Raw genomic sequence first — 288,358 nt, 5'->3', positions numbered from 1 at the left:
AATTTCAAAAATCCAGTTACCCTTTTAAAAAAAACACCTATGCTTCAAACTCCAAAACATGTAGTGGTTAAATTTAACAATTCCAAAGACAAATGGCAAACTCTTTAAGAATATGAGAAAGACCTTCAAATATAAAGAAAAAGAAATTCAAATTACACAAGACTATTCTGCACTCACAAGAACCCACAAAAGGGAATGGAATAATATACTCCAACAAGCAAAGGAACTCAAGATGCAACCCCAAACGACATCCTGCAGACCTGAGTCAAATAATCCATGAGAAAAGTTCAATAAAAAAGGAGACATAGAAAGCATTCCTACCCATCCCCCCAAAAATGCAAACAGAATTCACCTTGGGCAGGACTGTTGGCAGTAGGAAGAATGAAGAAAATAACCAAGGGTGATTGAAAAGCTATACCTTAAAGGTAAGAAGGTGGCAGATTGAATTGTTGATGTATTTTTGCTTAATTTGAAGCTTCCCTTCCATTAATAGGCCCATGTGACCTACTTGGGCCACATGGAAGCCTAAGTCACTTGTGGTGAGAGGAGCTTGCTGAACGAGTGGAACAGGAAAGATAGAGCTGGAAGCTGGTCAGATGGCACAGCTTCCTAACAATCAGAGCTGTCCACAAGTAGGATGGCTATCTCAGGGTGTTATGTTTCCCATCACCAGAGGTCTTTTAAGTGGAGGCCACATGATCATTTGCTGAGAATGTGATGGAGGAGAGCTCTGCTTAGGTGAGATCATAGATCACAGATTTAGAACTGTAAGGAGCCTTAGAGGTCAACTAGTCCAACACCCACACTTTATAAATGAGGAAACTGAGGCCCAGAGAAATTAAATGACTTGCCCAAGGTCATACAGGTAGTGAATGGCAAGTGAATGGAGTCCTCTGACTCCAAATCCAGTACTCTTTCAACTACACTATGCCACCCCTAGCTAGAGATTGGACTAGATAACCTAGAAGAGGAAGGAGGAGGAGGAGGAGGAGAGGAGGAGATAAGAAGAAGAGTTAGCATTTATATGGTGCTTTAAGGTTTGCAAAACACTTAACATCTGTTATCTCATTTGAATCTAATTACAGTTATTGTTGCTGTTACTGGTGTTTCCTTCAACTTTGAAGGAAGCAGGAACCAAAATGACATCACTATGCTCGTCAAGTTTTAGTGTGTCTGATTGTGGCTGATCAGACCAATATGAGCTCGGAGTGTTCTGCTACAGGTTGGGCACAAATAGTCCATGTGAACATTTGGGATGGTCAAATTGGCTCATCTTGCATTTCTCTTGAGCTGTTTCAATTCTGCTTTGCTCATAGAACACAGCACCTTCTCTGATGTGGGCGTGCCATGCTGAGCGGTCCTGTGCCAGTGTCTCCCATGTCACACAATCGATTCCAAAATTCTTAAGAGGGACCTTGAGAGTGTCCTTGTATCGCTTCTTCTGACCACCATGTGAACGCTTGCCCTGTGTGAGTTCTTCATAAAGTAGTCTTTTTGGCAAGCATATACTTTGCTTTCGAACAACGTGGCCAGCCCATCAGAGTTGCGCTCTCTGAAGCAGAGTTTGAATGCTTGGCAGTTTAGTTCTTAGTTGTCTTAGGAAGATTCTGAAGCTCCCCGCAGGATAAAATTTGATTCTAGTAACAACCTGTGAAGTAGGTGCTATTATTATCCTCATTTTGTAAATGAAGAAACTGAGGCTCAGAGAAGATGACTTGGCCAGGGTCACACAGCTTGTTAGCATCTGAGACAGAATTTGAACTCAGGTCTCCCTGACTCCAAGTCCAATATTCATTCTGCCTTGGAACCCTTCTAGCTGTGAAATTCTGAGATTCTAGGTGGGGGTGAGGCCTTGGAATTATAACCAGAAAAAGGCTCAAGGATGAAATCTGATAGACCAAGAATGTCAAAATAAATCTAGATGAAGGGAGTTGTATAAAGGTGGGGAATGGGAAGAGTAGCTACTATTCACATGTCTATAGTACTTTGCAATTTACAAAGTACTTTTCTGAAGACTTATATGAACTGATGCAAGAGTGAAGTGAGCAAAACGAGGAGAACATCGTACACAGTAACAGCAATATTGTGCCCTTGCACAATAATCAAATAGTAATGATTTAGCTCTTCTCAGCAATATAATGATCCAAGACAATTCCAAAGGGCTCATGATGGAAAATGCTATCCCATATCCAGAGAAAGAACTGATGTGGTCTGAATGCAGATTGAAGCATACTATTTTCACTTTATTTTTTTCATGGCTTTTTTTTTCCCTTTTGGTCTGTTTTTTCTCTCACAACAATGATTACTATGTAAATACCTCTTACAGTGATTACACATATAAAACTTGTATCAAATTGCTTACTGTTATAGGGAGGGAGTGTGGAGGGAGGTAGAAAATTTGGAACTCAAAAATTTTTAAATGAATGTAAAAATTGTCTTTACATGTAATTGGGGAAAATAAAATACCATTTATTTAAAAAGTACTTTCTTCATGATATGTAGTGAGAGAGGGGATAGCTGCATGTTCCACTGGGTCCATGTAGTGTCTAGATTTATAAGGAAGTCCTCCAGCACTTTGAACCATTGTGGAGAACGTATGGGAAGATATAGACAAGAGCTGTCTGGGATAAGGGGGAAGATGGCTTATGATCTGCACTCATCTGTCAAAGTAGGCAAGTTCCTTGTCGCAATCCCTCTAAAGTGAATCCTCTAAGTATCATCTCCATTTTGCAGACAAGGAAACTGGAAATCCAAAATGTTAAATGAATGACCCATCATCACCCAACTATATCATAACTCAACATTTAGGGCAAAGACTTTAGCCCACATCTCCTGTGGACTAGACCCAGTCCAACACTTTCTATATCAGGACTCACCTGGTGAGCAGGCAAGTTTGACAGAGGCTGAGAAGGGCCTTTGCATGAGACCTAACAATCCATATATGTGTAGAATATTCTCTGCAAATCTGTCCATCACTCCTCAAGGAAGATGCCGTGTGGTTGGAAAAGGGAGGACTAGATAGAGCAATGATATCAAACTCAAATAGCAGTGGATCCCTGTGGGATGTACATTGACTTAGAAAACCACAAATTAAGATTATCTATGTTGTACTGCATTTTTATTCATTTTGTTGAACATCTCCCAAATATATTTTAACCTGGTTCAGACTCACTCAGAGCTTTGTACCACCTCTGGACTAGAGAGATGTCAGTCATAAGGCGTAAGAGACATGCCAGTCATTTAAAGTAAATGAGGCCTTTTTTAATCTAGAAAAGGAATAAAGTAATAAGTAACATTTACATAGTACTTTATACAGATTATTGCAGTTGGGCTCCACTACAGTCCTCCACCCTATTTTACAGATGAGGAAACCGAGTCTCAGAGAGGCTAAGTGGCTTGCTCATGGTTACACAGCTAAAAAGTATCTGAGGGAGGGATTTGAACCTAAGCTCTTTTTGACCCCAAGTCCAGGATTCTATCCATTATGTCACACTAGATCCTGGTATATACAGCCATAAATAATCTGGATAATATGGCCATTTCTTTACCATTTCTGTGTCTAGAATAGAGCTGTCCACCACAATAGGATCATAAATCTAGAGCTGAAGGGAACCTTAGCTTTCATCTAGTCTAACCTCCTCATTTTATCGATGAGGAAACTAAGGCCCAGGAAGGTTAAGTGACCTCTTGCCCAAGGTCATATAGGTACAAATGTCAAAGAGGAATCTGAATCTAGCCCCTCTGACTCCAGAGGTGGTACTCATTCCATTGAACTGTGATATCTCCTAGGTCTGCTACAAATCTCTAATTGATACTAGACTTAGGGGATCCCTTGAAATGTGAGTGAGTTAAGTTTAGGACAAATCAGAAAGGTCAGCTCCAAACAGTGGAATTAATTCCCCAAGAGGTCAAGTAAGTTAAAAACGTAGGTCAATGGACTACACATCCATAACAGTCTATTAAGGAAATTGAACTGTTTGGGAATGTCACTAACTTCTGAGATTGACATTAGGAAAGAGACCATGCTCCTCCAAAGTCAGCCTTCAATGCCCCCATCAGAGACAGAATAGAACTAAGAGCAGATTTCAGCCAGAGACTGAATTCAGAACCAGACCTCACCAATGGTCAATCATTCATCTATTTGGAGGCAGATCTATAATGAAGTGCCTCAAGGATCTCCTCCCTCTGCTGTTTATCATTTTTGCCAATGATTTGAATGAAGCATAAATGGTATGTTTATCATTTCTGAGGATGGCCCAAAGATGGCAGGGTTAAGCTAGCTAACCTGTGGGTCACGGGATCCAAAAGTCATCTCAACAGATAAGATAATAGGCTAATCCAATAAAGTGGCATTTAACAAACATAAATATAAATTCCTTCACTTAGGTTCAAAAATTAGTTACACAGGTGCAAAGTAGAAGAATTGTGACTCGATAGTACTTGTCTGAAAAAGAGACCTGGGTAGGTTTTGGCAGGCTACAAATTCAATTTGAGTCAAGTGTAAAATGTCAGTGAAGCAAGCTAATGCGATCCAAGGCTCTGTGAAGATACACGTAGTGTCCATAATAAAGGAAGTGGTAGCTCCCTCAGTCTCTGCCCTCATCAGGCCACTTCTGGGGTACTGAGTTCAGGTCTAGATGGCTCATTTAAGGAAGAACAGTGACAAGCTGTAAAGCATCCAGAGGAGAGTGCACACTTGTTGTCCAGTCGTTTTCAATTGTGTCCAACTTTTTGTGACTCCATTTAGGATTTTCTTGGCAAAGAGACTGAAGTGGTTTGCCATTTCCTTCTCCAGCTCATTTTACAGATGAGGAAACTGAGGAAAACAGAATTAATTGACTTGCCCAGGGTCACACAGATAGTAAGTGTGTGAGGCCAGAGTTGGACTCAAGAAGATAAATGTTCCTGACTCCAGGCCCATCCACTGTGCCACCTACCTGCCCCAGGTGCACATGGTATCCATAATAAAGGACATAGTAGCTCCATCAGTTTCTGCCCTCATCAGGCCACTACTGGGGTACTGGGTTCAAGTCTGGATGGCACATTTTAGAAAGAACATTGACAAACTGTAAAGTATCCAGAGGAGAGTAACTATTCTGGTGAGGGGACTAGAGACCCTGCCAGAGGATCAGTGGAAGTATGTTTAACCTGGAGAAGGGAAGACTTAGGAGAGAAATGATAGTAGCTGTCTTCAAATATTTAAAGGCCTGTCATGTGAAAAGGGATTAGACTTGTTTGGCATGGTCCCAGAGGGTAGAACTAGGAGAAATGGAAATTGAAGAGAAGCAGATCCACTAAATGTAAGCTTAGGAAAATTTATTTAATATTTAGAACTGCACAAAAGTAACACGGACGGCCCAGGACACCCATCTTCCCACGCTGAGTTCTTCAGGCAAAGGCTGAATGACCACTTTGGGGTGGGGGTTGGGGAGGAGGATTGCTTATGGGCAGGTTGGACTAGGTAGCCCCAGAGGTCCATTCCCGCTCTGAGGTTCTGAGATTTGTAACTGCTCCTGGGCTCTGACTCTCTAGTCCAAGGGAAGCCCTCCAACTGGGAAATCGATAGAGCAGAGCAAGATGTTCAGAGGCATTTGTCCCTGGCCTGACTCACAGACCAGTGAGCTGGCTTTAGTTTCCTCATGGACCTCTATGCAGATCCTACAATTGTCCAGGATCGGCCAGGCGTGTCTCTAAACACAATGTCCTCCGGGCTTTTTTCCCTTCTCTCTCTGGATTGGGTTCATTTGCTAAAAATTAGTTGAGAATGGGGGGAAAAAAAACCCAGCTAGTTTATTAGTGTGATATGATTTTTTTTCTCATGCCCCTCCCCCTCCCCCAGTATGATGAATTGCCTGGTGTGGAGATGCTAACTCCAACCTGGGAGTTAGCAATCTCCTCCCGGTCCCCTGTGCAGACAGATGGGAAGGCCCGGGCCCTGACCATGATTGATTAGCTGGAGAAAGCCTGTTGAGTGGAGTTCCATGAAGATTGATGCTTTCTCCTTCTAACAGCATTTCCAAAAAGTTTCTATTACATTTTGATTATGTTTATAGAATCTCCCTGGTCTAGGGGAAGATGCAATCTTTTCTTCCTGTGCGGGCATGCATATGCACACAGCCTTATACGGGCCAGGCCTGGCTAATGGCAGCAGCCCCACTGCCTCTGAGCATGGGCCTCTTAGCTGGGAGACTGTAGCCTCAGCTACCTTCCCTGTGATGTTCCCTCATTTCTGTCCCTTCTCAGAGACCACTGACCCACCCCAAAGCCCTCTGTGGGCAGCTCTGCTTCCTCTACCTACTCTTCCCTCCTCTCTTGTCCTCCTTATAGACTTAACCTTCCTATTTATCCTCCCTCTTCCTCCACTCATCTTCTTCCTTTCTTCCTCCTCCCTTCTTTCCTTTTCTCTCCTCCCTCTCTTGCCTTCCTCTTTTTGCTTTCTACCTTCTTATCTCATCTTCCTCCCTCCTTTCCTCCTCTCACCTAATCCCTTCCTCCTCCATCTCCCTCCTCCATCCTTCTTCTTCCTCCTTCTTTCTTTCCTCTTCTCTTCTATTTCCCGCCTTCTTCTTCCTCTTCTTTCTTTCCTCATCTCATCTATTTCTCTCCTTCTTCTGACTCCTGCTGCCTCCCTTAAGGTCGATAGGATTAAAACATTTAGAGCTTTAAGAGATCGGAGAGATGATCTCATACAACACTCTTATTTTACAGAGGAGGACCTGAAATCCAGAGATGTTCACTGCTTTCCCCTAGGTCACACAGGTAGGAGAAATAGAAGAGCCAGTATTTGACCTCTGTGTGGCATGGTGGAAAGCTCTGATCTGGAATCAGAACACCTGGAATCAGAACACAAGCTCTGCATACTCTGACATATACCTGTTGTGTGACCCTGGGCAAGTCCCAACCTCTCTGTGCCCCTACTCTCTGTGACTTCAAATTTCAGAGAAGATTCAGTTCAGTCATTTTTCAGTCGTGTCTGACTCCTTGTGAGCCTATTTGGAGTCTTCCTGGCAAAGATACTAGAGTGGTTTGCCGATGAGGAAGCTGAGGCAAACAGGGTGAAGTGTCTTGCCCAGGATCACACAGCTATTGAGTGTCTGAGGCTGGATTTGAACTCAGGAAGAGTTCAACTTCAAGCCTGGCACTCTACCCACTGCACCACCCAGCTGCCCTTCAGAGAAGGTATCTGCCCCCATATTGATAAGGAGAGTTTTCTCATCCATGAGTTCCATAGATCAATGACATCCCAGGGCCAGTCCCTGTCCCTGTTCTCTGGTACAGGTCCCTTCCCCTCTTTGGATCCTTCCAGCTCTCAATCCTGACATCCCTTAGCTCCCAAGCCGGGGCTCATTCCACTGTGCACCTCTTGCTGTACCCTCTTCCCTTTCTCCTCCTCCTTTCCTCCACCCTCTCACTGCAGGAGACCGCAAGGTTGATTCAGCTGGGAAGTCCATCCTCAGAGACAGCCTGGAGCATGACCTTGATTGCTCTGTGCGGGAAGTTGTTTGGTTTTCTTTTCATAAGGTTGTAGAAGGGACCTGGAAGGGACCTTAGAAGACATCGAGTCTGACGGACTCATTCTGCAGATGGAGTAACTGAAGGACAGAGAGGCCAAGTGATGACACACAGCTAGTGAGTGTCTAAGGCAGTAGTATTCAAACCCAGATCTCCCCAGACTCGCCTATCCACCCTGCCTCACTCCAGAGCTCATCTGGCCCATTTTACAGATGAGTAAACTGAGCCCAGGGAAGTCATAGGATGGCAAATTTAGATTTTTAAAAACCATAGAGTCAATCTAGTCCACCGCCCCTCATTTTCACAGATGAGGAATCTGAGGCACAGGGAGGTGAATGATTTGCCCAAGTTCAGACATGTAGTGAACTTCATAGATGGAACTTAAATTCAGGTCTTCTGACTCCACCATTGTTGTCCAGTCATTTTTCAGTCATGTCTGACTCTTCCTGACCCCATTTGGGGTTTTCTTGGCAGAGGTACTGCAGTGGTTTGCCATTTCCTTCTCCAGCCCATTTCACAGACAAGAAAACTGAGGCAAACACAGTTAAGTGACTTGACCACAGTCACACAGCAGCCCAGCGCTCTATCCACTGTGGCACCTACCTGCCTACTTTCCACTGCTCCAGGTCTCTTGGGTCCAATCAGGTACTTTTCCTACCATACCACATGGACTCTCTGAGCTAGAAAATAATCATCGTCTTCCTATTTGTGTAGGCCCTTTCATGCCTTCATTCCTCTCCAGGCTTCAATCCTGACTCAGTGGACTTCTCTCTCCACCACACCCCCATCAAGTACCTTCTCCCTCCTCCCCTTCTGTCCTCTTTGCTTCTCAGCCTCCTCTTCTGGGTAGTCTTCCTCCATTTGAATAGAATCTCCTTGAGGGCAGGAGCTAACTTTCTTTTGCTTGAATTTGTAACCCCAGCCCTTGCTTGACTTATATCACTTTCTAATTTGATGCTCACTGCAGCTCTGCAAGGTAAGCAGGTGAAGATGAGTGTCTCCATTGAGGCTCAGAAAAGGAGAACAACTTGTACAAGGTCACTCTGTAGGTAGGTGTCCTGGACTCTGGAAGCCTGCGGCTCCAACTTCACAGAAGCAGAGAGATCTCTAGATTTAGAGGCAGGGAAAGTGGATTTCAACCCGACTCTGAAGCTTCCTAGCTGCCACCTGAGGCAAGCCACTTAATCTCAGGGAACCTGTTTTATCCTTTATATTTACTTGGGAGAGGGGGCAAAGGGGAATCCCAGTTAAATGACTTACCCAGGGTCACACAGTTAGTAAGCATCTGAGACCAGATTTGAACTCAGGTCTTCCTAACATCAGGGCTAGTGCTCTATCCATGGCACCACCTGGCTGCCCCTTTTATCCTCTTTAAAATGGAGATATGACCTGATAAAGACCTGATCTTCCTCATGGGGTTGTTGTGAGTGCAGAGGGTGTGCTCAGAAGGAGCCTGGTCAAGGTTGACGAGAGCAAAGAACGAAGCTTTGTTCTGGCATTCAAGATGTCTCTCTGTAGAAGGTAGAGACTCCACTGTCAGTCCTTCACTGAGTACTCATTGGGAATAGGCACGAAGCTTACTCTGTGCCAGGCTGTGGAGACACAAAGACAAAGATGAAACAGTCTCTGCCCTCAAGAAGCTTACATTCTGATGGGAAAACAGCATGTACTAGAGCTTAAAATTACACTGACAATTTTAGGCCAAAAATGTAATGTAAATATTATTTAATATAATATATTAAATTATATATAATAGGATATGATATATTGTATTATATTGTACTATGCTGTACCATACTATACTATATTGTACTGCATTATATTATATTATATATTACATTACATCATATCACATCATATCATATCATATCAACTTATATCATAATAATTTATTATTATACCATAATAATATATTATTACAATAATATAATTATATCATCTGTCACATGATATCGCATTCCATCACATCACATCACATCGTATCGTATTGTATCATATAGTATTATATTATATTAACCAAATATATGCAAATTAAACCCAAGATCATTTCTTTGCAGGAGTACTAGAGAGTACCACGTAGGTACGAAAAGGCTTCGTGCAGCAATCAGGGCTTGAGCTGAGCTCGGAAGAAGACTAAGAACAGTAAGAAGCAGACGTGGAGAGGGAATGAGACAGCAGAGTGTAGTTGATGGGACGCTGGCCTTGGAGTCAGGATGACCTGGCTTCATATCCTGCCTCGGACACCTAGTGATTGTGTAACCATAGGCAAGACACTCTCCGTTGCTCATTCTGTCCTCTAGAAAATGAGCGGGTCAGACCGAATGGTCTCTAATGTGCCGTCCCTCATTTGTAAAATGAGGGGTAGTGGACCAGACGGGCTCTGAGGTCTTTTAAAATCTAAATCTATGATCCTAGGACCTCCCTGGCCTCAGTTGACTCATCTATAAAATGGACTCAGTGGCCTCTGGGGTGAGGCAGTTTGGCAGAATGGATAGGATGCTGGACTGGAGTGAGGGAGATTTGGGCTAGAATACCACCTCAGACATTCACTAAGCTGTGGGACTACAGATACAGTCAGTCACTGGACCTCTCTGCCCTTTAGTTTCCACATCTGCAGAATGGGTCGGTTGGACTTGACATCTTCTAAGGTCCCTTCCGGTTCTTGATCTTGGTCTTATGAAAGAAAACGAGAATATAAATGTATGATTTTTAGTACACTCTAGGCCACAGCCGGTGCAAAGGTACAAAAATGGGAAGCAGAGAATCACGAGTGAGGACCAGCAAGAAAGTCAGGTTGGCTGGACTGTAGAATACACGAAGGGAAGTAACACACAATAAGTCTGGAAAGGTAGTCCAGAGCCAGGTTGTAAAGGGCTTCGTATGCCAAACACAGGAATGGGTACCGTAGCTGAGACCTTGCTCTGGCAGTGAAGTATCTCCTGGACAGAGTGGGCCTTCCTTCAGTCAAATATTTCCTGCTTATCCTGTATATAGCTTGTTTTGCATATATTTGTTTGCATGTGGTCTTCTCCATTAGATTGCAAACTCCTTGAGGGCAGGGACTGTCTTTTGTCTCTTTCTGTAGCCCCAGTGCTTAGCACAGTGCCTAGAACACAATAGACTCTGAATAAAGATTGATTGATTGAAGGAGTACCCAGACCCTAAACATTGTTACCCACCTTTATCCACCCTTGGGATGTTTGATCGAATCCTGGCTAGGCATCCACCCAATGCACACCCTTGAAGTCGGCCTTTGAAAGTGTAGTAGCAATTTAGATTTGAAGATCTCTCCCACCCATTAACAGGTCACATGACTTGCTTATGTCACAGGAAGCCTAAGTGACATGGTGGAAGGAGCTTTCTGACAGGAAAAGGAAGTTATGTCACAGGAATGCTGAGAGAGAGACAGAGACAGAGACACAGAGAGAGAGAGACAGAGAGGCAGAGAGCGGGAGAGAGAGACAGAGAGAGAGAGTGAGAGAGAGACAGAGAGACAGAGAGAGAGAGAGAGAGAGCGCCCAGTAGTTATGGCTGCTAATGGCTGCCCTCATGATAGTTGGAGCTGAACAGGCTGACTTAGCTGTACTGTGACTTTGTTTTGGGGAAGACCCCAGCAGGGGGTGGGAGAGGTTTTGGGATGGAGAAGCTCCAGGTTGTGATATTTTGTGTGGAATGCTTTCCTGCTCTGATGGATTGGATAAATGCCTTGTAGAATATGGTTCTCTGGTGTCTGAATAAATGGTTTACTTCTTCTACCTTCCATGTGGAGAGTCTCATATACTTTGCAATACAGAACCACAGAGGCATTTTGATAATGATCATCTACATTGTTATTACTGCCTTACTGATACAGAAAGATGGTTGGACGTGCAGAGCAAACCAGAGCTAAACTAGAGACACAGCTAGGAGAGGTATTTTAGAGACTGAAACCTGGCTCCTTGGAAGAGAGGCTTGTACACCAACAGCAAGCATAAGAGCTTCAAAACCAACAAGGGTCTAAAGCAGAGGGAGAGCAAACAATGTGGAGGAGCAAACCTGGACCTTCCATTTCAATAGTACTGTGGGCAAGGCGGACTGTGAGGTTCAGAAGAAGATGGGTGGATTCTCTAGCAATCCTCAGTTCATTCTTTTAGTGGCTTCAAGCACAGGGTAGTTTTCTAAGTCTGAAAGACTATAAAAGTCCCTGATGAAGGTGAAGCTTAAAGGAGAGGGAAGGGAGACTTGTCTTTTGACTGTTAATGGGCTAGGATGTGAGTTTGCTGTGTTTTGTGTTGAATAAAATAAAGCCTGTCCTTTATTCAACACATTATTAGCTTAAATGCTTGCATGGGAGCTGAGGGACATTTTATCTTTTCTGTTGAAACTTAAACAAAAGCTATATTCGGATGTTCCTGGGGAGAACCTTCAATTGTGGCATAAACCGAAAGGAGTAATTCATGAGAAACCCCCCAATATTTCACCAGCTCCATGCGATGCCAGAGCTCTGGTTCTGGGCCACTGGTTACAGGAAAGCCTTACAGGAAGGGTAAGTAAGTAAGGTCCTTGGGAGTAAGAACTGGGAGCCAGCATTGCCCTTCTATAAACCCCCTCCACTCGGACTATGTCAAGTCACAATCACATTTTGTGTCTTGCACAAATGGAAACCATTTCCTGATCCCTAGAGTCGATAGTTCCCTTTAGGGGTCTATGGAGAGTATCTTTAATCCCATGTTCTATACAGTAGACATTCCATAATGGATTTAATTACTGGCTTGGAATCATAAGACCCAGCTTCATCCTGGTCCTGACAATTTTGAACAATGTGGCCTTGAGCAAGTTGTTTGGTCTGTCTAGGCCTCAGCTTCCTCAGCTATTAAATAAGGGATCTCTGAGTTCTAATCCAGCCTCAGACACTTACTAGCTGTGTGATCCTGGACAAGCCCCTTAACCATGTTTGCCTCAGTTTCCTCATCTGTAAAATGAGCTGGAAAAGGAACTAGCAAACCTCTCCAGTACCTTTGCTAAAAAAAAAAAGGAGTGGGGAGGTCATGAAGAGTTGGACACAACTGAATAACAGCAACAGCATACTAGATTATCTTTAAATTCTGTCATTCCATGTTCTAAGGTCTCTCCGGCTGTAACACCCTATGCTCTGTGTTCTAAGGTTTCTTCCAGCACTGATGACATTCCATGTTCTATGATTCTTTGAACTCAGTATCAAAATGTGGATAATGTATATATTATCCAAATGGAAATTGAAGTCACACTGTAAGATGCGGGCCACAAAATTCCTGATTTCTTCCCTCCCTGCTCCCCCACCCTTTCCATTTGGGTCTGTTTTTATATAGATCTAAGTTTTATTTCTGCATTTATTACACATGCAAATTCCAGATGAAAGCATCCACTACACAAGCCATTACTCAGAGGACCATCTTTCCAACGGCTGGACTTGGACTGAACAGCTTGTGCTTAATTTGCTATATAATCACTGCCTGCAACAGGGAAGCGGGTGCTCTGCCCATGTTAATATTATGAAAGGGAAGTTAACCACAGAGAGAGATTCTAGAGCTTAAGTGCGGCAGGAAGGAAAGAAAGAAAGAGAGAGAGGAAGAAAGAAAGAAATAGAAAGAAAAGAAAGTAAGGAAAGAAAAGAAAGAAAGAGGGGAAGGAAAAAGAGAAAGGAAGGAAGGAAGGAAGGAAGAAAGAAAGAAAGAGAGAGAGAAAGAGAGAAAGAAAGAGGGAAAGAAAGAAGGAAAGAGGGACAGAAATAGAGAAAGAAAGAAGGAAGGGAGGAAGGAAGGAAAAAAGAAAGAAGAGAAAGAGAGAAAGAAAGAAGGAAGGAAGGAAGAGAAAGAAAGGAAGGAATGAGGGAAAAGGAAGGAAGGAAGAAAGAAAGGAAGGAAGGAAATGAGGGAGGAAGGGAGGAAGACAAATGAGTGTGCTACCCAAGAAGGAGGGTGGTATAAGTGTCCCATTGTACTTTTCAGGAATAAATAGTAATAGCAATAACAATCAATATCTAACGTTTTATAGTGCTTTAAGGTGTGATAAAGCACTGTGTATTTATTATCTCATTTTTTCTTCACCACAACCCTGTGAGGTAGGTGTTATTCTCATCCCCTTTTCACAGATAAGGAAACTGAGCCTGAGAGAGCTTCATTCATTTGTTCAGGGTCACACAGCTAACAAGCATCTGGGGCAAGATCAGAACTCGTTTGGAGTCTTCTTGACTCCAAGTCCAGATGATGTTATTCTTTAGCTCTCAGTGACTCCCTACAGCCTACCAAAAAGAATATAAGCTTCTGATATTGACAGTCAAGGCCCAGCACAATCTCTCTCCAACCCCCTTTCCAGCCTGTTCTCCTTCCCAAACTCTCTGTCTCCCAATCATATTCTCTCCTCTCCCAGCTCTGCAGCTTAACTTCAAAGCCCCATACATTCCCTTCCCCACCGTAATTTCTGTATCATGGCCCTGGAAGCAGCCAAAGCAAAGAGAACAATACTGCTGCCCTACCACAACCTCCCCAGAAGAGGGTTACCTAGAACAGGATGTCATCCACCCACCATCACCCCCTGCCCTGTGCCAAAGTTCCTTCAAGGCGCTATACAAGTGTCACCTTCTCTCTGAAGCCTGTTTGTCACTGTAAGATTGCCTGGGTACCTGTACAATATTTTACACTTTGGTGGGACACACAAGACCTAATCCAGAACCACCGTCATAGAATCTCAGAGTTGAAATGAACCTTTGAAATCATGAAGTCTAACACCCATCTGAAGCATAGGTTCCTTTATCACATCCCCCACGTGCAATCAATGGCAGTTCTCACTATCTCCCAAAGCAGTTATTCCATTGGTAAGCAGTGGTAACACTGGGGAGTTTCTCATTGTCTTGAGCTGAAGTTTTCCTCCCTGAAACTGCCCTCCATTGCTCCCAGTTCTGCCTTAGGTAGCCACACAGGGTAAGATTGCTACTCCCTTTTCCAAGTGATAGCCCTTCAGATACTCGAAGATAATCATGATGTTCATCTTGACTAAATTGGCTTCTCCAGAACAGCGTCACCATTCCCTTCAGTTGATCCTCCCGTGGTAAAGTCTCTCTCCCCCTCACCTTCCTTTCTGTCCTCTTCTGGACACGCTTCATTTTATCGATATCCCACTGTTGACTTGTAGTTTACATCTGCAGTCCACTAAAAAAACCAGCTCACTTTCACCTAACCTGTTGTGTTAGACAAGATAGCTCTGAACATTATAGGCAGGATTTGTCATCTACTTAAAAAGGAAAGGGAGGTGGTACTTGATAGGGATGGGCAGTTTCACATACAATATTCTTTTTCTGTTCTATTTTGTATACAGAAATGCTCATTTTTTTGGTGCTTGCTAATTCAAATTTTTTAAAATAATTTTTAAAACTGTTTTCTTGACGTTTTCTCCCCATCTCGTCCTTGTGACATTGATTTTTTGAACCCAAATATAGGACTTTGCGTTTATCCCTATTAAATTTCATCTTAATAGATTTGGTCCATCATTCTAGTCAGCCAAGTCCTTTTTGCATACTAATTCTGTCAAACAACTGTTAGAATTAACTGTGCCATTATCCAGTCTACATTGCTCCACCCTAAGATCATAGGATCTTAAGATTTCAGAGTTAGAATGAAATTTGGAAATCATATACTCGTATGGAGACCATATACATATACATATTGGACAGCTAGGTGACGCAGTGAACAGAGCGCTGGGCCTGGAATCAGGAAGACTCATCTTCCTGAGTTCAAATCTAGCCTCAGACACTTACTAGCTGTGTGATCCTGGGCGAGTCACTGAACCCTATTTGCCTCAGTTTCCTTATCTGTGAAACGAGCTGGAGAAGGAAATGGCAAACCACTCCAGTAACTTTACCAAGAAAACCCCAAATCAGATACAACTAAAAAAATTACTAAACAACAACATACTCCAAATCCTTCATTTTGCAGGGGAGGAAATGAAGACCTAGAGACAGGTCAAGATCACGCAGGTCAGGAAGAAACCTGACCAAGATCACACAGGAAGAAAAGCAGGTATTTGAATCTAGATCACAGGATCATAGATTGATAATTGGGAGGACACCTTAGTGATCATCCAGGCTAGGGGACTTTAATTTTTTTTGGGACATGGATCCCCTTGGGCAGCCTAGTAAAGCCTAGTAAAGCCTACTCAGAATAATGTTTGTAAATGCATAAAATAAAATACACTGGGTTACAAAGGAAACCAGTTACACAGAAATGCAGATGTTAAATTGTTAACTATGTTTGTAGACCTCAAGTTAAGAACCCCTATTCTAAGCTAATCCCCAAATTTTATAGATAAGGAAAATTGGACTCATAGTTTGAAAGGACTTGCCCAAGGTCACTCAAAGTTAGCAAAAAAGATCCTGGGTTTTAAACTTCAATGTCTGACTCCAAATCCAGGACGTTTTCCTGATGCAGTGTCTGTGCGTGTGTGTGTGTGTGTGTGTGTGTGTGTGTGTGTGTGTGTGTGTGTAATGCCTGTATTTATCTTATGGAGCTCATTTCCATCCCAGAAAAAAAGCTAAAATGAAAGATATTCAACCAACCAATCAACAGGCGTTTATTAAGCACCTACTAAATGTGCCTGGTCACTGTGCTAAGTTCTGGGAATACAAAGATAAAAATGAAACAGTATCTGCCCCCAAGGAGCTTACTTTCTATTAGATGATGCCTCTGCCACCAGGAGACCCTTCAGGCCTCCTGAGAAGCTACCCCAAGGAGTTTGTCATTAGCTTCTGGGAGCTGAGGGTCTAGGTTCTAGACTTCACAGAACAAATTCCCTAAATAAAAGGATTTGTTATATAAAACTTGGACCTAGACCCACGTTCCCCACCCCTGGTCTAGGAACTCCAAGCTTGTACGTTCAGATATTCTGACAATTCACAGGATCCAGAGCTGACTGGAAAGGACCTAAAAGATCATTCAATTCTTCATCCTTTTCATTTTATAGAGGAAGAAATTGATGCTCCAAGAGGATAGAGACCTGGCCAAGGTGACACAGGTAGCAGAACAGATATTAGAGCCCACATCCTAGGTTCATAGATTTAGTTTGGAAATAAGATCCATTCACATGGGAGCCCTGCTCTGCATCTTCAGGACAACAAATGCTTCTGATGGTTGAAGGGTGGCCAATTCCTACCAAAAAGGAACACTATCATAAACCCAAAGGGGGTGAACTTCCAGAAACACCCAGAGCCGGTTACGCCCAGACAGTGCAGCCTGATGGAAAGAGCTGGACCAGCATTAGAAGACTTGAGCCATATATTAGCCTTACAATTTGCCAGCTACATGACCCCAAATAGGTCCCTTCTCTGAACCTCAGTTTCCTTATCTGCAAAATGGGGAAGTTATATAATCTAGAAGGTCAAATGAAGTCATTAAGTAAATGGAAATATAAAGAATAGCAAAAACCTGATCCCTGCTCTCACAGAGCTTTCAGTTCTTGAGCCTTCGAATTATAAAATCTTCACCCTGGAATCTCCAGACCTACAGGTCTCAACAGCCATCTGTGAGCTCCTTGAGAGCAAGGACTGTCTTTTTGCCTTACTTTGTATCCAAAGCCCTTGGAGCAGTGCCTAGCACATTTTTGTTATTGATTCATCATTTTTCAGTCATGTCCAACTCTTCTTTACTCCATTTGAGGTTTTCTTGGCACAGATACTGGAGTGGTTTGCCATTTCCTTCTCCAGACCATTTTACAGATGAGGAAACTGAGGCAAACAGGGTTAAGTCACTTGCTCAGGGTCACACAGCTAGTAAGTGTCTGAGGCCAGATTTGAACTCAAGAAGATGAGTCTTCCTGACTCTAGGCCAGGCACTCTGTTCACTGTGCCACCTAGCTGGGGTTAAGTGACTTGCTCAGAGTCACACAGCTGGTAAGTGTCTCTGAGACCAGATCTGAGTCTTTCTGACTTCAGGCCTGGCACTCTATCCACTGTGCCACCTGACAAGAGTGGGCACTTAATAAATGCTTGCTTCCTCACTGGCTGAAGGCAGAAGGCCCATACAGTACAGCAGAGGCAGCCATCATCTTCCAGATGTTTTGTCTACCTCTTTCCTATCCTCCTCTTCTCACACAGCTGTCAAGGCATAGGGAGGAGCCCAGCTGAGCCAAGAGATGCAGCCCTGCCCTGCCCCTCCTGAGCTGACCAGACCCAAAGCATCTTTTGGGCCTCCTTCCTTTCTAAACAACATGGCAGGGCCCACGCCTGTCTGTCAGCAGAACGAATTCCCCTACCACCGGTTAATAATTGAACCAATGGCTGGGAAGACTGAGCCTGGTGGTTAAAGGACCCTGGCAGCTCCTACAGCTTGGCTCTGAAGAAGGAGGGGGAAGGGGAAGGAAGAAGAAGAGAATCAAAGGGCTCCCAGGGCTATTCAGGCAGAAGAAAGGGAAGAAGCATTAGGGAGTGCGGGGACAAGGGTGGAGAATGGACCTCAGGAAATTAAAGTGCTGGCCTTGTGGTTTCAGTTTCCAAACACTAACACAAAGCCTGGGAAAGTCCAGATCAATCACAGCAGGGAGGGGAGTGTTGGTAGATCCCCATCACCACCCACATCCACCAGCTACCCAAAACTCTCTCTCTTCTCATGAGTCCTTACTCTCCTCCAGATATTAAGATCTTAGATTTAGAGCTTGGAGGGAACTTTGAGACCAACTACTCCAACCCTATCATTTTACAAATGAGGAAACTGAGTCACAGAGATGTGCCTAGGGTCACGGAGATAGTACCTGGAAAAGGATTTGAACCTGAGTCTTCCTTATTCCAAGTACAGGGCCCTATCCACTGGACTACACTGCCTCTCATTGTCTCCCCTCCAAGCCCACAGCTACCACAGAATCAGAGAATGTGATGATGTATCACGCTCTATGTGAGATATATAAAACTGCTCAGCTTGGCTCAGCTGAGATAGGGAGGGCTGGGGTGACAGTGGAGGGGGAGTGGGGGATGGGTGGGAAGTACCATAGATCTCTAATGTCCCATGATATAATCCATTCAAGACATAGAGCAAAAGATAGCAGTTTGGGGCTTGGGCATTGGGTAGATTTCATAACTCATCCAGGGGTGGGGAACCTGTGGCCTCAAGGCCACACATGGCCTTCTAAGTCCTTGGGTGCAGCCTTTTGACTGAGTTCAACTTTTACAGAACAAATCCTTTTATTAAGGGGATTTGTTCTGTGAAATTTAGATTCAGTCAAAGGGCCACACTTGAGGACCTAGAGAGCCACATGTGGCCTTGAGGCCTCAGGTTCCCCACCCCTGCATTAGACTGATACTTGGAAAATGAACTGAGAACTGACCTGAACTGACATGATGAGAGTGTCACAAGTAGCCCAGGCCCCATGATCAACCTCTGCCTCCTGTCTCAACATTTTGCCTAACAACATAGCATGGAACCACCCACCCACCCCCACCCCAAACCACAACAGTCCATATGAAGAGCTCAGACCAACCCAGGAGAGAGGAGACCTCCTAAGAGCAGTGAGCCAGGGAGCTCCAGAGGAAGCCTTGACAGGGGAGCAGTGCCCTGGGAGACAGGACAGAGGTAACCTGGAGTCTACAACATGGAGAGAAGCCTTCTGATGGCCAAGCTACCTCTGGGTCAGTCACTGGTAACAAACAGAAACCTGTTGTTTGGTAGGGGGAGTGGAATTGTGGACCAGCAGTCCAGAGACCTGAATTCTAGTCATGACTATATAATTTAACAGGCCTATTTCTTTCTCTGGGCTTCATCGTTCCCATTTGTAAAATGATGGAGTTGGATTAAAGCACAGGGATGGGGAACCTGCGGCCTCAAGGACACATCCAAATTCAGTCAAAGGGTTGCACATGAGGACCTAGAGGGCCACATGTGCTCTGGAAGCTTCAGGTTCCCCACCCCTGGATTAAATGTTCTCTACCTTCCCTTATCCCTCTGACATCTACGTTCTAAGAGTCCTTCAATCAATCAACAAGCATTTTTTTGGAGAACTTATTATGTGTCCGGCACTTTATTAGATGCTGTGGAGATAGACAAAAAAGTGAGAAAGTCTCTGCCATCATGGAGCTATAATTCTATTCGCATTCTACTAACAGGCCTAACACTACATACATTCTCAGCTCTGACAGTCTATGTTCTAAGTTCCCTTGCAGCTTTTAAAGGGAGGAAGGGAAAGAAGTGGGGAAACAAAGTGTATTCGAGGGAATAAGGAGATTGTGAGAGTTGGAGGAGGAGGCAAGTGAAGTATAGCTTGGACTTTTTCTGAAATAGTGCTCTGAGAGAACCATTCACCAATCAGAAGATTGGGTCTCCAGAGCTGAAGTTTCTCTGACTCAGGAAGGTGGTGGCTGCCGGTAACACCATAGAGGGCATGGTCAAAGAGTCTTTCCTCTACTTTGTCTGGCTTTCACACAGATCCCAGCCACCCTCTGAGATTCTCTGTGACTTGGCTTCCCCAACCCCCACCCCAACCTTGTACTGCATTCTGAGCACAGGAAAGGGAAGTAGGGGTAGAAATGTGGAAGCCAGACAGGGCTTGGCAGGGTATCCTAGCGGCCTCCCACATCAGTGCTCCATACTGCACAGACATGGGTCTGATACTCCTCCATGCAATTAATCAATCAACAAGCATTTATTAAGTGCCTACTGTGTGCCAAACACTGCTAGGTGCTGTATACAGACACACACACACACACACACACACACACACACACACACACACACACACACACACCCCAACCCTCACTCCCATAAAGCACCTAGGCATAGAGGTAAAGTGCTTTGGACTTCTTCCATCTTTCATTCTGTTGATGGCAGTGGTGTTCTTGTAAAAGTTTAACAACCAGTTCTCAAAAAAAAAAGTAGGCATGACACACTTTTAAATTTAATCCACACTATTAGCATTTTTCCATCACTTTCTTAAGTCTAAACCAGGGTGGGGAACCTTTGGCCTCAAGGCCACATGTGGCCCCCTAGGTCCTCAAGTGCAGCCCTTTAACTGAGTCCAAACTTTGCACTTGAGGACCTAGAGGCCAAAGGTTCCCCACTTCTGGCTAGACAATCAACAAAACAAACAAACAAAGCCCTGATTCTTAGTATTTGCTGATTTCTGAGGTAGAAATGCTCACACAGAAAACCTAGCAGTAGATTGCATACCCCAATCCATAGACAGGAAATCTGGCCCTCCCTTCCCTGAGGGAAGAAAGGGAGTTCAGGCTTGAGTTAGAAAGACCGAAATCTTTGAGTGTGCTCTGGCATATCCTCACCAGGATTATTCAGGCAAGCAGACCACAAAAATGTCTGGATCCACAGCCATCCAATTAACCGGACAATGGACAAATCCTGACTTCCCCTTGTGCTACATCGACACAAACTAGGTAGGCCTGGGCGTGCTCTGCCCCATGCCACACAAGCCTCCTCTGAACATTCTCTCCCAGCTGAGCACATTCGACCTCTTCTACCCATCTCCCCTCTCTGCCCACCCCCAGGACAGGGCTGCGCCCTCCCAGGGCGTCAAAGGGTTTGAGCTGAGCTCTTTTACTGACCCTGGTGTTCCGCTTGAGAAGCAACCCATGACCAGCTTGGCATTCAGTTTTAAACTTGCCAATGTGGGCCTGAGATAAGTTATGTAAACATGACAAGCAGCCCCTGCAGTGGAAAGAAATACTGACATCAGAGACATCAGGGCAGGGAGGGCTCAAAACGTTTCTTGATGGTGGTTGTAACACTGCCCAGGGAAAGCGATATAACCAGAAGACCCCTGGTTGGGAGTCATTGGGCCTGCATTTGAACCCCGGATGGTGTAATAGAGAGGGGGCTGGCTTTGGAGTCAGGAAGACACAGGTTCAATTTCTGACTCTGGCACCTACCGGCTGTGTGATCCCAGGCAAGCTGTACTTAACCTCTCCCTGTTTTCCCCTCTGTTAAATAAGCGGGTTGGCCTATCAATCCACAATGATTTATTAAGCACTTTCTCGGTCCAAACAACACCAAGCAACAAGACGGAGAAGATTCAGTGAGCACCTACCATGTACCAGGTACTGTGCTGGTACTGTATAGAAAGCCCTCGGTGGGGGGGGGGGGGGAGTGCATCCTAGTGAGGGAGAGAACAGACACTTGTAGGAATATATTAAATATATATATATATACATATATATATATATACACATATATAATTTTGGGGCAGCTCAAGCAGCTGGGCAGAGGGGATAGAGGTGGAGGGGAGGGAACAGAAAAGCCTTCATGCAGAAGGCAGCGCTTGACTGAGCTTTGAAGGAAACCCTTGATTCCAAAAGACAGAGCTGAAAAGGAAGCGCTTCCTAGCCGTGGGGACAGCCCACACAAAGAAGCATGGGAGATGGGGTATGTTGTAGGAGGAAGAGTAAGGCAAGTTTGTCTTGACTGTAGCATGCATGAAGGGAAATAATATTTCATAGATTAGACGATGGCTAAGCCCCTCACAGCTCTAATTCCATATGCTAGAATCCATGCTACTTGCATGACCTTGAGTAAGCCATTTGTCTCCATTTTCTCACATGTACAATGAAAGGGGAGGGGTATACTGTGTGATATCAATGCTTCCTCCTGGCTCTGAATCCTATGATCCCAGATGCCCATTTGTCAATTTATCTGTCCCTGACTGGCAATACGTCCGGGTCCTAGAGCTCCCATTCTCTTTCTCTCCCAAAGGTGATCAGATCAATCTGTTGGAGGGAAAGGAGAGGATGGAATTATCCTCTGGGAATTTGCACACAAGGGTGGCTAGGTGACGCAGGGGATCAAGCACTGGGCTTGGAATCGGGCAGACTCATCTTCGTGAGTTCAAATTGGCCTCAGATACTTACTAGCTGTGTGACCCTGGGCAAGTCACTTAACCCTGTTTGGCTCAGTTTTCTCATCTGTAAAAATGAGCTGGAGAAAGAAATGGCAAACCATTCCAGTGTCTTTGCCAAGAAAACCCCAAAATGGGGTCAGGAGGGGTTGAACATAACAGAAACAACCAAACAACAATTAACACACACAGAAAAAAAAATCAGTCTCACTATTTGACAGGTCAGAGATCATTTGTGATCCCAATCTTACCCAGCCTAATTATAGAATCACAAATTTAGAGCTAGAAGGAACCTAGAGGTCATCCAGTCAATCTCCTCATTTTATGGATAACAGACAGAGGAAACTGAGGCCCAGAGGAGTTCAGTGATTTGCTCAAGGTCACACTTGAAACAATTGAACCCAGCTCTACGCTCCAGAGGCAACACTGCTCCCATCACCAGTTTTTGCCCAGCTTCCTATTACAATTTTATTTTGTTGCCATAGGTTTCCAAGGCACTATCCCTCCTACAACCCTGTCAATAGGGGTGGTCTCAGTATTATTATGTCTATTTTATAGATGAAGAAACTGACGTCCACAGAGGCAAAGTCAGTTTGCAAGACCACCCAGCTGAAAAGGGTCAGAGCCAGGAGCCAAGCCCAGGTCTCCTTTTGCCAAATCTAATTAATGTTCTCTCCATTGTACCACACTGAATGACCACCTCAACGACCTTAAACTGCTTCTAAAGAAACAGTCATGGTCTTACTTCTTCTAGTACCTTCTGGAGTGCATACTGCACTCAATAAATGCTTATTGAACTTGAACCTGAAAGGACAAAGATTTGCCACCCTTGAGCAGCTTTGAAAGAATGTGCCCTGGGCACAAGAAGCAGTTCCCAAGGCGGAGTCCCAGACTTCTGGGGCCTGTGGGCAGCATCTCAGGAGTACGTGTGTGTCCGACCAGGGAGGCCAATTTGAAGGGCAAAATTAATTTGGATGAATGTGTTCTGATTTACTTGGGGACTCCCAGTCCCAGGTTCTTTCCAACCTCCCTTGGACAGCTGAGCCCCTTCTTTCTCTGTCTGTGAGCTGGGAGTCACACCAAACTGCCGTGGGGAGGCCATGCTCTTTCTTAGCTGTGATTTCCTGGCAGGGGTTGGCAGGGATGATGCTGCCAAGGCATCTTGCCTTTGTGAAATATGTTGCTCTAATTTACAAGGAAACTCTGAAACATGAACATAAATCAAGAGACAGAGTTCTCCTTGTCATTCCCAAGCATATCCCAGGGTGGAGGAGGGAGGTCTGCCTTTCCCAGCCTCTCTGTGAGAAAAGAATACTTCTGAAGCCAAACCAGGACTGTGCTTCCCTGGAAGACAGGGATGGCCAATACCATGGCATTTAGATAAGATGCAGTCCCTGCCCTCATGGAGCTTCCAGTGCAGTAGAGGGATAAGGCACAAATACAGACAAAAAACAAAATATTGCAAAATAGGGCTTCTGAAAGGTATGATTTAACATTTGCAAAGTACTTTATATTTGAAAATATGTTTAATATGAATGTATATGTAAAAGCTATATCAGATTGCATGCCATCTTGGGGTAGAGAGAGGGGAGGGAGGGGAGAAAATTTGGATCTCAAAATCTTATGGAAGTGAATGTTGAAAACTTAAAATAAATAATTTTTTTAAAAAGTGAAGAAAAGTACTTTCTATTTGCTATCTCATTTGTTCCTTACAACAACTCAGTGACAGAAGTGTGATTGTTATTCCATCTTACAAGTAAGGACTGAGGATAAGAGAAGTTAAATGTCTTGACCTGGGCTAAACAGCTTATAAGTATCTGGGGCAAGATTTGAACTCAGGTTTTTCGGGGGGGTTTTTTTGGAGGGGGGAAGGCGGGGCAATTAGGGTTAAGTGACTTGCCCAAGGTCACACAGCTTGCAAGTGCATCAAGCATCTGAGGCCGAATTTGAACTCAAGGCCGGTGCCCTACTCACTGCGCCACCTAGCTGCCCCAAACTCAGGCCTTTCTAACTCCAGGTCTAGTGCTTTATTGATTGCCTCCTGGAAAGGTTCTGTACTAGGTTCTAAGGAAATTACCATCTCACCCCAGTCAGCAATTACAATTTCTGAGTCTGTATGTGAGATATGGGAAACCATACAGAACATGATGGGGTAAAGAAGAGTTCTGGGCAGACTGTTCTAGGAAAATTAAAGGGAGAAAGAGGCTGGTGACTACTTCAAATGGGGAGATCAGAGAAGGCTTCTGGGAAGAGTTGTTGTTTAGTCCTGTCAGACTCTGCGTGACCCTGTGGTCTATATCATGCCAATGCTGTCCGTGGCATTTTCTTGGCAAGGGTACTGGAGTGGTTCACCATTACCATCTCCAGTGGGTTAAGGCAAACAGTGGTTAAGTGACTTGCCCAGGGTCACACAGCTGGTGAGCGTCAGAGGCCACATTTGAATTCAGGTCTTCCTGACTCCAAGGCCAGTACTCTATTCGTTGAGCCACCTATCTCAGAGGAGATGGTACCTCAACTATGGGCCTTTGAAGGAAAAGAAGAGTTTTAACAATAAATAGCTCGAAAATCTTCCATGGCTCCTTATTAACTAGCATCAAATACAAACTCATCTGTTTGGTCTTCAGAGACCTTTGTGACCTGGCTCCAATCTGCCTCTTCACCGTTATTTTCTATCCCTGCCCTCCATGCCCTAGACAGCCCGGCCAAACTGTCCTTCCTTACTGCACCTTACGCTTGACCTCCCCCCCATCTCCCCTTTCTCAACCTTCACACAGGCTGGAAAGGCTGGCATGTTCTCCCTCCTTGTCTCCACCTCCCTCTACTTAGATGAAGTAGATGAATTAGTCAATTAAGCGAGTAAGCATTTATTAATGACATACTATGTGCCAGGTGCTATGCTAAGTACCGGGGATGCAAAGACAGAAATGAAATAGTCCCTCCCTTTAAGGAGCTTACATTCTATTGAAGGTGACAAGATGGACTACACACACATACACACACACACACACACACACACGTACATATACATACATATATATGCACAAACATGTAGAGAAGATATATACATATACAGTACATGTTTTCTATATATGTAAGCGTAAAATATACTTTAAATCTAGCTACAAAGTCTAAGTATAAAATACACTTTGAAAGTATAAGAATACTTAAACACACTTAAAAGTGTGTCGTGAGTATGTTTGTTTGTTTGTTTTCAGAGAGCCAGCTGTTACACATTTACCAACATACTGCTGAAACTTACAGTGCTTTTAGGTTTACACAGTGCCATTCTGATAACAGCTCATTAGGTACATGGTGCCAGTATTTTTTTCCATTTTACGAATGATGAAACTAAACTAAAATTAATGAAAGTGCTGTGGCTTGCCCAAGGTCACATGGTTACTTAGAGCTAGGATTTGCACCTGGTTCTTCTGACTCCAGATTCTGTGATCTTTCCACTGAACACCATGCTGTCTCCTCTTCTGTCCCCTGCCCTGAAGAAGCTTATAATTGAGTCAGGGAATCAATGCAGAGGAAACCAATAGAACCAAGTAAACCAGGACATAATCAAGTTTGAATTGTGTTACATACACAAGAAGCATGCTAAGTAATAGGTGGCAATGTGCCCCCTATTGAGTGGAAGGGTGTGCTGTTGAGAGAGAGAAAGAGAGAGAGAGAGAGAGCATATATCATTTAATCACATATATTGTATTAATATATTATTTTTTAAATGTTGTTATGATATTATATCATATAATATTTTAGATAATTATTACTTACAATAAAACCATGGAAGGACAGAGGGAAGGAGGGAGGTAAAAGGGAGAGAAGGAGGGAAGGAGGGAGGGAAGGAAGGAAGAAAGGAAGAGAAAGAAAGGAAGGAAGGAAGGAAGATAAAGAAAGGAAGGAAGAGAAAGGAAGGAAGGAAGGAAGGAAGGAAGGAAGGAAGGAAGGAAGGAAAGATGGAAGGAAGGAAGGAAAAAAGGAAAGAAGGAAGGAAGAAAGGGAGGGAGGTAGGGAGGGAGGAAGAGAAAGGAAAGAAGGAAGGAAGAAAGGAAGGAAGGAAGGAAGGAAGGAAGGAAGGACGGAAGGAAGGAGGTAGAGAAAGGCTTAAATATAGTTTGAGCTCTAAGACTCACTGCAATGAACGTAATTGGAGAGAAGGGGGTCCCACTGTAGGAAGTTTTTAGGGTAGGAGCTAGTGGGGTAAGAGAGCTCCAAGGGTCAAAATTACTGGGGTTTAGGGGTGACTGTTTCATTTGAGGACAACCCAACTGGACCTATCCTCCCTCTGGAGAATAGACTCAGAATTAGCAAAATAAAACACAGGCCAGAGAGAAAGGCCAGAGACATTAGAACACTACCTACGTTTTCAGATACAGTCACTGTGTTGGTTGTTTCTGCTTTGGTGCTTTTTTTGTCATTGGAGGAGTGGGGGTTCGAATCCTTAGTGGTTGAGGGAGCAGAAGATGGGGGGAGGGCAGATATCTAGAAGCGACTATGACAAAAACAAAGGACACCAAAGTTATTGATCTAAAATGACAAAATTAAATCGGAGGGCGGGAGGAAGGGAGGGTGCACAAGAGTGGTGAATTGCTTCAACCCAGATCCCTTCCTGGGGCCTCTGCCCCTTGTCTCTGCTAAGCTACAAAGCAAAGCACCCCAGTCCTCCCTAGGCCATCTTGTGAGTTAGCAGGATCTTCTGAACCCCTATGTTTCTATGCCTACATTCAGCTGAAACCCAGTCCATATACTCAGGAGCTTACAGTCTGGATGGAAAGGCAAGACTCAAGTACATAGGGAATGATTAAAGGATAATCAAAAATAATAGACTTCAGGATTTCAAGGAACCTTACAGGCAATCGAATCCAACTCTTTCCTTTTACAGATGGGAAAATTGAGACTCAGAGAAGATTTGTCCAAAGTCACATAGACTGCATATAGCAGAGATAGAATTTTAACCCAGGACCTCCAAATTCTACCACACCATGTAATAAAATGAATATAAACCAGGGCCAATATCATAGAATAAGAGATGTAGCCTTAAAAGGGACCTCATGGGTCTTCCAGTCCAACTCCCTCATTTTAAAGATGAGGGAAATGATCCCAAAGTAGGTGAAATTACTTGCCCAAAGTCACATAGGTGTCAGGTGGGTTTTGTTCACAGGTCCCCTGACTCTAGAATCAGGGTTCTTTTCCCTGTATCACAGTGTAAAGTTCTATCAATGGGAGCAGCAGGCAAGATAATAGTAGTTAAATAAAAGTAGTTAAATAAAATTAAAAGTTGAATAAAAGTAGTTAAATAAAAATTAAAAATAAAAGTTAAATAAATAAAAAAGGACAGGAAAAAGCCAGGCATAAACTAGAAAATTCCCTTGAACTGGCACGCAAATGATGGGTAAAATTGTACTGTATGCGATTGTACTTCTGAAGGTCCATGCTTCCTTCTTTAAAAGCTTGGGAGCCCAGGATCCTCCCACCCCCTTGCCCAGCCCCCATACCCTCCAGGGGTTTGGAGATGCATCCCCCAGGTGGGCCTCTCCCTCCCAGGGCTACTTGGCTGGCAGCCACAGTGGCAGCTGGAGAAGAAGCAGATGGCAACTACTGCCTCTCAGATGGTATGTGGTGCGTGTTGTTGTGTTTCTTTTTTTTTCTTTAGTTTCATGGCTTCTTTTTTTTCTAAAAATCCCCAGAAAGGATGACTTCCCACTAGGGTGGGGGTGGGGGTGCCTGGAAAGAGGCCCAGTGTGAAAATCCTAGAACACTGGCTGCCTCCCATTCCTTGTACAGGGAGGGAAGCCCATTTGAGGGGAAGAAGAACATCTGGGCTAGGACCACCTTGAAACACACCGGAAAACCAAAGGGTTGGATCATACTTCTGTGATCTTCTAGGCTATCTTCAATATTTCAGTAGATCTAGGGTTTCATCTGTGAGAGCTCTCTCTCCATTAATGCAGAGAGGATACTTTCTTATCCTGTGTGACTCATGTCCCTTTCCTCCCATAAAACTGTAAGAACTAGGCTACTTGCAGCTACTGTGGAGGTGTAAGGCCAATAACACTAGCACACAGGAGGGCTGCTAGCACAGCTTCTTTGATCTGCTTTTCTAAAGGAAAGCAACTTTAAGGGTGTACAATCTCACTTTAATTAAACATACATTTATCATTCACTTAGTTCAGGGGGAAAAGTCAGCACCCTGAACTTCAGAGAAAACACGAACAGAAATTACAAGCAGAAATTATATAAACAGAGCATTTAACACAAATCAGCAGACAGGGCTTCTGTCTGTCCATAGCAATACATACATAGTTACCAGAGAGAGAAGCACCAACATCTGGGTTTTCAAAGCCCAGGAGCTCCTTAATGGCTACCCAGAGTCTCATCTGGCGAAATCACAGGAACGCTCTTCCAAAGAGCGAGCCCCCAAAGCAAAACGCTAATACATACACTTCTTCAGGGTCAGCCCACAGAGGATTTCACAACCATGTGACTCAAACTCATGTGACTTAGGCTTTCTTGTGACTTAAGCAGGTCATCAAAGACTCTTCATTCAAAGGCAAGACTCAATCAAAGGCACTTGATTACCTTAGTGCTGAGAAGCAGTCCAAGAGAAAAAATAGCAAAACGTCCCTCTTTGTTTGCCATTACAAAATCCTCCACAGAAGGTTGGCCAACAACATTACATGGCTAGCAGAACAGCACATGGGCTATTCATCCATGACATAGTATAAAGGGTCCTGGCCCTGGGGTCAGAGGATCTGGTTTCAAATCTACTTCTGCTGCTGACTACCTGTATAATCTTAGGAAGATCACTGAACCTCCATGGATGTTTGCTCAACTGTGAAAGGAAGGGGCTAGACTAGATGGCCTCTGAGGTTTCTTTCCCAATCTAAATCTATAATCCAAGATCCATTATCCCTCAATTTCATTTCCATGACCAGCCTGTGGTCATTTCCAGTCATACATCTCTTTGTTGCATTTTATGCAGCCCAACTGAGGCTCAGAAGGGATTCCAAGGTCACACAGATAGTTAGCATCAGAGACAGGATTTATCAATCTGGTAAAGAAGCTTTGATGGGCCACCTGAGGGCCAGAATCTATTTGGGGAGCATGCGGAGGAGACAATCTGAGGATACATTTCAGGATTATCTTTTCTTTTGTAAATAATAAACCCTCACTAAGAAAAATAAATCAAGGAGGGAGAGCCAAGATGGCGAGCAGAGTGAAAGTCAGCATTCTGGTATAGTTCTCCCAGCACACTGCCTCCACAAAAACCTAGGAAAAGTACTAGATGAAATTCTGAGGACGAAAGCCAAGAAAAAGTCACAGTGAGTCATTTGTTCAGTCCAGGGCAGTTTAGGAAAACAGACAGAGAGGTCTTTGGACACTGGAGTGGGAGTTAGCCAGTAGCTCAGCCTGCAGCTGCAGTGGAAACAGTGAAAGACTGAGAGTATTCTGATGTCCAGAGATAGAAAGGGAGCCAAGACAGAGCACCAGGGCAGAAAGAAATCCCAGGGAACCCCTGAACTAGCACTGGGAGCAGGAATGGGTGCCCTCTGTCACCCATTACCCCATTGCATGTCACAAATCCAGGGTAGAGAGGAGCTGCTACAATTCAGCACAGAGGCCTAGCTGAGTACTGAGCACAAAACAAATTCTAGAAACTCAGCTGTGTAGCTCTGAGCCCAGGAACATAGTAGCAATTCAATTCTCATTTTTAGTCCAGCACATAAGCCTGCAGTGGAAAAACCAGGGAAGGAGACCAAGACCAAAGGGAAGCCAGCAGTTCAGTAACTCTGAACCTGCAGAACTCCCAGCAGGCTAACAGTGACTGAATCCAGCAACAATCTACTAAAACTCAATCACACACAAGCCAATAGACCCAAACCTGTGTCAGGAATTTGCATAGCTCAGACCAGAATGACAGTGAACAGACCTCTCCCTGGATCACAACACTCTGGAAGCACTGAAAACTTGCAGGCCCTCTGACTGAGCTGAGAAAGCAGCAGAAACTCAGGCCAGACACCCCTCTCTCCAGAGGTCAGCTGAGCCCAACACTAACATAAAGTCCAAAGTTAAGAAATAGGCTTGAAGAATGAGCAAACGAAAAAAGAAACTGACGTAAAGAGCTACTATAGTGAAAAGGAAGCTCAAGACACAAACACAGAAGATGATGACTTGAAAATATCTACAAGCAAAGCATGAAGAAAATATGGATTAGACTTAAACCCAACAAGAATTCTTAGAAGAGCCAAAGAAAGATTTAAAAAAAAAGCAAAAATGTATTTTAAAAACCAAATAAGGGCAGTATAAGAAAAAATGGGGAAAAAACCAGGAAGAGAAATAAGAGCTATCCAAGAAAGTTATGAAAAGAAAATTAGCAGCTTGGAAAAAGAGGTGTAAAACCTTACTGAAGAAAATAACTCCTTAAAAATTAGAATTGGTCAAAGAGAAATTAGTGACCCCATAAGACATCAAAAAATAATAAAACAAAGTCAAAAGACTAAAAAAAAGAAGAAAATGTCAATTATCTGATAGGAAAAACAAGTGATCTGGAAAATATATTGAAGAGAGATAATTTAAGAATTATTGGACTACCTAAAGCTGTGAACAAAGAAAGAGCCTAGACATCATTTTTTCAAGAATTATAAAGAAAATTGTCCAGCTATCTTAAAACCAGAAGGCAAAATAGAGACTGAAAAAAGTCCACCAGTCACCTCCTGAAAGAAATCACAAAATGAAAACTGCCAAGAATATTGTAGCCAAAATTGAGAACTCCCAGGTCAAAGAGAAAATATAGCAAGCAGTCAGAAATAATTCAAGTACTAAGGAACCACAGTCAGGATCACACAAGATTTATCAGCAATCTCTATAAAGAAACAGAAGGCTTGGAATATGATATTCCAGAAGGCAAAGAATCTAGGATTACAATCAAGAATAATCTACTCAGAAAAACTGAGTACAATCCTATGGGGGAGTAGACATTTAATGAAATAGGGGACTTTCAAGCTGAAATGGACAAAGCTGAATAGAAAATTTGACATTCAGATACCATATTCAAGAGAAGCATTAAAAAAGTAAATAGGAATGAGAAATTATAAGGGACTAAAAAATGTTAAACCATTTACATTATTATATGGGAAGATGATACAAGCAACCTTTCAGAACTTTTCAACACCAGGAGTCTTAGTGAGAGTCTAATTAGACATAGAGCCTGAGTGCAATTTTATTATGCTTGGATGATCTCAGAAGAAGAATGGAAGGTGAGGGAAGAGGAATGCACTGGGAAAGAGGGGGAGAAAAGGGAAGAATGAAGAAAATTGTCTCATAAATGGGGCATGAAAGGAAGAGTTTATACAATGGAGGGGACATAAGAGGAAGTAGGCAACATTTGAACCTGCTCTCACCTAAACTGGTTCAAGGAGAGAAGAAAACACATACACAGTCAGGTACAGAATTTAATATTACCCAATAGGGAAGTAGGAGAGAAAGAGAATAGGGGAAGGAAGGAGAGAATAAGAGGGAAAATAGTTAAGGGACAGGTAGTGGTCAAAAGCAAAACAGAAACTGGAAATAAAATTAAATTAACTTAAAAAACATAAAAACATATCACTGTTGGTTTGGGAACCAGGAAGGAAAAAGGATGAATGCCCATAAGAAGAAGCTGTCTGATGGTGACCATTTTTGAGAGTACAGAAATAGTTGAAACTTGAACAAGCTAAGGGGACCTTGCAGGTAGGAATCAGTCATATTAAGATCCACTAGAAGCATATTCAGCTGACCTAATTCCTCTGGAGCCTCTGGGTTCTCATCACCTTTCACTCTGTTTCCTCACTTCCACCAAGATCCTCTTTTCTCTTCCAAGCTTTCCTTCCTCCTTTGTTTCTTTCCTCCATCCCCTCTCTGACATTCAGCTTCTTCCCTTCTCTTGAGCAGTGTAGGGCACCTATCCAATGTCACATGTAGCAGTGGCTGCTGCTGGCTCCATATTCTGTCATCTTTCCAGGCCAGAGGCCCAAATTAACCATACAACCTTCACTCAAGCCCCCAAGAACATATGGGAGATAATAATAATAAAAATAAGCCATCTTCTTAATTAATTTATTAATGTAATTAAAGAAAGATAAGTACATCAGTGTAAACTACATTGGAGTTAATTTGTACAGACAATTAACTGCCCTCATTAACTCATGCTGACTGCCACAGATGTTGACTTGTGACAACCCAAAGGTTATTACTGAGTGACCCAGGTTCAGTTTCTCTGATGTCCATGCCAGACTGAGATTCATGACCCCATTCTACAGCCGTTGGATATAGGAATGGACAGAGCCTGGTTCCTACTCTTTGTTCGACCCCATCAACATTCTCTTGCCTTGGGTCACCTTCCTTCAGGGTCTGCATTTCTCTCAGGGCTAACTTGATATATTAATCTAAGATTAGTCACTAGTAAAGGCTGCATGAGTTGTATGCCCCGACAGATAGTAGTTGCATTTTAGAATCTTAGAACACGGGTTGACAGAGATAGAAAGGACCTTTGAACATATGACATGAAATGGGAAGGGGGGTCCTGGAGCATAGACTATAAAATGTCAGAGCTGAGAAGGAATTTGTAGATCATTGAATCCACTCCCTCATTTTACAAAAAAAGGAAACAGAGATTCCCAACAAGTAACTGACTTGCTCAAGGTCACACAACCAGTGGCTTTTAAATGCTCATAGGCCAATCCTAGGTTGGGGCACCTGTCCTCTACAAGGGAGATGGGAGGAAAGAGAGAGAAAGAGAGAGGGAGACAGACAGACAGAGAGGAAATAAGTATTTATGGAGTGCCTACTCTGTGCCAGGTTCTATGCTAAGTGCTTTGCAAATAATATCTCATTATAGAGGGGAATCTTAGACAAGAAAGTCTATCTTCCACCCAAGTATAACCCTCAAGAGACCCAGTCTAAGTAAGATTTAGTCTTACTAAAAATGCTATAAATTGTTTTCTGTGTTCTCCCCTCTCCACCAAATCCCCACCAGCTTTTCTCTGCTTTCAATCCTTCAAGTATAGACCTGCTTATATACAGACCTGAATACAAGGTGTAGGGGTGTATGCTGGAATGGTGGAGAAACGTTATCTGACTCTGTTCAATTAATAAATGCATTTGCAACTTTGCAGGATCAGAAGGGGATGTTTTCACACCTATTACAGCTTCCATCTATATTTTCCAACTTATCACAGGTAAAATCTGCATCCTTACAAATTGTTTCTCTCACACTAGAACTCCAAGCTGAAACATTTCCAGGAAGTGGGGGGCTTGGTCTTCAAAGCTGAAGCAAATCCAGGAGAGCCTTTAGATAGACACCAAAAGGGAGTAAAAAAAAAGAGTTACGGCCTCTCTGTTGCTGAGAAGAAGTTGAGAATAAACTCAAAGGTCATACAATGTGTCTCCTTCCTACCTAGTCTCTATCACAGACTGAAGAGACTATAGGTCAGCCTAAAGACAGTGTAGCATAGTGGATAAAGTGACAAACTTGCAATCAGGAAGACCTCAGTTTGAATCCTGCCTCAGACGCTTATCAGCTAGTGTGACTCTGGGCAAGTCAATCAATCAGTAAACATTTGCTAAGCACCTACTATGTGCTACGGATACAAGAAGAGGCAAAAGGCAGTTCCTGCCCTCAAGGAGCTTACAGTCTAATGGGGGAGACAACTTACAAACAAATACATATAAAGCAAGCTACATACAGGATAAATAAAAAGTCATTAACAGAAGGAAGGCACTGGAATTAAAAGGGATTGGGAAAGACTTCCTTAAGCAGACCCGATGTTAGGTGGGGCTTAAAGAAGCCAAGGAGGTGAGTAGTAAGAGTGGAGGAGGGAGAGCATTCCAGGTATAGAGGACAGCCCAAGGAAATGCCTGGAACTCAGAGGCAGAGTGTTTTCTTCATGGAACAACCAGGAGGCCAGTGTCACTCCATCAAAAAGTACATGCTGGGCATTAAGGTATGAGAAAACCTGAAAAGTAGGAGGGGGCTAGGTTTAAAAGGACTGTGAATGCCAAAGAGAATATTTTGTACTTTTTCCTGGAGGCAAAAGGAAGCCACTAGAGTTTATTGAGTAGGGGGATGACATGATCTGACCTATGTTTTAGGAATATCACTTTAGTGGCCAACTGGAAGATGGATTGGCATGGGGAGAAACTTGAAGCAGGCAGACCCATAAATAGGTTCTTATAATTGTCCAGATGTGAGATGAGGAGGGCCGCCTCCCCTCCTCCACCATCAGAGTGGTGACGATGTTAGAGGGGAAAGGGAGATGTATCAGAGAGATGCCGCAAAGGGAGTTCTTGCCTTGCCAACTGATTAGATACAGGGAGTGAGAAACAATGAGGAATTCAGGAGGACTCCTATGTTTCAAGCTTGAGGGACTGGGAGGGTAGTGTTTTCCTTAACAGTAATAGGGAAGGCAGGAGTGGGTGGAGGGGGAGGGTTTAGAGGAAAAGATAATGAGTTCTATTTTAGACATATTGAGTTTAAGATTGTCTACTGGACATTCAGTTCAAGGTGTCTGAAAGACAGTTGGAGATTTGAGATTGGAGGTCAGCAGAGAGTTTGGGGCAGGATAAGGAGATTTGAGAATTATCAGCATAGAGATAGTAATTAAATCCATGGGAGCTGATGAGATCATAGAGTGAAGTTGTATATAGTTCAATAAGAAAAGAGGACCCTGATGGATGCCTACGGTTAGAAGGTGTGATCTGAAGGGAACATCCAGCCAAGGAGATAGAGAAGGAGCAGTCAGACAGGTAGGAGGAGAACCAGGAGTGAGTAGTGTCCTGAAAACCTAGAGAGAAGAGTATCAAGGAGGAGAAGGTGATCAACAGAGTCAAAGGCTGCAGAGAGGTCAAGTGGAATGAGGATGGAGAAAAGGCAATTGGATTTGGCAACTAAGAGATCATTAGCAACTCTGGAGAGAGAAGTTTTGGTAGAATGATAAAATCCAAAGCCAAATTGTGAGGGGATAAAAAGAGAGTGAGAGGAGAGAACGTGGAGGTACCTATTGTGGATGGCCTTTTTGAGTTTGGCAGTTAAGGGCAGGAGAGTTATAGGATGAGCGTGGTGACAGAAAGTCCTCAGAGTAGGACAGACTTAGGTATGTTTGTAGGCAGTAGGAAAGGAGCCAGTAGACAGGGAGGGATCATTTAACTTCTCCAAGCTCATCAGTTTCTCATCTGTAAAATGGAAGAATAGGAGCTCCTATTTCACGGGCTTCTTGAGAAAATCAGATAAGGCAATGTGCGTCAAGCTGTATTCAACACGTGAGCCATCACCCTCATCTTCTGATGCAGAGGTGGTGACGAGAACACCGAACGAACTCTGGGCCTGAATCCATGACTCTGCTTATGTGACCTTTGCTGCATCATTTAATCTTTCTCAGTTTTCTAATCTTTAAAATGAGGGGATCGGGCTAGCGTCTTTCTAAGATCCCTTCTAGCTTTCAACACTAAGATAGTGCGAATCTCTCTGAGCCTCGGTTATCTAACCTGTCAAATAAAGATGCTAACAACATCTGCCCTGCTTTGGGGTTATCGTGGGGATCAAAGGAGACAAGAAATACGTCCGCATGTTCTTTTTTTAAGCTGTTATTTAAAATGCACTAGAGGTAGGTCAGGCGCTGCTGTTCGTTCACTTGGGGAAATTTATAGATTATTGTTGTATTTATTTATGTAGTATCGTTGTTGTTGCTGTTAACATTACTGTTACTTCATATGGTTCTGGTCGTAATGGGAAATAGGATAGCAGCTAGGTCATGTGATGGATGGAGCACAGGACCTAGAGGCAGGAAAGACCTGAGTTCAAATCCTGCCTCAAACACTAGCTGTGCTACCCTAGGCGAGTCAACCTCTGTCTGTCTCAATTTGCTCAACTCTAAAATGGGGATGCTAACAGCACCCAGGGCTGTTGTGAGGATAAAACAAAATGACATTTGTAAAGTATTTTGCACATCTTAAAGTGCTATACAATTACTAGCTACTATTATTAAAGGAGAAAAGCAATGGGGAGAACAGCATCAGAGCCAGGGTATAACTTTCAATGGCTTCCTCCTTCCTGCTCTATTCTCCGCAAGTGTAAATATTACCCTAGTAACCCCTGCAGCGAGGTGGGAAACAGTCCGGGGATCTGTCAACTTCCCCAATTAACCAAGGGAAAGGAGAGTGCTTTCTGACATTTTGGTTGGGAAACCAGCTGTTCAGTTCTGCCCTCATGGAGGTGGGAACTCGGTCTTCAAAGCTGAAGAGAGACTTTAGACTACAAGAGGGAGTAAGGAAACAAGGTTATAGCATTTCTGCTGCTGAGAGGAGAGCCAAGAACAAACTGAAATGACATATGATGTGGCTTCTGCCTCTCTGGCTTCTGCTAGGCTCAGGTGGAGTGAGGGGATGTGAGCAAGAGAATAAAGGGTGAAGAAGAGTGTTGTTGGGGTTCTGAACTTGGATGATTAGAGGAATGATGGTCCTCTAGTCTAAAATAAGGAAGTTCAAAGGATGGACGAGTTTAGAAAGAAAGATAATCAGTTCTGGTTTTTTCTTAATTTATTATATTCTGAACTTAAGAAATGAAACAATCATTTCCATGACATAGTAGAATAGGAAAAAAGGATTGCATAAGAAACTACAAATCTATTATGTACAACTTGCTATTCCTTTTAAATATATAATAAAGTTATCACGTAACTTTCTTTCTTTTTCCTTTTTTTCTTCCCTTCTCCCCTGACCCAGTCCTAGAGATGGCTACCATTAGACATAAATAGGTATATATGTGAAACTATGCTATACCTACTTCTATTCATCAGTTCTTTCTCTGGATGCAGACAGCATCTTCCTTCATAGGTCCTTTGTAATTCATTTGAGTATTTATAATAGTCAAAATGACTTAGTCACTCAAAGTTGTTCTTACAATAATATTGCTGTTACTATGGACAACATTTTCTTGTTTCTACTCATTTCACTCTTCATTATTTCATGTAAGTCTATCTATGTTTCTCTAAGAACATTGAGCTCATCATTTTATAGCACAGCACTATTCCATCATGATCATATACCACAACTTGTTCAACCATTCCCCAATCGACAGGCATCCCCACAATCTTCAGCTTTTTGCTACTACAAAGAGAGCTGTTATAAATATTTTAGAACATAGAGGTTCTTTTCCTTTTTCTCTAATCATCTTTGGAAACATAACTAGCAGTGCTATTGCTGGGTCAAAGGGTACAGGCAGTTTAATAACTCTTTGGGTATAACTCCAGATTGCTCTGCAGAATGGTTGGATCAGTTCACAGTTTCACGAACAGTTAATTAGGGTCCCAATTTTCCCATATCCCCTCCAACATTTGTTGTTTTCCCCTTCAACCATTTCAGCTAATCTAAGAAGTGTAAAATTATCTCAAGGTTGTTTTAATTTGCATTTCTCTAATCAATAATGATTTAGAGCATCTTTCACATATTATAAAATGTTTCGATTTCTTCATTGGAAAACTGCCTGTTCATATCCTTTGACCATTTATCAATTGGGGAATGACTCATATTCTTATAGGTTTGACAAAGTTCTTTATATATTTGATATATGAGACCTTTATCTGAGAAACTATCCATAAAAATGTTTTCCCAATTTTCTGCTTTCCTTCTGACCCTAGCTACATTTGTTATATTTGTACATAAGCTTTTTGATTTAATATAATCAAAATTGACTGTTTTACATCTTTCTTGTTATTCATAAATTATTTGCCCATCTATAAGTCTGATAGGTAATAATATGTTCTATGTTATTCAAATTTCCTTGTAATATCTCTCTTTATATCTAGATCATGTATCCATTTTGACCTTATCTTGGTAGATGGTATAAGATATTGGTCTACGTCCAGTTTCTGCCAGACTGCTTTCCAGCTTTCCCAACACTTTTTGTACCAAATAATGAATTCTTACACCCAAAATCTAAGTCTTTACACTTGTCAAATGCACAGTTACTATAGTCATTTCCTTTTGTAAATTGTATGCCTAGTCTCTTCCATCAATCTACCTTTCTGTTTCTTAGCCAGTACCAGAGAGCTTTGATAATTACTGCCTACCCCATAATAGAGTTTCAGATCTGATGCTACTAAACTTCCTTCCTTTATATTTTTATTAGTTTCTTTGATATTCTCGCTCTTTTGTTCTTCCAAATGAATTGTTATTATTTTTTCTAACTCAGTAAAATAATGTTTTGGTCATTAAATTGGGATGGCATTGAATATATAAATCAGTTTAGGTAAAATTGTCATTTTTATTATATTGGCCCTGCCTACCCATGAACATTACTATCTTCCAATTATTTAAATCTGATTTTATTTATATAAAAAGTTTTTTAATTATTTTGTTCACATAGTTTCTGAGTTTGTTTTGGCAGGTGTACTCCCAGGTATTGCATACTGTCTAGAGTTATTTTAAATGGGGTATCTCTTACTATTTCTTCTTGCAGGGTTTTCTTTGTGATATATAGGAATGCTGATGATTTATATGGATTTACTTTATATTATGATACTTTGCAAAAAAATTATTGTTCTAACTAACTTGGAATTTTCCAAGTATATCACCATGTCATCTGTAAAGAGAAATAGTTTTATTACCTCAATTCCTATTCTGATTCCTTCTATTTCTTTTTCTTCTCTTATTGCTATTGCTAGGATTTTGGCTACAATATTGAATAACATTGGTGACAGTGGACATCCTTGTTTCACATCTGATCTTGCTGTGAAGGCTTCTATCGAATCCCCATTACAAACAATGTTTGCTGATGGTTTTAGGTAAATGCTTTTTATCAATTTAAGGAAAAATACATTTGTACCTATGCTTTCAAGTGTTTTAATAGAAATTGGTATTGTACTTTATCAAAAGCTTTTTGTGCATTCATTGATATGATAATATGATTTTGTCACTTTTATTACTGATATAATCAGTTATGTTAACAGTTTTTCTTATGTCAAACCATACTTGCATTCCTGGTATAAATTGCAATTGACTTTCTTTCCATAATTTTCTTGATTTTCTTGGATTGCTTTTATTTTTCTCTTGATTTTTCCTCAATCTCTCTTATTTGATTTTTGAAGTCCTTTTTAAGTTCTTCCAAGAACTCTTGTTGGGCTTGTAACCATTGTTTTAGAAATACTGAATTTGATATGCCTATAGATCAAGCAGATGTAGATATCCAACCAGCAGTTGGAAATATAGGACTGTAGCTGAGACAAGTGATGGATATATAGATTTACAGTTGAATCTATGAGACCTGATGAGATCACTGAAAAAGAGGGAGCCAAACAGACAGACAGCAAACACGGAGAGAGACAAGAACAGAGGTAGAAATAAAGACAGAGAGAGAGAAGCAGAGAGGAAATCAGAGAGGAGAGACTGAGAAATAAAAAGAGGGTAGGGAGGAAATAGAGGGGAGGGAAGGGAAGGGAAAAAGAGAAGAGAGGAGAGGAAAAAAGAAGAGAGGAAGGGAGGGAAGAGGAAAGGATGGGAGAAAGACAGAGAGAGAGGGGAGTGAGATAGACAAGGAGAGAAGATGAGACAAGACAAGAGAACCCAGAACAGAGCACTAGGGACGCATCTACACAGAGAAGTGGGCCATAGGTGATGAACCTACAAATGAGACTGAGGTGGTTAGACAGATTAGTCTAGACAGGTTAGGTGAAGCCACCTCACATTAGTATCTTGTGCCTTCCATCTCCTGCTGGGCACACCACGTCCCCTAAGGATAGGCTGCTTGGAGCCAGACATCTTCCATCTGCCCCAAAGCAACCAATTCTCTCTGTGCCAGGAGAAGACAACTTTCATGTCCTGCTGCCAGCCTAATCTCCCAACTGGGATGTGGTGAACCTCTGATACAAAGAAGAGCAACCTTCCCTTTTTTCTTCAGGCTTCCCATTTCCAGCTGCACCTGTCCTTTGAGGGTAAAGGAGTATCATAACCCACTCAGTGATGAACATTCTCATACCCTTCGCATCCCAGTGACTGAACTCCTACAGATCATCATCCAAACTTCCTACCCCAAAGTTTCAATCTAATGCCACCCAGCCCTGCCACTGTGCCTTTCAGATTGCCCATTGCATAGGCAAAAAACTTTCCTCTCTCACTCCTTTCATCTATTAGCTCTTATTGAAACCCCTGGCTTCCCCCTGATGACACACCCTCCCTGGTCAGCTTTCTACTACTGACTACACTTTCACTCATTCTCTTTGGTTCACTGGTCAAGGCAGGAGAGTTGGAATATTCCTTGTTCCCCATTGCCACTTCCAGGTTCTCCTCCTTCCTCTATCACTCAGTAACCTCTCTGCCTTTGAAGCTCATGATATTATCTACCATCCAATCAAAATTCTGATAACTGTCATCTACAGACCCCTATGGTCACTCCCCTCCCTTCCTCAATGAGTTCAGTACTTGGCTCACAATATTTCTCTCCTCCCCAACTCTTGCCCTCATAGTAGGGAACTTCAACATACGTATGGATTCTGCCTAATACCGTGACTACTCAATTCCTCAACCCACTCACCTCCCATGGGCTATTCTTCCACCCCCACCTCAGTCATACACAAAAATAGTCACACCCTTGATCTTGCAATCATACACAAATGTATCACCTCTATGTTCAAGATTTCCAAAATCTCCTTATTCGACCATAATCTATTGGCTTTTCACCTCTTCCTCGGCTTTGCCTTACAAAACCCTGCTCTATGACCTCTGATCCCTTGACCTTCAATTCTCTCCCAGGTCATCTCCTCTGCACTTACCAATCTCTTCCTTTCTCCTCATCTTGACCCTTTGGTGAACTAATTCAATTCTACACTCTTCTCCTCTCGTGAATCACATCTCCAGTTATACCCAGCCAAGCCTCAGCCTTGAATCGCTCCCACCATTCATCACCTTCACTCCTACATACATGCTCTAAATGAAGGTAGAGAAAAATCACACCACCACTCTGACTGGGTCTACTACAAGTTTATGATATACAACCTCAACTGGGCCCTCACTGCTACTAACTCCTTTGTCAACTCACTAACCCACCCTTCACAGCAGCTCTTCTAAACCATTTCATCCCTCCTCAAACCTTCTATAGCTCTGCTTCCTCCCACTCAGTTGAGAACCTTGTCCCATATTTTACAAAAAAAATAAGGCCATTTGTGAACTCCCTCCCCTCCCCTCTTCCTCATCTCCTATCATTCAGGTGCCTTCTGCCACTTTCTCCTCTTTCATTCCTGTTTCCCATGATGAAGTAGCCTACTCCCTACTAAGACTAAACCCAGTGTTTAGCACAGTGCCTGACACATAGTAGGTGCTTGATAAATGTCTACTGATTGAGAAAGAAAGAAGGAAGGAAGGAAGGAAGGAAGGAAGGAAGGAAGGAAGGAAGGAAGGAAGGAAGGAAGGAAGAAAGGAAGGAAGGAAGGAAAGAAGGAAGGAAAGAAAGAAAAACACAGTAGAGTAGGGTCCTGAAAATTGGGAAGAGGAGGTGCTCAACTGCATCAAATATTTCAGAGAAGTCAAAAATGACAAGAATTGAGAAAAGTCTAGGAGATTTGGCAATAAAGAAAGAGCTCCTTGGAAATAATATTGCCAAGGTTTGAGAAGTGAATGGGAAGAAAGAAAGTAGAGGTAATATTAATAGCTTTTTTAACAGTCTAGATCAAGCAAATGTTCTTTAAGGAAGGAAGAAATTTGAGGATGTCTGTAGGCAGCAGGGAAGAAGCCAGTAGATAAAAAGAAGTTGAAAATTAAGGAGAGAAGGAATAAAAGAAGAGGAAAATACCTGGAAGAAATTGAAGGGGATGTGGGACCATGGGCATAAGAGAGCATTTGGTATATGGAAGGACTACCTCAGAATCAAAGATTTCAGAAATGAAAAAGACCTTCACTGCCAACATTCTGGAGGTAGTCTGATCAGGGCAAAGTACAGAGAAACTATCCCCTCCTAATACATGGATAATATGCCCCTTAATACAGCCCAAAAGTGTATTAGCTTTCGGGCTGATACATCACACTGTTGACTCAGATTGAATGTTTAACCCACTAAAACCTCCAGATCTTTTTCATATAAACTTTTGCCCTCCAATCGAAATGCAAACTCCTCGAGAGTAATAACTATCTCACTCTTCTCTTTGTATCTCCAGGGTCGCTGGGCCGGTTAGAGGATCTGGTGACACCAAGGTGGTGGGTGGCAAAATGGGATTTATTGTTGTCGTTACTGTTCAGTCATTTCAGTTCTATCTGACCCTTCCTGACCCCATTTGGGGCTTTCTTGGCAAAGATACTGGAGTGGTTTGCCATTTCCTTCTCCAGTTCATTTTACAGACGAGGAAACTAAAGCAAACAGGGATAAGTGACTTGTCAAAGGTCACACAGCTAGTAAGTACCTGAGGCCAATCTGAACTCGTGAAGATGAGTCTTCCTGATTCCAAGCTCAGCACTCTATCCACTGTGCCATCTAGCTGCCCTTAAAGTGATATAAGGTTCCGATTAAATATTAACCAGGGGGTTCCTTTTTTGGAGGTACCTGGAGAACCAGACACCCAACAGACCTTTGTCTGTTCCCCAACCTAATTCTCTATAACACCCAGGCATAGTTCTGGCTGTCTGCATACAAGGGAAAAAGATGTGTCTCCTTAGACACATCAGAAAGGGCTCGCCATTGTTCTTCTTGCTTCTCCTTTCAACCCCCTCCCAAATGCAACATCATCTCTCCAAACTTGTGGGGTTGACGCAGGTCATTCAGCTATTTTACCTCCTACAAAGCAGGGGGCATATCATGTTCAGCGCTTTGAGATCCCCGAATGAAAGGATTCCTTCTTCACATGGTCCCGGTGTTAGTCAGACCGGAGTGGGGGGAAGGGGGTCTCATTGCAAGTCATTTTAGCTTGTGGGAACAGAACCAAGAAGAAAAACAAACCCTACACCAACTCCAGGAACACAAGTTCCTTATAGGAGCCCTATATCAATACTATATATTACATTTCCTTTCCCTATTAGACCCATAAAGGACTCTAGGAAATGGCCTTGAGTCATTTGTCATCGAGGTGAAAAGACAGATTTAGGTTCTACGGTTACTGCCTCTTAGTTTATGTGAAATAAAGGGGTGGCAAAACTGAACATAGAATTATTTTCTCCAGGTAGAGCCTGCTCCCGCAAGTCATTGGGTTGAGGTGGGGCAGAGGGTGGGCTGCCCAAAAGAACCCTCTTGTTCTCCCATTGCTCCAAGAATTACCAACAAAACTAAAAGGCACCAAATTCACTCCTCTGAAACCAGCTTGCACCTTATTTCTCAGGGCTCTTCTCTTTATAATCCTCCAGATTAGAGATTCCAAGAGATAACCTCCAAGTATTTCAGAGCCTGGGAGATTCCCTTCTGTGTGCCTCAGATCTTAACATGGTCTGTCTAACTACCTTAAGCATCAATGGCTTCTTTCCATGTAGCCCTAAAAGCATGTGGTCATTGAACTGTAAAATGTAGAGCTGGGGTTTTAGAGACGATTCAGTGCATTCGTGGGATTCATGGGGCCTGAGTTCAAATTTTACTTCTGCTACTTACTCCCCATGTGATCCTTGGCCAGTAACTGAGCCTCTCTGGACCTTAGTTTCCTCATCTATAAAATGAAATTGTTGGACTAGATGCCCTCTGAGGTCCCTTCCAGGTCAAGGTGTACGATCAGATGAGGAAACTGAGGCAAAGTGATGGACCACAAAGTTACACAGTAAGTTGGTGGTAGAGCCAGAGCCAGAGAACCCCTTTCTCCTAACTCCCAGTTCAGTTTGGTAAAAGCTACTGTTTTAAAGAAACAAAGCTAAAGAAGAGCCTGGGTTTTAAATCCATTGGGACCTCGACAGGGTGGTTAAGAGGTGTCTGTTTTTTTCTTTTTTAGAGGACCTGAGATTTGTTGTTTGTTGTTGTTTTGTTGTTGTTTTTTTTTTGTTTGTTTGTTTTTCCTACTTAGGCCAGAAAGTTTGGAAGAGACACCAAGTGAAAAGTGATAATTCAAGAATTTCCAAGCTCTCCAATAGCACCAATTTTGCCTCTAGTGAAGGCTCAGCTTCAGAGCAGCTTATTTTCTGAAGCCTCTGTAAAACAATTTCCCTTCAACTTTTAACAAGTTTTCCTTCAACTTTTCACCTGCTTACAGATAATGAGAAAAAGGGCATTCACTTGCAGCCACAGGTTCCCCACCCCTGTAAGAAGTTAACATGGCCCTATCTAAGGCTGAAGAACATGATTCCCCCGTGACGTTTGTTTATTTTCTTGCCACCTTGAATCCTCATCATTCAAAGTCACATTGGCACAAAAACAAATTTGCATTGGATTCTTTAAGATTAATAATCCAGAGGCAGCTCTGACTTAGTACAAAAAGTACTGGCCTTAGAGTCAGAAAGTCCTGGATTTAAGTACCACCTCAGGAGATGTCTGTGGGATGTGGGTAAGTTATGTCAGCTCTCAGTTTCCCCAGACAATTCTCTGTAATATCCTCCCCTGGGCTACTCCTCCAACTCCCACTAGCAAGGACTAGTTTGGTTCCCCAAGGTCCACTGACTGCTACCCCCCAAGTGGGCTATGGATCAGCCTGAAGGGTTGAGGTTTTGGGGACTTTTCCTCACAAAGTCCCATTTAACGTGCTCCTCAATATCAATCAACCAGTGAACATCACTTAACCTCTACAAAAGTGATACAGGAAAACTAGTAGTAAAGCTGGAGGCATCCTCTCCCCTTACACATCAGATTCCTGGGGAGAGTGGGCTCAAATTCAGTATATGTGGCCAAAGAACAAATCACAGCTCCTAGTTACTGGAAGTCCTCTCTTCCTTCATGGAATCTTCATGATGCTCCATTAGATAGAGCTCTGCTGGGCTCCGAGGGTCAGTATTCATGCAGATTTTTGAAGCTGCCTTTCCCTAGTGTATCTAATTTGTCCCCATTGTGTCTCTCAGCTTCCAATACAGATCCTACTGTAAGCCACTGCTATTCCAGGAACCCTGCTATCAGCTCAGGAGGACACTGCTGCCAGTGCTGATGGGAACTCCAGATTTGGCCCCATGTCGAAATTCATAAGGACATCAGCTGGTCAGTGGGGGTTGAAGGGAGAGGAGGAGAGATACTTCATCCTCACCCATCCCTTCCTTAATCCAGCAGAATTCTCTGAGCTGCCTGAGGCTGACTAATTAGACTGTTACTGCAATAATCCATTTCCTGAACCAGCTTCAGTTTTATCCATAGCCCACCAGCACTAGTTTTTTTTCAACTAGTCACAAAATATTTCCAGTATGGAGTCATCTGCTTCCATGCATCATGAAAGTACACTTTGTTCCTCCCATACTGATTAAAGACTTGCCCACACCTGGTTTACACCTTTGATTGGTTAATTCAATCTAGGTTTACATTAATGGGGTTTAGGGTAGAAACCCACCTTTACATCTCTAAGACTATAAATTAGAGAATAGTTGCCCATCTGCATTTGTTCCTCCTTGAGAGTTACCTGTCCTGTGAAATAAGTCCTCTAAAAAAGAAAAAAACAGACATCTTTTAACCACCCAGTCAAGCTCCCAAAGGATTTAAAACCCAGTCTCTTCCTTAGATTTGTTTCTTAAAACAGTAGCTTTTACAGCCGATTTGAACAGCATAGCTACACAGTGGTTTCCTCACAATCTTACAATTTAATACGATCATTTTTGTCACTCAATTAGCCTACAGCCCACAGGATTTTAAACAATGGAGATGATTCTGTGGGCCTGCCAGGAATATCACTGGAAGCCACGGCAGCCTATAGATCACCTTTTTGTCTCCTCACCTCTGCTAGAACCCTGAGGGCTTAGAGTCACAATGCTTTCAGGATGGGAGTGCAGGTGGAGACAGTCACCCTCTGGAGATGGGAACACCTCCTACAAGCTGCTAGATGTGTGGTGGTACAATTCACTGGAGCGCTTGAAGATGGAGTAAAGTCTGATATCTCCTACGGTAGAAATAAGCTCTTCAAGTCTGCGATGGACAAGCAGGAGGTTATGGAGTCTGGGAAGAAGTTATCTTTCCTTGATTTGTCTAGTTTGTCCCAAGTGTGTTTCTCAGCTCTCATCTGGCCCAGATAAGTGGGGGTCAGAATGTGAAAAGGGCCATATCTCTAGACTATCTTCATCAGCATCCTTCCATACTTTCATCTTTGATGCAGAACTTATAATGAAATTAGAATGATAGGAATTCTTCTTCCAGCTCCCTATTCATTAATTGAACATAGGTAAGTCTGCCATCTCAGCTTCCAGAAAAATACACATGAACTTGGATAGAGCTTTCCCTCAATGTTCCACTCCATTCATTGCATAGATGTGTACCTCAGTTGAATGTGTTAACAGCTAGGTTTGCTTTCAACTCTTCCTCTTTATACACGTATTGTCACTGACCTATATGCTATAAACCTCAATTTGTCAAGGTATTCATTTAAATTGAAAGACTTGAGCTATATATTTAACATTAAATGTATGATCAAGCATTAACAACCAACAAATGAATTTGCTTTAGAATAAGAATTATTGAGACAGAGGAAATCTTAATCGCTTTTGTCTTTTGGATGAAATTATCTATCATGTCTTCATAAAGTGTGGTTTCAGTAAGGTCCAAGGAACAGTCAAAATGGTGTTTGCTGCCTGACAACTCCAGGAGAAATGCCAGGAGTGGAACAAAGGTCTGTACACAACGTTTGTAGATCTGACCAAGGCCTTTGATACTGTTAGTCGTGAGAGCTTATGGAAAATTATACCAAAATTTGGTTGCCCTGAGAAGTTCATCAGCATTGTAGGTCAATTTCATTATGGCATGCTTGCTTGGGTTCTAGATGATGGACAATGCTCTCGTACCTTCCCAGTCACCAGTGGAGTGAAACAAAGCTATGTGCTTGCTCCCATGCTTTTTAGCATGATGTTTTCAGCCATGTTGTCAAATACTTTCAATGAGGGTGAACATGGCATCTAGCTACCACACTGATGGTAAATTCTTCAACTTGAAAAGGCTACAAGCCAAGACCAAAGTAGAGGGAGTGTTGGTACATGATTTTCGGTTTGCAGATGATTGTGCAGTCAATGCAGCCTCTGAAGTTGAGATGCAACAAAGTATGGATCACTTCTCTGCTGCTTGTGCTAATTTTGGCCAAACAATTAACACCAAGAAAACAAAGGTGCTCCATCAGCTACCACCTATACATGTAACCATCAGTTACAGCAAATGGAGTAGTTTTGAATGGACTGTGGATAAGTTCACTTACCTTGGTACTGTACTTTCCAGGGATTGTACACATTGATCAGGTTGACACTCGCATTGCCAATGTTTAGGAGGTTTCGAAGGAAAGTATGGGAGAGAAGAGGTATTAGACTGATTACCAGACTGAAGGTCTACAGAGCTGTGGTGCTGACCTCATTGTTCTATGTCTGCGAAACCTGGACAGTCTACCAGGAAACTACCAAGGAAACTGAATCACTTCCATTTGAATTGTCTTAGGAAGATTCTGAAGACCACCTGGAAGGATAAGGTACCAGACACTGAGGTCCTTACTCAACTAAACTGCCAAGTGTTCAAACTCTGCTTCAGAGAACGCAACTCTGATGGGCTGGCCATGTTACTTAAATACAAAACATATGTTTGCCAAAAAGATTGTTTTATGTAGAACTCACACAGGGCAAGTGTTCACATGGTGGTCAGAAGAAGCGATAAAAGGACACTCTTAGGGCAGCTAGATGGTGCAGTGAGTAGAGCACTGGCCCAGAAGTCAGGAGTACCAGAGTTCAAATCCGGCTTCAGACACTTGACACATTTACTAGCTGTGTGACATTGGGCAAGTCACTTAATCCCAATTGCCCTGCCTTGCTCCCTGCAAAAAAAAAAAGAGGACACTCTCAAGGTGTCTCTCAAGAACTTTGGAAATGATTGTGTGACATGGGAGACATTGGCACAGGCCTGCTCAGCATGGTGTTCCTACATCAGAGAAGGTACTGTGCTCTATGTGCAGAATTGAAACAGCTCAAAGGAAACACTGGATGCACAAGTTTGGAGTATCCACCCCAAATGTTCACATGGACTATTTGTGCCCGACCTGTGGTAGAGCATCCTGAGCTCATATTGGCCTGCTCAGCCACAGCTGGACACATTGAATCTTGACCCGAGCATAGTGATATCATTTTGGTCCTCTTCAAAAATGAAGGACAAGAATCATCTATTATGTACTTTAAAGAATTTTGCTGCTGCTATAGGCCATAGTAGATCAAGGAGCTATTGAGGGTTGGCATATCCTCCATGTTGAATGATCTCCTTGGAAATTATTAGTCACCCTATCCAAAATGAAAGTAGGAAAGAAGGAGTTGCTTCAAGCATCTAACCCCCACCCCACTTTTACTCACATGCCACTTGGTATCCAGTAACAGGACAACTCAAGAAAATTTAAACCTGCTTGGTTGATGCTCAACTTTTATTTTCCATCTTGTTTTCTAATGGACTTGGAGGATTTTTTTAAATCAACAAAGGCCATCAAAGTTCTGTAGCTTCCTACATTTCAAGAATGTGAATTGATTATTAAACCAACTATTCGTAGAAATTTTCAACACAACAAAAGTCCAAAACAAATTGTTGCATATTCTCTACAAAAACAAACAAGGAAAGAACAAGGGGAAAAAACTCCTGATACTGGTCACTGCAGCTTCAACATCTGATTTCAATGCTGATATTCCTGCCCTCCCCCCAACATCTATGCCTACTATCTTTCTCTTCCCAGTCCCAGCCCCCTATTGCTGACCTGTGTAGTGGTAATTTGGTAAGTGCCACCATCCACTCTCCCTCTCCCACATGTGAGTTTCAAGTTTTATTATTGAAATAAAATGCTGTGTGCTGGCTTTTCTCAAAAAACACACATGTCTTCAAGAAAAGCCAGACTCTTCCATTAGTAACATTCCTAGGCATCTGGGATTATGATTAAGATAATTTTTTTTCTGAATAATAATAAATAAACTAACTCTTTTTTGGAAAAAATGTATTGAACTTGAATATTCTATGATGGATAGAGATCATTTAAACTAATCCTCACAGAGTCAGGCCCTTCTTGCCACTTTCTCTTTAATGTAAGTAGGACCGATACCGGTCTGCTCAGATATAAAATGCACAGGCCCATGCTGCGCTGTGACCAGGTCTACACCCAGATGGACTTTAGGGATATTTCCCCTCTAAAGACCTATAATGAAAGAAAAGGCTTGAAACAACATATCTGTCCTGTATTTTGAATGGTCTCCTAAAACATTCATTTAAAAGTCAGGAGAGCTGGGTAATTTCGAGTCAGTAATAGTCAAAAAGCATAGAGTTTTAGAGACAAAAGAGACCTTGGAGACCATCTAGCCTAACGCTTTCATTTTACATATGAGGAAAGTGAGTCCTCAGTGTTGACAGCCACATGAGAATAGCACTGGAGAAGAAATCACTGGCTTCTAGTCTCAGCTCCTCCACCTTATCCTCTCAGGACATCAGTTTCTTCATCCTTAAAATGGTGGGACTGTACTAGGATGATCTGTCTTCAAAATTCCTCTACATGATTTTCCACCTCTGAAATTTATGTTTCTAGGATTCCCCTTTCTGAGCTCTATTCCCCACTTTATGCAAAAGAAGGAGTTTGCTATTTCCTTTCGACCAAAATCACTCTTGACTTGAAGGGGATAAACAATATAGTTCTTGGCTTTCAGAATTGTGATTTCTTGTGGACAGTAGAACTGATAGGAGTCTCACTCCTAAGCCTTCCTTTTTCAGCCAAAGGTGTGCTAAGAGCACTGTGTTCAGAGCCTGGGTCTGCACCTCTTCCACTAGTCAGTTTTCTTAGGCTGGAATATGGGGACAAGGACTTAACACAATCAACTCTTGGGCTGGCGAAATAGCATGGATATTCCATACTCATACACACACACACACACACACACACACACACACACACACACACACACACGCATACACACTTCCTTTTGGCTTTGGGATGTTAACTGCTGTTATTGTTTTCACATTCTTGATTATATGTTTCTGATCATAGTTGAGTACATCATGAAGGTGAGGATGTGCCCAAAAGGGGATTCTGAGCTCCCATGAACATGGATTGATCCTGAGGGAGGAGTCTGACCCCAAAAAGAGAGATCAAGTTTCTCCCTCTCTGGCTCTGCTCTCACCACAGATAGACTTCAGGGATGATGCTCAGATTTTCATGTTAATTTGCATTATAAATATTTCTCTTTTGCCTTTGGAAAATCATGTTTCAAGATTTTCCCTGCTTTATGTAAGTTGCTGCCAAATCTTATGTAGCCCCATTTGTCTTCCCCTTCAACAGATAAAAGCAACTTAGCCTGGCACATAATTAGCAAGAAGTCCAGAGTAGGTTTGATTCTGAGAGGTGAAAAAGAACAAGTTATAGAAAGTGAGTGACTCTAACATAGTGATTACAACTGAATAAGAGCTGCTGAATGCAGCCAACATAGCTCTCCATCAAGATTTCACCAAAGATAGACCATGTAGTAAAATAACCTACCTCCTCCACTCCAATCCAACCACTCTATATCATATAACAAACGACTTCCTAATTGCCAAATCCAATGACCTTCCCCCATTTCCCATCACCTTTGACCTCCATGCAGCATTTGATATTGACAAACACCCCCTCCTCCTTGAACTTCTTTTTTCCTTTGGTTACTGTGATATCTCAGCATATCAAAGCCAGAAGAGACTTTACAACATAGAGTATGGAATGTCACAACTGGAAGGCAACTTACAGATCACCTAGTCTAACTTCTCATCTTGTAGATGAGAAACTGAGGCCTAGAGAGGGGAAACGAATTTCTAAAGGTCATTTAAGTGATACGTATCAAATCTAGAATTTGAAGCCAGGTTCTCTGACTCCAAATCCAATCTTCTTTATGCCACTGATCAACATACATTTGGTGAGCACCTATTATGTACCAAGAGCTATTCTAAGTACTAGAGAGGCAGAGCCACAGAGTGAAATAACTCATCACCTCAAGGAGCTTCCATTTTATCTGGGAAGACAACATGTGTATGTACAATTATATACAGAATAAATACATCATAAATACAAGGTAATTAAATGCAACATATTTAACTACCAAGTAGTTAGGGAGGGTACTAGCAGCTGGGGGGAGGGAGGGAAATCAGTAAAGGTTTTGTATATAAAATTATGCTTGAACTGTGTCATGAAGAAAGCTTGTATAAGGCAGAAGTAATTTTAAAAAGTTCCTCCAGAGATAGGGGGTGAACAGTCAAAAGATACAGAGATAGAAAATGAAATGCCATGTGTGAAGAGCAGAGAGAAGGCCAGTTTGGCTGAACCATAAAGTACAGCACGCAGACTTATATGTAATGAGACTGAAAAGACAGGCTATGACCAGGCTGTAAAATCTTTTAAAAGCCAAAGAGAGAAGTTTATATTTTATCCTTGAGGCAATAGGGAGCTACAGGAGTTTATTGGGCAGGAGAGACACACTTACAGAAAATCAGTTTGGTAGTCGTGTGGAGGCTGGATCAGAGTAGGGGAGAGATTTGATGCAAGAAGATCTGTGTGATGGGGGCTATGTGAGTATAGAGAAATGTCCAATTGGCAGTTGGTAATGTAGGACAGGGAGGTGGAGCCCATATGGCAGTCAAGACAGGGACTCACCTGAGCTCTCTCAAATTCCCCTCCAAGCAATTTAAAGGTAATGCCTCAAAATGAATTCTGGAGTGGCAGAAAAAAAGTCAGGGCAAAACAATGTTCCGGCCCAAGACAACTTAGAAGGTCAGCAAAAAAGATCTGTCTCACCAGGGTGAGAGTGCAGCACAGTGTAGCACAAGCCATGCCCAGGCAAACCAGCAGCAGGCCTTGGGGACAGCTACATTAATGGGGTGGTTCCATTCAAGGCAGCTACAGCTTCAAGTTCTCAGCCCATAGAGGGTAAAGGGGTCAGACAAATGGTCAGAAGGAGATCACAGGGGACCCTTTGGTAGCACTGGAGGCAGGACTCTGTTATTTTGCCCATATGGTGGGGACTCCGGTCACAGTTTCAGAGCAGAAAACAGTGCCTATGGCTACTCATAGAGAAGAGCACAGGCCAGGAGAGCAGTGACCAAAGCTCTCCTGAGATCATTCCATCTTGGAGGAAACAAAAACTTACATACCCCCAGAACTAGCTCAGAAAACAGTGGGGAAAAAACTGAAACTTGAGACAGTACCCCCTCTACCACAGAAGCAGAGCCCAACTTTAACATAAAGTTAGAAGGCAAGAAATAGGCTGAAAAAAATGAGCAAACAAAAAAAAAATAACCTGACCATAAACAATTACTATAGTGACAGGGAAGATCAAGACATAAACTCAAAGACAATGAAGTCAAAACAGCTACATGAAAAGCCTCAAAGAAAAAGTGCGAATTGGTCACAGCAGCAAAACTGAGTATAATGCTCCAAGGCAAAATATGTACTTTCAATAAAATAGAGGACTTTCAAGTTTTCTCAGAGCTGAATAGAAAATTTGACTTTCAAATACAAGAATCAAGAGAAGCATGAAAAGGTAAACAGGAAAAAGAAAATAAGGGATTTACTAAAGTTGAACTGCTTTATTTATATTCCTACATGGAAAGATGATGTTTGTAATTCATGAGACCTTTCTCAGTATTAGGGTAGTTGAAGGGAATATATATGTACATATATATATATATATATATGTATATATATATATATATATATACATAGAGAGAGAGAGAGAGAGAGGGTACAGGGTGAGTTGAACATGAAGGGATGATATCTAAAAAATAAAATAAAATTAAGGGGTGAGAGAGGAATATATTGAGAGAGGGAGAAAGGGAGAGATAGAATGGAGTAAATTATCTCACATAAAAGTGGCAAGAAAAAGCAGTTCTGTTGGAAGGGAAGAGGGTGCAGGTGAGGGGGAATGAGTGAATCTTGCTCTCACCAGATTTGACTTGAGGAGGGAATAACACACATACTCAATCAGGTAGCTTACCCCACAGGAAAGTAGGGGGAAAGGGATAAGAAAGGGGGATGATAGAAGGGAGGACAGATCAGGGGAGGAGGTAATCAAAAACAAACACTTTTGAAAAGGGACAGAGTCAAGGGGAAAAATTGAATAAAGGGGGACAGAATAGGATAAAAATATAGTTAGTCTTTCACAACATGATTATTGTGGAAGTGTTTTGCATAATGATACATGTGTGGCCTATGGTGAATTGCTTACCTTCTTAGGGAGGGTGGGTGGGGAGGGAAGAAGGCAGAGAATTTGGAATTCAAAGTTCTAAAAGTGGATGCTCAAAAAAATTGTTTTTGCATGCAACTGGGAAATAACATATACAGGCAATGGGGTATAGAAACCTATCTTGCCCTACAAGAAAGTAAGGAGCAAAGGGATGGGGGGGTGGGGTGTGGGGTGACATAAGGGAGGGCTGACTGGGGAACAGAGCAATCAGAATATATGCCATCTTAGAGTGGGGGGGATAGAAATGGGGAGAAAATTTGTAACTCAAAATCTTGAGAAAATCAATGTTGAAAACTAAAAATATTAAATAATAAAATATGAAAATTTTAAAAAAGAAAATAATTCCTTAAAAATTAAAATTGGGCAAGTGGAAGCTAATTACTCCATGAGACATCATGAAACAACAAAACAAAATTTTCAAAATGAGAAATAGGTAATATGAGACCAGACCTCCAGAGAGACACTGGAGATTACTAGTCTAGGAGTTATCAGAGATGATAATCATACCCATGGGAAATGATGAGCTCACTAAGAGAAATGTTGCAAGAGAAGAGAAAAGAACCCAGGAGAAATAATTGGAAATACTCTTACAGTTGAGGAGGAATGATATAGATCAGGGGCTGGCAAACTACAGGCCTCAGGCTAGAGCTGACCTTCTGCCTGTTTGTGTATGACCTGCAAGTTTAGAATAATTTTAACATTTTTAAATAAAATGAAACTTCATTTTATTTTATTGATTTTATTTATTGGCCCTCAGCCCATAGTTTGCCAACCCCTGATGCAGATGAAAAGGCAGCAAAGGAGAATGAGAAGGAGCCATCAGACAGATGGGAAGAGAACCAGGGTGAGAGTAGCATTGCAAAAACCTAGAGAGGACAGAATACCCAGGAGGAAAAAGTGGTCAACATTACCAAACGCAACAGAGAAGAAGTCATGAAGAATGAGTACCAAGAAAATACTATTAAATTTGGTATTCAATTGTAGATGAGAGGGCAGAAAAAGGGGAGGCATAAAAAATATAAAGACAGAAAATGTTTGGAATAATTTCCAAAGAGAGAAATAGGGAGAGAAATAAAAGTATTCCTTTGCTGCAATGTGGACTTAGATAGCATAAATGTATAGTGTGGACTTAGTTAATGTTAGGTGACATAGTGTATGTGGTGGTCAACTAGGTTTTAGGACTTCCTCCAGTAGCACGTGAGTAAGAATGAAAGGGAAAATGGTGAGAATAATCCAGGGTTGAGTTATAATGGAAAGGGATGAGTGGCAAAAGAACAAGAGAGCAAAGGGATTCAAGAACTGAGAACAAGGTGGAATTGTCCAGATTAACTAAAAGATGGGGGTGGTCTACACCTTTCTTGTGCTGTGGGCCCCTTTGGCAAACTGATGACATTTTTAAATGCATAAAATAAAATATGTAGGATTACAAAGGAAACCAGTTCTATTGAAATACGGTTATTGAAATATTTTTTTAAAAAAACCATAGTTCACAGATACCAGGTCAAGAGCTTCTGCTGCAGGGTCAAGATTTGGAAGGGAGCAAAGTGAAGTCATAGCAAGGGTAATGACCCAAGAACTACTGAGTGCTGAAGGGATCAGAGAGAGCAATGAGCAAAGAATAGACTTGAGAGGGGAACCTTAGGAAGAGACAGAATGACAAGAGGGATGGTCAGAGTTTTTGATTATGGAAATTGAACATGTGATGATAGTTAGGGCCAGAGTATGACCGCCCCATATTTGGCTGGGATGGAATGTAAGAGGAGGTCATGAGATTTGAGGAGATTGAGAAACAGGAAGGTTAGAATGTTTAAGGGAGCTTCTCTACCTTGCTGCTCCTACTCCCCATCTCTTCCTTCTGTCTGCTGGGTAGGGCCATCATAGGCAATCATAGAACCCAGACTGGGTTTGCTGCGCATCCTGGGAAGAACATTACCATGGACTAACCCTTCCCCAGTGGGGAAAATCTTCAAGATGGGCTTCCAAGGAAAGAGAAGGGCCCGTGTTAAAACTTGCCCCAGGGTATACCAGCAAACATGGGTGCACTTGGCCCACAATCTGTGCATGTGTATGAGGAGAATCAGACAAGCGAGGGGAGGTGGGGATCTAGGCCTCCATCTCAACACATCAACACTTCAAGGGCCCGTAGTCTCATCCTGTATGTAGACTACACAGAGGGCAACTCCACTGTGCTGTGTGAATGGATGAATGAAACGAGGAATGAAGCAACATTTATTATTTGCCGTATGCAAAGCTCCTTACCAAGCTCTAGCGGTAAAAAACAAACTCTGCTTTCAAAGAGTTCACATCCTGCTTGGAGGAGACCATATGAGATAGAAGGGTTTAGCTCCAAGGCAGATGGGTCCTTAGGATGCAGTAACAGTGATAATAGCTAACATTTACACAGCACCTGAAGGTTTATAAAGCGCTTTACAGACACTATCTCATTTGGTTCTCACAACAACCTTGTGAGATAGGCACTGTTTTATCCCCATTTTACAGATGAGAAAACTTGGACTGAGAGAGACAAGTAACTTGCCCAGGGTCACCCAGCTGTCTGAGGTAGAATGAGAACTCAGGTCTTCCTGACTACAGGGCCAGCACTCCATCTGCTTTGTCACCTACCTGCCCAGTAAGTAGCCAGATGAGTAGCGGTGGCCTGGAGTGTTTAGGGTGAATGTGCAGGTCGGATGGCAATTCCCTAAGAGTCTGGAGGGTGTGGCCACAGAAACAGCTTTCATAAGTCACTGTAGAAGAAACGAGTCTTCTCCTGATGATCAGTCTTCTGGTAATGCGCCTTTCACAATGCACAAAGTTGGCTATCACATGACTGACGTACAGGCTAACACCAAGCCTAGACTTTCTGAAGCCTTTCAGCTTGGCACAGCCTTCAATCAATCAATTAACAAGCATTTATTAACTGCTTACTATATACCAAGCACTGTGCCAAGCACTGGGAATCCAAAGAAAGGCAGAAACAGAACTGCCCTCAAGGAGCTCACATTCTAATGGAGGGAAACACATAGGTCCACACAAGATACGCTCCAAGTGGATAGAGGATAACCTGAGAAGGGAAAAGAGGATGTCAGCGGAAGCTCAAGATCAAAGCCAGCTTCAAGTTTCACAGGCAAAGAACTACCATCATTCACTTCTAGGATAAAAACCTTTCAGCGTTTGCAAACGGCTTAGCTTCAGACAGGATCATCCCAAAAGCTCTACCACTGCCCATCAGTAAGTGTATTCGGTAAGAAAGAACTAGAAAAGCTCTTTCCTTTCTCGCTTCCTGGCCATCTTGGCTGCAGGTCTCTGGCTGAGGGTCGGCCTGTTCCGCAGGCAGGAAGATGGTGGCCACAAAGAAGGCGAAAAAGTCGCTGGAGTCCATCAACTTGAGGATCCAGCTGGTCATGAAAAGCAGCAAATACATGCTAGGCTACAAAGAGACCCTGAAAATGATCAAACAAGGCAAAGTCAAATTGGTCGTCATAGCCAACAACTGCCCAGCCTCGAGGAAATCAGATTGAATATTACTCTATGGCCAAAACCGGCATACATCACTGCAGTGGCAATAACATTGAATTGGGTACAGCATGTGGGAAGTGCTACAGAGTATGCACACTGGCTATCATTGATCCAGGTGATTCTGATATCATTAGAAGCATGCCAGAACAAACTAATGAAAAGTAAACTGTACAAAAGCATACTTTAATAAATGGGCCAAAATTTGTTTTTTTTTAAAATAAAGTACTAGAGAAGCACTTATTAGATCATAAAAATATATATTCAATCATATCTCACCATTCCAAGATATTTATTTTGTTTTAGCGTAAAGTAGTTTATTATCACAGTGGCTCAAGGTGCCTCCAAATCTGAAAGCAGCCCAGGCCTCCATGGACCTTGGAAAGTCCCTGTTCTCAGGCTCTGTGTGAGATCTTGAGTAACTTATTTGACCCTTGTCAGTTTTCATATCTCTAAAATAAGGATAGCCAGGGGGCCAATGCAAAGTAATGAAAAGAGCCCTGAATTTGGGAGGCAGAAGACCTGAGTTTTTTAAATAGGTATTTAGAGTTCATTGCAAGAAAAAAAAAGTGTAGAAATTCCTAAAACCATCAGTGAGCTATGAAGAAAGAGATGATGCAGAGCCTATCAAAATGGGTGGGCAAGAGGTCATCCCCTCAAAAGTTGCCATCTTGAATCTGCAGGCACTGCCAATCTGGAGCCAACCACAGCTGGAAGATAGAATGTGTCTGGATTAATTGATTATATGTTACATTATATATGTAATTCTAATATATAATAATATAATTAATAAAATAAGGATATATAATGGATCAATAATGATATAAAATAATAATCAACTAATTGATTAATCTTTTGGACCTGAACCCCTAGCTCTATCACTCACTAAATGCATGACCTTGAATAATTGGCTTTATCTATGTAGACTTCAGTTCTCCCATCTACAAAAAGGCAGTTGGGTGGCAGGGGATGGAGGAGGATGGCTGGAGGATTAGAAGCAGTGTGGAGGGGAGGGAACTCTGGCTTTGGATTCAGAAGTCTTGGGTTCAAATCCTCCCACTGATGTTTGCTATGTGTGATCTTGGAACTTCCCTGGGTTTCAGTTTCTCACTTATAAAATGAGGGGGCTATGTTAGACTCCCTCTGTGGTCCTTTCCAGCTCTAAATCTTACTATTTCACCTCTTTTGCTGGCTCCTCTTCCTCTTCCTTCCTGCAACTGTGATTGACCTCCAAAGCTCAGTCCTTGGCCCTCTTCTTTTCTCTGCCCTCTCTCAATCAGTGAACTGAGACTTTCTCACAGCTTAATTCATCAACTCAATGCCAGAGACTCCTTAGTCTGGATCTCCATCTCTAGACTTGTCACCAGGGCTACATTCTATTATCTCAAACTACCCACAGGACATTTGCACTGGAAAATCCCTGGCAGCTTCATCTCTCCATTTCCAAATCTCACCTCACCATCTTCCAATCAAACCAATCTCGTGGACTGATGATTTGGAGAACTGTATAGGAGGAAAGCAGAATGGGAGAATGTTGGATATGGAGACAGCAGACCTAGGTTTAAATTCTAGCTCTGCTTCCTACTAGCTGTGTGACCTTGGACAAGTCACTTGACCTCAGTTCATTTGTAAAATTAGAGGGGTGGACTAGATTGCCTCTGAGGTCCCTTGCAACCTTAAATCTATATCCTATGAATACAATGAGTAGTTTATATTTCTATAGTGTTTTAAGGATTATAGAGAACCCACTGGCTCTGGAGTCAGGAGGACCTGAGTTCAAATCCGGCCTCAGACACTTGACACACTTACTGGCTTTCCCACCTTGGACAAGTCACTTAACCCCAATTACCCTGTCTTCCCCCTTCAAAGAAATAAATAAAAAATAAAGAGCTTCATAGAGAACCTTCCTCACAACTTTGAGAGAAGTGGTACAAATATCATTATCCCCATTTTACAGATTGGGAAAACTGGAGCAAAGAAGCAACATAATTTTGCCATATCCACAGAAGAAGAAAGTCCCAGAGCCAGGACCCAAGCCCAAGTCTTCTTACTCCAAATTCAATGAACTTTCTGTTATAGCAAGCTGTAGCTGCTAATTTAAACTGGAAGAGCAAATTACTATTTTCATGTTTACATTATCTTCTTGGACCTAATAGTCCTATGAAAGGCAGGACACTGGGAAAGTGAAGACACTGAAGCTGAGAAATATTAAATCAATTGTCTAAGGACAGATGACTGAGCCAGGACTAGAACACACATCTCCTCTCGACCACCAAACCAGGGCTCCTTCTATTGAGTTCTGATGTAACCTCTCTGTACATACTGAATATGAAGGTCATTTGCTCCTTCCTTTGAGGCTTCTGTCAGTCCTGTCATTGATAGGTAAAAGGCCCTGTGGTCCTACCCATCCGTCACCTTCCCATTCCCATCAGTACCATGGATAGTAGGACTTTCTTGGCTTGGCAGAGATGAAAATATAGTCATCGGAGGTGGCTGGACAGCTATTGGTAAGCAACATCAACCTGGGGAAGACAAAGCACCCACAACTATGGCTTACAGATAAGGAAATTGACCACCCACCACACATGGCACTGACTAAGAAAAATTTAGATTTTTCTAGCCAGTGAGGACAGGAGGGAGCCATGACCACCCCATCCCCACAACCTGAAGTGTGCTCTTGGATGTAATGAAAAGAAAACTGGCCCGGGAATCAATACACTTAGATTTACGTTTTGGCTCTGCCATTAATTTACTGAGTGACCTTTAGCGAGCCTCTTCTCTTTTTGGGGGTCTCAATTCTCCTCCTCTATAAAATTAATGATTTAAACTAGATCTCTAAGTACCTTTCCAGCTCTGACATTCTACATTCTGTATTCTAAGATCCTTTTTATCTCTATCATTCTATGTTCCATATTCTATGTTCTAATATCTTTTCTAGCTCTAATATTCCATGTTCTAAGAGCTCTAGCATTACATGTTCTATGTTCTTATGTTTACCTCCGACATTCTAAGATTCTATGATCCTATGATTCTCTGCCAGGTACTCCAGGTGGTATCTGGCTCCCAGAAGGGAGCTCTCCAACACCAATAACCAGTGTTGCCAACACAGAGGTAAGAGTGCCACCTATTGAATCCCCAATCCATGGCTGATTGCTTGTCTCAGAGAAAAATCCTGAAAGGAATTGTTTGAATTTGCAATATTCAAAATGGTGGTTGCCTGTCATCTCCATCCACCCCACTACTAGCCCTGCCTTGGGGACCAATTGGTTAGCTTGTCCCTTTCCTGCACTATCCATGGTGCTTGGAACCTGGACACTCCCCAAGGGAAATCAATATCCAAGGCCAAAGCCCTCAGAGCAGCAGAGCTGAGCTGGGCACAGCCCGACCGCTGCCCGAACCCTTTCTGCGTGCTAGGCCCTGTGGCATGGAGACCAAACAATGACATGTATTGTGACTAAATTTCCCCCTGAAGATCTCATTCAAGATGTAAGAGTGAGAGATCATAAAATGAATTAATAGTTGATTCGCTGTATAATTTCCTAGTTCAATATACTTTAGTGCAGCGGCTAAATGAGGCATCGAGCCCATTCAGTGCGGCCAGATAGCAGCTTTATCATTGAGATCTCAGGCTTAGAAATAAAAGCAATTCTTCTGAAGTAATTGCGTCTAATTAAAAGAAACATTTAAAAAGTGTAACCAAAAGGAATTCATTTCAAATGGAAAATTAATGCTGAAAAATAGCCCTAAGCTCTCTTGTCGCAGTAATAGCTGAGCAGCCTCAGAATAATTAAACTGTTTTGAAATGTTGATACCTTCCCCTCTGGAAATGATAGCCCTGGCTGAACACATCAGCCTGGCACCAGGATGAAGCCTCTGCCTCCTAATCGGTGCCGGGGCCCAGGGCCAGGCGCCAACACCAGGTTCCTATGTGGGGAAGGACTGGAGAGGCCATGGGAAGCCTGGCGGGCGCTGGCATCAGAAAAGCCCCATGGCCGGGAAAGAGGAAGCCAGCACTCTGGGCTTTGTGAGACAGGATGGCTCTGCAGGAAGAAGCTGCCTTTACCAGCACTTCTCAGTAATGCCCCTATACTGCCCCCACTTCCTGAATTCTTTGGACAGCAAATTCCCATTAAGAGTTTTGGCCTCACTAAAATCTTCTGTGAGAGTCATAGTGGAATTGACCCTGGTTCAGGGTGAGAACCGAGCTAATTTGGGGGCAGGTGCTTGGCCTCAGAGAAGCGGATCTCTTTATAACAGAAGAGCTTCAGTACCAAGAGAATGGCACTCCCCAACTAACTTCACACACACGCACAGGAAATGGGATCTTTGGGAAATATGTCGAGGTAGTTGTGTCTGAGGTAGGAGAAGAAAGTCTGGACCTTGGTGTCCCTCTATCACTGTGGGACCTAGAACAAACCATAGTCCTTCCTGGAGCTCAATCCCCACTAATGAAGTAGGAATAATACAGTGAAATGCCTTTAAGCCCATGCCGAGCTCTATCCCTAGAACCAGAGTCTAGTTTGCCAGGAGCAGAGACGTGGAAATACTTGTGTTAGGGTTTCCTTGGGGCAGTGTGATATGTTAGAAAGAGTTAAGGAAACTGGCAGAGAAACTTGGATTCAGACCCCAACTTTCACACCTATTCACAGCGCAGTCGGGGGCTTAACCTCCTAACCTCACTTAACCTCTCACAGCCCTGGTTTCATCATCTGTTGTGGTTGTTCAGTTGTCTCAGTCGTGTCTGACTCTTCGTGACCCCATTTGGGGCTTTGTTGGCAAAGATCCTGGAGTGGTTTGCCATTTCCCTCTCCAGCTCATTTTATAGACGAGAAAACCAAGGCAAACAGGCGAAGAGACTTGCCCAGAGTCACGCAGCTAGGAAGTATCTGAGGGTGAATTTGAACTCAGGTCTTCCTGACTCCAAGCCTGTCCTTATCATCTGCAAAACATGCAAAATAATGCTTGTGGTAGTATACAGAATGGTGAAGGTCAGAAGTGACCATTCATGTGAGCAAATGCAGTTTGTTAAGGCGTTAGATAAATACCAACCATAATTGTTCCTTTCTGGGGTATTCGAAGTCATACAATTGCTCAAATCTATATGATATATTTGACTTCAAACCCTTTCTCACACCCAGTCATCCCACACTCACAAAGAGGCAAACCCCACTGGGATGAACTGCTGCTTTCTTCTGGAAATCAGAGTTATTCGGTCAATAAAGATTTGTTAAGTGCCTTCTATGTGCTAGGCACTGTGCTGAGTGCTGGGGTTATAAACACGAAGGGGAAAGGCAGCTCCTGCACTCGAGGAGCTTCTATTAATGTTGTTGTTCATCCTTCATTCTCAAAGGGGACCAATGACCTCATGAGGGTGATGACTTGACTGGCTCGTGAATGAGATTTAAGCGAGGCAGAGCTGCGCAGAGCTGAGCCTCACTCTCTCCTCCAGAGTCATCAAAGTCCAGCGGCAAGATGTAGGTCAAGATGACTGACGATGGCCCAGGATGCAGGGGGAGACCTCAGCCTTACAAAATTAAGGTCTTTCCTAGGCCTCAGTTTTTCTGAGGCAGAGCCCATTCAACCTGAGTTCCTTGAAGGCAGGGACAGTTTTTCATTTTTGTCTGTCTCCCCAGTGTCTAGAACGAGGCCTTGAGCAGACTAGGTACTTCATAAACGTTTGTTGAAGATTTTCGAAATATAAATTTGAAGTATGTCCTTCATGAAGCCTTCTCTGGCCTCCTCTTTGCTTTAAATTTCTCAACGAATTTTACAAGACTTTCTCCCTTATATCACAGTTATTAGCTTAATCATTTGTCCCACCCCCATCACCATTAGCTGGTAGACTCCTTGAATACAGGGCCTGCGCCCTTTATCTAGACCTGTCTAATTCCAGCCAGAGGGCATTGCCTATTGCTGTTGTTGAGCTGTTTCAGTCATGTTTGACTCTCCATTACCCCATTTGGAGTTTTCTTGGCAAATGTATTGGAGTCATTTGCCATTTCCTTCTCCAACTCATTTTACAGATGAGGAAACTGAGGCAAATGGAGTTTAGTGACTTGCCCAGGATCAGAGCTAGTATCTAAAGCCAGATTTGAACTTAGGTCCTTCTGACTCCAGGGCCAGCACTGTACCACCTAGCCTGCCTATTGGTGGTGACCAAAAACCCTTGGATTGAATTATAGAGCATGGGATGACTCAAGAGAGGCAACATGGCCCAGTGGAAATCCAATCCAATCCAATCAATATTTATTAAGGATACCACCATATGCCAGGCACTGCGCTAAGAGCTGGAGATATAATTAATTAAAAGAAAGAATCCCTGCCCTCAAAGAACTTATAATCTAATGGGGGGATGGGAGGAGAAGAGAACACACAAAAGAAGGCAGGAAAGGGATGGCAGGAGACCACGGGCTACTCGGTCCAGGGATATCTCATTCCATAGAGTTGAAACCAGGAAAGGCAGCAGATGCACGGTGGAGTTATCTAAAGAGTGCAAGAGTGCAAGGGGGAGTTTGGTGCTCCACCTTCCAAGCCCTCCAATCAGAGGGGAGAGGAGGCTGAGAGAGCTAGCGTTAATCAAGGGCGGTGTTAATTAAGGTATGGATTAGCAGAATGGTGGTGAGTTTAGTTAGATGTGATGAATTTATCCTGGGAGGGGCAGCTTGCTCTGTGGAGCTGAACCAGGCAGAGGAGCAGCAGGTACAAAGCCTAGGCAGCAGGAGTCCTCGATTCCTTTTTTTCCTTTTTTTTTTTTTGGAGGAGGGAAGGCAGGGCAATTGGGGTTAAGTGACTTGCCCAAGGTCACACAGCTAGTAAGGGTGTCAAGTATCTGAGGCCAGATTTGAACTCAGGTCCTCCTAACTCCAGGGCCAGTGCTCTACTCACTGCACCACCTAGCTGCCCCAGGAGTCCTGGATTCCTGTCCAGTTGTGCCATTTACTAGCTGTGGAGCTCAACCAAGTCAATTCACCTCTGGACATACTAGGCTCTAAGGCCTTTAAGTTAACTGACCGGTCATATTTGCCTCTGTGTCTCAGCTAGGTGATGCCACAGTGCATAGGGCGCTGGACCTGGAATCAGAAAGATCTAAGTTCAAATCCATTCTCATTCACTAGGTGTATGACCCTGGACAAATCACGTAACTTCATTCTGTCAGTTCCCTCATCTGCAAAGCGGGAATAGGAAAGCACCTACTTTCTAAGGCTTTCGAATTGATAAAATGAGATAATAATGAGTGCTTTACAGCTCTTAAGGTGATATCTAAATGCTAGCTATGACTATTTTACTCTATAACCAACATAATACATATCACACAGCAGATATTTAATAAATGTTGGCTCATTTTCCTCATGCACAAAATAAGGGTGTTGGACTGAACTCCTTTCCAGCTCTAATTAGAGCTTGTTTAGAGGATCATCATAATGAGAGTGATAACCAATATTTGACTTTTTTTTATAGGACACAGGATTTTACTGACAAAAGAAGCCCCCAGTGAGCACATTCCCCCTACCAAGGGCAATCATCCCTTGCTCTGCAACTTATACTCTTAAAGAGGTGATTGGGGCACTGAGAGGTTAGGTGATTAGCCCAACAAGCCACAGTTAATATGCAGTATGGGGACCTGAACCCAGGTCTTCAGACTAGGAGGTGAGCTCTCTGTCCACTACATTTCTCTACTCATATTGATAAAAAGCAATTTTCTAGGATCTAGAACTAAAAAGAATTCCTTAATGATCTAGTCCAGGAGTGGGGAACCTGTGACCTCAAGGCCACATGTGGCCCTCTAGGTCCTCAAGTGTAGCCCTTTGACTGAATCCAATGTCGATGTCCAATGTGGTCTTGAGGCCACAGGTTCCCCACCCCTGATCTAGTCCAAACCCCTCATTTTAGCTAAGGTCACATGGGCAGTAAACGGAAGAGTCAAGTCTCCTTTCCCCTGAAATCTCAAGGGGATCTCAAGCCTGCCTTCTTGTCTATTGTGCAGCTGGCCTCTAAGGTGGCCAGGGTGTAATTAACTGTACATTATCTTCACTCGCTCAGTCCCCATCAACTCTAACACCTACCCCAGCCGATCAGCTCACACAAACAGCCACTCACAAAGCACTGTTCATAGAAAGTAACACATAACAAAGAAACATGCAAAATACACAAAGGGGAGGTAAAGCATCCTTGTTATGGGCTCTCTTCATGAGTATGGATTGAGAACCACTGGATTCAATCAAGGCTGAAAACGAAAGATTAAGGCATCTTAAGATGGCCATGGAGCTACACAAATGTCCTCCTCTGATTCCACGCCCTGGTTTCTAAAAAGATCATCTATTTAGAACCAGAAGATCTCTCATCTAGTCCAACCCTCCTATCTTACAGAGGAGGCATGGAAGCCCAAGGAGGTTAATTGATTTACCCAAGTCCACACAGGCAGTAAATATCAGAAGTAAGATTTGAACCCAGGAACTCTAACTCCAGGGTCAGTGTTCTTTCCACTGTATAATGCTTGTCTCCTTAAGGTGATACCTGTCAAGCAAAGCTCTGTAAGACTTCCTAATGAGGAGAAAAGAAGTCAGAGTATGGCTTTGCAATGCATTGTGCGTCTACTGTCCCTGGACCCAGAGCTCATAAACACTCATCCTCAAAAGGTTAGCCTCTGGGTAACACATATATTTTTTGCCATAACAATTCATTAAGCCATCTGCTAAGGGGTGGATTGACTGTAATCTGCATTGGTGAAAGGTGGCCCTATACTAATGAAATCAGAAGTCATTTGGAATGGAATGGAAAAGCATTTCACTAAGCATTTACTCTGTGCTAGGTGGCAAAGTAGATAGATCTCTGGGCCTGGAGTCAGGAAGACCTGATTTCAAATCCTGCCTCCAATACTGACTAGCTATGTGATTCTCTGCAAGTCACTTAACCTCAGTTTGCCTGTTTCCTCATCTGTTGCAGTGTTCTTGTAAGGCTATAATGAGATAATATTTGTAAAGCACTTGGCGCAGTGCCTGGCACATAGTAAGAACTGTATAAATGTGAGCTAATATTATTATTACTACTAAACGCTATAGTAAGCATTGTAGTACAAATAGAAAGTCAAGATAGTCCCTGCTTCCAAGGAGCTCACATTCTAATTGGGGAAGACAATCCATAAAGGAGGATCCAGGTTCATGTTCAGCATGGGCCAGATGGAAAGGCCAGGTAATACCTAGGTTCTGGTAGCAAAGTGTAAGGCCAGCATCTGTGGCTGCTGCGGGCAGTGGAGGGTAAGATCCATGGTAGCAGCTCCATAGTGAGGTGGAAGAAGCACTGGATTTAGAGATAGAGGATTTGGGTTCAATCACAGCTCTGACACTTTCTGTCTAGGTGACCTGGGTCTCAGTTTCCTTCCCTGTAAAACAAAGAGGGTCGGGCCAGATGGTCTTTGAGACTTTCCTAATTCTTCATCTATGATTCAGTGATCCATATGGTTTTTCCACATTGTAGACTCAATGCCAATGATCGGTACTCCCTTCACCTATATTTGTTACTTCTGCTACAGAATGAGAATTATTGTCTCTTTAAAGCTCTGGAAAATACCAACCTAGTATCTGCCATCAGCGTATAACCCAGAGAGCCATCCCAGGAGGAACAGGAGATGTGATGGTCCGTTTATACCATTGGCATGCTGTTTCCAAGGTTATCGGATCATAAGATATAACACCCAGCTCCTGATATCAGAGACAGAGAGACCAGCTTGAATTTGGTAGGTGGGAACCAACATGATAACATTCAGTCTAGACACTCTGAAGGCTTAGCTCTAGAAAAGCTTCTAATCAACAGTCCTTCAAGACCTGGCCCCAACCATCTTTCCGGCCTTGGTACCCATCACTCCCTTTACCTCCCTCTACAATTCAGTCAAATTGGCCTCCTTACTGTTGCTCACACATACTCCATGTCATATGCCTTTGCATTATCTATCCCTCATGCTTAGAAATGCGTCCCTTCCCTCCAGTACGTCTTAGAATGCTTTGTTTCCTTCAAGGCTCAGCTCAAATACTACCTCCTACACGAAGCTTTCCTCATCCCCTAATCTATTTTGTATATATACCTACACCATGCCATCTTACCTCAGCGAGATCGTGAGCTCCTTAAGAACAAGGATATTTCATTTTTATCTTTGTATCCCCCCACATAGCACCATGCCTGGATCAGAGCAAGCACTTGATAAATGGTTATCAGTTGATTAATTGAACACTAACAATCCTCGCCTTTCTAGAACACTTTAAGATGTATAATGAGTTTTCCCCCACAACTCTGTGAGGGGGTTAGTGAGAGGATTATTATCCCCAGTTAATGGAGGAGGAAATTGAATTAAAGTGACTTGCCCAAGGTCACAGAGCTAGGAAGATTTTAGAAGCCAGAAGTAAAGCCTAGACCTTCTGTCTCCAAATTCAGGACCGTTTCTGGGAGCCCACACTTCCTCCTTGTCATCCATACGAACAACCCAATCTGCAGTGGCCACATCTCTGTGGTTTCTGCTCCCATTCCCTTTATCTGGCATCTCCTTTCCTCTAATAGAATATGCTCGATTCATCCAAAACTTTTCCTTTATCCTCGAACCTTTCTAATTGAGCTAACATTATTAGAAGGTTTAAAAAAAACTCCCAAATTCCCTTTGCGTATCAGTAGCTCTTTAATATGCGAGGCAGCGAGAGATGAGCTGGGTCTAATTACAAGTCCCTGGAGTAGCCAGTCAGAAAATGAATTGATGCGTTTTTTCCTTATGAACAATGCATGTCCCACAAATTAGAGCCGCCATCGCCAGAGATTTAATTACAAAATATCATTACTTTCACACATCATTTCAGATTTGGCCTGATCAAATCAAAGTTGGGGAGAGAGGGGGAAAAACTGCACTCCTAGCAGGGTCAGATGTTCAGGGGGACGTGAGTGAGTGCAGGAAGGAGGGAGGGAACTGTCATCATTGAAGCTTCCTTCCTCAAAGCCTGCTCTGGAGAGGGAACTGAAGGCAGAGGCAGACAGGGAAAGGAGAAGGGCTGCGTGGGCTCCGGTTGCAGGACGTCAGGGTTCCTGAGCCCTGAGGAGCCCACGGTGGGGCCAGGACAGGGCTTAGGAGGAACAGAGACAGGACAATGAGGGGGACGATGGGGAACCATGACAGGGACTCAGGGGCAGCAGTGTGCAAAGAGTGCCTGATCTGGAATCAGAATACCTGAGTGCATATTCCTCACTGTTTCTCACTACCTGTGTGAGACTGAGCAAGTCACAACCTCTCTGGGCCTCAGTTTCTCATCTGCAAAATGACAGACTGAATTGGACAGCGCCTAGAAAATCCCTTGCAGTTCTCAAACTATGATCATTTGATCTCATGATTGTCTCTAACCCCTCTCAGGAGAACTTCAGTTGAATGTTGTCCTGGTTTGAACATTGTGTGGGCTTGTCTTGTCTGAAAGACCTCCCCTTTAAAAGGGATTTGTTTCTTTAACCACTAAACCTTCCGAGACAGGGTCCAAAATGACCTACTGATAATGAATTCTGTTCTGGAGTACCAGGCATGATCATGAAGATTCCCTGAGTTCAGCATCTGAGCTGACAGAGTAGAGGGGCTCAGGCTCTGCCCTATGCTTGACAACTTAAACCAGCAGCCAAAGGTGCCACAAAAAACACTATTGAGTTTTTTATTGCTGTTCAGTTGTTTTCAGTCATGTCCAACTCTTCACGACCCCATTTGAGGTTTTCTTGGCAAAGATACTAGAGTGGTTTGCCATTTCTTTTCTCCAGTTGATTTCACAGGTGGGGAAACTGAGGCAAACAAGATTAAGTAACTTACCTAGGGTCATACAGCTAGTAAGTGTCTAAGGCCAGATTTGAACTCAGGAAGAGGTCTTCCTGATTCCAAGCCCAGTTGTCTCCTGTACCACCCAGCTGTCCAGCAAGTTTCTAGGGGAAATATTAAGAAACCATCTGCTACATTGGAAAGAAATTTGGATCTGGAATGAGAAAAACTTGATTTGAACCACAGCCCTGCCACATACTATCTGTGTGACTTTGGTGAGTCACTTAACCTCCTGAGGCTCAATTCCTCATCTGTAAAATGACAGAGTTGTACTAGATGGCCTTTGCAGTCCTTTCCAGCTCTGGATCGACAAATCTGTGATCCCACTTTATATGTACAGTCCCTGCTCCAACAGTGAAGAACACCAACCAGGAATTTAAAACAGAGACAGAAAATAAACTTGGCCTCTCGTCCCTATATCCCTAGCCCCTGGTACAGCACCTTGTGCGTAAGAGGAACTTCAATGTTTTTGAATTCATCATTACATCAGCCTGAGAACAACTCCCATTTATAGCCCCTGAGCCCTCACCATCCCCAGATAAAGTGAGGGACAATATTTCAGTCCATCTTAAGGGGAAAGGAACACTGACCTTAGTTTCAAGAAAGACTCAGAATACAAGTGATGACAGTCCCAAAGTTATGAGACTGGGAATGCCTGGAAAGGAAGAAGAGACCTTCCTTAGACTACCATTTGCATCAGGAGCCAGTGGACACCAAGCCTGTCATGGATTTTGAATCCTGGCCCAGGGACAGAGCCATCAGGCCAAGGGCACTCTGAGAAGGCATACTTCTCTTTGCCAGCAATGAAGAAATGAAGGTTTGTTCAGTTTTACATTAACCTAAGAGGCAATGGGGTTAATAGTCATCCTCTACAGATGATGACAGGTCCCAGATGAGAGGACCCCATGGGAGAGGGACACTGGAGCTGCCAAATGTGATATACAAGGGGATGGATCAAAGGAAGTCTATGTGTGAGACAGGAAAAGCCAAGCTCACTGATCACAGGGGAAGACAGGCTATCAAACACGGTCATCAGCTTCCATGTACATTCCAGTAATTAGTACGATCATCAAACTGCCCAGTTTGATAGGAAAGGTCACTAGCAGTCATAAAGTCATAAAGATAGAGAGTCATAATGATAAGGAGGGCTGACATTTATATTTAAGTGATCTGTGCACTTTAAAGTGTGTGTATACAATTTGCAAAACTTATCTCTTCAACAACAACCCTGTGAGATAACTACTACAGGTATCATTATCTCCATTTTACAGATGAGGAAACTGAGGTTTGGCAACTTGCTTATAGTCACAAGTTACTAAGCAGGATAGATAGGATTTGAATATAAGTAGGTCTCTTCCAACTCCAAGTCAAATTAACACTCATTTATCAAGTACTAACCACGCTAAGTTGGCATAGATCCAAAGAAAGGCAAAAAAACAGTCCCTGCCCTTAAGGAGCGTTCATTCTAATGGAGAAAAGCCCAGGGCTGCCACTCTTGCCACTACATCATGCTGCCTTTCAATAAAAGAGGGAACACTATAAGAAACAGTGAATAAGAGGAATTTAGAGAAACAAAGAAAGGCTTAAATGAACTGACACCGAATGAAATAAGAACCAAGAAAATAATGCCTAGAATAATGTGACCTAAAGTAACAATAAAACGAAGCCAAATTCTATGTAATTATAATAACCAGTCTTGGCTCCAGAGATGAGGAAATGTACCAAAATCCTTTCAATGAAGAGGTGAAGGGCTATAAGTGGCGAGCATCCCACATGCTATCAGACACAATCTTTCTGTCAGCCGGTATTGTTTAACTGTTTTTCCCCCAAGGGAAAATTTCTTGGGTTGGAAGGGAATATCTGGAAGTAACTTTGTCATAAAAACCGAAGTCATCAATAAAAAATATTTTTAAAAAGGAGAGGTTTCAAAATAGGGGCATTTGGAGGTAGAAATGTTACATTTCTCAATCCAAAGCAATAGATGAAATAGACTTTAAGGCATCAGTTCCCAAGATCTTTTTAGGGAGTCCTCAGAGTCAAAATGATTTTCACAATAATACCAAAACATTTTAATTTCTAATATGATAAAAATAAATTTCTGATATGATAAACATATTGCTAATATGATAAATTTCCAATATGACAAACTGATATCTCTAATCCACGTAAACAAAAGCTCTTTGAGAGATCCTCAATAATTTTTTTGATTCAAACAATGTTTATTACAACCAAGTCAGACTTATACCAGGGATAAAAGGCTGCTTCAAAATCGGCGGGGTGGGGGGGCGGGGATTGGCATAACTAATCACATTGAAAAGAAAATCATAAAATTATAGGAATAAATGAGGACAAAGCCTTTGTCAAAACAAAACACTCATTTATGCTGTTAAAAAACCTTTAAAAACACATTTATCAATGGGATATTTACTAATTTAAAAATGTTTATAGCTAAAACCTAAAGCAGCTATTATTTACAAAGGAGAAATTCTAGAATTTTCCCAATAAATGCAGGGAAAGCAAAGATACTTCTTTTACCACTATTACGTGACATAGTTCTACAAATTCTAGCCATCACAATGTAACCAAAAAAAAGGCACAAATACTGAAAAAGATAAGACAAAGTCATTCCTATTTGCTGATGACACAAAATCTCAGAGAACTGGGAAAGAAACTAATTGAGAGGATAATTTCAGGAAGGACAATATACCCTCAAATCAACAATTCTTCTTTGTAGCAATAACAAAAATCAGGAGGAAATGGTACAAAGAAAATTCTTCAAAATACTTCTAAATATATGAAGCACCTGGGAGTCAATCTATCAAGACATGCTCCAGACTGGTATTGATAAAATTAAAACCACTTTTAACAGAGATAAAAGACAAACAACAAGAATCTGAATTCATAGTTGGATTGTACAAATATAATGAGCACACCACATTTAGTGCCTTACTATTAAAGCAGACAAAATAATAACAAAATTCGTTTGGAGGAACAAAAGGTCCAATATTCTTTTTATTTATTTATGTTTAGTTTGGAACATTCTCTTCCATAAGATTTTGAGTTCCAAATTTTCTCCCCATTTCTCCCCTCCCTCCACCCCAATATGGCATGTAAAAAGGTCCAATATTCTAAGGTAAATTATGGTAATAGTTAGGAAAATGAAGAGGAATAGTACTACCAAACCTTAAAATCCCTCAATAATTTTTAAGATACAAAAATGCAGAAACTCTAATGTGGGAGCATTTATTTATTATGAACTTAACAAATATGAATGTTTCTATGTACAATGAAGAAAACAGGATCATATATGAAACTGAATATCTATTATACATGTTATTTTAAGCCTATGTTAAACTTAACCCAATAGTACCAGCACCTCCCTGTTTTTGTCCCCTCCTGATCTTCCTTCTGCTCTATTCTGTATATTATTTTTAATGTTCTGTAGATGCTTTTTTTCTTTTCCTTTTTTCATCACTGTCCCTACCCACTTTCCCATCCCACAATTCTTTCCTTTCAAAATTAAAGTCCCCCATCATAACAGATAAGTATAGGCAAGCAAAATAAATTGACATATTTGCTATATCTGTACATATATGTCTCACTTTGTACTTCTAGTCCATCTCCTCTCCGCTAAGGGGTGGGAGGCAAAACATGCAGTCTTCTGGGGTGATGACTGGTCATTGAATTGATTGGAGAACTTAAATCTTTCAAGGATGTTTTCCTTTATGTAATCATAGTCACTATATAAACTGTTCTCCTGGTTTGGTTCACTTCACTCTGAAGCAGTACATACAAGTCTTTTCAATTTTCTCTAAATCTGTCCCTTTCATCATTCCCTACAACACAACAATATTCCATTACATTCACCTACCAATTTGTTCAGCCATTCCCCAGATGGTAGAGATGTACTTTGTTTCTAATTCTAGTACCACAAATATCACTGCTACAGATATTTTGTGCATATAGGTCTTTTGCCTCTGTCTTTGATCTGTTTTGGGGTATGCCTAGCAATAGTATTTGGGGAAGTTAAAAATGCTTTTATCAGTTCCATTTTTGTATAAAACACACGAGAGAAACCTAGCCAATCAACACACAAATTGCTTCCACGCAACCAGATGTTTTGTCAAACTTGGAATACAAAGAAAGTACTAATGTTTTATCATGTCTACAGTCAATCGTTTATGTATTTCTATTTAATTTTTTTAATTCCACTTATCACCCTCATTTCTTCTGTTTTACTTACATTACATTAACAAGGAGGAATAGGGTTGATTAAAACAATATTTTATGCACTGCCAACCCTTTTTTCTGCTGATCTTTTTTTCCAATCAAACCTAGCAACATTATGGATGGATGGAAAGGTATATACAGTTTAATGACTTTAAAGACAAACTTCTTTCCAGAATAGTCAGACCAACTCTCAGCTCTACCAAGAGTGCATAAGTATGCTGATACTCCCACAGTCTCTTCTACAATTGTCATTTTCCTTTTTTATTATTTTTGCTTATTTGATGGATATGAAAGAGATGCATTTAATACATTTAATATTAATTTCTCCTTTTATTAGTTATTTGGAGCGTTTCATATGATTGTGGATAGTTTGAGTTTCTTCTTCTGAAAACTGCCTATTCATATTCTTTAACCATTTATCTATTGGGTAATGGATCTCATTCTTTTATATTTGCATCAATTTGCTACGTAGGTTGGATAACAGACCTTTTCCTAAGAAATGTGGTACAAAAATTTTTCCCAGGTAACTTTTTTCCTTCTAATTCTAACTGCAATGATTTTGTTTATATAAAACTTTTCAATTTCATGTACTCAAAACTGTCTATTTTATTTTTTATGATCTGCTCCCTATTTGATCAAGTACTAGCCTCTTATCCAAAATGATGACAAGTATCTCTTTCCTTCCTCTTCAGTTGCAAATCATGTCATCATCTCCCTGATGCCATGGTCCTCTCTGAGAACAAAGGGCAAACCACAACCCATGAGTAGTCCGAGCTGCCGGAATGTGGACCCCGTTCCACTTGGGCAACTCATCTCCTTCTCCCTTTCCCTCCCTTCCCCTCCCCTCCTCTCCTCTCCTCTGGTATCATGCTCTTACCTCAGGATGTTCTGCCCAAAGGAAGGTAAATTTTGATGGCAGAAACCTACCTAGTTAACTTGGGGTTTACTGGCTAGATTTCTTTCTCAAAAACCATGCCTTAAACCCAATTCACTCTGAATCTCATTGATTGGACAATAATAGGTCCTTGCCCAAGCACCACTTAGTGGTTATTTTTTTGGGCCCTCCTAGCTCAGAGTGCTTTTGGCAAGCAATCCTGAGGATCTTCCCCTCCCAGTTCGATTTTCTTTTATTAAAGCAGCCATCCCTAGACTCACTTCTTAAAGAGGCCTATTCACAGAATGGGTGTTGCCTCACTTAAAGTGAGAACCTGAAAAGACTTTAGCTTAAAAAGGCAAAGGTCTTGCACTGCATCCTGGGCCATCTCCAGTCATCCTGATTGAAATCTAGTCACTGGACCCAGATGGCTCTCGAGGAGAAAGTGAGGCTGGTAACTCTGCACAGCCCTCCCTCACTCAAATCAAAGTCAACTGCAAGTCATATCATCATCTCCCTGATGAAATGGTCCTCTTCAAGAATGAAGGACAAACCACAACCACAATCTACTTTGTTCATAATATTAACTTTTTTTAAAATCTAGGTCATGAATCCATTGGAAGCTCATTTTGGTATATGGTGTGAAATGTTAGTTGAAACCTAATTTCTGCTGGGCTGCTTTGTGGTTTTCCCAGTAGTTTTTATCAGGTCTTACCCCAGTATTTGTTGTCCTGAGGCTTGCTGAACACTATGCTACTTAGAGTTGGTTGTTGCTTCTAAGAACAAAAGCCAACATTTTATTTTTTTAACCAGTACCAAGTGGTTTTGATGCAGTATAGTTTGAGATCTGATACTGCTTGTCCCCTTCCCTTCTCACTTTTTCACTAATTCCCTTGAGATTTTTGACATCTTCTTCCCCCGGATGAATTTTCTTATTATTTCATCATGGGAGCTTTTCTTGCAAGCGTCTGTTAGTGGGCCAGCCTGAGTTGCAGCTTCTCCCCCTGGGAAGCTGGCAGGCCCAGCCTCAACCTCAACTATGACTTCTTCCCCACCCTCCTTACGCTGTGGGGAAGGCTCAGCCATGATGGTGGCTGTGGCCAGAAAGCCCTGGCCTGTCTCTACCTAGGCTTGTAGGCAGGAGCAGCGAATGGGTGGAGGGAATGTACAGGCCTCTCAATTCCAAGTCCACTGTGTTCATTTGAGTATGTGGTTTCGACTTTGACCTTTGACCCCTTCACATTCTGTGAATTTTGGATTCAGTCAAAGGGCCGCACTGAGGACCTAAAGGGCCATGTGCACCTCGAGGCCGCAGGTTCCCCACCCCTGTCCTACGTTTTTCCGCCTTGGTACTTTTGTACATGTTGTTCCCTCTGCATGTAATGCCCTCCCCTACACAATATCTGCCCATTTAAATCTCATTCCTCTTTCAAGGTGCAGCTAAGTGCCTCCTCTTCCACATTGCTTTGTTTGATTTCGTCTCCACTCTGAACCCCAAAAGCACTTTGTACCACTTTTATGGCCTTAGTACATTCCATTTTACAATACAGTCATCACCGTATTAAGCTCATTGAGAGAAGAGACCCAGTCTTGTTTATTTCAGTGTCTCCCCTAGGACCTAGCACAGAGTCCTACACAAAATGAGTGCTTTGATAAATTTCAACTGAATGAATAAAAGAATGAATTGTAATATGAGCTAAACAAATCAGGAAATCATTCTCTGTAGAACTCTCCTTCTTCTTCCTTGGGGCAAAAAGGGGGTTGTTCCTGTTTTTATTCCCTTAGGGTTTCCTGGTGATGGGAATTTTGTGTCCCTTGAGCCCCTAGCCGTCATTATGTGAATTGGATGGAAGAGCCAGTGGAGGAGATAAAAGAAATGGAGTTGAGATGGTAAGAATGAAGGAGAGGATGAAGAGCCATAACTAGGGTAGAACAACCAAGGCCTCACTTCCAGGGGAATTAAGTTTAAAGGAAACCTGCACCATGCTCCTGCACCATGCTAGAATGCACTTTCTACTCCCAAAAGCAACAACCCAATTGAGATCCTCCCACCCAGTCCCACCCTTGGCAATGGCAGTCCTATACTGGAACACATCAGCTTCCCACAATAGCCAAACTCCTTCCCAAGCCCACCCCATCCTCTGCCCCCAAAGCAACAACCAGCCCTTCAGCAGCATAGAATTTTTGTGGTTTCCCAAGGGCACTTCCTCCCTCCCATGGCCACACTCTAGATACGCTTTCTCTCTGTTTCTCTTCTTCCCTCTCCTCTTAGCCCACACACAAAAAAATATCCTAGTTAGGGGTTGAGGGTGAGAGCGATGGGAAAACAGAAAGTATACATGCTCCTTTTCCTTATCTTGGGTGGGCCATGGGGGAGGCCAGACCAAGTCTGTCTGTCATAATCAGCCTCAAAAACAAGGGATGCCCTGAAATATCACAAATGTCTCTTGATAGCTCCCCCATAGCAGGACAAGCAACCCCACACACACACTCCGAGGGAAGTGACTGAGAAGACACAGATCTGACAAGGCAGAGACTCTTACGCAGAGGACCTCTTCAAGCAGGCAGCATCTGTCTAATAGTACCAGTCCTGTCCTAATTGCTGAACTGAGAGAAGTTAAGCCCTCTCTTCTCACTTGTAAGCCAAGCTATGCTAAGGGGTCACCTCAGACAGGTGAGGAGAGGAGTGACAAAGGGCCCACATGCCCCACAGGGAGGGCCGACACTTAACGTAAGTCACTGTGCGGCGGGAGAGTCTCAGAAACTATTTTAACCCAAACCAGCAGAGTCTAGATGAGTTTGCCGTAAAGCTGGTGGGGCTGAGACTTGAAGAAATTTGAAGACGAGGCTGCAGGAAGCCAGAGGGTGAAGACGTGGGAGGCTGGATGACTTATGGCACCTATTACAAGAAGGAAAAATGAGAGGGATTGATTGGTATCAATTATCAGGGACAAATTGTTGCTGCACACGGTCATGTTAATCACCTCTCTGCTGCAATTCTAGGCAGCGGGATTTTTGACCAATTTGAAAGGTTTATAGCAACAATATGATGCTGATTTATTTCCCCTTAATAAAAAAGTGATTAAGTGAAACCTGCATCTATCATTCTGTTTATCACTCAAGGTGATTTATTAACTAATTATACTTACAGTGGTCTCTTTCTGTAAGGGTGGATAATAGAGTGATGCTGTGTTGGTTCAAGGCATCAGTAACACTGGAGTGCAGAATGTTTCATCATAAGGCTGAGGCACAAACAATAAGACCCCCATGGTGCAGTGAGAAAGCCCCGGCCTTGGAGTCAGGCAAAATGGGTTCTAGTCCCAGAGGAGTCAGACACCCCTGGTATGGGTAAATTACTCCATCTCCAAGACTCTCCGATTTCTCCTCTATAAAATAGAGTTGTAATTAAATGATCCCTAGAAATTCTTCCAGCTCTGATATGCCAATATCTTTGATTCTCTCCACCAAGATAACCAAAGGCCTGATGGTCAGATAAAAGGATACTAAGACTAATGACCTCTTTTGCTTTGTATCCTATACTTTTGTTAATGAGACCAAAGATGACATAACTTTATTCAGCAGCGACATCATGTTGTCGGATCATATTAAGCCTGTGGTAAAATAAAACCTATAAGTCTTTCCACATAAAATTGCTGTCTAGCCATGTTTTCCTAATCCTCTCCTTGTGTAGTTGATTTTTTGAGCCTAAATTTAGTTCTTGGCATTTATCCCTGTCAAATTTCATTCTGTTGACTTAAGCCTAGTTTTCCAAACTGCTGATCTCTTTTAAAACATTTATTCTGTCATTGATTTTATTAGTCATCCCCCCTCGCTTTGAGTTATCCACAAATTCGATCAAAAGTCAAAAAGAACAAAGCCAAATAAAACTTTATGGCATTGTATGTTAAGGCCAGCCCCCTTTCAGGTCAACCGCTATCCATTTCTCTCTGTCCAACCAGCCCTGAACCCAACCCTTTATACCAGCTCATATTTCTCTATCTTTGCCACTAAAATGTCATGAAAGACATGGGCACACTTTGGTGCATTGTTTCTCTCTGATATTCCACTTTGATAATACTATCAAAGAATGAAAAGGAATGGAGTTAGTTTAGTATAATTCATTCTTAGTAAACCCTTACTGGTTCCTACTGATCACATTATTTTCTACTCACAAATAATGATTACTGGACAAGGCCACCAAGCAAAATGAAGTCTTCCTTCTCAGATTTCTCATAGCAGCTTGCCTGACCAACTCATTTGCACACTTGCTTAGATCATAGCTCCTTATGTTTGTATCTTCTCCCCTCTATACGCACCCTTATATTATAAGCTCTTTAAAAGCAGAAGTTATGATAGAGCAACCTTTGTTTCTGTGGCATCTCATATAGCATCCTACACATAGCAGGCACTTACTAAAGGTTTATTGAATTGAATAAAATTGAATTGTTAGATGATCTCCTGCAGGATATTGTCTAGGATCAACATCGTACTCACTGGTTTGTCTTCTTCCAGAATCCAGACTTGTTCCTCTTTAAAAACTGATATGATATTTGCCCATCGTCCATTTTCTGGGTTCTCTGATTCTCCATGATTCCTTAAAGTTTGCCAAGCACAGGTCTATGGCCTTTTCTGCAGTCTCTTTTAATGCTATTTATGAAATGCAATTCATCCAGACTTAGAGATTGAACTTAGTAAAGCAGTGACAGGCTCTCCTGCACTCTTCCCTCCTAACTTGATTTCCGATTCTCTCTCTATTTGATTGCCTTCCTTTTACAGTTTGAAAACTGCTCTTCTTAACAATAAGATGGAAGCAAAATAGCCGTCGAGTAGTTCTGCTGTGTCTGTTATTAACACTCCCCTATCTTCCATAAGTAATGAGTCTGTCCGTGAATGTGCCTTTTCTTAAAAAAAAAAACAACACCTTTCTTGCTATCCATTCCATTTTTCCCAAGTTTCCATTCATTTGGGATTTTAGCCTTCCAGATGCTTTTCTTCAGGCAACTGCCCCAGAGTGGCACAGGGACAGCGTGCCAAGCCTAGAATCAAGAAGACTTATCTTTCTGAGTCTAAAACTGGCACTTACTAGCTGGGTGACCCTGGGCAAGCCATTTAACCCTGTTTGCCACAGTTTCCTCCTCTGCAAAATGAACTAAAGAAGGAAATGGCAAACCGCTCCAGTATTTTTGTCAAGAAAACCCCAACTGGGATCACAAAGAGTCAGACACAACTGAAAATGACTCAACAACCCTATTCTTACAGGTCTTAAAGGTCTCACAAGTCCAAACCATTCTTAATCAATTTCCCCTACTTCCATCTTTGGTTTGTGTTTTTCAGATGTGGGTTTATCTGAAAGCATCCTACGCAATTTCTTTAGATACCTTCCCCTTTTTCCTTTTCAGAATTCCCTTTTAAAATGAACAATGTTCACATTTACAGACTCAGATCATTAAGTCATAACAATCTTTATTGAAAATGTTTTTAAAATTAGATTTCCTAACTGTGCACACTCATTGACCCAGCGATATCACTACTAGACCTGTGTCCCCAAAGAGGAGGAAAATGAATATGTACAAAAATATTTATAGTAACTGTCTTTGTCTGGGATCATTATAATGACAAATAATTGGAAGCCAAGAGGAACCTATCAACTGAGCAAGGGCTAAACACATTATGATATATTAATGTAATAGAATATTACTGTGCTGTAAAATACGATGAAAGGGATGGTTTCTGAGAAACCTGGGAAGACTTATATGAATTGACAGAAAATGAAGTGAGCAAAACCAAGAAAAAAATTTATACAGCAGCAACAACATTGTAAGAAACAAAAAAACTTATAGAATGCTAATCAGTGCAATGACTAGTCGCAATCACTAATCACAACCAATGATTAATCATACTACCCACTAGGTTACTGAAATATGTCTTTGAAATGTACAGAAGATGGCAGAAGAACACCCAGAATCACCGACACAGAAGGACAACTTTAAAAGTATCATGATGAGCTTATTATATGCAAAAAGGAAAAAAGTTGCACATAATAAAGATTTAAAGTTTCTTCTACAACTCTCCTCTATGCTTCTATGTATACAGAAGGGTTCATTTTAGTGTTTAAGTTTAGAATTTTTTAAATGGGGAAAAAGTAAAAAATAGAACAGGCTACATGAGAGACAAGTGGTACTATGGAAAGAGCCCTGGAAAGAACTACCATGTTAAATTTAATATACACTTTTAAAAACTGTACATAAAATTTCAGAGTTTCAGACAAAATTATCTATTCTGATCTTTGTTTATTGAAATTTTGTGTTTGTTGATGTCTGTTAAGCTTATAATAAAAACGTTTTTTTAAAAATCCACTAGTTTGAGAATCAGAGACTTGTGATCTATTTCAGTCCCTGCTATTGACGTTGACTCAGTTTCTTTCCCTTTCCGAACCTCTGTTTCCCTGTCTGTAAAATGATGGATTGGGCTAGACCATCTCAAATGTCCTGATCAACTCTGATACCTGAGAAATCTATATCTTACCTATGCCCACTGTGCTTTGTTTCTTCAATATTGCGAACTCCAGGATAACAAGGTCACTTTCCCCCAAGGTTTCTATAACTCCTATGCCACCACTTAAAATAATATATTTACTTTACATCTTAAAAAATACTTAATTTGAAGTTATTTGTGCCCCTTTGTTTTGTGCAGCTGATAGCTAATTATGTTTCCTGAGCTAACATCCATATTCTCTACTGGGGAGAATGAGGGTGCGGTCATCCGCCCAGTTCTGCCCTGAAGGACCTGGTTGTAGCTTGATTAAATAATTACATGGCATATACTGTGTAATCACATTATCTCAAGGAGAAAGAAACTTCTGAAATAGCATATCCCACTTCCCCAGGCCAAAAAAAAAAAACCAACCCTAGTAACGATGTACGTGCCACCACATATAGGTAGGGGCGTATTTATATTTATTCACTTTTTATCTATGCTATATCTATTCATATATGTAATTATTTTCCCTTCTTATTAATCAACAGGTGTTTATTAAGACCCTACTATGTGCCAAGCACTATGTTAAGTGCTGGATTAGAATGTAAGCACCCTGTGAATAAAGATTGTTTCATTCTTTGTATTTGTATTTATAGTTCCTGGCATCCATAGGCACTCAATAAATATTTGCTGTTTGGTTGATTGGGGAGTGTGTGTCTGTCTGTCTGTCTGTCTATCAATATCCTAAGCAAGTGAGCAGCCAGGAACTTACAGGACTAAAAAAAAGTTTGAATCTAGAAGAAAATGAGAGTCCTTTATGATGGAAAATGCTATCCACATCCAGAGAAAGAACTATGGAGTCTGAATGCGGATTAAAGCACACTATTTTCTCTTTTTTTGTTTTTTCTTCTTTGTGGTTTTTCTCTTTCATTCTGATTCTCCTTTCACAACATGACTAATGTGGAAATATGTTTAATATGATTGTACATGTATAGCCTATATCAGATTGCTTGCCATCTTGGGGAGGGAGGAGGGCAGGGAGGGAGAAAACTTTGGAATTCACACACCCTCTGTTCACAAATCATAACCTGAAGTTTCTCCCCTGGACTAAAGCTGTTGACCTCAGTATTGCTCTATCTGTTTGGAATTATCTCACTCAATCACACCTTCCTACTGGGATCACTACCACACAAGGTCAATACAAACACTTTGAGAAGGAGTCTATTCACTCCCTTCCTGCCCTAGCTGTATTAACAAAGCCCCCTTCCATGGACAGGGCCTTCCAGTGCCTCCTTTGGCCCCAGCTCTCTTCCAGGATCTACAGGAAGGTTGTCCCCCAGGCCTTTTGGTGACAGTCATGTGGGTGAGAGCCTGCTGGCATCAAAGGGTTTCCCAGACTAGAATAGAAACAAAATTAAGGAATCAAGGAATGTGTGCTCCCTCATGGCCGTCAGAGGAGCAAATACTAGAGGCAGTTGGGTTGGAGACTGTGTGATTCTGAATCCAGAGCTCAGAAAAGCTAGGATGAGATGTCCCTTGGATACTGAGTTATTTTAGTTGTTTTTTCCAAATGTTTTCGCAAATACACCCCCTTCCTATCCAGCTTTAATGCAAGACCACAGACTTCTCAAAGGATCATAGAATCTAGAGCTAACAGGGGCTATTTCCCTTTTTTATAGACAAAGAAAAGAAGGCCCAGAGAGGGCAACTTCCTTTTCCCAAGGTCACACAGGTGGTGAAATTCCAACTCTCCTGCACTCTCTTCCTTCTCCTCTCTCTCTCCCTTTTCTTTTTTTCCGTCTCCTCCTCTTATCCTACTCCCCTTCTTCATGACCTATCCTCTTCTCTGTGCCCTTTTTCCTAGGTCTTCTACCCAATCAAGGCCTATATTTTACAAACTCTGAAGACCTTAGATCAAATCAAGACTCTGTAATCTGCTATCTTTGTAACCTTGAATGGGCAGCTGGGTGGTGAAGTGGATAGAAAGCTAGGCCTGGAGTCAGAAAGACTCATCTTCCTGAGTTCAAATCTGGCCTCAGACATTTATTAGCTGTGTGACCTGGGCACTATACCACAGCACCTCTCTTTGTGGCCACTATGTACTCCTGACAACCATGTTACCATAACACCCACATTTCAAGTACCAATATCGGCCCTAAAGCCACTGGAATTGGTTCACCAATCCAATTCAATAATCATTGACATATTTATATGTATTTATTTGTATATTACTATATATTTATATTATATTTTTTATTTTCTATATGTATATATTACCAATCATTCATATATTACAACAAACACTCCAAACCTCGATCCCTCAATCACTCCCAGCAGCAGGGAAGGAAAATTTAAAGGAGCCCCTCTTCTGACTGGGTCTCCTTGAACGCCGCCTTTCATCTTTGCTCCCTTTCTCACCCAGCTGAGGAGCAAGGGGTGGCGAGGGAGCTCTGGATTGGGATGAAAGCATTTCGTGTACCATCCCCAGGCTCACTGACCCTAAGACAAGTCACACTCTTCTCCCATATTGAATCTCCTCCCCAGTAAGATGGGCATTTGACCAGAAATGATGGTCAAAAATCCCTCTGGGTACTATCATTATTTTTCACCTTGGTTGACGTAGCAGAGGTGGTGCAGGAAAGGGGAGAAAGAAAGAGGGGGACACTTTCATCGAAATGAATCACTTTCAGGGGAAGGAGAGGTCACCTAACTCTCTAAGAAAGAACCACAAATTTGATTTCCTCACATGTAGTCATGAGGACATCAGTACTTTTTTGGTTTCATCATAGACTGCATTGCCCAAGTGGGACATCAAAAATGACAATGGCGCTTGCTAGACAATGCTGACCCAGGACCTGAAGAGAATTTAAGAGAGAAAAGAACTCAATCCATGCTGTAACTGAATCCAGAATAGTCTGAAAGACTATTCCTATACAATGTCAGTACGAACAGTTAAAAAGGGAAGAATTCAATTACCAGTTTACTTTACATTTGTTACGTTCCCCCAAAAAAGTTTCATAAAAAGTTTTAAATAAAAACATAAAATTACTGACTTGGAGAAATGGATGTGAATAAAGTGGAGAAGCACACTGGCTAATGAGGAGTTAAATCTGAGTCTCTGGGTCCAAACTCATTAGGCCAATTCCTCTGGCTCATATCAATATGCCACTTCATTCACATGGCTGCTCTCCCTGTTACCTATGGGCAGCATGGCCTGATCAATCTCATTACAATGAAGCCCAAATTCATTAATAATGATTAGCCTCTTATTGTAAAGGGTTGTGTAATCAAAGGGCCATTAAAATAAAGTGCTAGGGAGGAGAGAGAAGGGGAAAGAGGGAGGAGAAAGGAGAAGAAAGGGAGAGGATCATAGGATTTTTGTTTGGAAGAAGCCTAAGAAATCATATAGTGAGCCCTCTCACCATACAAAGGGGGAGACTGAGGCAACGAAACAGGAGATGACTTTTCTAAAATCATACAGGTAAGTAACAGAACCAGAGTCTAGAGCTCTTTGAGAGAAAGGAGGATAAAGAATGCGGGAGATGAGAAAGAAGAAGGGAAGGAGTGATGGGAAGGAGAAGAGGAAAAAAAGTGTGGACAGAGAAAAGAGTGTGGGAGGAACTAAGCTGGGGGAATGGTGTAGATAGAGTTTACCTTGATTTAGCTAAGATTTTTTTCCAAGTTTAATCTGCACTATTAACATTTTCTCTATTGCTTTCTTTTTTTAATTCAGTTTTATTTTATTTTCAGTTCTGAATTCTCTCTCTCCCCCCCCACCCATTGAGAAGGCAAGAAAAACAAAACTGATTACAAATATCTATAGTCATACAAAACAAATTCCTTCATTAGCCATAGGGAAAAAGGAAGGAAGGAAGGAAGGAAGGAAGGAAGGAAGGAAGGAAGGAAGGAAGGAAGGAAGGAAGAGGAAGGAAGGAAGGAACGAACGAACAGGAAGGAAGGAAGGAAGGAAGGTAGGAAGGAAGAAAAAAAGGAAGGAAGGAAGGAAGAAAACATGTTTCAATCTGTACTGAGTCTATCAGTTCTCTCTCTGGAGATGGAGAATATATTTTATCATGAGTCCTTTGGGATTGTGGAGAGTCATTTGTGTTGATCAAAGTTACTAAGTCTTTCAAAGTTGACTATCTTTACAATATTACTTTTACTATATAGTTCTGCTGGTTCTGCTCACTTAACTCTGCATCAGTTTATATAGGTCTTCCCAGGTTTTTCTGAAACTTTCCCCTTCATCATTTCTTATAGCACAAAAGTATTCCATCACATTAATATACCATAACTCGTTCAACCCATTCTCCAATTGATGAGCATCCTCTTATTTTCCTATTCTTTGCCACCACAAAAAGATTTAGCTGCAGTCAGATGGCTAGACTCAAACAGCAATTGTTAATGGTTCAATACCAACATCGAAAAATGACTCTAGTAGAATACTCAATCCTTTGCTGTCTAGCATTTTTTATCAATGATCTTTGCTCATTAAATTTGCAGGTGACAGAAAGTAGGCTGCAATAGCTAATACAATGGATGACCAAGTCAAGATTCAAAAAAAAACTTTGACAGGCTAGAACCTTGGGCTAACGTAATGGGATGAAATTCAATAGCGATAAATGGATCAATGAAAATCTTATGCTTGAGGACAAAAATCAAATTCATAAGTACAAGATGGGAGAGGCATAGTTAGCAGTTTGCCTGAAAAGGATCTGAATTGTGTGTGTCTGTGTCTGTGTCTGTGTCTGTGTCTGTGTGTCTGTGTTTAGCTAGCTCAATGTGATGTGGCAGCCCAAAAAAAACTCATATAATGTTGAGTTGCATTGAAAGAGACATAGTAGCTTCCCACAATGAGAAGGGGACAGTCCCTCTGTTCTCTACCCTCATCAGATCTCATCTGGAGTATCATGTTCAGTTCTGAATGCCAGAGTCTATGCTGGAGTGTCCAAAGAGGAGAAATAAATATGGCAAAGGGCTTTTTCCATTTTGCCCCAGAGGACAGAACTGAGAGCAATGGGTAGAAGCTACAAAGAGGCAAATTTAGATTATCCAAAATTAGAGCTGTCCAAAAGTGGAATTGGGGGCAGCTAGATGGCGCAGTGGATAGAATACCAGGACTAGAGTCAGAAAGACACATCTTCGTGAGTTCAAATCCAGCCTCAGAACTTACTAGCTGTGTGACCTTGGGCAAGTCACTTAACTCCCTTTGCCTCAGTTTCCTCATCTGCAAAATGAACTGGAGAAGGAAATGGCAAACCACTCCAGTATCTTTGCCAAGAAAACCCCAAATGGGGTCACAAAGAGTAGGACACAAGTGAAAAACAACTGAAGAACAACAAAAGGGGAATAATAGGCTGCTTTGAGAGAAGATGGAACTGCCCTCTTTGGAAACCTTCAAGGCTAGATGACCACTTTCCAGGTAGGTTGTAGTGGAGATTCCTTTCCGGTACGGGTTGGACTAAGTGGCCACTGAGGCCCCTTCCAACTTTCAAATGCCATGATCCCATGATTCATTGACTGTTCATGATAGAAGAGGTGAAGCAGGGGTAAGGAATGGCAGTTCCTTTGGAAGGAGAAAGGCTTTTTCTAGTCCAGGCTAAATGAAAATTTGATTTCTTGAGCCGTTCCCTCATGTTCCCAGGTGTATCTTTAGATTCACTATGGGGGATATGCAGGAAAAATGCCAAATGGTCCTTGCTCTCAGGGAGCTTATAATCTAATTATAGAAAAAAGGCAGCAAATGAGAAGAAATGAGACTGGACAGACATAGTGCCTTGTGTAGTTCTGTGTGGGATTACCTGAGTGGCCTCAGGCACAGGGCACTTTGGGGGTTCCAGAAAGTGTGGACTGGGGTAGACAGGGAAGATTTCCTGGAAAGGGAGCAGCTTGGTTTGGGTCCTAAAGGATGGGTAAAATTTGAATCATCAGAGGATGAGGAAGAGGGGGCAAAAGTACAGAGTAAAGAGGAAAGAATGAGCCAGACTTGTAAGGAAGTGAGTCAACCAACAGAGCTGAAACAGAGGCTATGGGCACTAGAGAGGAAGAGGAAATGAAGTTAAACACCTGAGATGGGGCCAGATTGTGGAGAGCTTTGAAGGAGGCTAATGGTTCCAGGGGTGGGGAACCTGCAGCCTTGAAGCCACATGTGGCCTTCTAGGTCCTCGGGTGCAGCCTTTTGATTAAGTCCAAGTTGTAAAGAACAAATCCTTTTGTTGAGGGGATTTGTTCCGTGGAGTTTCGAGTCAGTCAAAAGGCCACACTTGAGGACCTAGAGGGCCACACGTGGACTCGAAGTCGCAGGTTCTCCACCCCTGGTTCAGACCCCTGATTTATTTCATAGGAGTGTAGAACTCCTAGTAATGAGGTTTCCACTGCCAAAGCAAAGCAACTTATAATCTGAGACAGCTGCCTAGACCTTTGAGAGGTTAAGTGGCTTGCTAAGGGCCACATGGCCAGTGTGTTCCAGAGGTGCTTCTTCAGCCCAGGGCCATCTCACTAAGCAACACTGCCTGAAATTCATAGGTGATCACAGGATCACGGGTTCAGACCTGAAGGGGACCTTAGACATCATTTTGTCCAACCCTTGTTTTACAGACACAGAAACCGAGGACTAGAGAGATGAAAGTGCTCACTCAAAGGTACCTAGGTTAGTAAGCGGCAGAGTTGGAATTTGAACCCAGTTCTTCTAACTCCAAACCCAGCATTCTTTCCACTATGCCATGCTGCCTTGTTCATATGTTTCTTTCATATGCATTTAGTTTAACCTATTTTCCAAAACAACTCTAGCTCCAAAACGTGTGGATCCAGGTTCATCTTTTGAGGCTTCAATTAATGCCCTTTCTGCCTCTTTTTCCATTTTGTCCTTACACACATAACTCTGGGAATGTCTAAGGTCTAGGTATTCCATGGTTCACCACACTAATAGAGTAAGGATCAATACGGAAATGATAAAATATTTATTCAAAACACAAATGTACAGCAAAAGAGTAGGAAGCAATCACTACCCACACTCCCACTGAGTTGAACCTCATCCATCTAACCTCCCCCCAGAGCAGTTAGAACTCCTCCACAAACTTATGACTCTAATAGGGAAATCATGACTCCAGGATTCTTCATCTCCTGGATGTGGCCATTGCTTTCCCTTCCTCCAGATGCCCCTTGGAGCTCTTCCTCCCTCTGCCCAGAAATCTGTCTCTTTTTACTAATTGACAGCATTGCCATAAGAAATAGCTTCCTTGTTCTTCCCCAATGAACGTCAGCCTTCTAGTCCCAGGCATCCTGGGAAATGTAGTCCTTTCCCTATTTGGTATGCCTGTTATGGGATATTACACATTTGTATACATGCAAACATTCTCTATAGACCATACACATTTGCATAAATAACATTATACCAAATATAACACATGTCTAATTTTGCACTTTAAAAATATGATAGGGATATTTGCACAGGTCCAACGTGAGATATGGGAGTGCACATCTTCTATCAAATGGATGAAGTATCATACTGACAAACTATTATAGAAGTGAGGGTGAGTGGGTCCATCACTCACATTTAGAGAGTTAGAAAACACTTCTCCTTACTCATTTGTAACTTTCTGATAGCTTCTCCTCCTCTCTTGCTGAAGCAGCATGTTTGAGCCAAAGTCACTCCCTGCATCCACATACCTGCAAAGTCAGCGGGACCGCTGAAGAATTTGTCCAGATCATTCTTGCCCCATACCCCTCTGTTCATACATCCAATCAGTGAGCCCCAGATGCCCTTTCCATTTAGATTTTTCAGATAATTGATGGCCTTTTCTCTTCCCTTTACCTATAAGGATGGGCCTTTGCTCAGAAAGATGGGTATGGTTTGCAGCCCCTGAGTTCCAGGACAGTTTTTACTGCCCGTTACCTCCAGCTTCCTAGGCTTCCTTTCCACATCATACAGTCCTGTGAATCCATAGGCCCTAGGCTTTGTGCACCATGGAGCCTCCTCTACCCCTGTCCATTGCTGAAGCTAGTTTGGGAAGGAAGCAAATGTGGGAGTAAATGTAGCTGGGGCTAACCGGAGCAGAGATGCCAGACATGGGCTAACCAGGCACTAGGGGTCGTGGGCTCTCTGCTGAATGTCTAGCTTGTTGGCAACAGGTGTCACTCTCATTTGCAGTGAGAGAAATGAGCCTGGTATCATATCCTTGGACAGGATAGACCAAAGGCCCTTCCTACCTCTCCATCTCTTCTAGACCTCACTGTTCTCTCTTCTCATTCATCTTTTTCACAGACTATCCCAAACTGCTGAACCTGACAACAGACGGCAATTTCCAGATTCAAGAGTTATCCCTTCTACAGGAACCTGAGACCCCGAATTTCTCCGGTATCATGGATTCTTAACCTTTGTTGTATTATGAACCCCTGTGGTGGTATGGCAAAGCCTGTGGACACCTCATTTTACGATGCATAAAAAATAAATTGAAATACATAGGATTACAAAGAAAGTCAGTTTCATTGAAATACAGATATTGATACCCTGTATCAGATTGCATGTCATATTAAGCAAGGTGGAGGGGAGGGAGGGAGAAAAAAATTTGGAACTCAAAATCTTATAAAAGTGAATGTTGAAAACTTAAAAAAAATTAAAATTAAAAAAAATGCAGATGAATTTTTAAAATGTGTGGACCATGGGCCAAGAATCCCTGTTCTATATAGTTGCCCCCCACTCCCCACCCTCCCCAGACCCAGTCTTGGCCCCATTTCATCAGCATTTGATTCAGCCAAATCTAACATTTCTTCTTTTTTTATAACAACTAAATTGGGCAGATGGGGATGGAGAAATCACATCTTCTCTGTAATCTTATATTTTAAGTGTCCAGGAGACAGGATTAAACTCAAGCTAGGTCTGCTCTCCCAGTGAAAGAGCCAGCCTGTGGGGTGAGATGCTCAGTCAGGAAAGGAAAGGCCAAGGGCATCAGCAGCTCATGGATGAATCTGGTCCCAGAGCCAACAGAAATCCCCAGGACACAGAGGAGAACTGGCTCCTGCTCCTCTCCCCTTTCCCACGACCATTGCCCACCCTCTATCTAGAGTCAGAGGTACCTTCATAGTCAGGGACCTGACACTACCAAATTTTATGAAGTGAGACACCCAGGGCCCCAAGAGACCTGCAGGGGTCTGTAGGCAAGCCAGCGGCCTGAAATATCTGTGGTTTCTGAAAGAACATAATCTTCAGGAGAACAAGAGAGGCATCAAAGAGAAGGGGGAGAAAGGATTTGTTTTAAGGGGCCCCTGGCTCTTGTTTCAGGTAAGAGTTTCCCTGATGCTATCAAACAGACATGCACCTTTGGTGCCCTAGGGCATCTTTTCTCTAGGAAATGGCCCTTTTCTAGACTCTCTGGGGAGCTGTCTTAACAGTAAATCAAAAATAAAATAAAATATATTTTTTAAAAAACAGTAAATCAGCCTCTCTCTTCATTCTGTTCGTCAGCCTCTGCGAGCAGACCAGGACTTTTCAACAATGCTTCCCCCACCTCCAACCAGTCCTGCCAAATACAGGATGGAGAACTGAACTCCCCGGCTCCTCCAATCTTCAAGCTGCTCCAAATGAACCACCCTGTCTCTCACCATCATCAGGCCTGGGAGCCCCTCCCAGAAGCCAACTTCCCAGGATGTGGTCAAGTTGGTGGCAGCATCCCCAGAGCAACCGTAGCTGGACCCCACCCAAATTCAGAATTGGAGGGCCAGATGGGAAACATCTGGTCAGGTCCAAGGCCTTTTGTCCGGCCACACCCACAGATGACCAGTGGTGGGGTTAGAAATTTGGAGCCCCAACAATAAATTCAGAAAGAAGTTGACCTCTCTTCCCTTTTGGTGACTGTGGAATAAACAGCTCTGCCTGTTACCAGAACAAGAGTTACATAGGTAGTATTTGTAATGAGGAAGAGATGATAGGGGTACATGATGGCCAGCCACCAGGGATTCAATTCAATTCAAAAAACAGTTAAGTGCCTGTCCTCTGTGCTGAGCACCATCATGACAAAGACAAAAATAACAGCAACCATGATGAAAGGCCCCTGACCTCGCAGAGCTTATATTCTGCTAGGAGATAGTATGCACAAACAAAAAAATAAATACAAAATAATTTGAGGAAGAAGGAAGGACTAATAAGCAAAGGGATGTGAAGAGCTTCAAAAAGCCTAAGTGTTAAAAGAAGCTAAGGATTCTGGGGGATGGGGGGGAGGGGCAAAGAGAGACTGCATCCAGCCATGGGACACAGAGGTGGAAGTGGAATGCCAAGTTTACAAATATTTCATTTGATCCTCACGACAACCCTGGGAGACAGGTACTATTTTCTTTATTTTAGAGATGAAGAAATTGAGGTTAAGTGACTTGCCCAGGATCATACGGCTATTATCGGAGGCTGAATTTGAACTCATATCCTCCTGATTCCAGGCCCAGTGTTCTATCCATTGTATCACCTAACTAAACAGCTAGTCTTCTCTCCTAATAGAAGAAAAAGCAGATTTATTCCGGGTAGCCCATGAAGAGAAAACCAGGACGAGAGTAGAAGTTATAAGAAAGATTTCATTTCAATATAAGAAGTAATTTCTTAACAAGTAGAGTCATCTAATTACCCTGTGAGGTAATGAGCTTCCTGCCAGTGGAAGTGCTCAAGTAGAATATGGATGTCCACAAGTCAGGGAGAATTCATGGTTTTAGGTAGGGGGTAGGATGGACTAACTTTTTCCTTCTGATTCTAATTTTCTCAGATTCTAAACTACGACTTTAATGATTAGCTCTTGTCAAGTATAGCTGTTGGCTTTCAATAAGAGAGATGAGTCTCCTAAGTTTGAAGGGTTTAGTTAAAGAGAATATTAAATGTCAATGTTCTGTTTGACTGTAGAGTCCTCAGAAAGTAGCCCTGCTTGAATCAGCAGAACCTCAAATTTGTAGGTTGGGTGAAAGCTACAGCCCTCATCCCAGGGCTCCTGGAAGGAGAAGAGAATCTCTTGGGTCACTGGTCTGATGGGGGCTGCTTGGTCAGTAGCGATGCCAGCAGCAGAACAGAAGTCTATACACAACATTTATCAGTCTGACCAAAGCCTCTCATATTGTCAGTCACGAGGGCTTGTGGAAGATCATTGCATGGTTGCCTGGAGAAGTTCACCAGTAATTTACAGAAGCTTCATGGCAGCATGTTTGCCCAGGTTCTGGATAGTGGATGGTGCTCTCCTCTTGCACTTTCCCAGTCACCAGTGGAATGAAGTAGGATTGTGCACTTGTTCCCATGCTTTTTAGTATGATGTTTTCAGCGATGTTGTCTGACACCTTCGATAAGGATGAAAACAGCTTCAAGGTCAGCTACCACACTGGTGGTAAATTATATAATTTGAAAAGGCTATAAGCCAAGACTAAAGTGTAGAGAGAGTTGGCGCACAACTTTTTGTTCGCAGATGATTGTGCACTCAATGCAGCCTCTGAGGCTGAGATGCGGCAGAGTATGGATCGATTCTCCGCCACTTGTGCTAATTTTGGCCTTAAAATTAACGCCAAGAAAACAGAGGTTCTCCCCCAACCAACATATATATGTGGAGCCATCAGTTACAGCAAATGGAGAACTTTTGAAAGCTATGGATTAGTTCATTTACCTCGGCCATATACTATCCAGGAATGGACACATAGATGATGAGGTTGACACATGCCTTGCTAGAGCTAGCTCGGTGTTCAGGAGGCTCCAAAGGAAAGTATGAGAGAGAAGAAGTATTGAGCTGCCTACCCTGCCGAAGGTCTACAGAGCCGTTGTGGTGACCTTGTTGTTGTATGCCCATGAAACCTGGACAGTATACCAGCGCCATGCCAAGAATCTGAATTGCTTCCATTTGAAGTGTCCTGGGGAGATTCTGAAGATCACCCGGCAAGATAAGGTACCAGACACTGAGGTCCTCTTTCAAACTGAATTACAAGCATCCAAACTCTAATACAGAGAGTGCAACTCTGGTGGGCTGGCCACGTTGTTTTGAATGCCAAATTCTAAAAGACTTTTACAGAGAACTCACACAGGGCAAGCGTTCACATGGAGGTCAGAAGAAGCGATACAAGGGTGCTCTCAAGATCTGTCTGAAGAACTTAGGAATCAATTGGGAGACACAGGACCACCCAGCACAGTGTGACTGCATTGAAGAAAGCATTGTACTCTATGAGCAAAGCAGAATTGCAGTAGCTTAAAAGAAATGTGAGACACATGAATTTAGAGCCATCTCCACTCCAAATGTTCATATGGACTATTTGTGCCCGACCTGTGGTAGAGCCTTCTGAGCTCATACTGGCCTGATCAGCCATAGTCAGACACACTGCACCTTAACCCCGACCTAGCAATGCCATTTGGGTCCTCTTTGAGCATGAAGGATAACAACCAAACCAGCAATACCTTCAGGCACAGCGAGCAGAAGGGTGGAGGTACTTACAAAGGAGCCCCGTGATGCTACTGACAATAGCAGCCCAAGGACTTCCTCTTTCCCATCAAGCTAGCAAGTAAGCACCAACAAGGGGACAGAGGAGGCTCTGCCACCCCGAGTCCAGGCTATGGGTACAGAGAGAGCCTCTGAAAACTCATCCCCACTGGTTGATGAATGGATTGAGTCCATCACAGAGAAGGACAAAGACAGAGGGGACCTTAGAAAATAGAACGTCAGAGCAAGGGAAAAAATCTTAGAGTCTCTATTTTACAGAAAGGGAAATTGAGGCTCTGAGAGAAGGAGGGCTATACAACCTGAGCCCAGCAAAAACTAACCTTAGGAAAACCCCATTTGCCCATCCTATAACTGGGTCCCCTCTTTCTTCCCTGCCTCCACCTCCATTAGAAAGACATCTCCCGAGGCAAAAGTCAGGAGACTCTGAAACCCCTGTAACCTTATGGGGCCATGCTGACTGGGGCTGAACCCAAAAGAAAGAGGTACCTAGCTCTGGTCACAGAGTTCTAAGCTCTCAGACACAAAAACTGACCAGAGAGAGAAAAAAAAATTCCCTATTTCATATTTCTCCCTTTTTATCCAAATATATTTCAAAGAAATCCCTGCTGAATTCTTTCTATACCACATAGTCCCTTCTTTGTTATTTGAGGCCAGGGATCCCTGGCCTGCTCAGCCCCTAACGCAGAGCCTGGTGGACAGCCAGGCTATTGGGAAGAACAACAGCGACACCTAGTGGGGACAGCAGGATACATGGGCCCCAGTGGTCAGTTCATAGGTTTTAGACCTAGAAGGTACCTTAAAAGCTTGACTAATCTAACCCCCTCGTTTTTCAGAGGAGGAAACTGAAATTCAGAGGGACTGTGCCTTGCCTGATCTCACATAACTAGTAAACAGAAGAGTCAGAATGGGAACATAAATTCCCCTGACTCAATTTCCAGTGTGTAAATCCCTAGGGAGGGAACTCGGTGGCAGTTTGGGATAAGCCCAGAGGGACAAACAGATTGTATGCTGTTGCAATATGTGATGTGAAGGACAGCTCCTTTAACAAAAGGGGCTCTTCAGTGGCCTGCCAAAGAACCTGAAACTCATCAATGCTATTTTTTTGTATTAAGACATCTTCGATGCTCTGATCTCATGGAATGAAGGCATTTATCAAGTCCTTACGATGCACCTACTTGGGACAGCTAAGTGGCACAGTGGTTAGCGTACCGGGCCTGGAGTCAGGAAGACTCTTCTTCCTAAGTTCAAATCCAGCCTCAGATACTTACTAACCATGTGACTCTGGGCAAGTCACTTCACCCTGTTTGAGCTGGAGAAGGAAACAGCAAACCACTCCAGTATCTTTGGCAAGAAAAACCCCAAATAGAGTCACAAAGAGCCAGACACAACTGAACAGCAATATACCAAGTACTGTGCTAAGCTTGTTGTTGTGTTGTGTTTGTCCTTCGTTCTTGAAGAGGACCATGACATCAGGGAAACGATAACATGGCTTATACTTGCCTTTGATTTGAGTGAGGGAGGGTCACCAGCCTCACTTTCTCCTCCAGAGCCATCTGGGTCCAGTGGCCTGATAGTCACCAGGACAACTTTCAGGCTATGGTCTTTTTAGGTTCTCCCTTTGAGTGAGGTAACACCCATTCAGTGAATAGGCCTCTTTAAGAAGTTACTCAAGGGATAGCCCCTTTAATCAAAACTAAAAAAAAAAATCAAACTGGGAGAGGAAGACCTTCAGGGTTCCTGCCCAAAAGAGAAACAGTTACTCTTTAGTATTTACATAAGCGCTAGAGATACAAGTGGAAAAAAGAAGACAGTCTCTACTCTCAAGAAGTCCACTTTCTATTTGAGAGAGAATACATATAGGATGGTTCAGTCATGGAACAGCCTACAACTCCAGGGTGAGAGATGAAAGCATAGGGAAAGTTGTAGGGCAAGAGTTGGCAAACTATGACTCACAGGACAAATGCAGCAATCCTGGTTTTCTATGGTCAGTGAGCAAAGAATGGTTTTTATATTTTATTTTTAAAATTTCACATTTTATTTTAAAATGTAAAAACCATTCTTAGCTCATGTACAAAAACAGGATTCTACTCTCAGGCCATAGTTTGCTGACCCCTGTGTAGGGGGCCCCTGAGCCAAGGGAAGGGTGGGGTGGTGGATGAGGAAAGGCACTGAGGATAAATTCCACCAATGTCCCCACTGTGCCTGAGCCCTGGCACCAGCACCTGACAACCAGTCCAGTCAAGGACCCAGAGGTCAGTCAGACAAAAAGACTTATTAAGCACATGCTAATACCAGGCATTGTTCTAAGCTCTGAGGATGCAAAGAAAGACAAAAGATGGCCCCTGCCCTCAAGGAGCTCACAATCTAATGGAGGCTATGACAAGCAAACAAATATGTACACAAACTCTATATACAGGATAAATAGGAAATCATTAAGAAAGGGAAGTGACTAGAGTTCAGAAGGACAGGGAAAGGTTTCCTGTAGAAGGTGGAATTTTAGTTGGGACTTGAAGGAAACCAGGGATGCCAATGAGCAGGCATGAGGAGGGAAAACATTCCAGTCATGAGGAATAACCAGAGAAAATGTCTGGAGCTGAGAGAAGGAATGTCTTGTTCATGGAACAGCAAAGAGACCTGTGTTCCTGGATAGAAAGGCATGTGGTGGGGTGGGGGTGGGGGGTTGTAAGGTGTAAGAAGACTGGAAAGGTGGGAACGTTAGGGAGGGGGTAGGTTATGAAGGGCTTTAAATGCCAAACAGAGAATTTCATATTTGATCCTGGAAGTGTTAGGGAGCCACTGGAATTTATTGAGTATAAGGGTGACATGGTTGGACCCAAAACCACTCAAAGTAAACTGAATATGTCTTCATGAGAGAACAATTCTCCACAGTACCCAGAGTACACATCCCTTCATTTCTCTGAGCCTTGGCTTCCTCATCCCCCACCCCACTCCCATAGCTCAGACTTTCTTACAGTAACTCTCATATACACATACATACATACATACACATATATACTCATACATACATACCTATACCTATTACATATACATACAAAGAAGACAGGACCCATTCCTGGAGTCAGAAAGTACCCACGGTAGCATAAACATCTCCATTCAGATCTTGTAGGACTCTTTCTTCTCTTCATCTCTATCCTGACCAGGTATTTTCCCTCTTTTTCCATCAAGGCAATGTATAAAGTTTGAATATCTAGGATATCCTAGTGTAGAGTCTAAAGACCAATAAAAAGGGAACAATTGAAGTATTAACTGATTAATATAGACTCACAGAATGTCTGAACTAAAACACAGAACCTTAGAACAGAGTTGGGGAACCTATGGCCTCAAGGCCACAAGTGGTCCTCTAGGTCCTCAAGTGCATCTCTTTGACTGAATTCCAAACTTCACAGAACAAATCCCACATAGGAAGGCAGCATGGGGCAGTGGACAAGATCAAGGCTCTGGAGTCAAGGGATCTGATTTCAAACCCTGCCTCTGCCTCTGATACTAACTGCCTGTGGGTGAGTAACACACCCTGGGTGACTACCTTGGTCTTTGTTTTCCTCATCTATAAAATGCGAAGGTTGGACTAACCAACCTCTAAATCCATACCTATTTTGAGATTCTGGACCAGGATCTGGGATAAAAAAACAAAAATGATTTTGCAAAAAGCTTTTACAAAATAAATGTGAGATAGTGGGCAGGGGTGGGAGGGTGGGAGGGAGCATTAGCAGCTGGGTAGGTTAGGAAAGACTTCTTAGAGGAAGTGGCTCCTAAGTTGAATCTTAAGGGAAACAGAAGATCATAAAATATGGAATTGAGAGGGAGTGCATTCCAGGCACAGAGGACAGCCACTACAAAAGCACAGGAAGAAGGCAGGTTTGGCTGAACTATAGAGCAGAGGTCTCCAGAGTGAGGAGTTGGGGCCCCCTGCAGGACTGGGGAGTGACTCCAGGGCAGCTGTGGATTGACCCAAGAGGGTATACAATCAACAGTTAAAGGGAATATGGGTCCCATCTCATCCTACCCCTCCTAGACAATTGCGAGCTTGTGTCCAACACAGCTACCCGACCCCTCCCAACATCCATGCTGTACTTCATGCCCTCCCACTGAGGGACTCCTATATGGATGGCCGCCCTGGGCTTGGTGCCCTCTGGGCAGTCATAACCTAACCCAGCCCAGACACCAGCAGCAATAAAATTCCATACCCATTCTGCACCATCTTCATAGCCAGTACAAGGTAGGCTCTACACTCCTAGGTGGTAGCTGTTAAGTAACCTGTGCTTTTCACTCTTCAGTGAGTAAGTGTATCATAGGATGAGCAGGAACGGATGGATAATGACCACATTATCTTTCACTCCAAATCCACCCCTTTTTAGAACTTCTCAATTTCCCTCAAAGGCACCATAATTTCTTTTTCAGCCTCTTTATAATCCTTGATTCTTCACTCATCTGAAACTGTACTTTCCAAAATTATTAGTGATCTCTTAATTGCCAGATCCAATGGCCTTTCCTCAGTCCCCTTCTTTCTTGGCCTCTCTGCAGCAATTAACACCATTGCCCACTTTCTTCTCTCAGAAATTCTCTTTTTCCTGAGTTTTTGTGATACAGCTCTCTCCTAGTTCTCTCTCTCCCTGTCCGACCTTCTCAGTCTCTTTTTTCAGATCATCATCCATATTACTTCTCAAGGTTCTGTCTAGGGCTCTCTGCATACTCTCTCACATGGTGATTTCATCACCTGTCATGGGCTAAAAATCTTTTTTTTATTTTCAAATAATAAAAATCTACTTTCTCTCCCTTCCACTTCTCCCCTTCACATTGAAAAAAAAAAACAAAATCTTCCTAATAGATATGTACAGCAAAGCAAAAAAGATCTCCAAATGGGACATGTGCAAAGATAGATAGGTAAGATAGATGAGAGAAGAGAGGAGACAAGACAAGATAGGACAGGAGGATAGATAGATGGATAGATAGATAGATAGATAAATAGATAGATAGATAGATAGATAGATCGTTGTTATTCCGTACCATCAACTCTCTTTCAAGAGGTGGGTATCAGTCCTCTGGAATCATGGTTGTTCATTATGCCAATCAGAAGTCTCAAGTCCTTCTAAATTGTTTGCCTTTTCTGTGGTGTTATTATTGCATAAATTCTTCTCCTGATTCTGCTCCCTTCACTTTACATGAGTTCATATAGGTCTTCCCAGGCTTCTCTAAAACTATCCCTTTCATCATTTCTTATAGCACAATAGTATTCCATCACATGTATGTGTGTATGCTTACAAGTATATACTTATATGTGTTTCTATAGATATACATTGTATGTGTGTGTATATAAAGGATGTGCCTATTCCATAATTTGTTGAGTCCTTCTTTAATTAATGAAATACCTTTCATTTCCAGTTCTTTGCCACTACAAAAAGAGCATACATATGAGTCTTTTTTCCATTTTCTTTTATTTTAGGGGCTGTTGCTGGGTCAAAGGGTACACAGAGTCTAACAACTTTGGGGGCATAGTTCCAAATTGCTTTCCAAAATGACTGTTCATAGCTCCCCCAACAATGCACTAATGTGCCTCTTTCACATCCCCTCTAACTTTTGTCATATTTTTTTTTGTGCACTTTGTCCATCTGATGGGTATGAAGCAAAGTTGTTCTACTTCACATTTGCCTAAGTATTAATGATTGTAACATTTTTTTTTCATACAGCCATCAATAGCTTGGATTTCTTCCCTTGAAAATTGCCTACTCATATACTTTGACCATTTTACCAATTGGGAAATGGCTCTTGTTCTTAGAAATTTGAATCAGTTCTTTATATATCTTGTTAATGAGATCTTTACCAGAAAAAATTGTTGCAAAATTTTTTCTCATTACCTGCTTCTCATGGATTTAATTGTCATCTCTATGATCATCCACATATCTCTCTTCCCTTTCATTACTAAACTCCTTGAGAAGGTTATCTACACTGAGTGCCTCCACTTTGTCTCCTGTCTCTCTCTCTCCTTAACTCTCTGCAGTCTGACTTCCCACCTCATCATTCCACCAAGCCTCCCTCTCTAAAGTTACCAGCAATCTCTCTTACTTGCCAAATCCAATGGCCTCTTCTCAATCCTCATCCTTCTTGATATCTCTGAAGCATCTGACACTATCCATCACCCTCTTCCCCTAGATACACTCTTCTGTCTAGGTTTTTGAGACATTGCTCTCTCCTGGTTCTCTTCCTATTTGACCATTTCTTTTCTGTCTCTTTTGCTGCATCTTCCTCCATATCACTTCCCTATTCCTGTAGCTCCCTATTGACTTTCAGATCAAATATTCTTTCCTCTTTCTATACTTCTTAATTTCTATTTTTGTGTAAGTTTTATAATTAGTATAATCATTAGTATAGCAATGTATGGTGAACCACCTCTCCCATGTGATCTAGCAGTTAAGATTCTTAATTTTCACCCAGGCAGTACAGGTTTGAAGAAGAGTTTATATCTGATCCAATTGTAATCTGTATATCTGAACCATTGTAATGTATTAAACAGGGGAGTGACATCGTCAGACCCACCTGCCCTTTAGAGAAATCATATTAGATGGTTTGGAAATCTCTGACCCTCTGATCCTATAGAATGTCAGAGCTGGAAAGGACCTCAGAACAAGGGACAGAGGATGCTGGAGATGGAAGGAACCTTAGAACAGGATAGTGAGAAGACTAGAGACCACAACATAGGAGGGCAGGCTGAAGGGAATATTTGGGCCTTTAGCCTAGAAAAGAGAAAAGGACATGACATTTTTTCCAAGAACTGTCTTCTGAAAGATTATTGAAACTTGTTTTGTTTGACCTCAGAGCAGAGCTAAGAGAAATAGGTGCAAGATGAAGGGAGTCAAATTTCAGTTTAACGTGAGAAAAAACTTAATGATTTTTGTGGGGAGAGGGGTGGTCTGGACCTGTGATTCCAATAGAATAGGGAATAACCAGAGAAGAAACTTCTACCTATGAAGAGGAACAATTGTTCCACAATTTATGGGCTTAACTGACTGTGACACTAAAATGTTAAGTGACTTGCCAAAGGTCACATAGCCAAGGTGTATTGAAGATGAGGATTTGAAACCCAGTGTTCTTAACAGATATTTCATGGTACCTCTCTCAACAGTTAGAGTTGTCTGAAAGCGGTGTGTTTCAACAATCCGGCTACCAGCTGTTGTGGGGTTGAAAGACCAACACAAGCCCAACAACAAGCACACTACCAGCACACTGCAAATGCCCAGGTTTTTTTTATCTGCTTCACTAAGGAAAGCAACGTTAAGGGGTTGACAAGTTTACTTTAATTCAGCATACAAATACCATTCACTTGGTTCAGGGGAAAAAACCAGCACTCTGAACTTCAGAGCAAAATACAAACAAAGTACCAACATCAACAGACAGACCCAATATAATTCATAGTTACCAACATCTAAGTTCAGCCCAGGAGCTCATAACAAGGGCTGGCCCAGAGTCACATGCGCCACCACTGCTGTGGGTAAGAGCTCCAAAGAAGAGAAAGCTAACCCCTGGTTTTATATCTTTTTCAGGGTCAGGGGTGAGTCACACATGCAACTCACCCGTGTGACCTAGAATCATCACAAAGAGGCCACTTAAACCCACGTGGTCTAAAAGCCTCTGCTGTCCCAGACATGTCACTCAAACTCATGTGTAAACTAGGCCCTCCCCTGAGGCAAAGAGGCACCAAGGACACCCAAATCTAATCAAGGAAACAAAGGCCAAACTCTTCGAGGGCACTTAGTTGAACTGAGTGCTAAGAGCCAATTTTGCTTACCAACACATGGTGGTACTTCCAGTCTAGACCACACAACCATCATACAGAGGAGCAATCCTTGTAGAAAAGGGGTCCTCCGTCCTCACCACCACTAACACCAACTACCACCCAATTGTCACCAATGGGCAGGTAAGTCCAAGAACCCTGAAAATACCCAAGAAAAAGGCCTGTATGAAATGATGAAGAGTGAAATGAGCAGAAACCAAGAATTGTTATCCAGTAACAAAAACAATGTGAAGACAAACATCTTTGAAAGACTTAAGAACCCTGATCAGTGCAAGGATTAACCATAACTCTAGAGGACTGGCTGATGATGCAGCCTGCTGCCCACCTCCTGACATAAAGATGATGGACTCAAGGTGCAAAATGAGGCAATACCTAAGCGTACAATACATAATGCACAATTCATTGGCTTGACTATGCATATTTATTACAAGGGTTTTGTTTTTCTTGGTTTTCAACTGGGAGGAGAAGAGGGGAAGAGAGTTAGGGATAATGTCATCCCTTCAAAAATAAATAAATAAAAAGAAAAGAAACAAAATAGGTCATTGAAGTATCTCTTTAAAATTCACAGAAAATCAGAAGGAATTACAGAACAACAAGACAACTTTGAAAGTCACATACTAACATTATATTCTTAAGAGGAAAAGGGAGCTGTATATCACAGAGATGATCGGTTTTATGTATAATTCTCCTTCTTTTCTATGTATATGGTAATCATCACTTTATTTGGTGTCTGTTAAGTTTAGATTTGTTTTTAAACAATATGAATTCTATGACCTCCTTGTGCATAATTCTTATTTATATGTATACGGAAATCATCGCTTTATTTGGTGTCTGTCAAGTTTAGATTTTTTTTAAACCATACGAGTTCTGTGAGCTCCTGTCTCCTTGAGTCCCCAGAACTTAGCACAGGGCCTGGCACATAATAAGTATTTAATTAGTGCCTTTTTATTCATTTGTTTCATTCATGGGCAGCATTCAAGCAAAGGCTGTATGACCACTTTTCAGCGATATTATGGAGGGCTGCTTCCTCAGGAAGACTAAGGCATGTGGCAGAGGATTTGAGGATAGCAGAGGTTGAAGTAGTCGGCCTCTGTGGTCCCATTCAATACTGAGATCTCCTGATTCTGCGTAGAGCATACAACGTTAGAGCAGAAAGGGATATAGAATATAGAACACTAAAGCTGGAAGAGATCGTACAGACCATCTAATCCAGCTTCTCATTTTGCAAAGGAAGAAGCTGGGGGTCAGAGAGAGAAAGTGACTTGTCCAAGGTCACTGGATGATCTAGCGATACCATCAGGACTAGAACCAGGGCAGATTGTTAAATTTTCAGTGTGAATATTTCTACCTCAGAAATCAGCAAATGTTAAAAACCAAGGACTGATTCATTATTGTTTTATTGATTTCTAGACTTAAGAAAGTGATGGAGTTGTGAAAATGGGTTTAATAGGAATGCATGTATAGAGCCCATATCAGATAGCATGCCATCTAGGGGAGAGAGGGTAGAGGGAGGGGGAGAAAATTTAAAACTTATGGAGGTGAATGTTGAAAACTAAAAATAAATAAATTAGTAAATTGGGAAAAAATAAAAAAGTGATGAAGACCATTAATCATTCAGATTAAACTTTAAAATGTGTCATGTATACTTTTTTTTGCCAGAGTGGGTTGTTAAATGTTTACCAGCACATCCCTGATAGAATCCACATCTCCTAACACCCACACATGATGCAAAATGTGGCTTGTATATCACAAGTCATGCCCACTACCCTCAGTCTCTCTCAATAAACCCTCTGCAGCAGCTGGTCATATGTTGCCTGAAATTCCTTTCACTGCCACAGATTGAGTTGTTGTCTTACCTGCAAAGAGCAACACATTTGTTAGGGGTTTCAGAAAAGAAAATATGTTTGTGAATGTCTCTGATGTTTGAGGTCGGTAAAGGAGAAGACAACTCTTCCCTCCAAAGCATGCCCCTCGGTGCCCCCTCAGTGATATTGGGCTTCAGGGATGGAGCCAGGAGGGCAAATGGAGCTTTCTTCCTTCCAGCTGTAGGAATCTATAGTTTCAGTCAATTATATAGACATTTTACACTTTAGCCACAAGGTGGCACCACAACTCCTTCCCTGAGAAAGCAAAACTTTGGTCACGCTGTACTGCCTGTCTAAGGGCAAGATCAGGGAAGCTATGCCTAATTCACTCTCCTGGACCCTGCTCTCTCTCGCTTCCCTCAACACCTAGAGAAGGAGGGACCAGACATCTGGGGGGAATGACCCCAGAATCGTTGGGGGAGGGGAAGGAAAAGGAAGGGGGCGGGGGGAGATCGCTGCCTTCATTTATCTGAGTCACTGTGACGGGCTATGGGACTCGTTCCACTCGGCCTCAGAGTACAGAACGAAGATCAACGGGTAGAAATTCCAGCACCTTAGATTCCAGCTCCCTATAAGGACATATTTCCTCACAATTAGAACTGCTCAAAACTGACTCAAGAGGGAGGAAGTTCTCTATAACTAAAGGTCTTCCCCTGGAGGTCAGAAGCCCACTTATTTAGGATGTTTAGAAGAGATTCCTGTTCAGATATGTGAGCTGGACTAGATAGTGCCTGGGGTCTGAGATATAGCTCTGAAATTCCACATTTCTGCTGACCTGGCCAAGGACTGGTCCTCTGGCTGAGGACCATGCAGCAGTGACTGGGGTCTGGAAGAGTTTGTCCTTAGTATGTGGTATGAACCAGGTCTCACCTACCTTCAGTTTGTGGGGTAGAAAGAGGGGCATCGATTCTACTTATGCTGCCAGAGAAATCTGTCTCTGCCTCATTCCTCTATTACAAAACATTGAGTCTCTCCAATCAGTCAGTCGGTCTATGAGCATTTATTAAGCACCTAGTATATACAAAGCACTGAGGATATAAGGAAAGTTAAAAGACAGTCCATGATCACTAGGAGTTCATATCGCCTATCAAATGGAGTCTAACCTTCTGACATTCAACAATCTAGGTCCAGTCTACTTGTCCCTCATACCATTGCCCTACACACACCATACGCACCAGACACACATTTTGCATTCTCTGTGTTCCAGACAAACTGGACTGTCTCTCGATCCCCTCTCTGCCCATCCTGCCATCATCTGTGCCTTTGTCTAGAACAGATTCCAAACCCATCTGCTGAAGACCTTTGAGGACCACTTCTGGTACCAATCACCTCCTCAGTGGTGGCTTCGTGAACTTCCCAGGCGAAACCAATCTCTCCCTCCTCAAAGTTCTCACTGGCACTTTTCCTCCACCTCCCCTTTGAACTTGCTTCACTCTCCTTTGTATCAGAATTATTTGTGCTTACACATTTTCCCAAATTAGGTTGAAAGCTCCTTGGTGTCAAGGCCTTTGTCTAGTCAGTCTTTGCACCATAGTGCTGAGCACAGGGCCCTATCTACACATTCTAGGCCCTTCATAAATGTTTATGATGTTTAATTGAATCCCCTTTTCCACGTTCCAATTGGTTACCACTAGGGGGCAGGGCTTACTCTTGGAAGGAACTCAAGTCAAAGGAAACTTAAGTAAGTTCTGGCTCGGACACCTGAGACTAGAAATGGAAATAAATTTTAATTTTGTCTCAGGTCGCTCATTTCCAGGCTGAGTAAGTGCCTCATCCGGTTCACTTCTATCTCTTGTCATCTGGAGTTTCACTTCCTTCCTGATCCCAGGTGCTCTGCCAAAGGCCAGCTGAGCCCCAAGGCACCGGAGGGAGACGACACTGTTCAAAAGGCAGAGTGCCCTGATGGGACTCAAGGTAAGTGATTTGCCCAAGGTCGCAAAGCTAGTAAATAACAGAAACAGGTTTTGAACACAGATTCTTTTATTCCAAATCCAATGATCCTTCTATTACCTAATGTTAAATCTTCTAGTACTAGAAAAAAAAAGTTCATTTATAAAAATGACACCAAAAATTTCCCTCATTGCATCCATACACATGTCGTACCCTGGGTGGCTAGCTACCTTGCCTCCTCCTTATTCCACCCCTGATTCCCACCCAGTCTTCTATGCCTGGTTCAGAAGGGGGCCCACAAAGAATGTTTCATCATTATAATTCTCTGAAGGTAGGAACTATCTTTTGTTTCTCTCTCTTTTCAGAGCCCAGTATAGTGCTTTTATAGAGTAAGGGGAAAGAGAAAGAAGAGAGAAAGAAAGAAAGAAAGAAAGAAAGAAAGAAAGAAAGAAAGAAAGAAAGAAAGAAAGAAAGAAAGAAAGAAAGAAAGAAAGAAAGAAAGAAAGAAAGGAAGGAAGGAAGGAAGGAAGGAAGGAAGGAAGGAAGGAAGGAAGGAAGGGTGGAGGGTGGAAGGGTGGAAGGAAAGGAAGGAAGGAAGGGAGGAAGGAAGGAAGGATGGGTGCCACAGTAGATAGAGCACCAGCCCTGGAGTCAAGAGGACCTGAGTTCAAATGTGGCCTCAGACATTTAGTAGCTGTATGACCCTAGACAAGTCACTTAACCCCAATCGCCTCCAAAAAAAAGGAAAAAAGAAAAAATAGAGAAAGGGGTTAAAAATATTTATTGAGTGAATTAACGGGATCTAAGAGCTGGCAGAATTTGGTAATGTTTGAAGGGAGACATCATACAAGACAAAGCATATCTACAGGGCCACTTTTCCTAGCAGGCAATGTCCCTCCTCATGACTACTTCTGGGCAGTTCAAAATCCAGCAGTAGGGTTTGTCTCCTGTTACCAGCGGGCAGATAATATGTCTGCCATTAACACATACAGAAGGATAAGATGATCAGATTAGTTAAATATCACCTTAGAAAGCAGAGAGTAGAGCCCAGAGGGTAGGTACCAAACATAACTCGCAAAACAGCTTTAAGCAAGAGCATCTGTTTGTGAGATTGCTGAACCAGGATTCCCAGATCATTCTGGGGCCTCAGTTAAGACTTGGTATAGGGTTTGGGGTTCAAGCCCAGTCTGTGATTATAGCTAGATCTCAACCTGAAGGTGAGCCTGAAATAAGAGGAAGAGCTCAGTCTATTGCTATGAAGTAAAGCAGGCTCACTGGCCTGCAGGAGGACCAGATCCAAAATCTTAGCTACCTGGTCCCCATAAAACTCAGGCCAGAACTCTGAGACCTCTCCCTAGACTCCGGATTTCTAAGCATTGCATCCTTTTGGGGTAAACAAATGATGAGCTGAGTCTGTTTGGTGCTGAGTTAGAGGAGAAGATGGAAAGGGAAAGCTAGAGAGGAAACAGCAGCTTTAGGGTAGGAGGGGAGAGAGTGCTTCTTAATGAGGTTCTCAACAACCAGAACCCTCTACTCTCAGCCCAATGTGCCCAATGAAGATGAGATGGAAAACATGCCAGCTGGCCAGTACCCTGCACCAGGGAAGGAAGGTTAAGAACTTCTAACCCTGATTCCAAGGTCTGCAGCTCAGAAGTAGTTCATACACGATCATTGTTCACCCACTAGTGGTTCATACTCTCGTCATGGTTCACGCACTATGCTATCCCTTCCATATTTCTGTTATACAACTAGATCTCAGATTCGTACAAATAGAGAAACCCCTGAAGTGGACCCACTATTCAAACTTGCACCATACATTTCCATTGGGATGGAATAAATTACCATATTTTACATAATTATAATTCAAATACATGGGATGACTTCAGGGGAAGCCGTCTTTCTCACTAATCAGGACCTATGTGTAGTTTGAAAAAGCCTCTGGGATTTTCTGGTCTAGTCTTTCTTTTCTTTGCTTTGCGTGTATTGCTGATTTGTTATGCCCTCTTCTCCTGCTTGGTACATTCTCCCTTCTGCCCAGTAGTCCCTTCTCTGGAACCGCTTACCACCATCATCACCCTCACTGTCAATTAGCGAGAATATTGATGAAGGCCATGGTTTTCTATGATCCTCTTTTGATATTAGTCAAGCAAAGTGGATTGAACATTTCTCTTTTAGGACATCAAACTGGGACAGGCATCATTGATTGGGGAGGGGGGCTAATAATCAGAAACACACATGCACAATGGGAACTCGTGGCCTGTTTTACTGAGAGCTTATGGATAAAGAGTCAGAGTGGCACATTTGTATATTGAATTAATCCAAGGAGAATATCAGGGTACAGGAGGCAGTCTAGGGGAGCAACCCAATGGAGGTAGTGAGATAGTATTGCTCTGTAAGAAATGATGAATACAACAAATACAGATTAGCAGAAGAAGACTTATATGAACAGATACAGTAAGCAGAACCAGGAAAACAAAATACACAATGACTACAATGTTAATGGAAAGAACAACTACACAATAACCAAATCCAAATGCTGTAAAAGTATAATGTCCAAGCTTGGCCCCAAAGAAGAAAAATGAGAAAACAGCATCTCTCTAATTCTTTTCAGAGGTGGGAGACTATGAGTATGGAACATTGCATATAGCGTCAGCCTTTTTGTGTCAGTTAATCTTGTTGAACTTTTTTATTCTAAGGGAGAGCTCTCTGGAAGGGAGAAGGAGGAGGAATGTATTGAAAAATGTACATCATGCAACAAAGATAGCAATAAATATGTATTTTAAAATTTTAAATGAAATAGGTAACAGCCCCAGAAGGAAATCTTAAATAAAGGAAGGGCTCTCTCTTCCTGAGATTTGCTTTCTGACCCCTGTTCTTCTTGTGTTATATAAGTTTCATTTTACAGGACCTCTTTGCCCAGTTCTTTATGTAATCCCATAGCTTTGCCCGGTTGGCAAGGAGGAGGTGCCACCTGTCAGTAGTACAGTTACTTGTCCCTCACTGTCCTCTAATTGCATATGGGCATAGCCAGCCTGCTGGGGAGGCAGACTGCTATGGTCTCTAGTTTTACCAGCCTAGTCTTTCTCTGCCCAATAGGCTGTCTATTCCTTAGTCATGACCCTTCCTCTTGCCCTGCCCCTTCTCTGGAACACTCCTCCCTGTAATCTGGAAATGTCTATATTTGGACATTCCAGGCTAGAAACTTTCAGTTTCCTAACTGACTGCTGGCTCTCTGCCTGTGCCCTGGGTTGGGAAACCAATCAGATGCACCTGATTGGGATACCTTTCCTTGTGATCCAGAAACCACCATGACCCCTGAGCTGTCCTGAAATAGCAACCCAGGAGTCCTGCGTCATCCTTGACTCTCTTCCTGCCATGGTCTGAGGATCCTTAAGACTGCGGCTTGCTGGGGACATTCCCCATTATATCCCTTTCCTGCCCCTTCCTGGTCTTGTTTCACTCTATGAAAGGGATTGAGATATAAGTCTGAGAAGTCCATTCCTTGCCATTATGTTGGGGAATGGAGAGCTGATGGGGTAACTTAGTTTGGAATTGACAATCCTAACTCTAATAAATGGGTCGTTAGGTTTCTCTAGAACCCGTTCTCTTGTCCCTCCTCACTTGAATGTCTCCAGTTAAGTCACCATGGCCTTCCCCTGTAGACCTTCCCACCACTGGGCTTCAAGCACTGAGTGGCCCTTCTATTCTCCCATTATGGCCCTTCAGAAGCTTGGCAAGGACACTCTAGCACTGGTCTGACCTTGTCATTGTTCATCCTTTAGTCAACAACCTTTTATTAAGAAGTTAAGTGCCAGCCACTGTACTAAGCCCTGAGGATTCAGGACAAGGTAAAAATACTGTTCTTGCCCACAACGAGCTCACATGCTAATGAGGGACAACACACAAATAAGATACCTAAAGAGGGTAGGAAGGTAATCTTGGAGGAAAGTCTTTAGTGGGGGGAGCAGGGGCAGGGGCGGGGAAAGAAGAAGGGAAGGAGGACAAGGAAAGGCCTTTTGCAGAAAGTAGAATTTTTTTTAATCTTAAAGGAAGCCAGTAAGCAGGGGTGAAGAGGGAGAGCATTTCTGGGGTCCGAAGGATAGCTGGTACAAAGGCAGAGAGACAGAAGGGAGAGAATTGAGTGTGAGGAACAGCAAGAAGGCTGTGGCTGCTATATTGCAGAGTACTTGAAGGGGAATCAAAGTGTAAAAAGATCAGAAAAATAGGAAGGAGTCAGGTTATAAAAGATGCCACAGGATTCTGTATTTCATCCTGGAGGTAATAGGGAGCAAATGGAATTTATTGAGCAGGAGGTGACATGATAAGACCTTCTACTGAGGAAAATCAGTTTGGCATCTCAGTGGAGGACAGAGTGGAGTGAGGAGAGGCTTGAGGCAGGGATACCAATTAGGAAGCTATTGCAACATTCAAGTTAAGAGGTCATAAGAGTGGAACTAGGGAAGCAGCTAGGAGTGAAGAGAAGGGGACTGAAACAGTAAGGCAATAAACACAACATCAGTGATAATCATGAATATGCCTATGTAGTTCTGTATCGCAAAGTATGAGAGACTTTCCATAAAGGAGGTAAAAGAAGTATAACATTTATTCAGACGCCAGAAAACCATATCCCATAACCAAATGTTCAGTTCCCACAGCCAGTCAGCCCACTTTATCATAACAGCAAGGAACTTAAAACACCATGTCACAGCCTGGAGCCTCACCATCCCAAAACCTCTCTGACCCCCTGCTGGGGACTTCCCCAAAACAAACTCACAGTACAGCTAAGTCAGCCCGTTCAGTTCTAACAATCACAAGGGCAGCCATTAGCAACCATTAGCAGACTTAACTGCTTTCTCTCTCTCTCTCTCAGCATTTCCTATGACATAACTTCCTTTTTCTGTCAGGAAGCACCTCCCACCACATGTAACTTGGGCTTTCTATGATGGAAGCAGGTCACATGGCCTATTAATGGGTGGGAAAGATCTTCAAATCTAATTGCTACTAGAGGGACCTATAGAAGATATGTTGTGAAGATAGAAACAACATGACTCAGCCTCGGATTAGCTATGCAGAGTGAGTGTGGAAAAAGAATAGAGGATGGGGTTGTGAGCCTGGGTGACTGGGAAAATAGTGGTACTCTCAATTGTAATAGGAAAGTTAGGAAAAGAAGGGCACTGGGGCAGGGGGCACAGGAGGGGAATCCAAAAATAATGAGTTCTGTTTTGGGCATGTTGAGTTTGAGATGTCTTCAAGACATCTTATTCAAGATGTTCAGGGGCAGCTAGATGGCTTAGTGGATAGGGGATACAGCACTGGCTCTAGAATTAGGATGTCCTTAGTTCAAATCTGTCTTCAAATAATTACTAGCTGTGTGACTTTGGGCAAGTCACTTAACCCCGATTGCACCAAGGAAAAAAAAAAGAAAGGGGAAAAAAGATATCCAAAAGGTAGTTGGAGATTTGAGATGGCTTAGAGGGGAGGTCAGGGCTGGTCTTAATAGATCTAAGAATCGTTGGTATAGAAATAACCACTGAGCCCATAGGGGCTGATAAAACCACCAAATGAAATTATATAGAGGGAAAAAGAAGGGAGACCAAGAAGAGTTTTGAGGTCACTCATAGTCAATGGGTATGACCTGGAGGAAGAGCCAATAAAGGGGACTGAGAAAGACATGCAGGAGGAGAACCAGGAGAGAGTAGTGTGATTTAAAAAAAAAATAGGAGAGAGTATCCAGAAAAAAAAATAATCAAGAGTATCAGAGGCTTCAGAGAGGTTAAGAAGGAAGAGGCTTGAGAGAAGGCCATTGTATTTGAAAATCAAGAGATCATAGTGACTTTGAAGAAAACAGAGTTCATACCTCACGTTCACACCCCTGTCTCCATTAACATTTCTTTCATGGTTTGCACAGATGGCACTGTTCCTCATTGTACGGCTTCTGTTTCCAGAAAAGTATGAAGTTCTCAAAATCTTTTTCTCAGTAACAGGCTTGTGAGGTGTCTTCAAGACATCCTATTCAAGATGTTCAGGGGCAGCTAGGTGGCTTAGTGGATAGGGGATAGAGCACTCTATCTCTGAACCTCATCTGCAACACAGACAAGAATCCAAGCCTCAGACACTTCTTACCTGTGCGACCCTGGGCAAATACTTCACCTCTGTCCGCCTCTGTTTCTTCAGCTGCCAAATGGAGATAAGAGCATCTGCTTCCCAGGGTTGTTATGAGGATAAAAAACGATAACATTTGGAAAGCATTTATACAAACTTTAAGGTGCTATCAGTACCTCTCTCCTGGGGTTGTTGCGAGATCCCAGGCCCCAAAGAGATCATGCCTGTAAAGTGTTTTACAAACTTGAAAGCACCATAAATATCATCATCATTGTCAGGTGATTAATTATACTATCACCGTGCTACGGAGGAAAAAATGATGAATCAAAGGTGCTTAAAAGTCCCTGCCCTTCCCAGTTCACAGGGTCCTTGTGAGGATTCAGTGAGATACAGTTATTTGAGAAGGCTTTGTAAATGGGGCAGCAAATGTGAGGGAGTACTGTTATTATTGGTAAACACTTAATGTAACCTCGTTCAATGAATGAGTGCGGCGGGTGCCTGGCATGGCTAGCATTTAATCAATGTTTGTTACAATCACCGCTCACACTTCCATAGCACTCTAAGGTTGATAAAGTACTTTCTCCACAAGAATGTGGTAGATCCTGTAGACATTACTAACCATTTTATAGATGAGGAAGCTGAGGCACACAGCCATTAAATCAGTCAAGTGAACAAACATTTGTTAAGTGCTTACTACAGGCCAGATGCTGTGCTAAATGTCAAAAGTCAAAATGTCAAAAATACAAACACAAGCAAAAAAAGAGACCATTCCTGCCCTCAAGGAGCTTATATTCTAATAAGGGAAGACAACACATAAAAGAATGCTGAAGAGTCAGCAGGATGTGAAGGGGGAAGGAGAAGAAGAGGAAAGTAAAGAAAGAGTGGTTGGACCCATTGGAAAATTGGAAAACAATTCATATTTTTAGATATCATCCCTTCATATTCAACTCATCCTGTGCCCTCTGTCTATATTCCCTTCAACTCCCCTAAAACTGAGAAAGGTCTCATGAATTACACACATCATCTTTCCATGTAGGAATGTAAACAAAACAATTTAAGTTTAGTAAGTCCCTTATGAATTTTCTTTCTTGTTTACCTTTTCATGCTTCTCTTGATTCTTGTATTTGAAAGTCAAATTTTCTATTCAGCTCTGGTCTTTTCACTGAGAAAGCTTGAAAGTCCTCTATTTTATTGAAAATCCATATTTTGCCTTGGAGCATGATACTCAGTTTTGCTAGGTAAATGATTCTTGGTTTTAATCCTAGCTCCTTTGACCTCCAGAATATTATATTCCAATCCCTTCGATCCCTTAATGTTGAAGTTGCTAGATCTTGTGTTATCCTGATTGTGCTTCCACAATATTCAAATTGTTTTTTTCTGGCTGCTTGCAGTATTTTCTCCTTGACCTGGAAACTCTGGAATTTGGCAACAATGTTCCTAGGAGATTTCCTTTTGGGATCCTTTTCAAGAGGCTATCGGTAGATTGTTTCAATTTTTATTTTACCCTCTGGTTCTAGAATATCAGGGCAGTTTTCCTTGATAATTTCTTGAAATACGATGTCTAGGCTCTTTTTTTGATCATGGCTTTCAGGTAGTCCAATAATTTTTAAATTATCTCTCCTAGATCTATTCTCCAGGTAAGTGATTTTTCCAATGAGATATTTCACATTGTCTTCCATTTTTTCATTCTTTTGGTTCTGTCTTATAATATCTTGATTTCTCATAAAGTCACTAGTTTCCACTTTCTCCAATCTAATTTTTAAGGTGGTATTTTCTTCAGTGGTCTTTTGGACCCCCTTTTCCATTTGGCTAATTCTGCCTTTCAAGGCATTCTTCTCCTCATTGGCTTTTTAGAACTCTTTTGACATTTGAGTTAGTCTATTCTTTAAGGTGTTATTTTCTTCAGTATTTTTTGAGTCTCCTTTAGCAAGTCATTGACTTGTTTTTTATGGTTTTCTTGCATCACCCTCATTTCTTATCCCAGTTTTTCCTCTACTTCTCTTACTTGCTTTTCCAAATCATTTTTGAGCTCTTCCATGGCCTGAGCCCAATTCATATTTTTCTTGGAAGCTTTTGATGTAGGAACTATGACTTTGTTGACTTCTTCTGGCTGTATGTTTTGGTCTTCTTTGTCACCAAAAAAGGAATCTAGAGTCTGAGTTTGAGGCTGAGTTCATTTTTGCTGCCTGTTCATGTTCCCAACCAACTACTTGACTCTTGAGCTTTTTGTCAGTGTATGACTGCTTGTAGAGTAGAGAGTACTTTGTTCTGATCTTTAGGGTCCAAGCACTGCTGTTTTCAGAGCTACCTCTACTCCACCATCACCCCAGGCTCTGTCACAGCAGCGCTCCTCCTCCCCCAAGAACCGCCAACCAGGACCACAATACAGATCTGAGCAGGGCACAGCAAGAGAATCTGCCTTTGTGCCCACAAAGCATCCCTTGCACTCCCACTCTGATCTGCTGCTAGATTCCTCCCACCATGTGAGCCAGAGACTCGGGAAGCCACTGACGCTGGCACTCTGGAGGCAGCCTCAGGAGCTCCCTGCTGCTGCCATGGCCACCACTGCACCACTTCCTCCACCCCCAGAGTTGGCGGTCAGACTGCTCTGAACTTGATCTCACAGTTTCCCCCTAACCTGCTCTTTGGCTTTTGTGGGTTGAGAAGTCTGGTAACTGCCACAGCTCACTGTTTCATGGCCCCAAGGCCTGTTCTGGCTGACTGACTCAGGGTCTGGTCTGTCCCAGCACGGCCCACTTGGGGCATCCCTCTGCTCTCAGCACCATGCAATAGACCCTTCCCAGCAACCATCCAGGCTCTCCTGGGCTGGATACCTGTTTCTCTCTGCTATTTTGTGGGTTCCGCAGCTCTAGAATTTGTTCAGAGCCATTTTTACAGGTGTTTGGAGGGATTTGGGGGGGCAGCTTAAGCAAGTCCCTGTTTTCCAGCCTCCATCTTGGTTCCGTGCCCCCCCCCCAGAAAACAATTCGCCAGGAAAATAGGCATAAACCAATATATTGCCAAAATAAGGTCAAAATGGGTAAATGATGTAGACATAAAAGGTGATATCATAAGTAAATTAGAGGAGCATGGAAAAAATTTACTTGTTAGATCTATGGATAAGAGTTTTTGACCAAACAGGAGATAGAGAAAATCACAAAAAGTAAAATGGATAATTTTGATTACATGAAATTTAAAAGTCTTTGCACAAACAAAATCAATGCAGGCAAGATTAGAAGGAAAGCAGGAAATTTAGAAAAGTTTTACAGCAAATTTCTATGATAAAGGTTTCATTTCTCAAATACATAGGGAACTGAGCCAAATTTTTTTTAAAAAATGATATCCGCTCCTCAGTTGATAAATGGTCAAAAGATATGAACAGTTTTCAGAAAAAGAAATCAGAACTATCAATAGTCACATTAAAATGCTCTAGATCACTATTGATTAGAAAACTGCAAATGAAAATAACTCTGAGGTACCACCTCATACCTATCAGATTGGCTAACATGACAGAAAAGGAAAATGCTGGAGGGGATGTGGAAAAACAACACTAATACGCTTGTGGTAGAGTTGTGAACTGGTCCAACTATTCCAGAGAACAATTTGGAACTTTGCCCCAAGGGCCATAAAACCATGTATACCCTCTGACCCAGCAATACCACCATTATGTCTATATCCCAAAGAGATCAAAGAAAAGGGAAAAGAAACTACATATATACACAAAATACTTACAGCACTCTTTTTATGGTGGCAAAGAATTGAAAATTATGGGGATATTCATCAATTGGGGAATGGCTGGACCAGTTGCGGTATATGGATATAATGGAACACTATTGTGCTATAAGAAATGATGAGGTTCAGAAAAACCTAGAAACAATTACATAAAACTGATGCAAAGTAAAATGAGCAGAAACAGAACATTGTTCCCAATAACAGTAATATTGTACGGTGATCACCTGTGAATGACTTAGCTATTCTAATCAAGACAATGTTCTAAGACAATTCCAAAGGACCCTGATGAAAAATGCTATCCACCTCCAGAGAGAGAACTGATAAACTCTGAGAGAAGGTTGAAGCACACTTTTTTCACTTTATTTTTCTTGGTTTTTTGCAACATGGCTAATATGAACATATGTTTTGCATGACTTTATATGTATAATTGATATCATGTTGCTTGACTTCTTATTGGGTATGGAAGAGATGGGGAGGAAAAAGAGAATTTAAAACTCAAAAAAATTTTTAAATGAATGATAAAAATAAGCAAATGATTAAATAAATGAATAAAATGGGGGAAAAAAGTGTGTCATGGGTACTGGTTTTCTTTCTTGAGAGCCCAGTTGTTAAATATTAACCAACGAACCCCTGAGAGGAACTCCCTACCTCCTAAGATAGCTTATTCAAATTTGGCCTAGCTCTAATCGTTCAGAACTTTTTCCCGATACCAAGCCTCAATTTGTCTCTTTGCCACTTACTTCTCCACATAGCTCCAAGTTCAGCCCTCTCAGGCCTAGCTGAATAAGCCAAATTCCTCTCCTACTTTACCACTTTTCAAATACTTAAGGGACGTCATGTTTGGCTTAAGCCTTCTCTTCCCCAGGCTAAGCATCCCCAGTGTCTTTAACCAATCAAAGGGCATGAATAATGTGAAGGCGCTTTGTCATCTAAGTTGCCATCTCCTAGATACATTCCAATTTGTCAACTGTGTCCTTGAAATGTGGAGGCCAAAACTGAACAGGGCAGGTTACAGCAGGATGGGTCCCTCCCTAGTCCCCAGACAGAATGTCTCTCTTAGTGCCGCCTAGAGTCACATTAGCTCTCTGGGTGACCATCTCACACTGTTGACTCATGTAGAGTTTGTAATCCTCTAAAACCCTCAGATCTTTTCAAACTATTACTAACCGTGCTTTCCTTACCTTTGACTCATACAGTTAAGTTTTTTAAGTCCACACGTAAAACTTTACATTTATCCCTATTCAGTTTAATTTTACTGTGGTCTACCTAACATTCTAGGCTGTGGAGATTGTTCAGGATCCTTACCCTGCTATCCACTATGGTAACTATCTCTTCTTGCTTTATGTCATCTGCATGTTTGATTAGACTGCATTTTTATACCTTTATCCAAATCATTGATAAAAATGTTACACAACATAGAACGAAGCTCCAATCACTGGAACACTCCATTCGAGACCTGCTTCCAAATTGACATTAAGCCATTAATGTCTTCTCTTTGGGTCCAGCCAATCAACCAGTTCCAAATCCATCTAACTATATTACACTCTAGGCCACATCTTTCTACATCATCCACAAGAATAACATGAGAGATTTTGTCAAATGCTTTGCTAAAGTCTGGGTAAACAATATCATGGTTTTTTTTTTAAATTGGAGAACAGGAAGATATATGCACATTTCACAACTATGACTAGAAAGAGAAATTTTAGCCAAGCAAAGGACAGAAGAGACCATAAAAGACAAGAGGTGACTTTGATTATGTGATTAAAAAACTATTGCATGAATGAAATCAATGAAGAAGGAGGAAATAAGGGAGTTTTTTCATCAGTTTCCTATACCAATGAAATCACAAGTCCAATCCCTATTCCTAGCCTATCACTGATTAAAAAAAAGTCTAATATCTAAGACATATAGCAAATAGATATAAACATATAATATCATAAGCCATTCTCTCAATAGATAAGGCGCCAAAGGATATAAACAGATTTCAAAAGAACTGCATATTATAAATGACCATTTGAAAATAGGCCCCAAATCATTTACTGTTAAGAGAAATAAATACACATTAAAACAAATCTGAGATTTCACTTCATGACCTGCTGTTTGGGAAAGATGGCAAAAAATGGAAAGAATCAATGCTGGAGAGACTGTGGAAAGACAGGCACACTAATACATTGCTGTTGGAGCATTCCAGACATGAATTTAGAATTATGTAAGAAAAATAACTAATATTCATACACTTTGATCCAATAATCCCTGGCCAGTACAGGGCATAGAAGATTATAAGACCATCTGGAAAGGGCTAAGGAGCTGGAAAGGACCAAAGAAGCCTTCTATCTAGTCTAACCAACTCATTTACAAAATGAGGAAATTGAGGCCCCGTGACTTGCCCAACATCACACAGGTAGTAGATGCCTAGGGCAGGATTTGAACCCAGGTACTTAGATTCCTGAGCCAGTTCTTTCCACTCAACCATGCAGAAACAAAGGTCTACTACATACGAAAATATCCATAGCTATGCTTTTGTTGGTAACAACAAATTGGAAACAAAGTGAGTGAGTGCCTATCTGTTGGGAAATAGATTAAAAATTGTTGCATGTGAACATAAGGGAATACTATTGTGGAATAAGAAACTACAATGATGGAAGATGTCAGAGTAAAGGTGGGGACTCACCTGAGTTCTCCCCTAAACCTCTCCAAATACCTTTAAAAATGACTCTAAACAAATTCTAGAGCAGCAGAACCCACAAAAAAGATGGAGTGAAACAAATTTCCAGTCCAAGACAACTTGGAAGGTCAGTAGGAGAGGTCTGTTGAACCTTGGGAAGAGTATAGCACAATCCATCTCAGGCCATGCCAGCACAGCCCCGCCCCAGTAAACCAGGAGCAGGCCTTGAGAGCCACTGAATCAGCAGTGGCTGTGGCAGCAGCTGCTTCCAGAGCTCTCAGCTCACAGATGGTAAGGACAACTGGTCAGAAGGAAATTACAGAAGTCTTTTTGCTAGCACCAAGGCAAGACTCCGTTGCTTTGCCCGTACTTGGATCTGGGTCACAGTCCTGAGTGGCAGTCCCAGGGCATGGAGGAGCACTAGCATAGCAGAGCTTGTGGCCACAGTGGAGGAGGGACCCTCCTCATGATTCCAGAGCAGAAACGAGTGCTTATGGCCACTCACAGACCAGAGCGCAGACCAGGAGAGGAGTAAACACCTCTCCTTAGAGCAAGACTGTCCAAAATGAGGCCCATGGGCCACATATGGCCCACAGTTGGATTTATGCTGCCTGCCTGCAAGCACAGAAATTTATATAAATGCTTTAGTAAACAAAGCCAAGCTACCACAGAGCTCTCACTAAAATGGCAAATCAAAATATATTGTCTATTGTTTCAATAAAAACCTGTGGTTGGACAGCCCTGCCTTAGACCATACTGAAAGAACTGAAAACTTACAGGTTCCTAGAAGTATCTCTGAAAACAGCTGCACAAAACCCCTGAAGCTTGGGACAGTCCACCCTCCAAACTGGAGGTAGAGCCATATCTTAACAAGCAGTTAAAAAGTGAAGTAATAGCCTGGGGAACTGATCAAACAATGGAAAAAAATCCAACTATACAATCTTACTTTGGTGACAAAGAAAATCAAAACATACAACCAGAAGAAGACAACAAAGTCAAAGCTCCTACATCTAAAGCCTCCAAGAAAAATATGAAATGGTTGCAGGCCTTGGAAGAGCTCAAAAAGGATTTGGAAAATCAAGTAAAAGAAGTAGAAGAAAATTGGGAAGAGAAATGAGAGTGATGCAAAGAAAATCATGAAAAAAGAGTTAACATACAGCTTGGTAAAGGAGACACCAAAAAATAAATACTGAAGAAAATAATACATTAAAAAACAGAGTAGGTCAAATGGTAAAAGAGGTCCCAAAAGCCAATGAAGAGAAGAATGCCTTAAAAAACAGAATTAGCCAGATGGAAAAGGAGGTTCAAAAGCTCACTGAAGAAAATAATTCCTTAAAAATTAGAATGGAGCAAATGGGAAGCTATTGACTTTATGAGAAATTAAGAAACAATAAAACAAAACCAAAAGAATGAACAAAATAGAAGACAATGTGAAATATCTCATTGGAAAAACAACTGACCTGGGAAACTGATCCAGGAGAGACATTTTTAAATTATTGGACTACTTGAAAGCCATGATAAAAAAAAAGAGCCTAGACATCATCTTTCAAGAAATTATTGGAGTCATAGCATAAATAGTAAAATAAAGAAAATCAAAAGAATATGCTATGACTCCAACCATTTAAATTGAGGGATTAGGTTAGGGACTGGACCTAGGATTTCAATGGTATATATATAGATATCTCGGTATAAGGAAATTACCTCTATCAATATAGGTGGGCACCTTCTCTACCACTTATAGTCTTAGAGAGCCTACAATACCTCGAGGGTTAAGTAATCTGCCCAGGGTCACTCAGCTAATATGTATCTAAGGTGTGACATGAACCCAAGTCTTCAATATCAAGTCAGGTTGGGTCAATAGGCATTTATTAAATACCTACTATGTGCCTGGCACTGTGCTAAGTGCTAAAAAATGTAAATGCAGGCAGAAAAACAGACCCTACCGTCAAGGAGTTTACATTCTAATGGGGAAAGGGACGTGTCTCTTACTAAGATCTGATTATTGAATTTTCAGTGTGAACATTTACATCTTAGAAATCTGTAAGGTTACACTCAGGGCTTTATTTATCGTTTTGCTGCTTATCTAGACTTAAGAAAGTGATGGAAAAAATGCTAATAATGTCAATTAAATTGAAAAGTGTATCATGCATATGTTTTTTAATTGGTTGTTATATTTACCAATACACTCTTAAGCAGAGTGTACTTCCTGGATGAGAATTCAATGCAAATGAAAAAAGAAATCACTAAAAGAAAGCCAAACTCTGATCAAATGGAAAACTAAGTAAAGTCTCAGTGAATGAAGTATACCTCCCTCCTGATAATGGCAAAAAAGGAGAATGTTGCACATATTGTAAGATGCCATCACTGCCAGCCCAACCTTCACTGTATAGAATGTTTCGTTAAATTGTTTTCCTTTGTAGTAAGGGTAGGTTCAGTCTGGAAAAGGTGAGGAGATTTCCAGAGATGAATGTATTATTAAAACAAAAGGCATCAAAACAATGTATTTTTAATTGAATAAAATGAAGTCTAGATAAACTACATCTACAGCATTCCCCTGTTCTACTGGTTTAGTAAACGTGTCAAAAAAAGAAACAAGTTTAGTCTGGCATGATGCGTTCTTAATTTAGCCATCCTGGCTCCTTATGATTACCATTTCCTTTTCAAGACATTCGCTAATCATCCCTTTGATAATACGTTATGGAATTTTGCCAGGGATGGAAGTCAAGGTCACTGGACCATATTTTTCAGGCTTTATTAGTCTTCACTTTCTTGAAAAGTAGGACAACATTGTCCCCTTTCTAGTCCTTCAATCCCTCTCCTGTTTTCCACCATATTTCAAAGATTCCTGGCTGGAATTCAATCAGCATAGCTACCAGTTCTTTTAGTACCTAGGATGTGACTCATCTGGGGCTGATGATGTGAACTAGTCAAGGGCAGCCAGGTATTCTCTATCTCCCTACTTGTCTTGGGTTATTCTTTGTAGTCCACAGATTATCTCCTTTGCCAGAGAAAATATGTTTAATAAAAGCAGGGCAGCTCTGCCTTCACTCCATCATCTCTTATCATTGTCCCATCCCCTCTGAACATTGGTTCTCTTGGTCTTTGATCCTCTTTTCCCAAATAAAACTACAAAATTTTTAGAAGATATTTTGGGGTTGCCTTCGTCTTTCCTTGCCAACCTCAACTTTTCTGTCTCAGCTGTCCAGATCTTTTTCTGAAAAGATTGTGCCATGCTTGTACATTCATCCTCCTTTTCCAGTCTTGTTTCCATCCTTTCTACTTTCCTTTTTTTATATTTAAATTGGTGAATGAGTTCCCTGCATTTCCACATTGTCTCTTTTGACAACTCCTCTTTTCCCTCCTTGTAGAAATTGTTTCCCTTCACACCTTCAGAATTTAATTTTTTTTAATTATACTGATTTTTAAAATTATTTAATTAATTAATATTAGTTTTTAACATTCACTTTTATAAGATTTTGAGTTCTAAATTTTTTTCTCTCCCTCCCCTCCCACCTCCACAAGACAACATGCAATCTGATATAGGCTATACATGGACAATCATATTAAACGTATTTCCACATTAGTCATGTTGTGAAAGAAGAATCAGAACAAAGGGGAAAACCACGAGAAAGAAAAAAACAAAAACAAAAACAAAAAAGAGAGAGAGAATGTTTCAATCTACCTTCAGACTCTATAATTCTTTCTCTGAATGTGGATCATGAGCCTTTTGGAATTGTCTTAGATCACAGAATTTCATTCTTGAGAGCTTCCCATCGAATCCTATCAATCCTTTTTTTGTGACCTGCTCTGCCAAAATCCATGGACTGTGTCACACCAATTCAAAAATAGAGTAGTCATTTCCCAGAACTACAGTCATTTTCCAGAACTACATTTCCACCCCCAACAACCAGTTCCTCCTTGCTAGTGAGAAATGGATACACTCATTGGTTATTCCATCTTTTGTCCAACTACCTTGTTTCATAAATGAGAAAACTGAGGCCCAGAGAAGTTACCTACCCACGATAACACAGACAGTGAATAGGAGAGCCAGGATTTAAACCCAGCTCTTATGTCTCCAAATCCAAGGCTCTTTTCAGTACACCATGCTGATGATATTCTAAGAAATAGGGATATGAATCAACTTAGTGCCCACTCAGTGATGGATGGCTCCCCTGGTCCCATAGCCCCAGCCTGATCAGCACCGCCCCCCAACTCTCAGTAACTCACAGGGTTGTTCTGAGAAGAACAGGCAGCAGAGACTATACCAGCTGGCCCCTAGGCTCTCTGCCAGGCCTCAAGGCTCTGTGTTTGATCCCTTTGGCACTATTCTCAAGCACAGAACAGCTGATTGGTAGAATGCCCTGAGCTTTCCAGATGCCAACCTTTCCCAGAATTTTCCTGCCTGTAGCTTTCCTGGCCTTAGTGCCTTAGAGTGGGTATATTCAGGTTATTAGGCTGACCCTTTGACCCAGAAGCTCCTTCCTCCCCACAAGATATTCCCAGGCTCCTGAGTGACTGATAGGAAGCAACAGTGGCCAAGGTTACCTTCTGTTTCTTTCAGTCATTCAGCCAACAAACTTTAATTAATCACGTTATGGTGAAGAGTGTATAGCACTGTGGGCTTGGGTAGAAGGGGAGAAAAAGAAGGGCGGCCCTACAAAGTTTATATAAGACACAATCCCTGTCCTATGGGGCTCATAGTCGTAATAGAGGACCAAATACAAATACAGATAACTGTAACACAATGTTATATGATAAGTGCACAGAACAAAGTGGTAAGTGAAGCCACATACGAGGGATTTACATGGTCCACAGATTTAGTTCTGGAAGGGTCTTTAGAGGCCACTTGGTGAAGGTTCCTCATTCTAAGTATGAGGAATCTCTTGACCTCTGAGTACCAAAGAATTAAGTGGCTTCCTCAAGGTCACACAGGTAGGAAGTAGAAATGCTCAGAATTAATCCCAAATCTTCTGACTCGACTATAGCATTCTTTTCCACAATACCACGTTGTCTCAAGGAAGGCTTCGTGGAGGAGGCAACTTAGTTGTGAATCTTCAGCTGGATTTTAAAGGACAGATAGAAATTGAACAAGCAAAGAGGATAAGGTAGGATGTTCCAGGAATGGGGAGCAGCCCGAACAAAGGAATGAAGTTGGGAGGTTATGCTCGGTGGGGAGAGAAGGAAGGAGAACAGTCCAGATTGACTCTCCAGCCTCCTTTTTGTGCAATCTCCTTCTAATCTTCCTTCATTCCTCTCCCTGCTTCCTTTCCTCCCTCCTCCTGCCTCATTCTTTTATCTTCCTTCCTTCTCTCACCTTCTTCCCTCCTCCTCCAGGAAGCCTTCCCCAACTAATCTAGCCCAGGTCCTTTCTTGCCTCTCTCTACTGTCTCTACACTTACTATCAAGACCACACTGCTGGAAGCACTAAATCACTCCCTAGAGCACATAATTCTAAAAATTTTAGAGCTGAGACTCCTTTCACCACTCCTTTTATTTCCCCTTCTTTCACTTCTTCCCGTTTCCTTTGTTCCCTCCTCCTCCTTCATCCCTCCTCTTCTTCCTGCCTCCACCTTCTCCCTTCTCTTTCTTCTCCATTCTCCTCCCTGGGAAAGCAGGTATTTGGTTTCTAAGCAATTGCCGCCTCTGCACCCAGGGACATGATACAACAAGCCTAGAAAGAGAAACTGACTCCTTTCTATGACAAACACCATCTAATTGTTTTTTCCCCCTTTGGAGAAATTAATTATCCTCTTCTGCGTAAAACTTTTTTTCTCTTTAAATCCCTTTGAAGGGATTAGTATTATTGAGAAACTGAAGACAAATTAACCCCTCAATGCCCATTTTGCTGTGAGTGTTCTCACCCAGTGTTTCTAATTTGTAGTTTGGCCCTGAAGGGTTATTAATGTTCTGGGGCACAGGGGTAAGAAACCTTGAGCCTGAGCTTTAGATCCCATGGCAGCCCTAGGAGTAGGAAATGGGTTGGGGAGGAAAGGAAGGAGGACCCAAGGGTAAAGCCTAATCTGGGGAAAGGTAGTTCCTCCTTCTGCTAATCCACCCCATCCTATCCTAACCCATTCCTTCCCATACCACCCTATTTCCACCTCCTTCCATCTCATGACATCTTGTCCAATTTCCTTTCATCCTATTTTATATTAGCCTCTCCTATCCTACACCACTCAGTCCCAACCCAACCTATCCTATTCCTCCTTCTCCTGTCCTCTTCTCCTGTCCTAGCCTACCCTATCCAATTATATCCCATTACATTCCATTTCTTCCCATCCCATTCTATTTCATTCAGTTCCATTCCATCTCATCTGATTGTTCTTGATTCAATTCTATCCCATCCTGCTTCATTCAATTCTGTCATCCCTTCCCATCCTCTCCCATCCCATAGGAAGGGATTAAAGAGGCCTCAAGATTTTTTAACCTAGCTTCCTGGGTAAACAATAGTATTACTGACCACCCCGCCCCCCCCCAAAAAAAAACAGTGTAGTTGAAAGGGAAAAACAATTTCCAAATTGTAAAGTAAGCCAAAAACTGATGTCTGGGCCTGCCTCCCCCACCTTATGGATCTAGAAGGAGACTCTGTGCATGTATGGGGAAGTAGAGAAAAGAGGGGAGGAGAGAGAGTCATTCTGTCCTGTCAACCTGTCAATTGAACACAACCATCCTTCGAGAGTCCCAAAGCAAGCTGTAAAAAGAAAAACCAGAGGAGATGGCCAAAAAGGCAACTCAGGTGGATCTGAGCTGCAGCAATTTCCTATGGGATTATTCATATGAAACCAAATCAGCAGGTGTTTATTGTGTCTTTAATGTGTCCAACCCTCAGAGAATAGAGAGAAATATAGAATGAAACTATAAGAACATAAGATCTTGGAGCTAGAACCTGCCTTCCGAGAGTTTACCGTGGAGTTGGGAGACAAGACAAATACATGGGAAGGGAGGAAACTCTTCAGGCATTGTCAGGGTAGGTTTCAGGGATAAAGCAGCCAGGCTGAACCAGGACCTGATGGTGGAAATAGACAAGACAACAGGACAAGACCTCCACTATAGGACTGTCTCTTTCTGAAACATAGAACTAAAGAATGGAGAGAAAGCCCTCTCAATGTCATCATGTACTCAGACTAAGGGACTAGCAGTATCCACTAATGTCTATGTAGATGTCCTGGGCCCCCGAGGTACTTGAGTAATTGTCTTAAGTAAGAAAGAAAAATGAACAATGAGAACTTGTATTTCTATGACTTTAAAATTTACAAAGCCCCTTAGGATCACAGATCATAGAGCTAGACCTGGAAGGGACCTCAGAGGCCATCTAGTCCAATCAACCCATTTTACAGATAAGGAAACTGAGGTCCAGAGTGGTAATGTGCCTTGCAGAGCCAGACTCAAATTCAAGTACCATGACTCCAAGTTTCATGCTCCGAGTTCATCCTTCTGCCACCCTCGAAGCAATATCTGGTGGTAAATAATGCCGATATTAGCCCCATTTACAGATAGGGAAACCGAGGCCCTGGACTTGCCCAAGATCTCCCAACTGTCAAGTGTTGGTGCTGGGATTCAAACTGAGGATTCTTAACATCAGACCCAGTCCCCTTTCACCACATCCATCTGCTCCAGCATCTTCAATCCTTTGAGTTCCATTGGCTTCTTCCTGCCCTTATTCAAGCACGTAGACATCTCCCCCCTTGACCTTGTGGCCTTCTCTCTCAATGGTTCAAGTTCATCAAGGTGTTTAGAGCATGACTGATTAAGCTTAATGAAATCATAGTTCACAGAGTCAGTCCAGGACTTGGATCGAGCTTGCACTGAATACAAACATGTGAGGCCAGGACTCCCTGCTACAGCTCTCTCCTAATACAATCTCCAAATCCAGGTTCAGCCTAGAAGCTAATGGAGAGGAAGGCTGAGTTCTTCCTGTCTTCTGCCTGCCTTAGACCATGCCCTCCCATACCACACACACACACACACACACACACACACACACACACACACACGCGCGCGCGCGCATACACACACATACACAAACACACCCCTTTTCAGCCAGTTTTAGCCACTTGGAAATCTTGTCATTCAAAATCATTTCAGGCACCACAGGATGAAAGCACCACTCAACCACTGGGGTATAAGTATTTTTTAAATCATTCAGGAGAGGGGGTGGGACATAAATGTGAGAGTGAGCAAGAAAGGTATTTCTTGAACATTCCCTTTCAATGCCTGGAAAATGGTAGATACTTAAACCACTCAAGTATCTTTGCCAAGAAAACCCCAAATGGGGTCACAAAGAGTCGGACATGACTGAAACAACAATACCTAATTGATTTACTGACTCTTCCTTGGAGGAGGCAATGGGTGCCTGCTGCCACCACAATCCTGCCAGCCCTGGCACTCACTATACACCTGGCACAGGGGTGCCCAGTTTGAAAGGCTAGGATGAGCCAGAGATATAAACCCTCTGGAACTGGCCCCTAGAAAAATCTGTTCCCAGGGATGGGTCCAGATTTGGTATCTCCCTTCCACTGACTCAGGAAGGCAGCCAGCAGAGGAAGAAGATGCAAATATAACCTAGCTGGTGCCATAGAAAGGCTGAGATTATTAAACCCCTTACATTCACCTTCAGGCTAAATCAACATAGTGGGGGGGGGGGGGTACGTGAAGTACTTTATCCTGGGTCTTAAATCTGTGAGCAGATCCAGGGCACCATACATCCTGAGGAAGGCCCTCACTTCCCTACCTCCCAGGGTGACCCAAGCCCCACACTCCCTGAGAGTCCGGAGGACAGCCCTGACCAAAGACCATGGTCTACCTCATCCAGTACCATTTCACACTGCTCACACTCTGAATTCCCACCCACAGTACCAGCAGCTATCATGGAGTCTCAGCTTTCCTCCATGCTATTTGAGTAGTTGATGTCTCTTAGGTGATGCTCCCCTTCGCAAACCAAGGTTCCTCAGTCAGATCTGCCTTTGATTTGCCAGCTCCTTGGTTCTGGGACAGAAGGTAGTGGCCCCTACAGGCTCCATTCTGCATGTTGGCTGGGATGAGAGAGCAATGAAAAGGTCCCGGGCCAGGTAAGGCAACCTTCACCTGTAGGGCTGGCTATCCTAAGGCTCCAGGTGCTGGCCCTGCCATCACTCAGCTACCCTAACCACTGGCTTTGGAGTCAGAAGATCTGGGTAGGAATCCTTGCTCTTTCCCTACTATCCCTGTGCATTACTATCCATGGACAAATTACTCCCTTCTCTAAGCCTCGATTTCCTCACTATTAAATGAGTAAGCTGAATAAAATGAACTTTAAAATCCTTTCTAGCACTTAATTCAAGGATTTTATACAAAAGTCTACCTTTCTGCTGTTCTTTCTCTTTTCCTCTTCTCTCCTACTCCCTTTCTCTTTCCCCAGTTTAGCCTCAAAAAGAGCGAAGAAAGGTGTGAATCCCTATCTCAGCCTCTTTGTGTTCTCCAGTTACCCGGAATTTACTATGCTCCCATCCTCCAATCCTAGGTCCCAAAATACTGAGCCAGAGCCAACTGTATGTCTATTCAAAAAAGGGGTAAGGTTGTTAATAATAATAATAATATCAGGGTTTTTCATTCATAGCCAATTCTTTTTCCTTCCTTTCTTTCTTTCTTTTTCTTCCTTTCTTCCTTCCTTCCTTTCTTCCTTTTTCTTCCTTCCTTCCTCCATTCCTCCCTCCTTCTCTCTCTCTCTCTCTCTCTCTCTCTCTCTCTCTCTCTCTCTCTATCTCTATCTCTCTCTCCCCCCACCTTTCCCTTCTCTTCCCTCCCCTTCCCTGTGTCCACATAGGATATCATACCCTTACCTGAGGGTTCTCTGCCCAAAGGAATGTAAATTTTGATCACTGATACCTCACAAGATATCTTGGTGGTATACAAGCTAGGTTTTTTTTCCTTAAGGACCAAGCCTTAACCTAAATCACTCTGGCTTCCATTGATTGGCCAACAATAGATCCCAGGCCAAGTGCCATGTGGTTATTATTTGAGCCCTGATTGGCTCAGAGTGAGTATAAAGAGCAATTGTTTCTGTTTGGGGAGGGAGAAACCTGAGGGTCATCCCTTCCCTGACTGATTTTTTTTAACTGGGTAAAAGAGACCATTTTCTGCCTCATTTCTTACCTAGCCTTAATCACTGATTAGGTGTTGACTCAGTCAAACCAAGACCTGTTGAAGACCTTAGCTTAAAAAGGCCATGGTCTCCAGGTCATCCAGGGCCATCTCCAGTCCTCCTGATCTATATCTGGCCACAGGAACCAGATCTCCGGAGGAGAAAGTGAAGCTGGTGACTTTGCACAGCTCTCCTTTACTTAAATCCAATTCACTTGCATGTCACGGCATCGCTGCCCTGATGTCACGGTCCTCTTTGAGAATGAAGGACAAACAACTGAGGACCAAAAGTGGTGTTTCAAACCTGATCCTTTTACTTGGACAGAGCACTGGGCCTGGAATCAGGAAGATTCCTCTTCCTGAGTTCAAATCTGTCTCACTAGCTGTGTGACCTTGGGCAAGTCACTTAACCTTGTTTGCCTCAGTTTCCTCATATGTAAAATGAGCTGGAGAAGGAAACAGCAAATCGAAACAGTATCTTTGCCAAGAAAACCAATATAACTGAAATGACTCAACGACAGCCTTACCTCAAAGCTAGTGACTGTTCTTTGATGACACACATCACAACTCTCTATTACGCATGTCTATGTACATATTATCTCCCTGTAGTAGATTGCAAGCTCCATGAGTATAGGGACTGTCCCTTTTTACATCTTTGTGTCCTCAGTACATAGTAGGTGCTCTGAACACAGTAGGTGCTTAATAACTGATTACCAAGGTGTATTAAATCCAGTACAACCCCAGGGAGATATTCTATGGACAATTGTCTCAATGGTTCAGGGCCTGGGTAGAAGATGGGTATACTGAGTCATAGGGGTGTCTGGCCCAGCCAGTCTTTTCTTACTTGGAAGATTGGGAATGAAATTTTGGTTGAATTATTCTGGTCTGCATCATAGATGATATTTCTCAGCACAAATGAACCTTTGGGTGGGGCACCTCCCAGAACAGTGATGACATCCAAAAATATACACAACATTCTGTCCAGGTGAGGTGGCCCACATCACAAGTGTGTGCCACCTCCCATCCTCAGGATTTTAGATATCAGTCATAGGTAGAGAACAAGAAAGGGCCACATAAGACTACGTAGACAGGCAGGGTGATTAGAGCATAGCACTTGGTGCCAGGAAGACCTGGATTAAAATCTGCCTCTGGGGAAGGGAATGGGCATTGACTGAGTACTTACTGTGTGCCAGGTACTGTGCTAAGCACTTTTACAAATATTATCTCATTGGATCCTCACGACAACCCTGAGAGGTGGGCGCTGGGATGATTCCAGCGGAGGAAATTGAAGCAGCTAGACGTTCAGTGATTTATTCAGGGTCATACGGCTAGTAAGTGTGTACGGCTGGATTTGAACTCTGCCAGCTGCTTCGCCTCTAATTCCTTACTAGCTGCATGACTATAGGCAAGTCACCACCTCTCGATTTCCTCATCTGTAAAATGGGGTTAATGATACCCGTCATACCTGCCTCACAGGCCCTAATGAGATAATTTATGTAACCTATGAAACTTTGAAGTCTTAAATGGATGTCGATTATTATGATTTAATCCAAACACCTCATTTTACAGAGGGGCAAACTGAGAGCTGCTCTTAAAGATCGCCAAGTTATCGAGTCCAGGATTTAAACCCAAGTCTCCTAACTTCACATTCAGGGCTCTTTCCACTACACAGTGTTGGCCTGGGGGACCGGGTAGAGAAGGAGAGATGACAGAGCCAGGGAGAGCCCGGATGATGACATTATAATGGGCGTGTCTTCTGATGAGCAAAAGGCTGTGTGGCCTCCTCCGGCCTGGAGTCACCTGATGACCAGGAGTGAGGCCAGAGGTCCATTACAAAGCTACGGAGGTCAAGTTGGATCAGAGGCAATAGCATGAATGGGCCTGGGAACACCTGGGAGGACCCAGGAGCCCGGAACCAGGGCTGCTGTGTCTGAACAAGCCCTGAGCATATTTCCAAGCTCCACAACGACATTTGCCTAAGGAAGATGCCAACAAGAGATAGAAGGTCAGCTTTAGGGGGCCCTCACACTAACAACAACTCACATTTATGTGGAACTTTGAGGACTCTCGAAGGGCATTCCTTACAAAAAGGCTACCAGGTAAGTAGAGTAAGTGTTATTGTCCTTCTTATCCCTTTTTACAGAGGAGGAGACAAGCTGAGTGAAGCTGTGACTTGCCCTTGGTCATGCAGGAAGTAAGTGGTGGAGGTGGGACTCAAACCTAGGTCTCCTGGCTCTAGGTCAAGCCTTGACTTACCTACTACACTGGTTCTTCACCTCATCCCAGTGACCAGTCCAAGTTCCCATGGTATAAGGATACCGAGAATTATGGGAGATTGTGGGCTGTCTATAAAACTTGTTCCAGCATCATTAGTGGAGGCTTTGGGAGAAACAAGGAGGTGGGTAAGCTTATAAATACTTTTGCAATGACCCTCCCACTACTTCACAGAAAAGAACAGAGCAATGAGAGGCAACATCATGTAATGGGTAGAGAGCCAGCCTCAAAGTCAGGAAAAGCTGGGTTCGAGTCCTACCACAGACATGTACAGACTGTGTGATTCTGGGCACCTCTCAGTATCACCGCCAACCCCTGCCCCAACACCTATCTCAAGCTACACGTTGCAGAAAAGAGACTGATCTGCCTTGGAAGGAGGAGTTCCTTAACTGATGCTCTCACAATGATGAGTCATAGGCTTTACACCAGAAAAAGGAACAATATACCAGCAAAAAGAGATTAGATTCTATTAGACACTAGCTCATAATCCCAGAACACACAGAGAAACATCATGGTGCATGGGGGCCAGGCTTCAAGCTGGCACTAGAGGACCTGAGCTCATAGCCTACCTCTGTCAACTGGGAGAGTCTTTTAGCATCTCTAGGCCTTTGTTTCCTCGTCCCATGTTGAATGAGGCAGGTGGGTTGGTTACGTGACTTCTGAGGTCTCTTCCAGTCCTAAATCTATAATCATAGAGTCCAGGCCTCTGATTTTATCAGTGAGTCACTGAATGGTGACATGAGTTACCCAAGGGCACACAGCGAGTAACTGGCAGAGATTGAACTAGAAACCAGGCTTCCAGAGTCTGGAACACCATCATCTCCCGGCTGGCAGCATCTTAAATGTGTGGTCAATGTTAAGGTGCTATATGGATGTGTCAGGATCCCCATGCCAAGACCACCCCTCTCTTTTTACTCGTCTCATTTTATTATTAGGAGATACCCCGTTTTCCAGAGCTAAGACCCAGCAAGCAAGCTGTGTCTTGAGCTTGGCATAACAACAATCCTTTGCACTCACACTCTGGATGAACTCAGCCACAGCAAAATCCCAGAATTGTTTCACACCAGCACCGGGTGGCCCCTGAGCTCGGACAAGGATCTGCAGAAACCAAGGAACCAAACTTGTTTCATTGTTGCAGTTACCCCCACATTGTCAGGGCTATGGCTCACTGTGTGGCCGTTGGTATACGCATTGAGATTTGCCCACTCTAAAGAGAGTCTCCTACAAGAGGAGACCCCAGCATGTGTCCAGTTTCCCTCCTGCAACAGAATAAAGCTTTTTGCTTATGACTGCTGAGTCCAATTTTTTATTTTGTTGTTATTTTATTTCTTGGAGTTAACTGTGTTGCGATAACCTGTGTGAGATCTTTGATATTTTCAGTTAACTGTGATTGTGATGACCTGTGTGAGATCTCTGGTATTTTTTTTTTCTGAGTTGGCAGCGGTCACATAACCTCTTTGACTCTTTGGTCATTTGTTTTCATAGTTCAAAGATGTCTATTTTTCTCTAGTCCAGCAGTTATCAGAGCTTTGGGGGTTCCTGAAACCCTTTCAGGGGGTCTGTGAAGTAAAGCTATTTTCATCATCGTATCTGACATTTAAATTTCTAGTATGGTAAATACCTCTAGATATAACTCACATAAATGAAAACTCTTTGGGGTCCTTGATATGTCTTAAGACTTTAAAGGGCTACTGAGACCAGAAAGTTTGAGAACCACTTTTTCTAGTCCAACCATTATATTTTGTAGAATGGAAAACAAAGGCCAGGGGTGGTAAAGTGACTTATCCATGATAAGATAGGTAGTAAATAGAAGAGTCAGGATTTGAACCCATGTGTCCCAGCTCCAACTGGCTTCTCCACTTTTCAACACGGAGTCAGGATGCAGGATATATGAATGATAAATCACCATTTTCATCATTGACCACTTCTGTGGCTTCATTTCCAGCCGAATCTACCTTACTTGCATTTCACAAGATCATAGATTTAGGGCTGGAAAGGGCCTTAGAAGCCATTTAATTCAGCCTTTCTCACAGATAGGGAAACTGAGGCCCCAAGAGGCTGGGTGACTTGCTCAAGGTCACACAGATACTAAGTGACTACACAAGAATTCCAGCCCACATCTTGCAACCCAAATCTGAAACACTTTATCTTCCCAACCACCTCACTTCCCTTGAGACACCACCAGTCTAAACTAAAGATTCATCTTTGTTTTTCGTTCTTCACTCCAGCCTGATGCTAAATCCTGCAGTCCTAAAAAACAAACGAACAAAAACCCTCTGGACTCCACTCCTGCTGCCATCACGTGGTCCAGGCTGCCTTCCCTCCCTCCACCCTGTCTGGGATGTCCTCCTCATCCCTACTTATCCAGAGGCAGTCCAGTTTTCATTCAAAAATCTGTTTACAAAGAGCCAGAGCTAAGACAAGTGCAGGCGGACTGGGAATTTGCCCAGGGTTGGCAATAGTCCAAAGGTGGGAAATTTGCGGCAAGCCTGGAGACAGTTGTCCTCCATTGTACTCTTCTAAAGACGGAGACAGCAGCCAAGGCCAGTGAGGGCAACTGGATCTCACCTCTAGCAAGGGAGCAGCAGTGACAGGATGAGGGGAGTGGAGGCCAGAATCGGGGGAGGACCCTTTGGCTCTCTGGATTTTTCCGGGCTCCTCAAACTTGTCCAAGTCTGGCACTGGTAGAACCCAAATTCTGGGATGGCCAGCATGTGGAAATAGAGGTAGGGGTATCGGTGGTAAATGTTTAACAACCAGCTTTTCTGTCCAAATGTACCCAACAAACAGTGTCAAGTTTAATCTGCATTATCAACATTTTCTCCATCATTTTCTTAAGTCTAGACAACCAATAAAAAAATAAATCAGGCCCTGATTTGTAGCATTTGCAAATTTCTGAGTTGTAAATCTCAAACTGAAAATTTAACAATCAGCTCTCAGCGGTTAGAGCTAGCGTCAGAATACACCTAGGAGAGGCCTGTCCCTAACCTAGCCAGTCCATCCCCCCCAGACAGAATTAGCCTGAAGCCTACCTTGCCTTGTGGCATTTCCTGCTGTCCAGGAAGAAAGGTAGGCCCAGGAGCAGGTTAGAAAGGTCCCCTCACCAAATCAGTCTGAGGAAAGTGGAGCCCCTCAGGTGAGGGACATGCCAAGGGAAGCAAGACAATGTCTGTGCCATTTCTTGAGGGCCATGTCTTTCTAGTTACACCTTTGCCTCCCCAATCCCCAGAATCTTATCTTTCTGCAAAAGTTCTACCTCCCCTAGTTTCTTATACATTCCCAAAGACCACAACCAAGAGGAATGGGAATGAGGGCTAGGTTGAGAATGCAGCTGGCTACTCTGTGTTAGTTCTAGACAAGGCAGAACATTTCAAACATCCTGGGCCCCAAGGAGAGCAGGGGCTGGTCCACTCAGGAAAGGGAAAATACTAAATTAGGCCTAGGAGTCAGCAAGGTCTACCTCAGGAGAGGGGTAATGGTAGGTAGGGGCAATTCATTGGGTAAAGGTAGGGGAGCTGAGCCCTGTATCTACCATCCCCAAGATTCTTTTCCCTTAGAGTTTTGCTCCTAAACTAATAAATTTTCCTTCAGAATAAAGTAGATGGGGTCTTGAACATGAGGCCAGAATGGTCCTGGAATGACTGAAGTGCTCCCCACTCTGTACCTAACAGCTTGCCAGGAGCCTAGGGACTGGGGTTCTGGAAAGGCTGGTATCCCAAGGGCCCCAGCACTCCCATTCCTGCAAGGGAGGCCAAATTACTGCAACCTGGCTTGAACCTCTGGACTGGGAATCAGGAAAACTGGGTTCTAGTCTCTGCCTCTGCTCTGTCTCTAACTCTGGGTCTCTGTTTTTTTCTTCTTTAGGACGTGAGGATTGGACAAGATGGTCTCTAAGGCTGCTTCCAGCTCTGTGAGCCTATGAAAATTGGGGTCCATTTGACCCCACTTTCAAGTAGCCTTTTGCAAATAACTTCCCCTTCCCTAGAGTTGAATTTACCTCTGTAAAGTCAAGGAATTGAACTGACTGCCAGAATGATCTGGATGAAAAATCCCATCTCAGGCACTTGCTACCTGTGTGACCCTAGACAAGTCACTTAACTTCTTCATGCCTCAGTTTCCTCACTTGTAAAATGAGGGGATTGAACTTAATAGATTGTAAGGTCCCTTTCTATGATCTCTCCCAACCTATGAACCTTTTACTACATGTTGCAGTTCTAAGATATTTTGATGGTTTAGGGGCTGACCTGCTGGTAGGGAACATTCGCTTCAAGTCTTATCTCTCTCCCCCTCAAATCGCCTGCTTGTTGTAAAGTTTACCACTCCACTCTCCCAACCCCCCAGATACACACACACACAACTTAATCGTTAGGCTTCATGAATACCTTGTGAAGAAACAACTGACCTTAGCCCCTAGATACAAGTCCAAGATAGGGAAGGCATGAATGGTTAGACAACATTGTTTTTCTGAGAAGCATCTGGACGTTTGGAGGACCTCAAACTCAGTGAGTCAGCATTGTGATGCGGTAGGCAAAAAAAAAAAAAAAAACCCACCGTCATCATGTAAGTGAGTCAACAAGCATATATTAAGCACCAGTATGGTATGTGCCCAGGCACTGAACTTAGCAATGGTCATACAAAGAAATGGTGTTTTTTTTTTATTGTTCCTCAAGGAACTCATAGTCTAATGGAAGCGAACATGTAGATAGTTACATACAAACAAGATAGATACAGATAAAGACAATCAACAGAGGAAAGGCACTAGCATTAAGAAGGATCAGGGAAAGTTTCCTGACTTCTTAAGGTGATCTTGGGCTGTTAAGAGAGACAGAGCTTCTGGGGATTGGGAGACAATGATCCCTCTGGACTCCGTCCTGGTCAGTCCTGGGCAACACAGTTTATTGCATTGTGTTCAGTCCTGGGCAACACAGTTGGAGAAGATGACATTGAAGAACTGGAGCATGTCTAAAGGAAGGCAACTAGGATGTTAAAAGGTCTTGAGCCCATCCTATCTGATAGTATTGCTTGAAGGAACTGGAAACATTTAGGAAAAGGAGTAAGCATTTATGTAGTATGTACTATGTGCCAAGCACTGTGTTAAGCACTTTTTACAAATATTAATTTCATTTGATCCTTACAACAACCCTGCAAGGGAGGTGCTATCATTATCCCCATTTTACATTTGAGTAAACTGAGGCAGAGAGAGGTTAAGTGACTTCCCCAGGTCACACTGAAAGGAAGTGCCTGAGGTCAAATTTGACTTTCCTGGCTCCTTGTGGTCCAATCCTCACCCCACTATACTACTAGATACCTCTCTTTAGCCTGGAGAAGAGAAGAATCCGGGAGGATACAACCTATCTTCGAATTGTTTGATTGTCAAACAGAAGAAAGATTCTACTGGTTCTGCCTGGTATGAGGGAAGAGCTAGGAACACTGGGTAGAAGGTACATAGAGGAAAGTTTAGGCTTGATATCAGGAAAAATCTTTCTACCAATTAGAGCTGTCCAAAAGTTGAATGGGCTGCCTCAGGGAATAGTCTCCCAGATGAAGGTACCCCTCGGAAAGGGTGGGTAACCACTCATTGGGTGGTAGACGTGCCTTTTAAATATAAGTTGGACTAGATCAGGGGTTAAGTGGGGTTCTGTGGACAGATTTCAATGAGTAGGCAAATGCAGATGGGAAAACAAATTACCTCTTTATTTTCACTAACCACTAACTGAAATCTAGCATTTTTTCAATTATTTGGAAACATTAAATCATGTCACGTTAATAAAACATTCTTGAAACATTAAAGCTCTATATAAAGTTAGTTAATAATAATATTACTACTACTACAGCTGCTATTACAACTACTACTACTGCTACTACTATTCTGGGAAGGGGTCCGCAGGCTCCACCATATTGCCGAAGGGGTCTATGACACACAAAAATCATAAGAACCCCTGAACTAGATGGATGCCAAAGTCCCTTCCAGCTTAACTTCTGGGATTCTGTCATAAAGAACATTTAACTTCACTAGGAAAGAAGGGAATAAGCATTTTTAAAGCACTTACTATGTGCCAGGCATAGCGCTAAACACTTTTTATAAATATTCTCTTATTCGACTCTCACAACAATCTTGCAATGTAGCTACTATTATTATTCCCATTTATAGTTGAGGAAACTGAGGCAAGCAGAGGTTAAGTGACTTGTCCAAGGTCATACAGCTAGTCAGGATCTAGTAAGTGTAATTAATCTGCTGAACCTCCTAGCTTCAGGAAAGCCCCTAAGTGGCCCCTTTCATAAGAAGTGGACAGCTCACCAGCAGTCACCTCCTTCTTTCCTGGGGTCTCTGTCTCTTCTCACCTCCCCTTACAATTCCTTTACAATTCCACCCAGTGTTCCTAGCTCTTCCTTCATACCAAGCAGAACCAGTAGAATCCTTCTTCTATTTGACAGTCAAACAATTCAAAGATAGATTGTATCCTTCTTGATTCTTCTCTTCTCCAGCATTCCTTTAGTTTTCTTATTGTCACCCAGTTTGTAGTGTTTGCCCCAGGCACAAAAATCCCTAGTTATGGCTCTGTTATACATCTACTCTGTTCAGAGCACTGTTCACAGTGTTGGTTGGGAAAGGTGCACAGCTTAGATCAAAAGCAGCCCCAGTCTTCATGACAAGGCATACAAAGCACATTCTTCACAACTGCCCTGTCTATAAGGTAGAATCAAAGGATCATAGTTTTAAAGCTGGAAGGCATTTTAGAGGCTATCAAGTCTAACCCCAATCCCCTTACATATGAGGAAACTGAGGCAGAGGGCTATTAAATAATTTGCCCAGGACCACACAGCTGGTAAATGTGTGTGGCAGAATTTGAACTCAGCTCTTTCTGACTCCAAGTTCAATGCACCATCTACTATGCTATGATGCCTCTAAATTATCTCCTTGGGGGGGGGGGGGGAGATGAGGCAATCGAGGTTAAGTGACTTCCCCAAGGCCATGCAGTCGGATTTAAACTCAAGTCTTCCTGACCCCAGGGCCTGTGCTCCATTCACTGCAACACCTAGCTGCCCCTAAATTATCTTCTTCTTACAGATAAGGAAACTGAGACACTCCCCACTCCCCCCCCCCCGCCCCAGGGGTTAAAGGGTACCAGCAAGGTCATATAGATAGTGACAGATAAAACTTGAACCCAAACCTTCTGGCTCCAGAATCACTGTCCTTTCTGCTACACCACACTGCCTCATGGTATTTATAATCTGGTCTTTCAAGTTCCACTGCCTTCGCTAACTACTCAGTCATCCCTCAGTGATGTCCAGCATTCTTACTTGCGGCTAATATGACATAGTTTAGCATTTAATTGTTCTTTAGTAGTTTCCTTGTGTTAGTTCTTATTTTTCCCAGCTAAAGCACAAGCTGACAACGGGCAGAGAGCTAACCACAGTGGCCCCTTCACCCTCAAGAAGATTCATCTCAGCCTTGTCCCTGCGCTCTGGACTCACTCAGGACCACTTGGTGCCTCCAGGAACCAGGGAAGGCAAACATTCTTGAAATATGCACCCATTGATGGAATCTTCCTGTCTCTGTCATAGGATCATAGGTTTAGTGTCGAAAGAGATATTAGAGGCCATCAGGTCCAACACTCTCATTTTACAAATGAGTAAACTGAGGCTCAATAAAAGTGGCAAACCCAGTATTTAAACCAAAGTCTTCTGCCTCCAAGGCTAGCATTCTTTCCACCACACCATGATGGTTCTCAGCTCTGCCAAAGAACAAGGCACATTACTGAAGAGGGAGACCTGCTAGAATAGATTGATAGAGTCAAGGACTCCTGATTTCAAATTCTGCCTCCGACACCTATCAGTTGTATGACCCTGGGCAAGTCTTAGCTTTAATTTAACTTAACCCTTAACCTTTCTTTTCAGTTTCTTTGTCTATAGAATGAGTGTAATTGAACGTTCCTCCTAGCATTGCTTTGAGGATCAAATGAAATAGCTATCTATAATTATTTTGCGGGGAGGGGAGAGGAAGAGAGAGAAGTAGGTGATTTTACTGGTGTGGAAAACCCCCATTGTGGAAACTTTATCCACCAATGGAAATCAACCAGTCTGAAGTAACTTGGTCTCAGAAAGTTGCCTGAAGCATGAAGAGGTTAATTTGCCTGCGATCTCAGACTCAGCATGTGTGACTGGAAGGGCTTGATCCCACATCCCCCTGACAAAGAAACTGGTCTTCTAATCTACTATACCAGTCCTCTAACCAGAAATGCCTCTCAGGCACTTGACACAGGCATAAGAATGATTAATCCTTGATAAATTCTTTGGAAATTGCGGCAAAACCCACCTTTCTTACGGCACTAAGACCCTTGGGGAAAAATGCCCTTTGCAGATATACTTAGGACAGTTCCAGAGTTTAGGACTCTGTCTCATTCAAGACAATGGAAAGTAAAATAAACAAATCCCCATCCCGAGGGAGAATTAGTCCTGAGGTCTTTTTCTGCCTCCTTAACTCCTCAAAGAATCCAGATACTGGTGGTCCCATAGGTATTTTAATGCACTTCATTGTTTGCTTCCTTCCAGGTGTCTTCTGCCTCAGTGAAGGTGGCTTTTATTTGCATCCCAAACAGCTGTTTTCACTTCAATTGCCTTTGAATGACTCTTCCTGGGCCTCCAGGTGTGAGCTGAGCTGCTTAGTTCATCTAGAGGCAGGTCTGAACTTGGATGTTCTGTGTCACACCTAGGGCTAAGGGAACTGGTGGAAAGGAGTGGTCAGAGTGGGGTGGGCTCAGCTCTGACAGGAACAACTTGAGGGACGTGAGGGACAAGATCCCTTGATCTTGGTCCTGAAGTCATGATAGAGCTCTGGCAAAGGAAAGGACGAAGACATCCTGGGAAGATCCATGGGGCCAGAGGAGCTCTGAGACTGAAGGAATGAGGGCGTGTTTAGGAACTTCAAGGTAAGCCTGGAAGTGTCTGAGGTCAGAGAATAGGGGGATGGGAAGATGAAGTGAGACCAGAGGCTGAAGGGCTTTGAACAGGATCTCAAAGGCTCCAGGGGCTTAGAGGTCATCTCATCCAATCCCTTTTAAAGCATCTCTGACAGGTCCTCATCCACTCCAGTCTCTGCTTAAATACCTTCAGTGTCAGGCATTCAATACTTCCTGAAGCAGCCAATTCTATTCATTGGGAAAGTCTTTCTTATATTGATCTGAAATCTTTCCTAGCTATAACTTTCACCCAGTGATCCTATTTCCCTACAGCACAGTGCCTATGCCTACCTGGTAAATGCTCAATAAATGCATGTTGATTGATTGACTGCCTGACCCTGGAGTCATATAAAATACATCTCACCCTTCTCCCATATCACAACCAAAAGCTGGTGATCATATCTCCACCCCAATCCCTCTTAATTTACTCCAAGTTAAAAATTCCTAATTCTTTTGGTTGTTTCTCAGCCAGCATGGTTTTGAGCCCCCTCACCTTGTACTTGCCTTTCTCTGGACCTGTTCCAGATGATTACATTATTCCTAGAACATGTCACCCAGAACCAATACCATACTCCAGTTTGGTCTGACAAGGGCAGAATACAATGGGACTATCTCCATCTTTATTCTGGTTCTTAAATTTCTTAATCTTAGATTGCGTTAACTTTCTGGTTGCCCTTTCACATCACTGACTCATACTGATCTTGCAGTCCACAAAAACTGTCAAGTCTTTTTCAACTACTTGCTGGAAAGTTAGGCCTCCCTCCCTGCCCCACCCCCGGCCCCACCCCTTCCCGAACCTAAGTGTGAAACTTCACACTTAACCCTTTATAGTTTCATTGTGCTTAAATCAGTCACTATTAGTTCTTTCTAGAGTCGGATTCTATCGTCCAATATATTAGCTATGCCTCTCAGCTTTGTGCCACCCACAGATTTGATTAGGCAGCCATCTATTGCTAAATCCAACATGGATAAAAAATGGTGAACAGAACAGGGTTGAGGTCAGAAACCTTGAGGCCTATCAGTAGAGACCTCTCAAGTTTGAGACCCATCTGTTACCCAGCACCCTTTAGCGATGATGATTTAAGTAATAAAGAATGCACCTAAGTACACTATCATCTAACTCACTTTTCTTCGCCACATCCATAAGGATATCAAGGGAGTGACGCATCACTAAGATCTCTGTATATGCTACGGCTATAGCATGCTATGCATCTACTAGCCCATAAAGAACAGCAGGCTGAAGAGGCAGGATTTCATCTCTGGAAATTTGCTCTACGGAAAGTCACTGGACACTTTTTAAGAAGGGAGTGAAAACACTGGTAGTTAAGTCTGTTAGGGAGAGGATGCAGGCAAAAAGATCAGTTAGAAGGGAATAGCCTTCCTTTTTATTATATTCCTATCCCTAATTCTTAGCACAGTGCCTGGCACATAGTAGGTGCTTAATAAATGTTTACCAACTGAATATAGTAATCACTTAATAAAAGTTTATTGATTGGCTGTTAAAGTTAGGAGGCCATCATGTTCATCTAAATATTTAGGGCTCGGACTAGCATAGAGGATTGCAGGTGATAAATGGGCAGGACTTATCCACTAATATAAGAAATTAAGAATTGGGAACAGAGAGTAGGGAATAGGGTATAGATTAATGAGTGGAAGAGGAAGACTGATTGATAACTCCTGGGCTTCTCGCCTAAGGAACTGGACCAATAATCGTGGCATGGAAAGAAAGACATCAACATGCTGTGGAAGAAAAATCCCTAGCTCAGGGATCTGGGTCATAGTCCTGGCTCTGATTCTATGATTCACCTATGATCGAGAATCCGAGGTGGGGGGGGGCGGCATGGACACCAAGGAGGTGGCAAAAAGAGAATTGTTCCAAGGAACATTGAAGCAATTCCTGAAAGTAGCTGAGAAAGTGGGGGAAAAGCAGTAGATTCACTTCCAGAAATACTCCTCAAGTGCAAATATCTATCTGTGCATGACTCGCTGCTAGGTCCTAGGGATTCAAAGGTGAACAGCACATATATACTGCTTTTATACAGTCAAGAGGAGACAGTGTGGGACAGTGGAAAGAGATCTGGATTTGAATCCCAGTCATTTAGTCTCAATAAGCTTCATTTTCCTCATTTGTAAAATCAGGAAGTTTGACTAGGTGACCTATACACCTGTACAGTCTCTTTTGGCTCTAAATCCATGGTCCTTAAAAATGTACACAAATAACTCTGATACAAGGGAGACTGTGGTAAGTGCAAAGGACTTGAGGAAAAGTACTTGAAGATGTTTGGGGAAAAAGAAATCCCTTTTACCTGGGGAGGGGTCAGAGAAGATTTCCTGGAGATTGTAACTCTTAAGTTAGGCTTAGAAAGAAGGAAATCATCTCAATAGAGAAAAGGGAGGTCATCATTTCAGGAGTGACTGCAGCAGTAAAAGTCCAGAGACAGGAGAGAGAAAGCCAAGAACTAGAGATAGAGACGAATCCAGTTTGACCAAAATTTGAACAAAGAATGCATGAAAGGGAGTTGTATGAGATAAGGCTGGAGAGGTAGGTTGGAGTAAAATTGTGAAGGGCCTTCAACATCAAGTTTATACTTTATTCAACTTGCAACAGAATGAAGGTTTTTGAGTAGAGGAGCGATGTGATGAGAGAGGAACATTAGGATAGTTGTTAGTGGGCACAGGCCTTGAAGAACCTAAAGAAAAAATGAGAAAAGAGAAAACTGACTAGTGTAACTGCCCAAGTCCAGGCCAAGGTGAAGGATTTTGTGAATGGGGACTCTTAAAGAGAAGGACAACAGAATTCAGTGGTAGAATCAAGGCAGGAAAGAAAGGAAAGGGAGGAAGAGAATGGAAGCAAGTATTACTGGCTTGTACATTTTTTTTCTTCCTCAAGGGTTACCAAAAGGGGTGAGAAGGAAGAAAGAAGCAAATTCTGCAGTTTCAGCGTTGGGAAGAAGACAGCAAGAAGACCCCTTCAGTTTACCACATGGGGACCCAAGTTACCAATTCATCAGGGATGGCCCAACAGAACAAACAGGTTTGCCAAAAATAAGATTCCTGGAAGACGAGAAATTGATGTGCTCTTTAGGACAGCTGAGAAATAAGATTTTTGGAGAATGCGTCAGGAGAAAATAGGCCAACGTGGCTGGCAGACCTCATGGTGATTCCAGGGAGCAGATCCAGACAAAAGACTGTTCTTTCTCTCTAGGAATGAAGTAGTGAATAAAGAAAACATTATAAGGTATTAACAGCCCTAGTTAAAGTGACAGAGCTGTTTGGGCTTTGGGCTATTGAATACATGGGGAACAGGACAATGGCAAAGGGAAGAAAGAATGAACCAACTGCCAGGTGTTTTTAGTTTATGGAAAGAACAAGTTATTATGGGTAATAAGAGTTCCCACTTCTAAAACATTTTATGATTTACAGAGTGTTTCCCCCTTCTCCAAATAATGCTGTTAGATGTTATTACAAGGCTTATTTCCCATTTAAAGATGGGGAAGCTAAGAGTTAAAAAGATGCAATTTAGTAAATCAGGCAGCCAACAAGCATTTATTAAACATTTTCTATGTGCTAGGCACTAGGTTCAGCAGTAGAGATATAAAGAAATGCAAAAAAAAAATGTTCCCTGCTCTCAAGGAGCTCACATTGTAATGGAAGGAGACAACATGAAAATAGCATACAAAATATATGCAGTGTACATGAAAGGCAGTCTCAGAGGGAAGGGGCTAGCAGTAACCTCCTAAAGAAGATGGGATTTCAATTAAGTCTTTTTTCTCCAGTTAATAGTATTTTATTTTTTTCCAATTACATGTAAAGATAGTTTTCCACATTTGCTTTTATAAGGTTTTGAGTTCCAAATTTTTATCTCCCTCCCCCTTCCCCAAGATGGCAAGCAACCTGATAGAGGCTATACATGTACAATCATACTAAACACATTTGCGTATTAGTGATGTTGTGTAAGAATCAGAACAAAAGGAAAAAACCACGAGAAAGAAAAGACAAAAAAAGGTGAAAATAGTCTGCTTCGATCTGCATCCAGGCTCCATAGTTCTTTCTCTGGATGTGGATAGCATTTTCCACCATTAATCTTTTGGAATTGTCATAGTCAGGGGTGGGGAACATGTGGCCCTCTAAGTACAGCTCTTCGAGTGAAGGCTTTAAGGGATTTGTTCTGTGAAGTTTAGATTCAGTCAAAGGGCTTCACCTGAGGACCTAGAGGGCCACATGTGGCCTTGAGGCAGCAGGTTCCCCACCCCTAGACTCCAGGGGCTTTTAGAATATTAAGAGTGCAATACCAGTCAATAGCATTGCTGTTGTACCATTTTTTCAGTCGTGTCTGACTCTTCACAATCCCATTTGGGGTTTTCTTGGGAAAGATACTGGAGTGGTTTGCCATTTCCTTCTCCAGCTCATTTTACAGATGAGGGAACTGAGTTAAACAGGGTTAAGTGACTTGCCCAGGGTCTTAGAGCTAGTTCTGAGGCCATATTTGAACTCAGGTCTTTCTGACTCCAAGCCCGGTGCTCTACCCACTGTACCACCCAGCCGTCCAGTCAACAGTATGAAGTTGCAACCAAAATAGTCAGTGCACGGGAGGTTAAGGGAGGCAATAGGCCCTACTGTACTCTGTACTATAGTCTGCCCTAGTTAAACCACTTCTATGTCCAGCCTTGGGTGCCATATTTTAGGGAGGAGATTGGGAAGCTGGAGAGCATCTCGAGGAGAATGACCATGCCAGGGAAGAATTAGTTGAAGGAATTGGGATTATCTAACCTGGAAAGGAGGAGGCACAATGAGTAGTGAGTACTGGTTCAGCACTTTCTGGTTCTGTGACTCCAGGCAAGTTGCTTTACCTTTGCTGATCACCAAGTCTCCAAGTTGGAAGAGGCATCAGGGGCCTTTTTCTCCAACACCTACCTGAATAGAAATCCTGTCTCCAACACCCATAACAAACAGTCTTTTATTAAAAAGTGTTTTTTTACTAATATAATAATCAAGAGACAGAAGCATCGAACTCAAAAACAAAGAGTTCATTTGAATCTTGGCTCTGTCACATATTAGCTAAGTCACCTTTGGTAAAACTCAGTTAGCTCCTCTGTAAAATGGGGATATTACTTCCCCCAGCTATCTCTTACAGGAAGAAAGTCTTATGTAAATTGGAAAATATTACAGAGATAAGAGCTGTTCTTGTCTCCCTCAAAGAGGGGTTGTATGTTTGTCTCTGATGAAGAGGGACCTGTCTATGCCAATGGCCCAAGATTGGGCCATACTAAGAAAGAGGCAGGTATAGCTGGACCGTCTCCAGCCTTGCCCTCTCCCCACCCCCACCCAAGCAAAAGGGGAAATGAAACTGCTGAACTGTTAACAACTGCCCCCCGAAAGAATGCAGCGAAGCCAACTGGGCTGCTTGAGAAGGGGGAGGAAGGACTGGTGGAAATACAGATGATGGATTTCAGATGGTGCTAACCAGCCCCAACCCCCACCAAAGGAAATAAGAAAATAGACCATAAGATCGGCTGGAAAAGCAAGCTAGCAAGCAAAGGGCTGTGAGGAAAGGACTCCTGCTGAGAGAAGCTGGCCAGCCTTGGAATTGCCCTGCTCCGAGGTCAGAGAGGGAGGGATGAAGACAGGGAGAATATCTGGGAAGGGGCCATGGCATAAAGACAAATCCCGAGTGCTAGACTCCTCAAGAGATCTGCACGAAGCAGAGAGGGGCAGAGGACCTTCATTTGTTCATTGCTTTACAGCACTTCTCATATCCTGCCTGTCTTACAGCTAACGCTTCTAGGAGTGAGGCAAGGAGCTGCATGAGGGCAAGGGCCCTGCCTGATGTCTTCGTGTGTCTCCCAGTGCTGAGCTCAGGGACCTGCCGGGTATCAGGTACCTAGATTCTATTCGACAGTGCGAGGCTTTGTAGTAGGTGTGGGTTAAACAAGACAGAAACCAAACACACACACAAACACACGCACATACACAATCCCTGCATTCAAAAAGCTTCCTTATGATCTGAGGCGATAAAACCTGTATGCAGAGGGGCAGCTAGGTGGTGCAGTGAGTAGAGCAACGGCTCTGGAGTCAGGAGGACCTGAGTTCAAATCCCACCTCAGACGCTGTGTGACCTTGGGCAAGTCACTTAATCCCAATTGCCCTGCCCCCCCCAAAAAAAAACCCGTATGCAGAGAAGAACATTAAACAGTAAGTTTAGGATAGAGAGAACACAAACTAGGAGGAATCAGGAAAGGTTTCAAACAGGACGTGGCACATGGATTGAGCCTGGAAAGAAGTGCAATGTTCTAAGAGGGCAGAGATAATCCATAGGAACAGCTAATGTTTACTTACTATGTGCCAGGCACTGTGCAAAGCACTTTACAGTTATCATCTCATTTGATACTCACAACAACCCTGGGAGGTAAGTGCTGTCAGCATTCCCATTTTACAGATGAGGAAATCAAGGCAAAGTGAGGTTAAGAGGTTTGTCCAGGGTCATGAAGCTGGGAGGTATCTGAGGCTGGATTTGAACTCGGGTTTTCCTGAGTCCTGGTGTGGCACTCACTCCTCTTTGACTTCAGGGAAGTTTGCCAATATGAACATAAAGTTGCCAATATGAGCATGAAGTGTGCTATGGGCATGGTGGACAATCTGGGTCAAAACATCAGAGGAGGAATGGACTGTCCTGTTTGGGGAATAGCAAGCTGGCCAATTTTGCTGGAGCATAAGAATGAGTGAAGGGGAGTAGTGTGAAATAAGCCTGGAAAAGTAACCTGCAGTCAAATTGTAGAGGGCATTAAATGACAGACTGAGGAGGGTGAATTTTATCCTAGTGGAAAAAGAGAAACATTGAAGATTTTTGAGTAGGAAGATGATGGTCACCATCAACCAGAGCGATTGGTACGTAAATGGACAGATAATAAATGGTTGCCGAACTGAGTAATAAAATGAATAGGACAACTGTATTTTACTTCTGGTCTTGTCATTTTCTAGCTGTGTGACATTGGTTAAGTCAGTTCACTTCTCTGAGACTCAGTTCCCTCATTTTTAAAATAGTAATAACGACATGTATGTAAAGATGGAGTAGAAATCATCCCATGTGACTCAGATGCCTTAACTTGGAGCAAACAATTTTTTTAGTTGAACCCAACAATCAGAATTAAGTGCAAAGAAGTCCTGTTCTCCTTGAATGGAATCCATTATGTGAGAGACTGCCTTAAGCTATCTCAGAATTAGGAAAGAAGATTTTCTGAGGGTTAGGATTTAAGAGGTTGGAGCAACCATGGAGCAAAGGGAGTTCTGTCTTCTGGCAGAGAAGAGAGATATTAAGGAGAGGTCTTGGATCTGCAGTCATCATGAAGAGGTAGAAAAGAGGGCCAAGCTGATGTAAGTCCCAAGAAAAGTTTTGCTCTTTCTCCACCTTTCCTTCCCTGTGCTGGTGTATCTCCTCATACCATAATTCAGTCCACTGTCTCTTTACCCAAATGCTTCCAGTAATCTGAATTTTTGCCTCAACTACAAAGAAGCCATCTGTTACCTAGAGATATTTATAAGCATAAGGTTTAGCAGAGAACTCAACTTCTGCCTAGGTTTTGGGAATCTTTCCTAATTGGGGAGCACTAAGATACTGTGACCGAGCTCAGAACTTTTCATCTAAAAAAACCTCCCTGAAGTCAAAAAGGAGAAATGAATGGACCTTCGGGGCAATTATATAACCCCCTCAGCTCCAAATGAGTTAATTATCATAACAGGGATATTAAACTTATGACTGCTTGGATGACTGGAAAAGTCAGTGGATCATGACAGATCATGTAATGAAAGATGACAGAGCGACAGCTCAAATTCTGCCCTCGTCAGTATTCTGCTGGGTACATGGAAATGATCCGTTTTGGAGCTGTTTAAATTTTTCAGAATTTCAAAAAATTAAAAATAAAAGACCTAGAAGAAGACCTCTCTCAGGTTGGGTAGATCCCCTATTGAAGATTGAAGGGAGGATTTGGACAAGTCACACAAGGTGAGAATGTATAGCTGGGTTTCGAGCCATATCATTTTGGAGGGAGTTATTTCCACGAATATTTATTAAGCACCTACTATGTACCAGGTACTGTGCTAGGTGCTAGTGATACAAAGGCAAAAAATAAGACAGTCTCCACTTTCAAGGAGTTTACATTCCATCAGGAGAAATAATATGCAGCCACATAAGGAAATCCAAAGCTCAGAGTCAATACAAGGTAATTTGAGGAGGGGGACTTGGAGCTGGAGCTGGATGGAAGTTCACTAACTGCTGAAGGGGTCAGGGAAGGCCTCCTCTATAGAGCTGGTGCTTAGCTGAGCTTTGAAGGAAGCTAGGGATTCTAAGAGGCATCAGTGAGGAAGGAATACATTCCAGACATGGGATCAGCCAATGCAAGATGGAAAAGGGGAGGTATAATGTCATGAATGAGGAACTACATGGAAAGCAGCTTGGCTGAACCATTAATTGTATGAAAGGGGATAGTGTACAATAAGCCTGGAAAGGCAGGCAGGAGTCACATTGTAAGAGGCTTTAAATGCCTAACAACAGAGAAATTCGTATTCTTGTATTCTATCCTAGAAACACCAGAGAGCCATTCGAGATTTTTGAGCAAGGGAATGACGATCATGCTGTGTGATTACAGATGCATTGAAGCACTCCCTCACAACAAAAAGTGGTTATGAGGACAGCACTTTGTAAACCTTGAAGGGCCAGGCCTACTGATTGGACCTAAGGTTTCAGTGGAATAGAGAGTTTCTGGATTGGAAGTGCAGGCCCCTTATCTGCCACCTATAGACTAGCCCAGGGTCATCCAGACAGTGTATGTCAGAGAGAGAACCTCAAATTGATAGAGAAATGTGAGTTAGTATTAATAGCACGGGTGAGAGGGGGTGGGAAGGGAGATACCAGAGGAAGGTGCATAGCACAGAACCTGAGACAAGAATAAGGCAGAAAAGACAATATATTAGCTCTTCTTAGCAATGTAAGGATCTAAGACAACTCCAAAAGACTCACAATGGAAAATGCCATCCACATCCAGAGAAAGAACTTTGGAGTCTGAATACAGACGGAAGCGTACTATTTGCTCTCCTTTTCTTTGGTTGTTTGGTTCTGTTTCTTCTTTCTCCTGGTTCCTTCCATTACTTCTAATTCTTCTTTACATCATGACTAATGTATATGTATGAGCTTATATGTATGTATGTAGAGACTGTATCAGATTGCAGGGGAGGAGAGAGGGGACTTTTCTTGGGAAGGGGAGAGGGGAGGGGAGAAAATTTAAAACTCAAAATCTTATGGAAGTGAATGTTGAAAACTAAAAATAAATTAATTAATTATTAAGAAAAAGAAAAGAAAAGACAGTATAGTGGAAAGTGCACTGAATTGGAAGTCAAAAGACCTGGGCTCTGGCTCTCTATAGCTGTGAATTGCTTCCCCGTTCTAGGTCTCAGTTTTCTCATCTGGGAGTGGACTAGCTGATATATAAGGAACCTTCCAGGTCTAGTATTTTGTGAATCAAAGAACGGAGGAAAACAGGGAGTTTGAAGCCAGAAAAAATAGTCGTTACAATCTCTCAAATATGATATAAAATGTAACAAGTAGAAACTTACAATATTACTAGTGGAAAGAGGCAAAAAAAATTACAAAAAAAATTCTCATGTAGGGCTTTGAGAAAAGATCTAAGAAATAGAAGGGAAGGAGAATTTGAGTTTGTAGTTCACAAAAGATCTAATATCAGCCTTTTCCAATTACAAAATCCATTTCCCACCGTGCTCTTTTTGGAGCATCACCATAAGCAAGCAGAATGTTGCTATAACAAATCTGTGGCTTCTCTAGGCCTACTCCATTTTACAAATGAGGAAACCAAGTCTCGGAGAGGTGAACTGATTTGCCCTGGGGCACACAGCTAATTAGCGAGGTTGATACTAGAACCCTTTTCTTCTGGCTCCTATTCCAATATACTTTCTAATCTACCAGGCTGCCAGCCAGCATCATTGCTATCCCTGAGGGCAAATGAGATGTGATTGAATGTGGAAATATTTTAATTGTAAATACATATTTACAATTCTTCCTTAATCTACCAAGTAAGTAAAAAATATTAGTTTTCTGCCCTGTGGATATAGTAATACATGAAGAGATTTAGCAAAAGAGACCTATCCATATTCATTCATTCATTTCAGCAAACATTTATTAAGCGCTTCCATGTAGAACACCGGGTTAGGTGCTGGGGTGGGGGAAGGAGAGGAGAGACAAAATCTAGAGAAGACAGGGTCCTTGCCTTCGTGTAGTTTAGAGTTCTAGTTAGGAGGTTAAGATACAAATTCATACTGTAATAAACTATGATCCATAATGAGAATATTAGAGAGGGAAAAACATAGTATTATTATGGTGTCTGAGAAAGATAGTAATTTATTGACCAGGGGCCCAGGGAAAACTTCCTGGAAAAGGTTGAATTTGAGTTGGTATTTAAAGGATGGACAGGAATTCAACAGTGGGAGAGGACAGTCCTGGGATATCAGATAATTTGAGGAAAGGCACATAGGCAGAAAGGTACCCTCTCTACTGAATATTTCCCTATTCCTGGGTCAGCTCACTAGCTTCACCAACAGCCTTGCCTCCTGAGACCATAGCCTATGTAATTTCAATTACAGAACTTCTGCCTTGGGTCACTCTTATCCTATTGGCAACTGCCTTAACCGGCCCACTGTAACTGGCTACTAGGTCATGCCTAGTGAGTATGATCTCCCCTTCTCTTTCCTCTCCAGTTCTGGAGCCATGATCAAGTCAACTCTGCCATTGTTCCTGGAACCTACTCTCTATCCCTGTAACTTTCTGGGCCAAAGTTCTCCTGCCTGGCCACTTCTCCCTGTGTGTGTTGCCTCCTCTTATTAGCATGTGAGCTCCATGAGGTTTTGGACTGTCTTTGCTTCTGGATTTGTATCCTCAGAGATTAGCACACAGTAAACTCAACAAATACTTTTTCATTCCTTAGTTCATTCATTCCTTCCTTCTACATTTCAGGGCCCCCCTGGGCTCAATATCGCCATGGTCAAGGACTACTATAGCAGGGTTCAGCCTGCTTTCAGATGTGGCTTTTCCATGTTAGGGTTGGATATTTGCCAATTCTTGTTCAAATATTTTCATTTTGCCCTTTCTTCTAGGTCTGTGGAACATTCGCTGAAATAGGAAAATACTTATGTAGAAAGAAATCCAATCAAAATAGGCTCCTGCCATTTGTAATTAAAACAAACAACAAAAGCATTTATTTTGACAATAATCAATAAAAAAATAAAGAATCTGGTGAGTTTGAACATTTTTGGTCCGACTTTACATCATACCTTTTTAAAAAAATGTTAATTTTTTTTACATTATCATAGTTTCCTCTGGTATCTCTCCCTCTCCCCCTTTCCAGAGAGCCATCCTATATAACGTACAGTATTCTAAAATACTATTTAAATTTTAATCCTACTTAAAGATAGAAAGGCAGCTAGATGGCACAGTGGATAGAATACCAGGCCTGAAGTCAGGAAGTCTCATCTTCATGAGTTCAAATCTGGCCTCAGACGCTTACTAGCTGTGTGACCCTGGGCAAGTCACTTAACCCTGTTTGCCTCAGTTCCTCGTGTATGAATCTTTGCCAAGAAGACCCCCAAATGGGGTCATGAAGAGTTGGCTGCGACTGAAATGACTCAGCAACAACAGAGGGCTTCTGCGTTCCTGACTCCCAGTCCTGGGGATATTTCCACTAGAGAGTGTATCAGAGGGCAATTTTATTGATTTTTTTTACATTGCTATAAATTCCCAATTACTCCTTTTCTCCCTCCCCCCGCACTTTGAATATAACCCTCCCTTGTAACAAAGCACAGTTAAACAAAATATACAAGCCATCTGACTACACACGTTCAAGTCTGTGTGTGTGTGCGTGTGTGTGTGTGTGAGAGAGAGTAGAAACTTAAATCAATTAGCAACGAATTGATTGAGTACCTAGGATCGTAGGATTTGAAAGCTTGAGAGATCCTGCGTAAAGGAATGCCGTGAAGACACCGTCTTAACATTTTGCGTACTAGGCAGTACAAAGAGGAGTCAAGAAACCTGCATTTTGAGTTCCAGCTTTGGCCGGTGGCTGGCTACGTGACCTTGGACAAGTCCGTTTGTGAAGCCTCGATTTTCTGATGTGTAAAATAAGAGGTTTGGGCTGTGTTTGTTTCCAGTTCTATGGGGATGTCCAGGCAGTGAGTGCGGGGGATGATTAGATTATGGGATTTAGCCCCTGGGAGGGGGCCTTAGAGATCCTTAGCCCAAACCTCTCATTTTATAGCAGAGGATACTTAACTAGGGAGGGTGATACTGTTTGGACTCCAGTATTGAGTGCGTGTTAAGAGTGAACTGCAAATTTAACACTTAAAATTCGGGCAGGTTCAAAAGCTTCCCAACTGGTGCCTACTGTTGCTTAAGGCTCTCCGTCTTTAAAACCCAACCACGTTGCGGGCGCCCAGCAACTCCGGAGGCCCCAGCGTGGCCAGAAGCGCCTGCGCACTGCGCGGAACTAGGGGTTGCGGCCGCCGAAGGAGCCCCTTCAATTCCTTGCCCTGTGCTGCCGGCGGGCTTGGGTTCCGAGAACAGGGTTGGGGAGGTGGGGGGAGGAGAGCAGGAGGAGGAGAAGAGCCAGAACACTGGGTGAGCGGGGGAAGGAGGAGTTCCCTATGCAAATGAAGCTCCGCGCTGGGTGGGGTAGTTGGGGGGGGGGTTGTCTCGGCGTGGGGCGTGGCTTAAGATGCAAATCAGAGCCAGCCATTTGAGTAGCGAGAGGCGGGTTCTCTCAGAGCCAAGCCAGTTTCCCTAAAGGCTGCTGGTTTTCTTCTTTCTCCTTCCTACGGTGCTCCCCCCTCCCTTCCTGTTTCGCCTCCCCCCCTTACCCCTCCCTCTCGCCGGGTCCTGTTTAAAAGCGGCCGCGCAGGCGCAGTGGGAAGAAATGCGAACTTAGTCTGTTACACAACTCCTCGGAGCTTCATTCCCTCCCCAGTGTCTGCTGCTGCTGCTGCTGCCCCCGCTGCCGCTGCCGCCGACGCCGCCATTCCCGCTGCTGTCGCTGATTCCTCAGCCTCACTTGCCCGCCGCCGCCGCCTTTGCTCCGGGGCCTGATCTCGTTACCTAAGGCCGGGGTCCGAGCGGTCTGTGCCTCCTCTCCCCCGCCCCCTTCCCAGTCCCGCCGGTGCCGCGGCTACGTCCGACATGAGCGGGGATCAACTGCACAACGACTCCCAGGTAAGCTGGCCTTCGGATCTCCCCGATCCCCGGGCCCGGCTGCTCCCGACGCCCCGAGTCCCTAGGCCCCGCTGCCCCGGGCTTCTCCGTCCCCGCCCCCGCCCCCGGGCCCGGCTCCTCACAGAGCCGGCTTCCCACTTCCCCCTTCCCCCCAGAGCCGGGCCTGCCTCCCCCGGACGCTCCCTCCGCTTGTCCTCCCCTTCCATCTTTGACGTTTGGCAGCCGGGGAGATGACAGGTTTCCCCCACCCTCCACCCTGAGACGTGGAGGGTCTGGGGAGTGTGTGTTGGGGGGGGAGGGGGTTCTTGCTTTGGGGGATCCGCGCTGGCAGGAGCAGGAGGGGGGGCGCCCTGGAGGCGGCGGGCTGGAAATGCCGGGAAGTTAAAGTTTGAAAGGGCGAGCCCCCTCCCCACCCTGCCCAGCTTGGGGGGGGGTGTGATAACCCCTCGTGCTTCCCCAGTCAGAGTCTCCTCTCTCTACACCCCCCCCCGCTCCACCCCGTGTGTCTTATTTATTGGTGGCTTGATTTCCTCTCCTTTCCCTCCCCACAGATCGATGCGGATTTCCGAGTGAATGGTGAGTGTGCGCCCCGGGCCCGAGCCGGGCCCCCAGCCCCGGGGGGTGGGGAGAGGCCCGCCCGCGCCGCCCGGCTCTCCCCGGCTGCGGATGGGAAAGGACAGACATGGCGTCCCAGAGACTAAGTCCCGGCTCCTCGCTCACCGGCCCCATTGTTCCCATCGAGCCGCCCCGACCGCCCCTTTGCGGGGCTCCCAGCCCCCCGGGGACCCCGGCCCGCCCTAGAGGGGGCCGCGGAGGCCCCCGATCCCCGCCGAGCCGGCGCCTGGGAGCCTTTCCGGGCCCGGATTCCCCCCTGGAAAGTCGCCTTGTCGACAGTCAGGACTTAGTCTCTGCGCCATTTTCTTTTTCTCTCTCCTCTTCTTTCTGTATGTGTGTCTCTTTCTCTCCCTCCCTCGGCTCCTTCCTAGAGCTGCCCAGGAGGAGCTTTCTGCAGAGAAAAGCCCTATAAATCACCGTCCTTACCAGAAAGGAGAGCCGGGGGGGGGACTTTGATTTTTTTCTTCCTTTCTTTTTTTAAGAAGCTTATTTTTTTCCACCCTTCTTCTGCATCTGGTCTGTTTCCATTCCTCCCTCTAAAATGAAAGGTCAGTTTTGCAACTGTTGCTTTGTCTTTTCTATGTGAGAACTGCATTACCTTTTTACCTCGCGTAGAGATGGTGATAATAAATCTAAAACTAAATCCATCCTCTATGGAGCATCATTTTTTGAGAGCTCTGAACAAAGAGGGGGAAGAAAACGTGTTCTAATGACATAGCCCCCTTCCAAAAAGTTTCTAAGTGGCTTGCTCTGGGAATTGGGATAAGCAAGCTTAGAAATTGTTTTATTCTAGTAACTACTTACGGGACAATTAGCACGTGTGGGTAAAGCTTGTCTTTGTGGATTAGGGTGCCTAGAAAGAGATGCTTTGAAAAGTATTTTAAAGTCCAACATCAAAATGATGAGAGGTTCTCCAGGACATGTCTTTGGAATTGTGTGAGAGAGAAAGAGGATTTTTGTTTCTCTATAGTCAGATGTGGCAGATACTTTACCCTGAGCCTCTGTAAGCCTGTTTATCCCTTTCTTTGGGACTACATAGCACCCACATACTTTCAGGAGCTGAGGGCTATCTTGCTTTCTCTTTATGTTACTTGCTTTCTAACCCTTTTCTGAAAAGTTAATGCATTAGTTTATTCCTTCCACCAATTCCACGTTAAGAGGGAATTTTTACTTCCCAATAAAAGAATGGTTCATTCTTGCATACTTTTGTAAAGAGGAAAGTGGAATGGAGAAAGATGTAGGCTGTACAGCATCTTGTCAGTTTCCACTGACTAGCCTTGGCCCTATATGTATCTTCAGTAAGTACAAAATCCTGTTCAGTTTAGCCTGGGTTTAGCCACTTCAGTGGTAAGAGGCTTCTGCTGAGTTTTTGGGTCTTGTAATAAGCAGTCCATCATGTTGGCCTGCTTAGTTTGAGACAATCTTGTGCAGCAGTGAAATGGGGCATTGAGTAGAAGACTGTTCCCTACTGGGAGAGAATTAGAAGAAAACTAAGAATTTCTTTACTATCCATTTAAGCCAGACCTTTAAGGGCTAGAGAGAAAAGGAGTCTGAAAAGGGAGACTGGCTTCCCAGAAAAACAATAACCCCAAACCAAAATTTTAAGTTGTCCCTTTTTTATTTTTTTAATTGGGGTGTGATAATAGAGAAATCTGGATGGAAACAGGACTTGGGAAATTCTAATCTTTCTCTTTTGGAATCCTTGACATTCTTCTAGTGTGGAGAAAAGTCCTTGGGCTGAGAAGCTGGGGGTGAGTAGGCATGTATCTAGTATTTAGAACAAGGGTTTCAAAATGGTTTAAGGCTCCTTCTCCCACTGATGTTTAAGTAGCTTCAAAGATTATACCTAGACTGCACATGGGAAATAGCCTGTTTTTCCAAGGTAAATTGTGGGCTGGGTATGCTGATTGTAGTCCTAGCAATTTCTAATTCAAGTCTGCATATAGTCTTTGCTACCATGATTGTGAAGGCCAAGCTCTATCTCAGTGCAAACAGATTTTGTTAATGAAGAGGACATGTACATTTAGTTGCTGTGTCAAGAGTGACATGAATACTTGAGTAGGTTTAGAAAGGGTTGCAAGGGAAGACTTGGTGACATCGCATTTATATGTGTTTTATGGTGTCTGCTGCTTCTCAAGCAAAGGATTCTTTTTGGTTTTAGATCCCAAATTTACCTCAAACTCCAGGCTTTCTGCTCAGGATATGTTCTTTTTGCCACATAGTCCAAAGGAAGGATGGTAGTGTTAGCAACCTACTTCTGGCATTATTAAGTGCTACCTAGGTAGCTGGGAATTATCTGACCCCCTGAGAGAGTTCTACAACGTCCAGTTACAAAGGTCATTGTCTTAATCTTGGTCTTTGAATTAGACAAGTTTGTTTAAGTTGATCTTTATTAGGAGTGACCTTAGCCCTATTTACAAATTAGAACTTGGATCACCCCCTTTTACCCTCACCCCTATCCAGTATAAAAATGAATTCTGTCCCACCCTAAACTGCTTGTACTTTAGGTTTATTGTTGTGGTTCATGTTGAGGTTGGAACTCCCATATTTTATTCTCTGGCCTATTTTTGGCTGTTGAAAAGAATCTGTTAATATGAAAACCATTACTCTTTTAAGAAGTTTACTGTGAAATAAGACTTCAGGTGCTTAAGGTATTAGAACATCTTTCTCTCACTCTATCCTCCCTGCAAAGACTTCCTAAGTACTAGGGAAGTATCCACGTTGGCCGTTGTATTTTGTCAAAATGGCATGAAGGTCATGTTGAGCTGAATGGTTTCTGGCCACTAGTGATTTTATATTGCTTCAGGGGACCTAGAAGTGTCACACTACCCCACCCTCCACTGATATGATCACTGACATTTAGATTCTCTGTCATATAGCAAAGTAAAATATTTTGACATCATATTTATTGTAGGTAATGCTATTTGTGGTTTGACATCCTGTGATGTTGATCCCAGGTAACTTAATGGATTAGATTTGGATGGAAGGAATTAAGTACAAATTGTACTTGAGCTAATAGTTACTTTTATTTCTGTGCTAATGGCCGAGACTAGGCTGCCGGGCGTAACCTTCTGCCTCGTGAATCCATTTTCCCCCTTGTTTCTAAATTCCCTGACTGTGTTTTTAAGATAAGAAATTGTGGGACCTGGTTTTGCAGCTCCTTAGGCAGTAGTTCTTAGTGTGTTCTGGGCAGTCCTAGTGATCCCTGAGATCTTTTCTAGGGGTCCACAAGGTCAAAACTATTTTCATAACAACACGAAGATGTTTTAATTTTTAAGTATGGTCAATATTGATAGGTATAGCTCACATAAACAAAAGCTCTTTGCAGAAAGGTCCTCAGTTTTTGAGAATGTAAAAGAGGTCCTGAGAGTAAAAAGTTTGAGAACTGCTGTTAGGTATCAAGTAACAGTGTCATTTCCATTTCTACTGCCACAAGAATTCTGTTGGTCCTTTGGGTATCGGGGAAGTTGTGGGGAGTCTGCACGCTCTACTTTAAAGGTACTTTTCTGAATCTCTAGTCTTATCAGTTCTCCCAAATTTAGACCTGACTTGGTTCGATGATAATAATATAAATAATAACTACTGATGTTTAGATATCATTGTAAGGTGTGCCTGTAAAGTACTATATGTAGGTTGTCTTATTTGACTCATACAATAGCCCCTTTGAGGTAGGTGTTATTATTAGCATCTTTTTCTATATGAGGAAACTCAAAATCAGAGAGGTTTAGTGCCTTGCACATGGACACATGCCTGGGTAGGTGTCAGTCTAATTGAAACTCTGGACTAGGCCAGTGCTTTATCTACTATGTCATACTGCCTCAAGAAAATCCAGATTTAAAAAACTGGGTTTTCTTAAGGGGGGGAAACTAGTATAGGTGCTGTTGGTCTAATGCAGATGCATTTTTGAGTTTAGCCAACTTTTGGGTTTCTGGGGTAAAGAGAGAGACAGCATAAATAATAGGAAATTTCATTCTATCCCACAGACCCAGGCTACTTTTGGGTTTGACTTTTCCCTACAGCAGACAGGCTAGCAAACCAATATGAAGGCAGCATTTAGGGGCCTGTTCACTTAGTCCTTTGAATAATTGGGATTTGGCTGTATCTAAAATCAGATGGCTTTTTAAATTTGTTTTTAGCCAGTTCAACTTATTTTTACTCATTTTACTCATATTCTATTTAAATCTACTTGAATTTTACTCGTATTCTATTCCCTGACATAGTATTTGGGGAGTAAAATAAGTGAGACAGGACATTGTATTTTCCTGGAATAATCATGATTAAACTGGGCAAGTAGCTATTTATATAGCTGCCTTAATAAGGGTAATTTCCACTGTTGAAGTAGAATTGTGAAGACTTGAGTCAGAAGATTCATTTATTTTGTCAGGTCATATTGATTTAGTGCCATTCTAGAGAAGGGTCAAGGATTCTTGACCTGCCCGTCCAAAACTTGGTCATCTAAAACTCAGGTCCTCCCCACTCTTGCGATATTATTCTTAATGGAACTTTGTTTTGCAAAACCTGGTGTTAGTTGGATGCCCTGACCACCTGATCATCTGTGTAATTATGGTCGCATGGCTTATGTTAGATGATCTTTAGGGTAGCATACATGATTTATTAACAGGTGTGTGTTCTGTTCCAGGGGTGCCTGTTTTAAAATGTGGGGGAGTGATTTCAGCTTTTGTGTTTGCTTTTTGGCTTGTTCAGATTATAATGTGGTTGTACATGTTAAACTCAAGGAGATTAACTGAACTCATAAGAGGCTTGATATTATGCGTGTGTGTATACATATGCAGGCTCTGTTTAACAGTATCTTTTAGTGGAAGGAGCCTGAGTCAGGAGGCTTGGGTTCTAGTGCTTATCTTACCCCTTTATAGATGTGTGACCTCAGAAAATAATCTTTGAATCTTTACCTTCTCTGGCCTACTTAACCTTACTCATAGGGTTGTTGTTGATTAAGTGAGATAACAGTTATACAGTGCTTTGAAGGCTGCTATACAGATATAAAGGGATTTATTCTAAATGCAAGAGGAATTATGAAGGACCGCATTTTTCACATGTGACAATGACAACAATAAAGTTCTAAGTTTATGTGGAGAACTTAAGCTGCTTTTTGAAAATAAGTTTTTAGTGATACTTTTTGTTTTACATCACTTAGGTTTCTCCCTGTATATCTCTGCCTTCCCAAGAGCCTTCCCTTAACTCACTATTGATTTTATTTCCAATTTGGATAAGCCAATGGAAATGTTAGATTTAGGAGGGGAGATATGAATATCCAAGCGGCTTGGTGATGAGCCGTTCAAAAAACCAATGACATCCCAGTAAACTCTGTATTTAGGCTCCAAATAATCAGTTGTGTTTAGCCTTTGGTTCAAATTCTGTGTATTTCTAGTAGTCTCTTAGCTTTATAGTCATTCACTGGCATATCCATCACAGGGTGGTCTAGGAAAGGGCAAAGGATAATGATTTTTTCCTAGTAGGTTTCACAGTACACATTTCTGGGATTTTTTACTTAGAATTTGACAAAATTGAGAGGGGAGAAGCCTAAATCAGGTAAATGTTAGGAGTCTGTTTGAGATCTTAAGCATCTTAGATTTAGATCTGTGAGGGACCTGGGGGTGGTGAAGACCAACATGAAGTCTTCATTTAACAGATGTGGAAACTGAGTTCTAGAGAGATTTAGAGGTTAAATAATTTACCTAAAGCAGTCACACAGTTAGGAGAAGTGGCAGAGAAACCTTTGAAGCACAGATTAGTCTCCTACCTCCAAGTCTTGCATATTTTCCTGCTATACTCCCAGTTTGTATAAGGTGTCACTGGTAACTTGTGAACAAATACTTCTCCACGTTTTGGTTCTTTGCAAAACCAGGCACCTTTATTTAATAGGCTTTCTTTAACACATTTTCCAACCTGGGTCTCAGATGTGGGGGAGGAGACAAGTAGTAGTAGTAGAATAAAATTTAAATTTCATTGATCCTAAATAAATTGCACAGGTGACAGCCTTGTACCCATCCCCTTTTGGTATTTGAGGGGAAGAGGGAGGAAGGAGAAATATGTTCTATGGTGATTAACTAGCAAGTGAAAAATGTAATTAAATGGGACAGGGGGAATTTAATTAAGGGGGGAAAGCTTTTGGCTATCTTACCATTTAGCTGCTATGTTACTGTAGCTGTGACTCTTCTTGGTAGAGATTGCTCATCTTTGCAAGTATGTCTGATTTTGAAAGATTGAAAAGAAAACTTTAATCAAGATCTACTTTATTAGTTTTCAGACACTCAGGAATAAAGCTAAAGGAGGAGAAAGTCATAGTATAGCTGAGGTTTACTGAGTAAATAGATCAGATGAAGGTTGTCAAGCTGAATTACCCTATCAACGGGTGACAGATGTCATCCAAACTACTGTGACATTCAGGAATGTCATTAATGTTCCATATGCTTATAGTTTTTAAGTGAAGAGGTATAAGTTTCCCCTTCCAATTTCTTTATTTAAAGATAAAAGTGTGTTTCTGGCCTGGGTTTCCATCTTTTGTTCCTAATTGTTTTTTAATATATTCCTATTTTCATTTTGTTGCCATAAAGAGCTCATCACTGACCTGTCCAACACCTTTTTATGTATGTATTAATAGTTTTGTCATTTGGTCCTTATGTATTCAAAATAGTTGGCAACTTTGAAAAGTTCCTTCTTTTGTTGAAAAGAAGTTTCATTCTTCTGTACCAAACTCAAATTGGTATGAGGGTGATTCCACTAGGTTAGTAATTTCTTTCTGAGCTCCTAAAGTTATTTATGGTCATAAACATTCTGGAGGAATACTACCACTAAAGGGTGTCTGATTGATCAGGGTTATTGGAGATTGGAATTCTCCTTTTTGGTTCTCTGACACAGAACTAGTCTAACAAAATTATGGTATGGTATTTTCCACACTTGGTGATGAAATCTTTGTGGCTGTGTTGACCAAGGTCCCAGATATGTACTTTTCCATAACATAGACATTCTTATTTATGTCTTAACCCCCAAATTATCCAGATAATGGATGACCCAGTAACTGTGGGCCAGCTCCCTGTGAACTAGGGAAGCTATTGAGTACAGAACTCGAATTTTTAAATGCTTTTTCAATTTTACTGTATTGGGGTCCAAACACATACCAAACTATACTTTGCCACTAACGGGATAGGTGAAATCTTGGTGCTGCTATTCATCATAGACATCTTGGCTACAAATGTCATTTGGGCATTTTGTACCCATATGACAAGACACTGCTATTAAGAAGATTAGGTCTTAGACCAAATCAAAACCAGAGTAATGGTTTTTTTGGTTGGAGTACTGCTTTGCTTCAGACCAATTATGTCTCCTAAGTTTCATAGGGAAACAAACACCTCCAGCTTGTTCTACTCTCTGCTTCTTGAGCTGTGTCACTTCACAATGGAAAGGGAACTAGGAGGAGTTTGTGGGGTGGAGGTGGATTAAGAGGCACTGCACACCGGCATGTGTTGGAGAGAAAGATTTGTGTGTCACAGGCAATTGGGCAGGAGAAAGAACACTAGATTTTAGTTCTCTCTCAGCTACTAACCAGCTATATGTCCTTGAGTTAATTCCTAGGGCTTCCGTTTCTTCTGTAGAATGGACTGTATTAAATGATCTGAGGTCCATTATAGCTCTTAATAGTCCATGGTCTATAATATTTCCTTCAGCAAAACTTCCTGTTACTTCTTTCTTCAGGCTCACCTTAGGCCAGAGACTTCTTAGCCAACCTTCAGTTCATTGGGATTAGTGTTTTCAGCAGTAATATGCCAGAAGAAACAGTGTCCTTACTCTCTCAGCCCTTGTGTTGACTAATAATTACCTCATCTAGGCATACCATGCCATTCTTGGCTCATCTGTTGGTGCATCTGAAGTATTTGGGGTACATAGATCACATTTTTGAGTACAGTTTCTTGAAGTAAGCTCCTGAATACCCCAAGCAACTGAAGCCCTTTCCCAACCTTGCTTGACCTTTGGAGAATGACAGGGCAAAAATGAAGTGTTTCAAGATAGTAGCGAAAGAGTGTAAAATAACAGAGGAGCCAGTTTCTCATCTGGAGGGAATGGCCTCTTTTCTCAGCTATCTGCCTCAGGAGCTGTGTGATTATCATCATTATGCCTGTTGTGAAGCTAAAGCTTGAGTGGCCCTCACCCTTTCATTGATTTCCCATGTACCTGCTACCTCATGCCTCAGATTTTAATAGAAGTTATTCTAGCTCTGTCACTTAAATTAGTGACTGATGGTAACACTATTCTTTACTTGTTAACATCTAAAGGTTCTAGGATCTTAGCTCCTGAGTCAGAAGGGTCTTCAGAGGCCTTCTGGTCCAAGCCTTCATTTCACAAGTGAAGGAACCAGAGCCCAGGCCAGCTGAGTGACTTTCCCATGATCATCCAGGTAGTGTCAGAGGTAGAATTTGAAGCCATGCTCTTTGACTCTAGAACTGATGCGCTTCCCATACTTCCTTCCCAAGATGGAAAGTATTTTAGGAAAGTATTTAGGCAGAAAAGTCCAACAGAGTGAAACGCATCTTAAAATGGCATTTTGACCTATTTGCAGGATTCTTTTTCAAATCTTTGTACTGTTGAGAAACAAATTGGGTGAAATGTTTTAACTTGTCCTGTTTCTACACAGGGCTAGAATGTGAAGCTCATTTCCCTATCTTTCTACATGAATGTGAATTTTTGTTACAATAAAAGATGCCCCATGGTGTGACAGGAGTACAGAACATGCCTTCAGAAGGCTTCCTCAAAATCCTGGCTCTGCTGCTTTATTGGCCTAGCGACCTTGGGAGAGCATTTTTTCCTTCGTAAAATGGCAATAATACTTGATCCCACAGCTTGGTTAGGAGTAAACACTTTGTGAATACCAAAGCACCGTACCCGAAGGTGAGCTACTATTGTTCAGTCCGAGTAGGATTGTGTATTTAGTGCATAGAAAACCAACTCATGGTGTAGTTAGAAGTACTGGATTTGGAGTTAGAAAGCCAGGAATCCCAGCACTGCTCACTGCATGGCACAGTCAACTGCATGGCTTGGGTCACTTTTTCTCTCTGGGCTTCAGTTTTCTTTTTTACAAAAGGAGAAAGAATTGCATAAGGGGAATCCCTAAGGTGCCCTCTCATAGAGGCAGCTTTTGAGGGCTGCTGAAGAGGTATTTCATGAGAATACCCAATGGTAGATAAGTTGCCCTAAACTATTGCTCAAGAGACACGTAAAAAAAATGAGGAAGATGAGGGATCTACATGACTCTTTGGCAAAAAGGGGAGTTACTTAAAATAATAATATTACAGGTGCTGTTGGGTAGAGTCCGTTTATAAAATTGTTAACTTAATTCCATACTGGAGGAATTGTGCCATGGGGTTAGAGTGCTGGACTTGGAATAAGAAAGACTGAGTTTAGATCAGCCTTTGGCACTAAGCAATTTGGAATTTAGATTTTATCCAAGGATAACGATCCTGGAGCAGGGAATTCCCTGGCTAAATCAATTACAGGCTCTTTCCATAATCTTACACAAGAGATGAATAAAATCCCATGCAAAACTTGAAGCTGTATTTGCCTTTTGATTTCAGATTTAATATTGTTATTTTGCTGTGTTCTCATTTTCTGTGTGGTTAATTTTCAGTGAAAGGTTATTGGTTTTTGGGTTTTTTTTTTGCTATTGACAATCAATTGTTAGTTGCTGCTTTAAAGATCATTTTGTTGGAGTAGACAGGTGGCCAGAAAACCCCAGAAACTTGCCTGACTCCAGAACAACAAAAACCACAACCATGCCACACACAGCTTGGACAGAGAGCATAACTGCTGTGGGAGTCCTGAAGGTTATGAAGCTGGGTGCTTTTGGTAAAGGTGGTGTCAATTACCCTCCCTTGAAGCAAAGTTGTCCACTTGGAGCAGAGTTAGGGAAGTCTGTTTTACAGCTAATTTACAGATTTTTAATAGAACTCTATGGATTTTCTGCTAAGCCGTCTAGAGCTTTGAGTTTCAGATATTTTATAAACAAAATGCCAAGTTCTCATTATTCGTGGTGTGAAGGAGACTTGTTTTTACCATGAAACTCTCTAAAGGTTTCTTTTTGACAGCAGAGGCTATATATGGAAAGACCTTATAAAAATTCTTAACTAGCAGTCTAAGAGCCTACTGTGCTCAGCACACCAAAAAATAACTTTTATTTATATGTTCAAATCTTAATGCAAATAGTTTTTTGATGGCCCAACTAATAACTTCTTGCCAGTTTATTTTTAACATCCAAATGTCAGACCCTTAAAACAGATTTGAAATGAGAGCTCAGATCGATGTAGAAGAATAGCTCCATATGATTTTCACCATTGAAGAAAATCATTGTCTTAATTATCTTTATGTTCAGCCACAGTTTCACTAGTGGTTCAAAATTCTAGCTGCCCCTTAATAGCTAATTGACTTGAATTTAAGTTTTTCAGGAAGATCTGCTTAAAGAGAGCCCAGAATAACCTGGGCTTTGTATCTGCAAAAGCCATATTCCCTAATTTGAGCAAGATTGGACTGAGCCTGTGGTCTCTTACAAAGTAATTGATGAAAAAGGTTATCAATTTGAAATGTGGCTAGCAAATTTAAAAATTAACGCAGAATTGGAGATAACTCTTACTGTGGAAGTAAAGCTTACAAAGCAGCATTTAAAATGGAAAATCTTAAGGACAAGAAACAGCATAAGAGATATACTCTGAAGGGAAGATTTGTGGCGAAATTAGGGTTTGTAGACTAATCTGACGTTTGTAAGAAACTTTCTAATGTTTGTAAGAAACATCTAATATGATATCCCAACTGTGTAAACCAGAGGTGTCAAACAGCAGCAGCCCACAACTCTTGAGTACTACCTGACGAACTAGATTAAAATGTAATTGGGAAATATTTAACAAAATAAAAGTTTAAACATAGAAGAAAACATAGATAATGTCACTATGTGGTTTTCTGAATCAAGGTGCAGCCTTCAGGGATCCTTATATATTGTAGAGTGCCCTGCTTTATATTCGAGTTTGGTACTACTGCTGTAAATACTGAGGCAAGACTGCTATTAGATCGAAGACACCTCAGTTTTGTCTTGTCTCATGCCAGTTTTCAATTGCTCAAGACATGTTAAATAATGATACTTGCTTACATATTTGAGGTGACCACTGAGAAAAGATGATGTCTGGGCCTGCTACAGCTATCAAGTCTTTTACAGTGTTAGAATTTGTATAACTGACTTCCATAAGCCAAATGTAATTTCTTCGTTTTTGTCATCTTTTTGGTAAATACTTGCTTCTTTTCGTTTTGGAGTGTTATGGATTAGTGGAGGAGATGTAGAAATCTATTTGGAAAGCTTAAATTGATATTTCTATTTAAGTAGAAAAAAACAAGTTGCCTTTTTTGAGTAACTTCCTCCATTAGTAGGTTTTCATGGTTTTAGGATTAACAGAGGCTACAGTGTTTTTGCATTTTGTCAACTGTAATATACCAATAATAAGCTAGGAGTTGACATTTATTTTAGGGTACTGTGTGTGTGTTTAAATTGGCCTCTCATTCTGGTTGCCCTAGCTTCTGTGCTAATAGTGAGTGGGTTCTTTTGGTGGGAGGTTTCAGTTTAGGGCTAACATTATTGAAGAGAACATTTTTTTTCAAGAGAAAGGCCTTTGTTGGATTTTTAAGCCTCTTGTTCCTACTACTACAAAAGTTTCTTCTGAAGAACAGTCTGAACTGTATTCTCTGTGATCTATTAGATTTGGAAGCAATTAATTCTTTGCTAGGATGCCCCTGTGCCTTCTCATACAGCGTTTTCTTGTGAATCACCCATCCTTACTTCATACAAATTGGTATATTCAAAGAGTGGGAAGACTAAAAGAGTGAGGGGGAAATGTTCCACTGCCTAGCATCAGCTAAACTTTTCCAAGTTGCAAGTACTAGATTTTCTATCATCTTTGTACATAAAGGTCAGGCATCCTGGGATTTAGTGGGGCTTTAGGCAGCTCCCCCTTGAATTTTAGCAGGCTGACCAGAAGTACCTACTGTTAACAGAGAACTTCAGAACCAGATATCCCTTTATTAGGAAGAATGGGCCAAATTCCCAAACTGAAAAGTCTGAAATCAAGAATAGGTTACAGTAAAAATAGCATTCTACTGTGTTGACAGGTTGAACCTCAGAGACTATAAAAATTAAGATTAGAATCACCACTTCAAAGTACTGGGAAAACAGCAGTGTAGAATCATAAATTAAAATTTTTAATATTTAAAGGTTAACCCTTCCTGGCCCACAGGGATTGAAAGGATTAGTTAGATGAACCTACATAGATCAGAGCACTATGTGGTATAAGGATTGGGATTTTGTTGATTTGATTTTCCTGATGCTTCAAGGATTGAGCTAGTTACTTGCTATTTCGTCTTAGACAAGCTTTTTTATAGGAATAGCCACAAAGTACCCGTGACTTTTGCTAAGTTCAACTGAGAAACTTTGGCAGGACTTTTTCAGAAGCCTGGTTTGAAAACTTGTTCTGGTTAAACTCTGGAATTGCTGCCGCTTTTAATGGAACTAGCTAGAAGAAGAAAATTGGCTCACCGTTGCAGGAACCAAGACTTACCTTGGGGCAGCCAGCTATTTACTGAATTTGGAAAAACTCAGTTAAAAAAAAAAAGTTTGATTTCTTCAGGCCTGTCTGAAAGTACAGATCTCCTTGTTGAATGGGTACAGGCCAAGTACAAACAGGAATTGGGCAGGCTAACCTGTGTGTCTCGTTTGTTTTTAATTTCGTTGCGCGCGCGCGCATATGTGTGTGTGTGTGTGTGTGTGTGTGTGTGTGTGTGTGTGTGTACGTACTTACCCTAATCCCTTTGGAGTGAAAAACTTATTCCAATTCCATAATACTTTCTTCATAACAGGCCTGTGAGGTAGTAGTAAAAGTGTTATCCCCATTTTACAGAAACAAACATGCTGAGAAATGAAGAGACTTGCCCATGGTCACATAGCTAATTGTGTGTCAGAATCAGGATTCAAACCCAAGTCAGACTCACATCCAGCAGTCCTTCCCAGTATATTATGTTAAAGGGAAAAATATTAGGTCTCTTACATTGGAAATGTTCCTAAGAAACAGAGATCTCTTAATCTGGGATACTGGGGAATAGAGGGGGCTGGACATTAGAGACATCATTCTTGTTCCAAGAGGTTCTGACTCTTAAATGCTTTAAGTTTTCTCTTGGTAAATCTGAAGATCTAGTTTAATGGTGTTTAGGTTTGTAATCTAGCATCCTTCAAGTAATCCAGGTTGAAAAGCTATCTTCCTTCCCCCCTCATATCCAGTTCTGTTTCTGTCATCTTGCTTCTAACCTGCTGTACTCTGCTGTTAAACTCTTATCACCACTTACCTGTAGTATTGTAATTAACTAATTGGTCACCCTACTTCTAGTATTCCCCATCTCCACCAGTCCATCCTTCCCACAGCTGTCAAATTGATCTTGGTTATGCACAGGCTTGATTGTCACTTCCTTGCTAAAAAAGCCTTCACTCGTGTCTTGTTTCATATAGAATAAATTGCAAATCCTTAAACACTGTTTGCAGTCTGAGTCTAGATTGCATCTGAGTGACCTTTCAAGCATTATTTTCCATCATTCTCCTTTGTGTATTCTTTATTCTGGCCAAACTATACTGTTGTTCCATGATCAAATCCTACCTTTTGCTTTCTTAGTCATATAGAACCGCAACACTTTCGCTTCCTTATCTTTGCTGAAATTCTTTTCAAGACCCAGCTTGCTGCTGCTTCTATGAAGCCTTCCCCGAATTCCTTCTGTTGCAAATTAGATTGGCCTTCCTTGGACTTTCTCAGACCTTGTCTGGATATCTCCTTTGCTGTTTTCACATTTTACTCAGTATAGTGTTGTGGAAAGACTACTCTAATGGACTTGGGAGACCTATGTTTGAATTCTAGATTTGACAAGATGTGGCTGTGGGCCAGCCACTTAATCTCACAGACCCTCAGGTTCCTTATCTACAAGATGGGAACGTGATGTTCTCTTTTTCAGCTCTACAGGGTTGAGGAAAAACTTAAAAAGTAAACCTTAAAATGCTATAGAAGATTATATACTATCATATCCCTCCAGAAGGCCGGGAACATTATTTTCATTATGGTATCCCTACCGCATCCCATAATACTTTGTCCTCTGGTGAGTGCTTAATAAAATGTTTGACTTGAATTAAAGAATATTCTAGACAGACATTTCAGGTTCACTTTCTAACTTTGTCTTTTAATTTGTATCTTTTTTATTACTTCTTTAAAAAAAAAACAAAACTCTGAACTAAAACAAGTTTATGACTGCAACAATATGTAAAATGAGAGGGATAGATGGATCTAAGATCCTTTCCAGTGTTCATTCAAGTTGCCTCCCACATGCAGGGTGCTGCATATACCAATGACCTGGCAGACCCTGATCCCTGGTTGCTTAGATTTTATGGGAGGAAAGGGAGGAGATATGTGGGAGAATAACCTGTATGAGAGACAATGCTAAGTGCATATAAGGACTATAGGCATTGTGTTGTGAGAAATTTGGTGAGGGAGAGACTTTCAACTGGAAGGGTCAGGGAAGGAACTGTAGTAGAGATACCATCTTCTCCCGGGGTTGAGCCTAGGAGGAAGGCATTGGGGGTGCGGTGGGAGCTAATAATTATAGTTTGAGGAATGAACAAAAGCATAGACTGCTGGAGAGGGTGAGAAAAGGACAAGGAATAGGGTGGTTTGGCTGAAAAATAAAGGTGGGTTGGAATCAGATTGAAGGGCCTTGAATGCCAGGGTCAAATTTGTATTTGATTTGAGAGGCAGTGGAAAGCCAGACTCAGGGATTGATATGGAACATCAATGTGAAGGATGGATTGGAGATAGTGGAGGGAAACAGACTAGTTAAAAAACACACATATTTTAAGTGACAAGAGCTTGAACTAGGATGGTTGCAGTGTGTGTGGAAGAGAAGGGATAGATTGGAGAAATGGTGGAGGGAGAATCGACAGGACTTGACATGTTATGAGTCAAAGATTGTGAAGTTCATCTTGGTGACTGGAAGGATGGTAATGTCAGAATTGACAGGACTTGACATGTTATGAGTCAAAGATTGTGAAGTTCATCTTGGTGACTGGAAGGATGGTAATGTCATCAATTTACAGTTACACAGGAGGACATGTTTTGGGGGAGAGCAAGATGAATTCAGTTTTGAATATATTTAATTCAGGGTACCAGCTGGACATTTCACTGGTAGTCTGCAGATAGTTGGGAATCTGAGACTAGGACTCCAGGCAGAAATAGAGTGTGGAGATAGAGATTTGGAAGGCATCTGCATAATGGGTGATAATTAAAACTATGGGATCATCAAAGAAGAGAGTGAAAAGAAGGCTAGCCAGTGAGATAACCCTGAGAGAATACTTGAATTTCAGGTACAGGAAAAAAGTGAAGAGCTAGCAAAACCATTCGAATAGTGGTCAAAGAGGAGGAGATCCATAAGATTACCTTAGCCAAGGAAGAGGGTGATCCATGTCAGAATGCTGGAAAGAAAGGAGTCAGAGAGGAAGCTAAGGATAGAAAGGGGAGAGCCCACTAGATTTACCAGTCTAAGAAATCATTACTGACCTTGGCACACTGACATTTTGTGATTCTCCTTTCCACCTTATCTCCTCCTCTGGTTCCAGCTGTGTTGGTATAGTCTGCCTGCATATTTGATTCTCTTGCTGTTCTTACCTGAAATGTCCCTTTCTTTGTGCCAATCTCTGTCTTACTCATCATTAAGGTTGTTCTCATCTACTCCATCCCTTGGTTGGGCTGTCCTCCAAAACTAATCTTTTACTTCAATGAGCGTTTATTAAGCACTTTCTGCTATTTACAAGACACTCAGCCATATTCTTCTTGGGCCATCTTTTCCTCCAGGAAAGAAGCTTCTTTTGGGTAGGGCCAGGCTCTTAGCATTAGAACCTGGTGCAGTATTTTTTTTGTAGTGGTTAATGTAAATGTAGTATTTTTAGGGCGTCTTGTACGTTTTTGTTTTTTCCCCTCTGTTCCGTTAGGCTTGTGGTAGATACTCACAAAAAAGTCCTGTAGTGAATATTTTGCTGTGCTCCTTCTTTTGGTTGAGGTATCACACTGAGGGTCTTTGTTTGTTTTTTAAATCCAGGTTGCTAAACTCTTACAGGTTTTAGGAAGTAGGCCAACAACTACGTCATATTTGGGATATTCAGAGGAGCCTTTTACCTGGGTTTGTTTTTTTCTCCTGGCACTTAAGTGGAAGTGTTTTCCAGTTCTCTCCTTCCGAGGCACATTTACCTAAATAACACACAAGCCGTTTATCTGCCTGTGTTGCTGTTTGACCCTCTGCCTCCTTAAAACTGTAATCTTTGTAATGATCACATTTAACTGGCCAATTAATTCTGATGTCACTTGAGGATTAAGTGATTTGGGGTAGGGCCTGAACAAGTGTTTTCATGCAGATATCCCTATCTGAGGCTGTTTGTCTTAGAGTAGCAGATAGAGGTTTTTCCTCTGACACCTCGTGGCTGTGTGACTCTGGACAAGTCACTAACTCTCTCAAAGACCCAGGCAACTCTAATATTACAAGTTTCAGATCTGTTTAGATGGAGGGAGTTTTCTCACCAGGACTTCCTTAATCACAGGCCCAGACCAAAAAATAAATAAAAATAACCACCACAAAAGCCTAATAATAGAGCCAAGGAAGATGGGAGAATGAAGTATCCATGTGTAATTTTTTAGTTGAATCAAGTAAAGGAGAAGCTTTTTATAGTTAGCTGAGGCTCGCCTTGAACCATTATTACAGTCCGAAGTGGGTACATTTGGATAGAAGCACGTGTTCAGATTCAGCTGTCTTCCCCTGTTTCATCAGCCAGAAAGGGACCTTTGTTCTAACCTAAAACTCAGTCCTCACTTTACAGGTGAAGAAACCGAAACCAAAATAAAGGAAATGACTTACTGAGAGTCACAACTTAAAAGTGCTATATAAATGTCAGCTGTTGAGTATAGAGCTGGGATTTGAACCCAGGGCCTCTAACTCTAAACCAGACCAAGAGTTTGCACTTGACCATTCTGTCTCTATTTAATCCTTACCTTTCAAAGGGTCTTACAACATAATGGAATATTTTGCCCTCCTTTTCCCCGGGCCCTGCGCACTTTCACACCAAGGGTTGGCTGGCTTAATTGAGATCATTTTCATTTAGACATTTCTGGACAGGTTTTGTATTTGCATGAGATAACAGCAGCTGTTCGACCTAATGATTTGAATTGCTTCTTCCAGAAGAAGGAGAGTTGTGGTGGGGACACATTTCTATAACACTCGGACTTCTACTCAGTTTTTTATTGTACTGTTTCCAAATATGCAGTGTTTGAATTACTCATTGTTCTGTCTCAGGGATGGTAAAGAATTTCAGGAGACAGAATCTATTTTAATCATTAAAAGGGCTTTTGTGTTGTGTTCCTATAGACAGATTGAGTTAGTGGCTCTCCAGCTCTGTTACATGTCCAATCCCATACAAGTCAAATAGTGACATTTCTAGGGAAGAATTGGAGAGTATGCTGCAGCCCCCCCCCCAGCCCCTCAGCACACATACACACCCTTATATGTCTGAAGCGTTAATTTCCTGTTATGATAGGCTTTCAAATAACTTTTGATTGATAATGAAGTTATGGGGGAGAAAATGCTTTAATATACAACTTATTGGGGTGGAACCAAAGGTTAGTGGCAGGGGCCTGTTGTAATATTTTGTCATGTTGGCCACATAAAGATGCTAACCTAAAGCTTAGAGACTATGCAGAGTTAGGGGAAATAAGCGTAGATGATAATGAATTGTAGATTCCTGTTAAGTCAAAACAGGAAGTTTCCAGCTCTATATTACTAGCACAAGTCTGAAAATATGTGAATGGGCTCACCTTCACAGCTGCAGGAATGGGCCTGCTCTAATTTAGCTTGCCTAAGAAGGCTCATTTTCAGGTTAGACAAGTCCTCTTTTCTTTTTAAGCTTGACCTCCTGGGAAAGGAGGTTTTGCAGGATGGAGAGGTCCTTGTGAAAGCATGATTCATTGCCAAAAGGAAATACATGAAATTGAAGTGCCCACCTTCTAGAGCTTTGTCCTGCTTAACTACTACCAGATGATAGACTGAAAAAGAAAATCCTCAGATTTGGTTGAGGGTTTTAAACATTGAATTCGTATTTTAAACTTTCCCTTTCTTGGCTTGCTGTAAACTCCAAGTGATTATTCTGTAAGTTATGTAGAGTGGTATATCTGCACTGAATCTGTACAGATTTACCCCGTGTGAAGAGAAGGAGGTAGAAAGGTATTGAAGCCTGGCTTCTTTATGGCCTCTGCAAAATAGGTCAATCTTATGTGGTATGGAAGAAACTACACTTAGAGTCAGAAGACCTGGCTCATACGACCTTGGGCAAGCAGTGACTTCTCTGAGCCTCAAATTTCTTCATCTGTAAAATGGATAGTACCAGTATTATCACTGTCTCTCAGGTTTGGGAGGAAAGCACTTTTGTAATCTACAAAGGGTCATATAAACATGAGCTATTCCCAAAGTTGAGGTCGATTGTTATTCTTAAGATAACTTGCCATATAAGTAATTACCTTTTAAATTTCAGATTTACTGGCCATTTTGCTTGGCATGGTACATACCAGTAATCCCTGCTACTGGGGAGGCTGAGGCTGGTGAATCAATTGAGCTCAGGAGTTCTGAGCTCTAGTAGGGCTAAGTTGAAAGGATATTTGCACTATGTCTGGCACCAGTGGCAGACTCCTGGGATCTGGGAGCCACCACACTACCTGAGTAAGTTAGGAAGACCTAGTCTCCAAAAACAAATGAAAACCCAAAACAAAACACTTCAGATTTGCCTTTATCTACTTGGCCATTAACAAATGGTTGTGAAATTGAACTCTTGGATCCGTTCATGAAATACAATAGAGTAGAATTCAGGAGAACTAGGTTTTAGTCCTGCTTTGCTACTAAATTGGAACTTGTTTGGGTAAATTATTCCCTTCCTATTCCCCTCCAGGTCTTGTTTTCGCAGAAGCCATCCCTGTCAAACAAAGGGGTTAAAACATAGCAGACTTCTAAAGACCTTTCCAGCTCAGTATAAGAACAAATTCCCACTTTTTCTCCTTTTACTGTTTTGTAAGTGTGTTCAGCAGGGCTTAAACCCAGACCTTGTGTTGGGAAAATTTTCTTTGAAAGCCAAGTTTTCTTCTAAAGTATAACCAAATTTTGTTCATTCTCTGGTCTGCTGCACTAAAAGCTCCAGGAAAAGAGTTATGAATGGTACATGAAGTCAAAACCAGTAACTTTTGTAAAGCCTGCAATTTGACCTTTGCAATTTGAGTTTAAGTCATTGTAAGAGGAGACTCGTGCTGCAGGCATGGGTTGGGCTACATAGCCCGAGGTTTCCTTCCACACCCTGATTTGGTGTACATGAAGGACTTCAAAGTGTGGCTTCAGAAAGCAGAGCTGTCTAATGGAAAAGACTGCTCCAAGCATTTAAGTGCCTAATCTGTGCTAGGCACATACTAGATGCTGGGGGATAGCAATAATGATGAAAATTAATCAGTCCATGCCTTTAAGGAACTTACATTCTACTTTACATTCAAGCATTGTCAAATATGTTAGAAGAGGAGATTCTTCCACCAGATAGGGAATTAGACTAGATCACCTTTAAAGAACCTTCCAGTGCTTAGGATTCTAATTTGTTCCACGTGATTGGGTATTTTATTGAAACTTAAGGCTTTGTAACCGTTCCATTGAGGATTCTCAACTACAGGTGATGGGCCATAGCATGTAGACAAGCTTTAGTGTTACTCTGACAATTTAGTTCATCTGCTTAGACATGAAACATTCTTTAGATTTGTTCTCATGGATGTGGGTTCTCTCTCAGAAAGAGGGGATCACAACCCATTTATACCTTGTCATCAAGATCTTTGCCAATGCTCTCCCATGGATCTTTAGTCCATCTACCAAACTGGAGACCTTCCTGTAGGTTTTAACATTTAGATGATTACCAGTGGAGTCTCTTGTCCCTCAGCTACACTACATAACCAACCCATATCTTGTTTTATGCTTTATTCTGCTTCTTGTATGCAATTTTTATTGTAACATATGATAGCCCAGGTAGTCTGATTCTGCTGCACGCTGCCTGATCCCCAGCCTCAGGTGAGAGGAGGAGCCAAACCTTCAGCCTTTGTGTGTCCCCTTAAGGCAGCAAGGGACCCAGCTGAGCCAACTTGGATTTGTGCCAGCGGAAGGGAACTTCCTTCTCCTGCTGCTAGCCTCATCTCCCAGACACGATGTGGAGAATCTCTGGTACAAAGAGGAGAAACCTTCCCTTTGACCTGAGGCTTTCTGTCTCCTGCTCTGACTGACCCTAGAGGGAAGAGTAAAATATATAGGAAGTGGAACCTCTGTCTCCTGCAGTGCCATTTCTTGCACAATCTTCAGCCTTTGGAGAGGAGTAGTGAGACAGGGACTCTGCTTTCCACCTTGTACTGTACTTGTTTCCACCTTCCCTTGGGAAAAGGACATTTTCACACCTGATCATACTCTACACATCCCAAGGATTCTGAACCCCTCTCAGTCTTAATCTAAACTCCATTCTTCATCTTGCCGCCCGATTCTTTATTCCCATCCCCCTCACAATCCTTCTACCCCCAAACCCTTCCATTGTGCCCCCCGGAATGCCTGTTCCATAGGTAACAAATTTCACTCCATCCTAAATCTTTTCCTTTCCTTCTCTTTCATCTTCTAGCTATTAGTGAAACCTGGCTCCCCATTGATGACACAGCCTCGCTCACCACCCTTTGTCCTGGTTGCCCCTTTGTTCATTTCCCTCAACTTGCTGGTTGAGGTGGGGGAATTGGAATAGTCTTTATTCTCAGTTGCCACTTCCAAGTTCTCTCCCTACCTCCATTATGCAGTAACTTCTCCTTTCAGGTTCATGCTATTCATCACTACCACCCAATCAAAATCTTGGTAGCTGTCGTCTGCATATCTCCAGGTCATTCCTTTCCTCGGAGTTCAGTAACTACAATTTTTCTCTCCTTCCCAACTCATGCTCTTAATACTAGGAGACTTCCAAATACATATTAATTCTCCCTTAAACACTCTAATAATTCAGATCCTCAACTTACTCACATCCCCTGAACTGTTGTTCCTCAATCCTACTTCAGCCACACAGATAGTCATACCTCTGACTTGCCATTACCCACAAATACATTACCTCTATGCTCAAGAATTCTGAAGTCCCCTTCTTATCTGACTATAATCAATTGGCTTTCCGCCTTTCCTTTTGCTTTCTCTTACCAAACCCTACTCTTCATCTATACCGTGACCTCCAATCCCTTGACTCCTCAGTTCTCTCCCAGACCATTTCCCCTTCATTAGCCACTCTCTCTCCCCTTTTCTGCATTTTGATCCCTTGGTGAACCAATTCAGCTCTACACTATATGTTCCTCTTCTCCATTTCCTGCCCCTTTATTTCACTGATCATATACTGCCAACTGTCAACCTTGGATTGTTCCTGCCATCCCCTGTCTTTGCTCCTGTACACATGCTGCTAAATGAAGAAAGCAGCACTCAATTGTTGTGACTCAGTCCACTACACATTTATGTAGTATAGCCTCCACAGTCTTCACTGTTGCTGGGTAATACCACTATACCTCTCATTACCTCACCATCCCATTCTCCACAGTGGCTCTTCCAAACCTCTTCATCCCTCCTCAAGCCTCCTGTGACTTTCTCTCCCCACACCCTCTCAGCAGAGAACCTTGACTCATATTTTACAGAGAAAATTGAAGCCATTCACTGTGAACTCCCTCTTCCTTATCTCCTGTCACTCAGGTGCCTTCTGCTACTTTCTCCTCCTTCAACTCTGTTTCAGATGATAAAGTAGCCTTACTCCTTCCCCAGGCTAACACCAATCCTTGTTCAAGTTCTCCCTTTCCAGCCTATCCTCCAACAGATCGCCCTGTCATCATCACCACTATCACTGACTTTCAGTCTCTCCCCACCTACTGGCTCCTTCTCTACTGCTTACAAACATGCCCATTTGCTCCATCCACAGAGTCCTCACTTGAGCCTTCTATCTTTGCTGTCATCCATATCTCTTTAGCCCTTTGTGACTGAACTCCCTGAAAAGATCGTCTACAATAGGTGCCTCCATTTTCTCTCCTTTCAACAGCTCCTTGCTCTTCAACTTCTAGTCTCATCCTTCCACCCAAACTCTCCTCTCCAAAGTTACCAGTGATCTCTTAATTGCTAAGTCTAGTGGCCTTTTCTTAACTCTCAGTCTCCTTGACTTCTGTGCAACCTTGGATGCTGTTGATCACCCTTTTCCCTCCTTGATTCTCTCCTCTCTCTAGGTTTTCAGGACACCATCCTCCACTGATTCTCTTCCTTTCTTGACACCACTGACCCAGAGCACTTGAGAGGTTGAGTGACTTGCCCTGGTCACACAGCCAGTGTGTCAGACCAGGACTTGACCCCAAGTGTTCCTGGTTGGTTTTGAGCTCAGTTCTATTCACTCCACCATTCTATCTCTCAGCAGGCTCATTAAAAGCACTCAATTTCTTAAATGCAGTTCATTCTACATTCTTCCTGAAAGGGAAAAGTATAGAGGGGGGGAAAAGTCATAGATTCTCGATGAGCATGAAAATAAAAACGCTTTACCTTGCTGTTTACAGGCTTTAGCACACATTTTCATCTGTTTTCTCTGCCCTTTGAAATTCTACTCATCCAAAGCTCTCCAATCTCTTTTTCCTGAAGGCTCCAGTCTGAATGGGATAGTCTACCCAGCAGGGGGGATGTTAGGCCCCACCTGACTGACTATAGAGCTGCCCGAAGCAATAGAACACCAGGCCAGGATGATGAGCTATGGGCCTATGTCTCTGTTGTAGAAGGGGATAGATTTACAATTCCACACTTCTTAATTATTGAGAGGGTCAAACAATGCATTAACTTTTCCACTGAAGTATAATATTTGGTGCATTTTGACTAAATTTAGGTATGCAAACTTTCTTGTTAAGGATGTTTTTGCATTCAGATATGTCATCGACCATTGAGTATTTTCCTGTTTGTGTTCTCAAAAAGCCCTTCCTGATCTATGCTGGGAGCCAGTGTCTTCAAAGAGTTAAAGTCCAGGAATAATAAAGCCTCCGGCTACCCCATTGGAATGTTCTGTGTTAAACTGAAGATTAACTAGAAAGTCCTTGCTGATTAAGTCTCTAAAATGTTCCCTTTTCTTCTTGGTGCATCACCTTGAACAGTCTTTTTATTGCGAAGGCATTTCACAAGTGACCTGAAGTGCTACATCCTAGGCATCATATTTCCATGTTGAGAGTGCTGTAGTAAGTAAAGGAGGCTGGGCTGAATATGTACAGAAGCCTGTATAATTAGGAAGTTGCCTTCTTTTGACAGTAGATTTTGGTCATTTGCCTATCTTAGAGAAGGTTAGGAAAGCCTGGGTATTTGGGTTTTATTGTACTTGGTGCCTCTCATCCATGTTCCCAGCGGTGGCAAGCCAGTGTGCTTATTGGCCCCACTTAATTAGGGAAAAGAAAGTGCTAAACTAACTCGATGATTCAGTAAAGCAGCTGTAGCCGTGAGGGTACCATTTCAGGCTCACAGTGGATTACTGTATAGTCTCACCTTACTGTAGTGGATGGCACCTCTTCAGAATCTACCAGCCCAGTCACTTCGGAGGAAATAGGGGGAAATCTGGCATTTTCTATTTAGGAAGAAGTCAGGAGGAATTGGCCGCATTTCCCAAATAATGTTGGATTAATCGGACTCTAAGGGGCTAATTCAATGGCAGAGGTTATAGGAGACAGGGTTAGAGTGTTGTCCAAGAGGGCTCAAAGGAGGAAAAAAACATTATGACTTGCCCTTGAGGTGCTTAGTCTCAGGGAATCTTTAGAGAAGCAGAAGAAGGTGGAGCAGTCATCCAGAGCAGGGGTGGGCAATCTACACCCAGGGCCATATCCAGCCTGCTCTGTTTTAACATAAAAACTGGCAGCAGGTCAGATTTGGCCCCCAGCTGGAGTTTGCTAACTCCGTGGTCTACAAGGTATACACTATAAAGCAGGGGAGGAAATGGTTGGGGATTTGAGAGCATAGCAGTACCTGTGTGTGAAAAACATAGACTGGAACTGAGAAAGGCCTATCGCTACAACAGCCACTTACAGATCGATTCACGGTTGATTTGTCCCTCTTGAACTAACTAGTGCTAATTTGCTTGACTGATGAGGGACTATTGCATTCATTTGAGGAAGCTTTAAAGTAGTTTTAGTAGCTTAGGCCCCACCTCCAAGACAAAAAGAAAACCTTTAGGCTTTGGATCTATGTATCTTTATGAAGAGAAAGACTGTGCTAAGCTTTTTGCCTTATTCAGACTGGGACTGCCTTTGTTCTAGATTCTTACTCTATCCTCTCTGGGTCCACTGCTAGGGGTCACCTGCTTTTCACAATAGAGCTTTACTCACCCAAATACTCATCTAAACAAAAGATCTTCTGGCTCTTTTCCAATGCCTGGCAGCTGGAATTGCTCCCTCCCATTCAGCTTTACACCCTTACACCCATTTCTGAAGGGTGGTATGACTTTGTCCACAGCTCCTCTCCCCACAAGCTGATTTTTTTTAATAGTGCTCCCACTTAGTCTACAGTGGGAAGTGCCTGCCTTTCCTTAGCGGAGGACTTTAACATCTTCACCCGGGCCTGATTTATTAGTCTCAACCTTCCCTTTTAGAAAAGTAGTCTCTGCTTTATTGCACGAGGAATTGAAAATGCAATCTGCAGCACCTGTAGTGATTTGGCTTACTGATTTACTATCACCTGCTGAGCTGTTGCTGAGAGAATTTGGGTCTGAGGCCCATTTCCCTGGGGCTCTGTCTGGTATTACCCTAAGATTTCCAGCACAATCACAGTTGGTGCATTGTTTCTTCCCATACAACTTTTATCAGTGTATTATGATATACCTCAACTTTCTTCTAATCACAGGCCAAACCAGCTGTTAGAGCTGGAAAGGATCATCGTTGCCTGACCCTCTTTCTGTCTCAGCTCCCGTTCTGTTTCACAGATAAGGAACCTTGGCCTAGAAAGGTTAAGTGACCTTCCCAAATCCATGCCGTGTAACAGCAAAGGGACAAGCCTGTGACTCAGGCAGGGCTTCTCACTTCCATTTCAGTAGTCATTCTATTATACAGCGTTGGCACGTTTATTTACGTGTGGTAAATGTGTATGTTCCCTGGGAAATCATGTTAAAGCTAAGTGGATATGAAAAATTGTGCATTATTTCACTAGATCGCCCAGCTTCCCCAGTTTCTGTTTTGCTAAAGAATTTGTGCACATTAAAAAGAAACAATTACTTGGAACTTAAAGACTAAATAAAATGAGCATTTCTGTATATGTTATAAAACAAAAAGAGGGCTTCGTACACAAAGCTGTTTTTCAACATTTAACTTTTAAACTGCCCTGCTTGTCTATGTTTCTTCCTGGCCTTCTGTTCTCATTTGGATGAAGGGAGAACACTATCCCTAACTTAACCCCTCCCCCTCAGAAAAAAAGAAAAGCAAAATCCTTTTAACAAATATGTATAGTCAAACAAAATGCATTCCCATTTTGTTCAAGTCCAAAAATGTATATTTTGTTATGCGTTGAGTCTGTCACCTCTCTGTCTTGGGGGGAGGGTAGGGGCAAGTGTGGGTAACATGCATCCTCATTGGTATTTAGGAATTATGGATGGTTATTACATCGATCAGAGTTGTTTTTTAATAAATTGGTCTTTTGGTTCTACCAACTTCACCCTGCATTACTTAACATGTCTAACAAAGTGTCTCTGGACACTTTTCTTGTTTCTGAGGCAATCAGGCTTAAGTGACTTGCTTACACAGCTAGTGAGTGTCAAGTGCCTGTCAAGAACTCAGGTCCTCCTGACTCCAGGGCCAGCACTCTATCCACTGTGCCACCAAGCTGCCCCTGAAACCATCTGTTTTGTAATTTCTTAGGGCATAATTATTTATATACCATAATTTGTTCAGCCTTACCCCCAGTTGATGGGTACCTCTCTAGCTTTCAGTTCTTTGCCAGAAAAAAAAAAGAAAGCTGTTGCACATATTTTTGTAATTTTGTATATTGCCTTTTTCTCTTTCTGAATCTTTTTAGGTAATATAAAATAAAATGCTTTCAGTAAGCAGACTTGTATGAGAAAAATAAATAAAATTTCCTTAGGGTATATGCCTGATAGTGCCATCACTGAGTCAACTTGGTGACTTTATTTATATACATCTTCAGGAAAACCAATGTAACTGACCTTGGATATGGAAAAGAACTGTTCTGTCTAGATTTGGTAAATCACAACCCTCATTTCTAACAGCAATTTTAGAATTGATTAATAAAGCTTACTAATATGATAACAGAATTTTCCCCAGGCACAGTAGCAGTGAGGATGAAAGGTGTTATATTCAGAATTCCTCTTTCCTCAATCTTAAAAAAAAAAAAACCAACCTTGCAACAGTTGGATAGGCTTTCTTTTTACAGGCAAGTGATATTTGAATCATGTTGCCCGACTACAAACTATTGAAATGTTCTATTTTATTAACACAAGCTATAGGTGAATTGTCATCAGTGCAGTGGTTGGTCAGTAGAGGAATCTGAAAACAGTGTCTTAAGCCCCTGAGAGATCATAATTCCTACAGAATTTATTGTCCCACTATGTCTCATTGTAGTTATTGAATACAACTGATTTTTGGGGGCGGGAGGGGGGAAGCATTTAGCTCTTGGCACATAGCTGAGCAGCCGTCATCCAGCTTTAAATGTGTCTGCAGTCTTTAGAATGTAGTAACTATCCTCTATTTAACATTGAAACTTTGTTGATTATGACTCAGTGACCACATCAGCTCTTTTTGCTTTATTGTATTATTCTTTAAAAAAAGAAAAAAAGGAATCGTTTGAGGTGGAAAGAAAAGCTGTTAGGGTCAGTGTTTAAAAGAATGGACTGTTGGCTAGGGCGACAGTAAAGGCAGTGAAGTGAAGGGTAGAAAATAGACCATGGACAGGAAGGAACTGAAAAGATGGATTAAGGCAATCCCAGGGTTGTAAAGGCATAAAGAGAAAGCAGTCTCGAGTTAACCCTCTGATCTCTGAAACTGAAGTCTAGATCAGTCCATTATCAGTGTGGCATACTGGTTATTTTGGCAGGCCTTTCCCCTAACCAGGATAGAGTAATAGATGTAAATATCCATTTGGTTAAGCCTGTACAAAGCACTGGTGGATTAGCTGCCATAGTGTATGATAATCCCCTTGTGGAGAGCATTTGGTATTGGGCTTCTTAGCGACTGCTATTTCAGAACAAAGTTATGATCTCAGAGTGTTATGTTTTCTATAAGCCTTCAGACACTTTGAATAATAACTCAGAATAGAGTTTTACAGTTATGAAATGCTTTATAGCTTATTTGACCCTTACAGTAAACCCTGTGAACCAAGTAGTAGATACATTTTTGTCCTCATTTTCTAGATAAGGAAACTGGCTCCAACAAATAGACATTCCAGTCCATTTCCAAGATTCCAAGTTCAGTGTTCCTTCCACTGTACCATCCTGTCACATTTCTACAGCCTTTCAGACTATATTAATGGGTATTTTTTAATGACTTTAAAAATTTTATTGATGCATTTTGTTTTCCTATTAGCCATTTCATGATACACTTCCCATTGAGAATTCTTTTGTAACAAAGACAAAAAATGTAAATAAAACCTATTGACCCATTTACCATGTCTGACATTTTATGTGTTCCATACTCATCATCTCCCAGCTGCCTAATGGAAGAAGGGAGGTACATACCAGCAAGCTGTTCTTCTAGATCAGGATTGTTTGTTACAGTTCCTCAGAGTTCAGCTTGCTATTTGTTTTCTTTTTGTTTACAGTATTGTAGTCATTGTGTATGTTACTCTCCTGACTGTGCTCACTTTCCTCTGAATCTGTTCATACAAGTCTTTCCAAATTTCTCTGAATTCTTTGTATTAGGAATTACTTAGGACATAAAACTATTCCATAATATCCATATGTCACAGTTTGTTCATCCATTCCGAGTTGGTAGACTTCTAGTTTTTTGCTACAACTTTTCATATTTAGGTTGCATAATTCATTTAGAACTTATTGTGACAAGATATTAGATCCTGGTTTAGGATGAATAGATTTGAAAGATGTTGTTGAAGAAAACTATTGTCTGTTACGATCAGTGAAGCTCAATGAGGTAAAATGCAGGCTGTTTATAAGATTTTAAAAGATTGCCTCTGCTATCTCTAATGCAAATCTGTTGCATTTAAGAGTTCTGGGTTTTCATCTTTTAAGGATTTTACAAAAAACTTATGAATGATGATTGTGGCATTACCAAAGGCTGGATTTTATGTATAGATAGTGTACGAATTAATCTATGTGTGATTTTTAATTAGTTATGACTCTTAATCCAGTGGGGAGAGTCTGGGGCTCTCAATTTCACTAGCATTCATGTCTGGTTCACTGAGCTACACATGGGCCTGATGTGAATAGAAGCTGCCGTTTTGACTTCTTGAAAGCAAGCATTCTTAGAGACTGCATACTCCTTAGTGCATTTCTGTGTGCGTGTGCAGTTGAGGCAGAGAGCACTGTGGGAGATTCCCAAAGTAGTTAAGAGAGAACTGTAGTTATAGGCTGAATCTTGAGAATCCAGGTTTTTTCAAAGAGGTTTCCCTTCTTATGAAAATATTGCATGAAATTGTATGTTGGTGTCATCTTCCTCATTCAGATTATACTGCTTATGGACCACCCACACCCACCCCCCTACCCACTCCCACCTTGATTTTAGTGGTATAGCTTGTCATGTGCAAAGCACAGTACACAAGAAATATTTGTTGAACTAATTGAATGGATATTTAGTTGATTAGTTAAAACTCCAAAATGCTATCATCTTCTCAAAGGTGTTTTCTAGATTGGAGTTTCTAAGCCAGAAGCAAATTTCTCCCTATTATTAAAAAAAAAAAGATCCCAGGTAAACAAAAGGTCATTTTCACTGGAAAACAGTGTTCAGGTCTCTAGTACACTCTAGGAGCCATGGGCCATGTCTCAAGAGACTAGTCAAACCTTGGAATTCTATCAGTTTTTTCACTTGGAAACATAAAATATTGTTGGGGAATCTTATAGGTAATGGGAAACAGATTTAAGTTTGCAGCCAAGGAGGATGTCAGTCTAGCTTCCTGATATTCTGCCTTCGCTGTAGCAAGTATGGAAAAGAACTGGGGGAAAACTCTTTTTCCCTTAAAAATGGGTTCTCCCGAAGCTCAGATTCCAATGGGTCAAGGTAGAACACCCAACCAGAGGCAAGGCATGCTTTGCTCTTTCGGTTGTCTTTTTTTGAGGACAAAATAAATGCTCTTATTTTGCTGACCACAACTGCTGCTAACCTTTATCAAATAAGGCCAGCTCTTTATCAGCGTTGGAGTGAGCTTCCTTAGTTTTAAAACATACCAGGCATAGTCTAGCAATGTGGCCTTTGTTAAACTAATGCTGAACTTATTTGATAGCAAAGAACTGGAAACAAAGTGGGTGTTCATCAATTGGGCAATGACTAAACAAATTGTAGTACGTGAATATAATGCAATATTATTGCACCATAAGAACAGTGAATATGAAGAATTTGGGAAGACTCGAAGCAGGGATACCAATTAGAAGACTACTGTGATCATCTTGGCGAGAGGCAGTAAGGGCCTGAACCAGGGTGGTGGCCATGGAAGTGATGAGAAGCGAGAAGAATATGCAGGCATTGTTGTAGAGGCAGAAAAGAGAAAATGTGGAAATTGATTAAATGTGGGGTTAGGAAGTAAGATGCCAAGGATAACACTGAGCGACTGTGAGGGTGATGGTGCCCTCTGACAATAATAGAAGTATTTGGAAGGCAGGGTAGATTTGAGGGGAAAGGTAATAGAGTTTAGATTTGGAGGTACTGTTGAGATGCCTCCAGAACATCACTGCAAAAGATCAGCAGGGCACTGATGATGCAGGACTGGTGCCCAAGAGAGGGACTAGGACTGGATATATGGATCTGAGAATCATCAGTATTGGGATAATAATAGACCTCATGGGAGGTGATGAGATCACCAAATGTGAGAATAGAAAGAGAAGGGGGAAAGCCCAGGACGGATTTGAGGAACCCCTCACAGGTAGTGGGCGTGATGTGGCTGAAGATCTGTCAAAGGCGACTTGATAGAAGAATTGAGAGTGCCCAGGAAGAGGCTATCAACAACATCAGAAGCTGCAAAGGGGTCAAGAAGAATGGAGGATTTTTTTTTAAAAGCCTATTAAATTTGGCATCTAAGAAATCACTGGTGACTTTAGAGAGAACAGGGTCAGTTCAAAGGTCACAAACTAGATTGCAAAGGTTTTAGAAAAGAGTGAGAGGAGAACTGGAGGCACCCAGTGTAGATGGCTTTTTCAAGGAATTCAGCCAGAAAGGGGAGGAGAAAAATAGGCTAGCAAGCAGGGATGGAAGGATGTAGTGAGGGTTTTTTAAAGGTGAGGGAGATGTGAGTGTGTTCTTAGGCATCAGGGAAGGAATCCTTAGACAAGGAGAGATTGAAACTTGGAGAGACATCCAAGGCTTCATCTGTTTGAGCACAAACTGTAAGCCTTCTATGCCTTAGAAAGTATTCACGCATTATTTTTGCTGATGGCTCTTTCCACATTTAGTTAGGCTAGCCCCCAGGTGGCACTGAAGCCACATTCAAAACCAGGGGTTCCTCACCCTGGTTCAAAACCTGTCTAGCTTGGCAGGACCTGCCAGAGCTTTTTGAAGCCTTTAAAAAATCAGGAGGAGGTTAGTTGAGGATATCACTTATACTTTCTGGGCTGGCCTCAGTTTCTTCTGTAAAATGAGGGGTTGAAACTCAGTGACCTGAGGTGCCTTCTGGTTCTAGATCTCTGATCCTATTAGTTGTAATAGTCATAGCTTAAGTTTCTAGAGTACACAAACTGTCTAGTGGTCTTCTGTGAAGTACGTCACAGTACTTCACAATACTTAGCAAGTGGCAAAAATTGGAACTGAAGTCTTTTGAGGTCCAAACCCAGCTCTCTTTCTGCTACACTATTCTGTTCATTATTACTAATAATTACTATGACTAATTATTACTAATACTACCTATTCAGGGACGTCAGCTTGTGCTTTAATAACTCTGTGTCCAACCTAGTTGTTTTACTTGAACTATACACAATAGACCTAATGGTTAGGTTTGAAAAAAACTCATCCTGTCACATAGATGAACCTAGGGTTGAAACATTGGGGAGGGGCAGCTAGGTGATGCAGTGGATAGAGCATCGGCCCTGGAGTCAGGAGGACTTGAGTTCATTTTTGTCCTCAGACACCTGACACTTACTAGCTGTGTGACCCTGGGCAAGTCACTTAACCCCGATTGTCTCAGAAAACATACAAACAAACAAAAAAAAATTTGAGGTTTGAGAGGGGCTGATTTGGAAGATGAGGAAAGGCTAGACAGAACCAGCATGGTTTAACTGATCTAGAGTCACGTCCAAATACCACCTCTGCCACTTATTACCTATATGACCTTGGGGAAATCTCTTACCTTGTCTAGGCCTCTCAATTCTTCATGGTAGGGATAGACTAAAATGATCTCTTAACGTCCCTTGAAGAACTTAATCCTATGAATGCTCTCACAACTTGTTTTTGGCCAGAGAATAGTGTGCATTTGTTTACAAGGAAGCAAAGGACACCGTCCTGTGCACGGCTGTAATCACTTTTGAGTTGCAACAACTTTTGCATCACAGAGTGAACTTTGGCAGATGAGGAAGTGATTTGATTTCTGTGCCACGGGTGTGACTCAGTTCCTTATAGTTATCCTCCTTAATAGCATGTTACAAATTCCTGCTTGGGGCTGACTTGACCTTAGTCCCAATCCAAGATGGAACAAATTTGGCAACAGCATTAGCCAGCTCCTAGCTGAAATCAAACTGCTCACCAGGATATTGGCTGGTGCTGTTTATATACTGAAAAAGACTTGTAGGTTCTTTTGGCTCTCAAGCTGAAGAGAACTGCTAAGTTTAATGTAGGCCAGAGTTTTTATGTGCTTTTTCAAAAATGGATACGCTTCTCTTTTATACCAACCCTGGATATAGATACAGGAGAAGACAACCTTATGTGAGTCAGGTGAGCTGGAAGGACGTGGCTGTTGCATAATGACCCATATGCCAACCCAATAATACGTTCCATTGTTGGTACTTACAGAGCTTGTGGTCAACAAATAGTTCCCAGTCTTTTTCACGTGAACTGCTGTTATTATCCTGCTGTCATGGCCCCCTTCCCTTGTATATGGTGGATTGTTTTAAGAATCTAAATGTAGAACCTTACATTTATCCCTATTAAAATTCATCTTGTTAGTTTGGACCCAAGGTTCTTAGCCTTTTGAAGATAATTTTGAATCCTAATTTGGCTGTCATATGTATTCACTACACAGCAACAAAACAGCATTTATTGAACATCTGCTCTGTGGTAGGCCCTGATGGAGATACATACTTTGCATAAAACATAATCCCTGCCTTAAAGGATATTGCCGTTCAGTAGGGGGATGAGATACTAACACTGCTAGTTATAACATACAGTGGTATATATTACATGATGAATGCAGCACTCGAGAGTTAGAAACCAAAGTGCTCTGTGAAGTCTGAGGGGAAAGGTCATTACCAGTGAGATGGGATCAGGGGAGATGACCTTGAATTATGTTGTAAGTATAGTGGACTGGAATTTGGGAGGCCTGGATTATTCTAGACTTCACTCTGCCATTCAGTGGGTGGCTTTGAATGAGTCACAGTATCTTGACCTCAGTTTCTTCTGTGAAGCAATGGGGTGATCTTTCAGCTCAAATTTTTTAACCCTTTTCAGCCAATATAAGAACTAGTAAACAATTGCTTAGGACCTAGATGAAACTTGGTCTGAGCAATTGTGGTTCTGAAGCTCATTTTGGTTTTTGCATACCTGCTTATAGGCTGGCATTTTGTGCCTGGGTTGCGTGGGTCAGTGTACCAGCCAGGCTGCAGGGCATTTTCAGAAGTATGGATGGATAGTGTATGTGCAAAAGAGCGCCCCATAGTAGCTCCGTGAGTTAATAGTTCCTCCTGCTCTCCCCCCTCCCCCCTCCCCCTTCATTCTCTTCCTCCTTGTTACTGATTCTTGTGTGCCTTGCACCCTGGCTTGAGTTTCCCTGGTGATGATTCCTGGATTTCCCTTACTGGCAACCCTTCCTTAGTTACTCCTTTGCCACTCTTGAGAGATCACCATGGTGATGACCCAGCTTTAAACTTGAGAACATAGGCTCGTGGGTCTGGAGGCGGAAGGGACACCAGAGGCCATCCTGACTAACCCTCATGTTTTATAGCTATTTGTATCTATAGATATAGCTAGGTATTGATTATAGATACAGCTGTCTATATCTGTCCACAGCAATGGAAATATAGGAAATAGGCCCAGGAAGTGAAGTGACTTGTCCAAGTTCACACTGGTAGTAAGCATCAGAGAGACAGGATTTGAACCCAGGTCCTGTGCTCTGGCCCTGGCACATCTAGTTCCCCTTCCATAAATTCCTGGCTGTGGTCATGATACTCCTTACCCTGCCTAGCTCACAGAACCATATTTGTTTCTTTTCTCCCCTTTTCTTGAACCCTCTCAAGACATTCCTAAAGGCCTGAGACTTCTGCAGCCCCCATTTACCACAGCTACAGAGATTATGACCAGCTACAATTGTGACAATTATAGTACCTGGGTCAGGGGTGGGGAAAGCTATGGGCCAGAGAAGTACATGTGGGAACTTTCCAAGAATCTCTTCCCTCATGGGCTTGACTGTGTCCTTTCAACCCATGTTATATGCATAAGCCCTGACCCCAAGGGACCAGTGAGGAAACATGCTATCCAGCTCCTGACAGAGGTGACAGATTTAGGGTGCAGAATGAAGCACATATTTTAGTAGCCAGGCAATGAGGGAATTTATTTTGTTTGACTATGCATATTTGTTATAAGGAATGTTTTTCTTTTCTCTCTTTAAAGGGGTAGGAGGGAAATAAAATATATTTGTTCATGAAAATTTATTTTAAAAAATATAGAGGTGGAGGGTGCTACAGATGTAAAATGTTGCATGCACTTTCAGATGAGGTCACTAAACTGTTTTGCTTAGTTGTTTTACTTTGTTACGAGAGACGTCTTAAACAAAAAAACATTAATAAATTTTTTTTTAATGGAGCAGCCTGTGGAGTAGCCCAGGGAGTAAAACAATGACCACATATTGACCATTGCAAGATTCTTCACATTCTGTTGCTGCCTATTTCTGATTCTTCCATGGCTAGTGTCCTGCCTTGAGTTTCCCTAGTTTCCTGGAGTTCCCCTTTTGGCAGTCTTGCCTTTGGCTCCCCCTGAATGAATCTCCATGGTGACGGCCTGGCTCTGAACTTGCCCCAAGCGCCTCCCAGCAGCCTTTCTCTAGGCTCAGCTGCTATAACAGTACCACACTTTGGCATACACAACAAGCAAGGGGAGGTAGTAGGTCAGAGGAGTAGGTATGTTTCACTGGGTGAAAATGGGATAATTCTGTGTGTGGATCAGGCAGGTCTCAGAGCCCCATATTAAGTTACATGCAGAAACATTTCATTTGAACTTGAGTAAGAAGCCCAAAGGCCTTTCTTCCCTTCTTGCCCAGTAAATAGTGTTTGTCCCCATCTGAGTGCTCTATGTGGACAGTAGGGAATAGTAGACAAAAAGTACCAAAACTGGAATCAGAAGACCTCGGTTTGAATCCTAAATCTTCCACTTCCTTTTGACCTTTGGCACATTGTTTTACCTTTGGCTTTAGTTTCTTTCACCTGTGACATGATGGATTTGGACTAGACAATCTTCGATTTCTCTTCCAATTCTAAAATTCTGTGTTTTTTTTGCCTTGATGTCCAGCCCTGATGCTAGATATATGCCCCTGGGCAAATCATCTAGCCTCCCTGATCCTGTTTCCCCATCTGCAAAATGGAGCTGATGATAACTTGGAGTCCATGTCAAAGAATTGTTGTGAGGAAAGTGCTCTGTGAAGCTTAAAACATTATAGATGATGATTGAGTTGTCCATCATTAGTGTGGTTATCATTAGGGTGATTCCTAGCACTTTATAATACACAAGGGAGGCCATTGAGTGGCTAATCGATCCACATGCCACATCCCAGTACTTTTTTTAGTTCCAGGGATATGCAGATTTCAATTTCTGATGCTGCACAGCAGCTTCAATCTTTGACTTTTTTGTCATCTCCATGACTTCTGCAATTTTCTCTTGTTCTCTTGCCCTCCCCTCTGAGTGTCATGAGAGTAAAATGCCCCAAGGACTGCCTTCCTTCAAGTCTCAGCTAGAAGGCAAGAAGCCTTTCCCACTGAATGCTGGTGCTTTCCTCTGAGATTATTTTCAATTGATCTTGCACATATTTATATATAGGTATATGTTATCTTCCCCTATTAGATTGTAAGCTCTTGGAGAGCAGATATTTTTTCCTTTCTTTGTATCCATACCCTGGCTTAGCACAGTGCCCCGCACATAGTAGGCCTTTTATAAGTACTTGCTGACCTTTGTTTGTTTGTCATCGTGTGGCTCCATTGCTCTGACTGTTCCTTTTGTTTTAGGATACACAAGATCTTGAACCTAGTAGGATCTCAGTCATTTGATTGATTTGATAAATTGATTCAATTTGTTCCTGTACTGAGTTTGTTTTTTATCTTTTCAATGTTATTAGCAATAAGCAGCAGAAATAGGTAATCTCTCTCTCTCTCTCTCCCTCTCTCTCTCTCTCTCTCTCTCTCTGTCACACACACACACACACACACACACACACACACACACACACCCCACATATAGCTAGTGAATGTTATTGTCTTGACGTTCCCACTGATAGAATTGGCATTTCCTCAGGTCTCTGCTTGGTTATAGAGCCCTTTTCACCTTGTGCTTTAAGTCAAAATGGTCTTAAGGGTGGGGGAACCTGGGGCCACATGTGGCCTTCTAGATCCTTGAGTGTGGCCTTTTGGCTGAGTCCAAGTTTTATAGAACAAATCCTTTTATTAAGGGGATTTGTTCTGTGAAGTTTGGATTAAGTCAAAGGGCCACATTTGAGGGCCTACAGGGCCACATATGGCATCGAGGCCACAGGCTCTCCACCCCTGATCTTAGTCCATTTAAGATTGACATTGTATTTGGTTCCTAAACTTGCAGCAGCTGAATTAACATCTCTGGATTGGGTAGGTGTTCACAACCTTTCTAGCAAGTGAACCAAATTTTACTAAAACTGGAATGACTCTTACTTCAAATGTTTTGTGTGTTTCCTTTTTTACCTTGACAGAGAATTATAAATAACTGACTTTACATAATGCTGTAAAGTTTGCATAGCACTTTATACATAGGATCTCATTTGAGCCAACAACATTGTGAAGTAGGAATTGCAAAATTCATTTTGCTGATGAGGACATTGAGGCTTGCAGGTGATATGACTTTCCGCAGTCACAAAAGTATTGTCATAAGTGGAATATGAACCCTGGCCTTCCGTTATTCTGTCTACCGTACTCCACTCTGCTTCTCTTCATAATAGCTGATATTTATATAGGCCTTAAGGTAAACATATCTATCCAGTTATCTCTCAAATTTATTTTGGAAGTCATGGCCGATTGACTTCAAAAGCAGATCCAATCTAGTGGAAATGTTGCCATGTATTTGAGTGTTTGTTCATGTCTTAGACAGGTGCCGGCATGACCATCTAGGCAAGAACCAAATCTGCCATTTTTGCCAGTCACCAGGAAGGTCATTTAATGCTGCCCAATAAGGAGAGGATGAGCTTTGACTCTGTTGACTTGGATGATTGGCTAGGTGCATGCCTTATTTAAGCCATGCAGATAGGGCAGAAATGGTGGGACTTTGTGCTTAGCTTAGCTGCCTTTTAACTACTAGCAGACCTAGCACGGAAAGTAGACAGGCTGTGAGGCAAAATACAGTGGTGGGGGAGGGTGTGGTGTGTGACATCCTTGAACACATCTTTATTTTAAAGGCACATTTTTAATGTTTGAAAATTTGGTTCTCTTTGAGAGGCTGGAATTTATTTTGTGCTAAGGCCCAATGAAGGTTCAAAACCTTGGGCCGACCAGGGCAAGGGTGGGAGTGAGGTGGGGGACATAGAAAAGTGGGATTTATCGAGAATTCTTTTTGTCTATCAAGTGCCGGTCTATACAAATGAAGATTGAAATAGACTCTGTTAAGAGGCAAAGTCTGCTCCACCTGAGGTCAGGAGAGACCTGGCCTCGGACCCAGCCCCTGACAGCTTTACTGTGAGACCATGGGCAGGTCTCTTAACCACCCTAAACCTCAGTTCCTCATCTGTAAAATGGGGATAAATAACTAACTCTTTTAGTCACAAGTTTGCTATGAAGATGAAAGGAGATGATTATATGTGAAATGCTTCACAAATCATGAATAGCTCTATAGGTTTTCTCTGTTATCATCATTATCAGGGAGAGGTGGTGGAAGTTCAACACTCAGAACTTTTGTTTAGGGTGTGCAAAAATATTGTTCTGGCTGTCTTCACCAGGCAGATGCTCTCACAGAGCCCTTCCAAACATTCCTCTCCCCACCTCCCCAGGCAAGACGTTCAACAGATTCAAAGTAAGTCAAGTTTTGTTGAATTGGAAGAGAGATAAGGTCTGCCTCCTCTGTTCAGTTTTGTTATCCTCATCTCCATTTTGCTATAATGCACAGTGGTGGAAGTCGTGCATTTTGAAGGAGTTGGTGGTAAATCTGGAGTGGAGCACTTTGTTGTTTGCCTCCAATTTCCTCAGGTTGAAGGATAGTGCCAACATTTATTTCTGCCCCTATCAACTCCTGACAGTTTTGCCTGGTGTCCTGTAGGTCATAACACAGGGACTTGGCAAGGCAGCCAGCAAGCCCAAAGTGTCAAGGGATCTTATACCAGCTCCCTGATCCACCATCAGATAAAGCCAGCATGCCCTTTCATTTTAAATGTGCCACCTTTCACTTGGAGACCAAAAAAACCTTGCTGTAGAGCCTTTAAGACTCCCTTTCCAACACTAAATTGTAGCAGTTGGGCAGGGAGGCAGAAATATTTTCCAGGGTAAGAGGCCAAGGTGCTGGCACCAGTCTGTTAGTTTAATATAGACACATTCATCTTTGGAAAAATCCGTGCCGCATTTTTAAAAAAAAGGTCACACAGTTCTAAATATAACAGCATTGTGATACATTTTTTTAAAATCCCATTCATTGATTGTAGTTGAGTAGTCATTCATTTCATATTTAGCTTGAGATTCTCAAGGATAGAAACAGATACAGACTACAGGATTCACTTCTCCTTTTTAGAATCACCATCAGAGCAATAGCACAATACAGTATTTCTGTGTGTGCATGTGCCTGTGCCTACCTGCCTATATGTGTGCGTATATATCTATCTATATATATATATATATGTATGTATGTATTTCTATTTCCATGTATGTATATACACAGACATCTTCAAAAAACAATTTCAGAATCACGTAATCTAAGTTAGAAGAGATCTCTGAGACCACATAGTCCAGCTGCTTCTTGAAGGATCCCCTCTGTAACTTCCTTAACAAGTTTTTTATCCCATGCTTAAAGACTTCCAATGAGGAGGAACCTACTGCCTCCCAAGACAGCCTGTTCTACTTTGGGGGAACTGTTTGTTGGGCAGTTTTTCAAATCTGAATCTCATTGGGGCTTCTACTTATTCTTCCTGGTTCTGTCCCCTGGGGCCAAGCAGAACAAGTCTAAGCCCTCTTTCACATAGCAGCCCTTCAAATACAGCCCTCCCTGACAGTTATCATGTTCCCTCTGAGTCTTGTGATTTCCAGGGCCCTTCACCACCCTGGTTGCCTTTGTGCATGGACATTCTCCAGCTTCTCAGTGTTCTCCCTAAAATGTGGTGTCCACAACTGAACCCAACACTCATGATATGACCTGACCAGCACAGAGTAGAGTGGGACTCTGCCTCCCTCTGCCCTGTACATTATCGCTCTCTTAATGTAGCCTAATTGCATTAGCTTTTGGGGGATATTGATTCACTGAGGTTATAGTCCACGAACTTCCCATCGCCAGATCTTTTTTCGATAAGCTGCTTCCTAACCTCACCTTTCCTATCTCGTCCTTTGCAACTGATTTTTTGTGCCCCAGTATAAACCTTGACATATGTCTCCATTAAACTCCACGCTATTAGACTTAGCCCACATTCTAGGTTGTGAAGATCTTTTTGGATCTGGATTGTCCTTCACTTTGTTAGTTATCTCTCCTGGCTTTCATGTCATCTGAAAATCTGGTAAACTATGCCAACCATGCCTTTAGCCAACCCTGAGTAAAATACTACACAGTCAGATGTCTCTAGGGCACTCCACAAGATAGCACCTTCCAAATTGGCATCAGATCATTTTTGCCTATTCTTTGAGTCCAATCATTCAAACAGTTCTAAATCTGATTAATTGGATTATTGTCCAGCTCATATCTTTCTATTCCCCGCCCCCCATCTCTCCATTTTCCACGGTTCCATGGGCTTTAAAGACAAACTCTTTAGGATTGATCTCTTTACCTTTGACACTGACTCTTTACATCTTTGTAATATGAAGTCACAAATGCTTCTCCCTAAAATGAAAAGTAGTCTCTACTCCCCTTCCTCTTTAGTTTTGTTCAGTTAGTAATCAATGACTAATTCTCTGAGTCTGTCCTAGTTGTGTTGGTTTAATTAAGTACTTATTGGACCTAAGTATGTTTCCCTTGAGTGCCTTGTTAGCACTGCCAATCTACACCCCCCCCCCCCCAAAATACACTTTCTGCTCTTTCCCTTCATCTTTTTGGAATTGTCATAGTATGGCAGAGAATAGAAGTCAGCACGCTTTTCTGCTCTTTAAGGTAAAATATCATTCACTTTAGGTACATAGGCAAATAGCTATTTTCAAGATTGCATTTTTGACCCTGCGGCTTCATCAGAGGCTACATTGACTTCATCCAGAATTTTTGAATGCTTAAAAAATGAGAAGTTTATTACCATGACCTATTTGTCAGCTGGGTTTCTTATTGATCTAAAGTGCAGTGGATTAGAGCTTTTTATTTCTAATCATTTCTCTTAACCAATGAAATTGAATATAATGATGTATATTAAAAATACCTGGAGGTAAATGACTAATTTTTAAAGATCGCAGTTGCTTCCAATGCATTTAGTAATTTACTAAATGAATTTTACTATAAGGGATAAATATGTACTCTACAAGGAATGTTTTTTAAATGTGTGTTTTACATGTAAGCCTGTTAAATTTGATCTTGTTAATTTCTCTATCCAGTTGTCCACCACTTCAGTTATTCTTACTGTGACATCTTTTTGATAAATCTGTCAATCCATAGGTGGCTCATGGGACTAAAGGATCTTTAGGTGGCTTAGTCCAATGCCTTTGCCTTATAGACTGAAGTCCATAGAAGTTAGGTGAAATTCAAGATTACAGAAGTGGCATTGTCTACATCTTCATCTGAACTATTAAGAAACACGATGAAGTAGAGTGCTGCTCTGAGGGCTCTGAGGAATCACATTCTATTTGTATTTCACTCATTTGTAACTAGGTCTGATCTCTCATACTAAATGATAAACTCCATGATAGCAGGAAATCCATCGCACTCATCTTTTTATCTCTCCAAGCATAGAACAGTGGTTCTGCTGATAGTGGGCCCTTAAAAGTGGTTTTTTGAGTAAATGAATTTGAGGTTTATACCCAGTACCTGGAAGGATTAATATCAACAGAGCTAACCAGATGCAGCCATCAATATTTCTACGTAAATGCATTTTTAGTAAGAGAAATGTTGTAGAAGGTGGTTCTGCATGTTTAGAATAGTCACTCCATGGGGAGAGGAAGGAGAAATAAGACTGTGCCCCTGAAACTCTTGGCATTATGAGAAATTTTGGAATAATTTTTCATTGGGAAGCTGGTTACTTCAAACATACTTGGTCTGTTGTCATACCTTTAGCTTCCTTTTCATTTTGAGTCTAATGCTTTTTAGTTACTTAGAACACTTTTCCCCTATAATTAAGCTATCATTTGTCAGATTAATCTTCTTAAAAGCTTGGCAATATCTTCTTAACAGTGTGTCCGTGCTTTACTGTAATCCCTGTGTTATCATAGCATGGCCGAGTGATGTGATCTGCATTCTGGATCCAAACCACAGTCAAGGCCAAACATTGCTTGTCAGATTTAAGCTATGGTGCTTGATTTGCTGTGGCTCTGCTGCCAAGCTTTATTTTGGGAGCACCAGAGGGGTAGGCCTCCCTAGAGACATGGAGCATCCTCTGACTGCTAGCTGATGTTATGATGGCTAGAAGGTATAGATGGCTAGACTGGCTCTCCCAAATCTCCTTGCCCATATATTGGTTTGGTGGGCCACACTGCTCTAGGATCTTCTGGCTTGTTACCCACCTAGTCTTCGGGTTTGGGATGGCCTAGATCAAAGAGCTCTGCACCCCAAGCATCGCTCATTCCTGCTCTGGGTGGTACGGCATTTTTATTAATTACCAAGAATATAAGAAAAAAACCATAGTTGCTAAGAAAAGTTTTGACCGAAAAGACTTTAAAAGCTGAAACACAATGTGAGTTATTAGTAAGGGGGAATGACAACTCTAATGCATCTTCCACATAGCTGCCACAGTTCTGACCTTGCCATTTTCCTACTCACACATTTTCAGTGATCTCCTATTGCTTCTTGGATAGAGCACAAACTTCTCTGTTTGGCTGAGTGGATAGAGTGCTGGGACTGGAGTCAGAAAGACCTGAGTTCAAATGCAGCCTCAGACACTAGCTGTATTACTTTGGGCAAGTCACTTAACTTGCGTCAACTTCGGTTTCTCAAGTGTGAAATAGGGATGATACTAGTACTGAGCTCCCAGGGTTGTTGTGAGGATCGAGCACTTAGAACAGTACCTGGCACACAGTAGGCGCTTAAATGCTAGTTTCTTTCCTTCCTGGCATTTAAAGTCTTCCCCATGATCTGGTTTTTCCCAGACTTTATCCAGATTACTCCCCCTTACACGCTCTGGCCCAAAGTCACCTACACTCTGTATGCCTACTCTCCATGCATTTGTCCAGGCCACCCCCACCCCCCCTTCCATGCCTGGAATGTACTCATTCACTTCTGTCTCTGAGAATCCCTTGTTTCCTTCAAAGTTCAGTTCAAGTACCATGGCTCCATGTACAGGGAATATTCTGACTGTAAATCAATTCCTTACCATCTTAGAGTGTTATGGATCTAAAGCTGAAAGGGGCCTCTGAGATCTTCTAGCCCAAGCTAGAAGGAGAGGAGGATACTGTTAAGTGACTTGCCCAAGGTCACATAGGTAAGTGTTGTAGACATCTTGGAATGACGCAAACTCACCAAATCGGAGCTTCAGTCAGATCTCTGGGAACCTCATCATCAGGGACTTAGCTAGTTACCTGACCGAATCTCCCATCTTCCCTGGTGTTTGAGTGAAAACAAATGTAGCCTACCTTCTGCCATAACAGGAACTTGTAGGCCCAGTCAAATGGTTCTATAGCCACATCCAGTGGCTAGCAAGTTTCCACTTTTGCTAATCCCTGCTAATCCCTGTGACACAGAGTGGCCATTCGCCTAGGCAAAAACTTCTTTCTCCTGTCCATTACCTCTCCCTCCTTGTTCATACCCATCAACCTAAGTGTTATCCTTCCTTATCCTTGGTCTGTTTTGCCCTTGATTTCCATTGTGCCCTCCCTGTTCCATTATTAACGGATTCCTCTTCATTTTAGGCCTCTTTTTCTCACTCTTTCTGTCTAACTGCACAGAAACCTGGCTCCCTCAAAAAACACTATATCCTTGGCTCTCTCTCATCTCCTTTCCCCCTGCTGCACTGCGCTGAGAGGAAGAGTAGGCCTACTCCTTGGTCTTCTTTGCCACTTGCAGCTTCTCACTCTGTTCTCATCCTCATCCTTTGAGGTTCCCTCCGTCCATCTCTCTCCCCCTAGTTAGATCTTGTTGCTGTCATCTGCTAGCCACAAGAGGATTTTCCCTCTTTCTCAAGGAGTTCAGCAGTCTTCTTTACCCCAGTATTTACCCTTTCCCATTCTGGGCCATCTCCAGGGGTCCTGATCTATATCTGGCCACTAGACCTAGATGGCTGCAGAGGATAAAGTGAGGCTGGTGATTCTGCAGAGCCCTCCCTCATTTAAATCCAATTCACTTGCATATCAGGGCATCACCCTGAGGCATCACCTCCCTGATGTCTTGGTCTTCTTTGGGAACAAAAGACAAGCAGCAGCACCCATATACTTGGCAACTTCAGGTAGACCTGTTGATGTCTCCTCAAGCATCCTGGCCTCCCATTAACCTCTTCAGCGTCCATGACCTTCACCTTCAGTTTTGCTCCATAAAATGTTTATCCATATAGAACTCTGAAATTTATTCTCTCTGATCACAACCTACTCACTTCTTTCCATTTCTCACCAGCTTTTTGGTCTTTTTAAAAATCTGTCCTTTGGCAGACACATTTTGGCCATCTGACCATGGACAAGTTATTTACCCTCTTTCTGCCTCAGTTTACTCTTCCATAAAGTGGGGGTGATACTAATAGAGCCTACCTCAAGTTTGCCAGGAGAATCAAATGAAATAATATTTGTAAAACTCTTTACGATGCCTTTAAAGCACTATGTAGATGCTAGCTATTGTTATTTTTAAGCATCTTATAATGATAGCTAGCATTTATGTAGCACTTTACATATACTTATTTTTGGTAACCCTGGGAGGCAGGTGCTATTATTATCCCCATTTTGCAAATTAGGAAATAGATTGTTAGCAGCATAGCTAGTAAAGGTCTGAGGTAGGATTTGAACTCAGGTCCTTCTATCTCTGTGCCCATTAGTCAGATAGTCAAAGTGCCTACTGCATGTCAAGCACCGTGCCAAGCCGTAGAGATACAAAAAGACGTGAAGGATGGTCCGTGCCCCCAAGGTGCTCACAGTGTAATGGCACTGTCCCACCTAGCTCACTGTGCCAGCTCTTATTACAGTGTCATCCGCTCCACACTGTCTCTCCCTTTTGTTCCCATGCCATCATTTCCTCCTTTTGCCGTCTTGATCCTCTTGTTAACCATGCACTGACCTCTGCTTTCACATCCCTTGCTCTTGGTCTGTTGCTGCCTGTATTTTGATAAACTCCCTACCCTGTTACTTCTCTTGCCCATCCACCTTCACTCCTGTAGTTGAGCTGCTAAACTCTGATAGACTCACACAACCATGCTGACTGAGGCCACTAAAGATGTGATATCCAACCTCAACTCCCAGCTCCACAGCGGATCTTTTTATTCTTCACTAATTAACTCTATCACCCTACCTACCCTCTATGTTTGATCTAAACCTTCTATTAGCTCCTACACTACCACCACCACCAGAAGACCAATCGGAGGACCTTGCCTCTGGCTTTAAGGAGAAAATAGAGGCTATTTCCAGGAGCTCCATCTTCTCTAGTATCCCACACCTTAAAATGCAGTCCTCATTCTCTCCTCCTTTCCTCTAGTTTCTAAAGAGATGGTCCTTCTGCCTGTGCCTTTGATCTCCCCTCTTCTCTTGACATAGAAGCTTGCCTCTTCTGTTTCTTCATCCACCCCAAATCTTTCATCTCCTTTTGTCTAATGGTCCTTTTACTGTTGCCTACAAACCTGCCCAGGTCTCCCCCATCCTTAAAAAACCTTCACTTGACCCTACTGTCCTTGTGCTTTCAGCTCTTAATCTTTTCTTCACCCTTTACAGTGAAACTCCTAGCAGAAACCATTTGTACCTGTTGCCTTCACGTCCTCTCCTCTCACTTGTTTCTCAGTCCTTTGCAGTCTGGCTTTCCATTTATTCAAATGAAACTGCTCTCCCCAAGACTACCAAAGATCTCATAGTAAAACTGTTGGCCTTTTCTGAATGCTTATCCTACTTCCCGTGCCTGGCCGAGTGTGACTCTCTTAACCATCCTCCCTCCCTGGATACTCTTTCCTTCACATTGCTGTTGTGATTCTCTTCCTACCTGATTGCTCCTTTCCTGGCCTTGCTGATCTTTGCCCATGTTCTTCCTATCTCTCAACTTTCTTTATACCTAATCCCTTTATACCTGATCTCTTGGTGATCTCATCAGCTCCCATGAATTATGCAAATGACTCCCAAATCTCAGAGGCTCCAGTCCCGCATTAGCTGGGTTCAAATAGTACCTCTAATTGTACTTTTAGACAATCACTTCATCTTTCTGGGTCTCTGTAAAATGAGGGGGTTGGACTAGATAGATGGCCTAGATCCAAAGTTATGGATTGTTCCTTGGACACCTCAAACTCAGTATATTCAAATTAGAAGTCGTTCTTTTCCCTCTTAAGTCTATTTCTCTTTCAGATGTCTCCCCCTCTCCCCCCAAGGCATCACAGTCTTTCCAGTAAACACAGATCCACAGCCTTGGCATAATCCTCAATTTTCTCCTTAACTCCATATACCCAGTCTGTCCCTACAACGTAGCTCGAATTTATTTCCTCTCTTCTCACACAGCCACCATCTATTTCAAGCCTTCATCCCCTTTGACTCGGACTCTTGCACAGTGTCCCAACTGGATTCCCAACTTCTTCTCTCTCCTGTCCATCAGCACCTTGCTGCCACCAAAATGTGTGCATTAAATTTTATAAAGAAGTAACGGTTGCCCTTTGTGTCCTCTTATTGGTATTTTGTTTTCCAAGTATTTTAAAATGTTTTATTGATGTTCTTTTGTCTTTTTTTGTATCACTAACACTCAACCCCCACCCCCACCTCGAAATTTCCCCTTGTAACAAATAAGTATAGGCAAGCAAAACTAATTTACACTTTGGCCATGCCTGAAAATGCACACCTCACTTTGCACTTCTGCCCTCACCTCCTTGCCAGGAGACGGGAAGCACGCTTCATCAACAGTCTTGAAGTCCTGATTAGTCATTGCATGGATCATATTGAAGTCTTTCAAACTTGCTTTCCTTTACATTGTTGTAGGCATTGTATAAGTTATTCTCCTGCTTCTGCTCTCTTCACTCCGCATCAGTTCATGATGTCTTTCCAGGTTTTCTCTGATTCTGACAATTTACTTTTCCAGGGTTATTTCACTCTTATTCCAACACACTCTATGTTCTAGCCAAATTTGGGTATTTGCTATTCCCCAAATGGTATATTCCACCCCCTGCCTTAAGACATTCTCGACCCAAGCACCGCATCTTCCACAAAGCCTTACCTGAGACCCCTCCTTAGATAATCACATACACATTTATCTGTTTAAACTTTGTTTTCCCTTTGTAAAGGATCTAAGTTCCTTGAGAGCTCTAACAATTTTTCATTTTAGTTTATGTCTCTGGAGCCCAGCTTTGTTCCTTCCTTACAGCCAGGAGTTTGGTAAATGCTTTGTTGCTTAGGATTGATCCCTCCACTTAGCACTTTCCCTTTCTTGAGGGGGGAAAAAAACCCCAAACAAACAAAAAAAGCTTGGTATTTACTTTTGTCTTCACCTCAGTTGACTGCAAACTGCACCCTTGAGGGTGTGGAACTGCTTCACCTTCTATGTGTTTTCCTTCTTCTCCACCACGGTGCCTCATTGTTACTTGAAAGTGCTTAATAAATGTTTATTCAATTGTTGATCTGCAGTAGTGTGAGTTAAATGTAGCCATCTGCATCTTTAAATCTTGGATTGCCAACTGTCTGGTGCCATCCATTCCCATGGCAAGTCAGCACAGGATTGAAAAAGCTGCTCAGTAAATGCTGTAGCAAGCATTGCTTCAGCTCCCCACGTTAAGAAGCATGTCGTCATTTCTGTCGCAGATTTCTTACCATTTCCAATGTTTGGTTACTTTTTGGCTTTCATTTTCATTTATTTTGGTGGTTTTTATTTTCATGTTTACATTAAGTTTTTAGTGATGCCTTTTGGGTTTTGTTGCTGTTACTGGTTTTTTTTTTTAAGATATCCCAGTCATTTCTGGTTGTATATGCCGTCGACACCAAATCAAACCCTCTTTGTAACAAAGGGAAACACAGGCTATTTTTGAGCAAAGCTTACTTACCTGATCTTGTGGAAAATAGGTAGTCCCAGAAGTTTGGATTTCTCCCGAGACACAGATAGCTGAGCCATCTGTCCTTAAATGGTTCTCCTTTGGAATTTTAATGGCTGGGATAAGCTAGGTATAAAAGAAGAGGGGAGGCCCAATGCACATTCCCTAGAGGCTTGCTTCTTGCCTGATGTGTAGGTTGCATGCTACAGATAGAGCAAGCCCATGTCTTGTTGAGCTTCTTGGGAAATTATGCATAAACACGGTCAGGCCAACTTAATGCTGTCTTTGTGATTCCTAAGCTGTACTGGGTAACAATCCAGCCAGTTCTAAGTAAGGCAGGCAAGCAGGCCAGAGCTAATGACTTCCCTTGACTGACTCATCTCCTCCTCTGCTTGCAGATTCTCACAAACACAAAGATAAACACAAAGACCGAGAACACCGACACAAAGAGCACAAGAAGGACAAGGAAAAAGACCGGGAAAAGTCCAAGCACAGTAATAGGTAAGAGTATCTTTGTCAGTAAGTGCAACACTGTTTAGACAATTGGTTGACAAGGTCTTAGCTTACACGAGTGCTAATTTCATGAGGATTTTAGGTAGTGCTCTTGTAAAAATAAACAGAGTTCTGTTTTCTTCTCAGCCATCCCTTTTACTTTGGAGTGGCCGATTAAGATGACCACAGTGAGAGTTGTTCTTTGTTGGCACGTAGTAAGCCCTGAATAAATGCTTTTGACTCACTCTTCGGAATAGTAGTGTTCTAATCTAATTGTACCAAGCCATTGATTGCTTATGATATCAGTTTCCTTGAACTATGGACATATATGCTATGAAGTCTTTGCCTTTCTCAAAGAAAGGACATATATTCATTTTAACGTTCAAGATGAACAGTTCTCTGAAAATGTCAGATCTAACTGGTCTTCCAGGAACCCGGAATATTTTGCCCTTGCAATGTCATTTGATTTGGGGCCATAGAAAGATTGGATCTTTCCTGGCCCTGCACATTCTAGAACAGAGGGTATTAAACACCAAAAAGGATATTGCTTCATCTGACCACCACTTGACATACTGGTAGGGAAATTGAAGCTCAGTAAGATTCCAAAGCTCAGCTAGAGCTTTGCAGTCAAAGCTCCCCCCAGTAATAGGAGGACATTAGAACAGGAGTTAAGAGATTTGGGCTCTGGTCTTTGCTTTGGCACTGTTTTTCATTGTATTTTTTTTAAACATAGACTCGTAGTAAATTCCTTGAGCCATGAGAGATTGCTTTCCCTCTCTTAAAATTCCCTGGATTTACCTAAATGTGATGGAGATGTCTTGAGGGCAGGAACAGTTTTATTTTTCTGGTGACTTCTCTGTGTTCTCGAGTGATTGCTGAATCCATTTGTTATATGACATAAGACCTGAAATAGAACTGCTTCAGGGTTTGTTAGAAAGAGAGACTGATGTTTTTAAAATTGGATTTAAAGGCTAATGAAAATAAAGCCCAGTGGTCTTTTCTCTGTCTTCATCCTTCTTGACCTCTCTAAAGGCTTTAGCTCTATTGATCACACTCCTCTCCTTGGTACTCTCTTCTCTCTAGGTTTTAATAACATTGTTCCTTCCTCTCTCTTTATATCCTCAGTCTCCCTTACTGGATTTTTATCCAGGCCACACCCACTAACCATGACTGTCCAACACTCTGTCCTGGACCTTCTTTTTTCCCCTTTATTATATTATTTCACTTGACAACCACATCAGCTCCTACGAGTTCACTTATCATCCCTGTGTGGATATTTCCCAGATCTATATATCCAGCCCTAACCTCTCTCCTAAGCTCCAATCTCGACTCACCAAATTGCCTTTTGTACATCTCAAACCGTACATCCCTTGGGTATGTCAATCTCAACATATCTAAAACAAAGCTCATTATCTCTTCCCCAGAATTCTTCTCTTCTGAAATTCATTATTACTCTCAAGGGTACCACCCTCCTCCCAGTTACCAAAGCTCACCACTTCAGTATCTTCCTCAGCCTCACTCATACTCACTGCATATATCTAACCTGTTTACCACTTCTTGTCATTTCTACCTTTACAGCATCTCCCTCCCTTCTCTGTACTTGCACAGAAGCCACCTTGGTGTAGGCCTTTATCATTTCACACCAGGATTATTGTAATAGCTTTCTACTTGATCTCTGTGCCTCAAGTCTCTGTGTACACCAATTCATTCTCTGACTGCCAAAGTGATTTTCTTTTTTTTTTGGTGGGGGGTGTGTGACCAATTTAATGATAATCAACAGAAACATTTTAAAATACAAAGAAGAGGATCATAGAGTAAACTTCGATAACATACAGTTTTCAAAGTATATGTTTAATATAAGGAAATTGCTTGTTCTTTACAAACTTGGTGGTAACAAACTTGTCCTATTTGTCTCTTTAATGGTTTTATTTTTTTCCTCTGTATTTTTAATGTTTCATTGATACTCCTTTATTTTTCATTTTTGTGCATCTCCGTCACTATCCACTAAACTCACCCCCTGCTATCCATAGAAGCCCTCCCTTGAAACAAATAAGTACAAAATAAATTAACAACCTGGCCATGTCTAGAAATGGGAAGCATGCTTCGTCATTGTCTCCTGAAGTCGTGATTGGTCTCCGATTTGATTCGAGTTCTGACATCTTTCAGACTTGTTTTCTTTTCTATTACTGTGGTCAGCATATAAATTGTTTTCCTAATTCTACTCATTTCATTGCATTAGTTTATTTAAGTCTTCCCAAATTTCTCCTAATCTGTCATTTTGGTCATTTTTAGGACATATTAGTAGTAGTTTTCTGCTCCGTTGTTTATGCGTTCCCTCAAGTTGATTTTTGTTTCTAGTTCTTTACTATAACAAGAAGTGCTTCTCTAAATATTTCTCCATGTCTAATCCCTGTCCCTCAGTCTTTGATATCTTTGGGGTGTGTCAGTAGGATCGTCGTATATACTCTTCTGCTGGACAGAGTCACTTCCGGGAACTTTTGGAAGTCAACAGCACAATATATGGAAAGGTGTCAGATAGCAGGGTGCTTTTTTAAATTCAGTTTTATTTTATTTTCAGGTCCACATTGTTGTCCTCCCAGCTCCCCCAATGAGAAAACAAGAAAAACAAAGCCCATTACCAACATATATATTCAAGTAAAATAAATCTCCCCCCAAATAGGTCTCCTATATATTCTGAGTCCATCACCTCTCTATTTAAAAGGTGGTGGCTTGTTTCATCATGGGTCTCCAGGAACTGTTGTTAGTTCTTATATTGACCAGAGTTCTAAGGACTTCAGAGTTATTGGTCTTTACAGCTGTGTTGTCATTGTGTAAATTGTTGTAGTTCTGCTCATTCTACTTTGCATAAGTTCATCCCAGTCTTCCCAAGTTTCTCTGAAATAATCATCTTCATTTCTCCCAGCGCAGTAATATTCCTTTACACTCACACATCATAATTTGTTTAGCCATTCACCATTTGATAGATACCTCCTCATTTTCTAATTCTTTGCTGTAACAAAAAGAGTTGCTATAAATAGTTGTTGTTTTTTTTTTTATGGGTCCTTTTCTTCTTTATTTAGTCTCTTTGCGGCATAGACCTAGTAGAGATATTGCTGGGTCAAAGGGTAAGCACAATTTAATAGTTTTGGGGACATATTTTGTTCAAAGTCATTTTTAAAGTACAGGTCTGATCAAGTCACTCCTCATAATCATTAAACTCTAGTCACTCCCTAGTATGTCTAGGATCGGATTTAAAGTCCTCTGTCTGAGGTTAAAGCACTTGGCAATCTGGCCTTTTTCAGCCTTTCCAGGATTATACTCCCCTCCATGCACTGTAAAGATCCAGACACCTTGGTCTTCTTGCTGTTCCTCATACACAGCACTCCATCTTGCAACTCTGTGCCTTTTCAGTGACTGTCCTCCATGCCTGGAATGCTCTGCCTGCCTTCTTCCCTGGCCTCCTTTAATACTTAGCTCAAATCTACACCTTCCGTTTACATATATATCTGTATCTGTATCTATATCTATATAGATTTATCTCGTTATATACATGGTTGTTTGCACATTGTCTTCCCCATTAGACTGTCCACTCCTTGAGGCCTGGGATCGTATTTTTGCCCTTCTTTGAATCCCCAGTGCTTAGCACACAGTAACCACTGAGTAAATACTTGGTGGCTGGTAGTTCATAGTGAAATGGCCTATTGGCAGCTCCAGTGGCAGTCAGGGGTGTGTTTAGAATATATATATAGAAACCAATAGCAGCAGCTACCCTGTTCCCATCTCCCACCCTGGGCTTCCTAGCAAGGTGCTAACATCTTGCCTTAGAACCACTGTGGACCCAGCTTGTTTGTCATAGGTAATTTCAAGTGAGAATTTAATTTCTCAATCCATTCTTGGCTCTATAACTGATCCATAGGGACATCTTTACTCTTTTACTGGGAAGTAGTATCTTTTTTGTACCATTGATTAGAAATTGTTCTTTTTTCTTCTTATGGGTGTCTATGAAACCATGTACTGTTGAGTGACTGCTGTGCTCATATCACACCCAGGAAATCGTCCCCACTTCATAGAGGGTTCTAGACCTTGAAAGTCATGGTAACCCTCATTTTACTTTTTAGCCACCACCTACCACCACTCCTCATCAATTGAAATTCTTGATTATCTGGGCTCCAGGTCCACTCTTGATTTCTTGTTCAGGTCCCTTTAACATTTTGACTGTCCCCAGTGGTATATATCCCTAAGAAATCTTGGTCTCCTACTCTCACCTCTATCTAATGGCCCTAGAGGCCCTGCTTCTAGGCCGTGTTTGACCTCTGCATACTCCATTCTGCCACTGCCATTTGTTCTTTCTGTCCCACCTCACATTTTATGACCTTTAATTGTCTTGTCTCCCTCTGTCTATTTCTCCAGACCCTCTCCCCTTGGGATTCTTATGTTATTCTGCTGCCTAGACATCCTTGGTTTGTACCTGCATTGACAATTCCCAGATAGCACATCCTAGAGATTCTTAAATGTATTTAAATATCTCCTTCACAGTTCAACAGTACATGCCTGCATCTTCTCAAGCTTAGGCCCAAGCAAGGTTAAGTGACTTGCCCAGGATCATATGATGACCTAGTTAGTGGCAGAATTAGGATTTGAACCCGAGTCGTTTCCTTATTCCTTGTCCTAAGCTGTTTCCACTACTTCACACTGTCTCTGTTGTCCATACCAAGAAATTCTTTCACCTTACAGTATGTGGTGTGCTTTGGGATCGAGTGCCTTAAGTTTCATTCTACGAAGAAGGCTGTATAGTCTATGCGTGTATCATATCAGTGTGTCATAGTTACATCACAGTTGGCAGGCTACCCTCAAAAACAACTCCCAAAGTGCCTCCAGCTTCAAACTAGAGCCATCTTTGACTTCTCTCTCTCCTACATTTTGTAATAAATTTCTCCAATAAGTGGTTACTCCTGCTACTTTTGCTTCCCTTATCAGCCACTCCCTCCTTATCTGGCACAATCTGACTTTCATCCTTACTGTTCTACTAAAACTGCTCTCCTTAAGGTCACCAGTCATTGCCCTCTATGCAAAATTTGTCATCTTTTCTCTCTCATGTTGTCTTTGGCCACCCTCTCCTTAACTCTGCCTTCCTTTGGATTCTGTGACTGTCTTCTTCCTCTTACCTGGGCATCCAGTAAGGCTCAGCCACTGACCCCTTATTCTTGTCTTATTCTTTGTTCCCTCAGAATTAAATCTACAATACTGTATCTATGTGATTGACTTCCAAATCTGTGTGTCTCACCCTGACATCATTGCCTCTTCAGTCTCATATTCCTCACTGCCCATGCATCTTCACTTGGACCATAGGATTTCAGAGCTGAAAAGAAATAGAATTCAGTGCCATCATTTAGTAGATAAGGAAACTGAATCGCAGAGTGGTTGTGACTTGCCCATTGTTCTGTATCTTGTTAGTTATTTAGTGCCAGGGGTGCTAAAACTAGAACCCAGGTTGCTTCGGACCTAATCCAGTGTACTGTCTACTACAGTGGTGATGCCTTGTGTCCTCAGCAGAGTTTGTATTGAGGCACATTTGATGTCCACACCTTATTGCATATGAAAGTTTAAGATACAGTCTATCTGCAAGGTGCTCTCACGTGGGGAATGGAAAAATATGTACATGAAACAATGAGTGGAAGAAGCAAGATTATGTATGATAAAGTGCTAACTTTTCTGGCTCCTACAATAAATATGAGAAGGGAGAATGAAACATGTAAAGTGGACTATTGTTGAATATTGAACCACAGTGTGCCATCCTCTTAGAACCTGTTCCAAGTTATATTGGAATGAGGGGGAGGGTAGGAGTGACTTCTGAGTTACAAGTTTCATTGTACTCTGATTGTACCTGCCTTGTTAGCAAAATCCAAGTGCCTTCCCCCTGCCCCTCTCCTTTCAAATAGCGAGGGTTACAGTTTGGATCCAGTTTCCTTTTCAGGGAGATTCAGGGCTATCACCTACTCAAAGTTTAAGTGCCTTTAAATTGCTGGAGTTATAACCAGAGGGTGTGATCAAGTAAAAGGTAAAGGGTTGCTGGAATTAGAGCATTTACCTGGAAGCACTGGGAAAATTTAGCCCCACATGTCTTTTCACTTGTGAATAATTCTCTCTCTCTCTCTCTCTCTCTCTCTCTCTCTCTCTCTCTCTCTCTCTCTCTCTCTGCCTCTCCCCCCCCCCTTCCTCCCCTCCCTTTCTCTCTCACTCTCCCTGTCCCCCTCCCTTTTTTTCTCCCTTCCCTCCCTCACCCTCCCACATGAGAAAGCTTGAACTTACTGAACAAAATGATGTGGGTTGAAGGGGAAAAAAATTTTTTTTCTCAAAATTCCTCATACTTTGACCTCCAGACAAAGCACCTTTTTGCCACAAAGCAACAAATACACTTTTTCATGCACCTGTGAACTTAATTTTATTTCTCCTAGCAAAGTGATTGGCTAGGTTGATTCTTATAAAATTTTGGGTTTCCCGAGGTTCACTTTTGTTTCAGATAAGGTAAACTATAGAAGATTTTTAGTCACCCTGACAACTTCCATCACCATTTAGTTTCCTTCTAAGATTTGGCATGTCTGCTTGCAGAATGTGAAAGCTAAATCCAATCTTGTCCATCTTTTTATTTGGCTGCTTTGGCTGGTGTGCAGTTAGGTGGCTAACGGGAGGAAGAGTCTTCCACGGGAGGCTTGGCCATCTCGGTGCATGTTTCCATAGCTCAACACCTTTTGCAGCCCTCGGCTTTCGGTCTCTGTTGGCTTTCACTTAGAAGCCGCACACAAAGAGACACCTTTCTTTCCACTAGGGAGCAGCAACATGTTATGGTTAATCCCCAGAACAAAAAAAAAAAGCTATTTGGCATGCCCATCCTGTGACAGAATGGGCTTAGAGTACCCCAATTCAGGAGTCTCTTATCGCCCTTTCTAACTCCACTGCTGATACAGGGCTAGAAGTACCAAGCAGTTCTGTAGCCACCACCTTCCATCACTCCTCTGTATTTGAACTTCTTGATTCTTTGGGCTCCAAGTCTGCTCCTGGCTTCTTGCTCAGGTCCCTTTGACATCCTGGTTACCATCCCCGGTGGTATCCCTAAGAAATCTTGACCTCCTGCTCTCAACCCTGTCTAGTGTATGTTAGAGGCCCTGCTCCCAGGCCCTGCTTGACCTCTGCATATCCCATTCACTCTGCCACTGCCACTTGTTTTTCTATTCCAACCCACCTTTTGTGGCCTTTTATTGTCTTGTCTCCCTCCATCTGTTTCTCCAGACTTTTTCCTTGAGATTCTTATGCTACTCTATTGCCTAGACATCGCACCTGCACTGTTGACACTTCCCCAGATCCCACATCTTAGAGATCTAAAATTTACTTAAAATATCTCCTTCACAGTTGAATAGCACATACCTGCACTTTCTCAAAAGAAATTCACTGGGCTCCCATTATATTTTAAATGCTTAAGACCTCATGTTTATAGGAATATTGGGATGTGGACAGTTTTTAAATGCTCTGTCTGAGGGGTTTCCCCCAAAATTCACCTACTGAGAGGATGAGGTATTATTCTTCAACATGTGCTTCCAGTCTTCTTGAGTTGAACATATCCAGAAGAGACTTTGAGATCATCTGGTCCCACTTCTTCATTTACAGAGGAGCCCAGAAAGGTTCAAACATTTCCCAAAGTTGCATAGGTAGTAAGCAGCAGATAGAGGATTTGGACCCACATATTCTTATGCCAGAACTAGTGTTCTTCCTGCTACATCAGCGATGCCTCAAGACATCAAATACGTGAAAGCTCCGTGTTTCCTCTCCTGGCTGTACGCCATAGAGTGTGCTAGCGCCTCACTTGTTCATGAGGGGGCCCTGCAACAACTGAACAATAGTTGAACAGCAGTTCAGCAACCCTAAACTGCCTTCCTCCGGTCATTCTGCACGCCATCAAGATGGTCCCCAAAGGTACGGCTCATTTTCATAGCCTTAGGAAGGCAGAGTTACAGCTGGGCAAATAATGAACACCAAGGACAAGGAGCAAGAAAAAAAACCTGAAATTGTCAGTATTCTTGGCGATACTGTCTCCAATTGCCATTGCGTATCTATTTATTTATTTATTTGAACAATTCAGAAACATTCATTTCCCTTGTTATTTGACCCTATAAAACTCTAAGAAACAAAATATAGAGACTCTGTCCCAGATTATGGTCATTACAAGCCGCAGTGGTTGGTGACAAATGACCCTCAAGTTATTTGCATGAGTTTTCAGAATAGCTTCACCATTCTGTTCTCCCTCCCTCTGAGGAGGGCCATTTTATGTATATCTTTTGATAAGAAATCTAAGACATAAACTGGTTACTAGACCAAAACTGAGTGAGGAAAATGGCTTTTGATAGAATGACTACCTCAAAGAGCTGCATTTTTCACATGCTAAGTCAAAAATTTTTTGTTCAGGGGAAAAACATTGCTAAATGTAAGAGAAATGTTTTGTTCTCCATCCTTTCCCCCTCCTTTTTTGAAAGGGGAGAGGTACAGTGGTGATAAAAGGCTACTACGTGAGAGAGAAGATTTTGTTTTTGCCTGGCTTTGGTTCATATTACTTATGCTGCTTGTGCACCAACTCCAAGCACCAAGTCTTGAACTTGTCACAGATGACAAGTCTGTGGGAAGCTAAAAAAAAGAAGAAAGCTGGTCCTTTGAGGTAGTGAGGGCTGAGCTTTTTGGTTACTTTGGCAGTACATAGCTGTACTTTCAGAGTGAGAAATGTGGGCACATTGGGAGACAAGATCCCCTTTTGAAGTCTGCTTTGTAATGATGAGGGGAGGAATATTTTATGAGCTGAGATTAAATATTTGTTCCTTGGATTTGGGAAACTTTTCTAAAAGTAATAGCACACAAGAGGATGTAAATGTAATTTCCTATTCTTATCCCTGTGTTTAAGACCATAAGAGAATAGATTTAGTACTGGTAAGAGACCTTAGGGGTCATCTAATCCTATTCCCGCATTTTATAGATGAGCAAAACTGAGACTGAGAGATGTAATTAGTATAAAATCAATGCAGGTAGTAAGGAGCAAAGCTGGAGTTTGAACTTAGATGCTCTGCCTTTAAATCCAACGCTTCCCTCTTTACCTTTTGAAGGAAATCCATAATTCCACCTGTTCTTCTCTGTCATATTCCTTTAAGTATTTGGCATAACCAGTGGGAGTGGGAGATGTATTGTGAATATGGAAAATTACTGAGACTCATTAAACTCATCAGTCATTTCCCATTTCTAATGACATATGTGGGGCCCTAGAAAAGGTCTCAAGGGACTGTGAAGTCCTAAACAAGGAACAGAAGGATTGGGGGATACTGGTGGTGTTTTCCTCACTTTTTGCAATTGAAGTTTAATATCTTGGGTGAAAAAGGAAGCTATGGTGAGATGAGTAGGACTAATACTTCAGATGTTTACATACTAATGTATAGAACACAGGTAATAAATGAGTGTGAAGTTTTAACATAAGGTAAATGCAGATAGGAGTTACTAAGATTTGGTGAGATAGGCTTAATGACCATAATATATCTTACTATAGCAGATACGAATGCCTTATTCAGAAGAAACCTCTGATTAACATGGTGATAAATTCACTTATTTCCCAAGAAAATATTTTCATTTGTATGAAAATCCGTAACTCTGCTAAGTAAGAAAGACCAATAGAGAATATTTTGGTCACCATAAAAAGACAGAGAGGGAGAAGTTGTATTATCTTACACTGGTACCTTGTAACTCAGTGGTAATTCTGGGTTCCTGAAGGCTATTCTAGAAGGTTCTAACAAGCTATTAAGTCTTTGACTATAAACTAAAGACAGATTGTCTGTTATCTGATGATCACTCTAACTAAATTGTAGGTGGCATAGTGAATAGAATACTGGGCCTGGAGTCAAGAAGACTCCTCTTCATGAGTTCAAATTTGACCTCAGATACTTACTAGCTGCATTACCCTGGGCAAGTCACTTAACCCTGTCTGCTTCAGTTCCTCAATCTGAAAAATGAATTGGAGAAGGAAATGGCAAACCTCTCCAGTATCTTTGCCAAGAAAACCATGAAGAGTCAGACAGGACTGAAAAATGACTGAACCAGCAACCATTTGGCCACAAGGTGATACATTTTTCATCCACAGCAACTCTCAAAGACAGGCTCTGTGAAAAGTCAGTGACCTGTATCAGAAGTATTTTGTGTATATACTACAGAGTGCCTGGCTATATAGAAGAAACGCATTATTTCTGATTACCAAAAAAGTCACAAGAACAAGGTAAAATATTGTTGGGAAGGACTTTTGTACACGAAAAGCAGAGCGTGGAAGAACATTGCATAGTGCTAGGGAAAAGAGTGCTAAACTTTGAGTCACAGGAGCCAAGCTCACATGCTGGCTCTGCGCCCCACTGCTTGTGTGACGCTGAACCAGTCACTTCATCTCTCTGGGCCTCAGTCCATTCATCTGTAAAATGAGTTTGGACTTTGAACATCCCTTCCAGCCTAGATCTATGACTTCCTGTGACCACGAGCTGATTGAAATGTGACTTGATTTGGTAAAAGTTTGAAATTGCCGAAGGCAGAACAAGCGACAGGAGGAACTGCTGCTGCTCTGGCCCTAATCCTGACCTAGAGGATGGAACGAACCTGTTTTATTGTAGAATTGTTAGGAAACTGGGAGGGAGCAGGAGGTGGAGGAAGAAGGACGATGTCCCAATGTCAGTAGCACCCTGTTCAGATTAAAGGATATGTCGGAACCTTTCTGTTGGTGACCAACAAACTAACTTGATTTAATTACGTTTTCTTTTTATTATGAACTCAGTCATCAACAAACATTTAGATTCAAAACAAAATCAAAAAATATCATGTATGAAAATGTAAACTTTTGTTATATATAGTTTGTTTTAAAAGTGCATTTTCAACTGTAAAAGGTAATTGTACTATTTCTGTGACCGTCTGAACTTTTTCTTTTGTTTCTTTTGTGTTTTATTGCTGTCCCTTTTTTTACATCCATCACTTCCCACTAACTGTTCCTTCCCTTGTAATAAATAAAGTAGTCAAGCAACACAAATCAGTACATTGACCATGTCCAGAAATGTGTCTCATTCCATAGCTCTGTTTTATTTCCCCTTCTGCCAAGAGATGGGAAGTATGTTTCATCATGAGTCTTCCCAAGTTGTGTTTCTTTACATCACTGTGGTCATCATGCAGAGTTCTCTTGATCTTGCTTGTTTTGCTCAATGACAATTCCTAGAATCCTTCCCAGGTTTTTTCACTTCTTCACGTTTGTCATTTCTTTAACAATATAGTATTTATTACCTTAATATTCCACAATTTGTTCAGCCATTCTTGGGGAATGTGTTTTTGTAATAGGGATTGTGTTTTGTTGTTGCAAAATGTGTAAAGAATTTTTTTAAAGCAACCTTGTCAGCCAAGTGTGAACGGCTAAGAAGGGAGACACTAGGCGTGATCAAACATGTGTACATTTAATTGGAGAGTTGATTTCTAAAATGAGTGCCTGATCAGCTGCAAATCAAGAGGGATCAGAGACTCTCAGATGAAGGACACATAGCAAACAAGTCCAGTGAGGGCAGAAAGGGGTTGAAACTGGTGTGTCTAAACAGGGAGTTCTCTTTTCTGCTCACATTCAAAAAGGAATTTGATAAAAGATGAAAGTAGAGGTGAGTAACAAAAGAGGAATACAAACAAGTCTGACAAACACAGAAGATAGCATGTACAAGGCTCAAGCATAGAATGATCTGAGGCTTGTGAACAATGCTACCGACAGCAAGAAAGCCTTTGGGGGAGAATGTTTGAGGCATGAAGAAGAACAAGGAAGAGAGGCCCACAACTTGGGGTGGAGAAGCAATGTTAATTGACAGCAAGCAGATTCAGCCTTCGAGATATAACTGAGGCTTGCTGGAATGTGAATATGGCAGTATCAGGTAGAAAAGGAACAAATTTGCTAAACGAGGCTCTGGGATAGTGTTTGTGCATCAAGATTGTTTATCCCTGTGAGGAAATTAATAAACTGGAGAGGGGAGCATAGTGAAAAACATTTATGTGGGGATCAGTGGAAAGAGAAACAGAAGGGATATTACAGGGGCAGTATAGTGCAGCATGCCTGGGTAGAAGGGAGAAATAGATATTGAGATGAAAAGCAAATCACAAAGCTGATACAGAGGGTTGATATAGTAGCATTGGGGCACTTGAATTATTGGAACATCTGTTGGAACGCTCTGCTAAAAATCAGAAAAAGAGCAACTGATTATGTATTCTTAGAAATAATTTTTTCCCTCAAAATATGAAGGAAACTACGAAGGAATTTGATTCTGATGAAGAAGAAAATAATTGCTGGAATAGAAATGATAGGAATCTTGAGAAGTGACTACCTTATTTTAAGTAAGGATGGGCAAGTTGGACCACTTCTGTTATGTACATTCTGTTTGAGAGAATGGATTTCAAAGATTTCAGAGAAAGAATAGGTAGGATTACGTGACTTGAGTCCGTAGAGGAAGTTGATTCAAAAGGAACGTCATATTCTCAACCACAGATTTCTGATGACACAGGCACAAATTTTCCTGATCAGGATGAAATGGGATGCCGTCTAAAGAAACCAATGTGGAATGTGTTGGGAACTCATCAATTTGGTCCAATTTTAAAGACTTAGAAGGTAGCCACAAGGGCAGCTACTTTAGATGAATACAAAAGAGGGGCATGGTTCCAGAAGAATTAGGTCAGAAGTACTGGTCCTGGACAGATTCCATGTAAAAGAACTTCCTCTATTAAACTACTTTGTGTTTATTCTGCATAGATTTATATACTCACTTGTCTCCCTCATTAGATTGTAAACTCCTTGTGAGTATGAATTATCTCATTCCTTATACTTATACCCCCAACACTTCAGTGCAGTGCCTGGCACATAGTGGGTACTTAATACATACTTGTTGATTTATTGATTGTGCAGTGTTTTCAGTTCTGAGGGTGGCATTTAGGAAGGACATTGACAACCTAAATCAGGTCCAGAGAAATGCCCTTGAAGCCATGTCATATGAGAATTTGTTGAAGAGGAAGAGACATTTATCCTTGGATAAGAGAAGACTTGGCAGAAAAAGAAGGAGAGAGCTATCTTTATGTATTTAGGAGTTTTGCAAAAATGTTCTTAGAAATTTTATTCATGATATTGAGAAACTACAGATGATGTCCAATAGAAACTTGTACACTTAATGATTGTAAAACAACCAAATGAATTGTAGATCAGGGCTGTCCAACCGTAGGTTTTTATTGAAACAATAGACAATATATTTTGATTTGCTATTTTAGTGAGCACTCTGCAGTAGCTCAGTTTCGTTTACCAAAACATTTATGTAAATTTCTATGCTTGTAGGTGGGCTGCATTTTGGACAGCCCTGAACTATAGCATATTAGTGAATACTGTTGTTCCATAAAAAGATAGGTATGAAGAATACAAAGAAATGTGGAAAGATTCGTGCTGAATGATGAATGAAGAAGGAATGAGAACATCATATACACTGACTGTAATTGAATTAATGAGTACACAGATGGAAAAGATACTGGGGAAGGAATGAAAACAAAAAAAGATGTTATTTTCTTAAATTTATATTTATATAGCTTCCTTTTAACTATAGATTAGATTTTATGGTTTATATACAATTTCACTATTTTTAATTTGTTGCTGGTTATGATAGTTTTAAAACCTTTTTCAAAAAATATTCAAAAGGCTGTCATGGGGAAGAGGGATTAAATTTGTCTTGCTTTCGAAGGCTGATTGTGCCTTGATAACAAGGAAAAACTGAAATGAACCCCCTCGGGGTAATTCTCCATCCCTGGAGGTCTGCAAGTGGCAGCTGGATAACCACTTGACAATAAAAAATCAGTAAAGAATATTCCTCTTCAAATATGGATTGGATTCGGAGCTCCCTTCCAACTCAGAGATTCTGTGATAAGTAGAACTATTTAACTTCAGTTTTACATTCATTTCTCTTAAGAAGAATAAACTGTGGGGCAGCTAGGTGGCGCAGTGAGTAGAGCACCAGCCCTGGAGTTGGGAGGACCTAAGTTCAAATCCAGCCTCAGACGCTTGACACATGTACTAGCTCTGTGACCTTGGGCAAGTCACTTAACCCCAATTGCCTTGCCAAAAAGAAAAAAAAAGAATAAACTGTAGACTAGAAGCAGCAAGGCAAAGATAATTGAAGTAAATGGGAGCTCAAGATAGGTAAAGAAACGGAATAAATAGTAGCTCTAAATGAGCTCCATTCTCCTGGTCCAGTGTCTTGAAAGAACTTACAGATGTAACTATTAATAACAATAGCCCATGCTATTTAAAAATTTATCTATTGCTTATATGTATAAGATACATGCATATATCCCTTAGAGTTTATCCCCATTTTTCAGATGAGGAAACTGGGGCTGTGATATGTTTAAGGACTTGCCCAAGGTCACACAATGTCTGAGCAAGATTTGAAGACAGTCCTTAGTGACTTCAAGTTCAGTGTACTAGCCACATTACACCATGCATGCTGCCAGGATTTGGTGATCCCTAAGTAATTGTGGATAACAGGACCTTCTTTCTCATTTTGGCCCAGTTACTAGGTTGTTTTAGCCTGAGCAGTACAGTGAAAAGCACACTAACATTGTGACCCTGGGCAAATCACTTAAACTCTCTGGCCTCAATTTCCTCATCTGTAAAAGCTCTGTACAGAGGGGTTCCACTAGTGACCCCTAAGATCCTTTCCACCTCTAAATTGATGATCTTTACTATGTTCCTTTCTAAAGTGCTCAGAAACAACCTTTTAGTAATATGGTATATACTTTTGCTAGTGAGCCAGAGGAATCTATGTCTTTCCTCTTCAAGCAGATTTGTTTGTTTAAAAATTTTCTTACCTATTTCCAGTCTTATGTTCTTAGCATTTCTGTTCTAATTCATCTCTAGCACACACACACACACCCCACCCTGACCCCCATGACATTTACATAATAGGTGCTCAGTTAATTTACTGAATGATTGAATGCTTTCTCTCAAATAGGATTGGTAGGAAACAATACCTGGGGTTTGGTACTGACCTTCTCAAAGAGTGCTGTGATATCCCCATACCAACTTAGAAATAGACCAAAGATAACTTCATGCTGTTGTTAATATGAGGGATTATAATGTCTCACATTTACGTAAAAGTTTAACTTCCAAAAATACTCCTCACAAAAACTCTACAGGTAACACAAGTTGGGCAGAACAACAAGGAACTACTTGTGTCTTTCTGTGTATTAGAACACCTTGAGTGTGTGTAGTCACTAAAATCAGGGTCTGTAGGAGTTGTCAGTCCACTTACATAAGTACCTATCAAGCTCTTACTATCCACCAGGCACCATGCTGATCTCTGGACGCAAAGGAAGGCAAATGATAGTCCCTGCTCTCAAGGAGTACAGTCTAATGGAGACAACTTGCAAACAACTATGTACCAACAGGCTACATTTGGGATACATGGAGATGATTAACAGAGGGAAAGAACTAAAATTAAGGGGAATTGGGAAAGGCTTCCTGTGGCAAGTGGGGTTTTAGCTGGGGCTTGAAGAAAGTCAGGGGAACCAGGGTAGCCAGAAGGTGGAAAATTCCAGGCTTAGAGGACAGCCAGTGAACATGCCTAGAGTCAGGAGATATGGAGTGTCTTGGGCTAGGAGCAGCAAGGAGGCCTGGTTCACCGGATCACTGCATCACAGAGTATATGGAAGAGTATATGGTGTCAGAAGACTGGGAAAGCAAGTAAGAAAACTAGAAAAGTAGGGAAATGTAGGAAGTAAAAAGTCTTCTTTTTGTTTTTATAATATCCTGAGTACCCTGTACACGGTAGGTGCTTAATAAATGTATTGAAATGAATCCATAGATAAAACTCCTTCCTGTAGATGTGAGGGAACACATTTCTCCTCTTCTTCCTCTTTCCTTATCACTGTTTCTCTACCTTTTCACCCACCCCCAACTGACTAGGGAAGAAGTCACGGTCATTTTTCTCCATTACCTAAGAATTTGGCCATCATAACTATGAAGTTATATTATGCTTTGTAGAATGGGTTTGGGGTTTATTTATTTCCTGGTACTTAGATCTTGTAGCAATATGTAAACATGAACGTTGTAGGAAAGTGTCTTTAAGTTGCTTTCTTTCTCTTCCTCTATTTCAGTTAGAGTGTTCATTTCTCATTCTCTGCTAGTGCAGTATATCTTGCCCTCCAGGCAGAAATGAAATCTGAGCCAAGCATCCAGCATCTGTGCACAGCTGGTAGTCCAATGTTTTTTGGGGTCTGTTTCCCTCTGGGTTTATAATACTGAGTAGGTGGGGGTAATTTTGGATCCTATCAAAAAGTGAAACTAATAGGAAAGTTTGGGGAATACCATTATCTGCATTTAAACCTTTTTCAACTGTAGCAGGACCTGATTGGCATTCTGAAAATCTTCTTGCTTTCCAAATCAACCCTTTATATTTTTAAGCATTTCCAACTAGAATGGGAGGTTTTTTTGAGGGAAGCAAACAAGGTTCTAGATTTCCTGATGTTTCCTACTACAGAGCTTCAAATATTTGTCCTCTGATACCCATAGTGAGCCTGTGTTTTAGAATGGCTGTAGATGACCTTAATTTCCATTTGAATCTATTTCAGGTGTGTGGTAGAATTAGCATAAAGAAAAGGGTGACATCTCCCCAAATATTCATGACTCCCCAGAAGTCATAAATTTGTATTCTGATTCTGCCCTGTACTGATCATAAATCCTTTGATACTTTGGAAGTTAAGAAGGGGGTGGCTTGTTCAACCTTCATGAAAATTAGATTTGTTTTAAAGCTTTTACCTGACTTAGAGTTAATTCCCTGTCTGCTGGCATCAGCTTTGACCTTACAGTTCCCCACTAAGGGCAAATTCCTGGCTTCATCTCTTGTGGGCAAAGCCTGGACAAAAGGAGACACATTACCTAAACTACATAAGCATGCTTCTGATTGGGGTGCAGTTTTCTATCTCAAATGTGGTTGGGGAAGGAAGAAGCATTGTGATTCACTGTTACCACCAGCTCCTTTATCACAGAATCAAGTTTGGAAAGAACTGCGGAAGTCATTGAATCCAGTCCATACTTCCAGTGGAATCCCCGACACAATATCCTTGACCAGTGGTCATTCAAGACTACCCCTATACCCCGGCCTAATAAATCAATGAAGCAAGTATTGATTACGTACCTGCTGGGTGCCAGATAACTGTGGTAAGCTATGGGGATACAAAGAAAGGCAAAAACATGGTGCCTGCCCCTCAAGCTCACATCGTAATGGAGAGATTATGTACAAACAAATGTACATGTACAAGATATATACAGTATGAATGGGAGAGAACTTTAGAGGGAAGACAGTGGGAGGGCAAGGCTGAGGAGGGCCTTTTATAGGAGGTGGGATTTGAGTTAAGTCTTGAAGGAGTCAAAGGAAGCTAGGAGATGGAGGTGAGGAAGCAGAGAATTGCAGGGATGGGGAACAGGCAGAGAAAAGGCTTGAAGTCTAGAATTTACTACTCCTTTAGGTATGTAAGTCTATTCCATTTTGTGGCTGCTATGCTTGTTAGGAAGTTTTTCTTTTTATATTACAACAAATTCTGTCTTCTCTACAGCTTCTACTCATTGTTCCTAGCTCCAGCCTCAGGGGCCAAGTCTGCCCCTAGCCAGTCACTACCAGTGGTGGGGAGTGTGGGAAAGGGAGGCCACAGGACACCTCACGCCCTGATTACAAATTAGCCTAGATTGGGCTCTTCGTGATCTCTTTATTTCTCTTCCTTGACCGCTGTCTGGTGTAACTGGTGAACAAATGGAAACTGAAAAAAAAAGCTTTATATCTTTTTTCAGTAGCCTGTTTGCACTCATGTGCTTATGCACACTTTGATTGCAATTGAATGTTAAATGGCTGTTCACTATGTTCTAATAAAGCAGGCAAGCATTGGGAGAATTAGCTTCATTAAGTCAGGGAGAGTAAGTGGAGTGGAACTTAAGAAAGAGGGAGCCTTATGGGATCTGGCGCCCATTTGCAGTTCTTGTGGAAGGAGCAGGATGAAAACTGTCTCAGAGATCCTGAAATTTTATTTTCAGCAACAAAATACAATTTTTAAGTGAGCAAATTTTGGTCTCTTTGTTATTGTATCTCCCAGTTTCCTCCCTCCACGGGAAATATTGACTCTGAGAATGCTTTTAGAAGTAATGTATGCAAGACACTCTTTTAAGCCTAATGTACATTATTCACATTTTCTCCATCACTTTTATATCTAGACAGTCAACAAAATAATAAACGAGCCCTGCTTTGTAGCATTTATTGTTTCTGAGGTGTGAGTGTTCATACTGAAAATTTAACAAATGGTTCTTGGAGCTGGTTCAAGCTGGCTCTGGTACACTCTTGGGAAGAACCTGAAGATAAATGAAAGTATTTGAAAATCATAAAGTATCAATAAACATGACTAGACATTTTCCTCTCTCTGTTCCATCTCTTGTATCTTCTACCATTGGCTTGACTTTTTTCTTGGGACTTAGTTTGCTGAAGGTTTTGGTGACAGTGTGGCATAGTAGAAAGAGCACTCCCCTTGGGTTCAGGGGACTATGGCCTGAATCTCAGCTTTTCTGCATACTAATGGTGTGGTCTAGGCAAGGCACTTAATCCCTCTGCCCTTCTCTGAAAGGGAGACAGTTGTACTTATACATTGTAATACAGCCTCTCCTTCTACGATGTCCCTCCCAGAGTTATGAGGAAAGCACTTTGTAAATTGTAAAGCATTTTATATCAATGTGAGTCATTGATCTTACTGCTCTGTTTCCTTGGCTGTGAAATTCAGATCAGCTCTTCAGTTACCACTATTCACAGCTTTGAACTGGAGGGGTCAGGTGGGGAGCAACAACCACGTAGTAGGAAGAGTGATGTTTTTTTCTCTGTTTTTAGTGCTTAAAATAATGGAATTTCAGAACCAAAGGGAACCTTAGAAACTGTTTATAGTTCAGCCCCTTCATTTTACAAGCAGGCCAGAACGGGAGGAGTGACTTGTAAAAAGTCATACAGCTAAGTTAGTGGAAGATCCGTGATTGAGCTTATCTTTCTGCTTAGGTTATAATCTTCTTTGGGCCCTAAATGTTGTCTTTACTGTATTATGATAATCTAAAGCTACAGATGGATGAGGTCCTTAGTAAATGTTCAGTTCAGTTAAAAAATAGTTATTAAGTTGACAGTTTGAAAGGGCAAAAAAACCCCATCCATCTTTCCATGGACTAAAGCTGGGGGCTCTTAAATACTGTGAGAAACCAACTCTTATCTGCAGGAGATAGTACAGCTTCCAGACCTGGGGGGCTAGAACAGCCTGGCCTGGCCGCCAGCAGACTTGACATCTGGATCAGTGCTTCTAATCCATGGCACTTGAATTTGCCCCGAAGTTATTAGCTTGTGGAACAGCTTGGCAGGCTCATCCAAAATGGGTTTTGCATTCTTGGACTGCATAATATAGTACTTTTCAAAGTTTTATGTAACCCTCCTCACATGGCAGGCCCAAGGAAGACCCATTGCTGGGGCAGGGGTAGGGAAGTCTGATTTGTAGTGAGCATTAGTGACCTTCTAAAAGAGAAGAATGAACAAGATTTCTGAGATCCATCCAAATCTTTTCCTGCCTCTTTTCCCTTGGAGCTCACTGGAAAGAGGCTCTGTTTCTTGCTGGTCACTCAAAGAACTCGCTGCTTTTTATACATGCTACATGGCAGTCTAAGCCTGGGATGAAATCCCCAAATGTACTTTCCATGTAATTTTTTTTAATGGACAATTTCAGGTTCACATTGTTTTATCGTGTGTGGGGTAATTGAAATGCTCTGGTGGCAGAATGTCTGTAAATTCCAGATCACTTAAAGTTTTTAAGCCTGACATCATTAGTGGCTCTCTTTCTCTGTCTTGTTGCTTTGTTCAAGAATAAAATGAAAAGATAATCAATTCAGACAAGACTAAAAGCCTCTACTTGATCTTTGTGCTAAGACTGTTTGTATAAAGCAATTGTGAGTTTCCATGGTTCGTGTTATCTCAGTGTATCTTGTGAGATGATCCTGTGAAATGAACCCCTGTGGTCCCTGCTTTAGGCTAACTCGGTGTGTCTTTTTCAGTGAGCACAAAGATTCCTCAGAGAAGAAACACAGAGAAAAGGAGAAAACCAAACACAAAGATGGCAGCTCAGAGAAACACAAAGACAAACACAAAGATAGAGACAAGGAGAAACGAAAGGAAGAAAAGGTACCTTATTTTTCAGTGGGAAAAGAAATGGAGGTGGCACTTTAAGTTGCCAGACTACACAGGAATTTTCTGTATTAATAGAGAATATGTTGATCCTTGAGCCAGGCAGTTTTGCCTGAGACTTAGAAGTAAATCATAGTCTTAAGCCCCACAAAGCAAATTCCTTTCACGTCACTCCAGGTAGGTCAGTGTCTTATTGTTTTGTTTTGCTTCTTACCTGAAAACTCTTCAGCTAATCAGAGGATAAACTAAGAATATAGGGATCCCCTGAAATAAGTTATATTTAAATGATTTAAAACTCTTTGTCAGGTGAAGTATATTTTTGGGCAGAGGAGATGGTAGCGCACTCATATGAGATGAATATGATCAAAGTTATGGCCTAGGTGGTGGAGTGGGTAGAGTGCTGGGTTTGGAGCCAAGAAACATATCCCTCATTAGACACTTACTGGCCATGTGGTCCTGGGCAAGTCTCTCTGCCTCAGCTGAAGATGTTAATAGCACTTATCGAAAGGATCAAATGAGATAATATTTATAAATGCTTTGCAAACTTTAAAGCAATATACAAATATTAGTCATTGTTTTCAGCTGTGCTGTTACTTGTAGCTTGAAAGTTCTTGCTGGTTTTTTGCTTTTTTGGTTTCGTTTTTTTCATCATGATCAGTCAGATGCTCACAGACCCAGGCTAGCCAATTACAACTTTTTCAGTGAGTTGCTGCCCATCTGGCTGGGGATAGAACACACTGTGCAGACTTTTTGAAAGACTCAATGTGTCTGACAAGTCTTAGAAGATTGAGAGAGAGGAGGAGTGTGGCTGTTTGGTTTGGCTAAGTTTAAAAATATAGGAAGTAGTGGCTCACTCCCCAGGTCATTGAGAGACACAGTGGTGTCTGTGAGGTGGGGGAAGTGGCCTATCTGTACTCAAAGGTTAAAAATCTCCATTTAAAAGAGAAGAAAGCCTCCCCCTCAGTAATTTGGACTTCAGTTTATCCTGGAATAAAACTCCCTTCCAAAGGAGTTGGTATGATATAGCTTTGTGTTTCCCAACTACCTATACTGGTTCATGGGAAATTTTTATCAACGTACAGTACCTGGCTACCAAAGGTTCTTATGGCTTAAAATCTATAAGCTTTTTTTTTAAGTGCATTTTATTCTTTGAAGGATCCCTCTGATCCTTGTTCCCACTTTATCCATGGCTACCATACCTACTCTGAACCTCTGAAACCTTAATGAAGCCATATTCCTTGGTAGAGAATTTATGTTTTACCAATTCCAAATAATTGAGGGTCACAAAACAAGGATATAGTGGAAAGACCGTTGGACATATACATCCAGTCTCGGCTCTGCCACTTTCTGAGTCCAACTCAGTGAGCCTTGGTTTCCTCATGTGTAAAATGAGGGGACTGGATTACCTGATCCTATAGGTTCCTTCTAACTCTAAAATTCAGTCAGTTTAAAACAACCTTGCAAAGTTCCTTTATGAAAAGAAAAGCCGAAGCCTACTCTGTGCTCAAAAGGATGCGTAAGACTCAAAGTTGGTATTTGTGATTGTGTGAGAGATTCACCTAAACTCAAATCATTTGAACTGCTGATCAATTTATGTTGTTTTCCTTATAGGGAAGACCCTCTGGAGATGCAAAAATAAAGAAGGAGAAAGAAAATGGTTTCTCTAGGTAAGGCATCTGCTTCGTTGGCTTATCTTTCAGTAGTCTAGTCTAACTGCCATGTTAGCAGCATTGGGCCTAGGGACAGACAGGTCAGTATGTACTTGGTCTCTTAACAAGTGCAGTGGATGAAGAATTTAAACTGAGCCAACATTGACTCTTATCCTATCAGACGTTGGAAAGAGCGCAGCAATATGAGTATACCAATAATTTATTTTGAGTGAAAAAGATTGGTGGGAAATGATTGAAGCCTGGCTTTTTTCAGAAGTGAATAGGGGGTAATGTGGTATAATTTGGATGTTCACAAACTAGGATAGCACAGCAAGGATATATTGAACTAAAGCCAATTATCAGCTTCCTTTTTGTTTTACTTACTAATGCTAGCCATTCATTATTACTGCATAGCTAAGATTTCTTCTGTCCTCTTTGCCAGCAGTGAAAATGATGGGGTGCTTGTGCTTGGACCCTAATTCTAACATCACCTTTCCCCTTAGCCTCTGCTTGGGTTCCTGTTCCTGAACTCCAGTTCTAAAATCACATCTCTCCCTAGCTTCTAAGCATTGGCTCTAGCTGTCTCTCTCTCTAGCTAAAGGGCAGTGTGGCCCAACTAACTTATCTCTGCTTCTTCCTCAGTAACCAGCTATGCCCAATTATAGATTGATTCAGGATGCTGATAACTGACTATACGCTGAGTCTAACACACATCCTAGACATAGTCAAATGTATACTCTCTTACATTAATCTTGACTAACAAGACACTTGATGGAACCTAGCCAGTATCTCCAGTCAGCCGTGAACTTTTGGTGACTTGGTGATGTTTCCCAGCAAAAACCATACCACCACCTAGTGGGGGTCCCCACCCCCCTGGCTGTTTCCCAGTGAACCCTGGGTAAGATACCTGCGCAGTAGATACAAAAAGTGCATGTTCCTTTAAGAACTGACCACCCCTTAATCATGCCTTACCCACTCCCTAATCCCACCCCAGAACACCTAATTGACAGGTTTCATCCCTAAATCTTGTACTTAAAATTTCCCTGTGGCCCTGTACGGTTGCAGATTCCCTAAGAACTCTTGCCCGCTTTATTTACATAAAGCGTAATAAATCTTTGCCTCCTTGACTTAAAGAATGCCTGGGTCTGCAAATTCACTCCAGGTGACCTGGGAACTTTGGTTTGGGATTCCTACATCCTTGAGGTTCATTTCTCCCTCAACATTCAGGAAACACCACTAAGGTGTTCCGCTTTCTTTCAAAGAATCTGATTGACAAATTTCATGCTCTCAAGTCTTTGTCACTTTCAAGCACTGTCTAGAGATAGACTTAGTCTGTTACCTCTATTTTACTGCATATTTAGAGGCAATACGGTACATGGAGAAAATCTGTGGGGTACAGGAATTTTGTGGTTTTATGGATAAGTACTCAAACTCTTCTCTCCCAGGACTCCAGTTTTTTCTCAAAGGCATTAATTCTCTAAAATAATCCTATATTGTTGCTTCATTTTGTTGGAAAGAGCTATAGATACTCCTTTGCTGCTTCCAGCAAAGTGTTTGAGTTTGCTTCCTGAGTAGTCTTTAGTTTCACGTTTCTGAATGTGTATCTAATTTAGGACAATTTATGGTGAGCCCTGAGCTTTTATAAGTAGGAATAACAGGTGTCCCCCTCAGGCATAATTTGGAACTGTTTTGTGAGAAATGTAGAGTAATAGCTTAAGTCAAAAGCTCCTTGAGCTAATTGGCACTAGCACATTCTTATCTTAGGAATATAACTGGCTTTCTTTGGGTCCAGCGTCTTGCTGTAGATTTTAACCTTTTCTAATTAGTAATAACAAGATTACTCAGTTCTAAAACATGGTCCTTTTTGTCACTGACAAATTAGTACACCCAGGGTGCATTTTAAAAACCTGTAGTCTTCAGTACTTCTCTCTGAAAAGAATAATCCCATCTCCTTCTGGTGGAGTATCTTCCTCAAGGTGGTTTTGTACTTGCAACATGTTTTTATTACCTGTGACTGTCCTGGAGTCCAACATGAATTTGACTGGTTTCTGAACATTGAGGTGTTTTTTCAGCATTTCAGCCTTTCATCATTCAGGATTGTGGGTAGTGATTTCACCTTCCACAACTATAAAAGCTGAGAAGGAGAATTTTGATAAGAGAGGAAGAATACTACGAATACTATGCCATTTTCCTTTGTGTGAGTGGCGATTTTGTTTTTGAAAACTGATACCATTAAAGCTTAGAATTATAGTTGTTTACAAGGAGAAGCAATAGTTTTGGAAATTTTTATCAACTTTGGACTTGTGTATTACATAGCATAGTAGAAAGAATACTGGCTTTGAACTCAGAAGACCCGAGTTCAAATGCTAGTCCCGCTGCTTATCACATGTATGTGCAATCTTGGGAAAAGTTACTTCAGAGATGCAAAGACCCTTTGGAGTGTGTCTCTGGCAGTGACCTGACTGATCACTCAAACCTTGTGACAGAAGGAAGTCACTGAATCCATCCACCCTGGTCTGGATAGAGCAGGCAGCCCAATGCATTGGGCTGGGACTGCAGTTGTTTTTAGCTTGTTTCGCCTCTAGTGCAGAAGGGAAGGGAATAACAGGTCCAGATCTCAAGTGAGATGACTCAGCCTTCATTCTAGGAAGGATAGATAAAATCAGATTACTAATGGGACATATAAAACAAGGGGAGAGTTTAATCTATTTCTGTTTGTAGAACCAGGGAACATGAAGATCCAGTCTTGGTTGGACAGTTTTCTCTTAGTAAGATGATTTCTCCCTTTAGTTCAGAGATTTCCAGTATTCCTAACAAAACTATCAACTTTCTTTCCTTAGTCCACCTCGTATTAAAGATGAACCAGATGATGATGGTTATTTTGCTTCACCTAAAGAAGATATCAAGCCTTTAAAGAGACCTCGAGAGGATGATGAGTGAGTAATGCTCATTTTGATTCATTGGGCAGAGAAGGCACCTGCTTCCTTTGCTTGTCCAGAAGAGTCAGTACAATGCTGACGTAGTATACAGTTTGAAACTTCATTAATTTGACTAATTCAGAATTTGGATTTAGTGGATAAAATTAGGTGGTTTTCCTTCTTTGGAGTAAAAGTTTATTGAGCATAAATGAACAAAAGAGGAATAACCTTGAGGATATTTAAGACTGCTGATCAGAAGAAACTCTCTTTGAGTAACTTCGAAGTATTTATTACTCAAAACCAGTTGATATGCTAATTATATGTGTCATTCCAAACTGTTCCTTAAAGCAGTTCCCCAAGAAGCAACTACTTTGAGGCTACACCTTGTAAGTCAGGTTTCAGTTAGCACAGATACTTAATGCATACCAAAGTGATCTGAATTACGCTTATTCAAACATTCTGTACTTCAGACTAGCTCATTCTCTTTCCCCTAAATTATTGACCTTTAATTGCTCCTCCTTTTCATTTATGTATCTCTTACTGTGCTTCCACAAATTGAGCATGGATTCGTAGGATACAGGCAGGGGGAAACAGGAGCTAGCTGTAGTGCTGAAGAAGATCTGGGGCCAAAGGCAGTCATCCAGTTCTATCAGCAAGCATTTATTAAATGTGTACTATGTGCCAGACACTGTGTCAAGCACTGGGGATACAAAGAGCACTCCTTCCCTGCTCCTCCCCCACCCCGCAACACACACACACAAATCTCTTTTCTCAAGGAGCCTATAGTGTGGTAAAGAAAACAACATGCCAACAACTGTGTACAAACAAAATACAGACAGAATAGCTGGAAGATAAGCAACAGAGGAAAGGCACTTAGCAGTAAGGAAGATCAAGAAAAGCTTCTTGTGGAAGGTGGGATTTTGGTTGGGATTTGAAGGAAGCTAGCAACTGGAAAGGAGAGGGGAGTGGAGAGTATCAAAATCAGCTTTACAGCATTGCCATTTAGACCCTGAATATCTGTTAAAGAAAATTCACAAGATTGAAGCTTTAACTTTTGTACCTTTTTGTTACTGTTGTCTTGAATGGCTGGTGGAATGATTAAATGAGAGAAGTAGTAGATTGATCGAGATTCAATGTTTATTCAACAAGGAAACAGGTTACTTTCCTTTTCACAATAGGTTTTCACAATGTGTCGAGTTATAATTTTAGTTTCTAAACTGTCGTTTTACAATTTCTCATTCTTCTTGGACTAGAGGTAGCTAGGTGACCCAAAATGGATAGAGAGCACTGGGCCTGGAGTCAGGAAGATCTGCTTTCAAATTCAGCTTCAAACACTCTACTAGCTATGTACCTCTGAGCGAGTTACTTAACCGCTATTTGCCTCAGTTTCCTCAGCTGTAAAATGAGCATGATTATAGTATCTTACATCTTCATCACCTTCCCATCTGGGTGGCCTTCTTTCACTCTTTTGGTGAGAAAAAAAACACAAAGCAATTGATTTATACCTAGGTACTCTTTTATTATAGTTCCCCCTCTCATTCTCTAGGGCTGATTATAAACCCAAGAAAATAAAAACAGAAGATATCAAGAAGGTGAAGAAGCGGAAACCAGAGGAAGAAGAGGTTAGTAAGAAAATGGAATGGGACTTCCGGTTTGAGATTGACTTCTGTAGCTCATATGATTTTCAGAAAGCTTCGAGACAGCACAGTGGGTCTGGTATGAGAGGCCCTAGCTTTGAGTCCTGGCTCTGCCATTTGCTGCCTTCTTTTCCTTTGGCAAATTGCTTTATCTCTGTGGTCCTCGGTTATCTCATTTGTAAATTGCCCTTTAAAGATTCCTCCCAGCTCTAAACTATATCATCTTATGATGTAGAAGCAACCTTGGAAAAAATTCTTTTATGGACCTAAGTGATGACAGTGGAATTACTCGATCTAAAACATTCCCTGTCATTGAGTGAATATATTAAATTGACCTCCTCCCCTAATTCAAAGAATACAACTTAGCCCAGAGGTACTCAATCAAACCCTGTTCGTCTGCTGTCTAAATGATTCCTGGTTTATTTTTCTGGGAATGTTGGCATTCCCACCATTTGAAATCACTGCCTCTCTAAGATATTGTTGGAGTGGTCTTGCCACATTCCCCTATTTGATGGCATTTTTAGATATGTTGATCTACTCAGGCATAATGAGGTTTGCATATAGTTTTATGGAGGATAAAAAGGTGGCTAAAAACTGTTCCTGTGCTTGACCTTCCCTCTTCAGGCTACTGGTTTTCCCCCAAGCCCCCATCCAGACAATTCAAGAAAATTAAGATGTAATTCTTACTCCAAAAAGTTAGGGACCTTTTAGAGCAAACCAACTAGATTAAATTGTTCTCCCAGAACTCATGGTTTTAGGTGTCTAAGGACCAGCTTTGCTAGCTGATACCTTCTAGCTTAACCTCTGTTCCTGTAAGGCAGGGGTGGGGAACCTGCCACCTCGAGGCCACATGTGGCCCTCTAGGTCCTCAGATGCAGCCCTTTGACTGAATCCAAACTTCACAGAACATTTGGTTGGATTCGGCCACACTTGAGGACCTAGAGACCACAGGTTCCCCACCCCTGCTATAAGATTAATAGTCCGTTTCTAGAGTACTAAAGAGGGTGCCTTCACTTTCTTATTCCATTCCAGTCCTGCTAATCATTTTTTATCAGGTAAGATGTTTCCTTTATTCAGATCTATGGAAGTAGCAGGTAATAGAAAGGAAAGAAAAGGTATAAAATCATTTCTCTAGGAAATAGATGATAGACTTTTTTCTACTTTACATTCTCTTAGTACATAGAGGAACGGAAAGCATTAGCTGTGAATGTGTTGGACTTTTCTTTATGGAAGGAGGTGTAAGAGTTCAGAACAACTGTGAGGTTAGCCTTTGACTATGAGACGGCCTGAGGGTCAATCAGTGACTAGAAATTGTAGAGGTAAAGACATTAGATAACATTTAGAACCATCCGAAAGACTATTTGACTCTAGAAGAAAGAATGAGATCATAGATTAAAAGTTAGAAGGAATCTTAGGGGCCATCTAGTCCAACCCCCTGAAATAGAATTTTTTTTTAAATTAGAATCTTTATTTTTAGTTTATAACACTCAGCTCTACATGTTCTTGAGTTTAAAATTTTCTTCCCTTCCCTCCCCTTCCCCCTCCCACCCCAAAACAGCATGCAGTTCAATATAGATTCTACATAGACCTTTGCATTAAACTTATTTACACAATAGTCAAGTTGCAAAGAAGAATTATGACCAATGGAATGAGTCATGAGAGAGAAGAAACAAAACCAAAAAGGAAGAGGAAAAAAAGAGAGAGCAAAGAGTTGGCCTCAGTCTGCATTCAAACTCCACAGTTCTCTCTGGATGTAGCCAGCTCTCTCTGTCATGAGTCCCTTGGAGCCATCTTTGAGCCCTGCATTGCTGAGAAGAGCCAAGTCTATCAGTTAGTCATCACAGAATCAATATGTCTGTGGTTGTGCACAATGTTCTCCTGGTTCTCCCCCTCTCACTCAGCATCATATCATGTAGGTCTTTTCCAGGCTACCATGAAGTCCGTATGCTCCCCATTTCCTATAGCACAGCAGTATTCCATTACATTCATATACCACAACTTGTTCAGCCATTCCCCAGTTGATGGGCATCCCCTTGATCTCCAACTCCCCACTGCCACAAAAATAGCTGCTACAAATAACCTTGTATATATGGGTCCGCCTCCCACTTGTGTGATCCCTTTGGGATACAGCCCTGAGAGTGGTATTGCTGGGTCAAAGGGTATGCACATTTCTACAGCCCTTTGGGCATAGTTCCAAATTGCTCTCCAGAATGGCTGGGATCTGTTCACAACTCCACCAACAATGCATTAATGTTCCAATTTTCCCACATCCTCTCCAGGATTTATCATTTTCCTGTTTTGTCATGTTAGCCAATCTGACAGGAGAGATGTGGTACCTAAGAGTTGTTTTGATTTGCATTTCTGTAATCAGTAGTGATTTAGAGCATTTTTTCATATGACTATAGATATGTTTAATTTCTTCCTCTGAAAACCACCTGTTCATATCCTTTGACCGTTTCTCAATTGGGGAATGTCTTTTATTCCTATAAATTTGGCTCAGTTCACTGTATATTTTAGATATGAGGCCTTTATCAGAGACATGGGTTGTACAGATTTTCTCCCAATTTTCTGCTTCCCTTCTGATCTTTGTTTCTTTGGCTTTGTTTATACAAAAACTTTTCAGTTTAACATAATCAAAATCATCCATTGTGCGTTTTGTAATGCTTTCTGTCTCTTTTTGAGTCATGAATTCTTCCCCTTTCCCACAGATCTGATAGGCAAACTATTCCATGCTCTCCCAAATTGCTTATAGTATCAATAAATGGAATTTTTAATAAACCATTCTAGAAACAGTGGTGAGTAGATAGGCACAGAAGGGCTATGAGAATATGTTTCTCAGTTCCCTGGTTCTCACAGCCTCCTTTTTGGTGACCACTTTCCTGTTCCTGGCAGCAGCACAAGTTATGGCAGCCAAGTCCAAGGAATTCAGAATAGTGTTGAGTGGTGATTCATGGTAGCCAATCACTGTGCTTTTCTATGTAGGTAATTGGCATAAACCAATTTAGAAGGGAATGTGCAGCTTAAGCCCAAGACTTTGCTCTTGCTTCAGAGTTCTGCACTCTAGCTTTATATTACTAACCCTTCCACCAAGAGGATTGTATATCTGAGCCCTTTAAAGCAAGATAAGACATCTTTGAGATTGAAGGTAAGGTTGTAGATAATGGATACCTTAGTTAAACCCTTTGGAAAAGATATTCAGTTGCCTTCTTTATTGTCCCAATCTGTCTCTTTTCAGCCTTTATTTACCCTTTCCTGCTGCCCTCCCTTTCCCCAAACAAATAAATGCATAAGATATTAAGACAGAGGCCCTGCATCAGACCAGGACCGGGCTTATTAGGGCAGGGAACCCAGATGTTGTACAAACTTAAGTATATATTTTTTCTAGTCTGAAAATTACCCGGAAGTCCCTTAGTACTGTTTTTTCCATTTTGAGATCTGAAAGTTATACTGTAGCCAGTAGTTTACTGATGTGAACATCTGCATGGGTTTTCAGAAGCTATTAAGAGAATGGCTTAACTGAACCGTATTTCCTTTTCTTTCATCTTGTTTTTGTTTAAATGGTAATAATCCTTGTCATCTAAATAAACTCAGGATTCTCATCCATTCCCAGGAACCACATCTTCTTTTTTCAAAAATTTCATACAACTCATCTAAGTAGGGTTCAAATGCACATTATGGACTTGAATAAATGCTGAAATATTGCTCTCTGGGGTATATAATAAAATATATGCAAAAACTTAATTTTCCTGAGGGTAAGGAAAGATCTTAAATATATTAATATATGAAATATACATGGCATATAATGTAATATGCTATATAAAATATTTTATGTTTCTATATATTTAAGAGCTCTTCTTACTTTAAAGAAAATTATGTTTTTTCATTGAGCATCCATACTCTTGCTTGGTTATGCCATTTTTCACCAAAAGTTTCAGTGAGCTTCCATTGTTTACATTTGCTGCTAGATCACTGCCATTCTAATCCTATTGCCTAAGGTTGGTGGATTCAGGAAAACCAGGGCTGGGGAAAAGCCAGTGTTGAAATGAGTAAGCTTTTTAGGGCTCTCTGACTGCATTATGTTGATTTTGCTATATAATTTTGAATATGATTTCAATATATCACTTCCCACCAGCTCAGTTGTGAGAACTTTGGACCACATGGGTATCTAGACTAGCTGTTGCTAGTTGTGGAAGTGCTTGAGAACCAGATGTAGTCAAGGAAAAAAGTAGACATTCCCCTGAGCTGTCTTCCTCTTGAAAGGAACTAGTGTCTTCATTCTTCACCTCGGTTTCTCCCTTGTGCCATGGGGAGGACTAGGTGATCTCTGAAATTCCTTTTAGCTAAAACGTGCTGTGGAGCCAGTTGAAATTGTGTCTGAGTGTGGTTCTGCTTTATGCTAAGTGTAAGTGGTTTCCTTCCATGACCTAGCATTTTTGTCTTACTGTTCTCTTAGGACAACAAAGCAAAAAAAATCAAGAACAAAGATAAGAAACTTCCTGAACCAGATAACAAGAGGAAGAAGCCGAAGAAAGAGGAGGAGCAAAAATGGAAATGGTAACATGTCATCACTAGGTTACAATTTTAGCTGTTTTCGCTATTATCTAATTTAGTCTACAAGTTTTGAGAGTTCACCTTGGTGGTAATAATGTAGAAGGTATATTCTCCTCTAAGACAGTATCTTCTGAAATAAGGCTCCAGGTTCTCTTCTGTGTTTTTCTTTTTCTTTTTCTTAGATTGCCTTTTAGCAGTGTTAGATTAGATGTGGGTAGGGAGGGAAGAGGCTCCAGGTTGGAGCATATAATACTTAGTGATCTCATTGCCCAGACAGAAGGGAGTAACTCTGGGCAGTGGTGGAGCCTAGGTGACAGTGAGGAGGGAGTCATTGCTAGGAGGGTTTAGGTGGCCGCAACAGTGGCTAGAATGTGGCTCTAGTCAGGTTAGTAAGCACTAGTACTCATCTGGCATAGTGAAGGGTGAAAGCTATGCAGTCACAGGGAAAGGAGTTTCTCAAACGAACTCGAAAAGCAAAAAGGGATTTTTGGGCCTCTCCTGTCTCAAATTAGGAAGCACTAAACCCATTAGGAAGCTCTTCTGTTTATTTCCCTGTGGTTTTGATTTTCTTTTTTATTTTGTTTCTTGCAAGTTGTCAGTTTTATTGTTTCTCAGAAATAGATACGTTGAGGATAGGAATATTTTTACGGTCTTTTTCCTTCAAAATATCATTGAAAAATCACGAATTGTGCTGTGAGTTAGTAAAGTTTTTGGTCTGGTATCTTACCAGTGGAGATGGCCACCTACTCCATTTGATTGAATTCAGGTTCTAACTTGAGCATATTGCCAGTTTCTGGAAATTGACTTTGTTGTTATGATTCAGGTTCATGATTCTTTTCTTCTCTTCCCATTGATATTCGTGCATATTAGTTCCTAGAGATATGGGGGACATTTCATAAGTACGGTAATATTTCTTTATACTGTGAAGCTGCCTAACAAATGCTTAAATCCTTATTAAAAGATACCTGTTGCCTTTTTTGGATAATATAGTGTTACTTTTAATTAATCACTTGTACTTCGGATTCACATGACAAATAATAAGCCATAGTCTTTGAAGATTTCTCCCTCTTTTTTTTTTTTTAAAGAAACTAGTTCTAGAATCCCACCTTAACCAAAAATTGATTGATTTGTGTGTGAGTGATCATGGATCGAGAGATGAATACTTTTTACCAGGTTGTTAATGCATGTTTTCCTCTGAACCCCAACTTCTTAACTTCCCTGAAATGGATTGAAACCCTGAGTGTCAAACTTACTGCATCCATATCATGCGGTTTGTTGGAGTATTTGACAGATTCACTCAGAGATAAGGAATACACACCTACCCATTTCCTTCTGTCACTGTAGAACTACTTTACTCTATATTCAAGAATTCAGTTCAGCTTTTTGAAAAATAGTTATTAATATATTTTATTTTGATATCGCCTTGTTTTCATTTCCCTTTGCCATGGTGTCACTTGTTGGTAACTTCTAATCATGGAGTTTATTTAGATGGCCAACTCCTCCATTTTTTTCTATTGCTTCCCCTTACTCTCCACCTAAAATCATCTCTCTTCATCAGCTTCAAAAAACTTAGCTCTTACAATAGTCCTAACAAAAAAGCAGAACTGAGTGGCTTGGTAGGTTGATCTTAAGCCCCTTTCTAACTTGTGTCTTTGAAGAGGCTTTATCTAATCTAGGTGAGCCAGACTGTCTTTCGTCTTCCTTTCTCTTCGCTATGGGCCACTGTGGCTTTCAAAGCCCCTTAAAGTTGGCTGTCCCAGACATGAAGGAGATTTGCTGTATTCTGAAAGTCTGACTTTTCAGGTGATCTTTTTTCCTCCTTTAATCTTTATACTTTCCTTCCAGGCAATGGGGACCTCCCAGTCTGAAGGTGCTTGCTGTGTTCCAATTTGGGTCTGGTTCCTCTTCTGTGTTGACTTACATCTCATAATTTCTTCACAGGGCAGAGCTTAAGCGTTCTCAGGGCATTTTGTATTCCTTTCAAGTCAGCTTTTAGAATGTCCCAGTCAGTTCTTGTTGCTCCTTCAAATGCTTGTCACTGAGAGGCTTTGTTTGTGGTGCATGAATGTCGGTCTTCCCTTTCCAGTGTATTTGTAGTACTGGCTGATTTCCCACAGTTCTGTCCAGAAGCACCTCTAATTGTTCAAACTGCATAAGGTGACAGTAGAGGAATATTGTTATTCTCATCTGAATAATTAAAATGTTCAGAGATTGATTTTCTAATCTGGTTTATGTGCTTCTTTGTTAAGCTCACATCCTTGAAAACACTCCAGCTGCTTTCTGACTTTATCCTTGAGCTCAGTTGGCAGGCCGTGACTTCCAAGACCAAGCTCCCCACCCACTTTGAACTATGTGGGGCATCCAGATAAACTTCTTATGTTTCCTCCATATGCTGACTATCCCCTTGTGAGGTATTTGTCCCAATCTATTGGACCTTGGTGAGCTTGGCATTCTAACTATTTCTCAGCTCAGCTGGAACACTGGACTGGTGGGCTGAAACAGTGCAGGAAGTGTGAGCTGCTGTGTTCTTGTATGAACTATTCCTGTGGATGATGTGAAAGAGGGTAGCCATTAAAGCCACAGCTACCGAGAGATACTCTGATGGAGTGAGTGTGCAGGACCTTTTGTTAGAAAATAAGAAAATCCAAGGATGATAGAAATCTAGTCACCAGAGGGAACTCACTTTACATTGGTGGTTTGGGGTGGGAGATGGGGCTTGGTCAGGATTGTAAAGAGTAGTGTTGTCTTGGGGCAGGTATTTTGGTTTGGGGGTAAAGTTAGATTCTGGGTGGGAGGTGGGCATTGAGGAGGACGTTTAAAAGATTTTTCAGTTAGTCTTCACTTCTCCCTAACTGAAACTCTGCATGAAAGGGAAGACTGCATTTTGCCCTTTCTTGGCCAGACACAAACTAACAGCAGTGGGCAGTCACTGGCAAAGTTGGTGTTGTAACTCACCTTCCTTGAGTTAGGGTTGCTTCTAAAATGAGGTGCCACAAGTGGGCCTCTACAGTCTCTACCCCCATGTGATTTCTCAAATCTTTATTTAAAACCAAGGGCTTTATAACTGATAGCATTGGGGGAGGGGGGTGGGTTGAAAAAACTAGCTCACTGTTGCTGGTGTTCAAGACTCTCATAAAACAATTCATAATTTAGTATTAGTCAAGCAAGTTTGTGCTTCATCAGTTTTACTTTGAATTCTTTCAATGTAGATGAGGTTTTTAAGCATAAGATAAAGGGCAAAGTGCCTACTGTAGTGTTTTGATTTTCTCCTCTCTTATTCAGCCCAGGAAAAGAAACGTGGTTTGCCTGTACAAACCCTATCTTAACTACTCTTATCTAGTAGGAATGGTTGGTTTATACCAGGGGTTCAAGTTTTACAGAACAAATCTTTTTATAAAGGGGATTTGTTCTGTGAAGTTTGGATTCAGTCAAAGGGCTGCACTTGAGGACCTAGAGGGCCACATGTGGCCTCAAGGCCGTAGATCCCTCACCCCTGGTTTATACCATAGATGGCACAGACTGTCACTGGAACTGCAGAGAATAGAATGCCATTTTGTATTTCTTTATTGTTGTCAAAGGTGAGAGGCAGGAGTATTCTCTCGCTGATGGTTAGGTTGTAGAGAAAGAACAAGTGAGATGTCCTGCTCCTACCACTTAACCTTTGGGAACCATCCTAAGATCCAGGTAGAATGTTGGGTGCAAGTGGGGAAAAGAGATTATCGCAGGTTTTGAGCACCTCTGTTGTTTCCCCAATCTCCACATGTGTGCCTGCTTCTCACACTTTCTTCTGACCTCTGCCCCCTTGCTGATTCTTCCAGGAGTTGAAGAAGTAGCAGTGCTGCCATATTCCTAAAGAACATGTTTTCCTAAAGAAATGTTGTACATGTATTTCGTTTTCTTTTTTTTCTTCTTCTTTTTTTTTTTTTTTACAGTGAGGAAGTGGGGGAGGAGGTGGAAAGGAGAGAAAATAGATTTTTCTTAATTGAAAATTTTTATTTAATTTTTTAAAAAAGAGATGTTGCAATGTAAGCTAGGCTCCCAAGCCAGTATGCAAAAACCTATTTAACCTATTCTTCAGTACTCCAAGGATTTGTAGTTTAGTTAGTATGGGTACCACCTGTACTAACACATCACAGCCCTCCCACCCCCCAGAACTTAGTAGCTGGCCTCTAAGAATCACTGTGGCCAAAAACTTCATCACCTTGTAGCCCACCTGGTGATAGCCTCTTTGAATTTAGCTGTGCTGGTCCTTAGACAGCAGACTCCTACTCTTGACTCCGCAGCTGCGTTTTCCAGCTTGGTAGGACCTTCCAGGCCTTGAACTGTGCTCACGAAAGCCTTTAAGAACCCTAGGTCACCTCTACACCATGAGAAGGCATCACAGTAGAGCTCTATTTGTAATATAGTGGAAATATGGACATCTGTAGCAGGCTTGTTTAACTATTTTACATTGTAAATATATATTTCCAAATATATTCTACGTTAACAAAAATAGGCCTTTGTGGGCTAACCTGTAAATGTAACCACCAAAAGAGAATGTGTTATATAAACAACCTAAAATCCTAAAATGAACTCCTGTAATTTGGGAGCTTCCTGTATTTTACTACTGATAGCCTTCTAGAGAGAGCAGCAGACCAAAATTTTTTTAAGACAGAGAAAAACTTGGTAATGTTTGGAATTATTCCCAGCTCTTCCTACCCAATATATGTGACCAGTTCAGAGCCCTGTTGAGAGAGTTTTGAGTTTCTCTTAGTAAAAGATGACCATAATAATAGGGAGCGAAGAGTCTTGATTATTGAAATGGCTAGGATTCCACGGGTGCTGTAGAAATGATTCGCTGAAAGATCCATTTAAATTTGATACTCACATAAAATTGTAAGAACTGACTTACCTATGGCTGATCAACCCCTTTCCTATTGTGTGCTTTCTTTCTTTAACCAAGCATTCTTCTACCCTCGCCCCCACCTGCCCCATTCTCATCTCTTACCCTTTCTGATGATCCTCACTATAAAATTTCATTAGGAATAACTTGGAACTGTTTTGTCAGGAAATTTAAAAGCAGACAGAGGCCCAGGATACCATCCCTGAATAATGATTTTATTTTCACAGCAGGAGACATTGATCCTATGACAATAACCTATTATGGGGCTAAATTCTGTTCTCAAATCCTCCTCCTAAGACAGAACTCATAGCGAGTAAGTGTCTGATGGCCCGTAGTGACTCCATTACAATTAGAGGATATGGAGAGCCTCAGCTAGACAGGACGAAAAAGGGAAAATTGTATTTGAATAAAACAGGACTAGAGACAACTGGGCCATGTAGAAGCTGATGTGAAGTGGAAAACTAGATTTTTGGGAGATTGAGAAAATTTTGTGTTTTGGGGAAGATGTGGGGAGGGAAGCATATTTTTTCTCCTGCCATGTTTGTCCACCACCAACATATAGCTATTTCTCTGTTCTGATGGTTGTAAATTGGTCAGGCAGGATATATTTACTTATGGGTAGAAAACATTGCTTTGGCTTTCTAATGTTTTTTAGTAGAAAGAATACAGGAAACCTGGCTTCTGGTCCCAGCCCTTCCATTAATTTGTTCTTCTCCCCCCACAATCCCAGGCTGTAGTTTTCCCATCTATTAAAAAACAATGCTGGGACTTGGAGTAAGATGAGCTGTAAGGTTCCTTTTAACTCTTAAGTCCTGCAGTGCTATGACCCTAATAGCACTATGATTGTATGATTTGAACACTAATTGTATTTCTTTGGCTTGATATTAATGGTGCTGTTATTGTGTGATATGCATTGTTTTCTGTGTCCAAACTGGTTAGAATTTCAGAGTAGTAAGATGAAAATGCTATCCATGTATATGCTGACACAGCCTTTTGAGGGGCCTTTATAATTAACTTTTTTCCTTTGAAAGGGGGAAAAGTGAAAATAGCATTGGAGAAGCCTGAATATTCATTATGAGGTTTTACGGTTTTAAGTGGGGAGAGAAGTTGCCAAATCTTAATGGTTGTTTATTGGAGAGACAAAACTTTGCCTATTTTAATAGTGCTTTAAAAGACCAAGTGAGTTGATGATGACAAGGACATTTAATTTGCTGACTTTGCTAGATGCAACCTACATTTTGGAATTTAAGTTATAGATTGAGATATCTTCATTTGCCAAACAAATCGTGCTTTTGTACTGAGCTCCTTATATTTACTGTCGTGAATACCTGGTTTTTCAGGTGGAGGGACAAACTTTGGATACACAATTGGAATTTCAGAGCTATCCTAGTCAACCAAGTAGACAATAGGTTCCTTGACATTTGATGGGTGATGTTACGCAAGGTGATTGCTAATATAGGTTGCCCCCCTCTCTTATAAAGGTGGGAAGAAGAGCGCTATCCTGAAGGCATCAAGTGGAAATTCCTGGAACATAAAGGTCCTGTGTTTGCTCCACCTTACGAGCCTCTGCCAGAAAATGTCAAGTTCTACTATGATGGTGAGTTGTTCAGGATTTGTCTGGGTTGTGGTCTTGAAGAAGGATGGTGTGGTGACCGCCCCTCCACAGTGGGGCTGAGTTGGAGGTAGGATCTAATAAAATATATCTAGTATTAAAACAGTGCCGTGAAGAAAGATCTAGTTTAGTTTGTTTTCATTTTCAAACTCAGTTGATCTAAAGATGATTTTGATGTGAATAGTATTTCTAGGGACCCTTTTGATAATGTTCCGTTTGATTGTGATCTCTCTGTGAATGAATTAGTTGGGATAGCCAAACTCATGGCAACATATTTTTAGTAAACGCAAATGCAAACATATGTTTAGAAAATATAAAAGTCAATTGACATGATACATGTCACAAGAAATGAACCTAGAATTGTGCTGTTCATTGGGTCCATAAGGAAATACCAGATTGAGCCAAGCACACATGCATCTGTTTCTGAGTTCATGCTTCTCAGAAGTAGCCTTTAAGGTCTAAAACAGAGGATTTGACTGTCTTTGTCATAGACCTTCAAAACCCTAAATGCGCCCTGGACACACTCTGAATTGCCTGTTAGTGATAGTTACAGTAACTCTGTTTGCTCTCAGGTCACAGTATTTGAGGTCCCCAAGGGAAGGGAGGCCATTAGCATGTTCTCATTTGCAAAGGTGGACTCCCTGTACTGCAGTGGAAAAAACTTGAGTTACTTAGCTTGGGTTCATATTTTGACTCTGTTGCCTCTTGGACCTTGGGCAAGTCTTTAAATTCTACAGGCTTCAGTGAGCTTATCTGTGAAATGAAGGAGTTGGATTAAATAGCCATTGGAGACCTTTCTAGCTTCAATCTATGATCCCATGAAGGTTGATCCTAGTCATCTGGTTCCCCTGTTCTCCTCTCATCACTTTTTAAGTGATAATTGCTGCATCCTAGGACACTAACTCCGGTAACACAAGATAGCCCCCACCCCTAACAAGACACCTAGATCAGCAGAGTCCCCCAACATTACCCTCCTCCCAACCACTTGGGAGAATATAGATGAGAAGATACCCTAGTCCTAAAGGCCTTGGACTCCCTGCCCCACACACATGAAGTTTTTACCTGAAGGGAAGAAGCAAGATATGTTGACATTTATATTGTGCTCTCAAGTTTATAAAATGGCTTCTGTTCATGACCTCGTTTGAACCTCGTTTGATACTTTCAGCCATCCTGGGAGGTAGGTGCTACAGGTATACTTATGGTACCTGTGGCTTAGCAATGTCCCTTGGGACCTATGGTCCTGTCAAAACCACATTATGGTCATATTCAAGGTTCAGTGCCAGCGTACTGGTAACTTCATAGCTTCAGCAAATAGAGGTGACCATACAATCTGAGACAATAATCAGTAATGGGTGAGATCCATCTTCTGGTTCTTCTAGTCTCTGCTTTGGCTTGAGTCGGCAGGTCCTGTGCTTTGAGCTCATCATCTTTACTCCTAAACTTGCTCCTTCTTTTGACTGAACAGTCATCCCCCCAATCTGCCGTGTTTGTATAACACTGATGTTATCTTTACACTTCTCTCTCCTATCCATTCAGTTACCAAGTACTGACCATTTCACCTCTGTAGCATATCTTGAATCAGTCCCTCCCTCTTTTTCCCTAACACTACCACCACCCACCTGAACTATAGCAATAGCTTCCTTACACATTCCGCCTCCCCTCTCTTTTTGGTCCAGCCCATCCAGACCACTGCGGGACTTCTTAGGCATAGACCCATTCACGTTCCATGCTCACAAATCTTCAGTGTCTCTCTTTTGTCTATGGAAGAAAGTTCTGCCTGATAGTGAAAACCTTGATAATCTGCTTTTTCAGCCTTATCTCATGTTCCCCCCTCGGCTCTTTCTAACTGCCAGCCAAACTCTACTACTTTCCTTAGCCACACCCTGCACTTTTGTACCTCGGCTTTTGCCCACCCTTTTCCTCACGCCTGTAATAGCTCATTTAGCTTTGCACCTAACACAATCACTATGTGATAGTGTGTATTGTATTACTTGGTGTTTGTGTCTTATCTCCCATTAGCCTGTGAGCTCCATGAGGGCAGTTGCTGTATGTTATCTAAACTCTGACTCTCCTAAGGGAGCATAGTGCTCTGTACTGAGTGGGTACTTAATAAATGTTTGTGGCAGCTGGCAGCCTCACCTCTGGGGCATTGCAGCTGCAAGGGTACTACTCTGTTCACTGGATGGTCCATTGGCTGCAGCAGTGGATGCAAACTCATGGAGCTGGGTACATGCTCAAAGGCACTACTGGCATCTGGTATGCAGGATGACCATCTCAAGTTTTCCCTTTTTCCATGAGCTAGATCCATATTGTTCAGATCTCAAAGTAAACCAGTAATTAATACCTGGAGAATTGGGATGGATCTCAGTTCTCAGGTCTGTGATAAGGTAGCATGTATAGTTGGGATCATAATACCTACCTCACAGGAGTGTTATCAGGCAAGGACTTGGCAGACCTGTTCACATGCCACATATACTTGTGTTTTTATCATTTTTACCATAAAGTGATAGTTTCCCACAGGCAGGAGCTAGAGGAGGAAGCAGTGATGGGGTGCTCCAATTAGATCCCCAGAGTTGCCTCAGCAATTAAGTGTCTCGTTGCTCATAAGCAGCATCCTAGGAGGCACCCTTCTGTGTTTTCCGGTGATGAAGTAACAGTTTGGACACAAGGGTTAGGTCTAATCACATTTGGTAAATGGGAGTAGTGCCAAATGTACTGAATTGGCATTGTGTGAAGGCTGTCATTGTAAAAATGTAAACATTTGGCATATAATTTTTTCATCTGTGTTCCTTAGGAAGCAAGGTAATGTTTCAGGGGTTAACCCCTATGATATATCATTCCCTAGAAACCCTTAAAGAAGAGGTAGCCATTCAAAGCACAACCTCCCATTGTTTGGGTAAAGAATAGTGGCCAAAAATGTGACTTTGAAAAGATAGAGAAGACTAGTTGTGCTGGACTATGGCTGTAGGCTGGGAGTCGCCTTTGAATGTTCTCCTTTTTAGAAAGAGAGAAAGTTAAGTTCCCAGCTCAGGGCTTCTTTTTTTTTTTTTCCTGCCCTAGACTGAAATTGCAGGCTTGGCCTTTGTCTATGTTGATTCTATTAGTCAGTTTGGAGTCATTTTCTTTTGGCATTTGATCATTAGTATTGGTCTTTCTGATTTGTAATCATCACTGATACCTCTTTTCCACATGCTCCCCCTTCCTTGGCTCCATGTCCTATGTAGACGTCTTGGGAATATTCTCAGCCCTTTTGACTAACTAGTGCCTTGTTCTGCTCCCTCTGGTTTGAGTTTACACGTTTGTGCAAGCTCCACCTAGGGAATAAGACAAAACTGGTCCTACAAGTATTCTTGGGAAGAGAATTCTGAGTCACCTGTCAGATTCCCATTCCCATAGAAACCTGCTGGGGAGGTAGGGCCCCGCTATGACTAAGAGCATGAACTCCTCTTCCTGAAGCGACATCAGATTTTTCAGCTCTGACTCAGCAGTTTTTTCTTCCTGGATCTCAGTGCTTATCCTGTTCCATAAAGTGATACCATTGCCAGGAACAGCCATATCACATTCTCACCACCATGCTACAAGGAACTGTCATCAGCTCTGGGAAGCTCATTTAAAACTCACTAACATTCCAGAGGCTGGAGGAGTCAGAATGTACTCCTGTGGCCACTTGGCCCTTTGGCCCCCTCTTGTAGTGAAGCTTTCAGGTCAGGGCTGGCCATGGCTGAGAGGACAAGCTTCGCTCCACTCACCAGCGTCAGAGACAAAGGGCTACAAGCTTTTTTTTTTTTTTTCCCAACCCGAATGTCAGTGGCCTGGCATATGTTTCCATTACTAAACACGTATTCATTTGTATGTGAAATCTGATTGTTGCATTATTACTTTGCTTGGGAGTTTTTGCTTTATTGCAGTCACTTCTTATGTCTAGTAATTTGTCCCCCACAGCTGTGTCAAGGGTTCTGTGGGGTTCTAGGCCTTTGGTTTTGCCACCTTTGGGTTAGATGATCTAAAAGTGAATCTTCTCTTTGTGTGGAAAAGAGCGCCATCTTTTGGCTACCTCTGGAAGGGTGACTAATAATGACTTAAATAGGCTCATGTTTCTTCACTATGACCTTGGCAAGTTACTTCCCCTCTCTGGGTTTGTTTTGTTCTCTGTAAATTGATGAGCTAGGTGATCTCGAAGGTTCTTTCTAGGTCTGACAGTCTGTTATTTCAGACAAAGAGGATAACCACAGTCCACTGAGGCTACAGCTGTCTCCTGAAATGACGTCCTTGTTTTCTGACAGAAATTTGGCTTTCTCCTTGCCTGAACTTTGACTCAGTTATAGCTAAATCCTATTTTCACAGAAAGGGTCTGGACCAAAATAAGGGGATTGAAGCAGATCATCCATGAATATAAAGTAGTTCTATAAAAACACATTTCCCAGGAAAATTAAAATTTACTTTAAAAATTTTCCAGAGAAAAATATTGTTTCACAGATTGATAGTAAATAAAATAATAAATAAAATAAAACATCTTTCTACTAATGAATAAGTATAAATAAAAAGCTTGGTGTGTACAAAACACAGTTATCAGACTTTGCCTGTCAGTCATTTAATAAAATTGGTGTTGCTTTAAAACACAAATGGAATGAGGCAGGAAACCTGAGAAACTAGACCTGGCTCAGTAATTAATTGCTTGGCTTCTGACAAGTCTTGTGGGCCTTCCTGCCCTTGTGTAGAAGGTGAAAGGACTGGACTAGATGACCCAAGGTCCGTTTCAGCTCAAACCTTCTGTAATACTGCTTTTTTACTGCTGAAAGCCCCAAGACAGTTCCTCAATTTATGAAGCACCTCTGTTGTACCGAAGCCTGGGGAAGACAGTTCCTGGCCTCAGGAAGCTCAGTCTGAATATTCAGTTGCATAATGAGGGAACTATATGTAAATGGGAAGAGGATCTGACTTCATAGTACTCATATTGGAAAAGATATTTCTGTCATTTCGCAGAAAGAGCTGAACTTTCCTCATGTGAATCTGCTGAGTTTTCTCTCCCTAGGGGTTACATTGCCCGAATCAGCAGCATCAGAAGCCTGTTTCAGGGTTTTTTAAGAAGAACTATTGAGGAAATGTGTTTGACTGTAGTGACTTGGTCTCTAGAAAAGCCATCTGAGTCCCATAGGACTTGGGAAAAGGGACGGGCTTATATGTACTGTGGCTTTAATTTTTGGCTAACTCTTATTGGGAACACCTTTTCTCTAGGTAAAGTCATGAAGCTGAGTCCCAAAGCTGAAGAAGTGGCTACATTCTTTGCAAAAATGCTTGACCATGAATACACTACTAAGGAGATCTTTAGGAAAAATTTCTTCAAAGACTGGAGAAAGGTATGTCTCCCATAGATTTTAGTAAAGTGGAACTTTCAAAATCTTGAATATAGAAGGGTGAGAAGGAACAAGAAAAAATGATTCTCCTTTCGAGTTAGAACTACTGAAAGTCTTTATAAGTTGTGCCGTGTGGTTACAGCAAGTCATGAAAACCTAAGGTTTGGAAGAATTGATTTTTCAATCAGAGGGAGAACATGCCCATGCCAGTGAAATCACAGGTCTCTTGAAGTATACTGATAACTGATACTAGAATGATATTTGATTGGACAGGCAGCAAGTTACAGTGAAAAGAGCCCTGCCTCTGGAGTGAGAGGATCTGGGTTCAAATCTTACCTCTTACACTACCTGTGTGACCTTGAGACAGGTAACTTCACCTCACTGAGCCTCCGTTTCCTCATCTGTAAAATGGGGAGGTTGAATTAGATGGCCTCTTGAGGTTTCTTGCAGCTCTAGATCATGTAATCCTTTGATTGAATTTAATAACTATTGAATGAGCTTCTAATACTCAGGGTAAGATCCTGGGCTTTGCCTTATCCTTCTATAGTTTGTAATCTAACGGGAATAATTACATGTGTACAAAAGTAATTCTAATGTAAGATGGAATGTCTTATCTTGAAACGATTATGTGAAAGCCATGGATAGATAATGGTTACATTGACAAAAACAGGCAAGTCAGAAGAGTGCGTGGGATTTGAAGGAAGAAGAAGGATGAGTTCATTTGGGAGCATGTTCAGTTTGAAGTGCTTCTGACAGGACATCCACAGGGAGGCGTGGCATGAAGTTGAGATAAAGATTTGGGAGTGTTTTAAAGGTTGACGATTGAAGCTCTGAGAGTAGATGACATTGCCAGGGAAGAGTGGAGGACTGATCTTTGGTTAATAGCTGTGTTTAAAGGTGGGTAGTAGAGGAAAAAGAGATCGCAGGAGTTTATAGGAGAACTAAAATGGGGAAGCCAGAAGAGTACGTACAGGTTTGTTTATCATCTGATCTAAGGAAGGCTTTCCAACAACAGCTAAATGTAAGGTTTTGAGAGTTGCTGGCAGGTAGTATAGGGAGAAAACCTCAATTCCTCTTGTTTGACTATAGAGGAGGGAAGGATATCTCTGTGTTTCCTCTTTATTCTCCCTTATTTGGTTTTGCTACTCCTGCAGCTCAATGTTCATTCATATTTGACTGGGTCTTTCAGATGATGGTGACCTGGTGGTTAGATGATAACAATTAAGCTTCACCAATTTCTGAAATCCCTGAGAAGCAGCCTTGTTTAACTGGCATGTGAGCAGAGAAAGCTCTGCCCGGGTTAGTAATCTCATATCATTCTTCTCAGAAATCAGACCTATGCCAGAAAACTCTTAATTATTGTGTGAAGGTTATTCAACTGCTTTTTTGTTGTTGTTGTTTTGTTTTGTTTTGGAGGGGGGAAGGCAGGGCAATTGGGGTTAAGTGACTTGCCCAAGGTCACAGAGCTAGTAAATGTGTCAAGTGTCTGAGGCCGGATTTGAACTCAGGTCCTCCTGACTCCGGGGCCGGTGCTCTACTCACTGCGCCACCTAGCTGCCCCCAACTGCTTTTTTTAAACTAAACTTTTCATTCATTCAGACTGGCTACCTCCCATAGCACCTCAGTCTGAATTAGTGAAATTTTTCTAAGTAAAATGGAAGAAAATGAAAATATAACATTTTTCTTTCTATCTTTCTTTGTTCCTTTTTAACTTACCCCATATTTTTGCCCACCAGGAAATGACTAACGAAGAGAAAAATAATATCACCAGTCTTAGCAAGTGTGACTTCAACCAGATGAGCCAATATTTCAAAGCCCAGTCAGAAGCAAGGAAGCAAATGAGCAAGGAAGAGAAACTGGTATCACGTCTATATTTTTAAAACCTTTTCACAACAACACTAATAATCACGGTCCTCGTCTACGTAGTCTACGTAGTTTATGATTCTAAAAGGCGCTTTACATACATTTCCATTTGATCTTTATCACAGTCCTGTGCCAATAGTGGTGGTTGTCCCCACTGCACTACAAAATTGGGTTATTTATCAAAGGCCACGTACTGAGGAAATGAGAAGGCTGGGTTTCATGCTCAAATCTTATAACTTTATATTAGTTTTCTTTATGTAATTTCAGGCTGTACTTAATTATAATGGTTGATTGGTCCATCCACCTTCTCATTCTTTACCACCAGTCAGTAGACCGGACTTGTTTATCAGTAGGCCAGTATTCTTGCCCCACAGAAATCTAGTGTGAGTCTTGCTACCTTCGAACAAGAGTTCATGAACAAGTACTTTGAATAACCAAATAAAAACCTAAGCGTTCCGTTGACCTAACTGTAGCCCGGAAGATTTTGTATCAGGACATTTGGTAGGTGATAGAGCTACCCAAACTCATAGCTAGATAATTAAGTCATACCTGATGTTGGCTCTGTGCCCTCTGGCTCTTTCCTTGAGCCTAGTGACACCTGTTCTCAGTACACCCCCTTATTTTAGCTAACAAAGTAGCCTTGCTCCCAAAAGTTTCTTTTGACATCCTTCCACTTGGTACTGTCTTCATTTAGGGTAAAGGTGAGAAATTGAGGGGGAGTTATGGGCGGAGGATGACAGGATTTTCTTGCTGGTACTGATAAAGGTGAAACTACCTTTTATATAATTGACTTGGGGGCGGGGTGGAGAGAGGGGAAGCAGTCAGGTTTAAGGGACTTGCCCAGGGTGACACAGCTAGTAGGTGTCTGAGGCCTGGGTCCTCCTGACTCCCAGGCCAGTGCTCTATAATTGACTTACAATGACGTTTAGCTTGGGGTAAGTATCTAAAGCTAAGAGCATCTAATCCCACTTTTATTTTCATCCGATACATCTTTTTCACAGATATTTCTGGAGTCTGCAGATTAGAACAGTTGTATAGGGTTTTCCAAAAGTCCCAGTGCAGTTGTAAGCTATTAAAACTTTTGGGACACCCTGTTTACCTGAGGACTCCATTTTAACCAAATCTTTCTATATCATAGGTATAAATAAACCCTGAATATCATGTTCTTGGAGAATTATTTCTGACAAGGAAATTATCCTATCTTCCTTTCCTTTGGAAAAGATGTCACTTTTTTTATTCCTGTCTTTTGTTTTTACTTCATCTCCATTGCCCAGTATATCCCTCTCTCAAAGAGCTGTCCCTTAAAACAAAGAATTTCATGTGCATGCTCTTTGACCCAGCAATACCACTACTAGGTCTGTACCCCAAAGAGATCATAAAAATGGGAAAAGGACCCACATGTACAAAAATATTTATAGCTGCTCTTTTTGTGGTGGCAAAGAACTGGAAACCGGGGGGATGCCCATCAATTGGGGAATGGCTGAACAAGTTATGGTATATGAATGTAGTGGAATACTATTGTGCTATAAGAAATGATGAGCAGGTGGACTTCAGGAAAACCTAGAAAGATGTATATGAACTGATGCTGAGTGAAGTGAGCAGAACCAGGAGAACATTGCACATAGTAACAACCACAGTGTGCGATGACTGACTTTGATAGACTTAGCCCTCCTCAGCAATGCAAGGACCTAAAACAATTCCAAAAGACTCGTGATGGAAAATGCCATCCACATCCAGAGAAAGAACTATGGAGTCTAAATGTGAATCAAAGAAGACTGTTTTCTTTTTTGTTTCGTTTGGTTTTTTCTTTCTCATGGTTCCTCCCATTCGTTCTAATTCTTCTGTACAACATGACTAATGTGAAAATATGTTTAGTAGGAATGTATATATGGAGCCTGTATCAGATTGCATGCCATCTTGGGGAGACAGAGGGAGAAAGTTTAAAACTTATGGAAGTGAATGTTGAAAACTAAAAATAAATAAATCACCTGAAAAAAAGAAAACAAAGAATTTTAAAAGGGGGAGAAACAGTCTAGCAAAACTTACAACCACCTCAGCCAAGTCTGACATTATATGCAGCATTTTGTACCCTCTACTACTGCAAGGAAATGAGGGAGGTGTAGTCTTTTTTTAAAATTAAATTTTCTTTTTTATTGTGAAGTCGACAAATATAAACAAATATTAACATTTCCATAAACAAAAATCAGAAAAGGTTTGTGTATGAAATTATGAATCTTCATTCTACAATTTGGTTTCTTAAAGCATATATTAAATCTAACTAATGAGGTATTATTACTAATACTGCCCTATCTGTCTCTTACTGAACTTCTTTTTTTTTTTAATCTGTATATTTTCGAAATGTTTCATTGATGTTCTTTTCTTTCTGGCATCATTTTCACCACACTTCCTACTTCCCTTTCATTAATACTCCTATCTCCCCCTAAAAAAACACCTCCTTTGTACCAAGTAAGTATAATCAAACAAAGCCAATCCATATCTTGGTTGTGTCTGAAAATGTGACTCATTCGCTGCTTCCAGACCAATATCTCTCTGGGAAAGAGATGAGACACATGATTCATCATTAGTCTTCTGGAGTTGGGATCGATTGATCATTACATTTATTCAGAGTTCTTTCAGAGTTTTTTTTCCCTTATCATGTACTAGTAATTACATAATTTGTTCTCCTGATTCTGCTTACTTCACTGTATCAGTTCATAGAAGTCTTCTCATATTTCTCTGTATGAATGTTCATTCGTTGAAACAATTCTGATAGTCCCTGTGGGTAGCTTAGTAAAAATTTCTCTACTTTTTTATTGTTTTAAAAATATAAATGTTTTATTGGTCTTTTTGGTGTTTTTTTTTTAAACCTGACTTCCTAATAACTCCTTCCTCCCAACCCTAATTGGCCAATAGAACTTTCCCTTGTAATGAAGAAGTACAGTTAAACAAAATGGATTAACCCATTGCCAGCCTAGGTTTTAGAATTATTCAAAATGAGATTGATTCTTCTTACTCTTTCCCTTCAATTGTTCCTCATCCCATAACCTTTTCTGACAACTCCATAAGCCCTTGCAGAGGAGTATCAGTGGGCTAAAGAATAGCCCATAACTTCTCTCACAGAATCCCAGACACCACACAATTTAAATATATTAATCTATACTTAGAAAGGGAAAGGACTTTTGGCAATGTAAGCACACAGGCTGGGCAATTCAATATAAGACATGGGGTCCTTGATCATTCTTGAGTTTGACAGTGTATAGTAAGACTCTTCTAATTTGGTGAGCAAGACCATTATGACAGTGGGAAGTTGGAAGTACATTTGGCTTCCTTCCTACAGTCAGGCCCTCAAGTAGGGCCATAGGGCACAGCAACCCAAGATTTGTCTGAGGGTGGAGAAAATAGAAGGCCACTGATCACATTTCTGCTTCCTTTCTGTGGAAAGAGAGGTGTGGGAAATCAAGCTTGATAGTGGGGCAGGGGCAGGAATATAAGAAGGAAGAGTTGATTGCCATTTGGTGAGAGGAGGGACTCTGCTAGAACAGAACACCAAGACTATGTAAAAAGGGGAGAGAGGACACGAGTGAGAGGCTCTGTCCCTGCCTGAGGGGTGTTTTCCACCCTGGTCTAAAAGCAGTAGTACATTGGGGGTACCATACAGCACATCTCACTTCCCGGGGGAGCAGGAGCAGTCCAGAGAACAGCAGTGGACCATAATTGGACCAAAGAGAGATGGGGTTTAAAGTGGGGAAAGGCAAACTGTTCTTCATAGTGGCTTGCACTTTCCTGGGAACACCTTTGCCTCCCATTTCAGAGATTTTTTTCTTTCCCTCAGAGATTTGCCTTCTCAAGTGGCTCATGCTTTTCCTGAGTTCATGAACTTTCATTTTTATATTTTGACAACTTTTTTCCTAGATGATTGATTTCTTTTGTAGTCTCATGCTTTTCATTTTATGCATTTAAAAATATTGTTCTGAGAAGGGATCCATAGGCTTTACTAGACTGTCAAAGAAGTCCAGGTCACAAAACATGTTAAGAACTTCTGGCCTAAAAGACTAATGCTCTTGTCTCTACGAATGGCTGCCTGACCTGAATCATGATACCTAGCCCCACTACTTTGGAAAGGTGGTGTGTCTGTGCCTCTGAGGGAGGACACATTTGAGCAGTATTGCTGAGAGAGCAATGAAGTAGGAGAAACCTCTGTTTTAGCCTCTAATATCACTAATTCTAGGTCCCTCTGCAAAATATAAGTGTTGGACAGTCCATGAGTCTATGAAATTTAAATTCTATTTGACCCCACCCTCAGCCTCCTTGAGCTTGAAAAAGTCACTTCCCTGATTGGGGACATGATTTTCTTCCTCTGTAAAATCCAGAAATTACATTCAGTGGTCCTTCTATCATGTTAGGCATGTATAGGATTTCAGTCGTCTTAGCCCCCTTACTGAAAGGATATGCTTCCTAGTGTTACCATTCCATCCCCATCCCTTTCTCCCAATAATCAGGCATCTAGAATGCCAAGTATAAAGAAACCATTGGTTTTAGCGTCCAGTTGTCAGCATGATTAATTAAAATAGGAAGCTCCCCAGTAGCCCTCTTCCTCTGAGGGGACAGGTTAACCTTGCCATCAATAAGGTTATGGTATCCCAGGATTTCTGCCCCCTCCCTTGGAGTAGGGTCCATTCCATCCCACAGCTCAGATGCCCTTTTGTACAGCTTGCTCTAAGAATGCTTTGTGGTGCTTGTCTCAGTGTAAAAATTCTTTAGTAATGGCTCTACCTCCAGTGACTCATGAGCATCAGTATGTATCACTGACTGAAATGTAATGTGTATCACTGAAAAAAAAAGTTTCATCAATGGAAAGGGAGACAGCTGTGGTATGGTAAAGTGCTAGATTTAGAGCCAGGAAGTCCCAGACAGTGTTTAGCTGTGTAACTGGGGCAAAGTTTTCTCATGCGAAAAATGAGATTAATAATATTTGGACATCTCCTTTCACAGGTTGCACTTTGTAAACCTTAAAGTATTATAAAAATTCTAATACTCAAATTACTAAAACAATATCAATATTAATTTTAAATTATTATTATTAAATTATTGTTTAAAATAAAATAATTCTTGTGCTTAGACCAAAGCAGTCCTATTAGAAGAATCTTATGTTTTCTTTAATCCTGGTTTTAGGGTGGAGGTGGGGGTAGGATGTCATCTTTATTCCAGATTCCTTTACGCCTTTTGGTTAAGACTCTGGATACTCAGAGGAATGAATCATTTCAAACTTTAGTTATTAAAGATCACTTGTGTTATGTGATAATTCTGAATTCAGAACGATTGGGGTTCAAATTAATGTTTTAGTTGAATTAATTTTTTAATTGCTTTCAAAATCTACATGTGCTTTTGGCCTATAGGCCAATAGATAAAATATCCTAAAACATGACTGAAGTCTGAATTTGTTTTTAATGTTTTGTTTCTATCTTTTCCTAGAAAATCAAAGAGGAAAATGAAAGGCTATTGAAAGAGTATGGTTTCTGTGTGATGGACAATCACAGAGAGAGGATTGCCAACTTCAAGATTGAGCCTCCAGGTCTTTTCCGGGGCCGTGGCAACCATCCCAAGATGGGAATGTTGAAAAGGCGGATTATGCCTGAAGATATAATTATCAACTGTAGCAAGTGAGCACAGTTGTCTTTGGCTTTCTTCTTAAGTGCCTAAAATAGTAAAGGGGACCGGGCAGAAGGATAAAATGGAAGGCTTACTTTATTTGAAATTGGCCAACATAACAAGAGTCTAATTGAAAATGTGTAAATTACATATAGCTAAATATTTCAGCTATTTGAGGAATGTTTTACTAAGAGTAGGGAATGGGTAAACATGGTAATTTGTGCAAATAAGACAAGCTCACATACATACACATATACGTGTGTGTGTGTATGTATATACATATATATATGTATGTGTATGTACAGATGCATATACATACATATATATATATATTGTACTCTGTGTGTGTGTGTGTGTGTGTGTGTGTGTCTCCCCCTTCGCTTTTTAGGACACAGAAGCCAGCTTCCTAGATTTGGAAAGGAAATTACTATTGATTACTTCTTCATTTAAATGCCTTCTTTCTTGTCTTACTGCCCTCTGTAGAGATGCCAAGGTTCCTCCTCCTCCCCCTGGGCATAAATGGAAAGAAGTTCGACATGATAACAAGGTTACCTGGCTGGTGTCCTGGACTGAGAATATTCAAGGATCCATCAAGTACATTATGCTGAATCCTAGTTCACGAATCAAGGTAACAGAGCACCTGAGAATAGTAATCACCCCAGCCTATGTGTGTGTTTCTGTGCTGGGAGGGAGGCCCAAGTACATGGAAATCTTCCCTTCTTTTTTTGAAAAAAGAATCTCACACACAAAAAAAACTTTTAACAGCCAAAAAAAAATCTCATGGGTGTACTTTAGCACCATCTAAAGGATGGACCCCATTGCAGTGGACACCCCAGGGCATGTAGGTGTTTGATTGTAGTACAATCTTTTAAGAAACCCATAGTTAGAAATCAAATACTCCATTTATCTGACTTTGAGGATGGGAATTATCAAATGAAAAGAAGTTATTTATAGAGTTTCAGAATTAGAAGGAGTATTAGAGATCATCTAGTTCAAATAAATGAGGAAACTAAGGCCCACAAAAGTTAGTATTTATTAAGCACCTGCTATGTGCCAAGCACCATGCTGGACACTGGGAGTACAAATACAAAGAATAAAATAGTCCCTGCTCTCAAAGAGCTTACATCTGAATGTTAAGGGAGCAGTTAAATACCAGATAGTTAGAAATGGATGGGGTTCTTATTTGAAGGAGGTCAGGAAAGTCTTCATGTAGAAGGCAGCTTTATCTACATTTTGGAGGAAGAGAGGGCTTCTCTGAGGTATACAGATAGAGCATGTATATATAGTATATGTGTATGTATATACATATACATATACATATATAAAGAGGGACTACATTCCAGACATGGGAGAAGGATGAGCATGGAGACTCAAGATATAGTGTCCTGTGTGAGGAACACATAGAAGTTCACTTTGGCTGGATCACGAAGTACAGTAATGTCCAGTGAGGCTGAAAAGATAGATTGGCTTAGAGTTACGAAGAGTTTTGTACTCTTAATAGAGGAGTTCATGTTTTATCTTAGAGGCAATAGGGAACCACTGGAGTTAATCGAGTCGGGGGGAACCCGGTCAGATCTGCACCTAAGGAAATTCATTTTAGCAGCTCAGCTGTGTGGAGAATGGAGTTATCTAGCAAAGAGATTATGGTGGCTTTGTAATTAGAAGAAAGAAGTCAGATGTAGCATATATGACGGATGTAGAAATGGCAGAATTTGGCAACTGATTGGATAAATGGAGCAAGAAGAAAGAGGTAGGAGCTGAGGATGATGTCAAAGTTACAAACCTGAGAGACTGGAGGAATGGTGGTACCATTGCCAGAAATAAGGAAGTTTAGAAGAGGGGTGGATTTTAGAGGAAAAGTTAATTAGATTCATTTTTAAAATGTTGAGTTTGAACTACCTGTAGAACATCCAGTTTTTGTTCAGTAGGCATTTGGCAGTACAGGATTGAAGCCCAGGAGAGAGACTGGGACTGGACATAGATAGATCTGTGAGATAACTGCATAGAGAAAGTAATTAAACACATGAAAGCTAACAAGATCCCCAAGAGAGAGTAGAGAGGGAAAAGAAAATAGGGCCCAAGACAGAACAAATGAGGCGATTTGTTCAATTTCGTTTAGGAAGTAAGTTGCTAAGCCAAGACTAGAAGCCAGTATTTTGATTTCCAATCTAATTTTTTTCCCCACTAAACCACACTGCCTCCATGCTTTGTACTCAAAGAAAAGAGAGTATAAATTGTAGCTCACATTCAGGAAGCTGTTGTGCATGTACCTTCTCCCATGGTCTCTGAGAGTTTGAATGGGTTGAGCTGAAAGCAAAAAGGGCATCGTAGAAGAATAACTGATGTTTGTCACCCAGACAAGCCGAAGGACTTTGGAAGAGCACGGGTCTCCTTTACTTCTCAGACCTTCTGTTTAAGCTCCAAGTATAAACTCCGAGTATAAACATGCGAAATATCCTGTAAAAAACATGGGCAAATGTCTTCATTATAGAATGAGATGGTTGCATAAATAGTGCTAGAGAAAAAGAATCTTTTCATTATAACCTGATCTGTTAGGCATTACCAGAAGAATTTGGAAATATTTTTGTTAGAGTAGACATTGGAAAAGAGAAGTTTAAGCATCCACAAGAGAAAAGCAAACTGGATGAAAAATACATTGCCCGCTGTATAGTCTGCAGTTAGACAGGTAGTCTGTTGGGTTAGCCCATCAGTATTTTGAACAGCAATTGCAAATGGTTGGGGGAGAATTCTTAGCCAAACAAAGAATAGAGATGATCACAAAAGATAAAATAGATAATTTGATTACATGGAACTGAAAAGCTTCTGCGTGAACAGAATCTATACAGCGAGGAGAAGAAGGGAACTCTTTGGGTATCACCTATTTAGTAAGGATCTGAAATCTAAGTAAGATATGCAGAGAATTAACACAAATACATAAGATCAAGCCATTCCCCAGTGGATAAATGGTCAAAGTATATAAACAAAGACAAGAAGAATTTGTTGTTGGTTAGTCATTTTTCAGTCATGTCCAACTCTTCATGACCCCCTTTGGGATTTTCTTGGCAAAGATACTGGAGTGTTTTTACCATTTCCTTCTCCAGGTCATTTTACAGATGAGGAAACTAAGGCAAACGGGATTAAGTGACTTGCCCAGGGTCACACAGCTTAGTAATTGTCTGAGGCTGGATTTGAGCTCAGGTCTTCCTAACCAGACCTCGCACTCTATCCACTGCACCACAATAATTAATAACCATATGAAAGGCTGCACCAAATTACTAGTAATAATAAGAGAAATGAAACCAAAACAACTCTGAAGTTTCATCCCACAATTAGAAATTCGGCAAAATGACAAAAGATGGAAATAGTCAATGTTGGGGGGAGGCTGGAGGAAGATGGGGACACTAATATACTTTTAGCAGAACTGTAAATTGGCCCAACCCTTCTGGAAAGCAAGTGAGAATTAGTGCTCTTAAAAAGTGCTTTTAATTAAAATTAAATTAATTAAAAATTAATACTTTAAAAATATTTAAAATGTCATACTTTTTTGACCTAGATATCCCACTTGCTAGTCATATTAACCCAACAAGAAAAGTCCCTCATGGGCCAATATATCCATAGTGGCACTTTTTGTGGTAATAATGTATTAGAAACAAAGTAGATATCCATCAATTAAGAATTGGCTAAACAAGTTCCCTTCATCATAAAGAATGATAAATCTGAATGATTCAGAGAAGGATTGAGGGAACACTTTTATGAACCGATATAGAAAGAAGTAAGCAGAACTAAAAAACAATGTACGCAATGACTATAATGTAAATATAACAAAACAAAGAAGGAAGAAAGAATATCCCCAACTTGGAGACAAGACAAACAATAAGTGACACCCCCTCCAAGTGCTTCTGGTGGATTCCTATGCTGGGGAGACTGAATGAGGAACAGAAAACTAAATGGTGACTTCAAAATTAGGATTTGAGTCAGTGGAGACCTATCATTGAGGAGCCCACTGAACTAAATTCCCTTTAAACCAGGAGTTCTAATTTAGAATCCTTGAACTTTGTTGTTGTTTTTTAAATAACTTTTTATTGATTTTTTTGGTTTGATTTTACATTGTCTAAATTTCCCCTGTATTCCTTCCCCAACTCTTCCCAGATACCCATCCCATTTTACAAAGAACATTTTAATTTTTATTTATTGTTTTACAGAAAGACATTGATAAAATTTAATTTAAAATATAATCATATTCTTCATTTTTTAATGAATAAAAAAGCATTTATTTGGGAAGGGCTGTGCCAAATAAAAGAATTTTTTAAAGAAAAGGGAAAACAGTAAAATCAATCGATACATTGAAAAAAATCTGAAAATATATGCAATGTTCCACATCCATGGACTGCCTACCTCTGCAGAGGAATTGGGTGTGGGGTGTCTTTTCATATCTTCTTTGGAGCCATGCTTGTTCTTTGTAGTTTTGCAGTGTTCACTTTCCATTGTTCTGTGGTTGTTATATCTATTTATATTGTCATAGTCTTTCTGTATATTTTTTTGGTTCTGTTCACTTCACTTTGCGTCAGTTCATGCAAGTCTTTCTATCCTCTGTATTCATCATGTTTATCATTGCTCATTAGCTTTTTAAAAAACATTTTTATCACTGTATTTCAAGACAGTTGGTTTTCCATCATATTCCAAAGTACTAGGCTTCACCAGACTACCAGAGGAGTCAGAAAATCCCTGCTCTAAACTAAAGCCCTCCTTCCTACACTTAACTTTTATCATTCATTTGGCACTTAGCTGGTATAGATGTTTTATTAAAGTGCCCTATCTCCCTGACGAGACTGAGTTCCTTGAGAGCAGGAAGAATGTGTTTGTTTCCTTTGTCTCCAAGCTCTCACCCCAGGCCTTCCACATAGTAAGCACTCAGCCATGTATCAGGAGGAAGAACTGAGAGTCACCTTTCCATCAGCATTTGTACGGATTAGACTTTTTGCTTAAGGCTAAGTGTGTGACTTAAGACTTGGAAAACTGAGAAGAGTCAGGAAGATGATTAAAGGATTAGAAAATGAGAAGGAAAACAATATTCCCTATATAAATTGAACACTTTAGAATAATCAAGGTTGGTCCCAAAGAAGAGAGGAGAAAATGTTCCCTTCTCCCTTCTTCATAGAGGTGGGGGGACCACTGGATGTAGAACATTGAACATACTGTCAGCTCTGGTGAATGTGTTGGCTAATTTTGCCAGACTCCTTTTTTAAAAGCTCTTTTTATCCTTTGTTACAAAGAATGACTCTCTGGGAAGGGGTAAAGGAAGGCAAATATAGGTAATGGAATATTACTGCACCATAAAAAATAATAAATAGGAAGAGTTCAGAGAAGCGTGGGGTAGACAGACTTACATGAACTGATGCAAAGTGAGGTAAGCTAAACCAGGAAGGCAGTATACACAATGACTACAATAGCATGAACAGAAAGAGCAAAAAAGTGAAACTAAGCATAGGATAATTATAATAAGCATGACCTAGGATACAAGAGAAGACAGTGCACCCCTCCCCCTTTTTTTTTTTTGCAGCGGCTTGGGATTGTGAGTATGGAATATAGCCCATATTGTCAGACACAGTTGGTTGCTTCTTTAGTTTTGCTGAAATGCTTTTCTTCTCTCTTTTTTTCAAATAATATTTGTTAACACAGGAGAGTTTTCTAGGGAAGGAAAGAGTGGGGAATGTATTCAGAAATGAAGGTGACATAAAAACAAAAGATAAGAAAAATCAGGTTTAAAATAAAAAATAAATGAAGGCATGAACTTAATAACCTCAAGATTGTAGTACAGAATGCCCGCAAATAAGGAGGCCCTAAAATGATGGGCTCTAGCAAGTGTTTGTGGGAGTTGTGTGTGCTCCTTAACAATCTCATGCTGTCATCTTTGCTTCAGCTTCTTTGCCTTCCTGATTATACTGAATCTGACTTTCATGGAATCTGATTCCTGGCATGGAGCTACTGTAGGGACTCTGGCCCTATGGCACATTTATATAATGCTGTTGACTGTGGAACTGATGAAATGGGAATGTTGAGGTACTTGGTGCCTTTTGTGATAATGGCAGTATTCCACTTAGTGCAGATGGGCACTTTTTCCAAAATATGAGGCAGTTTACAGAGTTAACTCCAGAGATTTGATTGACAGAAAAGGGAGGGCTGGGTTTGACAATCCCTCTATGATAGTCTGAGCTCTCCTCAGTCTGAATATGCCAGTTGCCTTTTAGTTCAATTCTATTCACTTACCAACTCAAAGAATCTTTTTGATTGGAGTCTGAATGTAGCGTAGCCTGAGGCCTTTACTTGGGTATTAACTCCTCAGAACTTGGCCTAAACTTTATTCAGAATCATTTTTTACTCCTCTGGCTCTTGGCAGTAAACTCCTGGGATTGGGTCTTTGCAGGGGGAGAAGGATTGGCAGAAGTACGAGACAGCCCGCAGATTAAAGAAATGTGTAGACAAGATCCGGAACCAATACCGAGAAGACTGGAAGTCCAAGGAAATGAAAGTCCGACAGAGGGCTGTAGCATTATACTTCATTGACAAGGTAAGGGGCATACTGATGTGGAGGCTAGTGAATGAATTTTCCTCTTTTCCTTCTGTTTTTTTTTTAAACTTGCCCTAGGTAAAGGGCAGCTATCAGCCCCATGCCCAAGTCTTTCCATCCAAGATTAGAAAATATAGCCCATATAAAATAATGAGGATGAGTAGAGAATTAGGTAGTTACTATCTCAAAGAAGCCAGTTCTTACTGCAGCATCTTGGGGTGAAAGGTGCAAAGTTATTTTTGTAGTTACCTAATTATTCTGCTGTTTTGTATTCCCATACTGGGTATAGGCATACCCTGCATCAGATAACCCCAATCAAAGTTGTTTTGTAATAGTGTCACAATAATCAAGCCTCATGATAAAGTTGGGAAACTCTGCTTAATACTGTCCATTTATAGCATTTTTCCTATGGAACTAATTGCCCCAATAACATCATTTTGTTTAATATCACGTTTAGATAGGGTTTGCAAGACTGAGCATGGTTGTTTGTTCAGAGCTCAAGTCTTAAAATCCAGCATGGGGCAACATCTTATTCGCAGCTTTATTTTAAAAAGCCAGATTCATTCTGTCCCTTTTTTTTGAAATAACCTATTTTAGTGACAAAAAGCAGTAAGCCAAGTTGTCTGAACTAGGAGAAGTTATGAATCACTCTGTCTCCATTTTTCTACCTCAAAGTATAGCAAGGGTTCTTAACCTGGAGTTACATTTCAGGGATTTGTGAATTTGTTTTGTTTTTATTGATAACTGTCTCTTAGTATAATTGTTTTCCTTGTAATCTTCTGTGTTTTGTGCCTTTAAAAACACAGTTCTGAAAAGAGGTCTGTAGACCTCAACAGACTGCTGAGGGTTGTGAGGGGTGTCCATGACACAAAAAAGGTTAAGACCCCCTGAGGCAGTAGTAATACCCTGCTGAGAGTATTAGAGGATTCTCAGCTAAGGGATGTGTGTGTACAGTGGAGTGGGGAACCTGCAGCCTCAAGACCACATGTGGCACTCTAGATCCTCAAGTACGGCACTTTGACTGAATCCAAATTTCGCAGAACAAACGCCCTTCATAAAAAGATTTGTTCTGTAAAATTTGGACTCAGTCAAAAGGGTGCACTAAAGGACCTAGAAGGCCACATGTGGCCTCGAGAACCACACGTTCCCTGTCCCTGGACTCAGTGGTGGCACATGGGAATTCCTAGTACTACCCAAAGAGGAGTAAAGGCCTTCCCTTTTTAATTTCATGAAATTTTAGTCTAACTTCCATTTTAACTCATATTTTTTCACCTCTCTTCTTTTTCTCGTTCTGCCATCTCTTCTTCTCCCTTTCGTGGCCTCCCCCAACTCCCACTGCCAAATCTACAGCTTGCTCTGAGAGCTGGTAATGAGAAGGAAGAAGGGGAGACAGCTGACACCGTGGGCTGCTGTTCCCTCCGAGTAGAGCACATTAACTTACATCCAGAGATGGATGGCCAAGAATACGTGGTTGAGTTTGATTTCCTAGGGAAGGATTCGATTCGATACTACAACAAGGTTCCTGTTGAGAAGAGGGTAAGCAGCTCTGGTTGGTGTTCATGGCTTCAGAAGGGGGTGGCCCGAAAGGCATAAAGCATCCCTTATTTTGTGTCTTTTAAACATCTTTTTGTCCCTGTTTCCTCATTTGTGTCCCCAAGGATGAGGCAACAAACTCTTAGCACCATTAATGTGCAGCAGAATGTGCTCTGGAGGCTTGTAGTTCAGTGCAGAGCCTTCAAACGTCAATCTCAGACCCTTGTAGACCCCAGCCATCCTTATATTTGCCCTTCAAGGAGCTTCTCCTGATTTCCCTCTCAGAGCCTGACCTGTGGTCATTAGAAAAAGCCGTTTTAGGGCCCCCATTATCTGATTGTGCATCTTGAAGAAGGCTTTCTGATGTGTCTCAGTGGGTGACCCCTCACAGCTGAAGGGGAGTGAGCTTGCCTTTGAACTCTTCCAGGTCAGGACCTAAAGAATATATATGTTAGAGCTTTTCAGTATATCTTGTTTTCCTTTAGGTTTTTAAGAACCTTCAGCTGTTTATGGAGAACAAGCAGCCTGAGGATGATCTTTTTGACAGACTAAATGTAAGTATACTCAATAGTTAAGCTGTATTGTGAGGCCACCGCTAGGGAGCAGCACCTGTGGGTAACTCGGGTCAGCCCACTTAACTCTCATCCCAGCTGGAGGACCCTTTCCTTGTGTGAGCCAGCTAGGAGGGCTCAGAAACTGCCTCAGTGAGCAGCATCAGTGTGGTTCTGCCCCCTTTCTGCAGAGTATCCCTAACTCTCTTTGTCAGTGCAGTCTTTCACAGACAGTCTTAATCCTTTTGCGGACCTGAGCTTGAAATTCTAGACCTGCCTTTAGTTTGTCTAAACCTGAGATGCTTGAGTTTCTAGGCTTTTGTGGAAAAAAGAAGCCACTCCTTTTTCAGCTTTTAGCCTGGCTCTCTGATAGCCACTGCTAGCCCCTAACTTTCCATCCAGCAGGGGTCACTAACATGCCCTCTTCTGCCAGTATTTGGTCTTGTTGGTCCCCGAGTGAGAGTGAAGTTGTATTGATGTATGATAAGATCTAGTGACTTGGAAGTAAGCAAGTGGTATTTCAGGGCCAAGGTTTCAACTGAAATTGTCGATCCTCTTCTAGACCAGTATCCTCAACAAACACCTTCAAGATCTCATGGAGGGCTTGACGGCCAAGGTCTTCCGTACGTATAACGCCTCCATCACGCTACAGCAGCAGCTAAAGGAGCTCACTGCCCGTAAGTGTTCCCTTTCTGAGTAGAATGAGCACAGTGTGGGGTATAGAGTACACTCAGCTCATCGAATCCTAGGCGTGCAGGTGTACATATGTGCAGGGGGTGGTGTGTGTCTGTGTCTGTGTCTATGTCCCCGGCTCCCCATGCTGGGAGAAGCTCACAGACCAATGTCCCCTACACTGGCTTCCAGCATCATTCCCTAAAATGCTAACAAGTGTGTTCAAGCCCAGCTCTGAAAAGGCTTTTATTTCTTATGTATGTTATTACAAAGCTCTCTCTGGTGAAGACATTGTGATATGATGTCCTTTTGAAATTGGAGAGCAAATAGGGTTGTCATGGTTACTGGATGAAGAAGGTGGCAGTGAACCTTTCCCCTGAGGTATATGCTATTTTCCCCTTGCACGTGGTTGTATTTTCCAAAAACTAGCTCCAGAGGGTATTTGCCAATATCCCAAAGCAATTTGGCAGAGCCGAATTACTGCCGAGTTTTCATTACTCTCCATAATATGTAGAGTGGCTTTAATGCTTTGCAGTATATATAAGAGAGTTCAAGAAGTGTGTGCTGTTGGGAGGTCATACGGCGAACAGAGGATAATAGCATGGTTTCAGGACCAGAGTTTCAACAGCTTTTCAAGTGTCGAGGAGGCTTACAGAGTGACATGATATTATTGCCTTCAAAAAAGGTTCACTGGACGCAGCCTGGTTTTCATTTCACATCACTTTTTCTTTTCAAAGCAAGACAGAGTCTTAGGCTTGAATAAAAAATCTGTACTTCCCCCATTGTAACTGAGATTCTTCTCTTGTTTTTCCTGGCCTTTTTCTGGCTCAACTGCAGGTTTTCCACAGATCTTTTAAGGAATGGCTAGATTAATGTATGTCAGTGTGGAATTGATGGGTTTTTATTTGGCTGTAATGAAGGTAAAGGTATAGATAGTGAGTTATCCACCATCTAGATAGAGTATACCCTCTCGAGCCCTTCCGCCTCACCTCCCTCACCTCCATTAAAGCCAACCCAAAATGAGCTGCCATGTGATGTTCCAGGTAGTATTTTGATTTCACATTATCAGGCTTTGTGACCTTGACTCTGAGGAGGGTTGTCTCTTAATCTTTGGAATGAAATAAAAGCCAGTAAAATGAGTGGGATAGAGATAGGCTGGGATCTCAAAATCAAGTTCTCCAACTTATCACAGTATTTGTTCTTTTATAGCGGATGAAAATATCCCAGCAAAGATCCTTTCTTATAACCGTGCCAATAGAGCTGTTGCTATTCTGTGTAACCATCAGAGGGCACCACCAAAGACTTTTGAGAAGTCCATGATGAACCTGCAGACTAAGGTAAACGGCTTCAAACATCTTGTCATAGGTGGCAATGCCCTCTGGAGGCAGGTGGACAATGCTTACAGTCCAACTTAGTACATTTGCAATACAGGATCAAAAAGTTTTGCTGAAATGAAAACTGTCCTAGAAGAAAAGGGCAAATTCTGTTTGAAAATAATCAAAATGCATGACAAGGAGAGGACAGGATTTTTGCCATAGTCTGAAAGGAAATTACATGTTGGACAATGATTCCCTGTTAGGCACTACAGATTTCCCCTTCTGTATGTAGCTGTTGTGAGAAGATAGCATCAGTAGTCTGTTGGGGAAGTGATGTGTTATATTCCTTATAACTTTTGGAGATGAATGGGCACGGAGAAGGAAGGAATGGCTTGCTCCCTGCTGCCTCCTGTACTCCTGGGCAGTAGCCCTCAAGCTAGTGGCTTCTGGGACCACATGGTTGGAGGAAGTAGCTCTCCACCCGCTGCATGGGGCTAGCCTTTCCTGGACCCCCTGGGCAGGTTGGCCTTCCTTTGGAAAAGATCTTAGAGGGATAAGGTTCTTTGGTTTGATATCCACAATCAGTTCTTTGTCCACACCAGGAACAAGGTAAGATTATCATTACTAACAAAATTAATGTTAATCTGGGACACAGGCTTTGTAAAGCCCACTTTGAATACACAACCATGTTATACACTCCTGCTTCAGTTACTTACCGTCCTAGAATATGACAGTTGGAAGAGACCTAGTCTGCCTAGGCCACCTAGTGCAACCTTTCCCCAAAAGAATCCTCAGTATGAGATACCTGGCTCCTGGACCATCAGTGGCCATCCTGCCTCTGCTTGCAGACTTGCAGACAGTCCTTTTCACTTTTGGACAGCTTGAAATACCAGGAAGTTACTTAGAATCGTCATTTGAGGACAATGGGAAAAATTACAATGAAGCATATTGGGGTAGGCTTCACAGAGGAGGCGAGGCCTGAACCAAGCCTTGAACAAAGATAGCAAAAATGGATGCACTGCACACATCAGGGCCAGACTGTGAAAAAGTGATGCTGGTGAAAGCTGGAATGGCAAATTCAAGGACTAGAAAGTGGGCCAGTTTGACTGGAATGCCCCGTGTATAGAGGGGAGGGATAGAAAATAAAAAAGCCTGGAAAAGTAAGTTGGAGCCGGAGTGCCGATGTTTTTAAATGCAGCCTAGAGAGACTGTACTTTGTCATAAAGGCAGTTGGAAACCAATGAAGATTCTTGAGCTAGAGAGTGACCCTGTCAGACCTGGACAAGAGTTACAAATGACTGCCTTTGTGAAGCTGGGAAGGATGGTGGTGCCCTCACAAACCTTGGCGGCTCTGAGGACCCTCCCAGCTCCAAATCCTCTGCTTCCCTAGGCTGCATTGCAGGTGTGGCTTTCTTCCTGCAGCAGTGCTCAATGAGCAGTTGTTCTTAGCCCTCATCTTCCAGCTCTTTCCCTCCTCCCATTTTGCCTTCTCTTAAAGTGGGTGATGACTCCTGTGGTTTGCTGCATTTAGAGCCCCAAGATGATCTCAGCCAGCGGTATGAGGGTTTCTTTTGTGTACTGCCTTCAGTTATTGTAGCTCAGACTCAGCCAACATATATGTTAGGGCAAAAGCCATTGGTAGTAAAATGTATTTGATGACTGCATTTCAAATGTCCTTCACAATACTGGGCTCTGTTTTTATCCTCGAGTATTCTGTGTGTGTCTGGAGGGAGACAATGAGAGGCTTCAGCAAGCTGCCTCCCCAGGCCCCTGAGTGATGCCTTGCTCTGTTCTCTGGAGGTTCCAGCTGGTGGAGAAATCAGCAGGCTATCTAAGGGAATGTGCATTTTCCATTCCATGGCGGTTGATTTATGTTTGATACCATTTTTGTGCTGTTCGCCCAATGCTTGGCTTTAACCTTGCCTGTCAGTTTCCTTCGCAAGCCCTTTCGAACCTTGAATCACTTAAATAACTTGGCATGTCCGTCAGATTATTCTGGGATCATTTTACATTTGCCCTGGCCCCAGCAAAAGGGCACACAAGCGCTTTGAGAACATCAGGCCAAGAGTTCCAAGAGTGAGTTGAAAGTGGCAGCATGTCACTGATGTAGAGATCTGGGTTAATTATAGCCAGAAAAGCTGAGGCCAAGATTTTGTCCTTGACTATTCTGCTTTCCCCACCCCCACCCTCCACCGCCGACCCTTTTTTGCATCTGCCCTCTGCCCCGTTTCTGTCCAGTGCTTTCCCCTGTCCCAGGGTAAGAATAAGGCAGTAATCACTTCGACCACAGTTGTTGAGTCTCTTTGAAAAGCATCTCAGCCCAGGAGACAGAGAGAGGGGAGCAGCATAGTGACCAGACGGGGGGTTGGAGCGGCAGGAGCTGGAAATTGTCTGAAGTGTTTGGGGAAAGGCAGGGTGAACCTGGTTCTGCCTTCCCACTCTGTCTCTACACTAGTGCCACTCCCTTCACCATGTGATTATCCAGGGGGTTGCCAGCCGCACAAAATGCTGGGTGTTCCTGGGTCTTGTGTCTTGGGGCCTGGCATGTTTTTGTGCTGGATCCTCCTCTTTCTGAGGAGCTCTCTGTCATCTTCCCAGGGGCCCTGGAAATTTTAGAGGAATATGCCTGTCTTGGCTCTGTCCCTGCAGCCCCTGGGGCATCCTAAGGGTTTGTCCTTGGGCATGCTAGGGGCCAATGAGAACCCATTGTCTGAGCGGCTCTTGTTTTTGTCAGAGAGGCTTTGTGTTTCCCGTTCTCAAGTTGAAGAAATCTTTAATAATGGTTAATTATGAATTACTAATGATTAAATATTTATATTTCATAAACATATAACAAATATATAAAATATATAAATGTATTTAAATAATAAAGATTAATAACGAAGGAAAATAATAGCTAACATTTATATCGCACTTACTATATGCCAGGTGTTGTGCAAAGCAGTTTACAAGTATTACCTCATTCGATCCTCACAACAACCCCAGGAGGTAGGGGCTATGATTATCCTCATTTTACAGATGAGGAAACTGAGGCAAATAGAGATTAAGAGACTTATCCACGGTCACACAGCTAGTAAGTTTCTGAGTTCAGATTTAAACTCAGGTCTTCTGACTCCAAGAATTTTTTATGGCAAAGAAACTCAAATTCCTGGTATTCTTCAAGGCTCAGCTCAAGTGCTGCCTTCTTCATGAGGCCTTTCTTGAGCCCCATAGGTCCTTTTGTCTTCTCCCCACAAATTGCCTTTATTTACATATTTTTTATTAATTTATTTTACAAGCATTTTTAGTTTTCCCACTGCCTCCCCCAGTTACACCAAAAAAACCCCAAACTGTCATAACAAATATACATAGTCCAGCATAACAAATTCCCACATTGATCATGCCCCCAAAATGTATGTTTCATTCTGCATCTTAAATCTTTTTTTGTTTTTGGAGGGGGGAAGGCAGGGCAGTTGGGGTTAAGTGACTTGCCCAAGGTCACACAGCTAGTAAGTGCGTCAGGTGTCTGAGGCCGCATTTGAACTCAGGTCCTCCTGACTCCAGGGCTGGTGCTCTACTCGCCGTGCCACCTAGCTGCCCCCATTCTGCATCTTAAGTCCATCACCTCTGGTAGCAGGTGGATGGCATCATTCATCTTCAGTCCTCTGGCCTGTGCTTTATCGTTGCATTCAGTAGAGTTCTGAAGTTTTCAAAGTTATTTTGCTTTATAATGCTGTCATTGTGTAATTTGCTCTCCCAGTACCACTCAGTTTACTATATATCAGTTCATAGAGGTCTTCCTGCTTTCCTCTGAAACTGTTGATTTCATCGGTTTCTTCCTATGCCATGATTTGTTTATCCATTCCCCAATATGAGAACAGCTTGTAGTCTCCAGTTTGGGGCAGTGGTGGGTGTAGATCCTTTTCCTCATTCTTTAATTCAGTGTTCATTGGGGTGTAGGCTTAGTGGTTGTATCAGTGGGTCAGGACATACATCTTGTGTGTCCTTGTATAAAGAGGCAGCATGTCATGGCAGCTGTTCCTGGCCTCAGAGCCTGGAAGCCTCTGATAGATAGGCTTTGTGACTCTGGGCAAGTCATTGAACCTATTGGTGTTCTGGGCAGCCCTCTGAGACATAAGGTGCAGAACAGGTCTGTTGGCAAAGAGAATTCCTCATCTAGGGATCCTTTTAAAGTCAGTGAAACACTAGATCTAGTATGCCTGTGTGTCTGTATGTGTTTTCTAATAGGAGAAAAGGGACTATTTCATTTTGTCTTTGTATACTCAGCACTGCCCAGCACATAGTAGGCCCTTAATATATACTTGTGTCTCAGTTGCTTGGTTTTGGCAAGCTCTGAGACCTTGCTGAGATATGTAATACATTGTTGCCAGCCTATTGTTTGCCAAGGGTTTTCTTTTCCTTAAAATCTCATTTTCATCATTTTCCTGTGGCCCTTTGGAAAACAGGTACTGAGAATTAATAATCTATCTAGGGTCATGGCAGCCTTGTAAAATTAGAGCCTCAATTATAAAAATAAGAACCATTCCACAATGGATAAATGATCAAAAGATATGAACAGTCAGTTTTCAGATGAAATAATAAAAGCTATCTATAGCCTATGAAAAATGCTCTAAATCACTATTAATTGGAGGAATGCAAATTAAAACAATTCGGAAGTACTACCTCACACCTATTAGATTAGGTAATAGGACAGAAATGGGAAATGACAAATGTTGGGAGGGGATGTTGTAAAATTGAGATACTAATGCATTGTTGGTGGAGTTGTGAACTGATTCAACCATTCTGTAGAACAATTTGGAACTAAGCCCAAAAAGCTATAAAACCACACATACCCTTTGACCTAGCAATACCACTAGTAGGACTGTATCCCAAAAGAGATTTAAAAGGAAAAGGACCTATATGTACAGAAATACTTAGGACAGCTCTTTTCCAGTGGCAAAGAATTGGAAATTGAGGAGATGCCCATCAATTTGGGAATGACTGAACAAGTTGTGGTGTATAATTGTGCTAAAAGAAATTATAAGCAGAATGCTCTCAGAAAAACCTGAAACGACTTACAGAAGTGACACAGAGTGAAATGAGTGAGTAGAACCAAGGAAACATTGTCCACAGTAACAGCAATATTGTAAAATGATCAGCTGTGAATGACTCAGCTATTCTCAGCAATACAGCAGTCCAAGACAAATCTGAAGGACGTAGGATGAAAAATGCCATCCATCCTTGAAATCTTCTTTATATTTCTTGAGGGCTTTTTTTTGGTCTATGTTTTCTTTTACAACATGATGAATATGGAAACAGGTTTTACATGACTATACATGTATAGCCTATATCAGATTGTTGCCTTCTCAATGGGATGAGGAGGAAGGAAGGGAGAGAATTTGGAATTCAAAATTTAAAATTTAAAAAACAAATGCTAAAAATTGTTTTTACTTGTAATTGGGGGAAAAACCAAATGCTAAATAAATAATTTTTTAAAAAAAGTTAGAGCCTAGAAGCAAAGACCCTGGAGTTTCCCAAGGTTCCTCTAGCCCAGTGAGGCTGTTTTCCTTCTCCTCTGGGTCACCAGGGCCCCTTTCTCTTGCAGGATCTTTTTCTAACCCAGATCCCTGCTATTGTGTTTTTTTCTAACCCAGATTGATGCCAAGAAGGACCAGCTAGCTGATGCCCGAAGAGATCTGAAAAGTGCCAAAGCCGAGGCCAAGGTCCGAAAGGATGTCAAGTCTAAAAAGTACGTCCTGACGTTGAGATCCAATCCAGGAGTAAGGGGGTAACAGCAGTGAGCCCAGAGGCACAGGGAAAAGCAGGAAGTTCTGCTTTCTAAGAGTCTATCGTTGAATTCTTTTGGCATCTAAGAATGAGCTGTTGAAGTCCAGTGGCTGAGCTGTGAACAAAGCGTGTCTATGGGATATCATGAGAGTTAAGTGACTCTGAGGTCTGCTTCTGGGTAATGTTTCTGTCCTGTTCTTACAGGGTGGTAGAGACTAAGAAGAAAGCTGTGCAGCGGCTGGAGGAGCAGTTGATGAAACTAGAGGTTCAGGCCACAGACAGAGAGGAGAACAAACAGATTGCCTTGGGAACCTCCAAACTCAACTATTTAGATCCCAGGATCTCAGTTGCTTGGTAAGCTCCTGCCCTCTGCCCTCTATGTGGAGGAAGTAGGGCTCTGTGCCCCTTTCTAGGGCTTCCTCCTTGCTTCCTTCACGTTCCCTCCCCTCCTAGGAGATGGTCACAATGGCTTTCCTGAAACTCTGGAACTCAGCTTCGTAAGAAGAGACTTAGGGAGGCCTGGCCTTTCCTGGAGGCTTGCAGTCATCAGTTCCCCTTCAACTCGAAGGAATGGTTTATGGCCAACAACAGCCAATCCTTTTTTTACAGTTACTGCTTTTGAAATGGTTTTTAATTGTTATTTTAAAATTTCCTGGAAAGACATTCAGGCTTACAGGACTGAGAGCAAAACTTTTAATAGGAACTCTTGTTTTCCAACAAGTCACATAAATTTGGATTTGGGGTTTTTTTTTAAGCCGCAAAATTTAAAATAGCATAACATAAAACATTCAATTGGTCTACTTTCTTTTTTAGACCAGACCTGGGATTTCATAGGTAAAGGAAACTGCTAGTAACAAAACTCCCTATACCCATGCAGACCTGCTCTGCAACTAAAGTTGCTGGGGTCAAAGAGAGATTGATTAACATGGCCAGAGTCCCAGCATGTGTAATAAGTAATAATATGTAAAATTCCAGTTATGTATTATAAGTGTGCTGTGAGCCCGGATCTTACTGACTCCAACACTGCCAATCTAGCCTCTGGGCCAGGGGTGGGGAACATGTGGTGTCAAGGCCACATGTGACCCTCTAGGTCCTCAAGTGTGGCCCTTTGAGTCCAAGTTTTACAGAACAAATCCTTTCATTAAGGGGATTTGTTCTGTGAAGTTTGGATTCTGTCAAAGGGCTGCACTTGAGGACCTAGAGGGCCACATGTGGCCTCAAGGCAGCAGGTTCCCCACCCCTGCTAAACCATGCTTTCCTCTCCACTTCATCTATTTTGAAAATAAAAATTATGACGCTGTCTAATAAATATAAAAATACATGTTTCAGCATTATGGCCATTTGAGGGAAGTTTGTGGGGGAATGAAAACAAGAAATTCAGAAACATACCCAGACGCTTCCATGAATGATGTTCCAAAGATACAGACAACCTGAAACTCTTCTTCGTAGCAAGTTGTGTTTTTGCACCTTTGACCTGATGGAGCGAAGTTATATTCCCCACCTAAAACAGCACCCATTTTAAAAAATAGATTTTAGTCTTTAGAATAAAGACTCTTAAAGAACCTTTGGATTCTAATGGAACCTTAATTTGAAATTGGCACCAGGTCTGACCTCGTGTCTTCTCCCTCCAGGGGATCGCTTTACTTGCTAATAAATAACTAATGTTCATCTCCTTTTTGTTTCTAGGTGTAAGAAGTGGGGGATCCCGATTGAGAAAATCTATAACAAAACCCAGCGAGAGAAGTTTGCCTGGGCCATTGACATGGCCGATAAAGACTATGAATTTTAGTTGTTTTTACAGGGTGAGGTTTTATGGGAAGGAAACAGGTTTGAGGAATATTAAGAAACTGTGAGCCTTACTTGCCCTTGTACTTGAGGGGGTGGGGAGAGAGGGACAGCAAGTGGGCAAGGAAGCGTTAATAAGCCAACATCTTGGAGAAGAGAAAAACCTGGAAATATTCTAACAGAGAGCTGAGCCAGTTGTCCTATGGACAACTTATTTAAAAATATTTCAAATATCAAAATTCTAGCTGTATGATTTTTTTTCATTTTTTTGGTTTTGTTTTGTTTTTTTTAAGAGGGCGAGTGGATGGGAATTTGTCAACCTTCCGCCAGACAAATTCGCTATTTCACTGAAGAGTTTGGGTTCTTTAGCTACTGTATACGAAGTCCGATTATATTGGTGCGTTTTTACAGTTAGGGTTTTGCAATAACTTCTATATTTTAATAGAAAATGAACTCTTAACCCTCCCCCCCTTCCTGCTCCTCCTCTCCCATTTCAGGAATTTAAAATTAAGTAAAACAGAAACCCAGCGCACCTGTTAGAGCTGTCACCATTGTCATGGGAATCAATTTTCATTTAGCTTGGAGCAGTTGTGACATCGGCAGTGTTTCAGTTCAGACGTCTGTTCACAGCAAAGCATGATGGGAAGATGCTTCCTGACTTGAGTGTTCCTTTTTAAATGTGAATTTTTATTTCTTTTAATTATTTTAAAATATTTAAACCTTTTTCTTGATCTTAAAGATCGTGTAGATGGGGGTTGGGAGGGATGAGGGATGAGTGAGTTTGAGAATAATGAAATAATCAGTGACTGAAACCATTTTCCCATCATTCTTTGTTCTGAGCATGCTCTGTACACTTCTACAATACCCACCTCTCTCTTTTTTTTTTTCTTTTTAAACCCCAATGTTTTTACTTGAAAGAGTCTATTGTGTAAAAAGTTCCACAGGTCAATAAATTTCGAGGAAAATGAGTATTTGGTCCCAAAAGGAAAAATAATCAAGATTTTAGGGCTTTTATTTTTTCTTTTGTAATTGTGTAAAAAATTTAAAAAAAAAACAAAAAGCAGAATTTTAATGTGAAGACTTTTTTTTTTGCTATAATCATTAGTTTTAGAGGCATTGTTAGCTTAGAGTGTGTGCAAAGACCATTTCCCACATCTTTCCTCAAGTATCTTCTATTTTTATCATGAATTCCCTTTTAATCAACTGTAGGTTATTTAAAATAAATTCCTACAACTTAACGGAGTCTTGGTGTCTGTGTCTTCCTTGGTCAGCAGCATGGTGTGGCTGGGCCCGGGTGTGGGGACCTCCAACTGCAGCTGACCTTGCCACACTCCACTGCCCTGAATCAGGGACAAAATGAAATCTGTGCTATGTCTTGGCTTATTTGTTCTCTCCACAATAAAATTATCATTCTGGCTTTGTACACAAAATCACCAGTTTTGTTTTTTCCCCATGCGTGCAGTTGGGCCACACCAGTCCATGTACACTCTTTTAGTCCAGTACTTTGGGAACCACTCTTCACTTGGGAGTATGAGGAAGACAGTGCCGGATAGCAATGAGGGGTGTCAACAGAGGGCAGGGTATGAGCTGTACGCTGAGGTGGGGGCTATACCTATGGGATGTTGAGGTTCATCTGCAGCTATGGAACAGGGAAAACCGATGCAGAGAACAAACATTTGTCCTTGGCATTTTAAGGTCTGTGCCCTCATCTTTGACCCATGACAAAACTGGCTTTGTTCAGGATCTAGACAGAGCTTGCATTTCGGTTTTCATTCCTTTTAGACATGCAAGTCACATGTGCTTCCCTCAGGCAGAGCAGATCTTGAGATAGTGTTTATATTGCCTACTCAGAGGTTCCCCAAAATTTAAACTAACGTTATTGGTGGTAGTTATGGGTAACCTTACGAGTGGCACCTTATAGTTCATAAAGGACTAGGGAGGAAGTACTGGCCAATGGGAAAAGTTATAGGGAGGCCTTTCAGCTCTGTACAAGGAAGAACTTCCCAACAGCTCTCTAGGAATAGAATGGGATCCCTATTAATAGATTAGCAAAGGTTAGATAACTTTGCTAGCAGTGTTCAGGAGTTGGATTTAGAGACCGCTGGGGGTCCCCTCCAGATTGAAGATTCCCTAAGCAGATCCTGAACACCCCCCACACTGGGACTTGTGGCTGGGCAAGGAACGTTTTGGTGGCCATTGTTGGAGGAGGCTACTCAGGGTCCGAAGATGGAGCCAGTGTCCCAGAGCTCTTAAGGTGAGATGGGCTCTGAGAGTCCCTGTTCCAGAGTATGGCCAAAAAAGACTCCTTTTGTGTGTGTCAAGCCAACACTGAAGCCCAAAAAGTTAAAGATGGGATGTAACCGATGGCCTTCATTTAGTGTCTGACCTATAACCAACCAAAGTTAAAACCCACTTTGGTTTTTGCTGCCATTGCATATGATGCCATTGTCACTTAGAATGTCTCTTCTTTCCCATCCATCAAGGCTCAGCTCAAATGCCACATCTTCCATGAAGCCTTCCTTGACCATTCCAGGAAGGAGCACTTTCTCTTCTTTGACCTTAATGCCATTCACTTGGCATTTAGGATACATACCCTGCCTTATATTCTTAATTAACTTCTCTGGATGTACATCTGATCTCCCTGGCTAGAGTGCTAGTTCTTTGGTGCAGGGGCCTCAAGTATTTCCTCCCTCTGCCTCCCCCACAGTGCCTGATGCTCAGGAAATGCTCCTTGATATTTGAGATTCGCACAAGACATGTGATATTGAAAGCATTCAGAGACAGTCATTGTCACTGAATCACTCTGACATCAGTCTTCAAAGCTCAAGCTGTCCCTAGACTTCCCTTCCCCTCTACCGGAATTGAGGGCTGTGATTTTCTGAGTTGTTGAAGCCCCCTCTATACTTTCTACCTGTACAACCTCACTTAGCTGGATAATAACATTCAGTCATTTTCTCCCTGCTGAGTGAAGTATGACTTCCTTTGATCGGAAGGTTACCTTGCTCACTCTTTTAAGGATCATCCTGAACAGTTACATGCATGCACACACACACACACACACACACACACACACACACACACACACAAACATAAACATGCACACACCACTGCTACTGCCACCATCACCTGCAGACGTGATCAATGAGGCTGTGGACTCCATCTTCTCAGGCATCTTAAATGTGCCTCCATCTCTGGTAGTGGGTGTTTTGCCAACTAGGAGGAATGGGGGGGGGGGTCCCAAGGAACTTTGATCCCATGTAAGGGAAGATGGGGGCTAATTTTTCCTAACTCCAACCTGTACCATCTTCCTTGTCCCCAGCAACGCTAATCGGTTTTGTTCTTTGTCTTTGCATCCATAGTGCCTGGCACACAGTAAATACTTGTCAATTGATTGATACACTTTTCCTAAGTATCAAATTGGATTGGAGTTGTGTTAATTTGGTTTGGTTTGGTTTGGTTTTTTAATGGTAGAGTGGGGAAAAGTGCCCGGACTGGACTCAAGGGACCTGGCTTTGAGTCCCCCACCTCCAAGCCCAGCTGTAGAGCTGTGGGCATGTCACCACTTACCTGTCAAATGGAGAGTATCCCAACACTACCACCACCTGTCTGGAAAGGTGGTTGTGAGGAAAGCCTTTTAAAAGTGTGAATCAATATTCCTTTCCTCCTTCCTGCCCTCCCAAGGTTTCTTTCCTCCCCAATTTCCCTAATTGCCCTCCTCTTGCTCTGTTGGCAGCTCCCTGCTTGTCCCCAGAACCATGGGCTAAAAGCACTTAACATCAGATGTTCCATGATCTTCCCTTCCTTTCCCCTGTAAGGACAGTATCCCTTCAGTAAGTTAGAGAGGGGTTTACCTGGACACTTAGCTCTACCGGAGGTATCAAAAGAGCTGTTAGAGCTAGGTCAGGAATAGAAAGCCTTGATCTTGCCAACTGTTTATAATGAAGAGTCAGGGCCTGGATCCTGCTATGAAAATCGACAGACACAGTTTTGACCATTAAAGATGAAAAAAGAGAGGGGGAGTTTGAAGTGGGGGGTACAAAGTTACAAATGAGAAAGGAACAGAAAGATATTTAGGATAGCTATGGGAGAGAAAGTCAGAGAGGTAAATTGAGAACAGATTGCAGAAGGCCTTGAATGCCAGCATTTTCAATGAATAAGCATATATTAAGCACCTATTATGTGCCAGGTACTGTGCTAGGTGGTAGGGATATATGTGAATGTATGCATATGTAGGGAGGAGGTTGTGTGTGTATATGTGTGATATATGTATATTTTAGGTATAAATGTGTATGTATGTATATATTTGTAATATGTTTGGATATATTTGTATTATGTTTTTCACATTTTAAAGTGCTCTATAAATATTGTAATCATTATTACTATCACAAAGAATAAAACTGAGGCTCAAGGTCACACAGGTGGTAATGATCAGAGGTGGCCCTTTCTGCTGTCCTACATTGCCTCCAGAGACACAATCTAAGTGCAAAGTCATTTGGGGACAGGAGTGGAGGGAGACACTGGCAGCTTGGGGGAGAGAATCATGAAAGGTTTCATGTAGAAGGTGGCACTTGAGTTTTAAATGATGCTAGAGATTCTGAATCATAGAAGTGAGGACAGAGAAGGGCATTCCAGGCATAAGGGAGAGCCTACGAATAGCAAAGATTCCAGCGATGGAGTGTGATGTGTGAGGAATAGCAAAGAGGCTAAAGTTTGGCTGGACTGTCCACTAAATGGAAAGGCTGGCTGAAACCAGACCGAAGGGCTTAAAATGCCAAATGGAGGACTTTATATTTGATTCTAGATTCAATAGGAAGCCATTGGAGTTTCTTGATGAGGGTTGCATGTTCAGACCGGTACTGGATAGAAAGGGAGAAGCAATACAAGACAACCAGTTAGGAGGCTAGTGTGGGCAAGGGGTGATGAGGCACTGAACCCAAGAGGTGGACATGTGAGTAGAGAGGAAACAAGTTCAGGAGATGTAGAACTAAAATCGGCGAGGCTTGATGACTGATTGGATGGGGGTGGGGGAGTGAAGAGTCAGAGATGACTGATTTTGCCAACCCAGATGACTTTTGAGGATGGTAGTGCCTTGAATAGAGATTGCAAAGTTAGAAAGAGAGGTACGTTTGGAAGGAAAGGGGATGAGTCCCATGTCCTACACAAGGCAGTGGTATGAGAATGTATATGCATATACATGTATATCTGGGAATCATCTGCATAGAAATACTATTTGAACCCAAGGGAACTTATGAGATCATCAAGATTTGAGAGAGAAAAGCAGAGAGTCTAGGGACAGAATACTGAATAACACCCACGGTGGGGGCAGAGCTTGGAAGATAACTCAGCGAAGGAAAGAGCAGCCAGCTAGGAAGGAGAAGCAAGGGAGAGTGGTATCACAAAAACCAAGAGAAGAGAGAATGGGCCAAAGGAGAGGCTAGGTGCAATGTCAAAGGCTGCAAAGAAGCCAAGAGGGATGAAGACAGAGAAAAAAGCCATGAGACTTGTCAATTAAGAGGTCACTGGTCACTTTGGAGGGGGCAGTTTTAATGGGCACTGGAGAGTAAGAGAAGGTTTTTAAGCGTGGACATCATGTGATCAAAGATTAACTTGATAGCATCTGTAGGTTAGACTGGGGGAGGGGATAGTGAAATTAGGAAGTTCAAATAGTTCAATCCAGAGGTGATGAAAGCCTTAATCATCATGTGAATATAAAGGAGGGAGATGAAAGCAAGGTATTTTTGAGGTAGAATACACAGGATTTATCACCTGATCAAATGGGGGGGAGGTTGGGATTGAGGCTCATGTAGAAGATATGTTAGGAATCAGAGTAGGCAGAAGAGCTAGCAGTACCAGACCTCAAACTATTCTACAAAGCAGTAATCATTAAAACAAATTGGTACTGGATAAAAGACAGTTAGGAGTTCCAGTGGACCTAGAATCAGAAATCAAATCCAGCCTCAGACACTTGCTGTGTGACCTTGGGTAAGTCACCTAACCTATGTGTCCCTGTTTTAGCATCTGTAATGGGGATGATAATAGCACCTGCCTCCCAGCTTTGTTCTAAGGATAAAATGAGATTTTTTGTAAAGCGCTATTACTATTTTTCAAAAGAGGTCGATCAGTGGAACAGAGTAGATACATAGCATACAGAAGCAAACATAGTAACGTGGTGTTCAATAAACCCAAAGACCTCAAACACTGGGGTAAAGACTCGTTATTTGACAAAAACTTCTGGGAAAAACAGGAAGCAGTTTAGAAGGAATTAAGTATAGATCAACATCTCACGCTGTCTACCAAGATAAACTCTAAATGGGTATATGACCCAGACATAAAAGGTAACATTACAAGCAAATTCAAAAAGTAAGGAAGAAATTACTTTTTGGATCCCTGACTAAGAAAAGAGTTCATGACCAAACAAGTATCAGAGGATCACAGACAATAAAATACACAATTTTTGGTTATATAAAATTTTAAGAGTTTTTGCACAAACCTAATGCAGTTAGAATAGAAACAGGTAACTGGGGTGGGGGGGGGGGACTCTGAAGTAAGTTTCTCAGATAAGGGTCTCGTGTACAAGATATATAAGGAACTAATTCAAATGTATAAGACTAACGATCAAAGAACGGTTTTCAAAGGAAGAAATCTAAGCTACCAACAACCATATGAAAAATTAAGAGAAATAATTAGAGAAATGTATATTAAAGTAATTCTATAGTTTTACCTTTTATTCATCAGATTGGCAAATATGACAAAAGGAGAAAATGACATTAAAAAGACCGCTGGAAAACATGCCTTCTAATGCACTGTTGGTAGAGCTGCAAATTGGCACAGCCATTCTAAAAAGCAATTTGGAATTATGCCTCCTCCTCAAAGTCACTGAAGTATGCATACCCTTGACCCAACTATAGTACTTGGCCTGCATCCTCAAAGACATCAAAAGAAGAGGGAAAAGATGTGTATATATAATAGCATGTTGTGGTACTGCAAAACTAAAAAGTAAGGAGGTGCCCAACTATTGGGAAATGGCTAAACAAATTACGGTATAGGAATTAATGGAATACTATAAGAATTGTCAAAATTGACAGTTTCAGAGGAAACCAGGAAGATCTCTAAGAATTGATTCAAAGTGAAGTGACCAGAAAGAGAACAATTTACAAAGTAACAACTTTTTAGAGCAAAATAACTTTGAAAGACGTTAGAACCGGGATCGATGCAATGATGAATGTCAAGTCCAGAGGAGTGGAGATGAAACACACCACCCACCTGAGGCCAGAAGTGATGGACTTAAAATGCAGAGCAAAACACACATTTGGGGACAGAGTTAATCTGGCAACTCATTTTGCTGGACTATGTGTATTCATTTTGAAGGTTTCTTTTTCTTTTGTTGTTGCTGTGCAATGGAAGGGGGGTGTCAGTGGGAAGGAGCATATTGTAAAATTAAATTTTAAAAAATGACAAAAAAACCGGGGAGTCAGAGATGGGATTTTGAACATGAGAGAATAAAATGACAAGGATCCCAAGGACAAAGTGTGAACAGGGCAGGTAAAGGAGGCTCAGTGGAAGAAAGCAGCTCAGGGCCCATTTGTAAATTATAGTAAAATGATGGAAAGTAAGAGCAAATCCTTTGGAGAGACTACAGGGGAGATATAATCCCTTCATCCTCAAACCCAATAGTTCCATCAAAGGATCCAGCTGTAAATACTTTCCCATCCAGTCTCCTCTACACCTGTCCCTCGCTGCTTTCCTTCTCCTTAACCCTTCCCACCTTCATTAGTGACTGCCTCTCCTTGAGGGCCACGCTTCTCCTAAAACCAAGCTTCGCTTCCCTCCCTACCCAGCCCTTAGCACAGTGCCTTGCCACATAGTAGGAGCTTAATAAATGTTTCTTTGTTGACTTCCTAGCCTCCGCCTCCGCATCACAGCCTAGACAACTGTCTCTCTTCCCGTCCCCCCTTCTCTAGTCCTGGAGCCACAATCCAACCTACTCTGCCACATTTCGAAGAGGGGGTATGGCAGCCTACTCTAATTGCCCCTCCCTGACTACCACTCTTTCCCTGTCAGAATGGAAGCTTCTTGAGACTGTTTTTGGTTTTGTATTTGTACCCATTGGGCATAGCACAATAGTAAGGCTCAGTAAGTAATTTGTCATTCATTTGGTCATTCCTTAAGATGCTGGGATTCTGAAATTCTATGGCTCTATTTTATCCTGTTTAGCTAAAGTCCCAGATAAGCTCCAGCTCTTTCCTGGGAAAGAGGGGCTTCACTTAAGGGGCACCCAGGGAATGGTTTTGACATTTTCCCTTTGAAAAAAGCACAGATACAGCCTGGGCGTGACCAAGGGAATCTCCCCTTCCCCCCCAAGTTCTGGTTTCCTATTTGCCTTCTCTGAAAGGAGAACTGGAGTCTGGATCAACCATTTAGCCAACCAATTAACAAACATTTATTAAGCACCGACTGTTGTCAGGCACTACCCTGGACGCTGGTGATAGAAATAAAAAGTAAGAAAATCCCTTTCCTCAAGGGACTTACTGTCTCTGACTGGGATACAACTCTTTCACAGAGAAGTAAATACAGGCTAGATATAAACTAATGAAAGTGGGTGCCAACCACTGGGAGAAGCAGCAAAGCCCTCCTGTAAGCTCCTTGAGGGCAGGGGATTGTTTTTACTTTGTATTTTAACCTCAACATCTAATGCCTCGTCTTCCACATAGTCAGTACTATAAAAACGCCTGAACTGAACTAAACAGAAATGAATTGAATGAGTTTAATTGACAGGTTACAGTGCTTTCATGCTCAGGCTAGGAAACCAGGTTCCAACTGGGTCTCTCCACCTTTCTCAAGAATCCAGATCCTCCTTTGCTAATATGTATTTATTTATTTTGAGGCAGGTGGGGTTAAGTGACTTGCCTAGGGTCACACAATTAATAAGTGTGTGAGGCCAGATTTGAACTCAGGTCCTCCTGACTCCTAGGTTGGTGTTCTATCTGCTGTGCCATCTACTTTGCTAGCATTTAGTTGGCTTCCCTACAACTGAAAATAATCTCTCCTTCAAGTGATCTCAGGGCACTTTGCAAGCCTTTTAACTACTTAACACATTTTAATCTATGTTACTGCTGTCTGTGTCTGTCATTTTTCTTCCAGTGGCCTGGGAGTTCTTTTCTTTATTCTCCTTGGCACCTCTGCTAGTGCCCAGAACAGCATCCCACCTGAGCTCTGGAGTCTGAGGACCTGGGTTCAAGTTCTCTGATGCTTATTTATATCCTGTATGACAAGTTACTTCCCTCCCTGGGCATCATCCATACAACGAAAAAGCTGGACGATTAGATGGCCTCTGAAGTCCCGGATTCCAGAAATATGGAGTGGTTATGAAATGATCGATTAATGAATGGCTGCTTGGTAGTTGGTAATACTCTCACCCCATCTTACCTCCTGCTCTAATATGATCCTGAAGGATGGCACAGACATAAGGATTGTACTTTCTGAAGTCATCCTGTCCTTCCTTCCTTCAACATTTATTATGTCTGTCCCCTCCTCCCCCCACCCAATACAGAACACTATGCTAGGCACTGGGAGAAATGTGAAGCTGACTTAAGACCCTTTCCTTGCCCTCAGAGATGTTACAGAGAGATAATAAATCGATCACTAAACATTTATTAAGCACCTACTATGTGCCAGGTGCTAAGCTAAGTGCTAGGGTTATAAAAAGAGGAAAAAGACTTTCCCTGTACTCAAGGAACTTACAATCCAATGGAAGAGACAACAGGCAAACAAATACATACACAAAGCAAGCTACATAGGGGATAAACGGGAAATAATTAACAAAGTGAAGACGCTGGAATTAGGAAGGATTGGGGAAGGCTTCCTGTAGAAGACGGGATTTTAGTTGGGACAGGCAGCCATGATGTAGACTTTTATATAAGAAGTGTCTTAGAGAGCTGTAAGCAAAATTCCTTCGAGACTGGGGACATGTAATGATGAATAGGATGAATTCATCGATGGGTTGATTCTGAGAAACACAGCAAGATTTGTATGAACTGATGCAAACTGAAATAAGGAGAACCAAAAGAACAATATGCACCGTGACCACAGCAGCATTATTTGAAAAGATGACTAGAAGAAAGCCAAGCTGAGTTACTGAAAAAACCCAAAACACTAATGGTCCTGGAGGAGAGAGAATGAAATGGGATATTATATACGTTATCACACTAGTCTTTGTGGTCGTTCTTCCTTTGTTACTAGGGAGGGCTCCGTGTCTAAGGAAAGCAGCAGGAAGTGCGGGAGGGTGACTGTTTCCAGATGTGATTCTGATGTTTAAAAAATTGCATCAATAAAAATTTGAAAAAAAAATTTAGTGGCAATTGCAAACCCCTTTGGCTTTCTTAAATGTGCAAGCCATGTATACATCTAAATCCTCCTGCTCCATTTCCATCCTGAGTCAGTTCCTGGGGGTGGAGAGGAGGAGGAGGGTTCAGCTGCATACATTCATTCACTTCCCTCTGTGTGAGGTAGATGTTTTATCTATAGGGAAACAGACTCTTCCAGACTTCAAGGGACCCCTTTCATCCTACTATCCCTACAGTTGGCAAACAGGTCCATGAGCCCCTCCCCATCCATCATATAACTTCCTTGACTTTGATTGTGTCCCCTCCCCTTCTGTCCTCCCACACTGAAGAGGCCTCATTTCCCTAAAATCAATTTGGCCAGTGGCACAGGCAGTGACTCTGGGATAAGACAGATCCATATACCTCAGAAAGCAAAGCCCTGGGGTCAATGGTCTGCTTGGAAAGGGTCAAAACAGTGGGTAGGGTAGGTCCCCCTTCATCCCCTAACTTTGAGATCCTGCCTGACGTGTCCTGTCCAGACATTCAGCATTTACCTATTTCCCACCTACATTTTCCTAATCTTTAGGCAACCCTGACTCTGAGGCCCCATCTGTTGAAAGACTGTCTGAGGAATAACCCTGACAAACTCTTGGGCTTACGCTGTTTTTGGCTGTAAGAGTTGAACAAGATGACCTCTAAAGTCCCTCCTAATTTCGTAATTCTACAAGACGGGTATGGCATTTGGGAGAGGTCCTCTCAAATGTCTGAGTACATCTGCCCCCATCCCATCCCCTTCCTGTGCTGATAAAATGGGAGATGTGAAAAGGACAGAGCTAAAGGCAGTGTGGGGGGAGAGGAAAAAAGCAAACCAGAATCCAAGCAGAATCAGGTAAAGGCTGAACCGTTTGTTGAGGGGACAGCCGCACCTGGGATTCTGGGCACAAGTACCAAAGAAGTAGGGAGCAGCCACCCTGTCTGCTAGGAAACAGGAGGAAGCAATTTCACTCTGAGGCTGGAAGTTGTGCCTGGTTTTGTAAGAAAGGACTACCTGGCCTGGACAGAATAAGTCAGTCTAATAATTCAGGAAGTCTAAACTTTGTAACAAAACTGTGCATTTGATGGTGCAAAGAAGTAGTCCCTAACTTTATACTCAATAGGCTCTCAGATGCTATGTGCTCCAGCAGGGACCTTAACACCTGCATTCTCTCCCTCATCAGTGGTTCCTTCCCATCTGCCCCAAAACACACTCAGCTGACCCTAATCCTAAAAAAGTTATTCCTTTGACCCTCCCATTTCACTCAAGTACCACCCCATCTCTTTCCTCCCCTTTACTCCTAAACTTCTTGAAGAAGTTTTCTGTCTCAATCCTGGAGGGTCTGTGGGAAGACAGGCATGCGGCCAGTAACCCTGTTGGTGGAGAAGCCAATCGGTCCAGTCATTCTGGAAGCCAATTCGTAATGATGCTATAATGGTGTTCGGGAAGTGCTAGATGCATTGCTAAAAAGGTGCACTTAGTGACAAATGCAATCAATCACTTCTGGCAGGTTTCCTGGCTCTCTGCGGAAAGAGAGGTGGGGCTGGGGGAGAAGGGGGCTAGCCAAGGAAGGGGAAGGGTATGTCGTGTGATCTGTAAATTACTTAGCCAACTGAGGTAAGTACATTGTTTGGCCACCAGATGGTACTCGAGCTACCTGTGAGCAGCTTACTCACTACCTACCCCCCACTCCCACTCATTCCAGATTCAACTGCGGTACAACAGATCCGGTCCAAAGTATACTTGAAAATTACCCCAAGTACAAAACCTCTCGTCCACTAACTGGAGCCCCTATTTCCACCCCCACCCCCCGACACACACACACAAAGGACTAGGTTCACACTCCCTTTAACCATAAAACTCCAAACTCATAGGTTTCAACCATTTGCCATTTATGTCCATGTATTTTATTAACATAAGTACCACAAGAAACTCAAATCGACAATAAAACCATGTTCCATATAGCAGGCCACAATAACATTTCAGCCTGGCCTGATTTCTTCCTTTTCCTCCTAACCCCCTTCCTTGCCTCAGGAATAGAAGTGAACAGGTTTTAAAAACAACAGGAACTTCCTCATAATGCTTTGAGGAAGCAGGGGAAGAAAGAAACTATAAGAAAGAATTCTGATTCATCTCTGGGCTCAGCTACTCTCCACTGGCTGTCATACATACAGACTTATACACACACACACAAACATAAATATAAACATATATGTGTGTGTATATATATACTCCCATCCTATATATGCATATATATAATATATATAATTCCCATCCACACATATGTGTGTGCCAGTATATAGATACGTGTATATACACATTCATGCACACATACAAACATAAATATAAACATATATGTGTGTGTATATATATACTCCCATCCTATATATGTGTATATATAATATATATAATTCCTGTCCACATATATGTGTGTGTGAGTATATAGATACGTGTATATACACATGCATGCACATATACAAACATAAATATGAACATATATGTGTGTGTATATACTCCCATCCTATATATGTGTATATATAATATATATAATAATATAATATATAATTCCCATCCACATATATGTGTGCATGTATATAGATATATGTGTATCTACACATGCATGCACACATACAAACATAAATATAAACATATATGTGTATGTATATATACACTCCCATCCTATATATGTGTATATATAATATATATAATTCCCATCCACATATACGTGTGTGCATGTGACTAGATATACGTGTATATATACATATATATTCTATGCATTTCCTATTGTGTGTCCACCTTCATGAATAGTTCTGCAAAAAGATCATTTCACACTTGGTTTTTCTGCAAGTGCAATCACAGGGATAAAGTGTGAAAAATCCCAGGTGGAATTTTCTCAGAGGGCAAACAAGATGGAAACCCAAGAACTCCAGGAAATGTATGTGGACAGGCATTTCCCATCTCTAGGATCCTTTTTTTTTTTAACCCTTGGGTAGCCTCCTAGGAAGTCTACTATGTACCTGGGCTACCATACAAAAATAGTGATTAAAATGCTCATATCTCTGTTTGATTTGTCAACAAGAATACTAAAATTAAAATGGCACAGAGAAGGGGGCCTTGCGCAAAGATGAATTGTAAAGTGTTCTGCATTTTTTGTGGCGCATGAATATAATAGAATATTGCTGTACTCTAAGAAATGGTGAACATGAAAATGTAGAGATAAATGGGAAGATATATGAACTGAGGCAAAGTGAAACAAACAGAACTAGGAAAAAATAAGCACAATGCCTTCAATGATGTAATTGGAAAGGACAAAAATAATCCAAACTGAGAGCTATATCATTATGACCATGCTTGGCCCTGGAGAAGAAATGGGAAAATATATAACTTTCCCTTATTTGCAGGAGTGGGAGACTACGTGTGTGGGACATAGACTACAGTGCCAGATGTGATTGATTTGTTGGCTAGTTTTACTAACTTGCTTTTTCCCCCTTTTCTTTTTTTAGTTCTTTTATTAATCGATCAAGGACAGCTGAATGGTACAGTGTGAGAGCACCCGACCTGGAGTCAGGAAGATTCATCTTCCTGAGTTCAAATCTGTCCTTAAACACTTACTAGTTCGGTGACCCTGGGCAAGTCATTTAACCCTGTTTGTCTCAGTTTCTTCATCTATAGAATAAGTTGGAGAAGGAAAAGGCAAACCACTCCAGTACCTTTGCCAAGAAAACCTCGAATGGGGTCACGAAGAGTCAGACACAGCTGAAATGACTGAAAACAACATTAATCAATCTGTCAACAAGAATTTATTAAACACCTACTATATATACCAGGCACTGTACTAGGCACTAGGGATACAAAGGGGGAAAAAAATGAAACTACCTGTCCTCGAGGAGTTTACATCCAATAGGAGCCAGCTAGGTGGAGAAGGGGATAGGGTGCTGGAACTGGCGTCTGGATAGATCTGAGTTCAAATCCTACCTCTGGCATTCACTAGCTGTGTGACCCTGGCCAAGTTACTTAAGCTCTCTCAAATTCAACTTCCTCATCTGTAAAAGTGGGATGATAGTAGCACCCACTTCACAGAACTGTTGTTCTCAGATTTTAAAGCACAGTATGTGTGTGTGCCATTGTTCTATATGGCAGGTTTCTGTCTTCTATGTAGTGGACTTTTGTCTTATGCGCAGTATATGCACGGCGGACTTGGGTCTTATTAGATATCAGAATGATCAATGCCGGTCTTAGGCCTTGACTAAAATGTGATCCTCTGTGACAGCTGGATGGACGTCTTATTTCAACGCTGTATTTCCTTCAATGTCAAGCATTAGGGACCGCATGCAGCAGGCACTTAATAAAAGTTTGTCTTATTGTTATGATCATTGTTTGCTGTCTTCTGTTGTACTCAGACCCGTGATTTCCTTTGTGTAAGGAGCTTCCCACCCAGGAAACTCCTTCTACCAATGCAGGGAAATACCTGCTCTGCCCCTGATAGTGTGGAACCGGGGTGGGGAACCTGCAGCCTCAAGGGCACACATGGCCCTCTAGGTCCTCAAGTGCGGCCCTTTTGACTGAATCCAAACTTCACAGAACAAATCCCCTTCATAAAAGGATCTGTTCTCTAAAACTGGGACTCAGTTAAAAGGCCTCACCCAAGGACCTAGAAGACCACATGTGACCTCAAGGCCGTAGGCTCCTCACCCCTGGTTTAGAAAGTTATCTGGGGCCGTGAAAGGTTATGACCTTCCCAGTTACACAGCTGGTATGTCACCCTGACACCACCACGGACAGCTCCGAAGCAGCAGCCTCTTTGTCTTGTTCTATTACCAGGGCACATTGCCTGGGGTGGTAGAAAGAGTCCTGGATTTGGAGTCAGAGCATCTTATCCTATGACATGCTATGAGGATCCTATGATGTCCTCTGACCAGAGGGCCACAGCGTCAGTCTAAGGCTGTGAGGTCAAATCCTACTACTGCCTCAGTTTTATCTGGGTAAGTCACTGGGATCAGCTGTTGAAATGACTTTCGAAATATGGGATTTCCAAGTCTGTCCTTAAAGAAGAGATGAGAAAACATACCCTACCTTCTTTACCATGGGAGTCGTAGCATTACGAATGTGGACACTAAATTGAATTGATGCTTTGCTAATTCCCGCCTGTGTGAGTTTATACAAAACATTTCACCTTCCCAGGCTTCCTTCCAATCCCTCCTCTGTAAAATAGGAGGCAGGGGGAGGAGGAGAGGAAAGAAATAATACTAGGTGGTCTCTAAGGTTCATCGCTTCCAGCTTTCAGTCTCTTAGTGGCAAGCTTTATACATTGAAACTGTCCAAAGACAGGCAACAGTTGGGGGCAGGGGTGTCGGGGCGGGGGAGGGAAGCAGTAAGAAATGTGGACTCTGGGTCTTTCGTTTGTATCCTTTAAGGCTTCATAGACAGAAAAGTGATCCTGGCACTCTGGCTGGCTGGCTGAGCCAGGGACTATCAGATGCTAATCTACAGTCAATAGGTCAACCAGTGAGCACTTATTGTGTTCCCACGCCCTGTGCTCAGCACCAAGGGGGAGAAAAGGGACATGATATAGTCCCTGCTTTCCTGGAGCTCAGAATGTAGTAGGGCCAGGGCAAAAGGCATAGAAACAAATAGCTGAAAGGTACAATGCCCAAGAGTTCCCTGTTGGGTCATAGATTTAGAATTGGAAAGGACCTTAGGGGTCATTTGTTACAAGCCTCATTGAGGAAATTAAGGCTCAGGTGAAGCAATTTGTCAAGGTCATGCCAAAAGCAAATGTCAGAGTGGGGAGAATGAATGTAGACTCTCCAAAGGCAAATCCTTCTACAGTAATCCTTCCTCTTTCTACTGTAACTTTGTGATAAATGTTCTAGGTCTAGGAGAAGTAGGAAGGGCCAAGTGAGAAAGGCTGAAGGGGCTCAGCAGAGGAGCTGAGACCTGGAGCCATCACAGACTCAGAACCACAGAATCTCGGGGCTAGAGGGGACAAACAGCTGCAAGAGATCATGTGGTCCAACACTTTTCTGGGCAGAATTATCTATGATATCCTTAACTAAAGGTTACCCAGCCTCTGCTTGAAGGCCTCCAAATATGAGGAAATCAGTAAGTCAGTCAGTCAAACAACATTTATCAAACCCTTACTGTGTGTCAGACACTGTGCTAAGCGCTGGGAATACAAATGGTTGTTGTTCTTCATTCTCAAAGAGGACCAAAATGACATCACAAGAGTCAAGCTACAACGTGTCCCACTGTGGCTGATCAGACCAATAAGAGCTTGGAGCACTCTACCACAGGTCGGGCACAAATAGTCCATGTGAACATTTGGGGTGGATTTTCTAAATGTGTGCATCCCATGTTTCTTTTGAGCTACTTCAATTCTGCTTTGCTTATAAAGCACAGCCCTTTCTTGAATGTGGACATGCCATGCTAAGTGGTCCTGTGCCATGTGTTTTATGTCACAAATCAATTCCGAAGTTAAGAGAGACCTTGAGAGTGTCCTTGTATTGTTCCTTCTGACCACCAGGTGAGCACTTGCCCTGTGTGAATTCTCCATAAAATAGTCTTTTAGGCAAGCCTATGTTTGGCATTGGAACAATGTGGCCAGCCCATCGGAGCTGGCTCTCTGCAGTAGAGTTTGAATGCCTGGCAGTTTAGTTCAAGAAATGACCGATACAAGCAAAAAGAAAGATAGTCCTGGTCCACAGGGAGCTTATATTCTGATGGGGGAGGGGACTATACATAAGAGAAAGCTGAATGGGGCGGGAGGAGGGGAATAGAGATAATATTCAGCCAGGTGCATGATAAAGAAATCCAAAGCAGTGCCTTTAGGTAGAAAATGAAGAGTTGGTTGGTCTGGGTGCCCTCCTTAAATGAAAGTTCTGGAAGAAGGACATCAGTCAGGGGGAGTGGCTCCAGAGAGATAAGGTAGTCACAAGATTTGAGTTTGTGAGTTCCAGGGCTGAAGAGTTCTTCCAGGATAAAGTACTTTGGGTGACATAATGGAGAAACCTAGAAAAGTGCAGCCTGGTGGGAAAGGAAGATATGACCAGCCTGGGTGCTTTCTCCCCAAGCAGTCCATTACATTTTGGGGCAGCTTTTGTTGCTAGGAAGTTTGTCTTTCCTTATGAGAAAACTAAGCCTGGCTTTCCATCTCGGGTGGCTTCTCCCCATCTCTCCTCCTAGTTCTGCCCTTCTGGGGTTAAACAAATCAAGTCTAATTCCTTTATCCTATGACAACTTTTTAAAGGCTTGAAGACAGGTTGGCCCTAAGTGTTCTCTTTTCCAGGCCAAAGACCCTGAGTTCCTTCAATTGATCTTCCTGTGGCGTGACCTAGAGTCCTCTCACCATCCCAACTGCTCCTCTCTGGATTTGCCCAACTGGATATGATACTGCAGTTATAAAATGAAGGGATCAAACTAACAGACCTCACTGATCACTGCCAACTCTAAATCCATGATCCCATGATGTGCTATGACCAGAGGGCCATAGGGTCAGTCTAAGGCTGTGAGGCTTCTGCCTTATTTTATCTGGGTAAGTTGCTAGGATCAGCTGTTAAAATGACTTTTGAACTATTAGATGTCCAAGTTTGTCCTCAAAGATGAGATGAAAAAAAATGCCTCCCTCTCTTTTTTGCAATGGGGGAAGTGGTATTATGAGTGTGGACATTAAATATAACATCACACTCAGTGCACTGATTAATTAATGTAGTTTGCTGGGTCCGACAGGCCAGTCTCCCAGCAGTTTAGGTCAGATATCATAATGAAATGAGATACTGGCAGGTTATTCAATAGTTTACAAAAGGAGATTTACTTACCCATGGAAAAGGAAGGATATTCAATAAAGATACACAGTGACTATACCTTCTATTGATTCAGGTGAGCCCTACCTCAGAGTTGCCCATGGTGGTCCATCAGCCAAGCACTGGTATGGATCTGGATTTCCTCGTGGCTTTTTGTACTCAGGCAACTAGGCAGTCATGCCAATGGCAGAGCCTTTCAAAAACCCTTAAAGAAAAGAACCAGCCTAGCACATAAGACAGAAGACTCTGCTATGGGGTATGTGAGCCAGTTATTAAACTTTTACTGTCAGAAATAAGCAAATGCTATAAATCAGGGTTTTGGTTTATTGTTTTGTTGATTATAGAAAGTAATGGAGAAAATATTAATGATGAAGAAACTTGAAAACGTATCAGGGTTTTGTTTTGTTTTTTGTTTGTTTTTTTTCCCAGAGAGTCAGTTGTTAAACGTTTACCAGCACCCCCTTGCTTTGGGACATATTCCTCCTACACAGTTAATTTTGTTAAATTTTCTTTCTTTTTCATTTCTGGTTATGAGAGATAGCTTTTGGGGTATGGGAGCGGGGAAGAAAATGGAAATGAAGGTGATGTGATATTTTATATTATAGTTAAGTAAATATTGGCAGGAGGGAATTCTGATCTTGGAGCCATAAGACCTAGGTCAGGCACTGTGCTAAATAATGGGGATACAAATACAAACAAACAAAGCAGTGCCTACTTTCAGAGAGCTTACTGTCTAATGGGGAAAGAAAACACATAAAGAGTAGCCAAAAAGGGCAGAGGTAAATGTTGGCATGATTTGGAGATGGCCTGGAAGCAGAGGCCTAGCTCTTGGCAAGATAAGGTAAAAATTCATCTATGAGAGGCTGGCCCAGGGGCAACATCCAAGTTTAGAGAGGTAGGATAGGACAATAAGGGTGATGGGCAAAGCCTGAGCATTTATCAAGTACCTACTACATGCCAGGCACTGTGTTCAGTTCAGGGGATAAACAGTCTCCTCCCTCAAGGAGTTTACATCCTAATGGAGAACGACACCAAAAAGGGAGCTGAAAGGGTGGGGTGGAGTGAGAGATGAGAATGTTGATGAAGGCCAGAATTAGAAGCACTGCTGGGAGGGTGACTCCCAGTCTACAAAGTGAAGGCCAACCCTGGAAGGCACACATCAATGGAAATAGCCCAATATTGTAAAAGGAGCCCTGCTGTCTTCCATTTCATTCACAGCTTGACTTTCTGGATGGTTTTCCTCATCACCCACCCCTCAACCCCACCTTTTCCAGGTCCCCTTTATATGTTATCTTTCCCCATTAGAAAGTCAGTTTCTTGAGGACAGGGACTATATCTTGCTTCCTTGTTTCAGTATCTCTAGCTCTTAGCACAGTGCCTATCACATAGTAAATGATGAACTTCTCCCTCCCTCTCTTTCTCTGTCTCTCTCTCTCTCTTTCCTCTATGTATGTCTCTTTCTCTTTTCTTTCTCTCTCCTCTGTCTTCCCCCTCCTCTCTCTCTCTCTCTCTCTCTCTCTCTCCCCCACCTCCCTCTCCCCGCCTCCCCTGTCTCCCCCTCCTCTCTCTCTCCCTCTCTCTTTCTCTTCTCTGTCTC

General features: G+C 41.9%; 1 protein-coding gene across 1 annotated transcript; it reads left to right on the top strand.

Annotated features, from left to right (window-relative positions):
- The first annotated feature begins 151,259 nt into the window (after positions 1-151,259).
- On the top strand, positions 151,260-269,848 carry TOP1 (DNA topoisomerase I). The gene is made up of 21 exons (XM_036750692.1): positions 151,260-151,703; positions 152,255-152,279; positions 199,901-200,003; positions 220,171-220,297; positions 221,912-221,967; positions 224,790-224,885; positions 226,414-226,489; positions 230,958-231,058; positions 237,419-237,534; positions 242,785-242,906; positions 244,640-244,762; positions 250,239-250,426; positions 250,899-251,043; positions 256,840-256,983; positions 258,334-258,519; positions 259,002-259,070; positions 259,630-259,744; positions 260,949-261,076; positions 266,689-266,783; positions 267,026-267,175; positions 268,508-269,848. The coding sequence occupies exons 1-21, from the start codon at positions 151,671-151,673 to the stop codon at positions 268,608-268,610; spliced, it is 2,301 nt and encodes a 766-aa protein (XP_036606587.1). The 5' UTR covers positions 151,260-151,670; the 3' UTR covers positions 268,611-269,848.
- Positions 269,849-288,358: the final 18,510 nt, after the last annotated feature.

This window comes from Trichosurus vulpecula, chromosome 3, assembly GCF_011100635.1.
Source record: "Trichosurus vulpecula isolate mTriVul1 chromosome 3, mTriVul1.pri, whole genome shotgun sequence".
NCBI classification, from domain to species: Eukaryota; Metazoa; Chordata; class Mammalia; order Diprotodontia; family Phalangeridae; genus Trichosurus; species Trichosurus vulpecula.
The sequence above is the reverse complement of the archived record's forward strand: the minus strand, read 5'-3'. Positions and strand labels throughout refer to the sequence as shown.

Bases quoted from the DNA above. Each gene is read 5' to 3' on its own strand.
- TOP1 (XM_036750692.1), top strand. From the start codon at position 151,671: ATGAGCGGGGATCAACTGCACAACGACTCCCAG. The intron at 151,704-152,254 runs GTAAGCTGGCCT...CCCTCCCCACAG, and splicing joins AACTGCACAACGACTCCCAG to ATCGATGCGGATTTCCGAGT. The intron at 242,907-244,639 runs GTATGTCTCCCA...TTTGCCCACCAG, and splicing joins TCTTCAAAGACTGGAGAAAG to GAAATGACTAACGAAGAGAA.